The 277,705-nt window shown below is 32.5% G+C and overlaps 4 protein-coding genes and 2 long non-coding RNA genes across 9 annotated transcripts; 5 read left to right on the top strand and 1 right to left on the bottom strand.

Annotated features, from left to right (window-relative positions):
- Window positions 1-79,495: 79,495 nt before the first annotated feature.
- On the top strand, window positions 79,496-93,324 carry LOC127711591 (uncharacterized). Its single transcript, XR_007986798.1, has 6 exons — window positions 79,496-79,663; window positions 80,458-80,746; window positions 83,525-83,612; window positions 85,758-85,891; window positions 89,085-89,223; window positions 91,125-93,324. It is a non-coding gene; the product is annotated as an uncharacterized LOC127711591 (long non-coding RNA).
- Window positions 93,325-112,988: 19,664 nt separating this feature from the next.
- On the top strand, window positions 112,989-253,591 carry LOC127711584 (mediator of RNA polymerase II transcription subunit 19-like). 4 transcript variants are annotated; one of them, XR_007986792.1, is made up of 7 exons: window positions 112,989-113,223; window positions 134,644-134,800; window positions 136,190-136,289; window positions 138,294-138,393; window positions 139,151-139,276; window positions 141,392-142,571; window positions 251,990-253,591. XR_007986792.1 is itself a non-coding variant. In XM_052217675.1 (6 exons), exons 1-6 carry the CDS (start codon window positions 113,019-113,021, stop codon window positions 250,840-250,842), a joined length of 702 nt encoding a protein of 233 aa, XP_052073635.1. In that variant the 5' UTR covers window positions 112,989-113,018; the 3' UTR covers window positions 250,843-250,989. The 4 variants fall into 4 exon arrangements, 2 of the variants coding, with proteins under 2 accessions (XP_052073635.1, XP_052073636.1); XR_007986793.1 differs by having other exon boundaries at window positions 141,392-143,529; window positions 252,929-253,591; XM_052217675.1 differs by lacking the exons at window positions 141,392-142,571; window positions 251,990-253,591 and adding an exon at window positions 250,829-250,989.
- On the top strand, window positions 161,524-163,006 carry LOC127711586 (oocyte zinc finger protein XlCOF15-like). The gene is made up of 3 exons (XM_052217678.1): window positions 161,524-162,030; window positions 162,337-162,487; window positions 162,708-163,006. The coding sequence occupies exons 1-3, from the start codon at window positions 161,812-161,814 to the stop codon at window positions 162,821-162,823; spliced, it is 486 nt and encodes a 161-aa protein (XP_052073638.1). The 5' UTR covers window positions 161,524-161,811; the 3' UTR covers window positions 162,824-163,006.
- On the top strand, window positions 186,152-188,799 carry LOC127711589 (uncharacterized). The gene is made up of 2 exons (XR_007986795.1): window positions 186,152-186,565; window positions 188,132-188,799. It is a non-coding gene; the product is annotated as an uncharacterized LOC127711589 (long non-coding RNA).
- LOC127711587 (uncharacterized) lies at window positions 188,818-190,625 on the bottom strand. The gene is made up of 2 exons (XM_052217679.1): window positions 190,236-190,625; window positions 188,818-189,032 (listed from the first exon to the last, which is right to left on the bottom strand). The coding sequence occupies exons 1-2, from the start codon at window positions 190,489-190,491 to the stop codon at window positions 188,818-188,820; spliced, it is 471 nt and encodes a 156-aa protein (XP_052073639.1). The 5' UTR covers window positions 190,492-190,625.
- Window positions 191,915-199,968, top strand: LOC127711582 (uncharacterized). The gene is made up of 5 exons (XM_052217671.1): window positions 191,915-191,965; window positions 192,723-193,034; window positions 193,644-193,759; window positions 197,175-197,355; window positions 198,387-199,968. Exons 1-5 carry the CDS (start codon window positions 191,920-191,922, stop codon window positions 198,554-198,556), a joined length of 825 nt encoding a protein of 274 aa, XP_052073631.1. The 5' UTR covers window positions 191,915-191,919; the 3' UTR covers window positions 198,557-199,968.
- Window positions 253,592-277,705: the final 24,114 nt, after the last annotated feature.

Raw genomic sequence — 277,705 nt, 5'->3', positions numbered from 1 at the left:
TGCTGTGAATATACGTCATTTTTAATTTACCGTGCTAGTTCACAAGTTGACAGCCTACAGCAAGCGTGGTATCAAGAGCCCATCTTATAACTTAAATGTATATCGATTACCACATATACTCATAATTTCATTACAGATAAGATTCTACGTCGTCAAAATTATCTCCCCGGTTAAGATCATTTCGCGTTTTAGCGATTTCGCCTTTTCGCCTTTCATATTCTATAGGGCGAAAACGCGAAATAAAGAAGTCGAAAACGCGAAATAAAGAAGTGAAACCATTTCGCGTATTCGCGTTTTCGACTTCGCGTTTATGCGTTTTCGTGTTTTCACCCTAGAGAATATGAAAGGCGAAAAGGCGAAATCGGGAAAACGCGAAATGGTCTTAACCGGCCACCATACCATTACGCCACCTAATTTTTTAATCGTGAAAATGGAAGCCCTTGTAGGGTTCACGCGCTGTCAATTTAGCTCTTGAAAACCGATAAATTATCCACATTGCTTCATTACGATTCTTACATGTCAGTTGTATTCTAAAAGACAAATGCATCTACTAGCTATTAAGAATCATTCAATGTACTTTAAGCCTTTTGTCAACTTAAAAAATAATTTTCTGATCGGTTGTCAGGTGGGATTTTAAGAAAAGTAAAAAAAATACTAAAAACATTCTAATTAAATATTTCGTGGAAGGCAAACTAAATATTTTCAGAGGTTGAAGACTTATTACCCTAGATACCACATACACATTTTTTTTTTGAAGTTATGTATTTTGAAGATCCACTTGTAAAGTCAAATAAATTTAGTAAACAATTGTCATTCAAACACACCTGCTCTTTTATTATGACTCATTAGAAATTAGAAAGGTATTTCATTTGACCAATATATTTCATTTTTAGTACTGTGAATTTTTTATGTTATTATACCATAACCTAAATATTAAAAAAAAAAAAAAAAAATCTGAAGCCAGATGATGTATCAAATATGTTCGCTTTGTACGTTTTTAAGACAAAACAGTCAACCCAAACACGCCTGATCATAAAAAGGTGTACTCTACTTTCTCTTTTCAATGAGATTATTGCCCATTTTTAGGATTTTTTCACAAAAAATGTCGCCGGTGGCAGAGTTGCAAATTGATGCTTTAAAAAGATCATTCTTTTATCTTTTTGTGGATTTTTTCGGCGGAATTTATGCTGATGCACAAAAATGATCCACATGTATTTGAACCTACCACAATTGACTGTTTTGTGAAATTTTGCCTTTAATTTAAATGTTTATAAATATCTCAAAGTACCATACTATAATTTAAGTAAAACACGTATATAAGATGCAAAAAATCATAAATTATGCACCTACATTAAACTTTTAAAGCCCACAGATACAGATGTAAACAATTCAAATATACCAACTTGGCCTTTTTTACCTTCTCTAATAAACAGTTCCGTTTCTTTTGTTTAATTTCAACTGGATATCAGCCTGATTACGAATAAGTTTCATACGAATCCGTAATTGTGATTGGCCGAGACATTCCAGAAATTAGATTTTAGTTATCCTGCAAAATCAGCCAATTATTGTACAAATAACAGGTACACAAATACTTTTTTGCTTTATTTGTACTTGTACACACTGGACGTTAAGCAACCAACAATCAATCGATTGTACTTGTACTGTTAATCTGCCTCCATGATGAGCAAACGGTAATGTGAATATTTCTTTTTTTGTGACAGTTCATTTTGGGGTCCTCTTCGTTGTCCGCGTTTAAACTATGTCGATTTCTTTGAAAAATCAGAGACACTTATTTGGATTTTAACAAATAAACCTTAAAGTGCCGGGTGTAAATTAGAGGATGAAAACAATATAAAATTATGTACATTGTCGGAAATATAAAATTTATTTGTACTCGCTCCGAAATAGGAGAAAAGCCTGGCGAGCCTCACTTTTCGTCATGTTTCGAAAGCTCGTACACATAAATTTTATATTTTCCGACAATGTACATATATATTGACCGTATATTTCTATATAATATACAACTTCTATGACCGCACGTGCTATTCGTGACAACGTTGAAACAATACATAGACAAATAAACGAAAGGCTTGATTTAACTCGTAATTTCATGGATGTAGCATAAATATGTAATTATATGAATTAAATGCTTCTTTTTGTAATTTAATAGTGTTGTAAAAGCGTTGAACGTGCGAACATTTTTAGTATGAAGCGCTAACTGCAAAATGAAGTTTGGTCAACGCATTTACACCCCAAGAAAATTACAAAAAAGCATTCCATTCTTCAATAAATATTTTTTTACTAACCTTGCATTACGGACATACTCTGCTTCAAATCTGTAACTGTTGCATTCATTTTCGTGATGATTTGAAGTAACGATTGTTGCGTGACCTCTAACTGGTGCAAGCGTGCTGCCACAACATCCGGGTCATTTAGTAGAAGTCGTTTCGAATCTTCCATAGAGGAAGATGTGAATAGAATTTGACTGAACCATATACAGACAGTAAAATAAGGAAACGACATGTTGTGTGATTTCAAATTCTTGTACTGTTTCACCTTACGTGATTGTGTAGATTATCAGACAAGAGATAAGACATTGTATTCCAACAATGAATAATCAGTTAAATACTCTGTGTTTTGTTAGAATGTAATAAATAAGGCACCAATTAAGAAAGGGACGGGAGAAGCCGGAACGAATACCCATATATAGCTGTATGCTAATGTTACACCTGAATCAGTTCATTAATTATGTGTGCTGTGGTCAACTTCCAGTAAAAAAAATCATGTATATTCAGGACGAGATTTTCTTTTAAATTTAATTATTTGGTTGGTTTAGTAAGATTGTCTATCGGAAGGAAGATAGAAAATGTGGACTCCCTCTGACAAATTTGCCATGTTGGATGGAACATAAAGTTTGCCCACTACGAATAATTCAGTTCCTCCCGTAATCGATCTAACCTACTTTGGAGGGTCTGAAGTCCTAAAACACTTAAAACTCTTCTCGATTCCTGGATTTTCATTGGTGCCCTGTGGGAGAGGTGAAAAAAATCAGTAATTAGCTCTACTTCATCGAGATAGATAAATCGCAAGCTGATTCCGAATGATTGATTGACAATTTGTCATTGTCAATGCATTCAAGCGTTAGTGTAGCAATCGTAGAGCAGCGATATATAACGACCGAATCATTCGAGGTAATGAACCCCTTATTATTTTTGTTATTTCTGTTCCAATTCGGTATGGCTGCATATTCATACATCCCACAAAGACGATCGAGTTCCCCTTCTCTAACCCACAGGTACAAGACTTCACAGTTATTGGTAAGTTCTGTCTTAGTCAATGGTGTATACAAAAGGATTCGTTTAAAGTCGTTTCATACAATGGGCAATAACCAAATGTAATTTTATGAATTCGGAAGAAACAAGTTCGTTTGTCAGCTTAGCATTTACAGGCATGGTCCTCATTATGAGTTTTATATACCAAAACTGTGACGATTTCGATTTTATCAGAATGTATTGCATTCGTTAATGTTATTGTGAACTCGGTTATCAATATCAATAATGATATTGCATGGTCGGTTCTAATAAACTGTACTTTATTAAAATAAAAAAATGCTGTATGATTGCCAATGAGACAACCCTCCACCAAATGAGGTAGAAGTTAGTAACTTTAGGTCACCGTATCGACAATGAGCAACACCCATACTGTATGTCAAGTTTTAAAAGACCCCGAAATGACTAATGTTAAAAAATTCAAACGAGACAACTAACAGCCTGTTTTATGTACAAAACAATAAACGAAAAACAAATACGATATACAGCAACAAACGACAACAACTGAACTAAAGGCACCTACAGAACGTGGCGGGGTAACAGTATATTTCACGAATTAGAGACTGTGTATAACAGGATAGATTGTCCATATGCATTATCGTCAAATTCCTACGTTTCATGGAATGATACATGTACCTAGTGTGTGAAAGCGGTTTAGCTACTAGAGTTAAATGTAAGGTAAGTCTTGCATCAGAAAATTAAGAATATTGTCTTTCTGAAGTCTATTTTTGAAAACCTACCATAGAAGGAGTGTATCTGAATTAACGTCTGATAAACTATTTGAAACGACTTCAAAATGACATTGATATAATAAAACTCGATCTAAGCTTTTACGTCTATGGTAAAACAGATCAGCAATGCAGTTGTTGGTATTTCGTATGCTTATCATAAGGATTTATTGAAATTGTGTTGCATACACTTGACTTTCAGAATCTTTCCAAGAAATCGGTACTTTCAAACTTAATCAACACTGAAAAAACTGAAAAAAGCCATGCATTTTGGTCTGTATTTCACGTGAGTTTGTTAAGAAACAACCTGAAGGCAAATTATGATGCCTATTTTTTATAATGACCACGTCAGAAACTACCTTAGCGTAGAGTGCTAATCCTATGCTCTCAAAATGTAAATGGCAATTTTATTAACTCTAGGTCTTTGCAGACACATTGAAAGACACAGAGGTATGGCTTAGTTTCTTTTATATCAATTTACCATTAGTGTCAAAATCAGAAGGCTGTTAGATATAAAAATAAGGAAATGTGGTATTAATTGATGGCCAATGACAACACAGTCCACCAGAAAAACAAAGAATAAAGATCAAAATAAATTCGAACGTCTCCACATGCGCAGTAAGGTACAATACAGTAATAGAAAACGCATGGTGATGTAACGATAAAGCAGTTCACCTTGTATGTATTCATGACAGAAAGTCGCTACACGAAAATGAAAAAAGAAATAGAAATGTTACAATGGAAAGTGAACCATACCTGGCCAGTCAAAAAAAACCAAGACATTGTAAAACTACTATCCATTCCAGACAGAATTATCTGAAAACTTACCATATTCCTGCAATAAACGCAAGTAATCTTTACCGTTGGGTGTCTCGTTTGAATTGTTTCACATTTTTCAATTCGGGGCCTTTTATAGCCGACTATACGGTATTGGTTCTTCTCATTGTTTTAGGTCGTACGGTTGCTTATAATTCCTTACATCCACTTCATTTGAACTTTGGTGGATAGTTGTCGCATCGGCAATCATACCACATCTCCTTACTTTTATATTTATCATTTCAATGAATTTCTCTTATGGTTGTGTCCTGTAATCTATTTCTTGCATGAAGAGATATTTCTCGTATCACACTGCACTGAGTGATACGAAAAAGTGATACGAAAACTGCGTTAATTTGATTGGCTTATGCAGTATCATGAGACGATATAAGGACATTTGCATTAGCTATTAGTGGGCTCATTGATGATTTTCAAAGGCTAAGACGATTTACATTTCGTCCGAGTGAAATGACTTTTGTTATCAACTGCTTCCGGTTTATATCAACTGTTTCCGGTTTATATCATACGCTCGCTTCGTATTCGCCTAACCAGTCATTTCCGTAATCGATTCGCTACTTACACTAAATAAACAAAAACATGGGAGACGACAGCGGAGACGATTACATAAATTCCCTAAAAAATGTCAGTGATATTAATATTTTGAACAAATGGATGAGGGGTAATGATGATATAAGAAGTTTGGAGGATATTCCTGTTATGGAATTGTTGAAATGCCGGGGTCTTAAAGAACATAACTAACTTTGAATAAACTGTAACCGTTATTACTGATAAGCCAAATCTTGCTCAAACGTCAAATGAAATGCCGGAGATAATTCATGACAACTATAAAGGGAAGGCAGTACAGATGTATGCGGGGGCGACTATCACAGGAAATGTTACTATCAACTTTCCAACATAAAAAATGGTTACTCATATATTGAAAATTTTGATTTGTTGTTATAAATTTGTTTCATGTTAAACATGTTTAGAATATATTTTCAACCATGACTGTATCCATATATTGACCCAATGACATAAAAATCACATTTCGTCCTTTTTCACATCAGACACATTAACAGAAACTTAACTGGGACATTCAAAACAACAATATTGAAGTATATGATAAAAAGATCATTACATGTCATTTTTCATATCAGACCCCTAATCAGCCCATGGTCAATATCATCCCTCGAGGCTGTCGGCTCTCGGGCTGATAGCATGACCTAGGGCTGATAAGGGGTCTGATATGAAAAATGCCATGATATAATCTATATTTATCATATACTTAGAGTAAATAGCTTATAATTTTTACAGTATGATAATAGCATTAAATTTACGTAAATTCCATATTTTTCAAATTGGTGCTTATGTAAATGCTCTTTTGTTCCGACGTTGGAAAGTTCCGGGCAGAAGGAACTAACTAGCCGAAAAGTTCCGGAGGAACTTATTAACTAGTTACTTTGTTCCTCCTCTGGTTTAAAAATTCCACCGGAACAAAGTGACCAGTTGAAAAGTTCCAACGGAACATATCAACTAGTTTGAAAGTTCCTTTTTGCCAAATTAGTCAAAACTGGAACAAACAAACTAGCCCAAAAGTTCCAACGGAACTTTTCAACTAGGCAGAAAGTTCCATTTGGAGAATTGATACAAAGTAAAAGCGCAACATATTATATTTGAACCTTTCAAAGGGAAACCAAGATACTGATTACAAAAGTCAAAAGGAACTTATCAACTAGCCACAAAGTTCCTCTTTGGCAAATAAGTCAAAACCGGAACTAACAAACTAGCCCAAAAGTTCCAACGGAAATTATCAACCAGTCACAAAGTTCCATTTGGAGAATTGATGCAAAGAACCACATGAGGAGGGGGGTATTCTTCCCTCTCTTGAGGGTACTATGAATACTAAATTTGCATGATAATGCAACTTATTCCGTTTTATGTGAGCTATGAAATGCAACTTAAATTTTGCATATTTGTCCCCAAAGAAACCCCTTTCAGTGCGTTGGGTATTCTTGTAAATTAATGATTTACTCTTATATAAACTGATACTCATTCTTTCCCCTCTTTCTACAAAAAGGACGAAATATGGTATATTCGGAACGATGTAACTAGTTGTTCTGTTCCGCCAGAACTATTTAACTAGCTACATTGTTCCGGGACTTTTCAACTAGCTACTTTTTTCCGGAACTTTTCGACTGCACTCGGAATAAAACAACTAGTTGGAAAGTTCCATCGGAGCGAAATAACTAGTTGAAAAGTTCCGCCGGAACAAAGTAACTGACGGAACATAGTGGCGGTTACACTTAGCGGGCTGATATGAAAAGTTCATCAACTGCTTCGGATATTATCACATGCATTTCCGTCAATGTTATCACATACTTCTCCGTCAACACTCGGCAAAATCCGGAAATTGTTTTCAAAATGGCAGAACTGGATAATACAGACGATAGCCTGCCAAACGAAGTTGAGGTGGAAAAGACACTAGAATTTGTAGAGGCTATGAAAAACAAAAACACCAAATGGAAGACCGCAAGTGACTGTAATATTTTTACTAATTGGCTAACAGCAAACGCAGAATATAGAAACATTGAGGAAATCCCCGTATTTGAACTGGACAAACTTCTCGCGCGTTTCTTTATGAAGTTGATAAAATCAGATGGTACTCCATATGAACCAGGAACAGTGAAGGCGTTCCAGAGTACTATCTCAAGATACCTGACTGATAAATTGAACATAAGCATTATTAAAGACAAAGAATTCTATCATTCTAGAGAGGTTCTCTCGGAGAAGATGAAGGAACTTAAGACAGTGGGGTTAGGTGCAAAAAAAAATACGAAGATCGGAACCTTTCACCACCGAAGAAATCAACATATTGTATGAAAAAGGCTAGCTTGGTTGATGTGAATACTTTAAATAACGTAATATTGTACTTTCGAAATGAATGTAAAATGGTTCTGGTTGTCAAATTATGAAACCACTAGTGGCACTTCCAAACATAAATTTCACAATGAAGAATATTAGAATAAATATATATCTGAAAAAATAAAGTAAACACAATGTTTGTATTTATCATATTTGACTATATTCCAGGTAATACAGGTGCACTCATTCACACTGTATAGCTTAACAACTCCTTACACTTTGGACTACGCTCCCGGGAAGAGCACACTACATTACGTTGGGGCGATATTGAAAGGAAGGTGACATCCAGTGATGACAAGTATTTAGAACATACAGAAAGACAGACCAAGACACGGACTGGTTCTACAAGAGATGCAAGACCATTCCAGGCCAAAATGTTTGAAGATAAAGGTACTCAGATGGGGTCCCTTTCACACGATCACGCTTATATTTTAGAGTTTTCACTTGTGAAAATATTTTGCTGAGACTCTATAAGAACTTATTATTTCACGTATCACGTTTACAATTTGCTGAAATTCAAAAACTGTGAGTGGGTCTGTTCACGTTTTCACGCTTATTTTTTCTGATAATCACAGTTCATGCTTACTGGAAAAGGTCGATCACGTGTCACGTTTGAACCCCTTCCACATCCACTTACATTAAAAATAAATTAATTTAACAAAATGCGAACAAATATCGGTAAATAAAACAACAAATAATTCAAAACAAAGAAAAAAAAAACAACATAATCAATCACAAAAACCAACAAACTTGACATCATGCTTTTGTGTTTATTGTTGTCAGAAAAAAATACAAAAAGGGGTAAAATGAAAAAACCCTAATAAAACAACAGAATATAAATAAAGTATGTACTATTATGTATAAAAACTTTAATTTTCAATACTAATGTAAGTTTAATGTTATTTGTGTTTTTAAGGAAATCCTAGATGTCCTGTTGCCACTTACCTAGAGTATGCCAAGAAAAGGCCGGAAGACATGTTGGGAGCTGATGGTCCTTTTTTTTAGGGATTAACTGAGAAATCAAAGATGGGATATGGTATCGGAAGCAGGCCATGGGAAAAAAACACGATTTCCGTGAAAACTATGTGTGACGAGGCAGGCGTCCAAGGGCTTAAAACTAATCATAGTGCGAGGAAAACTACAGTCACTGCTCTCGCACATGAAACAGTCCCTCCTTCTCAAATTATACAAGTTAGCGGCCACAAACATGTTCTGTCTATTAATGAATATTGTAGTGCATCCTTGAATCAGCAACAAGAAATGTCTTATATTTTATCAAATGTTGGCAGTGGTGGTATCTCAAAACATCTTGAACAGAAAAAAGTAACAGATCAAAATAATAATATTGATGACATGCCATCTGACGATGATCAGCAATTGTTATCAGCTTCACAAAAAGCTGAATTAGGCTTAGTTCTGAAAGATATCACCAACTACGAGTCGAATATTGATAATATCAAGAACACTACTGAATTAACAGAAATAATCCATGAAAATTATAAGGATAAGACAATTCTGATGTTTTCTGGGGCTCATATAAATGGCAATGTCACAATCAACTTTCCAGCATAATTTAGCTAATGTATAAAAATATATTATACTGTTGTTGTTCTCCTCTGTTGAGTCATTTGATAGAAAGATTTCATATCGGATGTTTTGCATTTGGCGTCCGTCGTCCGTAAACTTTTCACTTTGTTGACTTCTACTTGATAACCACTTAAAAGGATCAATATACTAGTAATAAACTGTTTTTTTCTCCATTGTTGAAGTATATGATGAAAAGAAAATAACATGTCATTTTTCATATCGGATGTATCATCAACCCTCGGTCAATATCAGCCCTCGAGCCATGCAGTTCTTGGGCTGATAATACATCCGATATGAAAAATGCCATGTAACAATCTGATAATATATCAAGCGATATCCTATTCTCACGTATGAAACTTATAAATCATTTCTCTACAGGCAGTTTGACAAACTATTCAAAGCTAAAGCTAATATTTTCTTGTAGTTATGTTTGGCAAAAGGGGAATATTTGGACATGAATAATGCAATAAAATCCATCTATTGACAAAAACATAATCTCAAAATCCTGTTTATTATGATCATCAAAAAATAGATTCCTGTGCCATTCATCCTTAAAGAACCATTGCAACAACTATTTGAGGATCCATTAGTGGTCAAATTCCTACCTCTATAAAAACTGTGGCATTTTAAATTTTACAACCACCATCCCAATCGACTTACTCTGCAGTATCAACCAGTTTGATATACAACTGCTTTCGTCTAAAACATTCATGATATATTTGCCACGTTATTTTAGGAGAACAAGTATCAATATAAATTCTTTTAACTATTTAAATGACCCTCGGATTGCAGCATTACATTTACAAAAAAATGCCGAAAAAAGACTTTCACGAATTAGACAACACGACGGGTGCCACATGTGGTGCATGATTTGCTTTCCTTTTCGAAGCACTCGGGTTTTGGTGAGATTAGTGTTGCTCAGTTTCTATTTTTCAATGTTGTGTTTTGTGTACTGTTGTTTGTATTTTGGTCGGTTCTCTCGTGGTTTTGGCATGACATTGACAGTTTGTTTTCGACTAATGAGTTTAAATATTCCTTTGGTATCTTTTGCTACGTCTTTAAGTAAAAACTTATATTAAACATCGTATAGTTTAAACATATTTTATTTGCTAAATATCAGAAGATTAGATGAGACACAAGTAAATTATACGTATGAAGTCTTCTCCATATTACAATACAAGTATATATACCATGTATACAATAATAACATTATGAGCATGCATGTAAAGCGAACAAATACATTAAATATTATACGAACTATAAATAAAAAGAAGAGAAGAACAAGAAGAATGGAAAAGGAGGAAATGAGAAAGAAGCAAATCATATTTTCTGTGATGATGACTTTGGTTTGATGGTGATGATCATCCGTGCAACATCGTATACATAAGACATATCTACTTATGGTGACAACAAACACTCAATTACGTCGTTGATGATTGCCTGTATTCGTTTGTTGTTGTATATTATATTTGTTTTTCGTTCATTGTTTTGTTCATAAATAAGGCCGTTAGTTTTCTCGTTTGAATTGTTTTACATTTGTCATTTCGGGGACTTTTATAGCTGACAATGCCGAATGGGTTTTGTTCATTGTTGAAGGTAGTACGGTGACATGTAGTTGCTAACTTCTATGTCATTTTGGTTTCTTGTGGAGAGTTGTCTCATTGGCAATAATACCAACTCTTCTCATCTTTTTATGAGACACTGATTAATATAAAAATAAGAAGATGTGGTATGATTGCCTATAAGACAACTATCCACCAAAGTCCAAAATGAAGTGAATGAAGCAATTATTGGCCACCGTTCAGCCTTCAACAATGAGAAAAACCCATACCGTATAGTCTGCTATAAAAGGCCCCGAAATGATAAATATGAAACAATTCAATTGATAAAACTAACTGCCTAGTTTAAAACCAAAACAATTTACGAAAAACAAATATGACAGACATGAACCAACGACAACCACTGAACTACAAGCTCCTGATTTGGGACAGGCACATCAAGAATATGGCGGGGTTAAACATGTTTGTGAGCGCTCAACCCTCCCCCTAACCTGGGACAGTGGTGTTACAACACACCGTAAGAGCAAACTATAAAAATGTTTCCTTAACGTCCAGTGATAACTATGACATGCATATGCAGGACAAAAACAATTTAACAGATATGTCAATAACGGAGTTCTGCATGCAGAATTGTACATCCTTCTCCAACACGAGGCACCGAAACTAACGTCCGTTGTAAATGCGTATTTATACATCCTGGACAGCCAAAAATTCGCCTCCTAACCAAGAGTCTTATTTACGGAGGGATCGTTGTCTTTTGATACAGCTTTTAAAATGTTTTGATGCCTAATGTTTGATTTTTTTGTTTAAAAAATCACATCGCTGTTCTAGACTAACCGAGGGATAATTTGAAGTTTAAACACCGTGTTTTAATCTCTGAATGTTTTTTTGTTCTTGTTGGACTACTGTATCATTGCTCTATCATTGCTATCACTTTGCTCTCTCGTTGCTGTCTCATTGAAGTGTATACTCAAAATCCCTTTATTTTAACTTAGACCCCGTTCACACTTGGACATTTAGATCGATTTAAATTAGATCGGTTCACTTTAGATCGACTTGAGCCAAATGTGAACGCTTTGAATCGATCTTGAATCGGATTAAACTAAAACACCAAAAGAGTTAGTTTAGTTTGAATCGACCTAAAGTGGACCGATCTAACTTAAATGTGAACGTTGAGATCGATCTTAACTGGAACGATTGAATTGAAAATAACTTGTGAGCATGTATGGTGGAAAATAACACGTGCAATGTATAACAAAATGGCCGGATGACCAACATAAAGCGTTGAAAATTAACGAAAACTATACGAACAGCAGTATCAACATTTGAACTTGTAATTCAAGTGAAACAATTACTTAATCAATTATTTTTTGGCAAACGTATCAACACATAAATTTGATTAAATATTTCTATTTATACACAGTGTTTACAATTTCCCGGGTAATAAGGTCAAATCGATTGCATTTTTAATTGTAGTGTGAACGCAGTGGTTCATATTGGACCGATAGAGATCGTTCGGATTAAAGATAATGTGAACGCTAACTGGTTTTATTTGGATCGATTCAAATTTAGATCGTGTGAACGGGGTCTTAGTGGTCTTTGAAAACGAGGAATAATGCCGCATAAAAAGACATACTGTAAATCAATGAATGCTTCACACTGGGACATTTAGATCGATTTAAACTAGATCGGTTCACTTTAGATCGATTTCAGTCCAGTGTGAACGGTTTGAATTTATCTTGAACCGGTTTAAACTACAACACCAAAAGAGGTAGATTAGTTTGAATCGATATAATGTGAATCGATCTAACCTTAAATGTGAACGCAAAGATCAATCTAAAACTAGTACGATTGAATAGAAAATAAATTTTTGTGCGTGTTTGGCGGCAAAGCTACATGTGCAATTTAGCACAAAAACTGTAAGAACAATATCATCAACATTTGAACTTGTAATTCAAGTAAAGAAATATTAATAAGGTCATCCATTATTGTTTTGCAAGCGCAAGCTACCAAATTTACGGGACATTTCACACATTAATTTGATTAAATATTTTTATTTAAACACAGTGTTTACAATTTCACGGGTAAGAACGATTGCATGTTTACTTGTATTGTGAACAAAATGGTGAACGCGTAGTGATTCAGATGAGACCGATAGAGATCGTTAGAATTTAAAAGAAAATGTGAACGCTAACTGTTTTTTTATTTCGATCGATTAAAAAAATGCAAGTGTCAATGGGGTCTAAGAGTTTGATGATGTTCTTTGATCTCTTAGTTGAATCTATTTATAGTTTTTAAGAACCTTAGAGATTTCAAGATTGAAATATCATACAGATCCCTGTCTTATGTTAAAGCAAGTATATTGACCTGAAGAAGTCGCTTCATATCAATTAGTGGGTTCGTTAGGTGGTTAATGTGCTGACATATACGAGGATCTGAATGGGGTTCTTCAATTCTGTATTCTTTAATTTTAAAGCCATTTTTCTCTATTCTTCATAAATTTTGCCCATTACTATTTATTCTTTATATTATATCAACCCATTATCATGAAAATAAGGACACATGGTATGATTGCTAATGAGACAACTATCCACCAAAGTTCAAATGAAGTGGATGTAAGCAATAATAGGCAACCGTACGGCCTTCAACAATGATAAAAGCCAACACCGTATGAAAAATATGAAACAATTCAATTGAGAAAACTAACTGCTTAATTTATAGCAAAACAATTTACAAAAAACAAATATGACAGACATGAACCAACGACAAGGTCCCGACTTCGGACAGGCACATAAAGAGGGTTAAACATGTTTCTGAGCGCTCAACCCTCCCCTAACCTGGGATAGTGGTGCTACAGCACAACATAATGTAAGAACAAACTATACAAATCAGGTGAAAAAGGCTTAACTCATCAGATCGATACAAAGCAGAAAAACGTCAACAAAAACACAGACCGGACATGGAAGGGTATTATACATCCCTAACAATAAAAAAGACACAAGGTACAGATCTAAGAGTAGTCGCAGTTACTGACAGTGAGTTCAAAGCCAACAACAACTGATAAACAAAATAAAGTATCTAAGACTAAAATATCAATCAGTACAAATCCAACATCTAATGGATTTAGTGTAAAGACGTCATTAACAGTCAGAGAAAAACATGATCTTGTGCAATGCCAAAATAATATAGGTATCGACAGACGTAGTACCGTGAAAGTGCATTGGGTATAACAATAATATTTAGTATGGTTTTAATTTACTGATAACAAAATCAATATTTATACCAATAAAAACAATATTCAAAGATCTAATTACAGTGTTGAATTGGTAACCTTTTAGAATAAGTTTATTTAAAAGGATTGATAAGCTTTCCCGGATCGTACCTAAATTCCCATGCCCGCTGTACAACATCACCGTAAAATTTGAGATGTTCTATTCCGTTTGAAATAAGTTTTTTACAAGGACAGCCAAACTTGCAAACCAAGTCTTTGTATCTATAGAATATAGTAAAGGTTTTAAGTAATTTTATGCAACGAAATCCCTGACTTAATAATTTATCAGTGATATATAGATTACGCTCATTGAAATCCAAAACGTCACTACAAACACGGGCATAGCGAACGAGTCGGGATTTATAAACAACGTAAGACGTCGCCAAAGGAACATCACCGCCATACACTGTGATTCATAACAGTACAGGAACAAGTCTGCTATTAAAAGGGCACAATTGATGTCCATAAGAATACCTACAACCTGTCATAAACTTTACTGCCGAAACCTACATAAATTTTGTCAAGGAGAAAATTTACGGCTTTATAATCATCTCATCACACCTCCAGTAAATATATCTTGCATATTTACCTTTCTTATTTCAGAAAAAGGCTTTGTATGAGTTGCAGCAAATACATTTGCAATCAGATTTATCAAACGACCATTTAATTAAATAGGAAAACTTTTGTATTCTGTATTGTTGGCCTATTTTGCTCTATTCTTTCCTTTTTTGGCCCATTGTTCTCTATTCTGTAAACCCCATCCAGACCCTCATATATCCCACATTTCCTTCCATTCAGATTAATACAACTTGAACGCACCAATAAGTAAAGTATACAGATCGTTATTGCTTCCTCATTATGGAAAGCCAACGGGGTCAAAATTCTTAATTCGTAAATTGTCAATTTGTAACTTGTATCTTTGTAATTTCAAAATTCTTAATTCGTAAATTGCCAAATTGTAATTTGTATCTTTGTAATTTCAAAATTCTTAATTTGTAAATTGTCAATTTGTAACTTGTAACTGTGTGATTTCAAAATTCTTTATTGGTAAATCGTCAATTTGTATATTGATGTTTTGTAACTTGTAACTTGTCGATTCGTGAAATGTCGATGTGTTAAATGTCATTGTAGTATTATGCTAACGATCATTATGACGACAGATGGTGCTCGGTTTCTTCTTCGGCGTATAAGCTTCCTATAAGTAGGAGCACCTTCATATGAAGTATATACCCAGTAATTTAAATCAATTATGTACAGCAAATCCGTCTAAAAGAAAGCAAAACCAAAAAATTGCATGTTTACAGGATCCCAGTTTTATTTTGTTTACTGAAGACGACAGGTGGCGTTTCGTTCGAGAACGGATACTATATAAAAATACACCCCGAATAGTTCAGTCCCTCCACGTAATTGATCTCTCCTTATTGCGAGGTTAAGGAAATAGTCTTTGGTCAGGGGAATATAACGACTGAATTATTCAGGTAAATACAAAAAGGAGATGTAGTAATAAACCGTATGATTGCCAATTGTCTCAACCATCCATCAAAGTTCAAATAAAGTCGACGTAAGCAAGTATAGGCAACTTACGGCCTTCAACAATTAGAAAACCCAATACCATATAGTCGGATATAAAAGGCTACATCATTACTGGAAAACCCAGGTACTAGTAATAAACGATTTCTATTAATCCTAAAATGCTATTATCGGACCATTTTATTCTAACAGGAGGGGAAAGGGCTGACAGATATATATATTAATATACATGCCTACTGAACTTTTCTGGTCAAGAAGCTAAAGAATTGCTGCTCCCTGATTTTTCGTTCTATAAAAATTTGAAACCAAAAAGAAAAAAAATATTCCCGATTCCCTCTCAACTGCTGCTTAACGCCCAGTACTCCCGGTATGAACCCCACCCGGTGCCACCCCTCCTTATAGCCCGACAACCTGACCAAATCTAATATTTCGTCGATCGGATCGTTAATTAACCGAGTTGATTCACGATGTTAATCAATAAAGCTAAATTTTTTGAAATTTGCATTTCATATGAAATTAAAAATAATTTGCAATGAATTCGTAACAATATAAATACTTTCCGCCATATGTCAAGAAATGACGCTATCCCACGAAGCATCATCCTAATATCCAATTGACGAAACCATGTTGTATTCCGCCTGGCTCTTCTGTCGAGCAGTGAGCCAGGATCCCAGGCTACCATTTTACTCTCCAAAATGACCTAAGACATACCCCCCCCCCCCAGGCCAAACCCCAAATCATGTGCAAAGATGTTCATGGAGAAATAAAATTAGGTTAAGCATATTGGAGATAATTGCTTCTGTCATGCAAAGTGGCGAGATGGCGAGATCTTCTCTCTGATATGTCAAAGGGGTAGGGTGTCACTTTGGTTAAAAGAGAGTGTAGGTGACGTGTGTAGTAAAAAAGAAACAGTTTCATAGTTTTACGATCATGGTCATTGACAAAATATCCAGAGGGGACACCTCTTAGTATATTTCGATCTAGTACCATGATCATTCTAGATCTGTATCTGCATGTATCTGTAGGAATACGTTGTGGATACCAATACTGGCTTTAATACAATGGTAGAGAGAGCACCGTGGCGGTCGATGTATTGACGGTTCACGAGAGTAGTTTCTGAACGGCTGTCAACGCTCGGTTTGCGCACTTCAGTGTCTTTAAGGTGGTTCCACTCGATTACTGTTTTTTCGAAAAATGAGTTAGAATATTTTGGTATTTTGCTCGTTGAGATCTCAAAACACTGTATAGTTCTTGACCTGTTTTTTCACAACATTTCTTGACTGACAATTGTTAAATCCCTAGCCTTGGCAGCAATTGATTTTTTTGGACGAGCTTTTTTTTAAATTTTCTGGTTCTATAGCAGAAACCAGCCCCTCAACCACCTCGTACAGAAATATTAGCTTCTGGCTTGAGCGTCTTGTCTGTTTGTCTTGTACTAGTAGTTTACGTTCGGTGAGCGTGTTTGAGACGCAACCATCTTCTCTGGATTTGTAGTCTCCTGTTATAAATCTCGCAGGTTGTCGCTGTATTCTTTCAAGCTTGTTGATGTTCGTAGATGTGTAGGGGTCCCATACTATTGACCATACCCCATTTTGACCTGACCAGTGAAATATATGCGGTTTCCTTGCATTCTGATGGGCAATATCTCAAATTTCTAATCAGGAATCCTAGTGTTGAGTTTGCCTTCTTGGCTACGTTGGAAATATGGGTAGTCCATTTTAGGTCCTCGTTAAGTTTTCTGGTTCCTTTAGATTTTATTAAAAAATATTGCATATTCAATACAGTTTTAATATATAGTATACATTAACTAAGTGACTCATTTAAAATAATACTTCATTCAATTTGTTTTGCAGAGTACAAATATGATATAAAACATTTTTTTATCTTCATTACTCAAGAGCCATATAAATAAAGATTGTTCGTCCATTTGCTTCTTGTATTAAAAATTCATTAGATAATTACATTATTTTCTAAAATTTTGATATTGAGATTATAATATTAAGGAATAATGGGTGTGAACCCATTTCTCCCATCATACATTTACGGTCCAAAATTTGCGGCCCAGAACAATATTAGTATGAATTTTCCAGATCCGTCTTATATTTCATGTATTTAGTCTAATTTTGACCCGGTCAAATGTTAAGAAGAAATTTCCTGCCAAGTGACAGTAATATATTTTCGAAGTTGATAAGGAAGCCCATTCCAGCGACACATCTGAATATACCTTAAAACAGGAAGTGACACACCCCTCCCAGGTTTGGTGACCAGTACAGTAAACATACATGTTTATTCGAGGTCACCTCGATTTAAAACCGAGTCCCTGGTATACATGCCATATAAAACTAACAATGTATTTGTCTATTTGTTTTCTTTTATATGTATTTGCTGTACATAATTGATTTAAATTACTTAGGTATATATTCCATATGGAGGTGCTCCTACTTACAGGAGGCTTATACACCGAAGAAGAAATCGAGCGCCATCTGTCGTCATAATGATCGTTAGCATAATACAAGAATGACATTGAATGCATCGACATTTCACACATCGAAATTTCACGAATCGACAAGTTACAAAACATCAATATACAAATTGACAATTTACCAATAAAGAATTTTGAAATCACACAGTTACAAGTTACAAATTGACAATTTACAAATTAAGAATTTTGAAATTACAAAGATACAAGTTACAAATTGACAATTAACGAATTAAGAATTTTGAAATTACAAAGATACAAGTAACAAATTGACAATTTACGAATTAAGAATTTTGACCCCGTTGGCTTTCCATATTACTGAGGCTTTGCAATTTGTATCAAATCCAGGATTTATGTTTAAATTTGATTTGAGATGTGGATATCATCATATTAATATTCATGAAGATCATCAAGTGTTTTTAGGTTTTTGTTGGGTATTCCCAACCGGCAGTCGGTATTTAGTTTTCAGATGTTTAACCTTTATCAATAGCTGGTCACGTGTTTTCCAAAGTTTCGAGGCCATTAGTTAAGCACTGGAGATTACAAAGTTACCGTATGATCATATATGTAGATGATGGTTGGGGGATTGAGTCCTCTTTTGAGGATTGTATGAAGCTTTCTAAGGTCTTAAAGCGTGATTTATTGTCAGCAGGTTTTTTTCCGAATCATGAAAAAAGTATTTGGGACCCCACAAAAGTTTTAACTTGGCTTGGGTCCCGCTGGCATTTGGATACTTTTAATTTGGAGATACCTGAAGATAAGATTGAACGCTTTAAAATTACCATAGATGATATTTTTAGCAACATAAATAATATCACCGCTAGACAATTAGCAATCCTTGAATTAAATTTTTGGAAGAATAACTGCAGATCGCTTCCTAGAAATCTCTCTTTCCCGTCTCATTTCTACCGGATAGAATTGTCTTTACCGACACAAGTGGCTTCGCTTGTGCGGGTTTTTCTGTTCAAACGTCCAGTAAAAGTGTACATAAAATGTGGACTCCTGACGAAGCAAAGAAAAGCTCTACATTCAGAGAGCTTTCGGGCAGTATTTATAACCCATTTTTTCCTTATTGCCTGATTTTCAAAATTGTTTGATTAAAATTTATACAGACAATCAAAACGTAGTTAAAATTGTTCAAGCTGGGAGCATGAGATCAGAATTACAAGAAATCGCTTTGAAAATATTTAATCTGTGTATTCACGTTGCATATCTCTTGAAGTAGAATGGGTTCCGCGGGAACTTAACACAACAGCAAATTGTTTGACTTCTATGACTGATATGTTAATGATGTGTATTTTAAGTATTTTTATTCTTTATGGGGTCCGTTCGTTTGCGATGTTTTCGCCGACTACAACACTCACAAATTACCTATTTCTCTTTTCGGCATTTGTGTGTCCAAATACAAGTGATGTCGATGCTTTTGGGTTCTCCTGGAACACTTATAACTGTTGGTTAGTTCCTCCTGTTCATCTTGTAGGTAGATCATTGAATCATATGTTAATCTGTAAAGGAAAGGGTACAAATCGTTGTTCCAAAATGGACTTCGTCATGTTTTTGGCATATATTGTGGTCATCATCGAACAACCGTTACAAATCTTTTGTTAAGGATTTTGTAGAGTCCGTTAAACCATCTGAATTTTGTTGTCAAGGTTCGGATAGAAACAGCATTTTTATCCATTCTCCTTTAACTTTCAATGTTCTCGTATTATAGATCGATTGTAGTTGAATCTGTAAGTATTTTACTCCATATGCATTTCTTCTTTTCTTAATTATTTAAATTTATTTCTCAGTTTAGATTCAAACATTCACATCGGTAATCCTTAAAGCATTTTACAAATTCTGACTTGAAAGCTCTATCAGTGTATTTATCTTAAGTAGTGGCTGCTTCAAAAAGTAAAAGTACTCTGAAGAAATATAATTGATACTTTAAAAGATTCAAATACTGGTGCTTAAAGTACAATTTCCCGTTTTTGCCTACCACCGTTTGTACTGTTGCTATTTATCTTAACTACTTGATTCAATATGGAGTTTCCACTTCCGTTTTAAACGCAGCGTACTATATACAATGAAGTGGGAATACGATCTCAATGTATACAACAGTATATTAAATGACAAATTATTAGAAGGTGGCATAAGATTGTTATCTAAGCCTTTGAAAAGGAAAGAACCCATTACTACTACGATTTTGAAGAGTATCCTTGCCAAATTCGGCAAAAACGACCATTTACCAGGGTTGAGGATATGTGCTATGATGGTGTTAGGTTTTTCCGGGTTTTTATGATACGATGAGTTGGCACACATCCGGTCTTCTGATTTAACATTCAACGATTCTCATCTACAAATTAACATTCAGAAAAGTAAGACGGATAGATATCGATAGGGTAACTTTATTTTAATTTCTAGAACGGACATAGATCTTTGTCCAGTTTCTATGTTACAGAAATATTTTCGCGTTGCAAGTTTGCCCTTTGGAAGCGACGAATACATCTAGAGCTTTTTCATATTTCAAGTCTACTGATAAGCAAAAAATAGCCTGCAAGAATAGGCATTTATCTTACACTCGAGCTAGGGAAATTATTTTAGATGCACTTTCTGACATAGGTCTAGATAAAACTCTGTTTGGCCTACATAGTTTAAGGAGCGGGGGTGCTACAGCAGCTGCTAGTAATTCTGTCCCAGACAGTCTTTTTAAAGCTCACGGTGGATGGAAGACAGACAAGGCTAAAGATGGTTACATTAAAGAAGATATAGAAAATAGACTTAAAATTTCTCAAAATTTGGGATTATAATTTTTGTGATTAGAAGATCCTACCTTCCTTTGTTTTTGTCGAAACTGATCAATGCAATTTATCATCCCACATTGCTTTTTGTTTTATTTACGCATTATTTAGACAATCTTTGTGTTCGTATGAGCATAGCGAAGTAGAACATAAAATTAATTCATTTCTTTTTTTGGCGTATAAATATTTGCATACTGCTAGAGTAATTCGGTTAATTTACATACATATCTCTCGATTTCGTGCCTTTCTCTCGTCGTGAAAAATTCACTGATCAGATCGACACGTTTTTTTTGCATTCATGATATGTTATTCAATAGAATTATTTCTTTTTTGATTGAACATTTTTGTATTTGTAGATTTCCTACCATTTATTCGGAGCTTTGGAGACCATGATTTACAGAATTTTCATGATTTATTATTAAATCGTGAAAATTCTGTAAATCATGGTCTCCAAAGCTCCCAATAAATGTTAGGAAATCTAACAAGATGAACAAGAGGAACTATTAAACTATTAAACTGATCAGTACAATTTCTCATCCCACATTGCTTTTTGTTTTATTTACGCATTATAAAGACAATCTTTGTGTTCGTATGAGCATAGCGAAGTAGAACATAAATATAACACGTCTAATGTGTTTTATCACTTATTAAAGTATAACACATCAATAAATCAAATTTGTTCTATGTATGAACACAAAAAGAGGAGAATTAAAATATTAATATCAGATTTAAAAACACGAATGAAATTAATATTGTGTTTGACAAATGGTCACATCATACTGAATAATTATAAAAGTTAGTTATTTTAATGTATCAAATTCCTACTTATGATAATCTACTAAATACAGACAAGCTATTGGCATGATTTCACACACTTTGCCATGATGCAGCTAACATTTTGTCAAATGTACATGCACAATTTTTACTCTTTTCTCTCTTTCTATCTTTGAACCCCCTTCTTTGTGTTTTTAATATGTATATGATTATATAAAACCAATGAAAAAGTACACAAGATAAAAATGGAACATATGTGCATTAGGAGTTATTTGATGATTTATGAACAGATATATCATGTTAATGAGGGGTATTTGCGAAAAATACCAGTCGAGAGAATGTTAAATTTCGCGAGCCTTTAGGCGAGGGAAATTCATTCTCAAGACTGTTATTTTTCGCAAATACCCCTCAAGAACATGCTATATCTGTTTAATTACACCGAATGTTAACGTACAAAACGCATTGATGATCGTGACATAAAACGCATTGATGATCATTGATGATCGTGACATTACAAGCGTCCAGTCGGATAGAGTATTTTTTGGCAAATACCACGGCAGAGAGGGTAAAAAAGGCATATCCTTTTTGCATATACCCCGGCGATGTTTAAAAATGAACGATATTCATTTGATAAAAGTAAATTGGTGAAAAATACACTGGCTATCAACCAATCAAAACCCAGGATTCTTACATAAGGTGTAATTATGCTCAAAATATACTGAAGTGTTTTCCTCCATAATAATATGACCATGACAGGTCTGTGTAGACTAAACAAACAGACATACTAGGTAAACACGACAAAAATTGCGGTACAGCAGTCAACATTGTAATATAATCTTAATCACTATGAAAACTAACAACTGTTTCAACAAAGAAACACAAAACGGCATATAGACACTCTATAGACAAAGTACATAAGCAAAAAAAGAGACAAGAATTCAAAATTGACCGTAGCACAATAGCACAATGTTGGGATGTATAAGTACCGATCCACGTTAAAAGTATATAATCAAAAATGGACTAAACAGTAAAGGTTAAAAATATACAAGGACAAATTAAAAGTACATATAACACGTAATAAAGTTATAAACAACTTCAGTACCTAGAATCTCTATGCCATACAGTGTTTGATAGTCATCTTTTGGTAAATTGTTGTCAACTTATTTTATTTGTTTGAAGAAAATAAAATTTCCACGACAAGTAAGGAGCCAAGAAACTATCAAGTGATTGCTGTTTGTTGAATTATGAATAATATGAACCATAACATTTTCTTAAGTAATATCTTTGCTTAGTGTGATATTCATAATTCATTCTAAATCAAATCAAGCAAACGTATTTCTCAAAAACAACCCCTTAACAGTTACTTTTACACATATGATCAATTATATAAAACAACTCAATTACAATATTACTTATTGAAGATGAAGACTATTTTCGTACATTTGTTTTAATGTATTACACATGGGACTACGTCACATGCTATTTAACTTATGTATATTATATTGACTAAAGTAAATATGAGAAGGCTCATTAACATAACAAAGACAGACTGTTTTATCCAATTTCTACTGGATACTTTTTACAAGAGAAAATAAAAATATGCATATCCATATACCTTTCATTTCAGTCTACATAAAGTCAGAAAAGAACGGAAGGCAGATATCTTGTTGTCCACTGTATTTCTACATGTTAAGGTAATTCTAAAAATTTTGATTAGTATCTGCTTCGGTTTTGATATTATTAATTGATTTATTTGTTGATTTTAACCAAATAATTTGGTTATTGTTATAATCGTTATTGAAGAAGAGTTCCGGTATTGATTATTTCAACCATTTTGTGATATTATGTTATCATTTTAATATAAAATATGTTTGCCATGTAAGTAATTGAAATTGATCGATTAAAAAAGTATGAAGCCAAAGGTCAAATTTCTTAACTGCAGTCATGGCTATCTTGTTTCTGTTGATGACAAACCCCTTAAGTGACCACGAGGAAAGATTAATAGAGAGTTCCAATAAAATAGAATACGTACGTAACTCGACGTACGAACGTAATGGAACCGGTTATTGCCAACCTATGATTTGATTAAATACGTCGCCTAAGTTTTAATTAAGTATTTAAAGACTTTGAAAACCACACACGGGAATTTTGGTCAATCTCAAATATTTTTTTAGGTGATGAAAAAATGACAGAAATTATATATTTGAATTTATTACGAGATTCTCCAGATTTTCGTCCATATATTCATTTTCATAGACGTATGTCACACCTATCATACGATTGATTAGAGTAATCTTTTTGGATTTTGATTATTACAACTTTTTATATCTATATAAATATATTTGCAGATGAACGTTCCATGATTCGTCATTTTACATGTTCATTTCTGTTGTTATCAGATATTCCTTCTTTCTGATAATTTCAGAAATATCGGAATCAAAGTGTTTATGAGAATTTGTCTCTTGATAAAATTAAGTTGAAAATTGATATAGTATTACATTTCGATAAAGCATCAGTTCAAAAAGTAAAATATCAAAAATACCAAACTCCACGGAAAATTCAAAACGGAAAGTTCTTTATCAAATGGCAAAATCAAAAGCTAAAACACATAAAACGAATGGAAAACAACTGTCATATTCCTGATTTGGTACAGGCATTTCCTTATGTAGAAAATGGTGGGTTAAACCTGGTTTTATAGCTTGCTAAACCTCTCACTTGTATGACTTGTATCAAACTCGTCTTCTGCAAATTCTAAGAAATAAAATCCAGCATAATAACTACCTCTGGTTTAATTAACGAGAATGACAGTTTAAAATGCTATATGAGTTCAAATACAAAAGAAATTGCCAGGCAAACACTTTTATAACCCTTGAAGTATATTACATTATATTATTTTATCCATTTTATTGATATACAATTGATAGGATTCACTGAATTCTGTCGGACTGCATAAATAATTAAAATGCATTTGTACTAAAATCAGCAAAGACCCATCGAAACAACATCTGATTCAAACATTTAATAACACTTTTAGATATTTAGATGATATATTGGCTCTCAATAATGACGACTTCAGTATGTACACTAAAGAAATTTATCCTGCCGAATTGACTTTAAATAAAGCTAATACTAACAATGAACACTGCCCTTTCCTGGATCTTGATATCTATATCTTTAACGGGAAGCTTAATACCACAATTTATGATAAAAGAGATGATTTTTCATTTCCTATTGTTAATTATCCATTTTTAGAGGGTGACGTTCCCTTGTCACCATCTTATGGTGTTTATATATCTCAACTTGTTCGATTCGCTCGTGTAGATAGCAACGTATTTGATTTCAACGAAAGAAATCTCTGTATTATTGAAAAATTATAACACCAGGGTTTTCGATATCACGAACTAGTCAACACATTTACTAAATTTTATTATCGGTGCAAGGACATCATTCGTAAATATAAATCAACATGCAGACATCTGATACGTTCAGGTATTTCACATCTAATTTTCTATGGTAATATTCTTTACAAAGCACAAAAATGTCGGCATTCACCTCAAAAGCTAACCAAACCTTTAAACAGACTTATTCGGAAGGGATATAGTTACGATACTGTTGTCAGGTGATTAAGGATTGCATATTTTGGTATTAATATTTATTCACTCATAGGTTCTTTGCATCGGAAATAAACACATTTATTCTAAAACCAGTTGTTGGCATGATACGGGTTATGTTCTTCTCATATATGTTATGATGGTATGATACTAAAACCCTAACGGGAGGGATTGTACCTGATTTTCATATGATGAAGACATAATCTTTCAATCAGTTTAATTGAGGTCTGGAGCTGGCATGTCAGTAACTGCTAGTAGTCCTTTTTTCAATTTATGTATCATTGTCATTTTGCTTAGTTTTTTTTGTTACCTATTCTGACATCGGACTCGGACTTCTTTAAAACTGAAGTTTACTGTGCGTACTGCTATGTGTTACTTTATTCTACATTGGCTAGAGGTATAGGGGGAGGGTTGAGATCTCACAAAACATGTTTAACCCCGCCGCATTTTTGCGCCTGTCCCAAGTCAGGAGCCTCTGGCCTTTGTTAGTCTTGTATCTTTTTTTTAATTTTAGTTCCTTTATATGTTTAAGAGTTTAGTGTGACGTCAATTTTCACTGAACCAGTACACAATTTTATTTAGGGGCCAGCTGAGGACCACCTCCGGGTGCGGGATTTTCTTGCTGCGTTGAAGACCCATTGGTGGCCTTCGGCTGTTATCTGCTCTTTGGTCGGATTGTTGTCTCTTTGACATATTCCACATTTCCATTCTCAATTTTATGTCATAAGAAACAAGCATAGAAAACAATAGATAAAAAGATTGCGGTATGCAATGCAATGGAGACGGCACGCTAAATTTTTGCCTTTTCGTTGTTCTTTTTTTTTTGTCAATGCAGTGCAGAAAATATATCTGCTTATACTACAAACGATTTTTGGGGACCCCATTCAAATCTCATATCAATAAAACGGAAATTTTAATGACAATAGCATGTCAGTTGTAAAGAAATCTGAGAATATTGATTATGAATAATTTAAAGTATAAATTGCTATACTTTCGTGCGATATTGACATGCATTCTGCACATTTGTAACTCTATTTTCCGGATATTAAGTTTATATATCAGAATTCCGTAAGTATTAAAGTTATAAATATATTTTTTTTCAAATATTTATATGCAACTTCCCATGCTTTTGTTGCATGCCAAATTTCATTAAAAAAACAAACTCTGTGAGATCGCCAATTTACATTCCCGATATTTAATAGTGGAGTGACATAACAGAAAATACAGATAATAATCTTTCGAATGATATGTTATATAGCTGTAAGGTGGGTGCATCAAAGTCCTTAACTAAGAGTCTTTTTATAAAATGTCACTCTCCTATTAGCAAGACAGTTATAACGTCACTTCAGTCTTGATTGGAATTTCTTTGCAAAATTAATTTTACTTAATAAGGCATGATCATTTTATCGCTGTTTTTGGACTTAAGACAACTCTTTACTCATCAGAGTTAAAAGAAGATTTCTAAACATTAATATCGTTGAGTAAAGCGATCGCCTTAACAAGTTGAAAAAACCCTAAATATCCTCATAGCTCTAACTTCTATAACTAGAATATGGCGGGATTAAACATGTTTGACAATAATCTGCTCTCCCTTGAATGAAGCACAAAAAGCAAGTTTCTAACAAAATGACAAAAGAAACCAAGTACCGATCAAAGAGTACTCGCAGTTACTTGAAACTAGTTCAAAGCCAATTACAACTAATATATAAATCATGGTTTCCCATACTAAAATAACAATCATTATACATCCTACAGATTTAGTATACAGTACGAGAAAAAAGCACGACCTTGTGCAATGGCAAAGGATCAGTTTCGACAGGATAAACATACACATGTAGTTTGAATATATAGAATATTTAATTCTAAAGCTAAATATACATGATAATGTGTTCGTGTGTTTATCATGAATATTTAACATACACGTGTATATTTAAAACATTTAAAAAAAAGAATATGTGTCCATGAGACACCGAACCCCCGCTCACAGTATGATATTTCCATGTTCCGTAAACCCTAATTTAGTATGTAATTTTTTAAAGATTTAAATCTGATACGGGACGGACAAACGGACGGACGCATAGACCAGACAATATGATATATCCCTACTATCATAGACGGTGCATACAACTAACAAAATTGGATCTGACTTATCAAAACTGCAAATGAAATATCCCATACATGTCCGTTTTTAGACATATTTGTCTAAGTCAAACGTCAAATATTTCATAGAAATATAGCACACACTGAGACTCTTCTAAGAACCCGTGCATCGTTGTAATTAAAGCCCAGAAGTAAATTAACAACTGAATTAGTAATAATAATTTTTGTTTTTGAAGATGTATCCTCATAAATTCCATTTTATAAAATTCTACGGAAAGATGAAAAAGGACTACATGTACAGGTCTGTATCTGATAAATGCATCAATGTACTGAACTTTTGTTCCAAACAAAAGTATCTTGAAAGCAATTATAAAGATATGCTTAAGAATAACATTGTAAGTCGTGTATACCTTTTACATTCGAGCGTGTTTGAATCTACCTTTTTAACCTTACAATTTATGAAAACAAATAGAAAATGAGAATATCATGATCTTGCTTCAAATGTCATTATATTCATCTTTCAGACTAAATTTTGATTAAGTAGTTTTAAAAATTCACACTTTGAGAAAAACAAAATATGTGGGTTAAGTGAGATCGGTGCATTTGATTGCAGGTAGCTGGATTATTTATTTCCTTAAAAACTGAGGCAAAGTATACAAAAGGGACATTCAAACGCATAAGTCGAAAATAAACTGACAACACCATGGTAAAAAACGAAAAAAAGACAAAAAGACAAACAACAGTATACAAAACACAACATAAAAACTAAATATTGAGCAACACGAACCCCACCAAAAACCGGGGGTGATCGCAGGTGCACCGGAGGGGTAAGCAGATCCTGTTCCACATTAAAAAGATGTTGTCAATAAAATCATCCAATATTTAAAAACAAAATATACAAAGTTTCAAAATTTCAGATTAGATTAATTCTTAAAAAAAATCTATTCCATCAAAAATGTATATTCAACTAGCAAACAATCCATGCACTGTATGCTCCTCTCCGTCATGCATCAATGCAATGGACCGAGATACATTCAGTTAGGTTAGTTACTTCGAGTAATGGCATTTTTTTCAAAATCTATTATAAGATTTAATTATGGAAATTTAATGCTGTAAAGATTTGAGTATATTCTGACCAGGGAATCACCAGCACAAAGTCATCGTGTCTATGCTAACATGAACTATCATATATACTGCAACTGTGGTATTTGAGCAGCCAAATTGCATTGACCGTATATTCATATGTGATATACAGTCATTGACCGTATATCGCTTATAGTCCGGCAGAGAGGTGAAAAAATTGTGGGTTTCATGATAAAAGCACCAAATTTGGCATGGTAGTAGTTCTTGGTGTTTCAAATGATATTAGCTATGGACCCACCTTGTGATTTCAAAATGGCGGCCTTTTCCAAGATGGCCGCCAGAAAAAATCAAAATCAACATGTATCACTTATATAAGGTCAAATTTATGGTCAAATTTGGCATGCCAGTAGCACTGGTTGTTTCAAGAAATATTAGCTTTAAACCCACCATGAAAATTCAATAAGGCGGCTTTTTCCAGGATGGCCGCCACAAAATATCAAAATCAACAAATATCCCTTATTTTGGTCAAATTTGTCATGTTAGTAGTGCTGGATGCTTCGAACAATATAAGCTATGGACCCAACTTGTTATTACAATATGGCGGCTTTTTCCAAGATGGCCGCCATAAGATATCAAAATCGACAACATTCCGTTATAGAAGGTTACAAAGTGTTTAGTTTTGAAGTACCTTCAGTAAAGCTAAGTGCTCTATAACACCAAGTGTATGCCGCATTTATTTACTAAAGTCAAACATAAACAGATTTGTGAGGAAAGTATAGAAAATCGTAAATACGGTACCATTCTTACAGAACAGTAGTCTTCAAAGAGTGATCACGTATAGATACTGGCGTTATTTCAATATTTAAACTAGACTTAACTCTAATGTATACTTCTCGATTCGAACAGTTTTCTCCGTGACAACTGGAAGAGGACATAGTAATGATCTAAACATTGCAGTAATATCAGACTTGCCAGGCCATTAACAAGGAAGGTGCTTGCTTCTTCTGTTTGGTTATTATTTTGGTTTTAAATTAAACAAGCAACAGCAACAATCTGTTTGTATGACAACGATGACATATTGAAGGCAAAAGTCATTAAAACATTACTTGATAATCGTTTGGCCAAATATTCAGATGCAGTCAAATTATTCCATTGAGGAAAATGTGACATTATCCATTCCAAAGTTACCACTGTGGACAATATTCACAAAACCAAGAGTTCAAATACGGCTAGCGAATCGTTTCATAGTACGACAATTTTAATATTTCAGCATTTTCTTAGTCTAACTTGCAAAATTCGTCATAACCTTTTTATTTGAAAATTATGCTTGCGTTTCATACTTACATCATTCTGATAATAACCGTTTTATGGACATACTCTCAGTCAATTTATCCGTTTTGTCCTCACAAAACTATCTTAGTGCTATTTCATTCCATTCGTTGAATTGACCATGAAAATGGTTTACATTCCTTTTATTAACCATGCTAACACTTAATTATAAAAAGTGAACTCATATCAAGGTTTGAATTTTACAATGGGAAAGGATACTTTTGTAATGTCACTCGAAGGTGTGAATATGCTCTGAATTGGTCAGACAATACTTGGTCATATTTTATGAACATTTAAAGCCCTCGGCTACGCCTTGGGCTTTAGATATTCATATAACATGACCAAATATTGTCGAACCTATACTTAAGTGTTAGCATGGTTAATAAAAGGAATGTAAATCATTTTAATGGTCTTTTAAACGGATGGAATGAAATAGCACTAAGATAGTTTTGCGAGGACAATTCGGATAAATTGTTTAAAAATGGAGTTTTTTTCTGCTTCAGGTAATATATCTTTAATGTCTTCATTTCAAAAAGCACACATCTGAATGTTATATAAATCAGCTTTTGGAAATTTGTATATTTTTATTTATTTACAAAACTTACTCAATAAATATTAAAATTACGACCATTCAGCATCAGACGCTTACCTTTTGATTGATTGATGTATTTTTTTGCTGAAAAATTTCCGTTGCCTAAAAAACATTGATTTTACCTTCAACTTTGCCCCCTTTTCAATTCTTTTGTTTCGTTCCATATATGTAACATTATGAATGTTTACAATATTGTTTTTATTATTCTATTCTCTTTTATTTTCATTTAATATTAGGCAAACAAAATTACTTTTTGCTCTTTTCATATGGAAATTGCCTCATGGGATTATAAACTTCATTAGTATAGTTATTAAGAGATCACTTTCATAATTAATCTTCAATAAAAAATCATTCATATATAGCATTTTATAGTGCATGGAAAGCCAGGTACTATGAAAATTAGAAAAGAAAAAAATCTAATTTTTATTGGATGAGAAGGGGTGAGTATGTTCTAAAATTTTGAAAGAAATAATTGTGTCCCCAGATGTCAAATATGATGATTTCCTGATTTATATTGCAATTTTACAGTATATTAAAAAGTAAATGTTTATAATGTTTATAATGAGTGCTTATTTATAACAATGTACATTAAAGATTAAGAAATATATATGTAGAATTTTAATAGATTAGACAACAACATGAACAATGCTGCGAACTGATTTTTTGTTAGCAAGTATGAAAATAAATTTGAAACGAAAATATGTTTATGTAAGTTGGCGAAAAAATATTGTTTTGGCGAAAGAGGTGGCGAAAAAGAAAATTGACCAGGGGGAACTCTGTCTAGCCTTGTGCAAATAAATATATATTTCGAGACAAGGTATAGTATTTCTGTATTTATACGTAATTTCCCATTAAATTACTACCATAACATGTTAGAATTACTCGAAACATTAAAGTTGACTACCCAAAGACATATGTAGCGGTTTCACAATCGCTTGGAATTTTTTATTTCAAATGTTTTTACCTTCATTATTGATTTTATCTTTAAACCGATTTGATTTGATCGCCACTGATGAATCTTCTGTAGATATAACAAGTTCTTAAATACATGTATTTAATTTAGTACAAATTAAGGTTAAATAATTCAATTAATATTCACAGCAAGATCATCAATTTACATGTGTTCATTCATGTATGACATTTGGTCGACGGAATGAGATAAAGTAATTTTCAATATACACGTTTGCACATTAAATATACTTTGGTTTGTTTCAGAATGTTGTTATAGATTCCTTAATATACACTTTTCAACATTGAAAATACTTTTATTCGTTCCAGGACAATGTTGATTATTAAAGCATCGAAAACGCACTTAATTGTCAAAAGGATGTGTGTAGTAATTTCCGACATTTTTCAAAGTAGCAAGTACCTGGAATTCCCAAAATTGAAAGTGTTTGATAATGTGGGATTCATTTGATGTTTTTCTTAATATGTTTTTTTTTTTTCTTTTTTTTTTTTTTTTCTGTTTTCTTTTCTATTGAACAAATCTCTAAAATGACATCCCGTACAAAAACGCTATAAAATTTTTCAACGGTACACACATTTGTAGACAAATAATCGAATTACGGTTAATGAACAAAACTCTTACGAATTGCTGGTATTTGAATTTTTAATATACATATGTCAATATTATAGATATTTTAATTCGTTTCAGGACGATGTTGTTTAAAGCCATTGTAACTCAATTAATTCTCCCAATGGTGCATGTAGTAATTGGTGACATTTTTCATATTGGCAAGTACCTGGAATCACCAATACTGAAAGTGTTTTTCAATGTGGGCCCAAGAATGTGCAAGTTAAGATGCACTAGGCATGCTGGATGCAATGCTTTCAATTTCGTGAAAAGCCATTTATACTGCGAACTGCTTAACGCGACTCAACAAGCCAAAATATTAGACAAGGAACATTACATGTACTCAGAATTATCAACATGGACGATCGTGAGTACTTGTGAAAAATTGTTTTTGTTTCTTTTTTTAAAAACAATTGAGTGCAGTATAAAAACCTCTGGACATTCACATATTAGGTTGTACACATTAAGTAACACGCATATTTGCCGAATGTTTCCTTTTAGTTATTATTATAATTTTTATACTTTTATCATCAGTTATTGGAATTTAAAACAGTGCATGCTCGGGAGTGTGTCATTTATCCATTTTTTGAGGATTGTGCAATCTATCGAAATATGTGGTGCAAACAATTGTATATTTTACCGCACTACCAAATGGACTTTGAAAAAATATTAATACAAACAACTGTACTAAAGCTCTTGTTGCATCAACGTTCACTCCTCATTCTATTATTTAAATATGATCGAAATGCAACATATATTCTGGTCGGGTAATCCGCAGTCCTTAAATTCTATAAAATCCCTATTTATGTTATAAATGTTTAAGACATTAAGCTGAAAGACTATTCGTAATTCAACTGATAAGATGGATCTAATATATTTTTCATTGTGAAGTATCAGAGCTGCACAAACTTATTTACCAAATTAGTGATTGGTATTCCGATTTTTTTAAAAGATAAACAGGAAAACGTGTCATTTAGCTTTTGTTTATTTTCCTCTCCTTGACTGTAGTGATGCGCTGATTCTATCTCTATAATGGAATATATATTTCTTAGTTGGCTCGATGCGATATTGTTTCAAAGGGACGTACAAGATTTCAATGCACTTTATTTATTGTGGAAGATTGCTACCACCGGCATGTTTTTTATGACATCGGTTATTCACATCCAGTTTTGAACGGTAATATCACTTTTACATCTAACATATTTATGAATTATCATTTAAGATAGTATCGGGGTATGAAAAATAAATATTTGTGTTCATACTTTGCAAAAAAGTAATTTATATTGTGGTATTTCCAATTATAATCATAAAAGTTATATGTCACAGAGCTTGTTTTTTTGCTACAGGTTGTGAAAAATTTGTCACATTTTGTAAATATTATACGGGGGAAAAGTTTTTTTGTTTGAATAGAAAAGAAATTAAATAACATGGTTTTCAAATGAAAGATGAGAAGATAGCCCTTTTAAAATGCTTTTTGAAAATTAAAAAAAATATGAGGTTACCGAACTTTTTGTCTTGCTAAAACACAAAATAGTAAAAAAAACTATTGTACATTCCTTAATTAGATAACAATATATAAGTTATCCCCTTTTAAGTTTAAAATGTAAATCAATAAAACAAAATCTGTATTCCGAAAAAACAGCCGTAATAATTTGATAAAATCATATAATTTTCTTCGTTTAAATGAACGGTTTTACAAATGAAATGCATTTCTTGCCTACAAAATTGCTTATTTCAATATATATAAAAATAAGAAGATGTGGTATGATTGCCAATGAGACAACTCTCCACAAGAAACCAAATGACACAGAAATTAACAACTATAGGTCACTATACTGCCTTCATAAAAGCCCATACCGCATAGTCATCTATAAAAGGCCCCGAAATGACTAATGTAAAACAAATCAAACGAATAAACTAACGGCCTGATTTATGTACAAAATAATGAACGAAAAACAAATATGATATACAGCAACAAACGACAACCACTGAATTTCAGGCTCCTGACTTGGGACAGGGACAAACAGAATGTGGCGGGGGTTAAACATGTTTGGAGGGCGCCCAACCCTTCCCTTAACCTGGGACAGTGGTGTAACAGTACAACATATGAACAATCTATAAAAATCAGTTGAAAAGGGCTTAACTCATCAGATAGATACAAAGCAAAAACAAGTAACAAAAACAGAGTGGACGTGGCAGGGAACTTATACATCCCCACAACAAAAAGACTCTAAGTACAGATCTGAGAGTACTCGCAGTTACTGACAGCTAGTTCAAAGATAATAACAAATAATTAAAAACATCATGCATCTAAGACTAAAATATCAATCAGTACACATCCAACATCAAATGGTTTTAGTGTAAAGACGTCATAAACAGTCAAAGAAAAACATGACATTGTGCAATGCCAAGATACAGGTATCGACAGATTGTAGAGCCATGAATATCCATATGCATATGAAAATATTATTTAGTTTGATTTTAGTTTACTGATAACAAAATCAATATTAATACCAATAAAAACAATATTTAAAGATCTAATTACAGTGTTGAATTGGTAACCTTTTAGAATAAGTTTATTTAAATGATCGATAAGTTTACCCGGATCGTTTTTAAATTTCTGGGCTCGGAAAACAACATCTCTGTAAAAATTAGGATGTGCTATCTCGTTTGAAATAAGTTCTCTACAGGTACAACCAAACTTCAAATCCAAATCTTTATATCTATGGAAGAATTGAGTAAAGGTTTTAAGTAATTTGTGGTAACGAAATCCCTGACTTAATAATTTACCAGTAATACATAGATTACGTTAACTGAAATCCAAACGTCAAAACAGACACTGACATAGCGAACACACGTTGTGATATATAAACACCGTAAGATGATGCCAAAGGAACATCATCGTCAAAAAAAGGAAAATTAACAATAGGGAACGAAACATCGTTCCTTTTGCGTAGATTTTAGTGTAGAGTTTCCCGTGTGAAACTGAAATATCTAAATCTAGGAAAGGACAGTTATTACCGTTTATATTTGAATTATTTCGACAGTATATTTAGAACATTGTTGATTATTTAACGAAAAAATATCATCAAGATAACGGTAAGTGTTGTTGAATTTATCAATTAAATGCAATTTAAACGGGTCTTTACTGAGTTTGGTCATAAACTGTGATTCATAACAGTACAAGAACAAGTCTGCTATTAAAGTGGCACAGTTGGTGCTCATAGGAATACCTACAACCTGTCAATAAACTTTATTGCCGAAACGTACATAAATATTATCAAGGAGAAAATTAATAACCTTAAATCATCTCATCACACCTCCAGTAAGTATATCTAGGATATTTACCTTTCTCGTTAGAGAAGAAGGCTTTGAATGAGTTGCAGCAAATATATTTGCATTCAAATTTACCAAACGACCATTCAATTAAACAGGAAAACTTTTGTTTGATAAGATTGTGTGGAAGTGTAGTGTAAAGAGTTGAAAAGTCAAAACTGTCAACAGAATCAAAAGGACCATCAAAAGCACGTACTTGATCTAAAACATCCAAAGAATTTTTACACTCCAAAAATAGTTAATTCTACTATTTCCATATATCTTATTACAAAAGTTAATGATAAGTTCTTTGATAGTAGTTAATGAACTAGTTAAAAGCACTGAAAAATTAGTTGTAGAACACTTACTAGAGGCCGATATATTTGTATATCATAGCTTCTCTTCCACTAGATTACATTTAGAAGTTCGACTCTGTGTCTGGAGGATAATTGTTACAGTGTAGTTTTTGATCTTCACTTTTTATTATCAGGTTTGGATTATCTGAAAAAATACTTTGGAAAGGGAAATAATTTCCGAGTGTCCATACCATCATTCGATTCAGATTTATGTCAATACTTCCTTTTACCATGTAAAAATCGGTTATTATATGACTTCCAACCAACTGTATTACCAAAACAACAGTAACGTACAAAACACGTTCATATTAAACAAGATTGGAAAAACAAAAATTTCTCAAAACACAGTACTACAACACACTACAGGTGTTCCGAGAAGGAAAACAAAAGGGTCTGATAAGAGCCATTATTTGGCCCCAAAAATAGTAAACTTATTCAATGCAAAAATAAGAAGATGTGGTATATTGCCAATGAGACAACGCTCCACCAGAGACCAAATGACATAGAAGTTAACAACTATAGGTCACCGTGTGGCCTTCAACAATGACCAAAATCCATACGGCATAGTCAGCTATAAAGGCCCCGAATAACAAATGTGAAACAATTCAAATGAGAAAACTAACGGCCTGATTTATGTACAAAACAATTAACGAAAAACAAATATGATATACAGCAACAAAGCCTATCAAAATTATGTTAATTTTATTGATGAATAAACAGGCTAATAAAATCTGGACACTTTGGTGCAGAAAGGTCACGTGTGATGTCACTTTGACGTTATTCACATATATATTTGACATAAAACTGCAAATTCATGAACAGTTTTTGGCATAAAATATATATGAGCAACAGCTTTACCAAAAAAGATATTTTACACACAATAAAATCTGTGTAAATACATTATGTGCCAAAATATCTTTTTAGGTAAAACTGTTGCTCATATCTAAATATTAATGACTACATCCATTGATGCTATTATGGCAGTGGTTGCTGTACTGCACTAAATGTACGAAGTTTGAAGTCATCACGCCAAAAGGTAAAACAAATTTCAAATATATAAATACTGATGTCCGACAGACTAATGATTTTTGAACATCTGAAGGATGTTATTTTGTAGATTTATAATACTTTTTTGATTTTCGAATACAAGGAACCCAACAGTACCCTATCATACATTCTCCTGTGTCTCAGACTTACAAAATTTAGTCCATTGGTGATGGAATAAAGCAATAAAATCTCAGAAATTACTATATGTATAACATGTATAATTGCTTGATGAATTTACATTGAAATTTGAAAATAAACATGAACATAGCTCTTTATAAGGTTGTTTCGTCCGACCCTATTTTCAGGAACTACCTCATCAGGAACGCTCATATCCAAAAAGCAAACATACTGGTGGTTTCATTAGACTAAAGGAACAAAACAAAAAGTAACAAACAAGAGGCGTTTAACAACAAGGAAGGTCAAATAGTCAGCTAAGTGTTTATTTCTAGACATTATGGTTGAAGAGTGTCCAAAACGTTATTGAAAAAGTGAACAATAAAATAAATTAGAAACTTCGGAACCTGACATCCTAACCTGACATAAAACAAACAAATGCATGAATAGGCAACATAATTCAAAAAGTCAGCATTATACATTATAATTTCTGACCGAAATAGAAACAGTATAGAAGTATACTGTAATACGACATTACTGAAATTTTAAATCTCACGTCCTAAGCTAAAGGAAACTTTTAAATCCTTCTAACCAGTCCAAAACTATGTCGATGAAATAAAAATTATAAAAAAAAATTATCAGATGAAATAAGAGCGATTCATCAAGAATAATGAAATTGTTTTACAGGAATCAGACGCATGTTGGCCAAATTATTGTTCTTTTGGAGACACTTGTGTCATCACGAACAGAGACCTTCCAGTTTGTGCTAATATAGGTACGATTGTCTTATAGCAATAACAAATGGGATTGTACTCGTTTTTTTTTTGCCAACAAACATTTTATTAGCACTGTGTAATTGAAGAATCATATTACCATTTAACTGAATGTTTTATAGAAGTTGTCATCTCTCATTTACCCTTGTGTTTAACAAATAGTGTATGGGCCTATTTTTCAAAAAAAAATGTCTGGCTAAAATAGAAATTGGAAATTGAACGATTGGAAAGTTATTTAACAAATTAGTTGGGCACAATCAAAAGCCAAAAAAGACACACAAACTTCTGTGACAAAGCTATTATTCAACCGCTCAAAGTAGTTTCAACAAGGCAAATGGAAAAACACATATTACAATTACTCTGCAGAAACCAACATTTCATATTCTACAAAATATTTCAAGTTATCATGCTGTATATTGCAAATTGTTTTTATTAGTTTTAGAACTGAGCTTTCATTGAAATGTAAAACATTAATTTTAGCGATCTTCATATCGCAAAAAGTTAATAAGGTAGTCTGGAAGGTGGTGGTATATTTATTGTGGCTTTTATCTTTGAACAAAAATTCGATAACATCAAATGAGTTTTCTTTTGCTTAATCTTTTGTTTTCTTTTTTTTTCCGTATCTTAGGTTAATTTTTTTTTGGGAGGGGGGGGGGGGGGGTAGGAGGGGTTATATGGCGTGGAAAAATGGGTAGGCTTAAATTTAAGATAAGATCTTGCATTGCATCAAAGTGTTGGTTAGTTGTCCAGTAAGTAATACAAACTGTTACCCATATTTACAATCCTGTCATCCTTTCCTTGGTCATACTAAGAAACAACAATATGCATTTAATTAATATTTCTTGTTTGTCATGAACAACAAAAACTGTTGCCACTCTCGGAGTAGGACTGGACTTTCTCACTTGTCCGTTGTGTTACCATTCCTCCTCATATTTACTGATCTGAACATGCTAATGGTTTTCAAGAGAACAAATGGTTTTATCCAAATGTACATTTTAAGTGTTTCATTGAGGTTATCTGCATATAACAGGTATAACGGTATAACCAAAAACGATCAGCAAATTTGTATTGATCCTTGAGAAAGCATCTTCATACTTTTATCTTTTAATTATTTACAGTTCTAGCAAATATTAATTTTTTTAGCCTTTCAATTAAAGTCAAAAGGGTTCTGCTCTATGTGTCTTTAATGTAGGACGGAGGGGGCGATTAAATGTGATGGTCTAGAAGGACTGAAAGTTACATAATTACCTGTTAACGTCTTACTTTAAATTACCTATAACATTTGCTCATGGGGATTTTTCTCTCTATTATTCATTTGAAATTCATCTTTTATGTATGTTTTGCAGAAAATTGAACAGTTGGACAACAATAAGTAGAATAACAAAAATACCAAACTCAAAGGAAAATTCAAAACAGAAAGTCCCTTATCAAATGGCAAAATCAAAAGCTCAAACACATCAAACACATCAAACACATCAAACAAATCAAACACATCAAACGAATAATTAAAATACAGATCCTGTGTCCACTCTTTCCTTACATGTACAAGGATCTGTCACATTCCGTTCTACTTTCTGTTCTGGTAATTATTACATCAGCCAATGAAATTCCTGCCTTTAAATTTTTGAAGATATGTATCATTTCGACAAAACAAGAGGATCCCGAAGAGTCTTTAAAATCGGAAGTAGAAAGGAGCGTTGTCAGATCCTTGTAAGCAAATCGTGGGCACAGGATATGTATTTTAATCAGATTTGTTGGACAGCGGTCGTCTATATCATGCAAAAAAGTATTTTTCTCATAAGTGTTGCAACATTGCAAACATTTGATCCGGATGTAAATGTTGATAACTATCCATGTAACTTTTGTCTCAGTGTAGTCTGATAGAATATATAGAATACCATAAGAACTGATAAAGAAGATAGTAGGCGGGAAATATACACTGTAAAGGACTAGGAGTACAAAAAGATACAACGAGTGTCAACATAAATAAACCTCCTTTATTTGTTTGAAATTTGACAATGTGCCATTTGCTTACATTTTGGTGAGTGTTAATTTTATGTAATACTTACGCCATTTGTCTGCTAGTGGTAATGTCTGTATCGATAACTAAATTTATAATTTTGTAATATAATTCACCTTTTTTAACTTCTGTTTTATCTGAGCTGCCCTTAGTTAATTTTGTGTAGAAATATTCGTAATATACGGTACTTAGTTTTACCTTCACCATAGGTGTTACTTATTGAACCAACGGTAAAAATCGCACAGTATAAACAAGAGCGATAACTGAAGTATGGACATCACGCTAAAGCAAGCTACATCATTGTACTGTATCAAACCAGCCTCTGCCATGAGCCTTTTGGACTTAATCGTGTCGCATCATTTCACTAATTTTAAAGAATTAGAAAGAGGTTACAGGATTTGTTGATTGTTGTTTGTTGAATATTCTGTAGTAACTATTTTATGCATATTCAGGACGAGGGTTGCAATACATCTGATATCAACGTAATAGCTTTTCATAAGAATGTCAAACATAACTACCGACGAAACAAAAATGTGTTCAGTATATTTACATGAATTAAATATGAATAATTACATTACATGTATGTTTCACGAGAGTTCGTTAGTTTGATTGGCTAACAACAATCGTGCGTCATTCAAAAATTAACCTTCATATCAAAATGAATGTTACATGTTTGATGACACGTGCTTCCACAAAAAAGTGCACAGGTAAATAAAAGAAAAACTTGATAAAACTTTTTTTTTCTTAGTTTTATTAGCATAAAAATGTAATTATAAGAAATTAATGCTTCTTTTTGTAATTTTATTGGGGTGTAAAAGTGTTGATCTTGCTCACATTTTCAGAATGAACAAAATGTGCTTCGGTCAACACTTTTGCACCCAAATAAAATTACAAAAAGAAGCATTCATTTCTTAAATAGTTACTACTATTAGATAGCAATGGAAAGTTTGATAATATAATGACACGGACAATCACTGAATAAGTGCCACATTTAGATATGTCTGGATTAACCGATTGGGAAAACAATCCAATCGTTCTTATTCTAATACGAAAGAGGCAAATGATACGGTTAAAAAAGTCAAAGATACACACGCACAATAATAAGTTAAATATATCGACAATACACCATGTACATTTGATTGAAACATGCTGCATTTACGAACAACACTTAAAAACACTATTATTATATATATATAATAACAGAGAGATCGTTGAATTACTTATATTTTATATATTATCTGTCCATTATTAAACTTTATTCATTTTTACTGTAGAGAAGGCAGAATACATAGGTTGTTACAAGGATGATGCTAACAGGCACCTGAAACATGAAATTAAACAGAACACCGAAAATATGTCCCTTGCATTTTGTAAGCAACATTGCAGTGGATACCGATTTGGTGGCTTGCAAGTTCGTATCTTATAATATTAAAAAACTCTCTTTTTATCCAGATTAATATAATCCAATTTGAGGTAAAGATACAGTAAATGGTGTATGTCACAGATTTTAGTCAAATTTTGCATAAAACTTTGGTTCGTTGAACTATAACTGAAAATCGAAAAAAAACATGGCAATTATCTTTTTTATTTTCTGAAATGTCACTGAATAAATTCTTTCAAAATAGATAAATATTTTATAGAAAGCACATACAATCGGTGAAAAATTTTCTTACATTTGTCTAAGAATCATCAAATCTCAAATTACCAATCCATAGATTTTTCTTTAGTTCAGAAACCAAAGTTGTATGAAAATTTTACCAAAATCTGTGACTGTACCTTAAATCTATATCTAATCATTCAAAATGTGTCAATATTCAAAATAATTTCACGTCTTTTCAAATTATTTGGATTCAAATCTGTAGCTTTTTTTGACCCCTCAAGTGAAGTCAAAGCCATGTTAGTTCTTCGGAATCAGGGTCATGTGATTCAATTACCAGAAAATACAAGAAAAAAATCCTCAAATGTCCCGCCTTCAATCAGGTATCCCTCAGCAATCATGACAATGCTATCATCAAAATTTTGCTTGTTTTTCACATTTGTTGTTATATTTTCCGTGATAGTTTTCAATATGATATTATAAGAACACTATACATTCCTAGAAACCCTATAAGACTTTTTTTGTTATTCAGAATAAGTAACTATTTAAAAAGAAAACTTTAAATAATTTCTTTTCAATCTAATTTGCTGAAAATAACCCGTACACTTGATCTTTTGAAGATAATTGGCAAATTATTCATTTTGAATGAAGTGTGATGTGTTTTGAAAAAGAAATTAATTATTCACTTAGAAATATTTAACTAGAGAAAAAAATATTGCATATAAATTATATTGCTTCGTATTGTTTTTAATCTTTAAATTCTTTCCTGGCCATTCCAATACCAGATTCCTGACGTCCATGTTATATTATGTTTTGTAAGATTGTCTATAGAATTTTCACATATCCACACATGCCAAAAAGAACAAGCTTGAGTTTTTCCCATCACTTCACAACCGTCTTCATCGTTTTCAAGACATATTATCTGAAATCTAATTTGAACGAATATTGGAAGCAATTGCTAATAGCCTGAAGATCATTCGACTTTAAATGTCTCTTAAATATTCAAAATATTAACCCCGAAAAGGTTGGCAGATCGAAGGCCCAATATTTGTTTCTTTAAAGGAAGTTGTTGTTTTTCATTTTCTAATTCGTATTTGGTTATTATTGCCAATCAACACGTATATCTATTCGTCATTAATGAAAACCCGAAACACGTGAACAGCTATATGACATTACAAGGGTATCGAAAAAAACAATAAGAATTTCTTGATAATCAGATATTATTGATTTCAACACATACAAAAGGATCGAGGAGGGTGTAATTTGCAGTTTTAACAACGATGAAAAACATCCGGATACGTTTTAACAATTAAGTACGTAGTATGAATATTTGTGACGTCAAATGATTCTAGAATTTTATTAGGTTTGGAGAATTTGATTATCAAAAGGGCACACACAATGCATTTGTGAATAAAAAAAACCACATATTTCGCCTAGCTAATGTTAGGTCCTTAAATAAATTCTATGCACTTTTTATGTCCAGCTGTATACCAATTACAGTTTATAATTTTGTAGGCCGGCTCCTTTTGTTTGTGTGGAGATGTCCTGATTGATAGTAGGTATCCAAAAATTCCAGAAGCAGAATGCAGCATGCACTGCAGCGGAGAACCTGCACGGAAATGTGGCGCAGGAATGAAGAATTCAATTTATTTAGGTAATAAAAATATATTGCACTATAATTTACATTCACTAGTCTCGATTAAATTGTATTGCCGGATGAATGCTACAAAACTGAAAAGTCGAAAATGGGCAGATAATATCATGGCCAAAAGAACTAGAGGCCCCTAGGATCCTACGTCATTTTTTAAAATGTTTAAATACAAAGTTAAGTTTTGTCTCATTTAACATTTTGTTCTTTGTAAAATTTGAGTTATTCTCACTATGACAGTTGTCAATATCTAATGTAATTATTGACACTTAACCTTAGTACTCATTTTAAGTGAAGGTTGCCATGTTCGTTGCTTCATTGAAATATAATTTATCAACTTAAATCTGGAGACGGAAAGAATAAATCACGACAGTAAGTGTTGAAATTGGTGCAGTTTGCAGTTTATATCCAATACAATGTTTTAGAATTAAAGTCAAAAACGGTAAACCAATAAAAATAAGAAGATGCGGTATGATTGCCAATGAGACAACTCGTTACCATAGACCACTTGATAGAAATTAACATCTATAGGTCACCGTATGGCCTTCACTAATGAGCAAAATTTATACCGCTTAGTCAGCTATAAAAAGTCCCCAAATGACAAATGTCAATATCATAGTTAAAGGTCAATAACTCCTGTACGGAGGGATACTAGTAATTGTTTCAGTTCTTATTGTCATTTTGTTAATCTTGTATTGGTAACTGTAGTTGACATTTACAGTTTCTGTTCATCTATTATTGCTTTAAATGTAATAACCAAGACCTCTAGGGTTGGACAGAATTTATTTTTTAAAAGTAATAACTCTTATAGTAAATCAATTTGAGACTTTAATCATGTAAGCACTTCTAAAGGAACACGAATTGCTGACAATTTTAGCCCTAAGTAAAGTTCAGAGTTGCATTTATCTTTTTTTCACATTGTATTATCTGTTCTTTCCATGAAAATAAAATAACACTTTATAAATCTGACACTACTAAAGAGCTTTTTTTTCTACATTTACCATCATCAAGAACTCTAAAAACAAAATTTTTGAAAGCCATAGATAGAAAACCATAATTTTAGTTGCTTTGTTATTGATATATGATAAAAGTTGGACAATATTATTTAATCTGTCTATAAGTTTTTAATAATAAATATGAGTAAAATGCTTAGAGGGTGATACGCTTTGTTATGATGGCACAGAGGATCTTCGTTTTGTCTATTTTAACACATCTTTGGGATTTGTGTTTAATCAACTTTCAGTTCGTTCACCACCAATTACACCATTCAAAAAGACAACATGCATTTACGTTTAGTCTTTTGCCAGACGTATTCTCTTACTTTAAGCATTTGAACAAAATGTAACTTTTTAATGGATTTAGGGTCAAAGTATTATGTCCAATATATTTTAAGGGGATGCGGTATCATCCACTTTATCATTATTATAATGGAAACAAAAACAGTAAGGTGTTCTTATAGAAGCCGGTATCTATCATGTTTGATGAATATCAGTATTACGTCACCTTGTCTCCTCTTGCTGGTCTGTCACTGATTATGATATATTCGGTTTCAATATAAACTATAGTGATGTGGTTTAGTTGGAAATCATCATAGTATTTTATGATATCTCCCAATGAAAATGAGCTTCTATTGTAATATTACGGATCTGAGTCAATTGATATTGTGAGTGAGCTAAATTAAGCAATTTATGATACTTCATTTTGAACTGAAAAAATATTCCTGATTTTGATTTAACAAATAGCTATAATATGCGATATAAAGAACACAATATAGATGTTTCTTTTTATAAAAATGTTAGACTTTAACGAAGTATCAAAACCCGAAGGAAATATTCCCAAAAGATAACAGGCACTTACATGCAACTTATATTTGACAATGTTAAAATTAATATCACAACTCTTCAGTATGGTATCAAAGATAATAATTGTTTTCTTCATATTTTACAGTTTGAAGATCCTTAACCAAGACTACAATTTTTTGCAATGAATTGAAGGACATATGTGCCTATCAGAAGTATTAGTATACCAAACGGTTGACTTGTTGACTTATTTATATATTAATTGTTAATATTGGATATTTGTATATATTCTAACTGTTCATATCTGTGCAACACATACTGATCTGTTAGATGTTGTAATGTTGCAAGCTTCAATTTTAGTCCCATTCATAATGCTAAATAATTAAGTTTTCTAACCTTATCCGTATTAATGTAGCTCACCTGGCAAAAATTGTCACTGCAAGCTTTTGCGGTCGGAATTATCAATGGCAATGAATATGTTTGACAATTTTCCCATTTCAAACTACTGGGATAATCGAAAGTAAACTGAATCATAATGAATGATTGCAAATTCCAAAATGGTTTTCAATCAACGTGCTGGTCATGAAGTAGGGCATCCTATTCTTACACCAGTGTATTAATTTCCGTCTTACTTATGCAGGCGAGTTTGTTAATGAACTAGATCTAACCATCCATTCAAAATATTTTCTGAACTACAGCATGTTTATGTTTAAATAAAAAGTGAATAAAAATTAGATGTTTATTACAGAATTGTTTTAGTATAATTGGTCTATTTTTTTTTTAATATGGCTCACAACTGCAAAATTTTGCGGAAGCAAATTTTTGTTCTTCCTTGGCCGGGATTCGAACTCATTCTACTGAGATATCCTGGCAGCAAATCGCCTTGCACTGTGCCCGAAGCGCTAGACCACTCGACCACCTAGGCTCTACAAATAATAAAGCTTTCGGTGGCCGGGTGTTACCTCTCCTCGTCAGTTTTTATCTAGCGTCGTAACACAGTACATTTATATAAGGCATGAAGATGGAATTTTTACAGATCAGCTGAATTATCTATCGTAAAGGATCTTACAAATTAATGCAGGATGCAGTCACAGAAATAATTATATTATAAGTACGTCTGAACCAGTGACAACTCTACGAAAGATTTTATCCATCGGATCACCAGCAGTGTTGGTGATACAAGGCTGACAATACATTCTGTATATATAATTCGTCTAAACATCAGCCCAACAATGTAAGATCTGTAAATTTGCGGAAGCAAAATTTTTGTTCTTCCCTGACCGGGATTCGAACTCATGCTACTGAGATATCGTGGTACCAAATCGCCTTGTACTGTGCCCTATACATATAGTATTTGATAAAAATCATTATAAAAAAGAAAGATGTGGTATGACTGCCAATGAGACAACTCCCAACCAGAGACCAAATGACATAGAAGTTTATCACTATAGGTCACCAAACGGCCTTCAACAATGAGCAAAACCCATACCGTTTAGTCAGCTATAAAAGGTCCCGAAATTGCTTGAATTTAACACATTCGATTTTGGGTTTCTGTCTGCTTTAAGACCTCGAATTTCAAAGAAAGGACGTGTAGGAGTGTACGTCAATAAAGGAACAACCTAGTGACGCAAACAAAAACGAAACTATTATCTACAGTTGAATATACAGTTTTCAACATTAGATAAAGATATATACAGCACCAAACGGTCTAAATAGTCCAAAAACTACCAATGATCATGTAGGATATACAAATTACAAAAATATTGATATTCAGTTAAAGTTCGAGTTCACCTGTAAAGAACAACTTTGTGAACACTTGGCAAGGTGAAACCATGTTTTAGAACTAATTTCCCCCTTTTAATCTTTATAAACAACAACTGATAACCAGAAAAAATCAAAATAAGTTTACTTTATATTTCTGATATACTAGTAATAGATTACCCATACGTACGTATAAGTAACACAACACAACACATACTTAATACTAATGTACCAAAGAATGTTTAATTTCACCTTTTCTCCATATCGCAATTTGTCATGAGGAACCGAAAGTAATTTTGCTGGGTTTGAAAATGGGTTCAAATTGGTTAAGATAAGTCAGGTGACCGCATATTGAAATAATTGAAATCAATGAAAAGACATGGTCATTTCTGTATTCTGAGATGCTATTTGGATGTTATTAGTAATATGTGCTAACTCTAAAATTATCCATTCCATATATAGCAATCAATCTGTAACAAGCTAAAACCATTTGGAAAACTTAATAATCGCTAACTTTTAATCTTATCTGAATTGTAATTTATTGTCAATTTGTTATCTATTTTGCTCCAGAATAAATATGTATTCCACTTTTGATATTGGCTACTTGATGGAAACTTTATCTCCGATGGCGATAGTCGGTTTATGTCATTTTGAATTGATCCTACATGAAACTTCAATAGGAGCAGGATGTTCAGCGTGTTAATGTATTCATAGAAACATTTCCAAAATGTATGAGGGTCTTGGTGGGGGTCTTTCATTTATGTATTCTTTCATTTTTAATGCCATTTTTAGGTCATTTTTTCTATTCTTTATACTTTTTGCCCATTATTCTCTTTTCTTTATATTTAGGAACCTCAGTATTGTCTATTCTTTACTTTTTTGGTCCATTTTTCTCTATTCTTTATATTTTTGCCCATTATTCTCTATTATGTAAACCCACATCCACACCCTCATGTATACGTTCTAAACTACGGTAAGATCTACTTTTTTAGAGAGGGACATCTGTAATAATTGAGAATCGTAAGACGGAATAATGTGTACTGAATTCGTTAGTATATTACACCTGTAGCCCTTGCTGTTGAAAGATGTTTGGTTTTTCCGAGTGTTTTAGATCTATTTACGACATTCCAAGTAGAACGAAAAAATAACGTCAAACATTTATTGCTATTATTTTTCACATAATGAGTGTATATTTTTGTAAATTAAGGCAACAGGAATTTATCGATGTTTAAGTTAGGTAAGTAACGATTCTACTAATTATATTATATAATGACATTATTTAAACTATTTTACAGAATCAAGAAAAATGTATCATGTCATAATTTCTCCTTTCTGTTTTGACTGTAAATTTCCCATATTTGGTGAATAGTGATATTGCTAATATCAAACGTTGTATGAATTATACGGGTGTATTATCTGACCTTTTTATTATTTCGTTTTGATAAACTGTTGTTTCGAAGTAATATGATTAATGCGTTTTGACTCGACGTTTTACCACCTCGCCTTGATCTATGACATCCACAATTATCAAACGAACAAACATGCTTACCCTTCCGGAGAACCTGAGACCACCCCAGTTTTTTTTTTTGGAGGGGGGGGGGGGGAGGGGGTTCGTGTTGCTCAGTCTTTAGTTTTCTATGATGTTTTTTGTGTACTGTTGTGTGTCTGGTTGTCTTTTTCTTTTTTAGCCATGGCGTTGTCAGTTTATTTTCGACTTATGAGTTTGAATGTCCCTTTGGTATCTTTCGCTTCTCTGTTACAATGATTCTAACTCCCCATTCCATGTAAAACTGTAAGTGTATTCTTCTTTTCGTGTACTTTCTTCTTTGTGATAAATTTGTTTCATCAAAAATTTGGCGCTCTATCTTTAGTGTAAAATTGTAGGGTCGTCTTTGCGTATAGTATGCTTCTGTTCTGTCGGAAAAATGAAAACAATTTTCAAGATTTAAATGGTTGCAATGAATTCGCCGTTTCCAAATACTTTTTAATTGCCAATATGTTATTTCATTTAAACATTTAGACATGTTATACTATTTTAGTTTTTGATTTTTAAAAAAATAACTATATTGTCTTTCATTCTGCCGATTTATTGTCTCCTCGACGACATACTTTCTTATTAACATTATTTTGATCGTGACATGTTTGTTTGTTTGTTTGTTTCTATTTACATGTGTTGCTACCATCTCCATAAGAGATGCTCAATTTGGATTTTTCCATATTGACGTCAATTGAACACAATCGTAACTACTCGGCTATATTCGCTACGCGTTATTGTGGGCGTAGCGAAAATGGCCAAGCAGCTGCGATTGCAATTGAACACTGATATATTTTTTAATATACTGTTATCTATTAAATACGCGGAATTAATTGATATGACATTTGAAATTAAATGCAAAGGCATGTATACTATAATAGTACCCACGGGTGTAAATAGAATCGTTTAATTTACTTTTTTTATTGATTTCATATCAAATGTTTGATATTTTTTCACGTATTCATACATAATTTATACCATTTAGTAACGGATATCCAATAAGTTATGAACTACAAAGAGATATGTCGCTTACACGGTTCCTAGCGAAAAACATTTTTTAAATGAATGCAATGGTACTTGTAATGTCAGTATACAAAATTCCTAAAAGAACGGATAGCAGATATAATGTTAACAATTGTATTTTTACGTGTTTGAGTATGCTTTTCTTCTTCGATTCATTTCAAATCTAGTCTTATTTATATCAATTGCTATCTTTTTCATTCAATCAGTTAATAAATTGTTATGCTTTAATTCGATACGTCATTGTATAATAATTATTAAACGTTTTAAGAAGGTAGATGGTAGTGCGATCGCATGATCATGAATACATTGAATTTTTACTGACGCAGTTATTAATAATTTCGGTTTGTGACCTTTTTATAATGGACGCTTCACTATGGTATCGGCATGCATGATGTCACAAATCTCAACTCTGATTGGACGAAATAACGGAGTTGAACCAAATCCAACAAAAAAAGATATATGCTACAATAAAAGGAAAACATTACGGACATAAAATCAAAAAAAATTAATTATCCAGATAAATGAAAATTAATTCAGTTAAAGAAGGTGTCATTATCACCACTGTCAAATTATTTGGATTGTGTAGGCTTAGCCTTTAATACATGAGTAGGTAAATATCACTGACAGGTTCATTAGATATACCAGGTCAATTAGGCTATAATAGCTCGAGAGCTATAAATATATCTTATCGACTAAAACTTCCAAGTCGTAATAAAAATCTCAAAGAGTACAAAATATTAAACATAAAAGAAATGCAATGAAATAAAAAGGACCTACTGTCGTAACTTATCCATTTTTTTTTTATTTTGAAAAGGTAGTTGATCTTTTATCTTCTTTCAATAGCTTATAAAGCTCAAAACTTGACTCAGTCATTTGAGATTCACAAGGTGTCTTCAATAAAAACTAAATGCTGTTTTATTAGTTATCGATTTGTCGTCAGATCTGATTAATCTGCATTTGTGTGGTAAGTGAGGCTATTGCATTCAACGTATACACCGAATACGGAACCATTTGACATTTTGTGTAAATGAACTCATCATAGAAACAAGGATCAAAATTAAGCAGGCCATTGGTGACACTCAAATCAGAAAAGTTAAATATGCCAATTGAAGTACGAAGTTAAAGAGTATTAAGGACCCAACATTCCAAAAGGTTTTGCCAAATACAGCTTAAATGATCTATTCCTGGGGTAGAAAATCCTTAGTTTTTCGAAAAATTAAGTTTTGTAAACTGCTAATTTATAATTATGACCATATAAAAATAATGTCTGGTATATGCAATGCATCCTTCCATTACGTGTCAGTGTTTGACGTATAACATATATAAAAGAGAGATGCGTGTGAAAAATATTTGATATAGCATTCTCTTATGGTAATAGCCTGTTATCTATTTCCTTCATGAAGATGTATTTTTTCCGTATCATACTGAACGGAGTTTGATATGAAAAATACTTTAATTTGGTTGGCCAATCCTGCAATGTGTTACAAAATTGCGACATTTCAATTGACTATCGTTGACTTTTAAAGGCCACGACGAACCAGTTTTCCCCCATTGACAAGAGAGATATGTTACTTCTTCAATAATATACAAGACAGTCATATGTTTTACCTGAAAATATTGATTTTGTCAAATTTGATTCCATTCTAAAGCGTGCAAAAAGCTTGACAACGTCTGATGTTAACAGTAGTCTGGTTTCCTGATATATTTGTTTTCAATACCTAAAGTGACCTTACATTTGTGAAGCTTATGAAATCGAAAATATTTTATATTCAACCATCAGAGAAATGGAATATTGCTTTTTATAGCTTTTGCCGATTTTTATTTTTTCTTTTTTTCTTTTTTTGTGAGTTTGATTTTATATCGAAATCAAATCACTCGAGTTGATATCAAGCGATGTATCCAATACTCACTCTTTATGAACCTATAATTATCATTTGAAACACAAGTTAAACAGTAAAATGATTTATTCATTATATATCTAAAAAAAATGAAAGCCAACCTTTTTGTCATCTCTTACACTTTTAAAACATTCATAGCGTTAAATATTTATTACCTTTATGAATACCTTGATTCGCTTCAAAAAAGAATGTGAAGTATTATTAAAGTTACTAAAACTCAGTTTCTAGCAATGGTGTAATACAATTATTGCTAATATTGTTACTTGAATCGCAAATATATCCGAAAGTGATTTAACGCTCTACCCAAAATGTTCAAATTGTGATGTATTAGGCACACAGTATACAATATTTTCAAATTTAAAAAAAAAAAATTTGCAAACTACTTAAGGCAGCAAAGCAGTAGAAAAAGGGCATAACATGTATTTCGAAATGTCAACATGGACGATCGCAAGTACTGAAGTAATAATAATACATAATAGTTTTGATCTTATTTTGAAATAGACAAATTAGTTCGGTCATAAATGTTTTATTTATTAATGAATGCGTTTGAAAATATGATATTACAATGTTGGTTGCTTGGGTTTGCGTTCAAGGTAAATCATTGGTAAGCGGCCAATTTGTTAAGTATTTGTAAAATGAAAACAAAATGAAAAGATTTCTGTGAGCGCAAAACATCATGAGTCAGCTTATTATATTGCCAAGGAATTTATATAATTTATTAGATCAGTTCACCGTTGAAATAACACAAACATATATACCAATTCACTTGCAAGACGTCATTCGATTTATCGAGGACTCAGTACGTTGATCTACTTTTGTAAGAATTACTATAAGAGAAACTCTGTGATCGATTAGGCTTATGGTCCGTTGGGAGTAGTTTGTAAAAATGTTATACAAATTTTATCTTCTCGTATTAATATTGTTTTTGCAAATAGTATTTAGCAAGTTGAGTATCTAGGAAATTAATTAAGCATTATAAAAAAAGATCAAAGGTAAATTCAAGGGGTCAAATGTGTGTAATCTGTGAGTAAAACTGAAAAGCGAGAGGAGACTCCTTCAAATCTTCATAATTGTCTTTTAGAAAAGGGAGCATTTAAAAGTGCGGGAAATAATTGTGAAATTTGCATCAAAACACGAGAATTTTCCGTGCGTTGAAAGACCGTAGATAATCTGTATCTGTATCTGTGATATTGGATGGGTGGGAAATTGTGTACCAAACTAACGTCTGTGTCCTAACTTTATTGTAACGAATGTCGCATTGGTCAAGCGCGCCTGGATTGTTTTTTCTTTTATTATTATACTGACCGACGAAATCGTCCGTGCAGAATGGAATTCAATTGGTATTACCTTATGTAATTAAAATATTGAAAACCGTCATGTTAAACATAAGACCGTAAAGAAATGTAAATTGTACATTATAACATTATATATATATTTTCAATATTATAAATTTTCTTTATTAAAACGTAATCTTGGTGCACTTCAAGTAGACAGCAATTCAACAACAAAAATAATACGTATTTACTAAAATAATCCGAAGAACAAATTATAAATTCAAATGTTAGTAAGTAAAGTTGATACATGTATTATATTTTCCATAAGGTGCATCAAGGCCATTCCAAATTTAATACTTGCTTTTCGCACTTTTCTGTACAAAAATTGGAGCGAGCGAGCAATTTTTATTTCTTTTTTTTTCCTGGAATGATTATTTGAGCAAGAAATACCTGACATTTGATGAGAGGAAAACGTATTTAAAATTTTTATACAGTAGCTAGAAATAATGTTTTACACACCAAACTAAATGTAATTTTCTGTGAATTGTGGGACGAGCGATGACAGTTTGAAAAGGAAATTTACAGATTTGATTTAAATATATAGTCCGATAATTAATAAAGTGTTCTGCTGATTGTTGAAGGTCATACGGTGACCTATAGTAACTAACCTTCTACGTCATTTGGTCTCTGATGGAGAGTTGTGTCATTGGAAATTATGTCACATCTTCTTATTTATTAATGTACATATCATCAAAATAATGGGCACATGACGTTTGCGCTATTTTTTCTGTAACACAATAGGACATTTGCGCTCCAAACACAATGGACATTTGCGCTTTTAATTTTGATACACCTGTATTAAATTGACTGGACATTTGCGCTTTTTACCTATAGTCGTCTACCTGCAATTTTAATGAGTTTTAATCATTACGTTATTAAATTCAACTTATATTTGTGGTTAGTTAGTCCACATTGATATAGTCTTAAACATAGAGTTTAAAGTAATAGAGACTAGTAAAGGGAAAAAATGTATATGTTACGAATGATTTTTATCATTGAACAACAGTCGGTAAATTACATTACCATTCGTTATATTGATGAACAGGCACCTCAGTCAATGTGCTATAAAATGACTTTTAAACACGAATGTGCTATGAAATGACTGTTTGACTTTTAACCATAAAGACAATTATGACTTTGGGTCAAACCTGCCGGTCCAAAGACCGGATAAAAGAGGAGAGAAGTCATAAGAAGCAAATATTGTAAAAGCGCAAATGTCCTATATAAAAAGCGCAAATAAAAGTCCTTTTTTCATAAAGCGCAAATGTCCTATAAATTGAAGCTCAAATGTCCATAAAAAAAAAGCGCAAAAGTCCGATGAAAAAGCGCCGACGTCCACCGCCGATATAAAAATTAGTAAAATCTGTCAAAAACCTTTTATAACACTAACGAAGATCGTTTGAGCATGAGCATATTTTTTATAATCACTTTTGTTAATTTATTTTTAAAAACTAAAATTAAGAGAAAATAAAAATAAACCTGCTGTATATCTTTACAAGTGTATTTTTCAAATGTGTCCTTCAAACTAGTGCCTGCGCGGGTTACTTTCTAGAAAAAAAAAGTGCTACTAGACTCGGCCGTACGGTGACCTATAGTTGCCCTAATCCACGTGATTTGGACTTAATCATTGATCAATATGAATTGTAATTGTATAGGTTTGCATATATTTCCTTTTGGTTACATTGCTTTCATGAGAAAATATACATTCATGTTATATTAGAACAAACTATTGTTATCTCTATTGAATTGAAACTGTTAGAATGATGAACACAAAAATCACTGGAACTGCGTGTCAATAAGTCGCAACCGACGCCATTCTCGATTTTTAGTAAATAAAGTCGTATTGTTCAATCATAAAATGTGTGTGTAGTGTTTTAAGGACTGTTGTTTGTGTAGTACCTTTTATTTTACCCGATATATTGTCTGTCCTTTTTTTACTTTGGTTTGTTAATTATCTCCATGGTATCATCTTACTGTTTTCACACCAATACTACTGCCGGAAACCGAAAGAGATGAATAATGTTAGTAATTGTCTAATAACCCTTCATAATATGGTACCAAATATATCAGCAGCATTAATGATATTTTGGTGCAATTCCTGTTGTTGTGATGCCTGCAGTACATGTAACGATGCAACATTAATTTTTGCCATCTTTTTTTTCTCCCATCTGCTGAACATATCGTTTTACTTGGTACTTATCTAGTGCGTAATCAACTTTAAGGAGAAAGTTTGGAATACAAAATAGGTCAAGATACAATATTTTTTTCTTACTCATTGGAAATACTCTACTTTTTAGGTATAGTTTTGAAGGGTGATCAGAAATGTTATCGGGAAACATTGCATTTTTATTTGAAAAAGAAATCTATATGACATATTTGAAACTTTATATTGATTTTATTAGCTATATAAATTGAATTCTTGAAATATCCACCACATTTAAGTGTCGGTTCTCCGAGGCAGTCCATACTGCACTCTGCGTCTTTAACTTTTAGATAATTACTTTCAATAAATACATTTCCACAGAAATATGTGTAACAGTACTGCAAAATTATAGAACTTATATTGTTAAAAGCATGACTTGTAGACAGAAAGTTCATTTGATATTTTTAGCGAAGTTATAAATGTCCTTTCTAAAATCACCCGTTTTGAGTATTGTCACACCATTTTATAAAACTAAAAGAAAAGTTTTCTTTTCTAATTTTAAATAAACTTTAAGGTAAATTTTCCATATGTAAAATAATTATTTAATTATGAAATTAATGTCAATTGTTTCAAAACTACTGCAGTTTGTTTTAAACACAGATCCTACACTTTCAAGGACCTGGTGACGCACCGTTTTACTTTCTAATCTGATAGTTATTAAGTTCACGAATAAAATTCTTGCCTGAACACTTTTAAAGGTATTTTTCATTTAGATAAAGCGCAATGATATTAGAAAAGGTCTTAGAAATATAAAGTGAAAAAGAGCTGTGTCAGAACCTCGTAAGCGAAGCGAAGTCGCATGATATGTATGTTGACCAGGTTGAAACTGCTAGGACATGGAATTCTATAGATTTATGAGGGTATGGGTTTTACAAAATAGAGACTAATAGGCAATAGAGGTAAACATTGCCAAAGAAAGAAGATACTAATGGGGTGGTAAAATATAAAGGAAGAAGAAAAATAATTAATACGAAAAGAATAGAGAAACAAATCTGTCGACTTTGTTTGATTTGACTGTTGAAAGGATAACCAAAGGCAACCCTTTCAGTACGATACATGTATTATTTTTATTTTCATTATCAATTGGATCTTACACACTTACAATACAACAAATTTAATAGACAATCCATAGTATTTGGAAAAATTCTAAGTTTTGTAATCAGCTAATTTTTGATTATGATTATGATTAAAAACAATAATGTCAACACAAAAGTGCTGAATATTGGGCTGGTGATACCCTCGGGGAGGACACCTCCACCAGCTTTGGCATCGACCCCGTGGTTGTAAACAAACTCACCATACTAAGCCAATATAACTACACAATCCAGTAAAACATAAATGTATACATATCAGTTTTTTTATCAATCTTAATTAGGCATCATTGATTGTACTAAAATTGTTTAGTGCATAGAACCAGGGACTCAAAAGAGCATTGCATCGCCCATCATGATGCTTACCCATTGTGAACAATCGCAGTGATGAAACCCTAGGGAATCCTATTTACCATAATTCTTAAAAAGAGTAATACAGTTTCATTTTACATTTGTCTGGAAACAATTGGTCACTCAATTAATTATTTCAAAACTATTTTATTGATTAAATTTTCTAATATTCTATTTGAAGTAACTGTATCAACCATGTTGGAAAGAGAACCGATTTGATATATAAACCATAAATTTAAGAGGACAACAAAAATATCTGTTGGCCACAGTTTTGCAGCAATTAGTCATTTGAATGACTTTTAAGATTTGGTTTTGTTATTTGAAATCGAGACATAAACAAAATGATGATTGTCAAATGTTGGATTCATTTAACCAATTGGTTACACGGGAGAAGACAGACACCAAACGACGTACACGAGTGGTGGAAAACTATAAAGCTGACAACTGTACAAAAAGTAATTGGGGCTATTGAACTGGAGTAGTTTGGTTTTCTATGCCAATTTTAAGAATGATCTTTTGGTGAAAAAAAGACGGATTGTTAGATCCCAAATGGCGAAGTGCCGTTATTATATTATAAGGTTGAGCGATTCTGACATGAACTCTTACAGTGTTTAGAGAAATAAGAACAATAATTCCCCAATTATCGTTATGAAATAAGTAACATATATATAACACATTCTTATCGAAAAAAAAATAATCATTAGATTAGTTGATACTTTGTATTAACTGTAGGGTTATGGTAGTAACGTCATCAAATCGAGGAGCGTTTAATACAGTGATTTTGTCATAGTTTGGTTAAGTTGGTCATGGTTTAATTAGGTTACTTCCCAGAACGATTGCCTCAGTTCTTTTCAACTGAGCAAATAAAAAGCAAAAAAAAATGTTTGAATCTATATTTTAAGTCAAACGATCTTCATTGAAATTGTTGTTTTTGAGAAATTAACGCAGGATAGCCAAAATATCGGAATTTATTTGTAGTGGTTAAGCGATTGACATGGTTCAGTTCAGTGTCTTGAAATTCGTCATGGTTTTGATCAAATTTGTCATGGTTTAGATCCAATTAATACATATTTGTTTCACCTGAATATTTATAGTTTGTTTTTGCAGGCGCTTGTGAAAAAAAGTTACACAATTTACCAATGGACTAAGAAGAAAAAAAAAACTTTTTAATGTGGTGGACGTAATTGGCAAACCGTACATAATACATTTTTACTTCCCATTTGTTTCTTAAGATATAATTAGTATAGCCACTGCTTTTTTTAACTGACATTCGATTAAATAAATTACAAAAACAGAAAGCGTTGCTTTTGTTTCACCTAGAATCTTGTATCCGTATGTCCACGATGGACTCTGCCGGGGATATCGTGCGCGGCGTCACCAGTCAAATGGTGAAAGACGCCTACCTAAAGTTGCAAAACGTAGCAGCTAGTAAAAAAATAATTGTTGTTTTACTAGCAAACTATACATCTGTTGTTTTTATTTTGAACCAGAATCTGTCTATGATGAATAAAAGGAGATGTTGGGGTTGTAAGCCTATGATACAGTAACCCAACTACAAAACTTCCCAAACAATATCGAGAGGGCACCATACAGTCTTTAACCCTCCACGGGACAAAATGTTAACATGGACAACAGTTAACTTATTTTGTTAATAAACTATAAATCAAATTAAAAACCAATTGTTCAGAAAACATTTGAAGGTCTTTCCACATAAAATATCTAAATAATTGATAAGAAGCTAACTGCAGTTTACACAAAGTTACTTTTTGGTGTCCAATAATAGAGTTCTACATACTGATAAAAAAATATACGGTTTCTATATACTTTTGTTAGAAATCAGGGAGATAATTTGCTACTTCCGGTTTAGAAAATGTTAATTCCGGTCTCATATAATAGTTTTAGTCACACTGATTCCAAAAATATATAGTTCCTATATACTTTTGCTTGAAACAAGGGAGATAAATTGCAACTTCCGGTCTAAAAATATCACTTCAAATACCTTCTGATAAATCACTTCACACTGATTCCAAAAATATATGGTTCTAGGTACTTTTGAATGAAATCAGTGCAGGAAATAGCTACTTCTGGTTTACAAAATGTCACTTCCGGCTGACCTTTTCAACGTCATATATCTACCAACCTAATGCAAAAGACCCCATAGCTTTATCATGTATAAATATGAATTTATATCAAAGGTCAAAATCTAGAACGTCAAATTTACCTTTGACCTTGACTTAAATTTCAAGGTCATAAAGCAAGAACCTCAAATCAAAAGACCCTTTATCTCTCCTATATATGGTTAATGAATAATATCATAATACAGATAATTTTAAATATAAGAGGGGAGAAAACTATAAAATGTCAACGTACCCTTTCAACCAAAGTATATCTGTGACGCCATGTCGTAACTAACAATTTTGTAAAAATATTTTGTCAATATCTTATACGGTTTCTGATGAGAAGCTATAATAAGCTAAAATCAAAATTCAAATTATGACCTTGACCTTTGACCTTGACCTCATTTTCTTTTGTTGGAGCCTGGACCTCAAATCAAAAGACCCTAGGTCTCTATCACTTATGGTTTAATAGTTACAAATACATATCAATTATTTGAATACATAATGGGAAATAACTCTCATAAGAAGTCTCCGGATCGCTTCGGTCAAAATTTTTTGGACATCCTGAGGATATAACGAGCAATTCGGAATAAAAAATTTGTCGGTTTCTTTTACGGTTGCGAAGGAGTAGAGATAACAAGTAAAACGGTGTTCGGGGAGATAGCTCTTACAAGGAAAAATGTCAGATTAAACGGTGTCAGTTTCAAAAGTGTATTAACGGTTCGATATCATACACCAAATATCTAAGCGACATCTTTCGAAACAAAATCTCGCAAGAATTAAAAGGTGCGGAAGAAAAAAAAATATAATAATCAGAACAAAATCAATAGGTCTTTCCACGGAAAAGTGGAAAGACCTAATTACTACAAAAACTACTTACAAAGTTCCGAATTTAAATAGATGAAAGATCACAATTTCGAACTAAAATTAGATCGATAAAATGTCCATTTTTAATCAATTATTATTACATTGGTTGCAATGAATTACATTGATTTCCCAGTGAAATAAAAACCGATAATTTCACATGTGAAATAAACGTGGTAATTTCACTCCTCTGACGTCATACAACAAAAGGCGTTGTAAAGACGTCGATAACGTCGGATCAAAACAAATTGTGAATGCGTAGAAAAAGATATAATTCCTTACATTTTCTATACTTTAATTTCATAAAAAAAGCCATTTGGCAATGTAATAAAAAGAATAACTAATCAAAGAATTCAAGTATCGAAAAATATTCAACTCGTGACCGAACAACACTGATAAATACGCGCATTCGTAAATTAATGTGTTGTTCGGTCACTCGTTCAATATTTTTTCTCTATTTGAATTCTTCGATTAGTTATTCTATAATTATTATGAATAAATAAAAATGATTATGTTTTTATCATAATGTATAAATGTATTGTGTAGCATCACTTAACCTGTTTAGTTTTTTTTCTTTAATGCAATAAAGTTTCGATAATATCAGAAAAAGCTCTGTCGATCTAGTATTTAGTACGAGAAATTGTACATTATTAAATGTGATTGACCTTTTTTTTTAAATTCCAAGATACACGTGTTATTTTGTTTGGTACAAGTACATCTTAACTGAGTATGAACTTTTTTTTTTTTGACCCGCCAAGACAAGACATAATCTTTATTAATAGCAGAGAATAAGAAAGATAAGATGAATACTGGCAGTAGAATTCCATTTTGAAATAAAAAAAAAGTAACTTTTTGTCTTGGATTCATGATGTTTTCATTAGTTGTTATTGGCTTGGAACTAGCTTCCAGAAATGCGAGTAATCACAGATCGGTTCTTTGTGTCTTTGTTGTTTATGTTACTTGATAATTTTTGCTATGTATGGATCTGACGAGTCAAGTCCTTTTCAACTGATTTTATAGTTTGTTCTTCATTGTTGCGCTGTTACACCACTGCCCAGGTTAAGGCGAGGAGAGAGTTGGGAGTCCGCAAACATGTTTAACCCCGCCATATTCTGAATGTGCCTGTCCCAAGTCTAGAATCTGTAATGCAGTGGCTGTCGTTTGTTGCTGTATTCATATTTGTTTTCCGCTTACTGTTTTGAACATAAATCAGGCCGTTAGTTTTGTTCATTTGAATTGCTTTACATTTAATATGTTGGAGCTTTTTACAGCTTTCTAAGAGGTGTGGGTTTTGTTTATTGTTGAAGGCCGTACGGTGACCTATAGTTGCTAACATCTACGTCATTTGGTCTCGGGTGGATAGTTGTCTCATTGGTATTTATACCGCATCTACTTATTATATATTACTATGTGCTTCCTTATGTCCTTTTGTATTCCAAATAAAACTACTTTTAAAGAAAATTGCCTTGAAATGCATTAATATATTATGCTCGTGATTTCGTTATACATGCGTGTCCTATAATGATAATATCTTAATTTTACTGTAGACGACTTAATTTCTCAAGCGATGTATTTTCGCGAGTAGAAGATCAACTAAAATATACGAAGCTTAGATCTACTTGTATGGGAACAAAACAACAACATTTCAAAATGGCGACAATACATTGCCTCGAAATAGGATAGAATGAGTTAAACGCGAGAAAAAAAGGTATCGGCGAAACTTTTTTTTTAACAGTATTTCAAAACTTGTATAAAGTCTATTTATTTTTATCGTTACTCTTCCATCATACACGACAGGAATCACAGAACTGAACCATGTCGAACATGAACTAAACCATGACACTTCGAACAAACCATGCCACCGTTTTTTCATTAATTTTATTTTGTGTGCAATTCAAATGTAGCTATTTTTCGGAATAATGACGGCAGCTTTATATCATGACGAAATATGTGATGTTACAGACAGTAAATAAATCACTTTTTTATGTATGAGAAATGAATAAACAACTTTAAAATTTTGACATACGCAAGCATTGTTCTGTGACAAATTATAAACTTTATGATACAAATTTGAATTTATTAACATATTAGTTATAGAAAGATACGTACCAGTTTGAATTTATGTTCAGATGTTCCTATAACAAACAATCCGAATGTTTATATTTTGTCATTGTTTGTCATTAAGAAACACTTAATACAATCATGTCCAACTTAACTAAACTATGACAAAATCACTGTACTAAACGCTCGTTACGTTACTACCCGTGAGTGAAAGTGGTTTAAAAAAAAGCGTCTAATTATTTAAAGGAAATTTTAAATTACACAAGAATTAAGAATGAAATACTGAAAATAATCTATACTGCTTTGCTATTTTTTATAAAGCGATCAGAGTTCTTGCTGGTCGTTAAAAATACATGAACTTTTATTATTGAACTTTCAGTAGTATTTTACACGCTCGACAAAACTCCCAATGTACAAACATATTTCTACTCATTTGTGCAATTTACAAAACTTTGAATTGGTCGAAATACTAAGAATGCTCTACTCCTTGAATAGACTGCCATAGCTGTGTTCGGTAAAACCTTTCGTAATGTTGGTCCGTAAAGCTCCTTAACCTCGTACTTTATTTAGCCTTTTCGCTTTTTTATTCGAGCGTCATTGAGTAGACAAAACGCGCGTCTGGTGTACAATGTTATAAGCCTGGTATCGTTGATGATTTTTCTTCAACCGAATTTAAGTTATTGGACTTTGTTTTAATGTTTTTACATTTCCTTTATCATTTATATCTTTCAATTTTGTTTGAAAATTGTTTGAGCTATTATGCTGTTGTTGGCCAACTCATTTGTCTAAATAAATAGCTATGTTAGCATAAGGTATTAGGAAAATGTTCTATGTAGTGTGTAAAACATCAACTATTCATTTATCAGAGTGTAAACTATCTGAAACAATAATTATTGGTATCTCTGTGTGTATAACAAGTACGAATTGTTAGAATAAAGACATTTTGTTATAGCAAAAAATACACTACAATATACCCTGAACAAGATTATGAATTTCATTTTATCAAAAAAAATAAGTTTTACTCGCTTTTGTCATCTTTGAAACAAAACCTATTCCTTTTATCTTTATCTATTATTGGAGAAAGTTTCTCTAAGGTTTAGACAATAAGTAGACAAACACTTGATTCACAACTCCCCAAATACGTTTCTGAGACATCAATGCCCAATATACAACCAGAGAAATACACGTCGATTGTAAATTAAAGTGAACCGTTCGGGTAAAGAATTTATCAATCAGATAAGAATACAGATCCTGTGTGCCCAAACTTTGCTTACAAGGATTTGAAAACGCCCCGTTCTACTTTCTGTTTTAAAAACCTTTCGGGATCCGCTGGTTTGGTCGGATTGATACACACCTTAAAAAATTTGAAAGCTGAATATTCATTGGCTGTTGTAACAATTACCTGAACAGAAAGTAAAATGGAGTGTTTTCAGATCCTGCAAAAAAAACTTAGACAAAGGATCTATATTTTAATCAAATTGAGTCTTTTTCGGTTAGGAATAAGAGAAATATTCTGTATAACTTAAATATCTGTTAAATGTTAATTATTTATTAATGTCATTGTTACTTGCGTTTGTAACTCTTATTTATTTCTTCTTAACAACAAACATATTATAAATTATTAATGTTTAATTTTGCAAAGTTGAGAATTAATGACAAAACAGAATTATGAGGATTTTTATGTTATGTTAAACAAAAGGATGCAGCAAATTGCACCACAGCCCTGCAAGTAAAACATTAGGAAACCAATGTATAGATGTCCATCGAATATATATATTATGAAATGACATGTGCTTTTTTCAATTTAAAATACAAACTAGTAAGCCAGCAACGTTGTTTGCAGGATGCAAGAGGTATTTGATTTCCTAAATTTGTTTTATTTTTCATGTGCCGGTTTGTATCATTGTAGTAACAACCCAAGTATCCGGCTCTCTCGACAACGTGTGTTTATAAAAAAAAAAATGCCTCAGTTAATAAAAGATAACACAATTAATATAACTTAATATAATTAACTTAACATATAAACACTATTCGTTGATGCAGTGTTTTATTGAATTTTTTCTTGATATGTACATACTGTAAACCAACTAATTTACGCGACTTTCGCTGATAGAAAAATAACATGAATAAAGCAAATATAAATCGTCGCGAATATGTTAAACTTGTATCATCCTTTATCTAAATACATCAAGTAAATTTGAAAATCGCGAAATTAAAGCGTCGCGAATTAGGCAAGAAAGAATTAAACGCGAAATAAAGTATCCGCGAAAATAAATTAATTTGCAGAAGCTGTGTTTTGAGCTTTTGACATACTGCTATTTTCTAAACACAGTTTTGTTTTTGTTTAATTGTGAGTTTTAAACACTTGTGTTTACATTTTCCTGAAATCATGACACAAGAAGTGAATAAATTATATGACAGGATAAATTTCACCTTCAAAGCCTTTTTGGATTTAAAGTATTTATACTATGCAAATTAAGGTAAAAACTCAAGATGATGTGTTAACCGTATACCATTCAATAAATGAAATTTGTTGTAACTTAATGGAATATTGAAGCAGGTTGTGTATAATTTAAAAATACCTTTATTGTCATATAAACCTATTTAGTTTGTGACAAAAACAAATACAAACAAACTATAGCAAAGAAATAACAATTCTATAATATATGAACACATGAAAATAAATATACGGCCTCTATCCTCAGTTTTAATGTCCATTTTATAAAGGAACCAATAGTTTAAATATGTTCCATGATAGAGGGTTTACCTTTTCGTTTACTTTTTGTTCTTGGGTAAGAGACATAAAATTATGAAACGGTGAACAATTTCCAAATAGATTAATTCTTAGTTTTATGTTAATGGTACCTTCTAGGAGGAAGTCTTTTTTTCATCCTCCAGCAATGACTTTCATCTTTTTTTATTAATCAAGAAATAAATTGCTTTTGCCAGTAGTTTTACATTTTATGTTATCTACCACTTTTGAATCGCTGGAAATTTCGTCGTCCAAATAAATATCATCATTATATTAAAAAAAAACAAGATAAGACGAAGTTGAACATAAATGGCTACAAACATGAACTAGCTTTTTCTTTAACAGTCAAACATGGAAAAAGCATAAGGTGGACTAAGTAAACACCATACCTTCTATAATAAAAAAAATATATATTGAACAGAATAAATCAAATGATCTGAAGTTTGCTATTCTTGTGATTATGGTGAAATGTTTGACCTCTGTTTATTTGACTTGTATCATTGTCTCATTCTGAACCAAAGGCTCAAAAGTCCCGACTGTAGACGTCTTAACGCAAAACTGGACACTAAAAGTATTTATATCTACGTGAACTAAATAAATTTAAAATTCTCTTTCAAATCAATAACTTAGTTTTTTTCAATATAATAGCTGATATTGGTAATGAACTATATCTAAAAGCTTTTACAGGATTTCCTCTCCAAGCAATGTAATAATACATGTGCATATGTATAAAGTTTCTACTTACCGAATTCCTGTATATAGATGTCAATCATGTGGGTTGATAATTTGCAAACAACCAAGAATAAATTAAAAAAAACGTTATTATTCTTTCTGATAATGCTATTGATTTATAGTCCAAAACTTAAAATAACGCAAATGACACAGAAGAATCGCTTCAGACTTTATTTTCAGATGAAGATTTAAAAATAATATTGGCACGAATAAGACCGGATGAAATTACGCTGAAATACAAATTCATTCTGCCAAACTACAAAGTCCTTACAAACACATTATATCAATTATGTTTTATGAAAATAAATCATAAAACTTATGGTATGCTTGATGCTTGATGTCTATGATGGTTAAGTGACCTTTGAAACAAGTAATATATATATATATATACATATATATTCTTATACATATGTGCCAGTAGATTATCGGACTTATCCAATCGAGATAGTTAAATTATCGAATTGTAAAGTCCGAGCCTCGGCGTTGACTCTAAAACTTGATAATTTAAATATCAAGATTTGATCAATCCGATAATCCACGAGTAACTATGTAAGAATCTGTAAAATAAATTTTCATTTTTGATAAACGACAATCCCCTTCAAGTGCCTTCCAAATTCCTGATTTCTACGTCATACAAATATAAAATTGTCAATTTCTCTAAAACCTATTAGCACATTTCGATCATTCAGAGTGATGATAATGGTTTATTACATTTTCGCTCAGCACAAATTTGTATAGTTCATAATGAAAATCAATTATTATTGAGCTATTGCTAGAGCTGTACAGAATAAACTGGGGTTCTTTTTTTAATGATTGATTGTTGGTGTTTAATGCCAATTTTAAGCACTTTGTTGTTTACATTATGGTGGCCTGTTTTGTTGTTGTAGGAAGCCCAAGTACCCGGAGAGAACCACTGATCATTGGTTGAAAAACTGACAATCTCAGATTTGACAGGCTGTTCATAACTGTAGACAAATTTCTAAGACCAGAGTTTCTTGGTAGTTAAATAGCAACATAGACGGAACTTCAATACTCGCTTGTTTACCCAAGAAACACCGTTCAATCAATGTCGAATTGTATTGACTTTGTTGTACAGAGGCTCATAAAAAAGACCATGTTCAAGATTAAGTAAGCCAGACGTGCGTTAGTTCTTCATAAGACTCAAAGCATGTAAATGTCTAACCTGATTCCAACAACACATACACAAAAGATGATATCATAAACGGGCTATACCTTGTTATCAACAACATACTAGAAGAGTTCCGTGGCTAGATATTTCAACAAAAATATTACGTAAGCCAGACGTGCGTTAGTTCTTCATAAGACTCAAAAAGACCTTAGGAATTGCGAGTTTAAAGAGCATACATTACAAAAAATAACCCAAAATAATTGTTTCGAAATGTTTTTAAATTTAACGAACAGTAAATTGCATTCAATGACATATACCTTTGGCACAGGACTATTTGGTTTGTTATATTACATGTTTTTCTGGGGGTACATTTGTTTAGTCTTTTGAATAATTTTAAAGATTTGTGTGCAATAAATTTACAGAAAAATTACAACATCACTAATATACATGCATGTCAGCGAAAAATCACTAGTTGCTCTAGATTTAACATCCTTATTTTAAAGAAAATTATTACTGTGTACATACACAAAAGATGATATCGTAAAAGGGCTATACCTTGTTATCAACATACTGGTAGAGTTCCGTGGCTAGATATTTCAACAAAAAGTCGATTTTCCAATGGGTATTAATTATTGTGCACTTCTACTGGCCAGCTTATTTTTGAACTCGTATGAAGAATAATTAACTAAAACAACCTCCTTAAGACAAAAAAAATATAAAATATGTTGCAAACATCACTGTAATATGTATTGATGATGTCCTGAAACTCAATAAACCACATTGAAGTGGGTGCTGGCATTTCATATATTTCAGTGAACCTGAAATAAAGTATACAACGGAAATAAGAAGGTGTGCCCAATATACTGATATTTCCCAACTTATTTACACAGACGGTCGACTTCAAATTAGAACCTCTGAGAAGCATGAGGATTTCAGCTTTCCATTTGTCAACTTCCCATTTCTCAGCAGTAACATACCCTCTGTCCCAAGAAAACCAATTTGTATTATATTGTTAAATGTTATATGCTATCTTTTATTAACTGTATTGCTATTTTTCGTTTTCTTTCAAAATATGTTTTCAAATTTAATCTTTAATAAATTCCCTGACTTTCAGAAGAATTATTTATACTCTGTGTTATAAATAGGATTCTAAATAAATTCTCAAAATACATTTTCTGTGGCTTAATTTAAAGTTATTAATTTCATTAACATGTAATAGAAATCTAGCCACTAGAGTGTTTGAAACCCATACAAATATTGTCATCTTCTGTTATATAAAATTAAGACACGTGGTATGTTGATTGCCAATTGAAACTAAAAGACTATTAAGATGCTTACATATCACAATGTTGACTTCTTAAAAGTAATATCCCTCGTGATAACACAGCTTTTGTCAAATGAACATTGAGTTGGCCAGCAAGCGTCCGGATCTTATACGAAAAAGTTAAATTATGATAGATAATTGATAATTATTTCGTCAGATGAAATATAGTTTTTTGTTGAAAACTGTTGAAAGATTATAGCTTTTCATGCTTGAGATGCACGATTTCAATCTTTTGTTTAACTACTTTTATTTTTTGGAAATTCTAAGGATTTCTATCCTAGAAATAGACTACCTTAGCTGTATTTGGCAAAACCTTACGGAATTTTGGGTTTCCAATGCTCTTCAACTTTGTACTTTATTTTACTTTATTACTTTTTTGATTTGATCGTCACTGATAAATCTTTTATAGATGAATTGCGCGTCTGACGTACAAAATTTTAATCCTGGTATCTATGATGAGATTATTCATATTACTACTACACATTATGTATATCTTGCACCTTATTTACAAAAATAAGAAGAAAGGAAAGATACTGAGAGGCAATTGAAAATGATAAGACGATGAAACATGGACCAAACAAGGGCAACAATAGCCGAGTAAAAGACTCAACAGTCCACAAAACACCTCACAAAGACAAAAAACGCATCAAAACACGAACCCCAACAAGAAGCAGAAGTGAACTCTCTGTGTGATCAGAAATGGCACTGATTCGTCTCTGTCATATCCGTGTTTTGAATTTGTGTCCTGAATTTAAACATCTATGTCATAACCTTCTCTTTAATCCCAAATCACATATTGGCTTTTCATCACAACGATAGTATTATAAAACAAAATATAAGGAAGACAAGTTTTGTATCAGTGACCATAGAATGACTGATAGGTATTCACTGATGTCGTAGTACCGTGCTCTTCAGGGGGAGAAGTAGCGGTTTCAATGTCTAACAGGGTAACAGTCTAAGGAATACAAGTTTTGTATCATTGACCAAAGCATGACTGATAGGTATTCACTGATGTTGTGGTTTCAATGTTTAGCAGGGTAACAGTCAAAGGAATACAAGTTTTGCATCATTGACCAAAGAATGACTAATAGGTATTCACTGATATTGTGGTTTCAATGTCTAACAGGGTAACAGTCTAAGGAATACAAGTTTTGTATCAGTGACCATATAATGACTGATAGGTATTCACTGTTATGATACTACACGCCAAAATGCCAGATTTTGATAGGATAATACGAGAGAGATAATTTACTCTATCCCATTGCTCAGCGGGAGACAATTTGTTTTAATGTCACCCTCTCGTGCAGACCAATCAAAGATCGATAAATTAAAGGACAGTGAATTGAATTTACTTTAATAAACTAAAGACAATGTTAATGGTCTTCGTTTTTGGCCTCAGAAGAATTTTTTCGTAGACTGTCAAATGAAAATAAAAAGAAATTGGCTTGCTTCAATTCTGTTGTTTTTCTAATAACTGTTACGCTGTTATGTACGTGACTTCATAGTTAAGTACTTTCAATTTAAAATTTAACAGTGATAGACAATAATGATGGAACATTCAGTATAAGCAATTAAATAACACATAGCTGAGAGGAGGTAAGAGCAGATTGGTACCCCTGGAAAAAGATTGTCAACCTCGGCTTCGCCTCAATTGACAATGTTTCCTCGGGATAACAATCTGCTCTATCACCCTCTCAGCTATGTGTTATTTATATAATGTCGTAGTATCGTGTTCTTCAGGGGGAGAAGTAGTGGTTTCAATGTCTAACAGGGTAACATTCTAAGGAAGACTAGTTTTGAAGTGACAATAGAATAACTGATAGGTATCCACTGATGTCGTAGTATCGTGTTCTTCAAGGGGAGAAGTAGTGGTTTCAATGTCTAACAGGGTAGCAGTCTAAAGAATACAAGTTTTGTATCATTGATCAAAGAATGACTAATAGGTATTCACTGATGTTGTGGTTTCAATGTCTAACAGGGTAACAGTCTTAGGAATACAAGTTTTGTATCATTGACCATATAATGACTGATAGGTATTCACTGATGTCGTAGTATCATGTTCTTCAGGGGGAGAAGAAGAGGTTTCAATGTCTAACAGCGTAACAAAAAAAGATATCTAAAAGGTATTTAGGCGGTTTATTGTTAATACCGTGATATTAAATAAGACTAGTCAGCTTGATTTTGACACTAATTTCTGTAAATTGTTACCTTGTAATTAAAAGGGAATTTAACAATGCAAGCATTTGTGTGAATTCATTGTTATGTCGATGCATAATGTTGTTAAAAAGTATGTTTTTCTTTCTCATGAAATAATTTTAATACTTTTCGAAATATTGCTTATCAAGAATTTATATGTCATTGTACACATTCACAAAGTTATCAAATAACGTATCGTTAAGACGTTAATAATAATATTTTTTCTCTAAAGTATTTACAATCGTCCATGTTGACATTACTGAGTACATATAATGTCCTTTGTGTACTGCTGTGGCTTGGTGAGTTGTTAACACAATAAAATTGGCGTTTAACAAAGTTGAAAGCGGTACACCCATTGTGCTTAGTGCATCTTAACTTGGTCATTCTTGGTCCCACATTGAAAAACATTTTCAGAATTGGAGATTCAAGGTATTTACCACTATGAAAAATTTCACCAATTAATAAATACACCATTGTGACAATGACAATAGCTTTAAACATCGTCCGGAGACGAATAAAAGTATCTGCATGTAATTTTGTTTTTTTTTTCTTTATAATAGAGATTACTATATACGCTATAGTTTTGTAATTAAATGAGACGATACCTATCTTCCGTTCCCAGAATACATTATTTATGCATTACAGGAAACAATGTGACATTTTTCCCAGGGCACAAATAAAACGGTTGTGATTATAGAAAAGCTTTAATTAACACAATACAACACATTTAAAAACATATAAAATAATCACATGTATTCAAAATGTAATGATGATATTTAAAAATATATATACAATTTGTCAAGTGACGCCAAGGCACTCAATTAGAAACAATAGAAACAATTCAAAATATAACATTAAATTTGCTTGAACAATTTGAAAAGAAATAATGTCTTTTTATGTCAAACTTAGAAAATCTATAAAGATAATTAAAGTATCTTCCTCATGCATAGCACTACTTCCTTGTCGAGGTTAGGATATATTTGTTATCTTTGGAGTATATAAGCTTTTCAACGTTCTATTTTGATTTGGTTTGCAAATATTGTAACCTCGAACATCACTTAAGATACATTTATTGTCGAAATGCGCAAAGATTTATAGCGTTTAATGTGATAACTATTACTGGGTCATTTCATGCTGTAAAATTGATAGAGTTTAATTCAATTTGCTTACTACTACTGTGTCGTTGCTTCTGTTGGTCGACTGCAAGTGCCAGAAGGTAACATGATCCCACTTACTCAGGACTTCGGTACTTGTATGAAAAAAAAGGATATTGTTTTATAGAAAATTGCTATTGCAAACTTAGGAAATCATTTGAAATTAAAAGAAAAGTATATATGAAATTCATATTTTGCTTAAGTATTAAAGTATTTCGAAATGGGATGATGTTTAATCAAGGATGTTTGATATGTATGTGCAAAGTTTAAACAATAATGAAATTCAGTAATATAATTATGCAGATATAATTTCTTTTGATTCATTATAGCTTAATTTTATTTTTCTAGAAAAAAATGATAAACATTGCATTTTGAAACAAACTTTTATGTCGGAAAATGAGCACATGCGAGTTCCAAATGAATATTTGCTTAGCATGCTCCTGTAAATGAAGTATGATAATGTGAATATGCACGATTGCAACGTAAGTGCCAAATTTTAGGTCCGTTTTATTAATAAAATAACATGTGGTGATGAGTAATCACATTCTGGGTAATTCTGGAAAGTGCACATTGTGTATGATTCAAATTGTATGAGGAAAGAGAAATGGTTGATGGTTGTAATGCAAAATGCATTAAAGACTAAACTATCAATGCAAATTAAAAAAAATCGCACCTGCTCTTTCTCAATATAATTTTTACATTGTTGTGTACTACTTTTGGAATCAATTATATCAAAATTATAGAAAAGTCTACCAGCTCTAATTTAAAAATATCGACAATTTTATGTTAAGGGGCTCTATAATTCAGATTGACACTTTCAGACATACTAATTTTTGATTTTTTTCAACAGGACCAAATAACTACCTTAAAATTCATGACCCAAATTGTGTTTACATTTAATTTCTTCCTTGTCCTTTATGCATAACATATAGATAAATAGATTAGGGAATGTGTGAAAAATAATTGTAAGTAATAGACTTTCCACACTAGAGACTTTATTCGGAGACAATGAAAATTAAAGGATTATAACTTTATCCCCGCATTACAAAATTTAAGTCAACAAAAAAATAAAGGCTGATTTAAAAGTTTGTAAGAGTTTTTAAACCAGTACAATGGCGTCAGTGTTATTACTGACAATTTATGGTTTGGGTTGACACTGGAGTAGCCAGCGATATGACACTGCTAGAGTTTTTTTTTCCAGTAATAACAGGTTAATGTCCTAGGAACCATACCTTGTTAACACAAAAGTTATTTTTCATGTTGATAATCAGACGTTTGTTTCAAATTGAGATAGGTTTATACAACTTTTATATTTCGAGTGTATGCGTGAGACAAGTACATTTGATATTGTCCGCATTTTTTCATTGATAGTGACTGAATTTTAAAAAGTCAATATTGGTACAACGTGTAAACATAATTCGCCGTTTCAGAATCTAATGCATCATGGGTAATATTCTTTGGTGTACGCTGCGACGCCATTTTGAATTTAACGCCACAAAGTTGTAAAGTTGATCGCGTTAGTTTTAAGCATTATGGATGATAATGAAATAGTTGTAGATGCTGAGCAAGAACTAAAATTTGATGCGCCACAGCCGGTACTAGATAACCCAGATCATTTCCCATGGGTGCTCACGGAAGATGATATACCGGGGGCATCACTGCAAGGAAAATTGCCGCATTTGTTGAAGGTTCCAGAGTTGCAGTTTTGGTTACGCTGTCGCGGTATATCAGTTGCGGGACTCAATAAGTCACAACTGGTTTCAACAGTGCAAACTATACTGCCAGTCCAAACGAAGTCAACCCCCTTGTATGACCCAGACTACCCGTACTACACTGACAAAAAAATTCAGCAGTTGTCGACAACATCTAAACTAACTGACGAAATATTAGAGAAATTTCAAACTTTAAAACCTCCTCTCTTTCCTGTTTACAACTGGACTCAATTAGAAAATGTAACGGACGAAATGAATATATTTCTCAGTCTTTTTACATCCTCTGAACTTTATAAATATTTTGAAATAATGGCAAAAAATAGAGGAACAGACCTGAGTTTCAGAACTTTAAGTCGTGGTGCCAAAATATTTTATGCAGGATTTGTTAAAGACACTGTAATTTCTCTTCAAAATGTTGCACCTACAACAAGCTTAGTCAGCCACGGACTTTACATTAAAGCTTTTGTATATGCTTCCATGAGAAAAGAAACACATGAAGTCCGCATTCAGATAAAAAAATATGACCCGCAAAATCAAAACAAAGTCAAGATTACATTTGCTGTTTGCTTGTGCAAAGCCGGGTAAGTGTAATACTAAATCTATGAATACAAAAATCACAGATTATAAATGAAATATATGTGCCTATATATCCTACCTTGATACAGACTTCCTTTTCTGCTTCACTCTAGATTCACACATGTTTTGACTTTTGTCATAATGAAATTCCTATTTTGTCCCGTGTCACTTTATTATATTTTACTCCGGCTGTGATGTCACTCAGATATGTTAATTTTTGCGAAGTCAATGCGTATGCGAAACACTTTTTATAGTTGCATTTAAGGCACTATTTGTCTCATTAAATTTGAAAGAAAACACACGAATGTAATAAAACAACACATTCCACTGTCACATGTGTACTGCATTGTACATCTATACACAAAGAATACACAAACACATTTAGAATTTACCGCCCAATCAACTTCTAAATAAGTGGGTCAGCCAATGAGAATCTATGTGGATGAGTCTACATATTAGAAGGTGTAAATTAAGGTTAATAAAAAATATGCCACGCAGAAATGTAGAATAAATAACCAACAAAACCACCAAAGTCGTTAAAGTCGTTAAAAAGATGACTACAAATCTAAATTCTTGAAGAAGGACAACTTGTATCACTCACAAAGTGGCAAAATCATGTATAAAAGTTTTTTTTTATTTCAATTGTCACGGAATTTTATGAGGAAAACTTCTATCAAAATATTTTTACTCGTGGTAAAAGAAACTGTACCTCGACTGCGCAGTTCAACATAATTATACCGGAGTCAGATTTAAGGAGGAGACAAACTTCTGAGGTTTGTTAGTTTGGGGTCCTCTTTTTCAAAATACTGATCGCAGGAACACGTACACTTTTTTTTTCTAGAAATGCACAACAACTGCTTTATATATAAGACATGCAGACACATTCTATGAGTCAGATATAGGGGAATATAACTATACCCCACCCCAGTGGCGGATCCAGAGAGAGGGAGAGGGTTGGAACCCCCCTTTTCAAGTTTTTGGACGATTAATACATTTGAATGGGGACACATAGTTGGAACTCCCCCCTCAGTTTTTATCCTGGTTTGGGAACCCCCTTTCAAATGGCTTGATCCTCCCCTACACCCAGTTCAACTTCCGTAAATCTAAATTAATACGCCCTGTAAACTGTTCTCTGATGCATTACTGAATATTGATAACACCCAGGATTTTGAAAGGGGGGAGGGGGTCCTTAGCAAACCAACGTTTGAATTTAAACTTGTAAAATGTCAATGCATTATCATACATATAATTAAAACTCCATAAAGCTCCATATGGGGGACGCCCCATCCTCATCCCGAAATCTGCCCCATGTTTCAGAAAGATTCGCTCAGAGTCCCTGCTGATGTTTTGGTTTGTTTGCAGATTATCTGGTACATGCGGTCATGTATCCGCTGTCCTGCATCAGCTTATCGAATGGTCTCAAAGGAATAAACAGATGGACTCCTCATTACGTTGTGAAAAGAAGATTGATATCAATGACAATACTCCTTGCACTTCAAAACAAAACACATGGAAACCACCAAAAAAGAAATCGGTGTTGCCTAAAACATGTATAGCTGACTACACATTTCATAAAAACTTATCTGTATGGGAAAACCAGCCAACAAAACGCAAGCAAAAACGGGATTACAAAACATTCAATTCAGACCCTCATTAACTGAAGACAAAATAACAAGTCGTGTTCAGGATGCAATTGATAAGTTACAACTGTCAGACAGAATTTGCCGTGTACAAACAATATTGCAACTAAAATATGTCAAGAATGAATAAATATTTTTTCAACAACACGATTCTCTTTCAAATTGTATTTTTGTGTATTTTAATTGCATTGAAATATTCTTTATCAATTTCTATTATTCATATACTCGACTGGCGGTTTCATCTGTTACTTTTCACCAAACTGGTTACGTGCTGGTTCTTAATTATAGGAAAACAGTATTGCAAAATTGGATAAAAATAAACTACTATGACATGTATGACGCTGCAGGTAACTATATGTAAAACTGAATGTGTTCTCGTGCCAACCAAGAAACAAATATTCATTCTGACCAACCAATAGATATAAGAAGATGTGGTATGAGTGCCAATGAGACAACTCTCCATCCAAGTCAAAATTTATAAAAGTAAACCATTATAGGTCACAGTACGGTCTTCAACACGGAGCCTTGGCTCACAAGGAACAGTAAGCTATAAAGGGCCCCAAAAATTACTAGTGTAAAACCATTCAAGCGGGAAAACCAACGGTCTAATCTATATAAAAACGAGAAACGAGAAACACTTATGAACCACATCAACAAACGACAACTACTGAACATCAGATTCCTGACTTAGGACAGGTGCAAACAATGCATGTATATAATGTAGGGAGGGTGCTGATCTTTTTTTATTATTGAAATATCTCTATTCATTTCTAACAATTTTAATGACTACACATGAGACTGATTTTATATATCAAATATTCATAGAATTCAAGAGAAAAATGTGCATTTCAAATGATGCTATAATGCGGGCCGTTACCCCGTTATCACAGTACAATTTATAACTAAATTTCAGTCCAGTTCTAAATTAAATCACCGGGAAAATAGATGGAGATATTATTTAATCAAATGTAATTATATGTTCCAATCTTTTCTTTTTCTGTTGCTGATTGCTATGTATGTATTGTTTTGTTTCGTGTCTGTTTCTTTTCCTGTTTTTTTTCAATTTTCACTGTTGTTTGTATGTTTGATTGTTTGTTTGTTTGCTGTTGTCTATTTTAGCATGACATGTTTGCTATTCAGATGTCAGTTTAACTCTGTTTTGCAAGTAATTATTTCTTATGACCAACGTTTGAATATTGCATTCTTAATATTAGCTAATGATAGACAAAGAGTGAAGTTTAGAGGTATTATTTATCTCTTTAATGTTTTCGGATTTGAGATCTGCATGTTAACATATGATGTACACTTCTTCGGCTTCAATCTCCCCTTCAATTAACAAGTCGACTAACCCAAGCACTAGCTCGTCGTCATACACTCTGACGTCAATCTCAGGAATGTCAGGGTCACCGTCACAGACGTTTTCTAAATTTACAATGGGCTCTGCAATATAAAATGCTTCTATGTTTTCCTCTGTGTTTTCTTCGCTTTCATTTAAAAGCTGTTTGCAAAACTTTTCAATGAGCACTTTACGGCGAGCGACAAGTATAGGATCTGCAGCGGTGACAAATGCACGTTGGAAATTTGTAAGGTAAGCGATGTTTTGTATATGTATTGAAGCCAATTGAAACGAAGATATCGGAATTCTCCTGGTTAAGAATCTGTACGATTTAATTCTACCTATCGCCTGTTCTACAAAAATTCGGGTAGATGCTATGTGCTTTGTTTTTTCGACCTGCTGTGGGTTGAATTGTTTCTTATTTTTATTGGCAAACGGAGGAACCAGAAGTTGCGCACCCTTTTCTTGAAACTGTCTCTGAAGGGTGAAACCTTTGTCGGCCATGTATACCTCGCCAGATTTAATATTATCTAACAAGCCTGACTTTTGGCACATTTCAACATCTGTTGTACTGCCAGGGAACAGGTCGGAAATGAAAGATAAAGACTCCCATAAAGTGCAACCAACTAATACCTTTGCCGTATGACGACTCCAATATTCGGACCAAAATACCGACTGTTTATCAAGTTCACTAGGCTCATCAACCTCAAATTCTGTACAGTCCAAAATCATAACGCAGTTTGGAAATTTTTAAGTATATCAGGGGGACATAATGTCTGTAATTCGTCCATTGTAGGGTTCATATTAATTTTTGAAAATATTGATTTGATGTGACAGGCCCATGTTGACAAAATACATGAAACAGAAGATATTGAAATATTGAACATAGAAGAAAGAACGGTTTCACTTATGTCTTGTCGTAGCCTCAGTAAATACATAAAAAACTCGTCTTGTGCTGATAAGCTCTGTGTCTACCAAAATTTCCATCCAAATTCTTCTTATCATAAGACCAATACTGTTTAGGTTTGTCAAATAGTGTAAATAGTATCTCAAATGTGTGGTTATCAGGTAAGCCGGTTAATTCTTTTATCTTTGTATCACTGTTCTTGAAATTGTTATATCTGTATAGTTTATTACTGAGCATATATATGTTTTTCATTTGATAAGATAGTGTTTATAATTTTTTCTTGTTCTAGCGCTTTTTCTAGATCTCGTATTTTCTCTTTCAGTTTGTTCTGTTCTATTTCATTTTCCGTGGCCGTGGGGTTTGGTTGACAAGCGTCACCAGAAGGCAATAAAGGTAATTGAGACCGAGATTCATTGTGAAAGAAAGTTGAATTATCATCTGCTTCTGGTTAATCTAGCTTTACTTTAGATTTTTTTCTATCTTTTGAGTTTTGCGCTCACATTTTTTCCCAATTTGTTTGCCAATTGACAGGTCGGGAATACCATTACTCAGAACTTTTTCACCAGCGAAAAAATGTTCAGAACAAATTCTTGTTGCCGTATTGACGTTTTCTTCCTCTAAGTTTAAGGCACTTAACCACTTTTTTCGTAATTTGTTTTTTGGAATTCTGAAAAAGCTCAAGGTTTGTGAATTTCTGGATGTATTTGGGCAAACGGCACATGTCCAACCCATTATAATTGACGTTTTCTTGTACCAGTTACGGTAAACGTTATGGCGTCCTTAGAAACAAAATGGCGTCGCAGCGTACACCAAAGAATATTACCCATGATGCATTAGATTCTGAAACGGCGAAATTATTGGTATCCTTTCAACATCAACTGTTTGGAAAGGTACATGCACAAAACATACATGAATATCTTAAAGAAAGAAAAGAAAAGAGAATAATTGGCCAAACAATAAAAAAATGCCAAAAAAAAAGAAATAAAAGAGATCAATGGGCTGCTGAAATATAAAGCAAAGAAAATAATGAGTAGACAATAAAGAATAAAGAAAAATGCCTGAAAAAATAATAGAAGAGGACCCATCCAAACAGACCCTCATAACATTATTTAATAGTATAGAATTAGAGATGACTAAAATGCATGATTATAATGACTAGCTTGTTTTCTTGATTGTCTTTTGCTAATGTCCCCTTCACATAAATTGATTTTTGCTGCGAGCCATTAAGGATCGCACAAATTCAAGGATCCTTACGATTTTGCCACTTTTTCGATCGATTTAAGAGTTGTAACGAGCTACCTACGGTTTATTACAGATTATTACGAGTTATAACGATGTATTTACGGCAAAACTCCACGATTTGTTTCGAGTTATCACGGATAACTACGAGCAACGGATGGGTATTTTACGAGCGTTTTACGGATTGTTACGAGTATATTACGGAAAGTTTCTATTCATTGAAGTGTTTACTTATTTTACAACCTGTTTACGTGTTGTTACGAATAGTTACGAGTTAGTTACGAGTCCTTACGAGATTTTATATCTTTTCCCAATTTGTAAACAATACGTAAGAATACGTACGGTAAACGTATCTATTCGTAAAGTACTCGTAACCACGTAAAAAGCTCGTTATAACTCGTAAATTCGTAACGCCATCGTAACACGCTTAGAATGAAATCGTAAACAACACGTAAGCACTCGTAATTATGCGTAAATAATCCGTAATTAAATCGTAAACTGTAGGAAATCATGAAAACATATTGTCAAGAGTCATTAACGGATTCTTGCGAGCAGTTTACGGATAGTAACGTGTTGTTGCGAGCGGTTTACGAGCGGTTTGCGATACTTACAGATTGTTACGAATTATTTACGGAAAGATTACTCCATTGACAATCGTGAAAAGATTTTTGACATGTGAAACATTTGCCTCTTCTTTCAAGGATCCTTAAGAGTGTCTGTGCTTATCTGCGAGTTGTGACGAGTTATTTACGGATACCAGCGAGTTATTTACGGATGCTTGAGATTGACTACGATCCATAATTCACGGTATGTGAATGGGTCCATTTTTAGATATTTTTTTTATATTTGTTAGGAAATCAGAATTAATGATATATTCAATAGGTCATTTCTGCATAGTGGGACGATCAAGATGATGGAAGAGAAATGTGTATTGCACTGGGAAAAGGGGCACGCTGGATAGAAGAAGAAATTAGTTTGCAACAGGCGTCTCTTGAAACCATAATAAACTTGTTGCAGTGATTCTATATCGTACAAAGACTTATTTTAATTGCAACATATCTTTATATGAGGCAGTTAATGGTATCGATGCATTCATGGGATGATATTAAAATGAAATAACCTTTGAAGGTTTTCCTGAATTAAAAAATCAAGCAAATATTTAACAATGTTTAAAAACATACTGAAATATACAATAACTCATTGATGTTTATCGATTTCAAAGTTGTATAAAAGTTGGCGAGTTATACATTCTTGTTCGCATTCGACTTAAGTTATATATAAGTATTTTCAAAATAAGTTTGAAATTAATAATAAATACCCTCATTATATCGAAACCATTTCTATACTTATCGGTTCCATGTTAATAAATAACAAGTGAAACAGAGAAATATTTTCGATTAAATATCTTTTTACCCTTTTAAATGCTTCACTTAGTAAACAATGCATCGGTGTTTTTGTTTCTATGAATTACTAGCTGCTCTATGAAATAACTGCTAATTCAAACTAGTTTGCAATTTAATAAAGATTATTGAACAATTTCTGAATATTATCCTCTTTGAAACTCGAAATAGTATACCAATTTCACTCTATTACTTATTTAAGATGCGTACGTTATGCTTTTTGTTTAATCTAGATTGATTTTTATATTGGAATCATTTAAATTGCAGATCCATTATATTTTCATACGAAGTGTTGAAATTTAATACAAACGAGACTACATCACAAGCTGTTGAACTTCAATACCAGTACGAACAAATATGTTTAAAATTTTTTCACATGATGTATAAACTATATATTATGTTAACCGATGTAGAGATGAGAAGGCCTATAAAATAAATGAAGGCGGATTGTTTTACTCAATTTCTACTGGATGATATTTACAAAGGGAAACAAAAATGTACCTATCCATATACCTTTAATTTTAGTCTACAACACGTTAAAAATATAGAACGGACGACAGATATTTTTTATGTACTGCTTTTCCACTTGTCAAGGTAAATATATCCTTTTTGATTGGTAACCCCTTCGGTTTTGATTTTAATCGTTTATTTATTTGTTGATTTTAACCAATCTATTTGGTTATTTTTATGGTCGTTATTGTAAAGGAGCTTCAATAATTTGATGTAAAACCCCTGAAGTGAGCACGAGAAATGATTAATAAGTATGGAAATTAAAGGCTGTGAAGTATATTCATCCCAGGGTATCATCAGCCCAATAGTCAGCAGCGCTGACATAACATATCTTTTATACGTAATGTTTTGTAAACTACTTTTTATAAAATGTTAGAATTATTCGAAACATGAAGCTGACTACAACAAGGCATATATAACAGTCAGTTTTGCACAATTGTTTGGAATGTATAGGTTTAAATGTATATCAACTCCATTATTTATTTTTTCTTTAAAACTATTTCTATTCGAGCGCCACTAATGCATCTTCTGTAGACATAACAAGTTCGTAAATGATTTGTTAAGTATAACTTACGGTTTAACTATTTAGTTTATATTCACAGTAAAGGAGAAGGTCCAGTAAGGACTTATTTCGGCCTAAAATTCGAAGTACATCTGATGAAAGATTTTTGACATTTTGTAATTACCGGGCCTTCTCCTTTATATACTAACATGCGTTCATTAATGTATGACAATCTGATTTTTTTAAACGGAATGAGATAAAAAAAAAATCAATATACACGTTTGCACATTAAATATACTTTGATTTGTTTCAGATTTGTGTTAGGGATTTATTAATATACACATTTCAACATTGAAAATTTTTGTATTCGTTCTAGGACAATGTTGATTATCAAAGCAATGGTAACTCACTTAATTCTAGCAATGGTGTATGTAGTAATTGGTGGCATTTTTCATAGTGGCAAGTACCTGGAGTCCCCTATACTGAAAGTGTTTTTCAATGTGGGACCAAGAATGTGCATGTTAAGATGCACTAGGTACGCTGGATGTACTGCTTTCAACTTCGTAAAAAGCCATTTATACTGCGAACTGCTTAACGCGACTCAACAGGCCACACCAGTAGATAAGGAACATTACATGTACTCAGAAATGTCAACATGGACGATAGTAAGTACTTGCGAAACATGTGTTTATGTTTCCCTTTTTTAAAAGAGAGCAGTATTAAAAGCTCTGAACATTCACATATAAAATTATACACATTTGCCAAATTTTTCTAGTCATTTATTTATGTTTTTTTATACTTTTATTATAAGTTTTTGGAACTTATGACTGTATATGCACATGCATGTATGATGTACATATTTTGACGGATTGTGCAGTCCATCGAAATTGGAGTTTTCTTCTAATATGTAGAGCCCACAGTTTTGTATTGTTATGTTCTGCCTAATTAATTTTGAAATAACATAACGTAGAGCAAAAACATATATATTAAGGGGTACAGAACACCTAAGGGATTCAACTCTTTAAAAATCAGCCGAACGTTTTAATCACATACTATTAGCAAAGAGAAATCAAGTTCTCATTGTTCAAAATTAGTGTTTGTCAAACTGATATATATCCAATGAAATTATTTCGGTAAATTGTGTGACATTTTTCATATTTTTGTCAACAGGTCAAATAAAATATTTTGTCAAAATGTTATGAAAATTAAACGAGCCAAATCTGTTTTAGTTAAAGTGTTGAGTACACATGATATACAAAGGGTTTTTGTCCATCAAAGTTCAAACAAGTGATTAGCATTCCGATATGTTTTAAGATAAACCGAACAACTTGTGCATTGCCTCTCATTGGTGGTAATATTCTGCTGATTTATGTTCTTATATGTATTGTTTATTTCTCAGTTTGCCTGATGTAAGCGTGGTTCAATATCAATTTACTATATTCATTTTGGAATATCTTTTTCCACCTGACAGAATTTAACGACAAATATAAATAAAAATGGACACTCCTTAATAAGACTAAACTGTCTGTGTTAACATTGATAACACAAAACCTGGTATCTATTAAAAAAAAAGATAAAATCACATAATTTTCTGCATGTAAATGGACAGTTTTATAAATGAGTAACATTTTTGCCTATTGCATTACAAATTGTTCTGTTGTTTAAAGTTCCAGGTTGACGGTAGATACCTACTCTGTCTTACATATCTCTTGCTTGCTAGATAGACACAAAGATAAAAGCTAAAATACTCATACAACAGTTTTTTTAAGCCTAGTACTTTTAGAGATTAACATCAGTTCGCTCATTTTAAGTTCAAGCAAGACTGGAGTGTTCTCTTCTCCTCCATTCTGCATTGATAATCTGAACAGGTTTATTCAGCGCTCAAATTATCACCACCGATTATTTGGTCAATGACAGCTTGGTTTCATTTAAGCAGAACGAGAACTGTGAGCTTGCTAAGAGTAACAACCACATTCTTATTAATAATTGAATGATTGTTCTATTACTTGTGTTTTTGTTTTCTATTAAACTTATGTTGAAAAGTTAAGTGATTTTCCTGCTAAGGTTATTGTATGATCTTTGGTGTGTTAAGCTCTGGTCGAGATTACAAGACCGAGAGGTTAGATCTTCAATAAAATAATTTACTCCCGCCACATTGTCATGTGCCTCAATCAAGTATGACCTGAGCTGTGGTTGTCTTTCGTCAAATATATCCATGTTAGTTCTAAATGTCCGGTCTTTGACAGAAACTGTTGATTTATCACAAGTTTTTAAGAACTTGATATATTGTAAATCTTACCATTGCTGAAAACCATATGTAAACTACTAGAGTTTTAGGGTTGCTGTCTCATCAATTTATATTGAATATTACTTTCGATTCTTCTTTCTTTTGTTGTTTAGTTTGATCTTTAATAAATTATGAACGAGCAAATGTGTGTTTGGAGATATTTTTATTTGGAAGCTTTCCTTTTCTATATTAAATCAAACAATTTGACTCTTTTTCCTGAGGATAATAACAGTGTAGTTTTTAATCTTCGCTTTTTGTTATTAGGTTTGAATTATCTGGAAAATTCTTTAGAAAGGAAAATATGTTTCGAGTGTTCATCCAGTCATTTGATTCCGATTTATGTCAATATTTCCGTTTTCGATGCATAAATGAGTCTTAACATGACCTTCAACCAACTCTTTCCAAAACAACAGTAACGTACCAAAAATATAACTATGAAAGAAGATTGGGACAACAAAGAACTACAGCACATCACAATTGTCTTAAATGAAAACAAAATTTGTCTCAGATGTACAGAATTTAGTCCATTAAAGATTGAAGAAAGGAATATAAATTGATCACTGTTTGTACATTTACTTTTTCGGTTTACAATGCAAGTTTAAAACTAAATATGAAATTAAGTTGCGTTCGAAGCCCTTTTATTAGTTTTCCTCCATCAGGAATGCTCATATCTAAATAGAAATTTACTTGACAACAATGTGATCTCATTAAACAAACAAGACAGAACAAAACGTAACAAACAAGAGGCTGTAAATAACATCAAGCCAAGATAACAACCTGAATGGTCGAACACCTCGACGAGGTGTTAAAGTCGTATAAATATTCATTTTTAGAAATTGTGTTGGACTTGGTGTACCCAATTTTATAGAACATGGGAGGGATAAAGTTCAACTTTTCACGCTTAACGTACATACTAATGTATTATTAAGCAAAAAATAATTCAAACTGGCAGCATAATAATTTCTAATTGCTGCATGACCGAAAAATACGAAGTATACGAAAATACCACATTATTGCCCATATTTAAATACCACATGCCAACCACAAGGAAATTTTCAATTGTTTCTTTCCATTTCGAAACTATGTAAATAAAATGCAATTGATAAAATCTTTGGTCAGACAGAATGTAACCAATTAATAAAGAGTATTTTTACAGGAACCAGACACATGTTGGCCAAATCCTTGTTCATTTGGAGAAACCTGTGTCATCACGAATAAAGACCTTCCAGTTTGTGTTAAATTAGGTATGATTGTCTTATAGCTCTAATAAAGGGCATTTACTCGTTATCTGTCAGCAATCATTTTGATAGCATTGTGTAGTTGTATAACCATATTACCACCCGACTGAATGTTTCAAAGCAGATTAATGGAGAATATCATATGGCTTTTTCAATATCACACCTGTATCAACCCGAAACACCATTATAATCATAAGTGCTCTGCACGAGGGATTATATTGGTTGAGACATGACGTAATACATATAAGGGGTTTGATAAAGCTTTTTTAACCGTGACTGATATCGATTACGTGACGTCAAACAGATTAGGGTTGATAAAGTAACCGGGACAGGTATCGATATTATCACGGATGGCTAAAACAGCACGATTGTCATCAATCACATTACACGTACAATATACCCGTATTTACTACTAAGTATATAATAACATCTCTTATTTACCCTTGTGTTTTACATATATTTTAGTGGCCTAATGTTTCATACAATGTCTGACTAAAAAACAAATTCGAAAAAAAATGATAGGAAAGTTACCTAACAAACTAGTTGGGTACTATTGCAATCAAACAAATATATATACGCAAATTGCTGTGACAGACATATTTTGCAATTGTTCAAAGCATTTTCAGCAAGGCTGAAGAGAAAACATATACATTTACTCTGCAGAAAATAACAAATTACATATTTCAAAACATCTGAAGGTATCATGGTGGTATTACACAATGTTTTTACTAGTATTTTGTTGATAATAAATGAGTTTTCCTTTGAGAATGTAAAACATAAATTTCAGCGGTCTTCGTGTTGCAAAACTTGATTAAGGTAGTTCGGTCTGTGGTGAATAAACATTGTGGCTAATATCTTCGAACAAAATTTCCTTCTTTTGGTTTGTTCAATTTTGTTGTTTTGTGTTTTTTTTTTTAATTTTCTTTTGGCGGGGTAATGGAGCGGGGTAAATGGGTTGTCGTATATTCTAGATTACATCTTGCATCAAAGTATTGCTTAGTTATTTACATGTATTAATTAATTATAAATACTATATCGTCATTCTTTCCTTGGTTACGAGGTTAAGTGAAAAGTGTTCTGCTCTATGTGTCTCTAATGTAGGATGGAGGGGGCTATTAAATTTGACGGTCTAGAAGGACTGACAGTTATTTAATTAACTTTTAATGTCTTACGTTAAACCATCTTTAACAATTGCTCATTTGGATTTTTTTCATTATTATACGAAGTTCATCTTTTGTGTGTGTTTTGCAAATAATTGAACGGTTGGACAGCAATCTGATTTGAATAAAAATCCCGTGTCCATGCTTTGCTAACAAGGTTCTGATAACACTACGTTCTACTTTCTTATGTTATATGATCATGAGGATTGATTGATTGTTGTTTGCTGAATGTCCACTATCAAATATTTTGAGTATATTCAGGATGTCGGTTGCAATAAATCTGATATCAACATTAAAGCTTTTTACAAGAAAGTTAAACATTACTACCGACGAAAAAAAATGGGTTCTGCATATTCACACAACAGCTACTAAAAAATGATAACAACACGTTATCAATTTCATGCGTCCGAAGCGCTTTTCTGGATATACCTTCACTATTTTTGGTTAGCAATGGAAAGTCTGAAAATATAAGACAGGGGATTTCACTGAAAAAAAAAATCATAGAAAGGAAGGCCACATTTAGATATGTCTGGATATAACCGATTGGAGAAACAATCCAATCATTCTTTTTTTATATGAAAAGAAGCAAATGATACTTTAAGAAACATCAACGCACGATTGTAAGTCAAAAATATCGACAAACCATCATAAACATGGAAACACGCTGCTTTTACGATCAACACTTTAAAACACTATAAAAGTGATATCGTTGAATTCATATTTTATATGTTAACGGGTGCCACATGTATAGCAGGATCTTTAGCACTTCCGGAGCACCCGAGATCACTCTCAGTTTTTGGTGGGGTTTGTGTTGCTAAGTCTTTACTTTCCTATGTTGTGTTTTGTGTACTGTTGTTTGTCTGTTTGTCTTTTTCTTTTTTAGCGATGGCGTTGTCATTTTATTTTCGACTCATGAGTTTTAATGTCTCTTTGGTATCTTTCGCCTCTCTTTTATTTGTCCATTATCAACTTTTACTCGTTTTTACTGTAGAAACAGCAGATTACTTAGGTTGTTACAAGGATGATAATAACAGGCACTTGAAACACAAAAAGACATACAGCGAAAACATGTCCCTTGCGTTTTGTAAGCAACATTGCAGTGGATACCGATTTGGTGGCTTGCAAGTTTGTATCTTATAATATTAATAAAAACTCTGTTTTTATCCGGCAGGATAAACAAAATTCAATTTAAGGTCAAGTTCAGTTAATGGAATATGCACTTCCAAACAATTCCATCAAGCAAACGTTTTACTATTCAATTAAACGGTCGGTTGATAAATCTGATTGCAAATTTATTTGCTGCATCTCATATTAAGCCTTTTTTCGCTAATGAGAAAGGTAATTATGCTAGATATACTTACTGAAGGTGCGATGAGATGATTAAAGCTGTAGATTTCTCCTTGGCAACATTTCTGTACGTTTCGGCAATAAAGTTAATCGACAGGTTGTAGGTATTTCTATGGGCAACAATTGTCTTCCTTTAATAACAGATTTGTTCCTGTACTGTTATAAATCAAAGGGTATGACCAAACTCAGAAAAAAAACCGTCTAAATTCCGATTAATTGATAAATTCAACAACACTTACTGTTATCTTGGTAACATTGTTTCGTTAAATAATTAAGAATTCTCTAAATATACTGCTGAAATTTAGCAAAGGAAGTTACTTTAAATAAATCAAATATTAACAGCAATATCTGTCCTTTCCTAGATTTAGATATTTCAGTTTTACACCAGAAACTCTACACAAAAATTTACGACAAAAGAGACAATTTGTCTTTCCATATCTTTTATTTTCCTTTTTTGGAATGGGATGTTCCTTTAGCACCGTCCCTCGATGTTTATTATCCCAACTCGTTCTCAATGCCCGTGTCTGTCGTGACGTTTGAATAAACTTTTTCAAAAGGGTACAAATTCTACAATGTAATCATATCTTTGCATATTGTTTTATTGGTATAAATATTGATTTTGTTATCAGTAAATTAAAACCATCCTGAATATTATTGTTATACACATATGCACTTTAACGGTACTACAATCTGTAGATACCTATTATATTTTGGCATTGCACAAAGTCACATTTTTCTCTGACTCTTAATTACGTCTTTACACTAAATCCATTGGATGTCAAGTTGAATGTGAACTGATAGGTCTTTTAGTCTTAGATACATGATTTATTAAGTATTAGCTGTCAGTAACTGTGAGGATTCTCAGATCTGAACGTTGTGATGTTTTGGTTGTTAGGGATGTATAAATAGCCTGCCACATGTTTACATCCGGTCTGAGTTTTTGTTTGATGTTTTTCTGCTTTGTATCGACCTGACGAGTTTAGCTCTTTTCGACGGATTTTAATAGTTTGTTTTAATGGTGTGCTGTAACACCACTGCCAAAAGTTAGGGGCTGTTGAGTGCTCACAAACATGTTCACCCCTGCCATATTCTTAATGTGCCTTTCCCACGTTAGGAGACTGTAGTTCAGTAGTTGTCGTTGGTTCGTGTCTGCCATATTTGTTTTTCATAAGTTGTTTAATTATAAATTAGGCCGTTAGTTTTCGCTAGCAAAGTGTTTCATATTTTTCATGTCGGGGCTTTTATTGCCGTCTATACAGTATTTTTTTCTCATTGTTGTTGGTCGAACAGTTGCCTACAATTGCTTACACACACTTCATTTGGAATTTGGTTGATAGTTGTCTTATTGGAAATAATACAATATCTCCTTAGTTTTATATATGTCACAGCTTTAGGGCAAATTTTGCCTACAACTTTGGCTCGTTGAACTTTAACTGTAAATCGAAAAATATTTATCTCTTTTTTTTTCCTCAAAAATTAAGGGACTAATTCTTTCAAAATAGATACAAATTAATATAGAAATCACATACAATTCGTGAAAAATATTCTTACATTATTCGAAGAACCATCAAATATAGAATAACAAATTCATAGATTGTTCTTACGTTCAACGAACCAAAGTTGTATTCCAAATATCTGTGACGGTACCTCGACCTTAAATCTATATTGATGTGGTAAGAATTGTCGTCTTAATTGAGTACCTGGGTTCCTTTGAGGTATACGTATACAAACTCGCCGAACCTTCGTTTTACTTTACTTAGCTAGTTCCTTGTATTCCTCGTATTTCATGAATTTATCAGTTTCTCAATTTATAACGTTTATGGTATGCAAACAATAGATGCAGACGATGTAAGTAACACGCCAAATAATGATATATTCCATTAGGATCATTATTCTCTAATCTTGAAAAATGTGTCAATATTCAAAATAATTTCCTGCTTTTTTTAATTATTTAGTTTCAAATCTGTAGCTATTGGTGTCCCCTCAAGTAAAGTCAAAGCCATGTTTGTTCTTCGGATACAGAGTCATATTATTAAATTACAAGAAAATTCGAAAAGACAAAATATCAAATGACCCGCCTTCAATCAGATATCCCTCAACAATCATAGCAATACTGTCATCATAATGTTAAAGAAGATTGAAATGTTTTATAACTTCTTTTGCTTGTTTATCACTTCGTGATTGTTTCCATATAAAATTATAAACAGACCATAAATTCCCAGGAACCTAATAAGACTTTTTTTTACAATTTAGAAAAAGTAACTATTCAAGAAAACTCTGAACAATTAATTTCCAAATGGAATCATATTTACAAAAAAAAAAAAACCCCGTACAATTAATATTTTTAATATAATTGGCATATAATTATTCAAGTTGACTAAAGTGTGATGTGTTTTGAATAAGAGATCAATTATTCACTTAGAAATATTTAATTGGAGAAAACAAATACTTCATATAACTTATACTGCTTCGTATTGTTTTTAATTTTTAAATTCCTTCCTGGTCATTCCAATACCTATGTTATATATATAAAATTTTTTTGTAAGATTGTCTGTAGAATTTTAACCAATCCAACACATGCCAAAAGGAACAAGCTTTAGCTTTCCCCATCACATAACAACCGTCTTTATCTTTTTTAAGACATATTCTCTGAAAACCAAATTGAACGAGTATTGGAAGTATTATTCCTTTAGAGTTTGAAAACTCCAGTAATGAACCTATTGCTAACAACCCGAAGATCATTCGACTTTAAATATCTCTTCAATATTCTAAATGTTAACCCCGAAAAGGTTAGCAGACCAAAGGTCAAAGATTGGTTCTTTAAATGAAGTTGTTTTTTATTATTTAATTCGTATTCAGTAACTATAGGCGAAAACCCACATATTTCGCGTAGCCAATGTTAAGTCCTTAACTATATTCTACGCACTTTTTATGTCCAGCTGTATACCAATTACAGTTTATAATTTTGTAGGCCAGTACCTATTGTTTGTGTGGAGATGTCCTGATTGAAAGTAGCTATCCAAAAATTCAAGAAACAGAATGCAGCTGGGACTGCCGCGGAGAACCAGCACGGAAATGTGGTGGAGAATGGATTAATTCCATTTATTTAGGTAATACAAATATATTGCACTATAATTAACATTCACTATTCTCAACTAACTTGTAGTGCCGGAAGAATAATATCAAACTGAAAAGTCGAAAAAAAGAAAGACAATATCATGGCCAGAAAAACTAGAGGCCCCTGGGATCCTGCATCATTTTTTAAAATGTTGAAATACAAAGTTTCGTCTCATTTAACATTTTGTTCATTGTCAAATTTCAGTTTTTGTGATAGCCCTAATTTGTGTAAATTGTGCATCTTCATTTTGGAAGTATTTAAAAGAGTATTTAAATCTGATATTGTTGCACTTTCAGTGACATAATGTTCGGTCATGAATTGTCTTTATATTGTTAAACTGATTATTATTTTATCGAAATAATTTGATTTGCAATATTTGTCCGTAAAAGTAATTTTATTAACATGTAACGATTTTTTCTTCATCAAGCTTTTTGTGTTATTAGTGACAATTAAGTGTCAGTATATTTTCACAAAGACGGAAATTTTTCTCTCAAGATAATACTTTTGATAAATAATAGATAAAGTAACAGTTTTACATCGTCCTAAAGGTTTTCTACGTTAAGAATAATTAATCCTTTCGCCATTTCAATTAGCCCTTTTTCAGCCTAAAACTCAAGCGACAGATTTTTGTTTTATTCTTTTGTTAATCGTTTAAGTGCTAATGGTATTATCTAATTGTCTTTCGATAAACTCGTTTCTATTATGAGATTGTAACCTAGCAAAATTCTTACTTTAAATATGCTTTCTGAAGTTCTTACTTCAGTGAAAGTCAGGCATTTGTACTGACAACATCCGCCTAATTTAAATTACATTTATTCCATTGAAATCATTAAATTGTTAACTACTGCATAGGACTTCTACCAGTGGAGTTAAAGCGATTATTCTTAGGCAAGTGACTAAGTCTCAGTCATTGTCTATCTTTGGCATCGCCAGTTTCTGCAACCGGTCGTGTTGCATCTCGTTATCATCGTCAATTAGTAGCCAGTCTCCCGGTTACGTTATTCTCACTATGACAGCTGCCAATATTTAATGCAGTAATTGGCACTTAACCTTATGTTTCAATTTTAGTTAAGGTTGCCATGTTCGTTGCTTCATTGAAATATAATTTATCAACTCAAATCGGGAGACGGTAAGAATTAGTCATGACAATAAGTGTTGATATGGGTGCAGTTTGCAGTTTCTATCCCTTACAATGTTTTAACAACTATGGGTAACCGTATGGCCTTCAATAACGAGCAAAGCCAATACCGCACAGTCAGCTATAAAAGGCCCCGAAATGACAAATGTCAATATCATAGTAAAAGGTCAATAAATCATATAAGGATGGATACTAGTACTTGTTTCAGTTATATTGTCATTTTGTTAATCTTGTATTGGTAACTGTAGTTGATATTTACAGTTTCTGTTCATCTATTATTGCTTTAAAGATAATAACCAAGAGCTCTAGGGTTAGACAGAATTCATTATTTCAAAGTAATAACTCTTATAGAAAATCAATTTGAGACTTAAATCATGTAAGCACTTCTAAAAGAACACGAATTGCTGACAATTTTATGATATTTCCAATGAAAATGAGCTTTTACTGTAATTTCACGGATCTGAGTCAATTAATATTGTGAGTGGGCTAAATTTAGCAATTTATGATCCTTCATTTTGAACTGATTAAATATTCCTGATTTTGATTTAACAAATAACTATAATATGCGATATAAAAAACAAAATATAGATGTTTCTTTTTATAAATATGTTAACGAAATATCAAAACCCGAAGGAAATATTCCGAAAAGCTAACAGGCACTTACGTGCAACTGATATTTGACAATGTTAAAATGAATATGACAACACTTCAGTCTGGTACCAAAGACAACATTTCTTCTTCTTCATATTTTACAGTTTGAAGAGCCTTAACCAAGACTATCATTATTCCCTCTGAATTGAAGGACATGTGTGCCTATCAGAAGTATCAGTATACCATACGGTTGACTTGTTGACTTATTTATATATATATTGTTAATTTTGGATATTTGTTTATATTCTAAATGTTCATACCTATGCAACACATGTTGGTTCTGTTAGATGTTGTAATGTTGCAAGCTTCAATTTTATTTCCATTCATAATGCTCAATTAAGTTTTCTATTTTTATCCGTATTAATATAGCTCACCTGTCGCAAATGGTAACTGCTAACTTTTGCGATCGGAATTATCAATCGGCAACGAATATGTTTGACAATTTTCCCATTTCAAACTGCTGGGATAATCAAAATTAAACTCGATCATAATGAATGATTGCAAATTCAAAATGTTATCCAATCAACGTGCTTGCTATGAAGTAGGACAAAGTATTCTTACACTAGTGTAATAATTTCCGTCTTATTTATGACGCCAATGAGGAATACATATCATAAAATAAGTTTTGAGTTGGTCAGCGTAAGAAAGTTTGTTGATGGACTTTCTCCAACCGTCCATTCAAAATATGTTTTGAACTATAGCATGTATATGTTTATAGAAATGTAAATAAAAATTATATGTTTAGTACATAATTGTTTCGATATAATTGGTCTATTTTCCAATATGGCTCACAACTGCCAACCCTCCCCCTTTTCCTACCCGATCGGATTAATCATAACCCGAAGTGAGCCAGGTATGTGACGTGTAATATTTGGTATCTGTATTTATTCTTACAATATGTGTAGAATTATTGAGATAAGGTATTAAAAAATTAAAAGAATATGGTGACAATTGGAAATTGCTTTTAAAAGCCACGGCTATGGAATCAGGAAAACTTGAAGCACGGAGGTAAAAATGTTACTTTTTGTGCTCTTCAATTTAGAAAAGTTCCGTAAAATGTCGCAACTCACTGAATGGCGTTATATTTAATGATGAAAACTTCATTTTGTGATTACAACTATATCATATGCGATATATGTAAAGAAACGCTTTATAGACTTTAATACTATTCTGCGCGAACAAAATTATAAGCCTGGTATCTTTGATAGTTTTTATTTTTTATATATATGCTACTTAATACAAATCATTATAAAAAAGGAAAATGTGGTGTGACTGCCAATGAGAAAACTCTCCACCAGAGACCAAATGACATAGAAGTTTATAACTATGGGTCACAAAACGGCCTTCAACAATGAGCATAACCCATACCGTATATAGTCAGCTATAAAAGGCCCCGAAATGACAAATGTTTACCAATCTAAACGACAATGCATGCATTTGACACATTCTATTTTGGGTTTATGTCTGCCTTAAGACCTCAATTTTCCAAGAAATGACGTGTAGTAGTATACGTTAATAGGGGAACTACCTAGTGACGCAAAAAAAAAACCCAGACTTTTATCTAATGGTGAATATACAGTCTTCAACATGAGATAAAGGTCTATACAGCACTAAACGGTCTAAATAGTCCGACAACTACCAGTGATCATGTAAGATGTAAAAATTTCAATAATATAAATGTTCAGATATACAAATTAGAAAATTAGCATTATTCAATAAAAGAAAAACAATGACGAGTTCACCTGTATAGAACAACTTTGTGAATACTTGGCAAGGTTAACCCATGTTTTAAAAGTAAGTGTTCCCCTTTTAATCTTTATAAACAACAACTGATAACCAGAAAAAAATAAAAAATAAGTTTACTTTATATTTCTGATATAATAGAATACCCCATACATACGTATAAGTAACACAACACACACTTTATACTAATGAATCAAAGAATGTTTATTTTCACCTTTTCTCTATTGCGAAACAAAAATTCTTGAGGAACAGAAAGTAATTTTGCTGGGGGTTAAGAGGAGCTTCAAAAAATTGGTTAAGATAAGTTTGGTAACCGCATTTTGAAATAATGGAAATCAATGAAAAGACATGGCCATTTCTGTGATGCTAATTGGATGTTATTAGTAATATGTATAAACTCTAAAATTATCCATTCTATAAAATAAACTGCAATCAATTGTGAACAAGCTAACGCCATTTGGAAAACTTAATAATCGCTAGATTTTAATCTTATCTGAATTGTAAATTATTGCAAAACTGTTATTTATGTTGCTTCATAATAAATATGTTTTCCACATCTTATATTGGCTACTTAATGGAAACTTTATCTCAGATGACGATAGCAGGTTTATGTCATTTTGAATTTATCTTACATTGAACTTCAAAAGGAGCAGTGTGTTCAGCGTGTTATTGTATTCATAGAAACATTTCCAAAATGTATGAGGGTCTGGATGGGGGTCCTTCATTTCTGTATTCTTTAATTTTTTATGCCATTTTTCTGAATTCTTTATACGTGTTGCCCATTATTGTCTATTTTTTATATTTTAGCACCTCATTATTCTCTATTCTTAATTGTTTTTGGTTCATTTTTCTTTATTCTTTATATTTTTGCCCATTATTCTCTATTCTGTAAACCCACATTCACACCCTCATGTATATGTTCTAAACTACGATCTTCTCTTTTGGAGAGGGACATCTGTAATAATTCAGAATCTTAAGACCCTCGGTTAACGGATGAATGTGTACTGAATTGTTTAGTATATTACACCTGTAACCCTTTCTGTTAGATGTTAGAATTTTCCGAGTTTAGATGTATCATTTTGCAATGATTTAGATGTATTTACGACATTCCAAGTAGAACGAAAAAATACCGTCTAACATTAAATGCTATTATTTTTCACATAATAAGTGCAATGTTCATTACATTAATTAAGGCAACAGGAGTTTATTGGTGTTTTAGCCTGGTAAGTAACGATTCTGCTAATTATATTACATATTGACAGTACTAAAACTATTTTAAATAATTAAGAAAAATGTAGCATGTCATAATTTCTAATTTCTGTTTTGGCTGTAAATTTCCTACCTTTGGTGAATGGTGATATTACTAATATGAAACGTTCTATGAATAATACGGGTCATTATCTGACCTTTTTAATGTTTTGTTTTGATAAACTTTTGTTTCGCAGCATTATAACTGATGTGTTTTATCTTGACGTTTTACCGCCTCTCCTTGATCTATAATACCCACAATTACCAAATGAGCATATAATACTTCTAACTCTTCATTTCATGTAAAACTGCAAGCATATTCTTCTTTTCATGTACTTTCTTCCGTATGATAGATTTGTTTCGTATACATTTGGATATCGATCTTTAGTGCATAATTGTATGGTCGTCTTTACGTAAAGTATGCTTCTTTATGTGCCAGTCCCAAGTCAGGAGTCTGTAGTTCAATGGTTGTCGTTGGTTGACGTTAGTTGTTTTGTTATAAATTAGTCCACTAGTTTTCTAAATTGAACTGTTTTATATTTTTCATGTCGGGGCCTTTTATAGGCGACCACGGAATGGGTTTTTAATAGGTCTTTCAAGTGCCTATAACTGCTTATATCAACTTTATTTGAACTTTGGTGGATAGTTGTATCGTTGGCAATCATATCACATCTCCTTATTTTTTATTCTGTTCTGTCGGAAAAACAAATATTTTTTTTCTTCAAAATTTGAATAGTGGCAATGAATTCGCCGTTTCCAAATACTATTTCATTACCAATATGATCATTTAAACATTTAGACATGCTATACTATTTTTAAACATTTTTAATTTAAAAAAAATCATACTGCAGACTTATTGTCGCCTGGACGACATACTTTCTTATTTTTATCATGACAGGTTTGTTTGTTTGTTTGTTTCTATTTACATGTGTTGCTACCATCTCCATCAGAAATAATTTGGATTTTTTCATATTGACGTCAATTGAACACAATCGTAACTACTCGGCTATTTTCGCTATGCGTTATTGTTGGCGTAGAGAGAATAACCAAGTAGTTACAACTGAAATTGAACACTGATATTTTGTTAATATAGTGTTATCTATTAAATACGCGTAATTACGCGATATAACATTTGAAATTCAATGTAAGGGAACGTGTACTACAATAGTACCCACGGGTGTAATTAAAATCGTTTTATTCACTTTATTTATTGATTTCATATCAAATGTTTCATAATTATATTTTCACGTATTCATAATGTATTACCATTAAGTAACGGATATCCAATCAGTTAAGAATTACGAAGAGATAAATATTATGTCGTTTTTAGCGGAAACTACTGTAAAAATTTAATGAATACAATAATACTTTTAATGTAATTATACAAAATTCCGAAAGGAATGGATAGCAGAAACTTGAGAAACTATGTTATTAATTGTATTTCTACGTGTTTGGGTATGCTTTTCTTCTTTGATTCATTTCAATTCTAGTCTTATTTATATCAATTGTTATCTTTTTTATTCAAGCAGTTAATAAATTGTTATGCTTTAATTCGATACTTCATTATATAAATAACACATAGCTGAGAGGATGATAGTCTAAGAGCAGATTATTACCCCGAGAAAAATATTGTCAACCGAGGCGAAACGGGCACAGGACGTTTGCGCATTTTTACCTGTAACACGATAGGACATTTGCGCTTTAAATTTTGATACTCCTGTATCAAATTGACCGGACATTTGCGCTTTTTGCCTTTAGTCGACTACCTGTAATGTCAATGATTTGTAATCATTACGTTGATAAATTCAAACTTATATTTGTCGTTAGTTAGTTCACATAAACAGTCTTAAACATAGAGTTAAAAGTTAATAGACTAGTAAAGGAAAAAAATGTCACGATGGTTTTTTATCAATGAACAACAGTCGGTTAATTACATTAAAATTTGTTATATTGAACAGGTACCTCGGTCAAAAATTAAGAAAGAGAAACTAGAATATTTATTTGAAATGTAGACGAAATACCAGTCAGGACAGATTACAAGAGCTAAATTTGTGCATTCCTTGGGCTTCAGATATCAAGCGAAAACTAACATGTGATGACTTCACATGTCTTTATGCTCTTAAATTTTTTTACCTTAAAGAAAATTATGACTCTAACTATGATGCCGGTCATAAGCCTGGATGAAAGAGAATGCAAGTCATAAAAAGCAAATATTGTTACGATAAGCGCAAATGTCCTATATAAAAAGCGCAAATATCTTTTTTTTAAAGCGCAATTGTCCTATGAAAAAGCGCAAACGTCCCGCGCTGGGCGAAACCTAACCCATTTGATAAAGCGTTCAATTGATCAAGCGTCTGCATGAAGGGTGATATAGGCTGTGTTTGGATATACGCCAGAGGTGGCCTATGGTTATCCATAGGTACCTTTGGTTTGATATTCTATATATCAAAATATCAAACCATGGGTACCCAAAGATACCTATGGGTAACCATAGGCTGCCTTAGGCGTATATCCAAACACAGCCAGAACTATTTGGATGTGTTTGGATATACGCCAGAGGTGGCCTATGGTTATCCATAGGTACCTTTGGTTTGATATTCTATATATCAAAATATCAAACCATGGGCACCCAAAGATACCTATGGGTAACCATAGGCTGCCTTAGGCGTATATCCAAACACAGCCATAGTCATTGGAAAGTATTAAATAATTGAAAACAACACGTTTAATAGGCTGTGTTTGGATATACGCCAGAGGAGGCCTATGGTTATCCATAGGTACCTTTGGTTTGATATTCTATATATTAAAATATCAAACCATTGGTACCCAAAGATACCTATGGGTAACCATAGGCTACCTTAGGCGTATATCCAAACACAGCCTATATTTCATGCGTCCGAAGCGCTTTTCTGGATTTACCTTCATCAGGAACGCTCAAAGCCAAACATTTGAAATCCGAGGGATGTATAAGTACCGAAACAGTTGAAGAGCTTTATGACAAAAATACCTAAAACAAATAGCCAAATTCATCTAAGGTCAACTTTGCCTGAGGGAGTTGAAACCTTAGTTTCTTTTTTGTTATCTTAGTGTAATCAGGGGTGTACAGAATGTAACACCAATGAATACACCAAGATACCTTGTTTTAAATTATTTCTTTTGAAGCGTTCAAGCAAATTTGGAGAGAAAAAAAATTAAACAAAGTTTGATTATTTGCTGTTTTTTTTTAAATTTTCGGTTTGTGAACTATTTATAAAGGACGCTTCACTATGGTAATGGCATGCATGATGTCACAACTGTTTATTCTGATTGGACGAAATAACGAAGTTGAAAAAGATCAAATGAAAAAAAAAAACCATATGCTACAATAAAAGAAGAACATTACGGACATAAAATCAAAAAATTGAATTATCCAGATAAATTAAAATAAATTCAGGTAAAGAAGGTTTCATTATCACCACTGTAAAATTGTTTCGATTTTGTAGGCTTACATTGTAGCCTTTAACGTTAAGTTTAATTACTTGTCAAAAGCTGTATTATATAGATCATCTCCCTTTGACGTCCGTCGTCCCCGATCTACACACCGAAATAGGATGTATCTCTAATTGTAAAAGTTGTTCTTGACATATAGTTATATTTGACATTTCTTCGTGGATCTTAACTATTTCAAGTTTGGTATTCATTACAGATTGTAACCTTCTGATAGCTTATGTTTATGTCTATTTCCAAGCTGTAGATTCATCTTTATCTCTGATTTGATTTGATTTTTGGTGTTTAAACGCCACTTTTAAGCACCGCTTTTGGGCTATTTCGTGGCGGCCAGTTTTTATTGGTGGAGGAAGCCGGAGTGCCCGGAGAAAACCACCGACCTTCGATAGGAAAGCTGACAATCCTAGTCAATTAAGATTGGAGTCGAGTGCACCCGCACGAGCGGGGTTCGAACTCACAACCTCAGTGTTGACCGGCTAGTCATTACAGTAGTGACTACTTAGACCACTCGGCCACAGAGGCCCCCATCTTTATCTCTGAAAAAAACATATATATATATATATATATATATTTAGTGAAGTACCATGCAGAATATATTTTAATTGTTTAGAAAAATGATGCATATACTCAAATTTCAGAATTGTCAGACTTTTGCCGTCAAATTGTGTGCAATTTCTTAACTATGATAAAAAAAAAACCTGCTAAGAATTCATGGTTTAATTTCAACTCTATGCTCCCATCTGAATGCGTCAACTATCTTTTTTAAAGATGGCACTTATTTAAAAGGCATAGAAAAAATGCAATGGAATAAACATACAGTCGTAACTTATCCATTTCTTTTAATTTTTTATTTTTTTTACCTTTAAAAACTTTTCAAGGTAGTTGATCTTTTGTCTTCTTTCAATAGCTTATGAAGCTCCAAACTTACTCTATCATTTGCGATTCACAAGGTGTCTTCAATAAAACTAAATGCTATTTTTTTATTTATCGCTTTGTCGTAAGAACTGATTACGCCGCATGTATGTGGTAAGTGAGTCTATTGCATTCAACGTACACTATATATCGAATACGGAATCATTTGACATTTTTTATAAATAAACTCATCATAGAAACAAGGATCAAAATTAAGACCGCAATTGGTGACGATCAAATCAGAAAAGTTAAAAATGCAAATTCAAGTACGAAGTATAAGAGCATTGAGAACCCAACATTCCAAAAGGTTTTGCCTAATACAACTAGCAAGATCATCTATTCTTGCGGTAGAAAATCCTAAGTTTTTCGAAAAATTAAGTTTGGTCAACTGATTATTTATAATTATGACCATATAAAAAACAAGGGTGTGTTACTTCTTCAATATACAAGACAGTCAAGTGTTTTAACTGAACATATCAATTTTGTCAAATTTGAGAACGTCTGATGTTAACAGTAGTCTGGGTCCCTGATACATTATTCTCAATATCTGAAATGGACTTATATTTGTAGTGAAGCTTGTGAAATCGAAAATATTTTGTATTCAACCATAAGATAGATTAATTGAATATCACTTGATATCAGCTTGTATAGCTTTTGCCAAGTTTATTATTACTTTTGGTGAGTTTTTTTTTTTTTTTAATTGTATCGAAATTAGATAGCGAGTTGACGTCAAGCGATATCCAATTCTCACTCTTTAAGAATCTATAATTCTCATTTAAACACAAGTTATAAAGTTTAACATTTAAATGATTTATATTGTCATCGTTTACACTTTTAAAACATTTACAGCGTTAATTATTCATTACTTTTATAAATACCTTGATTAATTTCTAGCAATGGCGTAATTCAATTCTTGCTGACATTGTTACTTGAATCGCAAATATATCCGAAAGTGATTTAACGCTCGAATGTTCAAATTGTGACACATTAGACACACAGTATATAATATTTTCAACATTGTTGAAGGCCTTACGGTTGCCTATATTTGCTTAAAACATTGTTAAAAAAAACCATGTGTAATGCAAACTAGTTAGGGCAGCAAAGCAGTAGACAAAGGGCATGACATGTATTTCTAAACGTCAACATGGACGATCGAATGTACTTAAGATCTCACTTAAGTAATAATAAAGGCAGACTAGCAGTCGATAAGGGCAGCAAATGTGTTTCTAAACGTCAACAAGGACGATAGCATGTACTTAAGTAATAATAAAGGCAGCATAGCAGTAGAAAAGGGCATTACATGTATTTCTAAACGTCAACATGGACGATAGCATGTACTTAAGTAATAATAAAGGCAGCATAGCAGTAGAAAAGGGCATTACATGTATTTCTAAACGTCAACATGGACGATAGCATGTACTTAAAATCTCACTTAAGTAATAATAAAGGCAACAAAGCAGTAAACAAAGGGCATCACATGTATTTCTAAACGTCAACATGGACGAAATAAAATTGAGAATGGAAATGGGAAATGTGTCAAAGAGACAACAACCCGACCATAGAGCAGACAACAGCCGAAGGCCACCAATGGGTCTTCAATGCAGTGAGAAACTCCCGCACCCGGAGGCGTCCTTCAGCTGGCCCCTAAACAAATATGTATACTAGTTCAGTGATAATGGACGTCATACTAAACTCCAAATTATACACAAGAAACTAAAATTAAAAATGATACAAGACTAACAAAGGCCAGAGGCTCCTGACTTGGGACAGGCGCAAAAATGCGGCGGGGTTAAACATGTTTTTTGAGATCTCAACCCTCCCCCTATATCTCTAGCCAATGTAGAAAAACAAACGTACAACAGTACGCACAGTAAAACTCGGTTTAAGAGAAGTCCGAGTCCGATGTCAGAATAGGAAACAAAAGAAAATAAACAAAATGACAATAATACATAAATAACAACAGACTACTAGCAGTTACTGACATGCCAGCTCCAGACCTCAATTAAACTGATTGAAAGATTATGTCTTCATCATATGAATATCAGGCACAATCCCTCCTGTTAGGGGTTTAGTATTATACCGTCATAAAATATATGAGAAGAAAATAACCCGTGTCATGCCAACAACTGGTTTTAGAATAAATATGATTAATTGCGATGCAAAGACCCTATAAGTGAATCAATATTAAAGCCAAAATATGCAATCTTTAATGACCTGACAACAGTATCGTAACTATATCCCTTCTTAATAAGTCTGTTTAAAGGTTTTGTTAGCTTTTGAGGTGAATACTGACATTTTTGTGCTTTGTAAAGAATATTACCATAAAAGATTGGATGTGAAATACCCGAACGTATAAGATGTCTGCATGTTGAGTTATATTTACGAATGATGTCCTTATACCGATGATAAATGTTTTGACTAGTTTATGATATCGAAAACCCTGGTGTAATGATTTTTCAGTAATATATAAATTTCTCTCGCTAAAATCTAATACGTTGTTACATACACGAGCGAATCGTACAAGTTGAGATATATAAACACCATAAGAAGGTGACAAGGGAACGTCACCATCTAAAAATGGATAATTAACGATAGGAAATGAAAAATCATCTCTTTTATCATAAATTTTTGAAAGCATATACTTAAGTAATAATAAAGGCAGCAAAGCAGTAGACAAAGGGCATCACATGTATTTCTAAACGTCAACATGGACGATAACATGTACTTAAGTAATAATAAAGGCAGCAAAGCAGTAGACAAAGGGCATTACATGTATTTCTAAACGTCAACATGAACGATAACATGTACTTAAATTATAATAAAGGCAGCAAAGCAGTAGACAAAGGGCATCACATGTATTTCTAAACGTCAACATAGACGATAACATGTGCTTAAATTATAATAAAGGCAGCAAAGCAGTATAGACAATTCACATGCAAGACATCAATCGATTTATCGAGGACTCAGTACGTTGGACTACTTTTGTAAGAATTACAATAGGAGAAACTCTCTGATCAGTTCGGCTTATGGTCTGTTGGGAGTAATTAGTAAACATTTGCTACAAATTCTATCTTTTCGTATCAATATTGTTTTTGCAAATTGTATTTAACAAATTGAGTATCTCGGAAATTGATTCAGTATTACAAAAAGATCAAAGGTATTACTAAATTCTAGGGTCAAATGTGTGTAATCTCTGAATAAAATTGAAATGCGATAGGATAATCCTCCAAATCTTTATTATTGTCTTTTAGAAAAGAAAGCATTTAATAGTGTGGAAAATAATTGTGAAATTTGCATTAAAACGCCAGAACCTTCCTTGAGATGAAAGACCATAAATTGTCTGTGTATCGCTAATTTCCCCAGTAAGACGTTGGGATATGACTACATCGTGTTTTTTACTCTACTAGAAGAACCCTTCTCAGTCGAGTAGCTTGATATATGTGTTTATCGCTAGGTATGACTACATCGTGTTTTTCACTCTACTAGAATAACTCCTTTCAGTCGAGTAGATTGATATGTTCAATTATTACACAAAGAGATACAATTAAAATTTATTAAAAAAGTAAAAATGAAATGTTTTCGATATATTTTTAAACGTATTTATTTGTTTATCATGAACATTCAAATTCGGGACGGGATGGGTCTTTCGACTGTATAGTTTTTAATAAGGGTACATCCAGTACCCATACATTTGGCATTAATGATTTTTTTTACTGCAAGGGACTAAATTGTCTTACCAGTTGAACCATTCTACCAAACTCGTTATGTGCACTACGTTTTTAATGTTTTTTTTTCAATAGTTTCGTTCAGTTTGTCATACATGTATAACAGTGTGGCAAAAAAAAAAATTCAAAAATTCAAAAGAAAAAACCGGCGGCACGTTTCATGCTAAAACAATAATTGAAAAAAAATATTAAGGAGGACAGCAATCAACGACAACTACTGGATTGAAGACTTAGGACAGGCACAAAGTAGAAAAGGTAAAATAGTTTCCAAACGAGCAACCCATCCCTTAACCACAACCAGAAAAGCAACAGTGCAACGATACAATAAACTGTACAAAAATAGTTTAAAAAGGGGTTAAATCTAAGATCGATATGCGCAAACTCCTTGCAGTAAATTCTTTAAAAGTTATTAAACAGAAACACATGTTCTGCACTTATTACAGTCTATTCATATTTAGCCTCAACCTCGTACATAGGGATAAAAAAATGGACAGTAATTTTTCACTAATTAAATTTGACAAAACACTAGTATGCAAGTGTTGTTTCAATCCAACGTCAGGTTCAAGAGTTATAATCCGGAAAATCCTTTTCTGCATTAATTTCGGACTTTCTTTAGTTCTGAGACCTTGACTTACGACGTACTGACCTCAAAATCAATTGGGATCTTCTTCTTATTATATATGTTACTCTATATCTAAGACTTAATAAGGTTCCAATCATATACAAAGTATTTTAAAGCAAGGATGACTTATAGTCTGAAGGAGCTGTATACAGACTGAAAGACCGAAGTAAGGGCGGCTGAGAAATTATAACCCCATTCGTTATCAAGCTTGCTTTTGTCAAGCGTAAACCGTCTAAAGGAGGGGAAAAGATCAGTAATAGATCTACAAACAGATTATCGGGATTTGTACGTATAGATATCGTAAAATATCAGCCGCTTGACACAATGTGAAACTTTTCTGCTTGTTTGCCGCGCTCACTCGGCATAAAGGTTCATAGTGTGGCACGCGGCTGATATTTTATAATATCAATGTGGTGTAGAAAATCCGATAATCTACACTTATTACTATTACAAACGAAGAAAGAAAAATCTATACTTATTACTATTACAAACGGGGAAAGAAAAATATCCATCATATTTATGAAATGAGATAATTTTCCTCCACAACGTTAACATTTACAGACATATCTGTTTGTTTTAATTTTGAAATTTTGTTAGTACCATGTCAGCATCAATGTCTGTCTTAAAGTGCCTAAAATAAGCTAAGAAATTATCACTAAGACTAGATTGAATGGCAACAACGCTCAATCAAATTATTCTATTCTGACATCAAAGTTGGGATTAGGGAGCATCTGATTTTTATGGGGAGGCTAGGATGAAAAATTTTGTCTTGCATTTTTTTAGTTGTAATCTCTGTCCTGCCTATTTATTTTTCACTCTATTCGGTCCTGCCTTTTTTTTTATTAGTTTATCCTGACTTTTTTTTACATAAATTGTTATCCTGCCTTTTTTTTTTTTTTTGCAAAGTTGCTCATGCTGACTTTTTTTTTACTCCAAACTCCTGTCCTGCCTTTTTGTTTTAAATTTCATCCTAGCCCCCCCCCCCCCCCTCCATAAAAATCAAATGGTAGCTTCCTTAGAATATCGTTTTAGAAAATAACCATCCCCCCTCTCCTATTGAAAAACACTACCTGTTAGGCCGCAGGGCTCACACTACTTCAGAATCACAGGGAGAAGTGACTTCTCATTTTGAAACTAATAGGGAGATGTGGTGAGACTTAAAAGAGAAGGGCTCTTTCGCTAGCGGCGCTACAATGTTTTGTTTTCAACATAATATAAAGAGCCATTATTTGATTCTTTTTTGTATTGTTCAATTCATACCTGAGAATACAATTAAAGTCACAGTTGTTTCAGTTTATGTCATAATAATCATTTATAGTTACTCAATTATATTTTTTCCTCTAGTCAGAAACTTCCAACTATATATCTAGCACTAAAAAGATCTTTTTTTTATAGCAAAAAAGAAAGGTTGTCGTGGGTTGTAGTCTGGTTTATTATTTTAGCATAAATCAGGTCGTTGGTTTTCTTGTTTTCTTGTTTTCTGTCATGTCATTGCTTATATAACTTACTTTACTGTATTGGTTTTGCTCATTGTTGAATGCTGTATGGTGACATATGGTTGCTTACATCCGCGTCATTTTGGTCTCTGGTGAATACTATTAGTTGTCTCATTGGCAATCATACTACATCTTCAAATTGATAAATTTTGATACGAACTGAAGCTTTTTTTTTTATTCTTTTGTAAATATTCCCAATGCGACGAAAACAATTTCTATGTCTGCTAGATTTTTAGAATAACACTGACACAAATGAGAAAAATAGAAAAAAAAATTATAAATTTGCATTTGCTTTAATTTGAAATCAAATAGCCAGGAATGAGCTGTAGATGTTTAGATGAACTGTGTTACTCCCGTGTGACCTTTATACGGTCACTCTGTCTCCTACCTTCAGATCCAAGGTCATATTGGTTGTGCCAATTTCATAAATGGTATCTGCAGGACTCGACTAGATACTGGTAATAAACACGTCATTTAGGTAAAGACTTACAGACAGCCATCGTCCTTTTGGAATCGTTATCGTAAACGAAATATGATACACTAGTACTACACTAGCAGTTGCGTTTTAAATAATTATCATAGCTGTCTTGAATGTTGATATTTTGACAACTTTGTCAAACTTGATACAATTCATGTTGGTGCTAGAATTTTACTTTATTTTTTAAATTGAAAAGAGCTATATATATGCATATAACTGAGGGGGTCCATGCCCCAAGGGCCTGTGGATCTAGCAAAGGCTTGGCATATCACAAAACAAAACTAGGATTGTTAATTGATTTTCCCTTCATTCTTGCATAATCTGCAAATATTCTTCTATTACATATTAACGTGTTATCCCTATATGAAGAATATTCTTGAATCGACCCAAGATGCAGTCCAACCAAAATGGCTGTTATTTATAATACACCGATTGTGCAGTTTTCTTCAAATTTTGAAATGATTAAATACACGATTCAACTGTAAATTTACAGGTACACAAATGCACCTTCATTTTATTTATCTCAGCATTTTTACAAAAAATTTCTTAGTCCGAATTAAATTTAGTTGTAGTACACAAATTCACATGTTTAGTGGTACAAAGTTAAAATTATGTCTTAAAATTAAAACGAATTGATTTATCAAATGACATCTGCCATTTACCTAAGCAAAAGAAGAATATTTCCTGAAATTGTTAACTTAAAAATACAAATTTTATTTGATTGAAGACTGAAAAAAAAAAAAAATAAAAAGACTTATCGTACATTACGGGAAAATCCGTTGTGCGAGGACACACAGTGGTATTTAGACGAGTAAATGGATTTTATAATTGATTTTGAATATCTGCTCTTTTCAATTGCAAACACCAAACACAAAATTTCGTACATGTATGTTTTAGAACTTAATTTCAAGGATATTTCTGTGTGCTTCTATTTGTATCTATCGTAACTTGCGCCAAGAGATACGAAGATAACGAAATCAGAGATCTATATTTTAGTTAGATTGGTTTTACGTCTTAATTCGCTTTTAAATTAATTGTTATTTTTTTCTAAATTTAAGTCGAAGGACAATTCATAAAGCTATACCTCTTTAATTGTATCTCTTTTTATTGCAGCTGTAGTTACCCAAGTTTCCCTTTCTATTTGCATATGTCACATTTTCTAAATCATGTTGTAGTTACTATCACATATTATAAGCGAACGAAAGTCCCACCGATCATATTTATAACAGACCGTCCGAGCCTTTCATCCGGGTGCAACATGTAACAACGCCAGCATTCCTCTGGATTTCCTCCGGGTGCAACATGTAACAACGCCTGTATGCCTCTGGATTTCCTCCGGGTGCAACATGTAACAACGCCTGCATTCCTCTGGATTTCCTCCTTGTGCAACATGTAACAATGCCTGCATTCCTCTGGATTTCCTCCGGGTGCAACATGTAACAACGCCTGCATTCCTCTGGATTTCCTTCGGGTGCAACATGTAACAACGCCTGCATTCCTCTGGATTTCCTCCGGGTGCAACATGTAACAACGGCTGCATTCATCTGGGTTTCATCTATTTGCAACATAAATATTGAACACTGAAATTATGAAGATATATTTTATTAGAACATATACTAATTACAAATGTTTTTTTGGTACAAATAATTAACAAAAAACAAAAAACAAAAACGACAAAACTGAATTCTTAAGGAAAGATAAAATGATTAATGCAAATCTACGTATATTCATTTTTCTTCTGTTTCTGAGCTTTAAATTAAAAAAAAGGTAATTGTGCATTTATGTAAGCAAAGGAAAATTATAAATAAAGAACTCCATAAAAGTTCCTCGTCAGATGATTGTTTTAAAAATCACAGATTATTTATATTTGGTCTACACTTAATGATAATTGAAAAAAAAATAATTGCTTAAAACGTTCATTTTCGACGGGAAAACGTTGCGATATATAGATCTGAATTCTAAAATATTGATTCGTGTTACATGTTAGTGCAGACCATGAATTAATATTATTTGCCAATTTGCACTTTGTATGAACTGATTTACTAGCCAGGGGATTACAGAACAACATAAAAATATGTAACACAGTTCAAAAAAATCATAAAAGAACCAAAAGTGGTCACACGTTTTTATATTCAGAAGAGTTCATTGATCTATGGGATTGATTCATTTTCAAATTAGGGGTAACAGTTTTTATAAATGATATTACCCAGTCATTAACAATGATGATATTAGCATTTATCTATTAATCGAAGATTTTATTTTACTAGTATCTTTATGTCTTGTTATGAACATTTAATTTATAACTAATATTTCAATTAATTTATAGAAATGAACGCTAATCATACTGCAATATGTTGCAATAGTTTTCATTCTATTTAATGGTGGCAGCTGTTATTACATTGTGAAATTATTCTTAGGGAAATACATATCTAGTATTGTGTCGTCATGAATAGATTTAAAATAGTATATATAAATTCGATATCGATGCTGCAGAGTAAAGGGGCGTTCTATTGATAAATCAATGAAATTGTTCAAGGGTGCAATGCATTTAGGTACATTTTTAAACATTGATGTATCATTAAAAATACTTGAAAAACGTGAAACTTGGTACTGATGCTACTAAATTTTTATAACTAATTGTCTCTGGAATTCGTGCACATTTGAACAATTTTCACGCAGAAGGTCGTGCACAACATCATGGTAGGGCATTACAGAAAGTAATATCTATATATGTTGGGGTTGAGGATGCTTGGTTTACACACATTTTGTTCGATCATATACAATATTTGCACAAGAATCTTAACACCCACCTGGTCCAATTCATCCTGCCCGTTTATTACGAAAGGCTTATAATTTCTCTCCAATATTTATAGATTATCGTTGATTATCTCAACGAGATTGATTTTCTTGCTTGAGCCGGTACGGCGAAAGTGAGAAAAGCAATCGAGTTGAGATGACCAAATGAATGATAATCTGTTTATCGCTATTTTACCTATGAAGACGTTGTTAATTTCCTTGACAATGGCACGTGTTCCCTTGGTTTCTAGCGATAATTTTCATATCACTCGACTCCGTTTTCATATCACTCGACTCCGCTGAGAACGGAAATTATCAGTCAGCAAGATCAAAGGAAAAAATCGTAAAATAGCGATAATAATACTTTTCACAAATTCGATACTATAAAAAATCAAAGAATTTCAAAGTATCTTAGTTAGTACATTATTTTCCAATTCCCTACTATTATCTGCATTATTACAATTATCATATGAGAGAGAGAGAGGGAGAGAGAGAGAGAGAGAGTTTTCAAACAGGGTATTGGGGAGGTGGCATATTTTTTTTCAATATCAAATCAAATAATTATAATGTAAGTTTTAATGTATTCTACTTTTTGATATGTACACAAATGATGTATTATTCAGGACTCCTAAATTGAAACGTGTTATTTACATTTACCTTATTACACAGTTTAACACCAACAGCAATTGAGAGTATTAGTCAAGTATCATTGAATTGACTATTAATTAAAATGGGCGTATTACATTTGCGCGGATTTGGGGATTAACGGAAATTACATTTACGCGAAAAAAATATTACATTTGCGCGACTTTAAACTATAGATCTACCGGTGTATTTACCATGTTAGTAAATACAACTCATTGTCAAGTCGTATTACATATTTTATACTGAGTATTTTGACCGTAAGTACGTTGATGACGGAACCAGAACTAGAACAATCGCTTACAAATAAAAGTAAGAAGTCGTGTAAGGCGAAACTTAGAAAAGAGAGGCGAAAGATACCAGAGGGACATTCAGACTCATAAGTCGAAAATAAACTGACAACGCCATGGCTAAAAAAGAAAAAGACCAACAGACAAACAATAGTACACAAAACACAACATAGAAAACTAAAGACTGAGCAACACGAACCCCACCAAAAACTAGGGGTGATCTCAGGTGATCTCAGGTGGTCCGGAAGGGTAAGCAGATCCTGCTCCACATGAACTGAAGAAATGTAACATTTTTTTCGCGCAAATGTAATGTACCGAATTAAAATATACACGCTTAATGTCTTCCAATTGATACTGAACATCACGTGCCGTATAAAGTTTAAATATCATTAATTTGATGCACAATTTAATCCTTTTATCTTAAAATTGAAAATATATGCCTATTAAGATTATAGTTATAAAAAAAACCAAAAAAAAACCAAAAAACACTCCTCCCAAACGGAAATAAATAGTAAATAAAAGATCAAGATCAAGATAAGAAAATAGGATTTTAAAAGAAATAACAAATTATATAAAAAGAAAAGATGAATACAAATTACAAAAAAAAAAACTGAAATACATATTAGAAATGATAAAAAGGTAGGAAAACTGCATGAATCATAAAAATAAAATTTCCCTTTCTTGTATTTACATGTATAATGTATCTTGATATAATTATATTCGGAATGCATTTAGATTGCAAACGTTTAACATAGAGAGGATGCTCATACATATATGATACACGTTGTATTTCACCCCTCCTCCTATTTTTCCTATATTTTCAAACAATATTTGTTTTAATACGTTTTATCTCCTGGGTTGTTGGATAAGTGATTGTGAAATTAAGTTTAAATTTAAGCAAATAAGAAAAAGCATTATATTTATTTAGAATATATTTAGATTGAGACATCGGCATCAGTGATTTGTGTAACATTTTCTTATAAAAACATTCAGATAAATAAAAAAAATACCATACCTTGTATAAAAATAAACATTTTTGACGAATACAGATTTGACTGTCCGCACTTCTGGTCGTAAGGGAAATTCAATCCCTATTCCGTGTGACTAGGTTGTCTTTTTCTAATTGATTTCAAAATAAAGTGTGACTACGTGGCACGCGACATCATTTGAACTTCTGTCGCTGTAGCACACCTGGTGAGGAAAAATTGGGAAAATTCTTTTTTATTTATTCATATTTCTCGCTGAAATTACCTTGTTTATGACGGATTACATTTTGATCTATTGATTCAATAAAGCCTGAATGGAGCCTCTATGAAATATGAAACAGCTGTCCCATAGCCGATACACATCAAACACTTCGATCACTGTAAACTTAATTTTTCTATCGATTCTTAATAATTCTGTATATCTATTATATAAGCATTTCTGACTAAAGTTTAAATAACTGCCAACTATAGTGGCTTTCTTTCTTTCAACAGTTTTTTTTTATAATATGTAGATGGAAGATGCATAACGTAAAATAGTGATGTATGCATTCTGCCAGGATCCATTGTAATTCACGAAAGGGGGCGTAATTGTTTAAAATTGTTAAAAAATAAAACAAAACAGCCCAGCGTATAAAGCCGAGGTGATTTTTCTTTAAACGATTTTAGGCAATATAGGGTTAGGCGTCCTGGCGTACGGCCCCCTTCGTCCCCCTTATATGTGGATTAATGGAGAGCTTTATAAGCATTACATACAATTGTTCAAATACGGTCAAACCATTAAATACAACTGTCCAAACACGGTCAATTTAAAGACCGCGTGTTCCAAAAACTATCAAACCATTGAAGACGTGTAAATACGATAAACAGGCGCGGAACTAGTATTTCGTGTTAGTGTGAGGGCCGACAATTAGGAATTAGTAGACCTTATAATTATTTTGATACAAAATTGTCTTTAATTTTACCTTTATTATATTTTCTTCTTTTTTGGGGGGGGAAACGCCCAATCTGAATCCGCACCTGGTTAAATAATTGAAAGCTTCTGTCTGAAAAGGGTCTTATGCAAATTTATAGAGATAAATAAAAAATAGATAGCATTGAATATTCATATTATTTTGAAGAAAGACGTGAAATATAACTTAGCCTATTGTGTGTTCTTGGTTACTGACATTTCTCGACCGCGGCGAGATTGAACGAGTTTTTGTTGTGTTGTATCAAACTTTACACCGTCCTGTATTTTTGTTTTTAATCAAAACTGATTAGATTAGAGTCTGGATGGCCTGGAGGTACTTCATTTCTTTTTTTCTTTAATTTTTAGACCTTTTTTCTCTTTTCTTTCTCTTTTTTTGTCCATCATTCTCTAATTTTGATATTATAACACCAAATTATTCTCCATTCTTTATTTTTTACCTATTTTTCTTTTTTCTTTATTTTTTTAGCTCACTTTATTCTACATCTTGTGTCCATTATTCTTTATTCTGTAAACCCCATCCAGACCCTCATCATTTGTATTTTTTTTAAATAGCGAATCCGTTGATATATATGTTTTACTATAAACTCGATATGGTAAAGTGTTTCCATATTATTTTTCTGTAAAATCTGTCAAATATGATGTTTATATCTAATCAAATCAATAAAAATTCTTGAGTCCAACATATAAAAATTATATAAAATTAAAAGGCAAATTATAGCATATAAATCAATACAGATCACAAATAAATTTAAGTTCATATACGATATATATCAAATAAAATTGAGAATGGAAATGGGGAATGTGTCAAAGAGACAACAACCCGACCATAGAACAGACAACAGCAGAAGGTCACCAACAGGTCTTCAATGCAGCGAGAAATTCCCGCACCCGGAAGCGTCCTTCAGCTGGCCCCTAAACAAATATATATACTAGTTCAGTGATAATGAACGCCATACTAAACTCCAAATTGTACACAAGAAACTCAAATTAAAAATAATACAAGACTAACAAAGGCTAGAGGCTCCTGACTTGGGACAGGCGCAAAAATGCGGCATGGTTAAACATGTTTATGAGATCTCAACCCTCCCGCTATACCTCTAGCCAATGTAGAAAAGTAAACGCATAACAATACGCACATTAAAATTCAGTTCAAGAGAAGTCCGAGTCTGATGTCAGAAGATGTAACCAAAGAAAATAAACAAAATGACAATAATACATAAATAACAACAGACTACTAGCAGTTAACTGACATGCCAGCTCCAGACTTCAATTAAACTGATTGAAAGATTATGTCTTCATCATATGAATATCAGGCACAATCCTTCCCGTTAGGGGTTTAGTATCATACCATCATAACATATATGAGAAGAACATAACCCATGCATCACATGTTATCTAACATATAGAGGACCAGAAGTGATAGTTCTGATTAATAATAGATGAGATTACTTTACAACATAATAATATCAGATAATATGTTAATTTCCTATTGTTTTATATTGAAACACAACAATAAATATTACAGTGTCGTCCTTGGTAATATGAGAATGTACCCTCGGTACGTTTTATGTTAGGAAATAACAGGAGGAACCCTGGTTAACCCAATAATAGAAACTTATAAATACGCCAAATTTTACGAAGAGAGACAGGTGTAAGAGGAAAGTGTATATACGGTACCCAGGATGACACTGAGTGTCCTGTTTAGTTCAATCAGGGATTTGTATAGTAATATTATATCAATTTGAATTAAAAAAAATATATATATGCTTATCTTAAATCTTAAACCTAAAATCATGGATCGTCATGATATATTTTCCGTAATATGTTCCGTTTATGTTAATATTTTTTTTTTTTATTATTTTTTTTTTTTTTGTGTTTTTGTGTTTTTTGCTTTAATTTCAAATTTACAAATGTACAATTTTAAATTATTTTCTATAGCATTTATGATTCTTTAATGTATCAATATGGTTATTTACTCACGTGTGTCATTGTTCTTCAGGTGCGATAAATTAGTAAAAATAAGTACATGACTACAAACATGTTGATTTGGAAAAATGAGTTATTACAGATCTGAAGTCCATTACTACAGTTACTGTAATGGACTTCTGGTTATCATAATAATAATATTGAATAGCTGACTGGAGACAGTTGAATTTCAGTAATGTAAGGCGGCCTCTTAATCAATATTGGAGTTTATTACTTAGAATATTAATATTTTTTTCTGAGTTAACTATTTCAAGCATCCTTAGAATATTAATATTTTTTTTCTGAGTTAACTATTTGAGGCATCCTTCCCGAGTCAGCTATATGTATTTTTTGAAAAATAATTTTGAGTTGTCATTATCATGATTATGTTTGTGTATGTGTATGTGTATGTGTTGTTTTGTTTGAATGTAATATATTGTACCTTGTTTTATGGAGATGGCTTACATAGGCTTTGCCTGTTGCCCAATCTAATTCAATTTATTTGAATAAAATACTGTTTAAACTACATTTTCCGTATACTGGTTTACATGTGCGTGTCCGTTAATCACCTGAATTAGACACAGTTTTTCTGACCAATCAAAATGAAGAATTCATTGAACGGATCAAACATGGTGGACAATGAATGAGGCAATTCGAAGACCAGAGCAAGTGTCCCCTAAATCCAGTCCCCGGGGGTCAAGATCACCTGCATATCCCCGAGGAGATTCGACTGGAACTCTGAAGACGACAATAAGCTTAGGGAGAGTTCCATCAGTAATACATTCAGGTCCATTTTATCTCGTCAAAGACACGGGAACCGGGACACACAGCACACATAGCAATGGTTAGACATTCTTAAGTTGAAATATTGTTTCCTAAGTTTTTTTTCCAAATATTCATTGACTATAGTCACGTTGTCCTGTATGAAGAGAAGTATTCAGTGTCCTGACATTGCCGTGCCTGTAAGTTCCAATGATTATGACCCTCTCAAGTCTGTTTACATCAAAATGCCAAAGTAGTAAAATCTACTTGATAAAGTGATTATAATGTTTATACCATATCATCGATGTGAGCAATGTTCATTGTAGAAAATATGTGAAATTCTTATTTAAAATAAAGACAAGAAGACAAAATTAACAACAAGAAAGTTATCTCCATGAAGACATGTAAATTTATAGAAAATGTCAGTAAATTTCTGTTGATTATTTGTTGTTTTATAAAGTTTTAAATTTTGTCATTAAAGGGATCTCCTGTACTTGGAGAAGGAAATACTGGTATATTGTCTTCAATACTGGTATATCTTCTACAATACTGGAATAAGATTTTGGTTCAGTATTGACCATGTTGACTATTGTAAAAAAAAATATATAAAAAAGACTACAATTACACTGGTATTCAAGTATTGTACATAATATTGATAAGGTATTTTCCCAGGCTGGGTCAATACTGTCAGAAATGGGGGGTCTCACTAATTAGCGAAAAGAAGCGTCAAGAAGCGACAAGAAGAATAATTTTAGCGACAAGAAGACTATTTAGCGACAAGAAAACATTTTTTCTTTATTAAGATTACTTATTCCAATATTAAAAAATATGCATTTGATTTTTTTTTTAATATATGGGCAGGAATAAATTGATAAATTTTTTTTATTATATTGATGGATGAAGAAATTAAACATTTGTGAGGAAGAAAGGGATTGTGTAGTTTTTTTTATTATATTGATAGATGAAGAAATGAAATATTTGTGAGGAAGAAAGGGATTGTGTAGTCCCAGATACGCTTTCTTATATTGTAAGCGTGTTAACATTCATATCTAGATCTAACACAATCGTTATACACTATGTACATGGTGGTTTGCCAATTTTTGAAGATGCTTTATTTGTAGAACTCTCACTACCAAAGACGTACAAAATATACTGATTTAACAAAGATGCGTTTTGGGTTCTAGCAATTGCACAGAGCACGTACTTTTGCAAGAATAAGACTGAAATGCTGACAATTTACTTTACACTTGAAACATAAAAGTTGAATGGCTTCGAATTCAGTCAGCTTGATAGAGCAAAGGAAATGCACACGCTATAAAATGGAAATAAAAACAAAGATTTTTCAACTTTCCTTTGAAGAATTTATTGAATACAAAAACATGAAATATTATTTCCTTTCTAACAGTACAATTCATTGTTCTTGATAGGAACAACATTAGATGTGGCTTCATCCTAAGGTAATAACAGTACACACAATGTGAAACATCAAATGAGATTAACGAGGCGTGTGTCCCTTGTTTTATTGCTAAATAACATCCAATTAACACCTTCAACTTTGTACACGCGTCAGACTATACAATTACACGCGCCAGAATATACAATCATTGTAAATAGTGAACACCTGATGAAAACTCAAGATTGTCATATAACTTTCCTTTAATCTTCAATCAACATTAAACTATTCATAAAGTTAACATGATAAATATCATTAAATGAGGCAATACACAAAATAAAATGATGAAAAATATTCACATTTATGTTTTCCTCTTGTTTGATTTCAGTTCTCTGTATTTCACAATTTGTGTCTGTATTTTCTGGACAATGATGCACAAATAATGCATTTTGCAAGTTTATTATATAGTGTACAAAGAGAGTAAATAGAATATTAACTTTCTTGTCGCTAAAATTGTTTTCTTTTGCATATTCTTTTAATATTTATTTGGAATAAGTAATTTATATTAAAAAAAATGTTTTCTTGTCGCTTAATAGTCTTCTTGTCGCTAAAATTATTCTTCTTGTCGCTTCTTGATGCTTCTTGTCGCTAAAATTCTTCTTGTCGCTAATTAGTGAGACCGGAAATGGGTAATACTGAGCAATATGATTTTTTAAGCTTCTAAAAATCTTATCACAGAATAGTGATAATATATTGATTATTGTAATTTCATAGTCACTGATAGTATTATTCAATTTATTGCTAAATACATATAAAAATAAGGAGATGTGGTAATGAGAATGAGACAACTATCCACCAAAGTTCAAATGAAGTGGATGTAAGCAATTATAAGCAACCGTACGTCGTTCAACAATGAGAAAAATCCATACCGTATAGTTGGCTATAAAAGACCCAACATCAACAATATGAAACAATTCAATTGAGAAAACTAATGGCCTTAAGCATGTTAAGCAATATATAACAAAACAAGTTAAGAAAAACAAGTATGACAGACATGAACCAACGACAACCACTGAACTACAGATTCCTGATTTGGGACAAACACTTAAAGAATGTGGCGGGATTAAACATGTACATGAGCACTCCACCCTCCCCTAACCTGGGACAGTGGTGTTACAACACAACATAAGAACAGAATACATTTTATACAAGTGAACATTGAGTCATTTTCTGGGGATAGAAATTCCAATTTCTTTGTGTCATGATTGAAAAGTGTGGTCAAATTTGTTTTCGTTTCGCTAGCTGCCATTTTTGTTAGCAGTTACACTCAATTGTCTGTAATTGCACAACCCCTATTTGTATTATAATCAAAAGAATCCTACATTTAATTACTGTTTTAAAGCCATGAGGGATATCAGCTAATGATTGTTAATCACTTGTACAGGTAGACAAACTTGACAAGAGAAAACATTCATCAACTTCAGACGATCAACTGCATTATTTAATTACTTTTCAGCGAGTTTATGGAGTGTGTTTTATTAACTTACATAATCAGCACTGCGCTTTATAAACAAGTACAAATTTAGACTTTTAATCATACATGTACATGTCATGCATGTCATAAGATGGAACATAATTTCATACACGTGATGGACTGTGAAACTCAGACCAGGAGATTGGGAAATTTTGGTCAGGAGTTAAGACCTCAGATCAGGAGCTTTTTTATCGACATTTCGTCGTTAATGTTACCATCTTACATGTCTGATGTAAAAAAAAAATGTGTTTTTTCTTCAATTTCCATCTGAATGTAATATATCAATGCAGGGATGATTCTACTATATAGTTTAGGGCCTGTTAGCGGCCCTTAAATCGGCCGGCGGCCCCAAGAAAATTTATGTGAATATAAATTCCTAATTCAGGAAAAATAAAATAAAAATCGATATTCATAATATTTCCGGAAATGTTTCCGTCACCGATTTAGGCAACTATAATTTTTGATAGTTTGTCGTCAAAACGTTTTAAAATCCGGATAAGAATGCTGTCAACGATCGCATTTTATTAACAATGATTTAATTATGTCAACATGTGGTAAAACGATTTTAGCAGCCGGATTCAATAGTGATGAAAATGTTATGGGGGTTTTTGATCTCGTAAAAGCAGATTGCCCAGCAGGTCGATAAAAAAGATGCTTTTTGTCAAAATGGGTCTCATTAAAGCAGACCTCGGCAGAGAGCAAAATTTAAATTTTGATATAATTAACATTGATGAATAAATTTTAATGGGCGCCGATCTTGTAAAAGCAGATGGCCCAGCAGAGCTGGTTATATAATATGATGAAAACTTGTTTTGTAAAAGAAATTATTTTATATTTAGTCAGGCTCTATTTCCCCAAAAAACAAAAGTTTGAGCGTGTTTGAAAATACATGTGGATGATAGATCATTCATGAAATAGGATGTCAACATTATGGAAATGTTTCAAAAGTTGTGAAGATGATCCAAATAATATTAAAATACAAAGGTTCAATGCTTTAATTTCCTGTTGCTCATGTTCTTAGGGTTACACCTAAAGTAAAACCATGGCAACCTTCTACATATTAAACATGTTAAACAGCAAGCAAAAATCACAAAAATATCTTATCAATTAAGTACTTAAACTTTTGTAATAGCTTTTCTAAATTCCATAACTGGCCAGTTCAATTTGAAATCCATTTGAATCGAGGTAAATTTATAAAGATGACCTGTTGTTGAAAAAAATATTCAATGGATGATTTTTTTCAGTGGTTTATGTTAGCTATTATATATGTAAAAGGCCGAGGTTACCATAGCTAAGATGCAAGCCTACAAATGATAGTGCATCATGTGCAATGATCTTCATGTAACAACTTCCCTGGTCTCAATCCAATAACTGTCAAGCGATCTGGTAATCATATATATCATTTTTAGGCAGTTAAGCTGCCTTATGCTAGCACCCTAGATTTGTGTTCTTCCTAACGAATGCTGAAAAAAGTGCCATTGTTGTAATCTAGCAGGCTAATATGTTATTTATAACTAATTGGACATTTTTTTCATTCTTTCAATTCTGGAATACAAAAAATATGACCAGAATAACCTTAAATGATCGTCGAACGACGCATAATATTTGAAGTTGCACATAGGAAATAGTGCTCAATAGAAATCGGTACGTAGTTTATTATCCCCTGTGCTTTTGGCTAAGATGGCAAAGAACAATTGTATGAAATATTTCATCGCCGAAAATCTGTAATTACAAGTCGTTTATATTTCCCAAATGGCAAAATGCGCAGGAATATTGTTCATGTACACCAAATCTCTATGATAGAGGGAATAAAGTTATATATAGTACACATGTAGTCTAAGTTGGCGGTAATTTTAACTTACACGAAACGTAAGTTCGTTTGATTCTGATGATATAAAGTCCGATTAAGCGAAAGTACTCTTAATCATGATATTCTTTTAGTTTAAGAAGATTGTGATTATTTAATTGATTTAAATTAAATGTATGCACATTTAAATTCCTTTCTTTTATTAAATTATTCCGTTTATCACTGAACTTGTTGTTATTTTATGAATGAAAAACCAGAAATCGACGTAATCAATGTCGACCAATCAGGTCGATGTTTTAAGAAATGCTGAATAACTCGTCCCAGAGACAAGTCGGACCGAGTCCACTCGGACCGTCTAAGAAAACAACTCGGACCCCTTGTCAGATTAACTTAGGGTTTCATAAAATGTAAGACTAACATGTCTAGCGGAGCCATCAATCTTTCGTTTGTGCATTGGGAACTATTTAGGGGTATTTTGAGGGGCCTAAAGAAGGGAGGGGTTTACTGTAGAACCCTATGGGATTTTATTTTCAAATGACTATTTATACTCGAAAACAGTAAGTGATAGACACGCGTGGTCTTCAGTAATGAGAACAGGACAATGAAACAAATAAAATAAAATATAGGGTGAGTCCCTGGGGGTCATCCCACCCCCCTTTCAATTTGAAAATGTTCTTTTATCTTGTAAACGGTCGCGATCCCCACCCCTAAACCATATATATACTTGTATGGGACAATAAAACAAATCAAAAGAAAATTTGGGGGAATCCCTGGCGTCACCCCACCCCTTCTGTTTCAGAACTTGTAAACGGTCGATATCCCCACCCCTAAACCATATATATTCATGTATGGGACAATATAACAAATTAAATGAAATATAGGGGGAGTCCCTGGGGTCACCCCACCCCCTCCTGTTTGAGAACTTGGAAACGGTCGAGATCCCCACCCCTAAACCATATATATTAATATATGGGACAATATAACAAATCAAATGAAATATAGGGGAGTCCCTGGGGTCACCCCACCCCCTCCTGTTTGAGAACTTGGAAACGGTCGAGATCCCCACCCCTAAACCATATATATATTAATGTATGGGACAATATAACAAATCAAATGAAATATAGGGGGAGTCCCTGGGGTCACCCCTTCCCCTATTGTTTGAGAACTTGTAAACGGTTGAAATCCCCACTCCTAAACCATATATATTCATGTATGGGACAATATAACAAATCAAATGAAATATAGGGGGAGTCCCTGGGGTCAACCCACCCCCTCCTGTTTGAGAACTTGTAAACGGTCCCCACTCCTACACCATATTTATTCCTGTTTGTCATTTCAAAATAATTTGAATGACATACAGGGTCAATCTCCTAGGCGTCACATTATGTGACATATGCATATCACTTTACTAGACCAAACCAATGTGTACTGGACTTTGCCCAATGTCAGGCGACCATGGGAATGACGAATTATGGGAGCTTTGTTTGGGAGACTTCGTAACAGCATCCTGTTACAATTATTTCTTGTTTATTATAAAATTTTATTGATGCAAAAAATGAGTCTAGGTAAATTGAATTTACTTTAATTATTTTTTGAATTATTTCTGGGCCTATAAAAATTTTCATTTATGGCTCATTTTAAAGATAACATATAAATCTTTCAAGCAGTGTAAAGCCCAAGAATGTTTGACCAATTGTTTTATTTGACCGGAGAACCTGAGATCACCCCCAGTTTTTGGTGGGGTTCGTGTTGCTTAGTCTTCAGTTTTCTATGTTGTGTCATCTGTACTATTATTTGTCTGTTTGTCTTTTTATTTTTGGCCATGGCGTTGTCAGTTTGTTTTCGATCTGAGTTTGACTGTCCCTCTGGTATCTTTCGTCCCTCTTTGTAATCACCTGTCATTTTATTCCAAACTTGGTATGGAGTGATATCACGGACTTGGGGTGAAGGTTGGGGTCATTTACATTTACTATGGTCAGGGCAGTCAGACCTCACCTTTGATCCCTGTAGTAGTAAACATTTGTCTGATTTGTGTCTCATAACTTTTGTACTGTAGAACCCAAACACAGTGTTCCTTCCAGGGAAGCAAGTCCATTCATACAATTACGTCAACTTGAACCACTAAAAGTCAACTGGTACCAACGTTAACTACCAACTAGAACACCTGCAATCATTGCGAACTTGTACCACTGCAAACTCACCATTAAAAATATACATTGATATATGCGTTGCTTTAGAAAACCTTGATAAAATATTAATTAATTTGCCTTAATAATCAATTCATTAAATAAACATAAATGTACAATATACGGATGTTTAATGTTTGTTCTTTCAAATCTGAAAAAAAAATTTGAAGCAACACTGCCACATTTTTCATAATTACGTTTGCCTTGGTTTTTGGTTAACTGCCTGCAGCGCTTACAGTGCTTTGATTATCAGTAGCCTGTCCAGGATTATTCAAAATGTTACAACTTATTACAGCAGTGTACAGGTGAAACTTAATATACATTTTCCGTTTTTATAGGAAATAATGTTATTTCGTCTTAGATTTTATGCATAAAAAATTCCCAGTTGGGATGAAAATTCCCAATTTGATGGTCAAGGGACCCATTTGAAAACACCTGGAATCATCCCTGTCAATGTGTTACAGTAGTCTTGTAGTCTGTCCATTTGAATGATATCAGTTGAAAGAATTATTGAGAAGATTCTGTTTTGGGTTTTGTATTTAGTCCCCTACCGACGAAGTCGAAGGGGACTTTAGGTTTGCACTCCGTTAATTGTTGATTATTGACTGCTCGTTGATAAAGTACATTTGTACTATGATCAATGATGATTAAACCTTTACTTTGAAAACAAAGAGAAAATTAAAGCATGGTGTTTCAGTCATGACTCTATCTTTTTTAGCTCACCTGGCCCGAAGGGCCAAGTGAGCTTTTCTCATCACTTGGCGTCCGTCGTCGTCCGTCGTTGTTAGCTTTTTACAAAAATCTTCTCCTCTAAAACCACTGGGCCAAATTTGACCAAACTTGGCCACAATCATCATTAGGGCATCTAGTTTAAAAAATGTGTCCATTGACCCTGCCAACCAACCAAGATGGCCGCCATGGCTAAAAATAGAACATAGGGGTAAAATGTAGATTTTGGCTTATATCTCTGAAACCAAAGCATTTAGAGTAAATCTGACATGGGATATAATTGATAATCAGGTCAAGATCTATCTGCCCTGAAATTTTCAGACAAATCTGACATTCTGTTGTTGGGTTGCTGCCCCTGAATTGGTAATTTTAAGGAAATTTTGCAGTTTTTGGTTATTGTCGAGCCTGCGACTTTTGTCGCAGAAAGCTCGACATAGGGATAGTGATCCGGCGGCGGCGTTAGCTAACTTCTTAAAAGCTTTATATTTTAGAAGGTGGAAGGTCTGGATGCTTCATACTTTGTATATGGATGCCTCATGTTATGAAGTTTCCGTCAGTCACATGTCCAATGTCCTTGACCTCATTTTCATGGTTCAGTGACTACTTGAAAAAAAAGTTCATATATTTTATAATGTTAGATTCTCTCTTATTATAAGTAATAGGATAACTATATTTGGTATGTGCGTACCTTGCAAGGTCCTCATGCTTGCAGACAGTTTTCACTTGACCTCAACCTCATTTCATGGATCAGTGAACAAGGTTAAGTTTTGGTGGTCAAGTCCATATCTCAGATACTATAAGCAATAGGTCTTGTATATTCGGTGTATGGAAGGACTGTAAGGTGTACATGTCCAACTGGCAGGTGTCATCTGACCTTGACCTCATTTTCATGGTTCAGTGGTTATAGTTCAGTTTTTGTGTTTTGGTCTGTTTTTCTTATACTGTATGCCATAGGTCTACTTTATTTGGTGTATGGAATGATTGTAAGGTGTACATGTCTAGCGGGCAGGTGTCATCTGACCTTGACCTCATTTTCATGGTTCAGTGGTCAAAGTTAAGTTTTTGAGTTTTGGTCTTTTTTTCTAATACTATATGCAATAGTTCAACTATATTTAGTGTATGGAAATATTTTATGATCTATTTGGCAGTCACGCAGGTTTTATTTGACCTTGACCTCATTTTCAAGGTTCATTGCTCAGTGTTAAGTTTTTGTGTTTTGGTCTGTTTTTCTTAAACTATAAGCAATAGGTCAACTATATTTGTTGTATGGAAGAATTGTTAGCTGTGCATGCCTGTCTAGCATGGTTCATCTGACCTTGACCTCATTTTCATGGTTCATTGGTCAATGTTTAGTTTACTTGGTTAATGTTAAGTTAATGTGACAGTTGAAATAAAGCTTTATATTTAGGACTATCAACATAATATCAATGATTAGTAAAGAAGGCGAGACATTTCAGCGTGTGCACTCTTGTTATCTTGAATATTATTATAGATAGAGATAAACTGTAAACAGCAATAATGTTCAGCAAAGTAAGATCTACAAATAAGATGCCATGACCAAAATTGTCAGTCGACCCCTTTAGGAGTTATTGCCCTTAATAGTCAATTTTTAACAATTTTTTGTAAATTTTTGTAATCTTTTACAAAAATCTTCTTCTCTGAAGCTACTGAGACAAATTTAACCATACTTGGCCATAATCATTATTAGGGTATCTAGTTTAAAAAACTTGTCCGATGATCCCGCCTTCCAACCATCATGGCTGACTTGGTTAAAAATAGAACATAGGGGTAAAATGCAGTTTTTGGTTTTTATCTCTGAAACTAAAGCATTTAGAGCAAATCTGACAGGTGGCAAAAATGTTCATCAGATTTAGATTTATCTGCCCTGAAATTTTCAGACGAATCCGACAACCCGTTGTTGGGTTTCTGCCCCTGAGTTAGTAATTTAACAAAAATTTTGCAGTTTTTATACGACCGCAAAAATTAAAAATTTTTTGGTCGTATATTGGTATGACGTTGGCATTGTCGTCGTCGTCTGGCGTCGTCCGAAGACACATTGGTTTTCGCACTCTAACTTTAGTTTAAGTGAATGGATCTCCATGAAATTTTACCATAAGGTTCAATACCACGAAAGGAAGGTTGGGATTGATTTTGGGGGTAATGGTACCAACAGTTAAGGAAAAAGGCGCCAAAAAGGGGCCAAAAATAAGCATTTTTGTAACTTCCAGACAATAACTTGTGTGTAAGTATATGGATCTCTCTGACATTGTACCACAAGGTTCCATATCACAAAGGGAAGGCTGTAATTGATTTTGGGGGTAATTGCCTCAAAATTGTAGGAATTAGGGGCCAAAAAAGGGGCAAAAAACAAGCATTTTTCTAGTTTCATGACAATAACTTGTGTGTAAGTGTTTGGATATTTCTGAAATTGTACTACAAGGTTCCATATAACAAGGGAAAGCTGGAATTGAGTTTGGGGGTAATTGCCCGAAACGTTTAGGAATTGGGGGCCAAAAAGGGGCCAAAATTAAGCATTTTTCTAGTTTCCAGACAATTACTTGTGTTCAAGTGTATGGATCTCTCTGAAATTGTACTGCAAGGTACCATACCACAAAGGGAAGGCTGGGATTGAAATTGGGGGTGATGAATCATAAGGGGGTTCAAAGAATTTGGGGGGGGGATTTTTTTTTTTTCTTTTTTTCCTTTTTTTTTTCTTTTAAAATTTTCCATTTTAAGTTGGTTATTTCTGATTTATATTTAAAAGCAAATTATAATGATATGGTAGGAGATACACACCAAACAGGATGTGTAAATTATTATATAATAAGTATTGTGCAATAGCAAGAAATTTTCAATTGCACATAATTGCACAATAGCAAGAAATCTTCAATTGCACAGTATTGCGCAATAGCAAGAAATCTTCAATTGCACAGTATTGCGCAATAGCAAGAAATATCCAATAGCACAATATTGCACAATAGCAAGAAATTGTCAATTGTACAGTTTTGCGCAATAGCAAGAAATATTCAATTGCACAATATTGTGCAAAAGAAGATACTTCGTATAAATTGCTTATTTCTTGATCAATTTCAATGGGGTTTTATTCTTGAATTCTTGGGGTCTTTAATATGCTGAATCTAACGGTTTATTAAGTTTTTGGATTTTGGGCCCTGTTTTTAAATTGGTCCACATTGAGGTCCAAAGGGTCCAAAATTTAACTTTGTTTGATTTCATCAAAAATTGAATTATTGGGGTTCTTTAATATGCCCAATCTAACAGTGTATTTAGATTCTTAATTTTTGGTTCCGTTTTCAAATTGGTCTTCATTAAGGTCCAAAGGGTCCAAATTTAAACTTAGTTTGAGTTTAACAAAAATTGAATTTTTAGGGTTCTTTGATATGCTGAATCTAAACATGTATTTAGATTTTTGATTATGGGCCCAGTTTTCAAGTTGGTCCAAATTGGGGTTCAAAATTAAACTTTGTTTGATTTCAACAAAAATTGAATATATGGGGTTCTTTGATATGCTGAATCTAACCATCTATTTAGATTTTTGATTTTTGGGCCCCGTTATCAACTTTGTCCACATTGAGGTCAAAAGGGTCCAAAATTAAACTTTGTTTGATTTCATCAAAAATTGAATTCTTGGGGTTCTTTGATATGCTGAATCTAACCATGTATTTAGATTTTGGATATTGGACCATAATAGGTGAATGTCCAATTTAAAATTTTTAAGTTCTTAGACCACATTCATTCTGTGTCAGAAACCTATGCTGTGTCAAATATTTAATCACAATCCAAATTCAGAGCTGTATCAAGCTTGAATGTTGTGTCCATACTTGCCCCAACTGTTCAGGGTTCGACCTTCGCGGTCGTATCAAGCTGCGCCCTGCGGAGCATTTTATTTGTTATTATGTTAGATATCATTATAATATCTAATATTATTAGAAAATGACGCAGTCAATTTTCTTTTACCATTGACCAGACTTCCTACCCGCATTCCGAACTCGGTTCCGTATTTTACATACTTGTTAGTATGCTCATACATTGGTAAAAGAAAGACAACTCCAGCGTTGCAAATGTACATTTTAAAATAACAGATGGTGTTGTCTCCCTTCAATATGTCTTGTTGTGTACAAAATGGCGGTCATTAACCTTCGTGACCGTCGGACAATTTTCAATCATATTGTTGGAAAAACAACTGGAACAGAATTAAATTTGTAATTTTCATTCTTTAATTTCTTAACCTGTCATACGATTCAGGCGTGAAATACTTGATTTTGACCCCTTGTCACGATTGCACGATTGTGATTGTGTAAAAACCTCTAAACCACGATTTTATTAAATTCTACTGTTCTCAATTTCGAACTTTCCTCAAACTTTTCCCAAGGGAGACAACTGTGATCAGCCAATCAAACTGCAAATGTGCTAAATTTTGAACTTGTTAGGAACCCAGAATATTGTAGAAAACGTGATCATGGCAGACCAATTTTCATTTACATGAAGGTTCTTACACACTTAAGAAGTAAATCATGACTGACTGACAAAGTTCAAAGATACAGTTCAACCATAAACATAATAAACAGTAGCTAATGGACAAATTTTACACTTATGGTAACAGATCATACATGTTGTCATTCTTGAAATTAAATTACCAAATCAATTAAAGTACAATGTTCTATCTTTTAATTTTCACAAGGAATCAGATATATTTCCTTCTTTGTGCATATTTTTATATTTGAAAAGTCAACAATCACTTTAATATTCATGTGACCAATAATCTGATAATCCACCTTTAAGGTTCATCTAATATACACCAACAAAAATGGCTGTGTTTACACCATGAAATTTTCTCTGAATGCAGACAAAACTGTGTAATTCTAATAGTTTTAAATCCTGGCAGCACCTGGCCACAACTCCTCTTTTTCCTGAGGTACCTGAAAACAATAAACCGGTTTGGTACATTGTTGAGGTCTGAAAGTGACTTATAACTGCCAACAGCCACATTATTTGGACTCTGGTAGATAGTACATCAGACTGTTATCTCATTGGCAATCACACCCCATCTCCTTATTTTATTACGGGTCAATTATTTGAAATAAATGACTACGGTACTTAACATTAAATCATTTGAAAAAAAAAAAATTTGCAATAATTTATGTTGTCATTTTAAAATTTCAGTGTAAGCTTGCTTACTACAGGCTCTTCACAATGAAATTAAGTTGTATAAATGGTGTCACTTTGTTTGTAATTGTGAAACTAGTATAACAATACTATTGTCTAAATCTACAGAAATTGATCATGTTTAGGTAACTGAAATAACAATGTGATTATGTCACTAGGTCACCTGTAACTTATTTCTTGAATAAGGACTATGTTGGGTATAAGAGCTTTCTTACTACAGGCTCTTCATAATCATTTTGTTAAATAATTCTACAAATAAGGGAAACAAATTCACATATAACTTTGAATATTGTAGATTGTTCCGGTAGTCTTGAGCTATTTCTTTGTACAGCAGAACAACTAGTAGTTATTTTCACTTCACACACATATATATATATATATCTTGACAAACAAATAAAAACGCTATAGATTGTGGAAACAATTCATATCTATTCTATCAGTTACCCTACCTACCATAAACTGAACGTCGCCTAAGATTCAGTAGGTAAATTAAGTAAAAATCAAGACTTGCATAAAAAATATCCCAATATGAGAGACAATGGCGTCATTTTTACTTAGAGCTTTCAGCTCTTTGATTAATTATGATTTTAACCTTATTTTACATGATTTCCAAAGCATCAGTAAATACAGGTGAGCGACACAGGCTCTTGAGAGCCTCTAGTTATTTGTATTCAATGTTATTAGCTTAGATATATACATGATATAACAAAGAAATATCCTATACATTTATTACATGATATATATATATCAAAGATTAACAAGCATTAACAATAGTTATGGATAGTTTTTAAGCATTAATAAAGTCATTTTGCTAGAAAACTTCAGACTATCATTGTTTCAAACACTGTAAAATATATTAGCTCACGTAGGGTCTATATAACATTGATAAATGTTATTAAATAACTAAAGCACTGGTCTTAGAACACTGGGTCATGTAAGAAGTACATGCTGACTTGGCTGCCTTTAATACACTTTACTCTACTAAAGTAATCGTAATCCTGGTAACGGTCTTTTTAGTTGTTAATCTTAACACTGAGGAGGCAGTGAATTGTCTTTCAGTCAATGTTTTTGCTGTCAGTTTGGATCTACTTGAGCATGCTGAAGGTCCTTTAATGTCGGCATTGGAGGGTGAAATAATGAGCATTTCTTTTTTGAGTTGAAAGTTTTATTTATTGAATGTTTTTTCAGCACCAAAACCTTCCGATCGATGTTTTGACATCAACATTCCAAATTTCTATCATTCCCGGTATTTACCTTTATTCGTCCTTGGCATGTGCAATATCGAGTAATTACTATCCTAGCTATCACCTGTTGATCTGTTGATTGTTCAATTTAACTATAATCACTTGTAAATTAACCTCAGGCCGGGGTCATGTTGCATAATCAGATGTCAGTTACACCCGATACATTTGATACACTCAGGTTTTTACATCTTTAATAATAGATACATTTGTATTTGTAAACAGCGTGGTAAAAAATGGTGCCTGGAAATTTTCATTCTCCAGATTTTATATACACCAGATTTTTTCACTTCAACGGGAGGAGACCCCTGAAAAAAGGATTATTGTATTCTTGCGGGAGGTTCACATATATATGTGTATGTAATTTCATGCCAAATTACATGAGTACAACAATTATCTATCAAATTGAATCATTTAAAAGTGTAAAAGTAATTAAGATACATGTACATTAACTGCCAAAATCTGAAGAGATATTGTAATTCCTAATTCATTTCGTAGTTTAAAATCATTTTAATACGTCTGGTTTACATTCTGAATGGAAAGATGCAAGTTGATCAGTCAGGGATATAACTCTATAGGGTTATTACAGAAAAATAACATACATGGGCAAAGTCAAAATAAATGGTTCCTTGCATATAAAGCAATATTTATCAATCATGCTGATCATTTGATTGAATAAATTAATTTCAAATGATGTGGCTTGATGTGTAGAATATTCCTGCAAAACATCTTTGGAAAATCTCATGTATTAAAATGATGACGTTAAAAAAAGATGCCAAAATTGTCAGGAGTGCAACACTTTTTTGTGACATTTTGAAAAAATACTTTTTTATTAAGACACAGCAAATTGTTGTATGGAGGAATGTGCCTTAAATTCTTATTTATATTACAACTATTATATCTTAGTGATGATTTCAGCTCAGAATGAAGCTTTTCCATTGGACCGTTTTGATACAGATGTGTTTTGAAAAAAAGTTGTGCCATGTCAGGAGTGCAACACAAAAATTAGTATTACTGAGGAATAGAATGATTTTTGCTTAAATGACTCACACCTAAACATAAACAAAAGTCAATCCTGTAAAACAAATATGTCCTTTCCAGAATAAATAGTTCATTTACCTGATTATTGATATAGATAATGTGCAAGAGTCAAGTATATAAGTCCTCCCTATAAGTGTCAGGAGTGCAACTTTGAAGTTTAAAGACTAACACTGAAAAAATACAAAAGCCAATATATGGTTCTGTTTTGTTTTTCAAAAGATACTATACTAGATACAAGATTGCACCCAAAGAGTAGCCTGATAGACAAGGAATTTTTCTTTTAGAACCATTTCTTTGATGTCAGGAGTGCAACAGTTTTAAAATGACATTTTCTTGGACTTACATTTTAAGATAATCTCAGCTCCTAGTGACTTATTTGCATCTAAACATGTTTTCTAACTACTTAGGTTACATGTATGAGTTATAATAAATTCTTAAAGGTAAATTTCAAAGCAGGACTTTGATCCATGAATTATTGTTTGTCACAAGCAAACATATTTGAATGTTAAATTTTCATATTATTTTCATATTATGGAAGCTAATTGTCTTAAACTTTGTCTTTTGATTAGGAAATAACCATATTTCAATTTAAAAGTTTTATAATGGTTTCATGTAATACTAATTAAATTATTATAATTGTTATAACAAACAATTAATTTTGTTGCACTCCTGACATGAATTATCCATAACAAGCAGCTTTGCACATTTTGAGTTCAACTTTAAGACCCAACCTTTGAATGAATGAAAGATGGGAAAGATGGTTGTGAAACTAAACTTTAGAATAAAATCAGACAGGCTAAGTGCATACAAACACACCATCATAGTCAACAACAACTTCAACTTTGAGGAGTAGAAAATTGAGAAAAACACTGAAATAAGATCCAAATCTGAAGGACAAACTAGACAAATATAAACAAAGAAAACAAAACAATGTAAAACTAAATTCAAAAGACTTAGACCAGAATTAAAACACAAATGAGAAAATGAAAACAAAAAAGAGAAATTGGCAACAGAAGAGAAGAAGAAAATTGACACAAGCTAATAAAAAGTTGCAAACCAGCAGAAAATTGTCCAGTCAAGTAGCAAAAGTACAGATGCATATAAAATACCTAGAGAAATCAGAAAGAGAAGTCAAAGAATAAGACATTATCTTCCTGGCCATCCCAAATCTTGAGCTTAAACAATTGGGCACATCATATCCACAGCTACACCAAGGTGGTTGTCATTGTAAATGAGAACTGATATCAGCTGTGTGCAAGAAATTGATGAGTCTTGAACATGTTGAAGTATAAACAAAGTTGAGAAAACCCTAAAAAATCTGAAAACTGTTGAAAAGAAAATGGCATTTTCAAAGAGTCCCTTAGTTTTAACTTTTTCAGGTAGCCTCTATTCTTTTTGAAAATGCCAGTTTCTTTTCAACAGTTTCCAGATCTATTAAAGGTCTCTCAATTTTGTTTCCACTTCGGCACCCATCAATTTCTAGCACACTTCCATCAGTACTGATTAGTTCTTACAACTGATTTGGTGTAGCTGTGGATATGATGTATTCAATTGTTTTAGGCCAAGGTTTGGGTTGGTCAGGAAGAATTTTCCCTATACTTTGTCTTCTCATTCTGATTTCTCTAGATAGTGTATCTGCACCTGTACTTTTGCTTCTCGACTGGACATTTTTCTGTGGGTTTGCAAATTTTTTGGCTTGTGTCAATTTTATTCTTCTTTTCTGTTGCCAATCTCTGTGTTTTGATTTTTGTTTCATTTTCTCCATCTGTGTTTTTGTATTCAGGTTAAGCCTTTGTAATTAAGTTTTACATTGTTTTCTTTTCTTTGCTTTAGTATATTTGTCTAGTGTGTCCTTTAGGTGGATCATCTTTCAAATTTTTTTCTCAATTTTCTGCTCATCAAAGTTATAGTGGATGTTGACTTTGATGGTGTGTTTTGATCCCTTAGTCTGTCTGATTTTCTTCTCAAGTTAGTTCAGTTTCATCAACTATCTTTCCCATCTTTCATTCATTCAAAGGTTGGATCTGCAAGATGAACTCCAAATGTGTGAGACTTTAATAAAATAAAAATATTGAATCTGTGCAAAACTGCTTGTTATGGTAAATTCATGTCAGGAGTTCAACAAAATTAATTGTTTGTTATTACAGTTTTAATAATTTAATTAGTATTACATGAAACCATTATAAAACTTTTAAATTGAAATATGGTTATTTCCTAATCAAACGACAAAGTTTATGACAATAAGCTTCCTCTTCCTAAATTCTAAAATTATATAAAAAATCATTCAAATATAATTGCTTGTGACAAACAATAATTTTTGGATCGAAGTCCTGCTTTGAAATTCACCTTTAAGAATATATCATACATGTAGCCTAAATAGTAAGAACACATATTTGAAGGAAAATAAGGCATAAGGAGCTGAGATTATCTTACATTGTAAGTCCAAGAAAATAACAATTTAAAACTGTTGTACTCCTGACATCAAAGAAATGGTTCTAAAAAAAATCCTTGTCTATCATTGTCTATCAGGCTACTCTTTTGGTGCAATCTTGTATCTAGTATAGTATCTTTTGAAAAATAAAACAGAACAATATATTGGCTTTTGTATTTATTAAGTGTGGTTTTTTACTTCAAAGTTACACTCCTGACATTTAAAGGGAGGCCTTATTTACTTGACTATCACACATTTATATCAATAATCAGGTTAATAAAGTATTTATTCTGGAAAGGACATATCTTTTTTACAGGATTGACTTTTGTTTATGTTTAGGTGTGATTCATATATTCAAAAATCATTCTATTCCACAGCTGTACTAATTATTATGTTGCACTCCTGACAGGGCAATACTTTTTTCAAAACACATCTGTATCAAACTGTTTAATGGACAAACTTCATTTGTAGCTAAAATCATCACTAAGACATAATAGTTGTAATATAAATAAGAATCTATGGCACATATCATCATATTACAAGTTTCTGTGTCTTTATAAAAAAAGTATTTTTTCAAAATGTCACAAAAAAGTGTTGCACTCCTTACAATTTTTGCATCTTTTTTTATCGTCATTTTTTTAATACTTGAGATTTTCCAAAGATATTTTGCGGGATTATTCTACACATCAAACCACAAAATTCAGCCCATTTTAACATTGCAAAGACTGCCATTTAAAAAAATAGAAGCGAAATGTGATGAGATGTGAACTTATGTATACAAAAAGTGACATGTATAATATAGTTCAAAAATATTGTTTAAATGAATTAAAATGCTAAATCTAAAAGGTATATACACTTAATCTAGAAATCATGGGCTTTTTTGATGATGTATAACTGTTTTGATATGATATAAATTGAATGTCAGGAGTGCAACAAAATAGGAGAAATAAAGTTCCTTATATAGGTAATAATTTTAAAAAATAATAATAGTTCAGAAAAACTTTGAAGAATGCAGATCTCTTTTTAAGTTGTCAAACAACAATTCTTCTGAATATTTAATAGAATTTAGTTCATAGTTTGGTAACTTAACCTCATTTTTATAATAATGTGTCAGAAAAATCTATTTAAATATGATCTGAAGTGCATAAGATGCATAAGTTAAAATAGAAATAACATTTAAATGACAGATTTAGGTCTTTATAAACCAGCAATGATTACAAATTTTAAAAAATCATGAGTATTTTGTTCTAGTTTCTGAAATTTTTGTTTGGTGTATAATATGTCAGGAGTGCAACAAAAACAGGGGAAATTGGATGTATTTTCTTTTTGATATATCTTCTTTATTAAAAGATTTATCTATCAATTTTTTTTCCTCAGTGAATTTGAAAAAGGGTTAATTTTAATATGGAGAAGTTATTTTATCAACTAATTGATGAATTATTTTTTAATCAAAACTTTTTCAATCAACTTTAAATGAATTGATACAAAAAATAGTCAAAAACATAAAAAAAAAAAAGATAATCAAAGAGGAGATTAATAATCTATGCATCAAAAGTAATGTTTGGATCTCTGCAATCAATAGGGGTGAAAAAAATATAAATATTTGATAGTGTTTGTCTGAAATAATATTCCAAAAAGGTATACTTGATTTAAATTTGTTTTATTGGTTTATGTCATTTAAGTTTCAGAACTTTTTTATTTCTTTATACTTTTTTATATCCTTTTGGATTTATTAACTTAAATGTATATGTATCAAGATACAACAAATGAAAATGCACTAAAACAATGTTGAAATTTGGTAAAAAAAATTAAATTTGGACCATTTATTTTGACTTTGCCCACATTTGTTATTGTGGACTAAAAAGTCAAAGAACTGTGATAACATATGTATGTTACATGTTTCAAAGGGACAATATACATCATTAGTTTAGTTAAAATGTATACAAGTTGTATTCATATTACTATTGTCTTTATGTATACTTAACTATAGAAAGATATAACAGTTCATAGTTTGCCAATTATGCATAGTACACCTATGTTATTACAGAAAAATATGCCTGTAATAACTAAAGGGTGTTATCACAGCTACTCCAAAGCATTTGCTCAGACATACATCATGCTTAATTACAATGTATTTTAATTTATTGTAAGAAATAATGACCAGAGCATGTAATGAGGTTCTGCGCAAGCTTCCCAGTTATTCCCAAGTGTCTCATATAATAAGTTACATTCCTTTAATAACTAAGCCTTGTTATTACAGCTAAGTTTATTCCTAAAAGCCTTATCTCATTGATTTACCATGCTTAATCAAAAATGTATTAATTCAATTAAAAAATTAGTTATCAAGGCTATGCATTTAGTTTCTGCGCAAAGTCTCAAGAGTTCCCTAGAGCCCAGTATAGATTAAAATATTTTTGATTTATTTTACAAATAACAAACATATGTTATTACAGATTTAGAAAATTTAAGGAATAAAGAGTAGACAACTCATGAAAGTAAGTTATTTTCTGTAATAACCCTATAGAGTTATATCCTTGACTCTTGATATTTAAAGTCATTAAAATATTTCAGTGTTTTTAAACTATCATGACTATTGCCATCCACAAATATTTTAGTCAATGTTTTATAAAAAACAGGTACATGTACAATACTTCTTGTTTATGCTGCAAATCTTCCACAGGGATTCGTTGCTTCTGATTTAAATTTGATAGTGAGAAAAACAATCCCATTTTTAGGTCACATGGCCTAAAAGGCCAAGTTAGCTTTTCTCATCACTTGGCATCCGTCGTCTGTCTTCGTCTGTTAACTTTTACAAAAATCTTCTCTGAAACTACTGGGCCAAACTTGGCAACAATCATCATCTAGTTTAAAAATTTTGTCCGATATCCCCGCCTGCCAACCAAGATGGCCGACATGGCTAAAATAGAATATACATGTAGGAGTAAAATGTAAGTTTTGCCTATTATTTTGAAAACCGGTATAAATAGAGAAAATCTGACAGGGTAAAAAATGTTCAGAATGTTTAGCTCTACCTATTGTTCATTGACGTCAAAACTGTCAGACGACTTCTTATAGGAGTTATTGCCCTTAAATGATCATGATGATGAATTTTACCATTCTTTTTTTAATATTTGCCACAAATAAACCATAATGACCTAAATGTTCAGTCAACTCACTATTGGAGTTATTGCCCTTTAATTATAATTTTTAACATTTTTTTTTGCATGTTTTGCCTTTTATCTTGAAAACTATAATAGATAAATAAAGTGGCCATTGTTAAGGATGCAGGTGTGCGACACAGGCTCTTTGGAGCCTCTAGTTTTAAGTCCTAACAAAATGACCATAAATAGGGAGAGAAAATCATAGGAACCTTGTGACAGGAAATAAGTTTCACAATAACATTACAGCTGAATGGGGGACCCCTGGGGTCATCCTAAGATGAGCCAGACTTGATATTGGAATTGTTACAAATGACAATTAGGCGAGGGTTTAATATGTTGATTTAAGGATTTTTAATGTCTGTCAGTTTGAATTTTTTTTTAAATAAATATTTACAAGACAGAGACCTGATACATACAATTGTATGTATAGAATTACTGTACTTCAACATTATTTAGATATTATGTTCTCCTTTTTTGTCATCATTTCTAAAATTTTAGTGCCAAACAGTTTTTGCTCGACTGTTTTAAATAACAATTTGAATGAATGTCATTGAAATTTGTCAATAGGAGGGTATATGCATTATCAGACAGTGCATAAATGGTCATATTACAAGTTAGGTATTGTTGATCTTTACCTATTTTATTGCGATATTGGCAATGGAAAACAGCAAAATAGGATCTAGTAATAACTCATCATGCATGTCATGGTTAGCCAATTTTTTTTTTAAGAATTATTGCCATTTAAACATGTTAAAGGTTTTTTCATCAGTGTTCACTTTTAATTTTTTATTCCAGAGGCATCAGAAATGACCGGCAGTAATAACCTTATGATTCATTATGGGTTAGAGCATGCATACAGTAGGTTCTGTAAGAAGGAAGGAAAAGAAGAATTAAGTTCCTTCCTGCCACACCTTCCAGGGTATATAGATTCACCAGGCATACAGGATAGTAGGTTTGTACAGTCCTGTAGAGGCATTTAATGATAATAGTTGGATAGCTGATGTGTCAGACATCACATTTTAACGTGTATGACATTTAAAGTTTCACCTGGCATACAGTAGTAGGTTTGTACAGTCCTATTGAGGCATTTAAAGGGGCATTAGCAGTCAAATCCATGTTCACCGATTTGACTCAAATTCTCATTTTTTTTTTTTTATTTATAACATACTTTAACTTATATCCGATTACAATAAGTCTTAATTTAACAGTTAACAATGCATAGACTTGATAATATATATCAGCATTTTGGTGTATTTTAGTCTAAACACCACCTAATTAACCATCAAGATGACATCCGAAGACTGTCGACAGTCATATAACCCAATATAAACATAAATATAAATAGATAGCGACCTCGTGCAATTAGACTTTCTAGGTCTGTTTGATTTCATGTTATAGGTTAAAAAAAATAAGTTAATCATCGTTTTTACCTGTATAAGAACGATTTTTTGTGGATCAAATCATTCAACTCAATGGATCACCTTTGTTTCACTTTCAATGTTGACATTCTTTTCCTTTTAATGGCTGAACACAACTAATACATGCTTACAGTAGTTGTCGTCTGTTTATGTAGTTCATACGTGTTTCTAGTTTCTTGTTTTTATATAGATTTGACCGTTGGTTTTCCTGTTTGAATGGTTTTACACTAGTAATTTTTTGGGGCCCTTTATAGCTTGCTGTTCGGTGTGAGCCAATGCTCCATGTTGAAGGCCATACCTTGACCTATAATGGTTTACTTTTATAAATTGTTACTTGGATGGAGAGTTGTCTCATAGGCACTCATACCACATCTTCTTATATCTATTAACCAATCTCTAGCTAATGGGTTAAATTGAAGGTCACATGAATACTGATTCAATGAGGTTGAATTATTCACTTGCAAGTGGTACCAGCAAAAGTAAATGAATCCATAGTATCTATCTTATTTATTTTTTTATATAATTGTCATTACTTCTTTGATTGGTGATACATTTAAACTTCAACTGTAGGTCCCTTACATTTGTATACTGTTATCATGGTTATGTTTAGTTGGTGACAACTTTTTTATATTCATTTTCTGTTGCACACCTTGTTGCATTAGGTCCTTTTAAATTCTCAGAATTTTTTTACCATCAACATAATCAAACATAATTTAACTTGTTAGAATGAAAAAAAAAACTTATTTACGCCTGACCTCTGATTGTAGTTTCTTTGTTAAATTATAGTTCATAAAATACATTAACACATAATTAGCTTGGTTTTCCAATTGAGCATAATTTAGATTGCTGGAAATATCATACAACATTTATATTGATATCTGTTGGTGTAATGGCAGTTATGTATTTTCTTTTTTTTCCTTTAGCTCTCTTAGATCAGTAGCGGAGAATCCACCTAAAGCAAACAAAGATTTACAGCCTCTGTCTGGTGGTGCTCTATCAGGATTTAGACTACATCCAGGACCTGTAAGTACATGTATACTGTAAATTTAGTAATTAATGCATACATTTATCATTGTGAAAAACCACTAGCATGAAGGGCAAAAATGTGGCATCTAATTAATGTGATTGCAACAATATGAAGGAAAATCACTTCTGCTAGTTTTTATTAAAACAAACTTCATGAACTTGATGCTGTCAAATTTTTCGCATAAATTAAAAACATTGCAATAGTTTTTGCAATGCTTTTATGATTAGGACAATTGCATTCATCGTATGTATCAATTAATTTGGAAATGCAATCAACATTAGTCTGTCTTCATTATTTTTCCAATAAGCTATAAATATATCTATCCTAGTTGTTTAATACATGTATCTAACAAAGTGTGGTTTGCTTGTTTTTATATCGTCATCAGTCAAAACTAAATCATAAACATAAGAATTCCATTTTTTTTTACAGTTGGTCCGAGTACACAGTTATTTCGTAGTGCATTTCTTTTAGACAATAAATGAAAATTAAAAAAATCCCACTTGCGCTTTCTCAATAATATTTTTACAGTGTGTTGTACTACTTTTGGGACAAATTATATCAAAATTAGAGAAAACTTCATCGGCTCTAACTCAAAATATGGACAATTTTATGTTAAGGGGGTCTTCAAATCTTTTGACAGCTTCCGAAGTGCTAATTTTTAACATTTTTCAGCTGGACCAAATCACTACTTTACTTTAAAATTCATGACCCAAATTTTTTTAAAGTGTCATTTCACCCCCCTACTTGCTATTTGAGTCATAAAACATGGAGAAATAAATTTGGAAGGGGTATAAAAAAAATTGGCAAGTAACACACTGTCCACACTAGGGACTATATTCGTGGACAACGAAAATCAAAGGACGATAACTGTGTACTCTGACCAGTTTGCCGTTTTGACACGAAAAAAGATAACTATGCCTGACTATAATGCATAACTTTTTTTTAGAACAAACGAAAGTCAATGTTTGTCTCAATTTCATCCAAAATCATAAGAAAAATTCTACAACTTATATTTTCAAGATAGGAGTCTGAAAATTATAACAGTTAATGTTTTACCCGGGGAAACGTAACTTACTGGATTCAGTGGTAGAACCCATACATGCCATATATATGTTTTGAAAACAGGACACATTGAAATCTTATAATAGCATTAGATTGAAAACTTGCAGACCTTGACATTAAATAATAATGCTAGCAGGTGGGTATAGTAGTACTTTGTATATGAAATTAATTTTCTCTGTTCAATTCCAACAGTTTCCAATTTTTATTATCACAATAATAAGAACTCACATTTGATATCTGATACAGATATCTGTATGCAGATTTTCCTGAAATCACAATAATTAATCTCACATTTTTTGTCCATTCTTCAAAAATGGAGTTAATGGCAGCAATAATAAATGAACCAAATAATTTCCAATTTTACAGTATCATACTGTAACTCATTTGTTCTTCTTGTTATTGTAGATTCCAGATTAATACAGGTTCATGATTTAGACTCATCTGTTCCTTCTTATTATTGTAGATTCCGGAACAATACAGATTCATGATTTAGACTTGTGTGTTCCTTCTTGTTATTGTAGATTCCAGAACAATACAGATTCAAGATTTAGACTCATTTGTTCCTTCTTGTTATTGTAGATTCCAGAACAATACAGATTCATGATTTAGACTTGTGTGGTTCTTTTTTGTTATTGTAGATTCCAGAACAATACAGATTCAAGATTTAGACTCATTTGTTCCTTCTTGTTATTGTAGATTCCAGAACAGTACATATTCAACGATTTAGAGTCGTGTGTTCCTTCTTGTTATTGTAGATTGCAGAACAATATATATTCATCATTTAGAGTCGTGTGTTCCTTCATGTTATTGTAGATTCCAGAACAATTCAGATTCATGATTTAGAGTCGTGTGTTCCTTCTTGTTATTGTACATGTAGATTCCAGAACAAAAATACAGATTCATGATTTAGACTAATGTGTTCTTTCTTGTTATTGTAGATTCCAGAACAGTACAGATTCATGAGTCAGATGCCTAAAAAGAAACACAAACCGAAGAAAAGGAAAGAAGAGAGGTCTGGAGCTTTACAAGATTCACAAGGTATGAAAAGTTTTGTATCTGGTGACACTGCTTTATTATTGCATCATTGACAATCATAACACATCTCTTCATTATACCCACTCTAGCAGGCAACAGTCAATCAAAAGCTGTGGGGCTATATTGTAATCACCTTGTTTTTCCAATAGTTCGTTCCTCCATTATTCCAACAAATCATTTTGTCTGTTTTTCCAGGATCTGCTGAACTAATTAACTTCAGAAGTTTAACATCAATGAGTTGTAAAATGTAAACAACACTTTACAAATTTCATGTGTCCGAAGCACTTAGAAATACCTTCATCAGGAACACGCAAAGCGAAATATTTAAAATCAAAATATGTTTAAAAACAAAAACAGTTGAAGAGCTATATGACCAAAAGGATTGGTATTGTAACTAAAAAAAGTGAAATTGTTACCAGTCATCACGCTTAGCCACAGGCCTAGCAGCCCAAGGCTTGTAAAATTGCTTTCGCGTCTGTAAAAATCATCTCTACAGGCAAACAGAATCTAACTAAAATTTTCCAAAAATTGAGCTCCGGGCCTGTAGATTTAAATGTTTATCATGAAGACTGTGCAACCTGTGCACACTTTTTGATCTTTCATAAAGGTAATTAGTTTTTGACGATACATTGAACTTTTTAATATGAATGAGCTTAAAAATATTTGTCACACCTTTTTCCAGTACTACTGAACAAAATGACATTTATCTGCTTTGCAGCTCTTTTGTAGACAGAACCATATTTATTTTAATATTTTTCAGATAATTCTGTAGAAAGTAAGGATGATAAAGTGAAGAAGAAAGCCAAACAAGATGCTGAACAGAAGAAAGATAAAAAGAAAAAGAAAGACAAGAAGAAGAAAAAAAGGATGAAAGATAAAGATGATGGTATTTATCTGGAATTTACATGAATACTTATGAAGTATAATTAAACTTCCTGATTTTTCTGTTCTATAGATAGCAACTTTGGTTGCTTTGGTAAAATGAATTGATATCTCGAAGGATTGTTGAATTTTTAGTCTTAACTGTCTCTCCAGACATTTTCCATATCCAGAATTTCAGTCTATCTGGATTTTTTTCTGTGTTTGGTTTGGGTTTAGGAAAAGAGAGAGAAAAGATAGAAACTAAATAATTTGTCAAGAAAATTTACTTGCAGTTGACTATGTAGAATTTGATGTACAAAAAGATGGTTACATACTTCCTAATGGTCTCCTTAATATACATTAGAAAGTTGCAATGTTGGTTTAAAAACAAATTTGTTTAGGGCTGTTCCATTAAAACATAGATGGTACCCAGTGAAGGCACTTTAAAAAAGGGGCAAATTAAAATTTCGCTTACATTTCCACTATGCAAAAACATAGATGACACCCACCCCTAGTTGAGATTTGGAAGTGCCTTCCCTGGGTCCCATGTATGTTTTTATGGAACAGCCCTAAACAAATTAAACTTAACAGTTCAAAGGGACATAACCTTTGCTTAAAATTCTTAAAAAATGTGAAATGTACTATTAGAATTAAACCTTTCAATCATGTGTCAATATCTATTTTTTGATAATTTAAACATATTCACTCTGTCTAAAAATATTTGTCTTTTTTTAAATTTACAAAGTAGGAGTAAGGGGAATAATAAACAACTTTACTGAAATTTATTCTTATAATATTTTGTTATCTCAGGGCCTTTTTTGGCTCAATGCTCAGGCTGTAAGGAGACCTATAGATGTTAACATTCTTATAATTTGGTATCTGGTAGATAGTTTTCACATTGGCAAGCATTTAATTTCTCCTTATTCTTAAAGTACTTTTGAATGAAAACATTATCTAGATTAGAAGAATAGATAATCCTGTATATTAAAAATAAGGGATCAAATCAATGATATATTTTCACATGTCTTTTTATTCACCCACCGTATGAGCATGATGATGTTGTCTCTTGTTTGAATAATTTTTAAAACTATGAGATCACTGAGATGTGGATTTAAATATGTTAGCCAATTTATTTTATTTTTTGTCCCACATATTGAACCATAGTCATCAGTTCCTAAATTTTGACTGCGAAAAAGCTTAAGCCTATACATTAGAATTTAAATTCTCCTTTAGATGGTCTCTTTTGATGATGAAGAGAACATTCTGTAAACATTTCCAAATTTCTGTGAAGATTTGTGCAGAAGATTCTTTACAATCAAAAGATACCATTTTGAGCAAATTTTTTTTTTTTTTTTTTAATTATTTGTTACTTGCTATACTGATAACTGGACGTATTTATTGCAAATGAACAAAATTACACTTTTGCCATGACAGCAGCAGTTGCAGGCCTAGCAATAAATACAGTAAGGGGTAACCTTTTTTTGAATTGTTCATTATATAAGGCCTTATCTTCAATTGATACAGAGGAGCCTCGAGGTCGAATGGTCTAAATTGTTCAACTACTGATAACTAGCCTGTCAACACTGTGTTTTGAGTTTGAATCCCACACGTGGCAGATGTGTTTGACTCCAATCTCAATTGACTAGGATTGTCAATTTTCCTGCTGAAGGTCTGTGGTACTCTCCTGCCACTTAGGCTTCCTCCACCAATAAAAAGGGATCGCAAAGAAAAATAGCAAATAGTGCTGAAAGTGGCGTTAAACACCAATCAATTACTACCGATACACTTTCAGATTATTTATTGTACTTGACCTACTCACTGTTAATTACAGTAATATAATTTATCATTCTTGGCTTTACCCTTGATGTAGATCTCATACAGATTACATGTATTTATTGTACTTGACATACTCACTGTTTATTACAGTAAGAGAATTTATCATTCTTGGCTTTACCTATGATATAAGTCTCATACAGATTATTTATTGTACTTGACCTACTCACTGTAAATTACAGTAATATAATTTATCATTCTTGGCTTTACCCATGATATAGATCTCATACAGATTATTTTTTATAATTGACCTTATTTTTAGTTAATGGACTCACAGTAAGATTATTCATTTTGCTTTTTTTTACAGACTCTCAGTCTTGAAGGAAATGGTGGTGAAAATTATGGTGTTCTCTCATTCAGAAGGCAGCTAATGACATCATGGATATTTAAAGACAGCCATTGATGTATTATATATCATACTTATCATTTGATATTGGTAGACCTTCAGATATGTCTCAGGTCCTAGGTCAGATCATATTTTGTTCATTCCAAACAACTGAATAGGATTTATAAATGACATGGATTGTTTAAGGTGGAAAACATGTTGTTTTTGTTTATATTGCTATCAATGATTACAGTCAGAATTACCACCATCATCATGATCATATTGTATCTTGTAAATTTTGAAGCTGAAAATGTTGTTTTTGAATTTTAATTCACCCTACTTGAATTGTATTATAAGATAGAGGTTTTAAGATTAGATAACAACTATTTGTATAATTTTACCTTCTGTGGTGGCTTATACTTTTTTTAAGCAGCACTGTAGGAAAAATCACACTATCTCTGCATATTGTTTCTAATTAAAACTTTTATTTTGAAACTGGAAATTGATAAACATTTTCCTTGGTTTCATATAAACATGGTGGTCGGCATATACAAAATCCAATTTTACAATAATTGCTTACTTTTGTTATATTCAAATAGCTTATCTTCATCTCTGTTTAAGTCAAGTTTGTGGGGTTAAGTAGATGATTTAAATTTCAAATCGAGGATTCTGGTTTACAAAGCCAAATTTGTGACCAAAGGGAAGTAATTCAAAATTTGAATTGCAAATTCCAGATTCTTTCACAACCAATGTTGTAATATGAACACAACTTCAATGTTTTTTTTAATTTTCCACTGAGTAATGAACATTTTGAATAAATCTGACACCATGATTTTTGAAACAACAAGCATTTCAATTTTCTCTTGAGTTATTTTTCATAAGCCATAGATGATATGCCTAAGCGTCTTGGTGAATTTTAAAGTGCTAACACAAACAGATATAAAAAGCTATTTGATAACTTGTATCAATAAATTTAAAGGTATTACTTGAATTATGTGCTCCAGATGAACTTAAGTGCTTTACAAGAAGAAAAATAATGTTTTTATGTGTTATGTATATCAGCAATATACTTGTCACACAGTTTTATGGGTTTCTTTCTGTTGTCTTGCATTGTTTACTTATTTCATATTATTCTCATAGAGGAGTTCTTTTAGAACAGCAGGTAAAAATTTGTAACTGGCGTAGACTGTAGTAGTGGTTTTTGATGACACAGCTTTTAATAATGTAAGTTGTATATTTATAAGTCCAAATCACACAAGATGTACATAATTTAGATGGAATACTCAACAATAAATTCTATGATTATATTGAACTTTTTTGGTTGATTTGTATTTCTGAAATTTTTCAGTCATTTTAAATTAATCAGGATTAAGCACTAAATTTTTAGATACAAAATCAAAAGGACTTTCTGAATAATGATGTTTACTTATCAGTCGGAATTATTACTAGCTTTTGGTAAATAACAAAACTAGCAATATTGTCATAACCTCTACTCATTCATGTCATAATAACAAAAAATACTCTTATGATATCATTACTGAATTATTGCATGTTTTTGATGTAGTTCAGTGAAAAGAAGAGTGCCATTTAACACTTTCTTAAATGGAATACATTTAAGGAAAATTACTTTTTACAACTTGAGTCAACAGGAAGTTTTAAAAGCATTGTGAAATTAACTTTATTAAAGCAACTTATTAGCCATTTTTTGTCACAGACTTAAAGCAAACAAATTAAGTATTAAATTACCTTTTCTAGCAATTATATATTTTTCAGGGAATCCGCTGGCTTAGATTTAATACAATTAGTTAATTTGTTAAAATAATTAGGTATGATTATTTCCAATGACACATTAGCATGATTAAGGATTAAATTGTCCACACCTGTTGGGTATCCCTTTCGTCATGAATTGATATTAACATAATGAAACAAGATATACATTCGTAAGAATTTTTTATTTGACTCATTCACTGGCTGTATGAATTTTATTTAAAAGCTTGTTTTCCTGCAGAATGTGAAGAAAGTCGTTGATAGTGCAATTAATTTATTGTTTTTATTGTTGATTATATTGATGCTGTTCTATTCTTGTATTATAATTTAGATTGTTCCTTTAAACATACAAGGTAGGGGGAGGCTCATTTAGTTGCAGATAGTTATGGAGGGTTGTATTCTACGTTTTATCCATTATGAATATAGCCTGATATTTAAAATAACATGGTTCCCCTGGTTTATTTTTGTTGTGTTAAATTTGTATGCTTTCTTTTTTTAGAACAACTCTGGATCATGCTTTTATCTTTGCAAAGTATGAATCATTTTATAGAAAATTATGATCATCATTTCATAAATTACATTTTTTTCTGCTTCATTTTAGATTAAAATTTTAAATCAATTATAGAATCAATGTTTGATATTGATAAACATTCTTAAAAATATAAAAAAAGTAACAGAAAGGATAACAAAATGAAAAAATATTCACCAGCTTCAAAATGCTGATGGTTTTAAAAGGATTGAAAAAGAAGTTGTTAAATTTGTTGAACATGCATAGATAGATATAGAATACATGTACTGCAAATCTAAGCCAACTTGAAAATTGCGTGACAAAAGCCCATCACATGAAAAAAGTCAACAGCTATTATTTTCATATTCTAAGTGAATTTAAATATTCTGTATTTATGATGAGTATGTAAAGAGTCTACATAGTATTTTGATTGTTATTTTTGTTTTGTAAAAAGTGCTGTGTATTTTTTGTACATAATGGATTAAATGAATTACATAAATGAAAAATGAAAACAAAAACATTGTTATTTATGAGGCCACTTATCATGAAATAGGACATTGTTTTCTAACCTTGACACAGCCTCGTTGGTCTCGTTGTAGTGTGTTCACCATGAGTGCGGGAGGTCTTGGGTTCGAACCCCAGCTGGGTCAAACCAAAGACTTTAAAATTGGTATATGCTGCTTCTCCGCTAAGCATGTGGCATTTAGGAGTAAGAGCAAAGACTTGTCGGCTCGTAGTCAGAATAATGTGTCCGGGTAAGATGACATGTCTTTCTGTGGACTGTTACCTTGTGAACTAGCACATTAAAAATCCAGCTCAGTGTGTTGGTAAAGTACAAAGCAGGATTAATATTTATATTTCATCAACATGTTCTCGTCCTGAATATGCATATTAATTTGCCGCTCAACGTTAAGCAGCCATCCATCATCATCATCTTACCTTGACTAGAGTGATAGTACTAGTGAGTTAAACCCCAAACTGGTGTAGAAGTAATAGAATCATCAAGGTTTAACAACTTTCGTGAAAATTGCATTATTGCTTTGCAAATTAATTAATTGATCAATTTAGACAACTGTGGTTTACAGATGTTTAAATCTCCTAAATCAATTAAAAAGATACAAATCAAGGAAACAAACAAAAACTGAAGGAATGGCATGAGCTCCCGTTCTGTATACTCAGTACACTACACTACAATCTCCGTACAGCTCTTGTTTCTGTTCTGTATACTCAGTACACTACACTACAATTTCCGTACAGCACTTGTTTCTGTTCTGTATACTCAGTACACTACACTACAATCTCCGTACAGCGCTTGTTTCTGTTCTGTATACTCAGTACACTACACTACAATCTCCGTACAGCACTTGTTTCTGTTCTGTATACTCAGTACACTACACTACAATATCCGTACAGCACTTGTTTCTGATCTGTATACTCAGTACACTACACTACAATATCCGTACAGCCCTTGTTTCCATTCTGTATACTCAGTACACTACACTAAAATCTGTACAACGCTTGTTTCTGTTCCGTATACTCAGTACACTACACTACAATCTCTGTACAGCGCTCGATTCTGTTCCGTATACTCAGTACACTACACTACAATCTCTGTACAGCGCTCGTTTCTGTTCCGTACACTCGGTACACTACACTACAATATCTGTACAGCGCTCGTTTCTGTTCCGTATACTCAGTACACTACACTACAATCTCTGTACAGCGCTCGTTTCCGTTCCGTATACTCAGTACACTACACTACAATCTCCGTACAGAGCTCGTTTCCGTTCCGTATACTCAGTACACTACACTACAAAGACGTCATATTCGGTGTAGTGATACGAAGTAATTACGGAGCAGATGTAAGCTCTGTGCCAGCGATTGTCGCCTGCCCTGTTAATCCACACTCGGTCAAAATGTTAAATTGGTAAAATTACAGATCAGATGACCTATGTGGTATCTAATAATCTAGGAATGTGAAGACATGTTGTTAGCTAGTTGAGACACAAACACATACCGGTCAACCAATTTGTGATGGTGATCATAAAACTTTACTTATGTAGGGTTGGTTTTAGTCATCATCTTCATTATTTTGTTTATGCAGTTTATGTGAAAGGAGCACACCATTTCAGGTATTTAATGATTAGAATTGACTAGATTTTTGCAAAACAATAGAAGAAAGTGAAATAGCAAAAATACCAAACTCCAAGGAAAATTCAAAACGGAAAGTCCTTTAACAAATGGCAAAATCAAAATCTCAAACACATCAAACGAATAGAAAACAACTGTCATATTCCTGACTTGGTCCAGGCATTTCCTTATGTAGTAAATGGTGGATTAAACCTCGTTATATAGCTAGCTTAACCTCTCACTTGTATGACAGTCACATAAAATTCCATTATATTGAGAGTAATGTGTGAGCAAAATAAACAGACATAATAGGTAAAAATATAAAAAATTTGGGATACAGCAGTCAACATTGTGTTATAATCTTAATCACTATAAAACAAAAAACTAATTCAACAAAGAACAAGAATGTGTTCATAGTACACGGATGCCACACTCGCACTATCATTTTCTATGTTCAGTGGACCGTGAAATTGGGGTAAAAACTCTAATTTGGCATTAAAATTAGAAAGATAATATCATAGGGAGCATGTGTACTAAGTTTCAAGTTGATTGGACTTCAACTTAATCAAAAACTACATTGACCAAAAACTTTAACCTGAAGCGGGACAGACGGACGGACGGACGCACAGACCAGAAAACATAATGCCCCTACTACTATCGTAGATGGGGCATAAAAACAAAATGGCATATAAATATAAACACTCCATAGAAAAAGCATAAAAAAAAGAAAAGACAAGAATACAAAAAATGACGATAGCACAATAGGCCAAGTAAATTTAATTAGTAGATTTTCATCCAAATTTTTGAAAAAAAATGGGGTGGGTGGGAGGATTTTATTTTTTATTTTTTATTAGATATGAAACGCTCTTGTGACGTGTTCTTCATATATGCAAGTGTAATAATAAGGTTCTATCATGTATATACATGTATAACGAATCAAACATACAAAGAAATGCAAAAACCAAAATTTGAAACAGGATGTTATTAATGAAACGAAATTATCGGCAGTTACCGGTAACGAAAATGAACAAAATCCGGAAATCGTAAATTTTTCAAAATAAAAAAAATTGGGGCGGAACGATTTCAGAGGGGCGGGCGGGGATGAAAATCTATCAATTAATTTTAATTGGCCATAACACAAGGCCTAGGGCGGGATGTAAAAATACCGAGCCACGCAAAAAAGATATGACCAAAATTGGATTAAACAGTAAAGGTTAAAAGTATATATAGACAAATAAAAAGAACACTATAACACGTAGTATAGATCATAGTTTTTAACCACATTCTCATATTTATGCTTCTATTTTATAAGCCTATTAGAACCAAAATTGAAATAATTATAGAGTTTTACAGTGTTTTTGGATGACTGAAACAAGGCGTAACTGAGAATGTTTGTTTGGATTTTTAAAAAAAAGCTGCAAATATTATTACAAAAAATACTGTTAGCATTAACTGTTCATCTAAAAAATGGGATAAAAAAATTGAAAACCAGAAATTTTTATGTACACACATTCAGGATTTGTTGAGGGACTAATGTCATACATGAAGTTTGTGGTTCAGAATTCCCATGAAAATTTTGATGAATGGGTTACATGTAATGGCTGTTTAACGACAAATATTATATGCATATTCGGGGTGAGAATTTGTTAATGTAATATGACACTGAACCCTGCGTTGTAAAAAACCAACACCCTTAGCTGTATGTTAAATATTTTTCTAGGACTAGTTCATATTGTTATAGTCTCTCAGGAAGAAATGTAATTCTACACAGACACATTAAGTCGCTGGTTCCATTACTTGTAATGCCTTTTAGTTAGTTCCTTTGAGATTCAACATTGCAACACTGTGTCTTCCCGTTTTTCCCCATGGGACAGTCTTCCCAGTCAATGAAGCAACTCCGTCTAGTCAGACTTTGAGCGCACTAGTCTTTTGATCTTGTTCCAAAAAACTGCATACCTAAGCTTAAGGAAGATGCAGCAAAAACGAATGTTCAAGTCTTCGGTTTGAAAAGACCATGAATAGAACGAGATCGTCCAAACTGTTATGTGTATTTAAATATATCTGACCAAACATGACTATTTCACATAATGGATTTGATAAAGCTAAATATGATGAACTGCGTTTGTTTCGCAGTTCATCATACTTCATTTAAATTTTAACAAAATATCTATTTGAATAAGGCGATTCCTCATATCTTCATATGAATATCAAGTCTGTCAGTCTTATGATTTGCAAACATCCTCATGGCACAATTCTGAAAGTGACAAACCAAACAAAAAAAACAAAAAAAACCAAAAAAAAACCCTGATCTTTTGTAGTCTAATAGTAAATCACTGTCCTCTTTCACTTTCTTTTTTTCATTTGCAATAAAACAAATTTTGCCAAAAGGTGTGTGAGTGGAGGGTGTGGGGTGGGGCACATTGTTTGTAAGCATATTATAGGAGTCATCTTTTCGTATTTATCCTAATATTTTATAGGTTAATTAACCTTCAAACACGCCAAATCGTTTTTTCCATGTATAATCTATACAAAATCTGGCAATTTTATTACAACCTTTAGCATTTTGGCAAATTGTTATCCCCCTCTACCATAATTGAAGTGATAAGATGTTACTTTGGATTAAATTTATCCGTAATATAGCTTTTACGAAAATTAATAAGAATAAGTTGTGAAGTTGATATAACTTGCAAAAATTGATTTTCTGTAACAAAATTCATGAATAAAAAAATAATTGCATTTACAGTTTTCAATGAAACAAAAATGATTACAGATATCCCCAAATACATAAATAGCTTTTGTCTCTTTAAATGAACGTTAACATGAGAAGTTAAATATCAAACTTTATCAGTACTTACAACATCTTAACCTAATAAGATACATCAAATGTGTCGACAGTGATATTTCCTTCATTATTTTCTTAATAATGTAAATAGACCTATCTACAATATTATCTAATACAATGACATCACGGCGTTGCAGTTCTCAGGAACAAAATATACAACTTAAAATGTCGATTATATGCTTGATACCTATTTTTCTACTTTTATTGGTTGGTAATATTGAAAGTTTACCATTAGATGATACTGTACAAGCCTTACTGCAACATAATATTGACGAGTTAAAACATACTGTAACTGGATTGACACAAGAAGTTGAAAAACTGAAGCATCCAAAAGGTATTTTACCGCGCGTTTAAAATAAGCATTACAAGTTCGTAAGATTGTACAAATCAGCACTGTCTGTATATAATAGACAGTTGTTCTGTTGACTTTGGTGAAGGTCAATAAAACATTTAGATTATATCAACTATGGTTCGAAAATTTTCGATGATGATGATGATGATGATGATGATTTTTTCAAACGCATTATCAATTGCCATGTATGTGTATTTTGAAAAGCATATGTGGGATCATATTTAATTACTTTATGATGAATACAAAATAGAAGATCTCAAAAAATTAATCAGACTTTGAAGTAAATAACTGTACAGTTTATTTTAAACAAGATGTTTCAAAACGTCGTATTTTTAGATTTATGCCAACAAAGAATAAAACATATTAGAATATTCTTGATTTTGTTTCTATCATAGTACTTAATAACATTCATATTATTAACCAGCTATGAACAACGTTCTGTAATTTATTTGCAGTGGTAGCCTTTTTGGCTGAACTTAGTGGAACTTACTTCACTCCAACAAACCGACAAACACTAATATATAGCCAAGTTCATCTTAACACTGGAAACGGCCACAACGAGTATCGTGGCATCTTTAATGCCCCAGTCAGTGGTACATATTATATAAATGTAGCAATCACAGTTTCAGAATCCAACGGCAATGCTATGCATATTAAAATCAAACGAAATGGAGACGAAGTTGGCTTTTTATTTTTTGAATCACCCACGTCACAATGGTTGAAGAACAGAGATGCTATAATTATACACTTGAATGCTAACGATGAAGTTTGGACCGAAGTAACTTACCTTAAAGGTGGACCACAGATTGCCACTAGCAAAATCACGAATATGTATTCATATTTTTCTGGCTTTCTAATAAACCAAGATTAATCATTTTAAAAGCCAAGCCTTATTTGTGCCATGTCCATTTCATTGTTACGGATCTATAAATTATGCAATGAGACACTATGTGTAAGCTTTGTTTAATAAAAAGAGTGCGGATGGCGAAATGTATCTCTTTTTTAGAGTCTGAACCTTCCAATTGTGTTTCTTATTCAAATTGTTGTTTAAACAGGTTTTTTTTAATAACAGTTGTTTACTTCATTAGAGACTGTAATCAAGAAGCACGAATAATCATTTAATTATATTGAGTGATGCACTTACCATATTCATGTAGAGCAGTACTTTAACAGAATAACATCAGTATCAAAAAACAAAACCATAGAAATTAAATTTTCTTAAAATTCCGTTCAATGAATGTGTGCTTGGTCTTTAACAAAAGCAGGCATACTGGAAATGAAGGAGTATATTTACATAATGGGAGTGAATTTGAAAATTCACGACTCTATTCATACTGAGTCTCGTACTATTTATTTTCCAAATATAGATTTTGTTAAGAAGTTTATTGAAACAGGCAACCTTTATCTAAAGCTTATAGTTTGGCAATTAACATTATGTCTTTTAGAAATAATTGAAAATATCCTATATAAAACAAAATGAATTATCAATGTGCACTTTAAAAATGTCAATAACGCATAAAAAAGGATATCAGAGAGTACAATTTCTATCGATCGATTATAAACATTGTTCCGGACAAGCTTGCAATTTCGATTGTTGTGGAAAAATAAGAACCTTGTTTGACATCTCTGACAAAACATAGCATATATTTATGCACCCGCCGTAGTCAACGTAGGCATTAAGTGTTATAATTGATTGTCCGTCCGTCTTTCCGTCCGACCATCTTTGCGTCCGTCCGTCTTTCCGCCCGTCCTTCTTTCCGTCCGTCCGTCCGTCTTTCCGTCCGTCCTTCCGTCCGTCCCATTTTCGTTTCTGCACGCCAACTTAAGTTTGCCTCATGCAAATTTATCAAAACTCATACACAATGCTAAGAACCCAAACTCACAGACAGAGTTCGATTTTCCGCAGTGAGACCCTAACTGTTCTAGAGTTATGCCCCTTTATAACTTTGAAAATTGCAATTTTGTTTGTTCCCGCACTCTAACTTAAGTCATTCAAATTTTCTGAAACTCGTACAAAATGCTAAGAACCCAAAATCGCAGACAGAGTTCGATTTGAGTAGTGAGTCACTTACGGTTCTAGTGTTATGCCCCTATTGAAAATGACTATTTTGTTCGTTTCAGCACTCTTTGTCTCATCCAAATCCTATGAAACTCATACAAAATGCTAAGCACTACATCACGCATACAGAGTTCGATTTGGGTTGTGATTCATTTACCGTTCTAGAGTTATGCCCCTTTTTAACTTGGAAAATTGCAAAGCTTGAGCGAGAGCATTCTTGTCCTCAGACACATTCTTCTTTTATTTGAATTTGTATTATCAAGCTATGTTTCCATAAAAGATAGGGAAAAAAGCTGTTTAGGTTGTCTTTTTTGTCATATTTATCCAAACTGTCAAATGCTAATATTTTCGGGTTCCTAAGACATAACATTGCTAAGGCTTCAATTCAACTAAAAAAGACACCTCTAAAACTTTCATCGACCATCATCTGATTATAATTACAAGTGTGTATACCTATTATGGTATATAACATGTATCAAACGGTAATTTGCGCTTTTTAATTTAATTTGTAATTAATCTACGTGTTGTAATGACACAGAAACCATTGAATTATCGAAAGGGAAGATACAGCATGTTATACTCACAATTTCGATCCGCTTGAAAGCTGAAGGTTCCTGAGGCAAGTGATTGGCTTTATTTCCCTCCAAAATAGGAAACTTTAACTCGCTATTAAAAGACAAGCATCCATAAGCTAATTCAGGGTAAGTTAAATTTTTCAAACGGCGAGTTACTGGATTCACAGTCGGTTCATATCACCTCCCCAAAAAAATAATTTCGAATGGTCATTTTCCAGTACGAAACGTAAGTATTCATGAATTAAATGGAGCAGTAAAAACGATCAGAGTAAAATAGTGATTCAAATTATGAATTGGAATTTTCTTATAAAAGATCATTTAGTCTTATATACGGTCATAGGCTTCAAGTTGAATTTTGTGGAAACACCTCAAAATCTGACCCTGTCACCCAAAATGATTTTTTGACGGGAAACCTCATCCTTGATACATTATGATATTCTGTTAATTACAGAGAACAAGTCATAAATCAGTTAGACGACAATCAAAGACTATTTACAGTCTAGTGAATTTTATTTTTTTCTGATGATTTATATTCAAAGGTAAATATCATGTGACTGTATATAGAGAATTGCAACTTGTGAAAGAACAACCAACACATTGAACTTGCAGTTTTGGAGAGAAAATGTGAACGTATATGTTTCGCTCAGATTAGTGAATCAATGATATGCACATTCTTTCTGTTATACATCGATGCATTAGACAAACACTGTCGCGTTAATAATCTTAAATCTTTAGTTCCCTATTTGGGTTGTTGTGGACTATTCTATGACAGTGAGAAGCGCTTGGATTAACCTTCACCACGGAAGCTCATACTAAGAACATTGAAAGCCAAGGGTGTATGCAAACTTGATAACTTGATAAGCTACACGACCAAAATGAACATAAAAGAATAGTTAAATCCGTTTTGCATCGAAGTTAGAATCTTGCTTGCTGAACTATTTTGCTGAGTGCTGAGCTGATGTAAACTTACGTATTTGTTTCTTAGACCCGTTGTTGCTCGTTTTTTCTCGACTTTTGTTTTTGTATTGACCCCTTGCTTTCTTTCAACATTTTTCATTCATGTAGTTTAGTATATGCCATACTTTTACACTTTAAAATGAAAATAAAGAAATAAAAAAATCATAAATGTTGATCGTTTTCCTGGATAACCTTCATCGGGACCGCTCAAAAGCAAAGAAATCAAGACCAAGGGATATGTACAAATATTTTGACTACATAATCAAAAGGAAAGGGACAAAAAAAATGTAAAAAAAAATTTAGGGTAAAAAAAAATATATATTTATTAATGTGTACGCCAGACGCGCGTTTCGTCTACAAAAGACTCATCAGTGACGCTCGAATCAAAACAGTTTAAGGCTAAATAAAGTGCGCAGTTGAAAAGCAAATTTATCTTAGGGAGTTATAGAACCATAGTTTTCTTATTCTGTCTTGATTTATCACCAGGAGATTAAAAAAATATGTAATACATCATATCAGTGGTGAAGCATTGTCTACTTAGTTAATGTCATCCCCGGGGACTAACATTCCACCAGACCAAGTGCTTAAAACGATGATAACTCTTTATAAATTTGGTGCTTCTGAAACGCTTTTCTGTATTTACCTTTACGCGAAAACCAAAAATTTCTTTAACAATCAAACAGTCATACAATATTCAGTTTCAAATATGCCTCACCCTATTTGTAAAAAAGGATTGTTTTTACAGAGGAAATTGTACATGATGTGAAAGATTTGCCTGTAATAAGTTGTGATAGTCAATACTACAGTTATGATTCAAGTTACTATATTGAAACGGAGTTGTGATATCTCTGAGTCAGAAAATCCTGACACATTCAATTTGACGATATAAACTTCACAAATTTACAAATTGATGTTTGCTTATTCATTTTGCCATGTGTATATGTATTCATTTTATTTATTTATTGGCGTATATTGATTAAGTCAGTATCAAAATTTGCATCTTTTTCAATTGTTAAAAGCAACAAAAAACTTACAATATACTGACATAATTTGATTGTCATGGTTTGTTTGTTGTTTTAAGGTGAGGGGAGGGCGGTGCATTACATTTGCGCGCATTCTTTTACTGGTAAACTCAGGTAAATACAGGTAGATTATACTTATTAAAAGTACTGATTTTACATGTCGTAACGTGCACAAAAATACATGGATGTGCTGAATGAAATTGCTCATTGTAGTGAGCATGGAATGATTCCGGGCCGTTTATGGTACGCATGGATTCTGCTGACGGTATAGTGATGCCCGAAGACGTTGAAGAAATAGGGAATCTGGTAGAATACCTTTGCAATTATTTACAGTGCATTGCCATGAAATATTCCGGACTTAAGTGTTCTGTCGATACGAATAGTAAATCCATCGTACACAAATGATCCCCCCCTGTTTTGTTTCTGACAAACGAAACTCCATGTGTGTGCCCTGACGCAACTTTACAAACTTACTTAAATTATTTGTTAAATTGCTATTCGGTAAAATTATGAAACAGAATGCTATTTACTCTGAAATATTTGCAATTAACTTACATGTATATCTTAAGCTAGTACGGAATTTCTCATGATCACTGTATATATTTTAAGAATTCAATATGAAAAATATATAATTTTAATTTACAAATAGAACAAGTTCAAAATTCATATTAAATATAGTCATAATTATTATGAACTATCTTTATTTTACCTGTGTCACATGTAAAATGAATGCGCGCAAATGTAATCAAAAGCTGCGCGCAAACTCAAAAAAATGTAATCCTCAGATACGCGCAAATATTGTGCATGCGCCCGGGGAGGGTGTAGATAGTGGAACGGGAAGCAATCGATAATACTATTTTGACTTTGTATATATAGCTCTACTCATATACCTCTCCAAGGATAATCCGCGCTTGCGCGGTTGTGAAATGTATGAAAGTATAACAACATACCGAAGATCAAGGCAAACTCACAAACGGGAAGTCCATAAAAACTGACAAAAACGGAACAAGTGAAAAACAACTGCCATATTTCTGACTTGGTACAGGCATATTCCGAAGAAAATGGTTGGTTAAACCTGGTTTTATAGCTAGCTAAATCTCTCAATTGTATGGCAGTTGTTTATAGTTCTGTTATATTGACAAAATTGGGCGAGCAACCCGAACAGACATAATGAATTAATGTGACAGCAGCCAAAACTGTATAAACATACATCACAGACATACAACACAACTGACTAAAAAATTCAAACAAACATAAATAACATACACTACCCTTGTTGGACTTTTGACAAACATCATTCATTAAGATTACGCCTATTGGAGGATGAAGCGCTCAGGCTAAATCTTTGCAGTCGTCTAAGAGCGTTAATGAAAGTAAAGTCTGTATAAGGATTATTGTCTTTCCAATCGTGGAATATTTAACAAGTTAGAGGTAGGGTGATAATATCAGTCATAAGTGATAGCTTGAAATTAACTGAATGCATGTAAAATGCACATTTTATCTCCTTTTTGGCAGTATATACCTTACATGTGTATTGTCAGGAATGAATAAAGGATCATGGGAAAACTGTGTTTGTATACGTTTTGAAAATACAAAATAATTGCTTTAAATTTATTTTTTGATACAATTTCATTAGAATATGACTGTACAATGTACAATAACATGATTAAAGTAAAAAAATATGTTATTAAAGCATTAAAATCTAGAATAAAGTTATTAAAAGCGAGTCAGTTTGACACTTGATGCGATGCATAATTACTGTGAGTGCGATCATTTCTGATTTGGGATTTCTTTATGTGCGATGGATTTTCATTGTGGTTTTATGTGATATTTGGACATGCAAAAACTGACAATATTCATTTGATGAATTAAATATTGATGATATTTACAATGATATTGTGTACAAAACTCAGAATAGTTTTGATATCATATATCGGCTTCTCTCAGCTTGTTCTTTGTCGCTTAAAAATGCACAACGACCGCGATCAAATGTACGGTAGTTAAGCATGGACGATTAATTTGGATTTTTGAATTGTAAATATCATCAATATTTAATTCATCAAATGAATATTGTCAGTTTTTGCATGTCCAATTATCACATAAAACCACAATGAAAATCCATCGCACATAAAGAAATCCCAAATCAGAAATGATCGCACTCACAGTAATCATGCATCGCACCAAGTGTCAAACTGACTCGCTTTCAATAACTTTATATTATAAAAAATAAACAATGCTGTCAGGTAGTAGTAACATTTGTTTTCCTAAACATGTTATACCTTCTGTTACGGCCATAATTCTTTAAAGAAAAATATTTTGACGTTCGATCTACTAACTTCGCTTCGCTACACAGCAACGTCAGAAATCAACTGAACGATGGAGATACCAGTGATATAGAACCGTTTAACTTGTAACAATAAACTGTTCTCAATATGTCATTGTAATATCCAAATTGCGTATTCTTTTTGTGTCCATGATATATGCACTGATGAAGTTGCATCGATACGTGATGAATAGCTCCTTAGACATAAACATGACAAGAAAACGTAACCAGTCACTCAAGCGTAAAATGTAGGTCGTTGAAACCCAAAACTTAAGCATAGTTTTCGGAGGCCGTTAATGTGCTTCAGTCTCTTATGCATGATTTTTTTATTATTAATTGTTTTGGCTTTTAACTAGCTGTCAGTAACTGCGAGTACTCTCAAATCGTACTTTCTTGTTAATTTGACCTGTTGATACTAGTTGTAATGCTTTTTTGTTATTTAATGTTAACATGGATCTTGTCTATATACCAGCTTTGATTATTTGGAATTACTACAAATTTTCACTTCTTCGTACTATGAACATCAAAATTATTTCATTTCTCCTTAAATAATGTTCTTGCACCTGTACAGGAAGTTTTATCTAGCACTAATTGTATAGTTTTATTGTTGATATTCACCCCATATGTACGAAGTGTTAGATTAGTTTCATTGATATTAAAGAAATTTGTTGGTATTCCTAAACGGAAGATTTTATACACACAGAAGAAGAAGTATACTTAACAACAAATTAATTTTATTTACCTGTGTATAATATGACGCAGGTTTTTTCAAAAGTGATGATTTTCTAAATATTGTTTAACATTTCACAGTGGTATCATACTTTTACTTTGTTTCAACCTGTTTATTTACTTTTGACCTTAGTTATTTATCCCTTATATTTTTTATTAACTATGTATTTGCATTCAGGTATCACAGATCAAAGTTATTCGTTCATTGTGTGTTAATTTACGTTTTTTGATTGAGTTAAGCCTTCCAATTGATATTTTATAGTGTGTCTTTCTATGTTGTGATGTTATACTATTGTTTCAGAAAAAGGGAGAAGGTTTGGTACCATTAAAACGTTTAATCCCGCTGCAAATGTTTGCACATGTCCTAAGTCAGGAATCTGATGTACAGTAGTTGTCGTCTGTTTATGTAGTTCATACGTGTTTCTCGTTTCTCGTTTTAATAGATTAGACCGTTGGTTTTCCCGTTTGAATGGTTTTACACTAGTAATTTTTGGGGCCCTTTATAGCTTGCTGTTCGGTGTGAGCCAATGCTCCGTGTTGAAGGCCGTACCTTGACCTATAATGGTTTACTTTTATAAATTGTTACTTGGATGGAGAGTTGTCTCATTGGCACTCATACCACATCTTCCTATATATATTAACAGTGCAAGGTATATGTATTCAATGATGAAATATCATTGGAATGGATACGTTTAATCCTTAATACATATTCTGGCAGATTATTAAAAAAAAATAGAATTGAATATTTTTAGCAATAAATGCTCTTATTTTTACGGAATTCTTTTTTGTAATTCGTTAGACTTTCACTCACAAAGTAAGAATTATCAAATCCTTTTGACTTTATTTACCAGTAGTTTGTCAGTGAGTCGGCTAAACTAACACTCTATTTTGATGAAAATGAAAACGATTCCTACTGTGAAAATGAAGCGCATATACAATAGAAATGAATCGCCTATACAGTGAAAATAAAGTAGTGTATCATTATTGGACAGTAAACATGAATCACATAACGAAAGCAGCATAGTGGAATTTACCTCAATATCAACAAACTGAATAACAAAACCGGTTTAAAGTTATACAACATTAATGATTATGTTAAAAGGTATATTTTTCTGAAATTAAAACTTTACTATTGCTTTTAAATCTCATGCACGCTCTGTTCGTGAAATATTCTTAATATTTACTTATTTGTGTGACGATTTCACACCTAGATCGATGTATGTGCGATATAAACCGTCTGCATCTCTTACCTGTATCATGAGTTTATTAAAACATTCATTTGATTTTATATAAAATACATGTATTCTAAGCAAAGAGGACGAACAATATCAAAGGGACATTCAAACTCATAAGTGGAAAAAAAAACTAACAATGCCATGGCAAAAAAAAAACAAGAAAAAGACAAACAATAGTACACAAAACACAACATACTAAAATAAAGATTGAGCAACACGAACCTCACAATCAATCGGGGGTGATCTGAGGTGCTCTGGAAGGATAAGCAAATCCTGCTCCATGTGTAGAAACCGACGTGCACCTCGACAATTTTACTTTTAAAAGCAATGTTTTCGTTCCTTAGTTATGTTAATTACATTTATAAAACCTGTGAAATTAGATAACACGCCTTTTCAATAGTTGCTATCATTATTTTCAGAATAAGAGATATTGACCTATCCATAATGTTACCTTATACAGAAAGATAACAGCTTCGAGGTTCTATAAACCGACCAATTTGAAAATGTGCCTTATCAGTCGACCGGTCAAACCTATATAATATACAATGACCACTGCGTTATTTTTGACTATTTTTCTACTTTTCTTTGTTGGAAATGTAAAAAGTTTACTATTGGATAATAATGCCCAATCTGCATTACAACATGACGTTGACGAGTTAAAACAAACAGTTGCTGCATTGAAACAAGAAGTTGAAAAACTGAAACATCCAACAGGTATTTTACAGCGCGTTTAAATTTAGCATTATAAGTACTAATCAGGTTGTGGGGTTCTACTCATTGTCATAAGATTTCACGGTAAGATAGTACGCGACTGTTTTGTCTGTTTTTTTTGTTTTTTTTCATATTAATTGATTAAATTCGTATTTACAGGATTTATATAATTTAACACCAATTTCAGGGCACTTGATTATTTCATGGCGGCCAATTGTTACTATTGGAAACATAACTACCAAGAGAGAACCATGAAATGGCAAACCTAGTCAGTTAAGAATGGTGATATACATGTACGTACCTTGCCGAAGTTGGGTTCCAACTCGCAACCTGAGTGTTGACAGGGTGGCGATCTTTGTAAATGTATTACTCATCTTTAATATATATATATAAAAAAAAGAAACAAGAACAGACGATGCACACACCGAAGCTTAAATAAAGTTCATCAAAAAATACATTTGTTCAGGATTGTGTCTTAAACACTCCTAAGATACCGTCTCGATTTCTTATTATTTATTCCATAATGGAGGAAAAATATTTTTTTCCTATCAAATTTCAAAACCAACATTTTACAAAGTTTACACGAGGTACAAATATGAATATTAATAATACAATAATGTACATCTAATTGCAATGAGGTTGACAACTGTTTTGAGAGAATATGAAACCGATAAAACTCTGAATATTTTATTGTCGTCATAATTGCATTGATATTTCATTATGCAAATACTAAACCTTTCGTCACAGAGATATAACTATGACTAAGTTCAACATTCTGTCATTTGTGTAATAAAACCTTGAAAATATCTTAATCTAACAACCTTTTATCAAGTATAAGTACTAACATCCATCAGAGCATACAAGTTTAAGCTAGACAAAGTAGTTGAAAAGATGAACAAGATATTTGAAGTTGGGGAGTTGTCGAGGAGAATAAAACTTAACATCCTGTCTTTTCTATGACATTAGATGTGCTATGCCGTACACAGTTTTCCCTTTGTTGAAGTGTATGCTCTCACAGTTTTATGTCCTCCGACTCAACTATTGATTGCAAATCCTCAACAAGTGGTTGAAGTGCTCATTCTCAAACTGTTTGAATTCATTAGCGTCTAGATGGAGACATTTCATGCATATTCCGGACGAAAAGTAATCGCTTTATACCGGTATGATAACAATAAGTATGTTCTGCAGAGTAGTCCAACGGGATAAGGGGCGTTACTTTTGAACGGAACATGAGGGTATTTGAATAGGAGCAGATGTTTTGCTTTATAACAGACCACCAACTTACACCGTAAAAAGTGTTCAACGTACAGAGAGCATGACACTCATTCTATCCGAGGAATAGGAATTAACTTCCCATACCAACTGGACTTGGCTGCATATTGAAACATCCCACACACCAGCCAAACGGTAACCCGTGTTGAAATCCCTTTGCAAGGCAGTCGTATCCCTCAACAAGAGAAACTGTTACCAATTTCTATTCCACAGGTACCACCTGGGGGTTTCAATTTATTAATGATCATCATCACGGCCGTCAACCGAGAGATTGGTCGGTTAATCTACCTGAGTATGCGGCTATATGGGCGGTTGGTCTGTTAATCGGGTCGGTTATACGTCTGTAAAGAGTAAAACGCATAATTTAATGTTAAACTCAGTTTACAGATTTTTGGCATTTTATAAGAACCAAATCAAAAAAAGAAAAGTGTCTGCCAAAATGATATCTATCATAGAACATTTTCCACCTGTAAAAACATTTCATAGTCTGCGCAGTTTTCAGTAAAACTAAAAGGCGTCGCGCAAGTATGTGGTATTTATGCTTATACGCATAGCAATTTTTTAGATAAAAGGCGAAAAAAACATTTTTAGATATCATTTAAAGGATACAAAATAGTACTTTGGTTCTAAAAAATAAATTGACATTAGTAAATATTTCATAATTGTAATATAACGTGAGTAATACCACATTTTAGTGAATATTAGGGGAATAAAGTCTGTTAATGGGTTGGACAATTTAAATTGTGTCAGTTAAGAGTTATTTAGCCACGACAATAGTTTTGCTACCTTTATATTTTCCCATTGAAAAAGTTAAGAATGAGATGTACTTGAGTAGAAAAAATGACAATACGGTGCAACAGTATCCTTCTAGTAAGAAAATTTTTATTTTGACTTTCTTTGCATTTTATTGAAGGGCGTGTCACTTCAATATAGCGTGATATGGATTGGCTGCTGGAATATGCATGAATTTATTATTAACGTTTTCAATCAGCCTTATTTTTTGTGTCTGTTCAAAGTCTGCAACATCTATGAATCTGTCATGTGTTGCAATGCAGCTGGTTAAATTCCATGCGTTTTCCGATATGCATTGTCTTTTCTACCTTGTCATCATTGTCATTGTCTGCCTAAGGAAATGTCTGTACCAAGTAAGGAATATGACCGTTGTTTTCTATTCGTTGGTAAGACGTGGTTCTAAACAATAAATTGACATTAGTAAGTTTGTTTTCTATCAATATTTATGTTGGGTGCTGATTAACTTTAATGTGTAACAAAAAGAATATTTTATTTTCCTGGAAATCACAACAAATGCATAATATTAATTTTATTTTTCGAGTAATGATGTATTTTCATTGTAAATTATTTAGCCGACTAGCAGTCCGCAAACATGCTTGTTTTTGTATCGAATGACCTTCAAGGTGGTGTAGAGAAAGGTTGATGTTGAAAGGTTTGTTTAATTTGTATCCAATTATAAACATTTTTCAGTCCATTTGATAAAAAATGTTTAAAAGAGAAGACTAAATTTTGTATATATATATATTACACAAGGTATTATAATTTTAAATGTTTAATTTGAATCTTCCGCGATGTTTAATCATTACAAAGTAACTACCAATCGATATATCAGTACTTTATGGAAATTTTATGTGATACTCCAATGCAGTAATATCAGATACATCATTGGCAACATATCACCATATTTTATTGTATTGTAAATTAAGATCAAGTAACAACTTGAAGTCATTAGATCACACTTTTAATTTTCAAAAATGACTTAAATAAACAAAAAGCAATATGTACGACCAATAAATATCTGCACACACATTGAAAGTACCATGCATATGTTTAATGTTGATCTATTATGACTGAATGTGTAATTTGAATGTATGAGTATACAGAATTTTCCATGTCTTTTTATAATGAATGCATATTTGTGATACATGTGGTAAAAACTTCAAAAGAAATTGGAATTTAACAAGACACATTAAGATACACGATTCAGCAGATAACCAGCCAAATCATGTTAACCAGTTGTATAAATGTGAGAAAAATAATTATGGAGCGGAATTTACAACAAATACTGGTCTGTGGCTACACAAAAGGAGGGAACACCTGCATAAAGTTGAGATTGGGCTAAATATGGTATGTAGTAAGTGTTGAAATCCGGAATGTTGACACATAAAACACATGAAGTTTGCAGTTTGACGCATATTTTTTAATAATATATACTAATATATCAAAGATCAAATAACTGATAGTATCAAAAGGGTAATAAGGGATACCATTCGGACAACTTAACTGGTGTTAATTGCATTGAGTGACTATTATCCCACAAAAAATGTACTCTTGAGTTTGACAAAATGTCTATTCTATATATTTTTTCACATTTGCAGTATTCATAGTATATCTGTTCAAAGATCAATTCAAATTATGCAATTTTATATGTAGCGTCCACTGTGTGACAAGATATTTGGACAGAAAATCCATCTTCAGGCACATATGGCATGTCACTCGGAGGAAAGAAAGTTTTTATGTACTCGTTGTAGTAAATCAATGAAGCACCAAAGGAGCTTAAAAAGACATTATGTGAGATGTAAAGGTGAGTGAAAATTGTGTAAGATACATGAAAAATCTGGTAAACAATGACGAAAACAAACTATAAAAAACTATATGTTGTATTCAAAAACATATATTATATATAATATTATATAAATAGATATATATAATATTATATAAATATATATATATATATATATATATATATATATATATATATATGACACAATGATAAGTACATAATCATGTATCATATGTTTTAGGTATTCAAGAGAACAAACAGTTCGCATGCAGTGTTTGTAAGAAGGGAGTTTCAATCCAAGAAATATCTCAAGGTACATTGCAAATATGCACACCAAAAACCTGTCTTCCAATGTGACAGTTGTGGCGAAATCTTTAAGTGGCAATCAAACTACACCCGCCATACAGCTAAAGGTGGATGTCCTGGAAAGAAGACGGATAATACAGTTAATGCAGTTTAATTTCACTAAATGACATTTTTGTTATTTTATATCTCATATTTATTTGTTATTATACAGATTAATGTTAAGTATTTACATTATTATTTTGATATGCATATAGTTTACCTTCTTAAAAATAAGGAGGATTGTTATATAAATTTATGTTACATGTAAGCAATAAATTAAAATTTACACTTTCAAAATAGTAACTTTCTGAAAAATACATTCATTCAAATTTATCCCTAGTCTTTTAGAGGGGAGAAGTTTTGATTCATCTACTTTGTAATGTTGCCTAACTGGTTGTACTCCACGTCCTGGATCATCCAGTTTGAATATCTTTGCTCCTTTGAGTGTATCTTTCTGTTTCATAGAACAGGGTCTATCGAAAAAATGGTCCCTAAAAAGAAAACAAAAATATTTTGACAAAAAGTTTCGGGTTGTTCTTAATTTTCTTATACAGTTTGATTGTGATGAGTTTCCACATTAAGTTCTTCCAAATTTGTATAAACCGATAAATGTATTCCAATATGGTATGAAAAGCAATCAAAGCTTTAAACATTTTCAAGTAGTAAATTATATATAGTTTACTGAGTTATCATATCCCCGGCGTTAAGACAGAACATGTGCCTAAAACAAGCTTAAATCTCCAAATAAAAGAACAGAAAGTCATAAGTGTTAAAGAGGCCATCAAGTGGCAATCACCATTTCTTTATTTTGTTTTAATAGCTCATATATTAAACATACATAGGGACAACTTTGGATATCATTTCAGTTGATGGCTCTTGAAGAGCAGTATCATATATTTCTTGCTCAATAATTGTTGGTCTATAGACTGGCGCTGCTGCAATTCTCATATGGAATGACCTAAAAGTGAACTGAACATCATAATTATGGTGCTTAAATGTGCCACATGCATATACAGCAATAAAACATACAAATCATTAGGTTAACTTAAATTCGGATGGTAAAGTTACTCAAACATTTTTAATTTAATCGCACAACGATTTGAAATACATCTGTTCATACAAAAAAATGTCGTTGTTTAGTTAGAATTTAATCAATCACATGATTAAGTGCATTCATACTGTTATCGGGGATGTTTTACTCTTTCTGTTTAGCATTATGTATAGCTGTCTGTTGAGTTCTGATTGTTGAAAACAACATAGGGCCTGTGGATTTGTATTTCGTTTCATTTGGTGATGTGCTGGGACATTTCTAACATTTCCCAAAATGTGTTTTACTATTAATCGATTTTGCAACAATGTATATGTTTCGTGTTCTTATTTATTTTTCAGAACTACGATACTAAAATTACTATTTTTGTAAGATTCATATATATATATATATATATATATATATATATATATATATATATATATACACTTTTATGGTTTTTTTTAAAGTAAAATGATTTCAAGTAGATTCAATTTGAGACGTTTTGTTCTTCAAGAAATACTAATAATGAATTGAAATAAGTGAAATGAAACAGAACTTTACCTGTCTGGGTCATGTTGTACTGTATGAAGTGCGCACACTGTTTTCATATGCATTAAAGCTCCCTGTGCTGTGAGTACTCCATTGCGCGCCCAGTTATCCATGTAGTCTATATCTGACATGAAAGTTTCTGATACTAAGCTAGATATTGCCCTCCAATTGTAGGTCCTACTTAGTGTTAACCTGTACATTTAGATATGAGCATCAACGCTGCAGATTATTGACTCGTATGTAACTCGTGATATACCTTTTATATACTGCGTTTTTGGTGGAAACGTGTTGAAGTTGACATATTTCAGCAACCAGTCTTTAAGTGAAATGGAGTATCTAAGTCTTTGTTCAGATGATAACCCTTGTTCATCTTCTGCACGGATCCAGTTGCGAATTAGCTGACAAAATATCGCTTCTTCCTTGTAGATTTCATCACCATTTTCATCCTTGAAATCAAGCCTTATCATTTGCACATCTTTTGTAAAAAACGATCTTGTATATGCTTCATTTTGCTGATCGAGAACTTTTCCGTCCGCTTGTATTTCTAGAAGAGACATGTTTAAATTTGAATCCTTTCTACATGCTACTTTTGACCATGCATCCTTTCTTATTCCAGTTATTTTGTCTTACATAGAGCCTATATTATTACGAATATGTGTGCCATAAATGACTTTGATTTCTGTTTGATTCCTCCTTCTAGAAAATTCGGGATGGTAGTACGGGGAAATTTTTCCAATGTTTTCTATATCTAGAGGATCGGATACAACACAACTTTTAACACATTCCTGTAATCTAATGTTGTAAAGATATCCAGCATATGAAGCAGCAATAGCTTCCTTCGGATAGTTCTTTTTCATCGATTCTTTTGCACAAAGTTCATGTAGAGAGGGAATGGATTTCTTTCTCTGTCTTGTTGGACATTTTATTATCGTACCTTTGCTAATGTAATCCTTAAGTTGCTTAAATTTTTCCTCTTTAGAAACGCCAATCAGGATCAAGCGTGACTTTGTGCCATTTCTTTTCCCTAAGTATTGCATGATAGCTTTCAGTTCATAGTCTCTAAGTTCGTCTAATTTAGATGGAGCTTTGAAGAACTCTACTATGCATAGCTCTTTTATTTCCTTTGCTCTCGAAGACAATTTTGATGGAGGTTTGTCATTGTCACTGTAAAATACATCAACAGATTCATTGATTATTAACGCTATCAGACGTTGGTTAAGTCTAAGTTTGAAGACCGTCGTGCTTTCTTCTGTCCAACATAAAAAAATACATTCCTGGCATCCCATTGAACGCATTTCAAGCATAGTCTGACGTATGTAACGTGTAGGTATTTTATAATACACAGGAGTGTTAAATTTGTACGAACTGTACGGACATTTACATTCTACTGCATAGACAATGTTTTCAATCACACCAGATAAATTTTCGGAACGTCGAAAACTGCCGTCTGGGGCCACACCTATGATGTTTCGATCATTGGCCGTAATCATGTGTATACCTTCCTCATAGTATGTAAGCTATGGGAATAAAGCGGGCATAACTTTTGAATGCAATGTCGCCAGCGCATGAATTTCATTTTCTGTACCATGTTTCATCGCCATCTGCTGTTGCTCTGTTGGCACTGGTTTCTCATTTTGATTGTTTATGTACTGGAATGTTTCCTTATGAGTTATAAGTCCATCAATACCTAATGCATTGTTTGCTGTACTCCCGGTTACCTTGACAGTCTGCCGTAGGTTTAGCCATTCGTCTGTTCTTTGTTTTAACAAATGAGGTGGCATATGTTCTGTTTCCGGTAAACTTAATGAAGAATGTACCTGCCGTGGTGCTTTCAGTGTTACAAAGAATTTTGTCTTGGACAAGTTCACCATTTTGTCAGTGCCATAACCCGACGAATTCTGAAGTAAGGCAATAAATCCAAATAAGGCATCATATGTTGCTAATGCACCTTTGATAGTAGATTTGGCACGGTAAATTGCAGTCTTAATGCTATCAATGAATAACAATAGTTCTTTCCAGGTTCACTCGCTGCCTTTGTCGTGAATTTGTCGAGGGCATATTGCTGCTTTACAATTAGTAGGCGAAGGTCACGGATTGATTTGCTCACTCTATGTGACACATCTAACAGGGCATTTTTAATATAATTGTCTGATTTTGAGGAGCCTTGTAAGTATTCAGTGACCTTGGAGATACTTTCTTTTGATCTCGTGTACTGCTCATGTAGTTGGTGTAATGGTTCGGGTCCATATCCGAGGAGATCTATGTCGCCGGCTTCGTCCGTGAGTCCGGATGCCAATTTCTTGCCATCAAATGTTAACACATAGGAGTTCTTTCTTTGCGATGACATCAGTTGTATCATTTCATGAAAAATACCAGGTCCTTTTATATCAGGAATTTTTAAACCTATCGGGTGTTCATTAATGTGAATATGGCTAGGCAGGGCAAAGTTTATTCTTGCTGTCGCTGGATTTAAGTAACCTGTTAGATTACTCTGGCCTGCATGTTTGTACCCAGACAAAAACCCGTTGAAATCGGCCGTGGAACAAAATTTATTCCTAGCCACCAGAATTGCTGTGTTTCTTTGAACGGATACCTCATTTTGGAAGTAGAGTCTGTCGACCAGAATCTCAATAGGTCACAAAATAGAAGGAAAACAGCTGTTTTTGAAATCGAATTTAGCCGTGGAGATTAGAGTGAATATCATGAGCAGATAAATAATAAGATTGTTCTTACGGAATGCGTGGACAACATCAGGAAGCATTTCTTGTAACTTGTGAATCCATCCATCATTATCATCATCATCATCATCATCATCATCATCATCATCATCATCATCATCATCATCATCATCATCAAAAACATTATCGTCGTAGTCATCAGCATCAGTATTATCTTCATCATCGTTATCGTCTTCTTCATTATCATCATCTTCAATAAGTTTAAGAACGGTGTCATCAGCTGGAACATCAGATGAGTTAGCTTTTGATTTCTTCCATTTATATTTTCTGTTACTGTGATTTTTATTTTTTCTCTTCATGCTAAAATTAAAACAAAAACATTTTACTTACTGATGTTTAGTTACATTACGAAGTTTATCTCTGATTAAAATACTGGTTACCAATGTAGATGACAAATTGGTGTCATTCATAATAATGAAACAGAATCCACATGATATATATGCGACCATTCTTGGATGAAATTAATATTACTTTAATATTACACTTTTTGAAACCATTTTTATCAATTTTCAATTTCCATTGTCTAAATTTATGTTTCATTGTTCATGTGTTGATTCCGTATATTTTAGCCACTCGTCTTGAGCCTACCCATTTGTTCCGATAACACTCCATTTAGCAATCAAATTATACTTTTATTGCCATTCATCACTCTTAACAGACCAATTAATAGACCGGGTTTTATACATCCGACCCATTAACATACCAGGTTTTTAATAAAAAATGATTTATGTCACCAAAATACAGATTTTCGTGTAGATTTTTCACATAATGATATTAATATGGTTAACAAACATAATGCCTGTATTTTTTCGATGTTCAAAATATTGCATGCAAGTAAATTCAACCATCTTGTCATTTTGTGTACATTTTGTGTGTGTAAAATGTGTATAAATTTATTAATGAGTAACCCGCCTTTTTATTTTATAGATCGTTTATCGAAGCTAGAAAAAAAATAATTACACCGCTGGATTCAGTACACTGAATTGTTTTGGCAGACATGAATAGTTTTTATGATAAAAATATATTTAAAAAATTATACAATGAAACATACTGACCTTGCAATGATTTTCTCGATAACACCTGATTAACAAACTTTAGCCAACCCGATTAACAGACCAAACGACCATATAGCCGCATACTCAGGTAGACTAACCGACCAATCTCTCGGTTAACCGAGTGACGGCCGTGCTCATGTAATGAAATGAATTTATATTACTATGATGTTAAATCAACCCCGAGACGTAATAAAAATTCAAAAGAAAAACTTAAAAAATGCATACTTAATTGCAGATTCGAAAATTTTGTACTCACAGGATTTATAAAAACAAAAACTGTTATCGAATAAATAGCCTTATTCTCTCCTAAAATGACATTTTATATATACGTTAGCCACAGCTTAGTTGCCTTTACGGTACATTTTTTTTTCTAAATAAGAACCATATGTTGCTTTATTTCAAGTTGTTGCATTCCTAGCTGAACTTGGTGGTTCTTATCTAATTCCTACTGTCGGACAACACCTTATTTATAGCAATGTTCATCTTAACACTGGAAATGGTTACCACAAGTTTCATGGCACGTTTATTGCCCCGGTCAGTGGTATATATTATATAAATGTAGCGGCAACGGTTTCAGAATCAACCAGCAAAACCATGAAAATCAAGATTACAAAAAACGGAACCGATGTTGGCTATATCTTTTTTGATTTACTGCAAGCACAATGGTTGAAGAACAGAGACGCTATAATTATACACTTGACTGCTGGCGACGAAGTGTGGACCGAAGTAACTGGCATGACTGGAGGTCCGCAGATTGCTACTAACTACATGCATTCTTATTTTTCTGGCTTTCTAATAAACCAAGACTAATTATTTTAATCATATTTTTGTCCTTTCCATTTAATTTACAGAGTAATATTTCACAAAGAACACGCATCTTATTAACGATTTAAACACCAATTCTTCGTCACCAAAAGGCAAAAAGATAAAACACACACGATGTAAATACATTGTATGATCGTATTTGATAATAAAAAAATCACAAGAAGCAATATCAAATGATAGAAAAGATATCAATGAGTCTAATATAATGAAAACAAAACAAATCACAAAAAACGAAAAAAGACAAACAACAATAACACATCGCTACTGTAAAAAATGAAAACAACACATCATAAATTTCATACGCCCAATGCGCTTTTCTGGAACGATCAAACCCGAATATTTGAAAACCAATGATGTATAAGAACTGAAACAGTTGAAGAGGCTTATTTTAGCCAAATCACGCAGAAAATTAAACAATGAGCATAACAATCACCAAAAAAAAAAAAAAAAAAAAAAAAAAAAAAATACCGGGGTTGAACCTAAAGGCTGTGGAAGGGTAAGCAGTTCATATTTAATTAGTGGCACCCTTCGTATTACAAATTGCATGTTAAAAAATACGACGAGCAACATAAAACTGGATTGATGTTACGACATGTGGAACATATCCGGGGTCATCTTAGAGAGTCCATATTACATCTCATCAAAACTGCTCAGAGATATATTTATTTACTTTAGTAGAGCTTATAACAATAAAGCAAGATCTCATGCAAGACCAACACATGGAAGTATCGACAGGATGACCATTAGTATTGATAAATGGATAGCAATTTTTATTAAGTATTATAAAAAAAAGGAAGAAGTGGTATGATTGCCAATGAGACAACTATCCATCAAAGTTCAAAAGTGGATGCAAGCAATTGTAGGCAACCGTATGGCCTTTAACAATGAGAAAAAAACCATAACGTATAGTCGGTTATAAAAGGCCCCGACATGAAAAATATGAAACAATTCAGTTGAGACAAATAACGGCCTAATTTATAACAATTTATAGAAATAGTTGTTAAACCACTGTCTCAGGTAAGGTGGAAGTTTGGGTGCCCGCAAACATGTTTACCCTCGCCACATTCTGTATGTGCCTATCCCAAGTCAGGAGCCTGTAATTCAGCGGAAATTTGTATCAAATGTACAGACTCAACAAGATTTATCCAACGGTCATTGAAAGTTCGGATTTTGTGTCATTTTGGAAATTTGTTGTTAATAGCAGATTTTAATATGTACATTTTGTAGTTTACCCACTAACTAATTGTCAATATCGAGTCGTAAGAGAGCTTGACATACTAGTTCTTTTCAGTTTCTGAAGAGTATATTCTGACCTCTGGATGTTTGTGTAGCTGAGTTGCTATCCAAAAAATACCGAACTCCAAGACAAATGCCAAAAGAGGAAGTTCATAAAAACTGACAAAACCAAACGCTATCAATCAAGTTCAGCTCAGGTAGCAGTATTTCTTTTCTCTCTTCATCCTTAAGGAGGATAGGATATTCTATTTATTACTACGAATTCAAGATCCGATATTTCTTTTCTTAGTGCTGTCATCTTCCTTCAAATTCCTGATTTACCTTTACTTTATTATTTTTCCTTTTTTAATAGTTTACTTTCGTTCGTGTAAATCGATAACACAAAAGTATATACAAGATTTCGTACAACAATATGTTCCTACTATTGAATAACACTGTCCTTCTAAGCAGGATACAATTTTAAATTCAATTAATGAATAAACTTATGAAACTTTTTCTGTTATATTGGTTATATTCAGAAAAGAAAATATATATTTCTATTTCTATTTGATTTAGATTGTTAAAAATATGTTCTAATCATACCATTAGACTGTTAAAAATAGATCCTAATCTTATCATTAGACTGTTAAAAATAGATCCTAATCATATCATAAGACTGTTAAAAATAGATCCTAATCATATCATTAGACTGTTGAAATAGATCCTATCATATCATTAGACTGTTAAAAATAGATCCTAATTATATCATTAGACTGTTAAAAATAGATCCTAATCATGCCAGGGATTTTCATTGTTATCAGTTCACTTGTATCGTACAGTAATACCCATATTGACAAAATGTAGTGAGTGCCGTAACAGGTAAAGATAAATACTTTGTCGTGAAATGAAAACGTATTAATAACTAACACACATCATTTTAATTTATTTTCTACCTCATTTCATTCGTACTAAAATAAATATTTTCTGAACTAACTAAAATAAACAACAAACAAGAAAATGGGTTGTGCGTTCGTTACAAAGATCGCATAGCAAAGGGGGGTTATAAAAAGCAGGAAATTACAAACCCAAATTTAAAGATACCAAAAGCTTTTGTTCAATGCTATCCTTGATATAGCCGTCCTTAGCTCTGTCTGTAACCCAACGCCCATAAACTTTGAGGAGGCAGTCAGGAACCTTATTATTAGCAGCTGACGAAACCCCACCACTTCTAAGGCTATGAAGGGCGTAAAGGGAATTATCAAAACCTATATCTTTAAATGCTGACAGTAGCATCTCCCTACATCTAGTATAAGAAAGGGGTTTAGACTTATTAGTAGCTTTGTACTCGCCTGACGTTTTCATAAGGTTTATGGCAGTAAAGAGAAATTCGTCGGACTTCTCTATAATACCCGCTAACGCAATATCTTTTCTTAACCAGAAAACAGGACAAAGCTCGTTGCGTGCTTTCGCAATAATAACCGAATTACCTCTCCTGTATAAATCAGTTTTACTTTTTGGAATTTCAATCTCCAAAAAAATTAATTGAAAATCCAAATCAGACATTCTAATATTAGCTAGTTCTCTATATCTTAAAAAACCAGAAAACCCGAGAAGACACATGACACAAGTGCGCAAAAATAATAAATTATGTTTTTCTACCGTATAGTGCTGAACTAGTTTTAACAAAATATCTTTAGTAATAGGCTCCTTTTTGTTCAAAGGTTTGCTCAACATTCGTTTTCCGCCTTCCAGAATAAGTGTAAGAAAATCATCTAAACAAGGATTAACGTGGAGAGAAATTTTATGTTTCCAGTTAATAGAATAAAAATAAGCTTCCAAAACTGAAGCGGACACTTTTTGTTGTATAAGTCCTCCTAAAAACAATGCAACTGAAGACACCGATGCAGGTAAAAAAGAAAAATAGTTGTGAATACACCATTTTCGGAATTTTTCAAAATATAAGTCATATTTTTTGTTCGTTCCAGTAGATCTAGCGTTTTTAACTATGGCAGAAAGAGCGTGTACAGATCTAGCCAAATGAGGATGACACTTGTATTTTTCCAGTTCTATCCAGTGGCTAGCCAAGCGTGTAGAATCTGTAAAAAATTATCAGAATAATAAATGATACGGGCATATGAAAGTTAAACATAAGGAATAATAATATAAGTATGTACATGTATTTGTGAATATTCAAAAGAAAAACAAACTATATATATAAGCAAAATAGCTCAAAGCAAACAATCTTTTCATTAATAAGAATGTGAAATCGTGCATAAATTAACTATAAAAAAGCGCAAAACTCTCTTAATTAGGAGCACAGTTCTCCTGTAATATTCCATATATACAAAAACAATAGAGAGTGCAGCCCTCTCTTATAAGGAGCAGTTCTCCACAAATATTTCATATTTCATATTACGTGTCAATATACATGCATTACCAGTTTTTGGCAATAAAATAGAGTGCAGTTTTCTCTCATAGGGAGCACAGTTCTCCACAAATATTTCATATTTCATATTTCGTGTCAATATACATGCATTACCAGTTTTTGGCAATAAAATAGAGTGCAGTTTTCTCTCTATAGGGAGCACAGTTCTCCACAAATATTTCATATTTCATATTTCGTGTCAATATACATGCATTACTAGTTTTTGGCGATATTATAGAGTGCAGTCCTCTCTTATTATATATAACTCGAAACCAAAATAGATGTGTAAAATAACAAGAAAAATATTTAAATACTAGCGTCGAAACGTAAAACTAAAACGCTACTTTGAAAAGTCTGAGTAGCGAAAATGCTAGATTTATCTGAACCTAGTATAAAAAAGTTCGTAGGATATTTTTATTCTACGCAGTTTACAATACAAGGTAAATATTTTCCATTCATATCAAAAATCGATTGCCAAAAAGAGGCCGATATCCATTTAGGCACAACAAGTACACCTTTAGCTCTACAAAAAATTAAATATCTAATCGTCCTGTTGATCAAATGTATAGGTGGAACTATCCAGCTATTCTCAAGTTCCCAATTGTGAGCGAAAGCGTCAACCCCGCTAGTGCCTGGCGTCCAGAATAAAGAATAATATTTTGCAACTTTGTAATTGTTGCTACTAGCAAATAGATTGCAGGTAAAGGGACCCTATAATTTTTCAAAATATCTGAATATACGCTGATGTATACCCCAATCGTCAAAGTCGAAGAACTTACTTACAAAATCAGCTGTACAATTTTGAAGTCTGGGCACCCAAGCAACTGATAAATCAATATTAAAAAGAAGACAGGTATTAAAAATAGAGAACGCCAGGCACTGAAGCGGTGACTTCATACTGCCAACTTGAACAATTCTAATAACATTCCGATTGTCTGAATATAGTTTTACAAATTTGTTCTCAAGTTTTGAACCCATTGTTTTCAGTAACAACTCCACAGCTTTTAGCTCTCTAAATGTTGAGCTTTGTGCTTTATCAAAATCGTCCCACATACAGTGAAATGTTTCGCTAGACTCATCTAGTAAAATACCAGCTCCAGCGTGGTCACTTGCATCCGTGTAAATAATCCGCTCTGGTAGTCTGAACCAAGGGGAAATAACTCTAGGTGATAAACTATCCATATTTTGAGACCAAAAATGAAGCTCATCTCTAGCTTCAGGCGGCAGACTAATTTTTGCGTCCCAAAAAACCTTACTGGCAATAAGCATAGATAACTGTCTAGTAAAAATCCGGCAAATAGGACCGTAGGCTAATCTCATAGAAATAATCGAGCCGACCACGGATGCAAGTTCCCTAGCCGTAGCAAAAGACATAAATCTAAGGTTATGCACTTTAACGCGGAGGTTTTCAAGTTTATGAACAGGTATATCAATGGCCCCCTCTAAAAGGTTCGAAAAACCTAAATAAGTATGAAAATCAAGTTGGATACTTATATGATGATATCCGCTAGTTAGGTCAAATTTTAGCATAGAATTTCCCTATTTAGCATAAAAAAGGCCTTCTAATGAACCTTCAAACTTAATCTTTCTATTAACAATACAAGCATTGACATGTCTTAGGTCTAAAATAAGTCTTGATTTTTTGTTCTGTTGTACAGACACCGACACCGACAGAGGATTCACACAGTACGGAGGCTCGAAAACCTCGCTGACAAGATCTTTTTTCAGAAGTTCCTTAATGGCGATTTCTGTAAAATCTGAATGATCGTAAGCTGATTTATTGTTTCTAAGAAATGTTTTTTGCGGCAAGGTTACAAACTCCAACCTGTAATCATACTCAATAACGTTTAAGATAAAGTCTGACGGTTTTAAAGTATCTCTCCAAAATTCTAAACAATTCTTAAGACTATTTTTAACAGTTTTCGACTTTAAACGAAAATTATCGTCAAACTCAGATTGTTCATCTAAAAGTATAAAATTAGAATACTCAACTTTACTGCTGTTTGTTGAAAGGTTCTGGACTGGTGACCGTAGCGGAAGCTGGTTGTCTACGTTGCAATTGGGCTGTGTAGGGGCAGAACTTGGCAAAATGCCCGGGCAGGTTACAGTAGGGGCAGATAACGTTCGATCCTGCGGCGAAGTTTTGTCTGTAACTTGGAAATGGTGGTCTTGGAGTGAAGAATCGGCGCTGGCCGTAGTTTTGAGAGCCGAGAAAAAGCTGGTTATTCGACATGCAGACGAAAACTCCTGGTCTAGTACGCTGAAAAGATGATTGTGTGGGTTGATTTCTGGCATAGGGAGTCTGTCTCTTCTTGGAGGCTCTAAAAATGGCTGCCCGTAACTTGGAGGCGGCTTCACTATTGTCAGTAAGATCAGAATCAGAGCATTCTTTAGCCGTCCCCCAACCATGTCGGTCTGCTATTCTGAGTAATTTATTACGATGAGAAAGGGCCTTCTTCTCTGAGTCGATTAACTCGAAAACTTCTTCCACACTACCCCTTGACAAAAAGTTTTTTATGCGGTCAAGATTACTGAGTCTCTCTTGGTTGAACGAAAACTGGATTTTAATCCCCTCCCCTTTAATCTCCGTGTTCACCTGCAGCTTTTCTTGTAGTTCTGACACTATAGAGGAACGCTGTTTGTCTAAAGCAATGTCTATTTTGGTATTGAATAAACTAACTGCGTCTACTGCACTGAACTCATTATCGTCTTTTGGGTTCTGCACATTTGTATGATTATCGACAGTTATTTCTTCACCTGAATCGGACATTTCACTAACCGAACACTTTTTAACTAGAAAGCTAACGGAAACAACTGGAATATTCTTATAACACGTCCTTTCCAACTTTGTAACAAACGTCGCATTAATCGAACGGACCCATACAAATTCCTTATATACCCTCAACCGAAACCACCCGTGCAAAAACATAACCCGCGAAAAATACCAAGTAAGGGAAACCTCATTAATGACATAACGGAACGCAAAGAAATAGATATACTGGTAATCAGAAAACCGGGTATCGATGAGAAGGTTTCTGTTATACGGTTCTGTTTAAGTATCAAGTTTTTTTTATTAAGGTTCATGTGGACCCTTTGGCTAAAATGGCTGCGTTTTCACCTCAAAATTTACTCTGAGTACAGTCAAAGCTGTGCATCTGGAAAAGTTTTAAGGCATAGCATGCTCTAGATAAATAACATTCAAATACATTTTCTCTTTTAGAAAATGAAAAACTTAGCAGGATTTTGCAGTGCACTTTTTTTCATTCCTCCAGAACTTGGCAGAAGGTGCCAAAATAAACTAAGTTATGAAAAAGGTTTCCCCACAGGTAATAATTGAAGTGAACTGTATTGATTGACATGGACAATAGATACCTGACAATAATTGGTGATTTAAACTGTGTACCTGAGTGGATCATATCAAGCGAAACTCAAATGTTTGTAAATTTTATCATCTTCTGCAGGGACGAAAAAAAGTGCACTGCAAAATCCAGTTCAGTTTTTAATTTTCTAAAACATGCAATGCATTTGAATTTTATTTAGCTAGGGCATGCTATGCCTTAAAACTTTTCCAGATGCACAGGTTTGTCTGTACTCAGAGTAAATTTTGAGGTGAAAACTCAGCCATTTTAGCCAAAGGGTCCACATGAACCTTAATGATATGTGAGCTAGGTATAGTTTGCTGCATAAAAAAAAGAGTCTCTAAAATTAACGGCGCTGGATGTTATTTTATTTTTTTTATTTTAACAAATTATCTATAATCGTGATCTTTTACCATGCAATATACTCGTGGCAATATATTGCACTTTTTTTCTGCAAATGCACACTCCAAGTAAAAGTTATTCAAATCATTCTCCTATTAGTTACAGATGGTAAATGAAGAAATTGAAAAACTATTTATTGCTTGTGTTTTTTTTCCTTCAAAATCGACAAAATCTCTAAAACTTTCTAAGGTGGTAAATATGTTCTATTTGAAAAATCTTGAACAAAGAAAGTAGTATGTTTACCTTAACTACGAGACCTCTCGTTAGAATTTCGGCCACCGCACAGCTCTAGTGCGAAAGGGAAAACCGTGATGAAAGAATGTAAACAAAAGTGCAGTGAAAGGTACATATTATAACTTTAACTGATTTAAAAAAAACACATTTAATACAACAAATAACTTAACAAATGGGAACGCATGGAAAAATAAAAAAATAATACCATGGCTCTGTCAATTCACTTATTTTTCACATGCTCCTCGTGCTCTTTGTTGATTGTTTATCAATTTTACGATCCGGTAAACTTCGGCAAAAAACTCAAAAGTTTATAAGCTTCCGATCAACATTCACTGAATTGAATATCATTTGTCGATAAAACATTATAGATTTGTATTAAATATAAAAAACGTGCATACAGGACTTACTTTAGTGTATAATATGTATGCAATGATTCAATAATTTCGATAACATTAAAATTACAAGAAACTCGTTGCATATGAATTGAAGTAAGAACTTACATTTTCATCATTATATGGAATCGTTTGACGTCAACACATGACAGCATTTGTGAATTTGAATATTTCTATTTATAGTAACGCAATTTATGCACTGAAGAATCTAATGTTTTTATATCAACAATATAACTATAGTAGTAGTCTATGGGAATATGAATACACATGCACGTGATTTTGTGTGAACCTATCATAACTAGTTAGCCATATCTTATTCATAGTATTACGTAACATTTATGTTTGAAACATGTTTAGGTGGCACGGTAGTATTTCCTGGCCCATAGGGATAATGATAGTCTTTTTAGAATGTTCACCACTTTCTAACACTGCCCAGAATTCTACATACACAGTTAACTGAAGTTCTTTCATTATAATATTCAAAAATTAATTTGAATATGTATGATAACCGTTTACTTTTTTTGCTATCTTTATAAACCTAATATAAAATTGAGAATGGAAATGGGGAATGTGTCAAAGAGACAACAACCCGACCATAGAACAGACAACAGCAGAAGGTCACCAACAGGTCTTCAATGCAGCGAGAAATTCCCGCACCCGGAGGCGTCCTTCAGCTGGCCCCTAAACAAATATATATACTAGTTCAGTGATAATGAACGCCATACTAAACTCTAAATTGTACACAAGAAACTAAAATTAAAAATAATACAAGACTAACAAAGGCTAGAGGCTCCTGACTTGGGACAGGCGCAAAAATGCGGCGGGGTTAAACATGTTTATGAGATCTCAACCCTCCCCCTATAAGGCCACTAGTGCTTTTAGGTCTTTTATCATGCAGTGAATACAAAATTTTCAAAAATTCATTTTCACCTGTGTGTAAAGTTATTTCATATTTTGCTACACCTTATTCATCCCTCAGTTTGGGATAGTATGTTCAGTAGATACTGTATTTTTTTCCCCAATCATACTGTTCAGATACATTGACTTAAGTAGGGTACACAAAAGAGCAACCTAAATTCCGGAATGTAAATACTACCGTGCCACCTTAACAAAGACATCACAAACTTGAAACCAGTCATGACACCTATGATGCATAGACTTCTTACCAGGAAACATATTACAATACAGAATACTAGTCTACACTTATTTCTTACCAAAAATTTAAAATAATAATAGATTATACCCCTACCCCAGCTGGCAGATTTTCACTTTTTTTTCATCTTACCACTTTTACTTCAGGAGTGAACAAAAACCAAATATATAATGTTTCAAATCAGCACAGGAGTAAAACATGCTGATTCAGGAGGAATTATTGGATTGCCAACTCTATTTCTAGTTAATCTGACTGAAAGATCAGTATAAGTACCAAATCATGAAAAAAAGATAGTAAAGTCCATTCCACATTTTACAGCATGCCTTAGATTCCTTTACGCATTTCCAGATTATGTAGGCAACATCACAAGATTCTTTAGATGGCAATAAACTATTATTCTAAAATCTTTTTGACAATACATGTACTAGAATATATCTCTAAGTTGGCTGTCTGTCTCTTTCTCATGTATGCATTAAGTTGAATTATGTCACCTTACATAATCAATTTACCTTTTTTGTGCTTTTCAATGTCGGAAAATCAAAACAATTAATGGAATTTGCATAGAAAATGAACAAACTCTCTAATTTAGAAAGAAGACGTAGATATCCTTTCCGAATGGATTAAGGCTGTGAGGTCGTTGATACAAATCCGAATTAAGAAACTAAATGGGCATATCAATACCCACGCTACGTCAATTTTTAAAGACCCAAATGTTGCAAAACACTTGTCCTACCTCCATGACAAATATGTTGTTGTCCCCGCAGATAAAGCCCCAAACAACATCGTTTTTGTGTGTAAATATCATTACATAAACTGCTTTATAAATGAATTAGGCATTGACAATTCACTTGGAAACTCAACACATACCCTCACGACACTTACCAAAGAGGAAATCCTGGATAATCATAGGTCTGTTCTATGTTCCTTTGAAATTTAACCAAAGATGAAGAACTGGATCTTCCATCACTGTATTGGATACCTAAACTACATAAGTGTCCTTACAAACAACGGTATATTGCTGGGTCTTCCAAGTGCTCCACGAAACCTCTTTCTAAATTATTAACATCTATTTTATCAGCAATCAAAGCCGGGCTCCAAAGTTATTGGGAAACTGCCTATTCTAGAGGTGGCGTGAATCAGACGTGGATACTAAAAAATTCCAAAGATCTTTTAGAGTACATACAATCTAAGACTCTTTCATCTTGCAACAGTATTAAAACATTTACCTTTCTACACTTTACACAAGTATTCTCCATTCCAAACTAAAAGATAAACTGAAAGAGTTGGTATTACTTTGTTTCATTAAAAAGAATGGCGAACGTAGATACAAGTATCTTTTATTGGGGAGGGATAAATCCTACTTTGTAAAGAATCACTCTGATTCAAACAAAAAATTCTCTGAAACTGACATTATCAAGATGCTTAATTTCTTGATTGACAACATATTTGTTACGTTTGGAGGACGTGTTTTTCAACAGACTGTCGGAATTCCAATGGGAACCAATTGTGACCCTCTTCTTGCCGACTTGTTTCTTTATTATTATGAGGCTGACGTCATACAGCAACTTCTTAGGAAGAAAGATAAGAAGTTAGCAATATCCTTTAACTCTATTTTCCGCTATATAGATGATGTTCTCTCACTAAATAATACAAAATTTGGTGACTATGTTGAACGAATTTATCCCATCGAACTAGAGATAAAGGATACTACAGATACAGTTAAGTCTGCCTCATATCTTGACTTACATCTAGAAATTGACAATGAGTGTCGGTTGAAAACAAAACTTTACGACAAAAGAGATGATTTCAGCTTCCCAATTGTGAACTTTCCATTTCTATGTAGCAACATTCCAGCAGCATCTGCATACGGAGTATATATCTCCCAATTGATACGATATTCCCGGGCTTGTGTTTCCTATCATGATTTCCTTGATAGAGGATTGCTGCTCACAAGGAAGCTATTAAACCAAGAGTTCCAAATGGGGAAGTTGAAGTCATCCCTTCGTAAATTTTACGGACGCCATCAGGAGTTGGTTAACCGTTATGGAATAACCGTTTCACAGATGATATCGGATATGTTCCTTATGTCGTAACTACAATACCCTCCCTTTTCACGAATGTGACTTACCGAATTAGACTATTTACCGGATTTGTAATAACATAAGCAACACGACGGGTGCCACATGTGGAGCAAGATCTGCTTACCCTTCCGGAGCACCTGAGATCACCCCCAGTTTTTGTTGGGGTTCGTGTTGCTTAGTCTTTGGTTTTCTATGTTGTGTCATCTGTACTATTATTTGTCTGTTTGTCTTTTTATTTTTGGCCATGGCGTTGTCAGTTTATTTTCGATCTATGAGTTTGACTGTCCCTCTGGCATCTTTCGTCCCTCTTTTAGCTAACATACAATGATAATCACATTCTTTGTGCAAAAAAAATTATCTTATCAATGCAAAGAAACCCCTAATGCTAACTCTATTTCAGCTAAATATGGGGACTAAATGAATAAGTAAGGATCCCTTAACCACTAACTGGTCCTGAAAAAGCTCATACTTGTGTCATGTTACCACAGAACTACAAATCAAACCTGAAGAAAACAAGTATAGCTGTACTTGTGCGGAAAAAAATTTAAAAATATGCTCTTTATTTATTTCGGTGAAAATGATAGGATGTAAAGGCAACATGTCGCGTCTCAAATTCCAGTGATTGCACATGTGTCAGACACTGCAAAAAGTTAAAGAGAGCATTTATGATTATAAATATAAGCCAGTTACATTAAAATTATAAAGTTCTACTTTATAGGTAAATTTTGACATTATTACCCTTAGATCAGGCAAAATTTGCTGAATCGGCAATTATCACTCCCAGGTAGGAATTTAAGGACTATTCTTATTCTAGTTGCCCTTAATCAACTTTTTATTGACAAACTTACAAAATGAAAAGGGTAAACAAAATATCTTAATTAATTTAGTGTACATCATATATATACCAGTCAAGGTGTCACGGTAGTATTTCCTGGTTAACTGAAGTACTTTCATTATAATATTCAAAAAATAATTTGAATATGTATGATGACCTTTTACTCTTTTTGCTATCTTTATAAACCTAAGGCCACTAGTGCTTTTAGGTCTTTTATCATGCAATGAATACAAAATTTTAAAAACCTCTCAAATATTTATTTTCACCTGTATGTAAAATAAATTCATATTTTTCTACACCTTATTCATCCCTCAGTTTGTTAAAGTATGTTCAGTAGATATTGTATTTTTTTCCCAAATCATACTGTTCAGATACATTGACTTAAGTAGGGTACACAAACGAGCAACCTAAATTCTTGAATGTAAATACTACCGTATCACCTTTACTACTACATGATAAAACCAATAGTCTAAAATTATATTTAAAAAAGATAAGGATAATGTACATGTTACATAAAACGACTTTCCAATTATCATTTCATCACTGTCTCACCATGTTAACAGGTAGGTTACTCTTTTTTAAAGGCTTTGTACTGTTGCTGATGTATTAACAAAATCCCGATGGAAGTAATTTTGTTGTAATTGTTATCCTAATAGAAAACCAGTTAATATAAACAGATACTTTTACTTTCGTTTTATATTTTCCGGAAATATCAATATATTGTTAAATGTAAATATTATTTATATCAAATTGAGACTGGAAATGGAGAATGTGGTAAAGAGACAACAACCCTACCTAAGAGCAGAAAACAATTAAAAGCCACCAATTGGTCTTCAACACAGCTAAAAAAGTCTGTAATATATTTTATGTCATTTGTGTATTACCTGTGCGTCTGATATTATTGATCGTGTTGATAAGAAGAAAGTATATATTGACGTTTAATCTGATCAACAAGCTACTTGTTATTGGTAGGTAAATTTTTAATCTTTTGATTTCTGATCTTTGAAAACTTGACGAATGTTCCATGCCTATATATTTATTTCTAAAGTATTCGGATGAACTTCAGAAGTGATCGTTTAAATTGTTTTTCATCATTACATTGTTTGGATAGTGTTTATCCATGTTAGTGAATTTGTCATAATGATAACAAGCTTCTCATTTCGAATGTGTCGATGAACCTTAAATGAATTATATAGATATGACCAACAATAATTTACAAAATATCATATAGTACAATATATAGATTGTTCAAAACGAACCCAATCGTTTAATCGATGGTAAAAATGAAAAGTAACTTTTGAAGAATAAAAGTTAAGTGTTTTGTAACCGATTTATTTTGTTTTAATATGATACATATGCATTCCCTTGTTTATAATATATTTGAATATAGAGATAAAAAATAATGAGCACAATAACATATTTTTAAAGATTTTTATTTAAAAAGGAACTAAACTTTAAATGGAAAAAACAAATAAAGTTACTTCTACTTTTGCTTTCGGAAAACTTTTGTCTTGTAATGGAAATATACGTTAAATTTTGTGATTTTTATATTATATTGATGTGCAATATGAATAAAAGTATCGAAAGTATTCAACTTTAATGGATAAATGCATTTGTAGGATTGATTTTCATAAATGTCCCTTCCGTCGTGGCGTTTGCATCTATCAGGAAAATGGTTAATTGATAAATACTCAAATGCGACATTTTAATCTACCTGACCTAGTATTAAATTTATACTACTGCAGATCCTTTGCAATTTCTAATTCATAAGTTGAGGAAATGAGTAAGAGCTATACATTTTGTATATATATATTTGTCTTTCCCTATCAAGTCGTACTTCATGGCGACAAGTATAGTAACAGAATGTCATGCTTTTATCATACCCCTATGACATATATGACATCTTTCAACTAAGTTGTATTGATAATAGTTTTGTTGAGTGAAGAATGGTGTTTATTTGGGGATGTTGCATTGATGGTAGTTTTAAGCCTGAAAAAGTACCTCAAAATGAGATGTTTATGCATATCGATAATTTCGAACGCCGTGGGGTCGATAATAAAAAAAAATCGAAAACAGTTGTTTTTGCTATTAGATTTATTTTAATTCCAGACTGTGGTAAATTCAAATTGCATGCAAATAGTAACTCTTTCTAAAGCATGCAATAGTATCAAATTTTGAATGTATAAGCAAGGTGTGACTGCATCAAAATACTTAATTTGTTTTAAGTTTCATTTCTTTTAGATCTCAAATATGATTTTATTTTATTTATGTTTATACATCGTACCTACACCCATTAATGATTTCGGTTATACAGTAGTCTTCATTTAGCAGTTTTCAAATAAAAATTTGGATTTCTGAAAAGTCCCACAAACATTATAAGTTAAACAATGATATACCTTATCTTAGAATTGTTGTAACGCGGAAGTAGGTTATATCAATGTTCCTTGAATAACATAAATAGATATTAACACCATTGAATTTCAATGAAAAAAAAACAACATTAGGATATGTGCACGGCGTGTCTTATATTAATTATATTCGATATAACTTAGACAAAGAGGTGTCATCAAAGGTGTGTAAAAATCAAAACAATTGTAGAGTTTAACCTATAGTTATACAAACTAATTTTTAAAATGAAAAGGATGAATCTATAGGAAAAACAAGAGTGCACACGCTGAAATTTCTCGTTTGCTTTACTGACAATTGATTTTATGTTGAAAGTCTTAAAAATATAAGTTTTACTAATAGCATTACAGAAGCTTAACATTTTTAAAGACCTATGACAATGAGGACAAGGTCAGGTAATTCGTGTCAGACAGACATTAACACTGACCATTGAACCATGAAAATGAGGTCAAGGTCAGATTATGCTTGCAAGACAGACATGTGGACCTTACAATTATTCCATACACCAAATATAGCTGATCTATTGCTATTAGTATTTGAAAAATAGAACAATAAAAAGCAAAAACTTAACATTGACAATGGAACCCTGCAAATGAGGTCAAGGTCAGATGAAACCTACCAGATTGTCATGTACCCATTACAATCATTCCATACAACAAGTATAGTTTCACTTCTGCTTAAAATACTTGACAACATTGACCAATTAACCATGAAAAAAGGTCAAGGACAGATGATACCTGCCGACAGACATGTACACCTTACAATCGTTCCATACACAAAAAATAGTTGAACTCTTGATTATAGTACTTGAAAAACAGACCAAAACACAAAAACTTAACATTGACCAATGAACCATTAAATCAGGTCAAAGTCAGATGAAACCTGCGAGAATGACATGTACCAATTACAATCATTCCATACAACAAATAAAGTTTACCTACTGCTTATAGTATCTGAGAAACAGACATAATCACGTAACTTTAACTTTGATCACTTATATACCAAATATAGTTATCCCAATACTCATAATAAGTGAGAAATTCACATGACAATTTTTGTTCATGCAGTCGCTGAACCATGAAGACGTTGCAAGGTCAAGGACAATGGACATATGTTTGACGAAAACTTTGTAACATAAGCTATCAGCATACAAGTTATGAAGCATCCAGGTCTTCTACCTTTTGAAATATAAAGCTGTACATAAATAGTTTACGCCGCAGCCGCCGCCGACGCCGCCGGATAGTAATACCTATATCTCGCATACGTCGAAGGCGAAACAAAAATCCAGGTCGTATCATATATATAAAAATATGCCATCACTGTATTGAATTTTATATACACGAATGACTAAATATTTCGAAAGTCTGTCTGAAATATTGTCCAGACTTTTTCTAATTGGAAATAACACTAGATATGTTAAGGATTTAACATACCTTTTTTTTTACAAAACAAAATTTATTTCAGTTGACAAGGTTAGTCATAGAGCACCAACATTAACCGTTTAACATTATTCTTGTCGTCTTTATTTGAATTTAGGCAATACAGATTGTTCAGTGTACATGCCTTGTAACACAATAGACCACACGGATTGTATTTCTTCAGAAAGAGGCAACTGGTGACTGATTTATTTAAGTATCAGAGTAGTCTTCTGTACATTTAAAAGATCTTTGTTTCTACAACCAACAAAACACCACAAAGACTTCATGTAAAAGCATTCAATCAAAAGTTTGAAAATCATTATGATTACAAAATTAAGTGATTGTATAGGATTAATTTGATCAAATATATATTAGACAACCCGTATACAATAAAATAACTTACTTACTGACTGAAATATAAAGACTTCACATCAGACCTAATCATGGGGAAATAGTTTAGAGATACATTCACCATAACAAAGGATTATTTGATTTTCACCGAGCAAGATATGGATAAGAAAATGTTTAATAGAGTTTTGGAAAAGAAGCATCCAGATTAAGTGGAGGACAATTATCGCTGTTCACATCAAACCTATTTCAAGTAAGTATTATATGTATATTTCTGAAGAACAGTTAGGTAATTCTTGATTATTTGTACCCACAGTACTATTAAAATAACGGAGATTGTAAAAATATATTTATATCAAAAGGACAATAGACGTTTCATCATTGTGTTTTACATAAACTGCTATTCATAACCATATGTCTATTCGATGTTATCGGTGTCATATAGCACTTTTTATAACCATCCACAAATTTTATTGCCGTAACATTTATTCATATGTGATGTAATGGAGAAAAGTACCCAATAACTTTGTCAGTGTTCTAGAAAGATCATTTGTATATATTTCTTTCATCATGCCAAATAAGGCTTTAAATTACTTACTGCAAATATCTGCAAATAGTTTTTTGAAGCAGAGTTAAATGAGCTAAGCAATAGTCTTTCAGTAACTTATGTCCAGTTGTAGTGTACAGTGTTCAGCTCAAAAATTCACTAATTAAGAGATAACTGTATTGTATTTGAAGCTTTGCGGACGTCCATCGGTAGTTGTACTGTCGCAAATTGAGTTTACCTGGCGACGCGGAGCGGAGACAGGTAAACGGATATTTGCGACAGTACAACTACCGATGGACGTCCGCAAAGCTTCAAATACAATACGGTTATCTCTATTCTAATGCAAGTTCTCCTAACCTAGTGTTATTGATCCAATTTGAATGTTTACAATGTTCATTTCATGGCTATTTACATTATCCATCCGCCAAGAAATAGTTCTTTTACCTGAAGTCCAAGTTAAGATTGCGTGAATTAATTTTTTATTTCAAAGTATGAGAGGTTAAAAACTATACTTTCAAGAAAATTCTCAATTTATTAAACAAGAAATAATAAAAGTTTTCTACGTAAATTCCAAATCCCCTCGGATATTTTTAGAATATGATCAAGTGTCATGGCCGATCACGAATTCGGACGAAGGAGATGAACAACAAAGTCTATGGCTGTGCAGCGTTCCCTGTAATGTTGTAATTGAAGACTTGGACAGTTGAATTATGGACCTCAAACTGCTTGTTATACAGAACAGGTAACGACAGTTGATTGTTAATATGTGTGTTGGTCAAATTCAAACAGTGCGCGTTGAAGGAAGGGGCTGGGTTTGGCGGCAAGGGCATTGCATTGGGCTGTGTACAAATTGGCACTGGTGCGGTTGAGCCGGATTTATCACTGCAATTTTCGGAATTGCCAAGTAGAATGGCAGAATACTGCCTCTTCTGTTTCTCGGAGGAGTCCTGATAATAGGATTCTAAACTGGCCTCTGACTTGTGTCCTGTTATTTTCATTATATCTGTCTTTGGAACACCTGATTGTGCCAAAACAGTCACAGTTGTTGCCCTGACACAATGGTTGGTGTAAATCTGACTTAGTCCAGCACTTTTTGATATGTCGACCATCATGTTGTTCAAAAGTCTTTCCCCAACAGGCCTTGAGGTATACCACATCTCGTCCTCGTCATTTACTTTTACTCGAGGTTGTTGAAAGAATATACTTGATGTAGGGTTCCTCTTGGATAGATATTTTGTCAAGGCAGCAACAGGACAGTCAGGCTTTTTTGTTTCGTACATCCTGGGTTTTATAATGTTTTGATTGTCATCTAATCCCCCTTTATGATTTTTTGTTGTCTCACTCACTGCCATTTCTACAAAACGACGACCACAATCATCTGATTTAACAACAAAGGTTTTATCAGTGAAAAACCTTTGGTTTTCCCGGCCCCTCCTTCCAAAACTTAAAACTAGGTCAAACCAGATTTTTCTTTGAAGAGTCTTAGGGTTTTGAGTTGATAAGGCATCTGATGACCTCAGTTTATGCAAATCACCTTCAGAAATGGATGGGTGATGCTTGGTCCTGTCCATTCCTTCCCTCTGAACCTTCTTAATCATGGCCAAAAACATTTTATTTGATTTAAGAAAGGCAGAATCATCAGACAGGATGGAATATGTCTTACTAAAAGGTGGTGCCCTGAGGTGTCTATTAATAGATGCCCGGATACCAACTAAAGTACTCTTGGCATAATATTCTCCGTCTGTATTACGGACCTCAGCATAGAATTCAGTCAAGGCACAATTCAATTGTTCAACTGTATAATTTTCAAAGGTTGCATCTTTCTCTCTATCAGTTAACCACTCTGAAATTTAGAGTTATGATACATGTATTTGTTATACTTTATATGCATGTGGCAAAAAATCTAGGCCACACTTGTTTCCTATTTATAATAATTTAAAGCAATTTTTTCCAAATTTTATTAAGTAAAGACTGACAGGTAAACTCATTTTGCGACAGTAAAACTTCGGATGGATGTCCACAAAGCTTCAAATACAATACAGTTATCTCTTCAATTTATTTTTTCAATATTCATCTAAAAACTTGCATTTTTTACCAAAAATGTTTTTTTTTGTTAATGTTTTTCATGCGTTCTTGATTCAAGAAAACACTTTTGTTTACGTTTAACAAGGAAAATTTACCTATGACATTGTATGATGTAGCATGTAAATTGTTGAAGAATTAAACATTGTGTAGTGTAATTTTCTTTTCTTGTTTTAATTAACATAAAAAAAATTGACTAAAATTAACTTCTATATTTATTTTGCAGGTGCTAGATAAAAATGGAAGTCTCGAAAACTCCGTAAAACTAAGCAGCATGCAAATGATGAACATATAACATACAATTACAACACATGATTCAATTGGATGTGGGAAATACAAATAACAGGCAATATTGGAAGACGAGACAGAAGAAAACATCAAAATGTTTATATCGTTTTTTTGACACAACAAAATCTATAAATAGAATGGACCAGTTGCTCAAGATAAAGTGTTATGAAACATGTGCATATACATGTATGCTAATAACCATTATAGAAAGTGAGGAAGTTTTATAATTGGTAGTTGAATTGATTGTGGATTTCAAGGCATCTAATACTATTAGGAAGATACTTGTGCAAACATGATGTTGGGATGTATAACGGTATTTTTAATTCAGCAAATTTCATGAAATTATTAGTGAACAGAAATTTTCATCTTATGCATGCGGAAATATAAGACGAAAACATAATGTAAAATTGTACAATAAACACCCGCAATTGCACCCATTTAGCGTTTGCAATGTAAAAAGTTTAGTCTTTTGGACGGGATTCCATGACCAAAATAGACAGTAAGCAGTGAAAGTGGATAGCTGGATAGATTTTGATTATGACTATATTTCATTTCTTTGTCTTACTTTTTTTTGAAGAGGAAAAGAAATATATACAAATCTTTATACATCAATTTATTTTTATTTTAACACATACGCCTAAATATCTTCACTCCATATTTTGTGTTTTTCTTGGTTGATTTACTAAGCGCCTCATCAAGTATATTTTCTTTGTCATCAGATGATAGTTTCGGGAACCTCCCACTTGGCTTTTCTTTGTTTTCTTCTGTTGTTATACCTTCAACAACCTCCATCATTTCAATTAAGTCTTGGTCTTTTTCTGGTTCATTCACTAGTTCCACTGTAAAAAAATATGACTAGGGTCAAATTATTAACTGGCTATTTATTTGTCAATTAACGTGTAAACTTTTTTAAAAGTAATTTTTTTTATTCAAGAAGCCAGAAAACGCCTGGTTTTTATTTTGACACCAGAAGCATACTTATGACGTCACCTAGTTTAGGGACCAAAGAAAGTAACATCTTTTCACGGAATTTTCTTTAATGAAAATTTTACTCTGAAATAATGATTGAAATTTAACTATGAATTTGTTTTGCATTAGAAAAGAGATAACTGTATTCTAATGCAATTATTTTGTATCAATGGTTCTGACTGGATGACAGTAAGCGTAAAATTCTCTATCTCCCTGTCTGTAACTAAAGAAGCCGACATTTTGAATTGCGGAATGTATTGACATGTAATTTCTACAATAATAAGCAAAAAACTCGCATGTTGCACCTAGAAATCTTCTTTTTTATGAAATTTTATTACATTCTGAAGCGGTCAAGAAGCCAGAAAAAACGCCCAGTGTTTACGTTTGACGCCGGAAGCATACCTATGACGTCACCTAGTTTAGGGGCCACTGAAGATAACATCTTTTCGCGGAATTTTCTTTAATGAAAATATTACACTGAAATAATGATTGAAATTGAGTTTTGTACTTGTTTTGCATAGAGATAACTGTATTGTATTTGAAGCTTTGCAGACGTCAATCGGTAGTTTTACTGTCGCAAATACCCGTTTACCTGTCTCCGCTACGCGTCGACAGGTAAACTAAATTTGCGACAGTAAAACTACCGATGGACGTCCGCAAAGCTTCAAATACAATACAGTTATCTCTTAATTTGAAACTTTGCGTTATCTCCTGAATAACCCCTTTAGCACCTCCCCCCCTTTTTCCCCCAAAGGCAAATCCCAATTTGATTTGACATAGATCCCCCCCTTTTTTCCCAAAGGCAAAGATCATTTTAATTTGACAGAGGAAGTAATAAAAAGGTTGAAACAACTGACAGTGATCAATTTTAGAACATGCATTTTTAAGGGAAAGTGAATTATGAAGTGCAAAAACAAAGAAAGCCTGAATGGTTCCCGTTTATTGTTACGGGATGTTGGTTGTTAAAAAATGATTGACATGCTCAAGGAAGAAATGATGGTGAAGTATAAAAGGGTCAAGGTATAAGCTGTGCAGATTAAAATCTGCTTAGAAATTGTTCATAAGAAACCTACAAGCAACTCCATCAGTTGTATCATCACCAAAAACACCACTTGTGTTTACGTCGTCTGCTGTGAATTCCTCTGGCACTGCCGTAGGTTGTTTATCAGAGTCTGACACTTCCCTATTATTTTCATTGGATACATTTAAATCAGTTGACTCTAAACCTTCCAGTATATCTGCTTCCAAGTCAAAATTTGACATTAACGGTCCCAAAAGATCCAGGTCATCCAGATCTGACATGTGAAAATCGTCATCTGACGTAGCCATTGTTATTGTTGTGCAAAGTATTTATGTCACAAGATTCATACGCAAGAAATTTTGTGAAGCGGCTCCGACGGGTACATTGTCATTGTACGCTTGACAAGAGCCAATGAGAAAGCGTGTTACATAAAGATTGCATTAGAATTTCCATGTTACGATAGTAAATGCATATAGGGGACCTGCAAATGTATAGAAGAGGTACAATTAGTTGTGGTAATCGTCTATATTTTTACTAGTAGACTATCATCGTGGAAGAAGTTTGAATTAAGTTTTTTTTATCGGCATTTATGATTTGAAAAAAGTGCTTCATTTCATTTCATTTCCTGCAACTACGGCTGTCATTTTTCCTCTAACACGATTGCTTAAGTACAAACTAAAAATCAGTTTATTATCTTACTAGGCTGCACTTTGTAAATTCAGCTGTTTCACAAATCACGCCTCTTTTGGGGAGATATATAATATTCATAGATTGATTTGTTTACGTACTGGTTCCCAAATATGAGTATATGTTTCATCTCATAGAGACATAATTTGGGAAGGTTACCAGTATAAAATAAAAAATATAGCGACAGCCTTGAATTCCAAGGGTCCCCAAAAGTGAAAGTAGGGGTAGTACATAATTTAAGTACAAGTTTAAACTCTTAGAAGTTCGGGCATATAAAAATGTTGAAAATATGCCGCACAGCCCTATATTTTGACCTTTGAAAAATATAGTAGCATGAGCAGTGCATATGAGCGTTCCATTCTAGGATATATATTTTTCGAAACTTCATAGTAAAAGTGGTACAGTTTTAGCCGTAAAAGGAGTTCCTATGGGAAATTGCATTGTCTATATTTACAGAAAGGCAACCTACTGATACTCAATACATTTGTAATACACATATATACTTTATTACCGTTTACAATTTTTTTTTAAAGTTATAGACTTTCAAATATTATGGCAAGGAGCATCCCTGATGAGATATGTTTTACCCAAATGCGCATCTAGTCCAGTAACATTGGTATCGTGTATGTTATTCGACATAGTATACGTTTAAACCTTTAAAACATAAGTAAAGTATACGTTTGCAGCGGTAGCATTGTACATGTATCCTGTTTGTGTTATAGAATATTTCATAGAAAAAATACTAAAAGAAACAAGAAATCAACCATAATATTAAGCAAAGGAATATTTCAGGTCGCACATTAACATGTGACATAAATTCAACACAGTACAATATTCCAAACATTGTTAGTATATATTTTGAATTCAAAACAGAGATGCAACTGTAAAAGTATGCCTACTTTGAATGTCTTGTTGTATAATTCGATAATTCATAAATTACTATGAATGAGTTAAACAAATTCACACACACACACACGTGTGTTAATAAAACAAATCTTTTTACTTGGTTTAATGCAAAAAAATCATTTCAGATGGATACCTTGATCAAGATGTTAGTCCTTCTTTTGATGATCCTTCCATTTATAAACTGCACGAGTAAGTTCAAATATCAATAATTTCAATATATTCTAATAATTATGTGAAGCGTTTAACCCTAATTTAGAAATTTCGTAGAAGATTGATAAGTTGTCCTTATACATATCTATGGCTTTGGTTTTTCTTTTAACATGAACAAGATCACTTTTGATCTAATGGTCAACATATATTTGTTCCGACTACTAGAAATTCCTCTTGACACTGGGTTATACCAAATCAATTATACCTGTTCCTGATTACACAAATATTCCATGTCTTTTTTTTTCTGTCAGGAAAAAATATAATATTTTATTCATTTTGAATCAATTAAAAAAACTTCTAGTCCATGACTATATATATCTACTCGCGTATTTAGGTATTTATACATTATTTGCTTTCAAGAGTTTAGGTTTACTAATGAAGGTTTCCCCAGAAAAGTGCATTGTATGAACAAATTATATATAAGTACTCATGATAATTCCAAGCCACTTTTTGAGCGTGTACACCATGTATATTGAAAAACGAGAATGTTTAAACAATTCGAAACAAATCCATTATTTCAAAAATATTCAGACGTTACGTTACCAAAAAAGCGTGTTCTTTTTGGTAGGAAAAGATCGATTTAATCAGCATTATTGTAACAATGAATTAACAGAAAAGGGTGCATACATAACATTTCAAGAGTAAACTGATATACCAAATAATGAAAAAAATCACCATGGACAAATAAGATGTATCATATGATGCGTTTCTCCATTTAATCTTAAAATCGTTTTAGTCAAATGGGAAATATCAGAACTACCAGTTGTTTTTGGTCGAGATGTGAAACTCATCTGTAATACTTCTGCCCTAACAGTCAAGAGTATGAATACCACCAGGAGAAGGACATGGTTTGGAGGACCAGATCATAAGATACTCTCCGTAGATGGAGTTTCTTTTGATCCATCAAAGTACTTATCTGAGATTAATGATAATGGATTCAGTGTTACAATTAAACATTTTTCTATAGAAGACATAAACCACGAATATAGATGTTCATATGGGTTTGATGAATATTCAAACAGTCTTTCAATTGATGACAATTACGAAAGTGAGTAAATTATGTACACTTTAATTCTACCCCAACCCATATATTTGTTTGCTAGAAAATGTAACATGTTATGAGTTTGTAAAACCGAAAAAAATATAAAACTTGGAAACCTGATAAAGACAAGTCTCTGATATCTTTTATCTTACATGTCGATTTCTTAAAAAAATTATTTACCCACTACCCTGGATGATGTTTTTCAAACGACTTTGTCATTTTATATAATATTTTGGTTTTTCTTTGAAATTGTAGAATCTATATCTGGTATAGTAATCTTTCTTCGAGAAAATAGTTAAGAACACATATTGTATGGATGCATTTTAACAATTGTCGGTAGACATCCAAAATATATTTCAAAGTATTAAATCAGAAAAAAATTATTTGAAGACTTTTAGCCCTTTTATCACAAAGCATCAATGATCAAGTTTTTTGATACTGGAAATCAGAATTTGCACATAACATGTCTACCCAAACGCAAACGTTGATGATAACATGTATATTTGTAGTTATTGTAAGAAGATTCAAATTGGCTGCTATTGTCAGTAACCATTTTCGGTCACAATCACCATTGTTTGCAATTGCAATTTAATTTTTTATGTTATCTTTTCATAGGTAATCCGACTAACCAAAAACAGGAACTGAACTACACGTTGCGCTATGGAACATTAAATGTATATATACTAATGAAAAAAGTTCATCCTATTCCTAGCTGTTCTATTTGCTTCAAGGTAAAGGTAAAGACATGATAAAATTGAGATTGAAAATAGGGAATGTGATAAAGAGACAACAACCCGACCAAAGAGCTGAAAACAGTCCAAGGCCACCATTAGGTCTTCAACACAGCGTGAAAATCCCGCACCCGGAGGCGGGCTTCAGCCGGCCGGTAAACAAAAATGTGTACTAGTTCAGTGAAAATGGACGTCACACTCAACTCCGAAACATATTGATGAACACAAATTAAAAAAACACATACAAGACTAACCAAGGCCTGAGGCTCCTGACTTGGGACAGGCGCAAAAAATGCAGCGGGTTTAAACATGTGTTTTGAGATCTTTACCCTCCCGTTTAAATCTAATCAATGTAAAATAAACAAACTAACAGCAATACGCGCAGTTAAACTCAACTTAAAGGAAGTCCGAGACCGATGTCAGAATAGGTAACATAAGAAAACAAGCAGATGACAATTATTCCTTAATTAACAAAGGACTACTAGAAGTTACTGAAATTCCAGCTCCGGACCTCAATTAAACTGATAGAAAGATTATGTCTTCATCATATGAAAATCAAGCACAATCCCTCCTTTTGTGAGAATACTTTTAAGATATATGGATATATTCAAGGTAGCTGGGGTGTCTTCCTCCACCACCGAACGTGCAAGGGCTTTATAGCCAGTTACGGTTGTTAAAAACCCCCATTATCATAACCCTCCATCTTGGATTTTGGAAATAGCAGATAACATTTGGTATAGATCTTGATTGAAATGTGCAAATTTCGAGATTAGGATGTAACCCATGTGTGAGACGTTCCGTGTTTATATAGAAAAATATGTGTTTTATCATATTTCCGACATATTTTACAAAAAACACAATATTTTTGTTTGATTCAATTTTGCCAAATAAGAGGAGATAACTTAGATTTTAGGGGAGATAACTCAAATATAGTACCTTTAATGATAGAATATGTTGTGAATTTACCTATTTTATTATATAGTAAGAAAACGAGTCCGGTGATCCCATGTTTTCTTTTTCTTATCTGAAATAAAATTGAGAATGGAAATGGGGAGTTGGTCGAAGGAACAAGCATACTATTAGAGCTATTTTCTCATATGTTATCTTAAAATTCTATAGTTCGGTATTCTTGTGATCACACTCAATTAAGTTTTCAATGCATACTCTATACCAATTCTGACAATTTTTCACAACCTGTAGCGTAAAAAAAGTCCGATCACCCATTATTTTATAATATTTTTGCATAAAGCATGAGATAAACTATATTTGGACATATCATTAAAACAATCTATGAATTTTGATTTTGCACCCCCCCCCTTCCCCCCCACACCCATCTACCTTAATGTATAATTTCATGTTCATGCAACCTTGGATCAATCGATTAAATGACAAATACTCCAGACCTAAAGTTACTTTTAGAAAGATAACCATAGTATTCGAAGTAGAAACATTTTGTATACACTTACCTACAGCATGCATTTTATACATTACTAATGTTTCCGTCTCGTTAAAAAAAACTATAATATAAATTTTAATTTTCAAAACTAGTATTTGTTGTTTCTGTGATAAAGTTTATTTAAGTGAAGGGTTTAAAAATGAAAAAGTAAAACATGTCGATATTACTTTTCAAAAGATAAACATACTATCCGAATATGAGATTGTTTGTCATATGCACTAGCATTGTGTTAACTCAATAGCAGATAATCTACGAAAAATGTATTTCAGGTATCGGACATATATCTAAAATCCATTTTTTTTACAGTATGTAAAAGTATCACTAATGAGTAAAATGTTGATCAAGAATAAGAAAATAAAAATACCGTCAGAAGTTTAACGCTCGAATGCAATCGTGTAAGACACAATACAGTACACATAAACATTACAACTGATGATTGTCAGTTAAATGTCTAAATCGAAACAACACACCAGACATGTTATCTGATAGATATATCATATTGTGTTTCTCCTGAGTATAAATCTTGCCAAATAAATTTTATATTTCCCTTCACAGTGCGAATATTGTTTGTAGTCTGCAATTTAACAATGAATTTTAACATGTTTAACGTATGATTTTTGATCTTCCCCAAATTGATCAATGAATTAACATGATTAAAACCCGGACCACGATGAGGACATCTAATTGAATTTTTAAGAAAAAAGTTATTTGAACATAACCGTTTGATCGCAGCAAAAGATATAAAGAGATACAAACGTACACTTTGTATCGATCGTTGTTAGTTATCCGTTAACCGGCATTTGTTTTGTAGAAATGTCGATTACAGGATAAATACTTATTACATTTCAGGACATACCATTAAAAGTGGCAATAAATTGTAATAACTTGTTTACATTTGTTTCTATTGAAATATCAATTGTTGTAATAACGTATTTGGATAACATTTAGTGTGATGTTAAGTTAATTTTTCTAGAGATATCATAATCGCATTTCTTCAGCGTCTTGAATAAGAATTTTTAAAAAAGATTGCGAATGAATACGCTTGCTACGAACATGTAAATAATAAGATCGAAATCGTGTAAATTTTTGAATGTTTGAAAATAAGTTTAACAGTAACATGAACATGATGAAGACAAATTATTTTCATTTTTAAACATAGTCCACCTTTCCCTATTACAACAGGTTCAATTTTTTATCAGAAAAATAGTTCAACGGTCAAAACTAAGTTAGTATTTTTTGTTCAGATTCAACTTTACATTTTTGAAAGATTTACACGTGTCGATTCAACCCTTTTAATGTTGCAGAAAAAATACCCTCTATTAAAGTAAACAGGCATGATTAACAATTTTGAATAATTTAATTTTGGATGTAACGCGTCTTCTGATTGGCTGACGTTGTTTTGTTTATCAGCTGATAGACATAATTTTGTCATGTGACCGGGACGTCATCAACGTTTTTTTTCATGGTTTACTACGGTTTAAAATGGAATTTAGAATTAAATTATAAGAAATGACTGTAACATTGTTTCTTTCTATTCGAAATAACATAAAAAATGTGGTGCACACTTTAAAATAACCCGCTACGCGGGTTATTCAGTGTGCACCACCTTTTTGATGTTATTTCTTCATAGACAGAAAAAAATATTACAGTCAATCCTTAAATAGATTAGGAACCATCAATAAATAACACGAATAACGCAAACACAAAATCTAAATAAGCTCATCATAGATACCAGGATTAAAACGTTGTACGCCAGACGACGTGCGTTTCTTCTACAAAAGACTCATCATTGACGATAGAATAAATAAAAAGTTTGAAAGATACATACATGAGTGTTCAAATCTTTTTAAATATGTAACTAAGTTTCTAGTGCAAAGTAGGACATTTTTTTAGGCTATTCCATACTTTCTTTTCTTAAACTTATTTGATAATGACTTTGTATTTATTTATTTATTGTAGGATACATATCTTTTATCAACTCTACCGTCCAAAGTAAAAAAAGATGAGTTATTCTACAACGTTGAATTCAACACTAGTCATAAAGTAGAACACCTAGGTTGCGGTGCTTTTAAAGTACTATGTATTGTTGGCTCAACGAAGTATATTCTAATTGATACACATATATGTGATACTCAGGGCAGTAAGTACAGTACATTGTTATTTAACTTTCTTAGTGATATATAAATATAGAAAAAATATTCAATGAGTGACCGAACAACACATTAAGTCACAAGTGTGAGTAGCACATCAGTTTAGAATTAGTGTTGTTCGGTAACGAGTTAAAAATATTATTTCTTGGATTAGTTATTCTTTTTATAACATTGACCATGACTTTTTAAATGGAAAAGAAGGTAAAGCATAAGTGGAACTGTATTCGCATTCTCAATTGTTTTGATTCAATGTTATCATGGTTATCCATAACGTCCTAACACCCCCAATTGTAGTATAACGTCTGAGGAGTGAAATTATTAGATTTATTTCATTTGAAAACTTATCGATTTTTACCTTACTGGGAAATCACTATAATTAATTGTATCGAAAGTTATTATCAACATTACAATGTATCTTTACTGTACTTGTATTTGCAAATTTAAACATCTCGAATGTCACATAACGGTACTGTTATATTTGTTTATTATCTGCAGTTATGAAAGGCAACATGTCAAATTCCACTATGATAACATGAACAAAAACATAACAAAACTATCACACTATTTATAGAAAGAACTTTCTTTGGTTGTGAAGAAAACGCACTGATTGCTATGTTGCTCATTATTTGATTATAAGTACACTGTGGTTTTGAAACCTACACTCTAAAAATGATATACTAGTATCTGTCGTTGGATACATCAAAACATACATTGCTTTATTATTGATGGCGCAGCGTATGTTTACTTCCCACACAGCCAATCGAACACTCCACTTTGACAATGTATTACTGCTGGTTGAAGACTTAAGTCACCAAATTTCCTTACCACTGTTATCATTGGGATCTTTAATCACTTAAAGACCCTTTCTCAAATAAACAACATATAACATTGTTCAAGATTTGAAAAAAAAAACAATTGGTGTCATACAAATTTAAGATAGGAAACGTATTTAATATAAACAAACCCCATTTATCAAGGTGATTATGCTATTATTATCAAGACATACTGTTATATATTTTAGATAATACAGACTATAACATAAAAGCACCAGTGGATAGGACAAGTACATTGATGATATCACTGTTTATATTATTTGTTGGAGCTGTTTTTCTTGGGATAGTTTTATTATTACTTCACCTTTTTTTCAAATGTCAGAACAAAAGCCTTGATAGCGAAAACGACATCTGTTGAATTTAACCTTCAGTTTAGATGTGCCGACTATTAAAAAGTGTAACTGTCCGAAGAGCCAAAAACATTGAATATTGACGAATTTATAAATTCATATTTGTCCAGCATTTACTTCATAACCATCACCTCTATCAAAGAGCACGAATATTAAAACGCTGTACGACTACCTGAGGTAGTTTCAAGTCCTAGATATTGACAAATTATCATTCCTTTTATTAATTTCTTAATTGATTTCCGAACCGTAAGTTTTACAATTGGATAAAAAGAATCTACAATAACCTTACAAAACTTCTCACATTTATTTTCGATGAAGGTTGATAAACACTTCATTTTATTATTTATTTCGGATCCAGTTAGTTACCGTAATAAATTTACAGTTTTTCTTGAATATTTCATTATAAGAACTCCGTTTTGAATTATTGCTAAATCATATGAATGGATAACAAAAATTTTTAAAAAAGTTTAGCACCATAGACTAAGACGTTTTATTATCAACAACGAAAAGCGATGTATTTTTCGTGACATTTTCAAGAGTAAATGAGATAAAATTGAGAATAGAAATGGGACTAGATATCGTTCATATATGTGATATGATATAAATTTGATTGACTGAGTAGAACACCCAAAACATAAACCCTCGTTGAAATCATAATTAATAGCATTTCCACTTAAAACTAAAACATTTGTGCTAAAAAGGTCAAGCACGACGACTGTACGATATGTTAGGGGCGACAACACCTGAAATATCTCCGGATTGTACCCTTTGTGATCTTATGCTAATAGTAGTTAACAGTATAAGTTTCCATATAAATTTATAACATTTATAACCAACAACTTACGATATGGAGCCGTAAAGACATCCATTTGCAACTATGATAAAAAACAAAACAACCAAATATGTATTTACAGTTAAAAAAAGTTATGGTCCTACATCCTAATGATATAATGTAGCTGAATTACACAAGGACATGCATTTCTCAGACTGTATATGAGTTATTTACACTAAATCCATTAGATGCTTACTGATTTATAGTTCATTCTGGGATAACGTTATTTGTGTATAAGTTGTAAATGGATTCCAATTACATGTAGTTACTCCGAGTACTCTTATATCGGTACTGTGGGTCTGTCGTCTTTTTGTAAGGTGTGTTTGATGCGGGCCAATCTTTGGACAAATCAGTCTGTTTCCAATGTTTTAATCATTGTTGAAATTCGTACGGTTAATTAATTGTTTACACCCAACGTAATGTTGACTCCGGTAGATAGTTATGTTATTGGCAATCACATCTTTATCTTTATATCAATAAGGGTCATATAATTTTAAATATCTTAAAACGTTCTCTTAAAGAATCCACTTTTAAACAAGTATTTTAACTTAATCTCCAAATTATATGAAATTTAATTTGAAAGTAAACCTGACGATACAATTTGTGACTTACATGTCTCTATTCAAGAAAACGAGATATGATTAATATTCTTGATCCAAATAAAGCATCGGGACCAGATGTGATTTGCCACAGGATGGTCAAGATCTGATCAGATCTGATCAGATAAAGTTGCGATACCTCTTCGAATTATATTCAACAGGTCCCTTATTTAATGTGTATATCTAACCAGCTTGAAAATTGCAAATTAATGTGAGTGGGATTCACCTCTAACTAGATGCGTGGGGAAAGTTAGGGAACGAGTTGTTTTTAAATATGTATAACGTGAGGGTACCCAAATTGCACCTATTTTGACGGTTTTTTCACCTACATTTTTTTATGATCCAGACAATAGTTTCCATTCTGTGTTTATTTTGTAGACGTATCCTTATTTACTATATAGTTATACCAATTTAATTTTGAATTCACATTGAATCATAAAAAATGGGTTTGAACCGACCTCCAAACGATCCATGATTCTGTAATGAGGAGAACCCAAATTGCATCCATGCTTAAATTCACATCCTTAAAAATCGAATAACAGATGTTTTGTTCTATTTCTTCAAATATTTAGAACAATTCGATATTAGTCCATGCTTAGTATTCATTTTTTAAGAAATGGATGCTTGTAACATATCTAATTTGCTCATTTTTAAAAGATGACTTTTTGAGAAGGTCGCATGGCGACGTTTCCGTAGATTTACTTTTTCCAGTAAATGTTTCATCTGTTGATATATATATATTGTGAACGTTTTGTGTATATTTAAATATATTTACCTATGTTGAAAGACGTGCACAATGTCAAATCATAAAAATACAAATTGTTTAGTCTCAAAGACACCTTGAAAGATTTCCGCAGCTATTTTTGTAGAATAGGTGCAATTGTCGTACTCGGTGCAAATTGGGTACTGTGGCGTTATAATCATCTCTTTAATAAAAAACTTATTTATGAATACCAGTCATGTTTTCTGCCAAAACAATCAACAGTTCATCATTTATTAAAAATATAGGATTGTATCGTAAATGCACTAGAAACAAAAGAAATTTGCTGTTGTTTTTTTTTGCGATTTTTCGAAGGCTTTCGACAAAGTTAGGCATCTGGGTTTACTACATAAAATGAAATCATATGGCATTGAGGAAAATCTGTTAAATTGCGTCACTAGCTACCTTTATCAAAGAAAATAAAACTGTTATCATTAATTAATTATCCTCGAATGTTTGCAATGTTTCAGCTGGTGTACTCCAAGGATCAGTTCTCGGTCCTTTATTGTTTATCGTATATATTGAGGATATTGCTAAAAAGTTAACTTCTTTATGCAGACTATTTGCAGATGACACTTCATTCAGTTACTCGGGTCATGACGAAGAACTTATACAATCAGTTGTTAGTCGTAACCTGAGACAGCTGGATGAATGGTCAAGAAAGTGGCTTATGTCTTTCAATTCAGAAAAAAAACAGAAATAATGAGACACAAGATATTAATTTTACTATGAAAAATTAAAAAAAAAAAATCAATTGTGCAATCTCATAAGCATCTAGGGGTTACATTTAGAAGTGACGCAAAATGGAACAACCATGTCAAAAATATATTAAATAGTGTTAAAAAGCATATGAATGTACTGCAAACTCTCAAATATCAACTTTAGAGGAACGAAGAAAAAGAAGAAAACTACAATTGTTTTATAAAATTCAAAATAATTATGCACCTGAATATCCGGTCAGCCTTGTTCCCCCTAAAATTCAACGAACAACACAATATCTCTTTCGAAATGGAGAGAATATTATCTCACCATTTTGCAGACTGACACTGACTTCTAAATCATTTATCCCCCCAACAAATAAACTTTGGAATAATCTGATTATGTCAGTTCGAAATGTAGACTCAATATCAAAATTCAAAGAAGAATTATAAAACCACAACAGTCGAAATGAGAATCAATCTCAACATTATTCATATGGTCCTAGAACATTGAATATAATCATAACTCCATTTAGATGTCCGGCATCTTTTTTGAATTGTGACTTGTTTAGAGCTAACATTACATCTGATCCAACATGTAAATGTGGTTTGGATATACAGGACATGCACCATTTTTGATTTGATTGTCTTTTCTATTAAATTGAAAGGCTATTCTGTTTAATAGTCTCAGCTAGAGTCCAGAAGTCTGCAATTTAGACTTAAAACTATTGGTTTTTGGAAAAAAAAACTCTTTCTTATGATAAAAATGTGCAAATTGTTAAACAAGTTTTCAATTTTATAAAGATATCAAAACGATTCCTGGTAGTATAATATCAACATAGGTAAAACACACATTATCATCATCATTCTAATCTCTGTCGTTCTTTCTTCATTTTGTTCTTTTTTCAGTATAGTTTAGTAATATGTATGTTGTTTATATGATATAATACATGCTGTACCTAAAGAACTTATTAAAAACGATATTGCACATCCTAAATTTTACTGTAATATTGTACTAAAAGCGCGGAAATCATTATGTGATCCGTGTAAACTCATCGAACCTTTAAATAAACTTATTAGTAAAGGATATCTTCTCAATGTTGTAATTAGATCTTTGAATATAGTTTACATTGGCACAAATATCGACTTTTTCATCGGCAAATTAAAACATAACTAATTTTGTATTCTTTTCAAACGGGATGTATAAAGACATCACACTCCTAACTATCCTACTGTCTGTCGATACCTTTTCTTTTTGGCATTGCACAAGTCATGTCTTCTTTGACTGTCCATGACGTTAAAATACTAAATCCCTGGGATGTGTTTTAGTTGATTTTAGTCTCTGATGCATGATTTTTTTATTATTAATTGTTTTTGGCTTTAAACTAGCTTTCAGTAACTGCGAGTACTGTCAAATTGTACTTTCTTGTTTATTTGACCTGTTGATACAATTTGTAATGCTTTTTTGTTATTTAATGTTTACTTATTTAGTATTATACCTCGTCTCTCTCTTTTTGATAAATACCAGCTTTGATAAGTGTTTGGTATGACTATAAATTTTCAATTATGTTCTCGTACTATGAACAACACAATTATTTATTTTGTAAAAAATATTTCCGTTCTCTATTTATACTGTATACCTTACAATAAAATTATTTTCATTTATCTGTTTACATTATTCTATTTGGCGGCATTTTATTCAAGGTTATGGTTGTTTTCTGAAATTGTTTAACATCTAACCCCTTATTTTATTGATTTTGTATTTACATTGTGTCATAGATCAAATTTATTCGTTCAGTGTATGTTCACTTGTGTTAATATGTCTTTAGATAGAGTTAAGACATTTCAATTGATATTTTATAGTGTGTCTTTCTATGTTGTGATGTTACACTATTGTTTCAGATAAGGGTGAAGGTAGGTACCTATTTAAACGTTTAAACCCGCTGCATTTGTTTGCACCTATCCTCTTCAGGAATCTGATGTACAGTAGTTGTCGTTTGTTGATGTGGTTCATAAGTTTTTCTCGTTTCTCGTTTATACATATATTATTAGACCGTTTGTTTTCCTGTTTGAAAGGTTTTACACTAGTCATTTTTGGGGCCCTTTATAGCTTGCTATTCGGTGTGAGCCAAGTCTCCGTGTTGAAGACCGTACTTTGACCTATAATGGTTTACTTTTACAAATTGTGACTTGGATGGAGAGTTGGCTCATTGGCACTCATACCACATCTTCTTATATCTAACACATTCAATTTGTATTTTTATATATATTGTATTGTGGAGAAGACTTTATGAGTATGTTTTAATTGTGTCTGATTCTTTTTGGTTTGAGCAAATAAAATATATATAAACTAAATAAAGAATCATCAATGTTTGGGTTACACTTATGTCCAACTTCTTTTGTTTTACTGTTTTAAGTCAGCAAATTAATTATAAAGTCATGGTCATCTTTTCCGTGCACGACATTAAGGTCAGGGTACAGTCATCGTTTATCTTGTTCAGATATCTTACTCTTTAAAATAATTTGTTTCAACTTTTGTTCTTCCATGAAATTCGAAATTCGAAGTCATTTTTCCTACAAGTAAAAAAGTATATCGAATTATGTCATCAGGATTTTAGTCCAGACATAATCATAACCCGCCAACATGGCAACGTGTCAATATGTCTGTACCGAAGGCTTTAACATACATTGAACAAAGTTGCATAAACAGGCGAATGACAAACCATCATTATAACACCTCTACATGAAACCAAGAAATTGTATATCTAAAAGGAGTGAACTCGATATTTTGAAACATCAGGACTTCAAACGGAGCGATTATCTTGTAACTGTTTCGGTCAACGAATTTCTTTGGGTCATCTTCACCGTGTGGAACGCCACATGCGGGGTGTCGGCTTTGAGCAGATACAAACGTTTTCAGTGCTCTGTTTTCTCAAACATCTCTCCCTAGTTTTCTGTGTTGCAGATTTTGTGGCTTCATATGCCAGTTTTTGGATTAAAAACTACTTTTGACGATTTTTCCCGTATGATTTATATAGGAAATGAATTCCTATCATGGAATTTAACCAAATGCCAGCTTCTGTTTTAAAACCAATTTTTTCATCAAAATATAATGTGTCGCTCGGGATGTCAGATTTTGCGTCTCAAAAGGGGTAGAGGCATTTATTAAAAATATATTAGATTTTCACCTAATTCGGTCTTTATCTGATAGTTTGTAATTTAAATACTTCTACTCTTTTATGATAACAAATTACAAACTTAAGGTATTTCATTTGGCCCATATTTTTGTCTTTCAATTATTGTGCATTTGCAACCTTAGAAATAGAGATAAAGCCTCAAAGTAAACAAATAATGGAACATGAAGAGAGGTGATATGTTATTTTTCTGTTTTATACGTTTAAAGCACAAAACTGCTGAATTACAGACGTATAAATGCAAAAGGGTGTACCCGATTCATTATAAGATTATAAACAAATCAAACTTTAAATGACCATAGAAACAGATTTATGCCAGCACAATCTATTTTTATACTTTCTTTAATACAGAATTGTATTTTAATCGCGCAAAAGAATTTAAAATGTTTTTTTTTGTTTTAAACGTTGTAAAAAAAAGTGTTTCTATACACCAGTTATCATATAGAAATACTTATTAAGTATTAAATAAGATTATTTTTTTTATTCTTTTTAGCAAATAAAAACGAACGAATAAAATTCTGATTAAAGTATAAGGTTAACAATTACGCGATGGAAATGCTAAAGAAAGTATAAAGATAGATTGTGCTGACATAAATCTGTTTCTATGGTCATTTCAAGTGAAATGCAGCTGCATATTCTAATACTTGTATAAACTATTATAGTATTGAGCTAAAAGAGATATGTGCAAATCATTTACGATCTCGAATATACATTTCCATTTAAGACATTGAAAAAGTCACGGAAAGATAAAATACTAATTTGTTCATAACTTGAATTTATTTCCTGGGCAACTTTATTTAAAACACTAATTATCCTCCTTTAAATAAACTTATTCCAAAAGGTTACCTATCATTCAACACTGTAACTTAATCTTTGAATACTGTTTTTTTTTTGTAAATTTTATTTTGTTATCAGTAAATTAAAACAATCCTAAATATAACACATATGTACTTTCACGAAACTACAATCTGTCTATACTTATAGTTTAGCATTGCTCAAGGTCGTGTTTTTTTCTGACTGTCAGTAATGACGTCTTAACACTAAATCCATTGGATGTTGGATGTGTACTAATTGATATTTTAGTCTTAGATACATGATTTGTTTTTCATTAGTTGTTATTGGCTTTGCACTAGCTGTCAGTAACTGCGACTACTCTTAGCTCTATACTTGGTGTCTTTTTGTTTTGGGGATGTACAAGTACTCGAACACGTCCACTTTGTATTATTGTTAGATGTATTTCTATTTTTATCCATCTGATGAGTTAAGCCTTTTTCAACTGATTTCTATAGTTTGTTCTTATGTTGAACTATTACACCACTGTCCCAGGTTAGGGGAGGGTTGAGCGCTCACAAACATATTTAACCAAGCCACATTCTTTATGTGCCTGTCCCAAGTCAGGAGCCTGTAGTTCAGTCGTTGTCGTTGGTTCATGTCTGTCATATCTGTTTTTCATAAACTGTTTTGTTATAAATAAGGCCGTTAGTTTTCTCAGTTGAATTTGTTTCATATTTCATGTCGGGGCCTTTTATAGCCGACTACACGTTATGGATTTTTCTCATTGAAGACCGTACGGTTCCCTATAATTCCTTACATCTACTTCATTCAATCTTTGGTGGATATATAGTTGTCTCATTGGCAATCATACCACATCTCCTTAATTTTATATTATAATGAATCGGGTACACCCTTTTGCATTCACACGTGTGTTATTCAACAGTTTTGTGCTTTAAATGTATAAAACAAATCACCTCTCTTCATGTTCTATTATTTGTTAACTTTGAGGCTTTTTCTCTATTTCTAACATTAAAAATGTACATTACTTAAACGACTAAAATATTGGCCAAACGAAATACCTGAAGTTTGTAATTTGTCATCATAACAGAGAAGAAGCGTTTGAATTATAAAGTATCAGATAAAGACCGAATTGTATGCAAATCTATTCTTTTTTTAATAAATGCCTTTAACCCTTGAGACACACCCCGAGCGACACATTATATTTTGATAAAAAATTACTTTTAAAACCAATAAACATTTACTAAGAAGCTGGCATTTGGTTAAATTCCATGATAGGAATTCATTTCTATAGAAATCATACGGGAACAAATCGTCAAAAGTAGTTTTTAATCCAAAAACTCGCATATGAAGCCACAAAATCTGCAACGCGGAAAACTAGGGAGAGGTGTTTGAGAAAACAGAGCACTGAAAACGTCTGTTTCTGCTTGCTGGCAATAGATTATAATTTGGTTCCTTCCGTGCAATACGTTATTTGGTTCTAACAGTTCTTAAAAAAGAAACTTTGATACTTGAACATACCTTGATCGTTTTTCTCCGCTTCAAAACCGCCACCCCGTGTCAAACATAGCCGACACCACGCATGTGGCGTTCTACACGGTGATCTTGGTTGAGAAGATATAAATGAAGAATAAAAACTAAGAAAAAAATAGAAGTACAAGGTCACACGAAGATGTCATTGTAATGCATTTCGTTTCTCATTTTTATTGTTGCACAGTTTGTCTCCCAAAGCCTATGAAAGCTAACTTTCAGGTGATTGCTTTTCGCTATTTTGCCTTTAATTTGTCAAATCCTAATACCTTATTCTTGGTAGTTATGTGTTTCATTAGCCATCATACTATCTCTTAATACCCGATTTTTGTGAAATTATCATTGAAATGCATGGTCCATTCGTCAGGTGCGAGGGACAAAGTCTTATTATTATGAAAACAAACTGTGTTCTTATACACATGAAGGACTGTCATATTTCAGCAGCTTTGACTCCAATGTACTACATGTAACAATTCTGTTACTGTGAGTTGAAGCTTACAACTTACATATATAAAACAAGAATGTGTCCATAGTACACGGATGCCCCACTCTCACGATCATTTTCTATGTTCAGTGGACAGTATAATTGGAGTCAAAACTCTAATTTGGCGTTTAAATTAGAAATATCATATCATTGGGAACATGTGTACTAAGTTTCAAGTTTATTGGACTTCAACTTCATAAAAAACTACCTTGACCAAATACGTTAACCTGAAGTGGGACAGACGGACGGACCAACGAACGGACACAAACCACTCTGCAGTTTTATAAAGCAATGTTTTTCATACTGCAAAATGCAAAAGAGTTTCTAATTAAATCCGTTGTCAGGTTCATCACAAATATTGTTTGAAACTTTATTACAATATCGAAAGAATTATTTGTATCCGCGATTCACCAAATTTAGTGTTAAACTTTTAAATTAAAAGTTTTGAATAAAACGTTTTTGGAAAAAAAAATAACACCAGGCATTCGGCAAAACAAATTTCATGACATTTGGCAACTCCGTTATTCAATCAAAATCAAACAGACTCAAACAAAACTCGTGAGGATCAATTTAAACAATCTTTAAACAATATCCAATATAATAAAACGTCATGAAAATTGCTAAATCCGTGTATTGTACAAAGGTAAAAGATGAACAGTTGCTATTTGAACATTTGTTGAAAGGTCAATTATTATGATGAAAAGAACGTATCCAAACAAAAGGAAGCCCTGTTAATATTGTTTCTGAGGTACCAAGTATTGTTATGGTATCACTTATGATGCCGTTTGGAATACTAGAAACACAACCTAATTTACTTATAATATGATAACTATCAGACAAACCAATCAAATCATATCAGAAAATTGAAATCAATCAGTTTATTTTTTACATAGACAGCCACTCTTGTTAAACAGATGCAACAGTTTTTACAAAATTAAATCCGACCTTGTAGGAAGCAAATTCAGACTCGGAAGTTTGTCATGAACTTTTTATGAATCATTTCAATAGGTGTGGCGCTTTAAATTTGATGAATTTGAAATGTTGAAATCTATGACGACAAAATAGTCATGTGGCCTTGTCAATGTTTCATATGAATGACAGCTTGTGTTCAAATGTCCTACGAGTTGCTGGTACGGATTTATATATATTGAATTTGACAGTTCAGGTGCATCATAGTTGGAAATTGTCGTTCTCGAAGAAATTTCAGAACGATCAGAAAAATGAAAGCTAGATCTAAAGGATGCGTTTGGCACAGATGAAAGGTTAAGTAATTCACTTTCGTTGATTTCGTCATAATAGTTTGTGGCATATTGCAGTTGCTGATTTTGTTGTCTTTCACGATCATTACTAGTGTCATGCATTTGATGCCGCTTCCTGCAATTAATTAAAAGTGCTATCCATCCTGAAGCAGCAAGGAAGCCTACAGGTATTATTCCATAGTACAAGTACTCTTTCCAGACACTGCTTCCTAAATAATAATAAAGGTAATAATTAAAGTTAAGGATATTGAAAGAACTTCTAGATATTAATACCAGTATAAATTTATATATTTAACTGATAAACTTATTTTCTTATCGACTGGTATCGTTGGTGTACTTTCTTTAGTTTTACATACAGTTTTGGTATAAGTAGCCATAAGCAGTTACAATTACTAAACTAATGCGATATTAAAAAAAACATAACAAGTACTAGTGTATGGTCCCATTATTGACAAATTATGTGAAATAAAAATAATATTTTATAATATTTAATGCGTCCGAAGCGCTTTTCTGTAAATGAAATAGCCAAATTTATCGAAGGTAGACGTTGCCTTCGGTAACTTTTGAAATATGCAACCGGTAATGTAACTTTAGAGTTGAATATAAGTATAAAAACTTATGCTGCAAAATTTTAATTTCCTCGCATATAATACACATCAACGATACCAATTTTACTGCACCAAATGTTCACTTCGAAAAAAAGACGAGACTTAAAAAAAGAAACTAAAATGAAAGAATCCCATAGAAAATATAATAAAATTTATTCTGATAAAATATATCTTGTCAACGAATTTCCATCATGAATGAATTTAATCAAATTCTTACCATAGGTGTTTTTGCTGTCTTTGGAACCAATGGTGCCTTGAAAATAAAAAAAAAAAACCTAAAGCAATGAACGAAATAGTTATTCTATTCCCTAAATGATTTTTTGTACATAATATAAAAAGAGAAGATTATGGATGTTAGATATATTTTTTGATTAGCATGACAAAGTTGTAATTTTTCCAGATATTTTTCTTTGGGTAAGTTTAGTGTTCACTTAATTTATCTTCAACTAATCTAGATATGTTAGGTAACCTATATGATACTTCAGTAGGAATTATTTTACCATCATAAACGTTTTAAATTGATCCGATTTGAAATGACCCAAAAAACAATTAAGTCGTGTTCACGTTAAACCTTTCTAAACCTCTTAAAGTTGTACTGTTAAGACGCATATCCTTACGCTAATAAAAATATGTTCAGTGCTTGTAGAGTATTTCGCAGCTGGTATTTAAATAAGGTTATGTACCAAGCTTAGGTTCAATTGTGCTGCCAAAAAAAAGTTTATACCAATCGCAGAAGCTTAAAATTCCCTGGAAGACTAAACACCACTGAATGAATTAGTTTTATCGCAGTTCACAATATTATTAACCTCAATTCAGTATTATATCTACTCACAGCAAGTTCCAGATGACAAATATTTTATATTCCTAAATTTAAGGTCATTCTAGAAAATGTATAAAGCTAGCCTATCGTTTTATGCATAAGTGGTTATATCGTAAATGAATTTGTACTTACTTTCCCATTGTTCATTTGCACTACAAATGGACGTTCCATTCTTGTTAGAAATAACCATGCTATATTCTCCATAGTTGTCTTGTTTGAACGCCGTAAATGCAAGCGTAAATCGATATGCACTTATAAGGACTAATCGTCCGTAAATGTCTGTCGGGATGATAGTTTCAATGGAAGCCATAGTATATCTCGTAAGGTTTGTTTGGATAACCTGATTTATATGTAGCCATTGGAACATGTTATATATTGGTATGCTAACTGCATCGACTGCTATCTTAACATTTAACATGTCTTCGTTATCAACTTTTGTCATTGTACGTACCGAAGTGTTTAAACAAAACGGTCTTCCTAGAAATAACAAAAAAAATATGAGAAAGCAGGGTTATCAATGCTGCAAGGGAACATATACATTTTGTCTTAGAATACGAATGCACGAATAGTGTTGAAATGAAAGCCTTTCCTCCATAATTAGAGTAGACTCAATTCGGTACTGTATATATATTCTTTATTGTAAAAATGTCAAAGTATAAGCTTGTGTCTTTACCATCAGACACCATCATCTGGTTGTGTATGAGGGATTTGCTGAACATGATAACTTAGTGAATAATCAAGTCCAATCATTCGCTAATAAGCTCTCCATACATATGAAATATCTTCAAATTTCATGAGAAAAGTTGTTATATTTGTATTCTAAAACTCAGATTAAATGTATCAGTTTCCATAACGTTAAAATCTTTTCACTGAAAACTTGTTTTTTTTCACCTGATACAATCAGGCAAGTTTTGAGCTTATTCAAAAACATGAGATGGATCTTATACAGGAATATAAGCACACCACCGTACGTCAGCTAGGTATTGTCTTTCATGTTCAATAGCAAAATTCAAAAGAAACAAAAATATCCAAATTTGCTGGCAGGAACAAAGCGCATTGCATTTGGCATTGTTTTAATCTGTGGAAATAAACTTTAAATCTGTAAAATAAGCACTTTTCAAGAATTTCTGGACGTAATGATTTGATTGACCATCATGGAAATTTTGTGTAACAGTTAAACCAAGTATATGTTCCTTTACGCTACAGCTATCATCTGATTATAGTGTCTTGCTTCTAACTTTTTTTTATATCTTTTCTAAAAGCAAGTTTGCAACCGTACCATTCTGGTGCATTCGGTTTAAACTCTCCTCTCTATAAAGTTTCGTATAGCTTAATTTCGTAGTGGTTTGTGAACTGTTCATTCAAGCGTTATTTATCCGTCTTTCTCAGACTTACTGTTTTGTCTTTGTAATGTTTAAAAGAAACGACGCATTCGTCTTGAAAATGGATTTTAAGAAAAATGAATATTTTAGAAGCAATTATAAGGAAAGATCTTCAAGTTGTAGTTATTTATGTAAGACTAATGTCTTTTGATTTAATTGAAAGAATATACAATAGTTTATATCCAAGTTGAAGGCGGGAAAATCTTTCAAAAGATATTGGCATACATTGGTAATACAATACTATGTGATCAGATTATGAAAAAAGTACCTTGAAATTGAAGAAAAATGTATCCTGTCTGATTTACTTCGTGAAATCTGTTACTTATGCCATTATGGACCGTGCATATGTACTTTCCATTTTTGAGATACGTAACTGAATCGCCATCAGATAATATATTAAAATTGCCATCGTTTAAACCATCTAGATATCGAATATGTTCTCCAAATTCTGAGAGGTGTTCCCATTTTGAAAATCTGTAAACATTTGGAACTCCAGTTGCATTACAAAGAAGTGACCCGTTCTGTAATATTGTTACTGACACATTTGGTGCATCTACAAAACAAAAACAAATGTTGCGCATTAGTATTCCTAAAATGAAAGAATTGTAACAAAGAAATGTTTTTCTTCACCTGACTTTCATATTTTGGTCAAAACCATCGAACGGGGTGGATCAAACAACTCCTGTCCTAGAAAACCAGAGACTCTGAAGAGTCTGTGTTGCTCAACTAGATATGTGCATTTCCAAAAAGGTCACTCTCTAACATTATAGACTAGGACATAATTCACGACTAAAATCTCCTTTTGCTTGATCCTGTTCTGCTGATTGTTTTTACTGTTTGGAGTTTATGTCTACATTTTATATATTTTGCCACAAAATGAAAAAAGTATAGAAACTGTCATTTTAGGGGCAATAATTCCTTGAAAGAGTTAACAGACAATTTCAGCTATGTTTAGCATTTTTGGTGATTACAGTTTTTTTTTACCCACCAAATTTTCACCAACAACAAAAAAAAAGAGGAAATTGTCAAAAACCATCAGAAAAGGACAAAGAGTTGACTGAATATTCTGACCATATTTGTAGCTTAAATCTTGGGTTAGTTTTGGTCTTAACAGCTCTTCAACGATTGTATATTTGTATTTGATTTTCTAATATTTCGGCTTTCATCATCACTGAAGTTTATTATCGATATATGCGCAACTGTTGCAGTAAAATTTGTATCGTTCAAACTATTATACTGTTATACGCAATACCGTATTAAAAACTCATTGTTATACTGGTACAGGGAAGACCTTTAAACTTTATCATGTACTTGCTGACCTTTAAATTCTATATGTATATTAGTTGGTTAGGTTGGTCAACACTTTGTCTATCCATCTTTTCATAATTCATATCGATGAAAGTACTTCAAAGTACTAGATTTCATGCAGCAACATCATAAACATTACACAGACAAATGACTTTAAAGCATCGATACTTCATCTCTTGTAAAACAAAATGAGATGGAAGATATCAAAGAAACATTCAAAACTGAAAAGTCGAAGAAAACTGACAACGCCATTTATAAAAAAAAAATTCGTAAGGGTTCCGCGGAACCCAGTGTCTCGCCTACTTTTGCTGTTAATCGCAGGCTCAACAAAAATGAGGAAAAAAAATAATAACAATATTACTTTCGATACAATCTTTTGATTGTAAGAAGCTTCTGTCCCAATTTGGTAAAAATCCAGGATAGTTTATGAATCTAATAAATGTTTTAAATCTTTAACTGCAGACTGTATGTAATGTTTACTGGAAGAAAAACTAAGTCCATTTATAAGTAAAATACTGATAAACAGGTACAAAATTTTAAAAAATTTCCTTCAAGATACTAGCTTTTGATCATAAACAAGCTTCTAACCAAGTTTGGTACAAATCCAGGATAGTTTAAGAAAGTTATGAACATTTTAAAAACTTTAACCACAGAGTGAATGTTATGTTAACTGGCAGAAAAACTAAGCCCATTTATAAGTTAAATACGGAAAAAATGGAATTTTTTTTTTTAAAATTTACTTCTGGATACTATCTTATGATCATAAACAAGCTTCTGTCCAAGTTTGGTAGAAATCCAGGATAGTTTAAGAAAGTTATTAAAATTTAAAAAACTTTAACCACAGAGTGAATGTCATGTTAACTGGCAGAAAAACTAAGTCCATTTATAAGTAGAATACGGACAAACAGGATTTTTTTTTTTACAAAATTTAATTCTGGATACTATCTTATGATCATAAACAAGCTTCTGTCCAAGTTTGGTAGAAATCCAGGATAGTTTAAGAAAGTCATTAAAATTTTAAAAACTTTAACCACAGAGTGAATGTAATGTTTCCTAGCAGAAAAACTAAGTCCATTTATAAGTAAAATACGGAAAAACTCGATTTTTTTTTTTTACAAAATTTAATTCTGGATACTATCTTATGATCATAAACAAGCTTCTGTCCAAGTTTGGTAGAAATCCAGGATAGTTTAAGAAAGTTATTAAAATTTCAAAAACTTTAACCACAGAGTGAATATTTGTGGACGCCGCCGACGACGACGACGACGACGACGTCGACGCCGACGGAATGTAGGATCGCTATGTCTCGCTTTTTCGACAAAAGTCGAAGGCTCGACAAAAATGACGAAAAGACGAACAAGTCCACTACATAGAAATCTATTGACTGTTCGACACGAATCTAACTTAACAGCAGGGACTGAACTCAGATACCGCGGAAGGATTAACAGTTTTTGTTCCACGCGTGATACCAGTCGTGTTGCTCATGCAAGTAAACATCCAGTAATAATTCTCCTTTGGTGATGTCATAATCGATGGATAAAGGACAGGATTGTGGGTACAATAATTGAAACGTAAAGATGGTCAACTGAGACACAGATATTCCACGACAAACAATCAACTCGTGATGGCGTCCGTCAAACGATCGAAGATTTAAACTTAACCACTCGGAATCCTTGATTCAATAGCGTCCTTACAAACAGCAACCCTCTATAAACAAAAGCTCTGGAATATTAAATGAAATGGGAGATTTATACACCATTTGCCGGCCATATTAGAATGCTGCTACATACATGACGTAGAAATAAAAAGTTCACAATCAGGAAGCTAAAAAAATCTTCTCTTTTGACGTAAAGTTTTGTTCTCAACCAACCTTCATCGGTAGATTACAGTCAACATATCAGACAGACTAGAATAGAGAGTGGAGACGGGAAATGTGTCAAAGAGACTAATTAAACTGTATCTGTGATATTCTTTATTTCAAGATCAATGAGATAAATAAGTGAAGTTACGGGATAATGCTAGCTACTATTTGAATTCGGTCTCATAGAAATCGCCTTCATGTAATAATTTCTTTCAAAATGTATGCAATTTTTAAACAATTTGCTATTAAAAATATCAAGATATAATTAATGAATAGTAACTATCCGTCTGGCTGTTTTATACATAACTGTATTTGAACACAATGAGCATATTAATCATACAACAAACGGGACGAATTAAACTTGACAATACACTGTTTTTAGATCGCAATGTTCTATCGATGAATGTGAAGTTAGTAGCCGGTTTGTTATTCGATATTCGATATTCAATATCCAACCAGCTGCTAACTTTATATTAACTAACTATCTGCATAATATTAGGAAGATTGAGAGATCAGTGGGGTCTAGACATCGCCCTGTGCCCTTTGACCTGAATTTTCGACGATTTTTAGCTGAAAGGTGAAAATTTAAACCCTCCGTAGATGTCGAAGATGACATTATTCTGGAAAATCCTTTTGATACCCTTTGTATATATACATAGTCTTAAAGGTCACCGAATTTTATGGACATTGAAAGATCAGGGGTTCCCACCGTCATTTAAGCGGTCTCCGGTAGGTTTTCACTACTAGTATATATATTTTGAATATCAAACTGACACTTTGAGCCCTCCGTAAACATAGAATACAAGTATTTTACCCAAATTCCTTTTGGTCTCGTTTGTATCTTTATATTAACTAACTATCTGCATAATATTAGGTAGATTGACAGATCAATGGGGGTCCCACCATCATGTAAGCGGTCTCCTGTAGATTTTCACTATATATTTCTTTTTTTTTTTTTGGCTTTCCATAATTATTTCTATTTATATTTTTAAATGTTACTAGAGTGATTGTTTTTTTTTTTTTTGTTTCTAGAAATATCATATATAAAAGTACATCTTTGATGTCGTTTTATTGATAAAAAATCTATATTTCATTAAGACAAATGGTTCGATTTATACATAAGGGTCACAGGCACTTGTTTCTATCCATGGGAAGCCCCACTATCAACGTATATTTACGAGAAGGTACCCAACTACTTTTTTCACCTCTCCGCTTCAAACCCTTATTTTGCTGTCAATTCATTCTCAAATTTATTGTTCCATACACCATTCGATTCGTGAAAAGTTTTTCTTTCAGATGGTATGGATTGTATTTACCCTTAGGGTACCCCTTACCTCCAATACACAAGATTTGTCATTAAATATTCATGTGATTGTTTTTAGTCCTCCTACAAAATACAATAACTTCCGGTATCAAAATTTCACGGACTGAATCCTTATTAAAAAGAAAAATAACGATGCTACAAATATCATTTCACTGGGGATTTTTTTAGTTAAATTTTAGAAAAAAAAAAATATATGGGATATATTTATTCGTGTAGCCTTTAAAGTTTTAGTCCTAGATAATTTGCATAAAACAGTGTATGATAAGTCTAGAGAGTCACAAATGAATAAGTGAAATCTAGAGAGTGTAATGACCTTTAACTTATGAATAACCCTATGAACTATGAACCGACCAATCACAAGCAGTATTGAAATTCGCTGCCTTAAACCGGTAGTTGTTGTATTTTGTAGGAGGACTAAAAACAATCACATGAATATTTATTGACAAATCTTGTGTATTGGAGGTAAGGGGTACCCTAAGGGTAAATACAATCCATACCATCTGAAAGAAAAACTTTTCACGAATCGAATGGTGTATGGAACAATAAATTTGAGAATGAATTGACAGCAAAATAAGGGTTTGAAGTGGAGAGGTGAAAAAAGTAGTTGGGTACCTTCTCGTAAATATACGTTGATAGTGGGGCTTCCCATGGGTAGAAACAAGTGCCTGTGATAAGGGTTTATATTTGAGGAGAACGAGAATTTACGACAGGTTGAAGGGGTCATAAAACGATTTCCTACATATCTTTTCACTCCTTTTAACCATGACTATCATGCTTTTAATGTTATCGAATATTTTAACTTTTATAATTTTCAACCAAATTTGAATATCAAAACCGACTGCTAGCAGCCGGTTGGATATTGAATAACGAACCGGCTGCTAACTTCACATTCATGACTATCAGTCTGTTTATATTGCAAGGGTTCCAAGTCGTGAAGTTGGAATCATCTCTTCGAAAAAATTATAGACGCCATCACGAGTTGGTTGACGATTATGGAATATCTGTTTCACATGTGTCTTCGTCGTATCTACAACCCCGCCCTCCTTTTCCCCGAATTTGACCTACCGAATTAGACTTATCACCGGGTTTGTACTTAAATGAGCAACACGACGGTTACTACATGTTAAAGCAGGATCGGCTTACCTTCCGGAACACCTGAGATCACCCCCAGGTTTGGGTAGGGTTCGTGTTGCTTAGTGTTTAGTTTTCAATGTTGTTTTTTGTATATCGTTGTTTTTCTTTTGGTCTTTTCCTTTTTTTAGCCATGGCAAATTTATCAATGTATTTTCTACCAATGAGTTTAAATGGCAACTTTCGCCTCTCTTTTGTAAATTATAGATACTATCAAAATAAAGATTGATTACGGGAATTTCAGTAACAGACAAGTTGAAAAAGTTCAAATCGTTATTTAATACTTACATAGGACTATCAGTTTAAGAGAGACCGAGGTTCGTCCTACTTCATTACATACAGTACATTTATAACTTCCAGCGTCCTCTCTACTTGTTTGTTGAAAAACAATCTTTGTTCGGAAATTTAATTTATTATAAGATATTTCATCTTTTGTCCATTTGACATCTTTAGTCTCAGGATAGCTATCATGATTACAAAACAAGGTAACTGCGCTACCTTCTCTGACCACCGCGGATGGAGTTGCTCCAAGTTTTACTATAGGTGGATCTAATAAAAAGATAGAAGATTAAATTGTTAAGTCCAGAATTTTCAGATTGTTCTCATCAAGAAAAGATCAAATTATTATTAAACAAATAAATAATTATTATTATAATATATCAATGAATTCAAGAAGCATATGTTTGAAGACGTTTATCTAAAACGTGATGTTTGATTGATTTATGAATTTGTGTCTAATAAATGTATACCTCTGAATCTAAACACAATGTACATGATATACATAGTAAAAGAATAAAAGTTGCACAAAGGGACTACACACTAACGCAGTACTGTAGCTTCTGTTTATATTTCATTTTATGGTTAACAACATTTTAATGAACACGGGTTTAAAAACAAATTTACATTTATATTATAGTGGTATAGTCAATCTAAAATAAAATTAAGTAAATTGCCAATGAAATTACTATGAACAAGACAACACATGACGAGGATGTAAGAAATTTCAGGAGTGAAAGCCTTCAACAGTGAACCCCACCCACACAGTGGTACAGTTAGCAATAAATGGCCCATACATGAAAAAATAAAAAAAAATCGCCATTGTTTAATCTAATCAGAATAAACGAAACACAAATATGACAGACAGCAACCAATAACAACCACTAAATTTAGGTTCCGGATTTTTAAACAATAAGAATGTGGCGGGATTCAAAAATTTGTAAGCGCTTAAAACTCACATAACCTGGAACAGTAGTTTAATAGCACAACAGAACACAATGCTGTAAAATAAGTTGAAAAGGGCTTGACAATAAACTTCAGAACACAATTTTCAAAACAAATAAAGCAATTAAAAGGTGATTGATTGTTTGACTGATTGGTGTTTTAACGCCACTTTCAGCACTATTGTACTATTTCGTGGCGGTCAGTTTGTATTGGTGGAGGAAGCCGGATTGCCCGGATATAACCACCGACCTTCGGTAGAAAAACTGACAATCCTAGTCAATTAAGATTAGAGTCGAGTGCACCTGCCCCGTGCTGGATTCGAACTCACAACCTCAGTGTTGATTGGCTAATGATACAGTAGTTCGACTACTTAGACCACTCGGCCATCGAGGCCCCAATTAAAAGGTGATCGTCATAATGAAATTCTTTCAAGATAACTTGATAAATCCAAATCGGGCTAGTGCATGTAGGATATAATTGTGACTTCCGTTGAATTTTCATTCCGTAGAGTTACATTAATTGCCAAACAAAACCGTGTTTCTTTATTGTTTTACGTAACGTGACATGAACAATGCTCTTCCGGATTACCTCATTTCCTGCTTGTTTTGATAATATGTTCTTGTTGCTTATGCTTAAGTCTTCTATGTTGTATTTGTGAATTATTTCAGTGTATGTTGTTTCTATTCGTAATTATATTGTTTATACTGTGTCTACAAAACTGCGTCTTAATGTAACACCTCTAGATTTTTTTCTACGCGTCTATTTTCCTTTTTTTTTCATGTATTGATATCTTTATATTATCTCCGTTTTTAACCTTGGTAAGATAAGAGGTCAGCAAGGGGGAGCCTAAAAATGAAATCGATGAAAGACACTCGGAGCGAATTTTGAAAACTGCATGTGGCAAAATGTTCATTGCTCAATACCTTTTGTTTCAATAGTCCTATATTCTATGTGTATAATGAAATACGTTGATTGCCATTCAGTAAGAAACTTACAAGTTATATTTAGTGTTATGGATTCTTTAAATGATTTTTCCAGAAGAATATCATATCCTCTACACGTTACATTCATCAAGTGCATATTTGCGTCAGGAATAAAAGTATAGTATAAATGCCTTGCAGATGTGTTAAGAACAACTTCCTTATCAACTTCAAGTTCCATAGAAAGGTTTCGTAGGGGGATACCACCACGAACAGAACATACAATCGACATTTCAACGCCAGTTGTACCATGAAGAAATCCTTGATTAGTTGTCTGTATTGTTAAATTTGAAATTGCAGCTGAATAATCAAAATGTTAATTGTTAAAACGTAATATGTCTGATCACATTGTATTACATAGTTTCTGAATATTATATGTATGTCCCTTGTTGGTTATCAAACGGTTGATATCAGGCCTAACATATCTCATTGAATTGACCGTAGGTCGTAAAATAAATCTCAAACTTACGATTTCTTGTTTCATAGACTATTTTTTAGTTGAAGGGATAGTAAATCTTGCATTTTTCGTTCCCATATTCGGTCAAAAAGATTTTCGAAAATATAATCCAATATATACATGAACTTAAGTATTTTGTTTAACCGTATACTGTGATGTTATTTTGTTTGTTATTTTTACCGCTGCTATTTTGCAATAGAAATATGAAAATGATCATAGTAATGATGCTGTGTTTGTGTTTTTCTCTTTTTGTTTTGCATATTCTTATTGTATCAAGATATTAATGATATCCTATTTTGATAAATACAAAACTCTATCATTATATAACTGACTAAAATATATTCTTGGTTGACTTTTAAATTTATAATTCTACAAGTTGACAAAACATGAAAGTGTGTGTATTACACAATATGTTTGCTAACTGCAACTTCTATTTTATTAAATGAAAGAGTTGATCCGTTCTGGTTTAATCAGCGTTCATATTAGGTTTTGGATTTTCAACTGGTTTTAATAGTTTCTTCTTGTTTTGTACTGTTTCACTTATGTCCCAGCGATTCTTTTCAAAAAAATCTTACGATAAGTTTTACTCTTAAGAACAAACAGGTTTGGGGAGGGTTTGGCGCCAGCAAACATGTTTAACCTTGCCACAATCAGTCAATCTGTACGTGTCTGTCCAAAGTAGGTAGCCTGTAATGTAGTGGTTGCCGTTTGTTGCTGTATATCATATCTGTTTTTCGTTTAATGTTTTGCACATAAATCAGGCCATTCGTTTTCTCGGTTGAATTGTTTTACATCTGCCATTTCAGGGACTTTAATAGTTTTACTCATTGTCGAAGGCCGAACGGTGACCTTTATAGTTGATATCTTCAGCGTCATTTGGTGTCTGGCGGAGAATTATTTCATTGTCAATCATTACACATCTTCATTTTTTTTATATATACAAAAATTCACATGTGTGATATTTTCATTCATATATTTAGGCATAGATGTTTAACAGAAGGTGTGAAAACTGGTTTTACTATAATAACATGTATAATGATAATCGTAATTCTTAGAACTGATAATTGTTTTTTTTTTATAAACGATACGTAAGATTCTTCTAGGAAATACAGTTCAAATAATGTTTTTCATCAAAAATTTAGGTCCGTTACCTGCTAAATGTACATTAAAACGGGTTTGATGCGTTTCGTTTCCTAAATATGTCCCGCACACATAATACCCAACATCAGCTGAGGATACGTTGAAAATCATCAAATTGAATTGGCCAATACTTATGTTCCCAACTATTGCCATTTTATTTTGCCTTCTCAACGAGTTATCAACTTCACGGCCATCGAACAATAGTCCATGAGTACTTTGCCATATGATTGGTGTCGAAGTGGAAAAAAATGGACACTGCAGCTCAATGGTGCCTCCTTCTGGTACATAAACGTCTATAGACTCGATAGAGTAGGCTTGTAAAAGAAAATTTAAATATTCAAATTATATCTAATTAGTATCTCCAATCCAACGAATTTTATTTGTACTTGTATACTGCTATTATACTATCATTACAAACAAATAAAATATAGTTTTTAACAGAAACTAGATCGTCATTTATGATAAAAAAAAACAAACACATATTTTGCCTATCTCAGTTGTATCTGATTCATCAGAAATGTCAAGTTCACTTCTGGCTATACACATTGGAGAGTTATAGGTTGTATTGTTACCTTCTGTATACTTCCATAATTTTTATAAGGGCTTTCTTGATAAAAAAAAAACCGCTCGATATGTCTGCACTTGGTTTAATTGTAAAACTGTAACTCCAAATTATTGGTTTAATTGAATTCCATGTAAGCCGGTTCATTTTAATCCTTTCGCGGCAGCCAATGATACTACCTTTTGTAGTATTCTGTTTTTTAAATGATTTTTAACATTACATCTTCTATATTGTTTCATTGTTTATGTTCAGATGTATCCGACTTATGTTATTCTTCGGGTTTTTAATTCAAAATGTTCCTCAGATCTGTACTTTTTGTTGTGGGGATGTATAAGTACCCTGTCACGTCCACTGTTTTTGTTACTTGTTTTTGATTTGTGTCTATTTGATGAGTTAAGCCCTTTTCACCTGATTTTTATAGTTTGTTCACATGTTGTACTGTTACACCACAGTCCCAGGTTAGGTCGAGGGTTGGGCACCCGCTGGCATGTTTAAACCCGCCACATTCTGTATGTGCCTGTCCTAAGTCAGGAGCCTGTAATTCAGTGGTTGTCGTTTGTTGCTGTATATCATATTTGTGTTTTGTTCATTTTTTCGTACATAAATCAGGCCGTTATATTTCTCGTTTGAATAGTTTAACATTTGTTATTTCGGGGCCTTTATAGCCGACTATGCGGTATGGGCTTTGCTCATTGCTGAAGGCCGTACGGTAACCTATAGTTGTTAATTTATGTGTCATTTGGTCTCTTGTGGAGAGTTGTCTCATTGGCAATCATACCACATCTTCTTATTTTCATATACACTTGCATCCAATAGCATTTATTACTACATTAATATAACTATATATATTAACTATTGCAATATCCAGCGAACAAACAATATAAAAAATGCAAAACAAGCAAACTAAACAAAGCAAGTAAACATATTTAAAAGGTTAACAGCATTATTAGCTTCTTAACTCAAGTTAGCAGTGTTTTTTTTTTTACCTTTAAATTAAACAATATTGTTTTATATTAAAACCGTAAAACCGGTTAAATCTCATCACATTTTATACATGTACCAACTCAGGCTTTATGTTGTTCGTTGATATCTTTTTTCAAGTTATGTCTTTTTCTGCGGAGTCATGTGTTGGTGGTTGATATAGACTGTTATACTATGAAGTATTTTTTTGCGATTCTTGTTATCCTTTTTGATACATGATACCATAATTTGTTATCCATAGTTGATTCAAGGATGATATCAAATCATCTAATTATGTGTATAGAACCCGTTTCCGTTTATTTCCTTCAAGTTCGTTCGTTCGGTCATAGTTTCGAGATATACAATTAGCTCAGGACATAATATAAATAACACATAGCTGAGAGGGTGATAGAGCAGATTGTTACCCCGAGAAAACATTGTCAACTGATGCGAAGCCAAGGTTGACAATGTCTTTTCGAGGAGTAACAATCTGCTTTATCATCCTCTCAGATATGTGTTATTTAATTTATTGTACTGAATGTTCTGTTATTACAGTCTATTAAATTTCAAATTCAAAGTAATAAACTATGTCGGCTTGTACATAACAATCATCCGTATTTATTAAACGCACACTTGAGCAAGCGTCTCCGTGAAGGGTAGTAGAGTACTTGCCATGGGATAGAGTAAATTGTCTCCCTCGTATTAACCAATCAGAATCTGGCATTTTGACATGAAGTATGATAAAATTTGAATATCCCATGCGATAGAATTAATTCTTAGGGATATACAAGCAATGATATGTCATCATTATATTATTCAAAGTCACGTAACTTTACATATTGATATCAGTTTCTCTTTCAGCCTTATACAAATTTACATCTTTCATAGATACTTACATACTGGTAAAAGTGTGGCAACGATGACAAGCAATACAAATTTATATCGTTGCCAACCTGAAACCTAATAGAAATTCACATTTAACTTACAGTTTGGTATAATAAGATCTCAGGCTAATTATAAGAAGTCAAATATATTTAAGTAATCTTTATGATTAGGTTGATCATTATGGTATATTTTTGTCACATATGACCACGGATATATTACACTTGTCGTCGTCACCACCCAGTATTCTTTCTTCAATAGTTAAAAACAATTTATCAACGACAGTTGGCCTGTGTGTTTATTTATAGTTATAAGAGGAAAGGTTGTACGAAAAAAATCTAATCTGGAACTTTCTGGATGGATCAGCTGTTTATTCTACAGATTAAGATTGTTTTTTTCTACAGATTACGAAGTCAATGGAAGAAACATCATAACTGGGAACCAAAGACGATGTAAAATGTTTTTTTTTTACGTCGATTCCAGTGAATTAGCGATCAATATTTTTTTTTTATTCAAAAAACTCATTTTGAAAAATTTAAGAACTGAATAAACACTACAAAAATGCACCACAAACATGACAAAAGAGAAATTGATATTAAATAACCACTGATTAACAATTTTATTATCAAAGACATCCATGCAAATTGCATGTATATTTTTGTATATCAGTTACGACAACAAGAAATAAAGCTACAATCATTGACACTCATAAATGTCTTTTAAAGTATTGGTCATTGGTGTATTTCAGAGATGTGCAATCTATTTAAATAAAAACATGACCATGCACACTTACATTCTGTTTCCAATGTAAAGGTCACCAATAGCATACAACAGTTAACTAGCGCTGATACTGTATGACACTAAATGGATCTTAGTCTTACATATATGATTTTGTCATGCTCAAAATTTGGACCCATGATTCTATGACAACGTTGCAATTCCGCCTGCATCTATTGACATAACACAATACAGGTTTCAATAGTGGGGCGACGCGTTTGCTCGTCGACTTCACTTAGGTGGTGGCATGAATAAGAAAAAGCAGCAGACTAGCTATTTTTGTTTGTTGGTGAGGATGTTTATTCTTAGAATGTACTCATCAAAGTTTTATTATACATATTTACTTGAAAATATGTAAGCTCTATACATTTATATATACACACTGCATATGCCTCAGTCTAGTACAAACTGAATAATATATTGTCCATCGGATTATCCGCGATAATGGAAAAACACAGCATCTGAAGTGCAATTTATTTTGTCTGGATACCAACCTAACAATTTGAGGGTAGAACTTATACTTTATGCAATCCCAAAATAAGGTTATGTATACATTTGTAGTACTTAAGCTAAACCGCAAACATCGTCAACCATTTTGCCGTTGCCTTATACATTTGCCTTACTTTCAACTTTCTTGAATAAGGACAATAAATAACGATAATAGGCATATTTAATGGTAATAACAGGAGACGCCCTAAACGTACTTACGTATACATTATACAGAAAATACGACACAACATCCATTCTGTCAACACATCTGCAAAAGTTGTACAATGTCATGATTCATTTCCGCATCATTATTCAGATTTTTAATTTCCTTGCACATGCCATGCCGAATTCATACTCATTTGATCACAAACAACCTTTTGAAGTTATGTTAATCAAAAATAGTTTTCCCTTAAATAACATTGAAAACGTTTTTAGATATTTTTCATTTTAAATTTAAAGCTTTTGCTTCCTGACTTTTGTATGTTTTACCAATTATCGCATTACAATGAATCGTTTTGAATTTTACTGGCCGAGAAAGTTACATGTCTATGACCTTATACTTATGAAATTACAAAATCGGATCGGACAGCAGTCATATCATGCACAATTTTTAAGATTACCCTCTGAGTAATAAGAAAGTAATGATACGAAATATTGTAAACAGTTATTATTATTAGTATGCTTAATATAATAATAAAAAAAAAACCACTTTATGAAAAAATTGCAAGAACAACATACCAAAGATCAACGTCATACTTCCTGTTTTGCTGTGTCTAAAATTGCCTAGGGATGACAATTGTCATTGTTGAATACATTTTCAATTCCAAAGTATGTTCTTCGCAAAAAAGTAAACTTTAAACAATACAAATATTCACGTATACCATCGCTAATTATTTGTCTATAAATTCCTTTTATCGATTAACAACAGAAATAAAAAAAAAAAAAAATTTAGGCGACTTTTGATACAATTATTTGAAAAAATCTAATGCAAAAAAGTTTGAATTGTGAGTGTGAGAATTTGTACTATTTGGAATCACTGATTTTAATTATTCACCCACTTTGTGGAGATCTAACACTCACCATTTACATCCTCCTATTTCATTATGAAAATAGTTTCACACGGGAAATATCTTCTACACTATGAACTACGGCACTTCAAAGGTGTAAAGTTGCCAATCTAATGAATATGATGTACATCTAGTGCTTAATGTATGTTCAATTTGGAAATGGTTCATTCAGTGTGTGGTGGGGGAAATTATGTATGCAACAATTCCTTCTTATTCGATCGGTTTTTAGTTAATATCAACATTTTGTAAAGCGCAAACTCTCTTTGTAAAATAGAGAATTTAGAATGGTGCAATATCTTGGATGATTCGATGGGAAACATAAATTGGCATATGCTGTAGGGTGCAATGAAGGAAGGTGCAAACTGATATATAACGGTAATAGACAAACCTTATAAAGCTGTAAATGTCTGTATCGGAATCACTTTTTGGATCATTTATAATCACTATTTAGAACTGTCAGAATAATCTAGCTAAAACCCGTTCAAAACTGTTCTATAACATATCACACTGGCGCTGTTATAGGAAAGTAATTTTTTGATTCTGTTCAGACTTGAACAGTTTGTAAAACATTAAATAAGAACCAATCTTTGAGCATGCTTTAGATCAGATTCAGTTCACGAGGGAATTGAGATTATTAAACTGATTTTTTTTACGTAATACATGTTTACTATAAAAATTAAAGAAGCCGAAATCTACAACACCATTTATTTAAATTTTAATTATAGAAAAAACTTTTTTCACACGTATGGTTCTACACGGAAACATCCTGTTGTTAATTGACTGAGTATAAAGTATTGATATTTTGCTTGACATGTGCTGGGTTAGGGTTTAAAGAATGTTAAAATCTGTCACAGCGCTATGCTGTTTGTACTCTCGAACGAAAAGAATAGGTCTAGAAAAACTCCTCAAAGATACCAGGCTTATAATTTGGTAGGAAAGACGCACGCTTTGTCTACATAAGTATAACATTCATCAGTGGTCACTCAAATTAAAACAGGTTGAAGGCCAAATCAAATACAAAGTTGAAGAGCATTACATATAGCTGGCAATCTGGTGACATAAGAGTTCTGTTTGCATTTCATGTAATCTTTAACCCAACAAATCTTTTTCAACTTGTTTTACTCATACCAAATACTAATTATAATGAGCATTATAACTGCATCAAATAGTTTAGATAACTATTATAATGATTTGAAAATATTGCGTCTTCAGATGGATTCTCTTTTTTCATGGTATGCGTGCCAATTAAAGTACCATTGCCAAGAAAAAGTGGTGTACTATCTTTTCAATCATTTTTTTTTAACACAGATAGCTTTTTGGGAGTATTATCACTTGATAAAGAAGTTCAAATTTGTATGATGATAAGAAAATCTGATATCTAAAGAGTGAAGTCAATTTTAAATAATAAGGGGGACGAAATACAAAATAAAAAAAGTGTTGTACGATCTGTTTACATATATGTTTTAATATCAGATACTTTTTGGAGCATTATCACTTGAAACAGAAATTTTAATACCTATGTTGACAAAAAATAATTACTTTAGAGGGTGTGCAATTTTCCAAAGAACATGAAGAAGGGAGTCAAAAATAAAATGCAAAAAAGTGATATAAAATATAATCAAACAAAACATGTTTTTCATTCCAATTACAATAGTGAACTACTCTATACAGTTTCAATGCTCCAAAAAGTATTATATATATATATTGAATATAAATATAACATGTTGGAAAAGATTTTTCAATAATTTTACATACCCATGGTTTTTTCGAACACCTTATTATGTTAGGTTGAACTCCCACTTTTAGTTAATAGATTAAACGTTTCAAATCATCACCACTATTCTAACAAACCACCCTCCATTCCTTTGTATGCTACGTCAACATTTATTTTCAGACTGTGGTAAAAAAAGAGTTTTTTCTACATGAACGATTTTTGTCAAATAGGACAAATGCTTCTATATCATGTATATAATCAAAATACAGTATCCAGAGTATAAACAATGAAAGTATTTTTGTAAATTTTTTTATCATCAATGACTTTGTGACGAATCTTGGACAGATGCATCTGTGTAATCTTGAAATAAAACAAATCCGTATATTACTGATAAACAGACTTAGTCTTTAGCAGTCAACATAATCCTAAACTACTTTTACTTGATCATGGTATTTTACCCCTACCCTTTAAAATGAATCCGTCCTGTCAACATAAGACTGATCAAAATACTTTATATGGTAAAAATGATACAATAGGTATAATACATACAACAATTTGGAAACGATTATTTAGCACTTTAACGTAGCCATTGTAAACAGAAATATGGCCTGCAAATAAGTCCATTTCTTGCAGGAATTACTGCCCTTCAAATACGATTTACGATTTATTTTTTTTCATTATAATCATGAACATTATAAAAAAAAACAAAAAAAAAAACATTCAACAGCGAAAGTGATCAGCTAGATCTAAAATGAATCGCATGGCTGAAATTGACAGTCGCCTTCAATGACTGTGTTCCACTTTTTGCGTTTTGGCTAGGCTGATTGTAGATTATTGAACAACAAAACAAGATATACAAATAAGAAATAAATGGCCTAAATCATCAGTTGATTTCTTGTTAAATTTGTTGCCTTGATGCCAGTTGTATCCATGAAATATTTAAAGATCAAAATAAATTCGAAACAACAATATAATCATATTGACAAAATCTGCAAATAAGTAAAGATCTGAATATAACTTTGCTTATTGTTGAAGGCCGTACTGTGAATTAAAGTTGCTGACATCTTCGTCATTTGGTCTCATTGAACAATTGACAAATTGAACATTGACCAATGAACAGTAAAATAGAGGTAAAGGTCAGATGTAGCCTGCCAGACCACATGTGCATCATGCAATCCTTCCATATATACAAATACATCTGACATACTTTGCCATAGTATCTGAGAAACAGACGTAAACATGAAATATTACAATGACCAATGAACCATAAAAATAAGATCAAGGTCAGATGAACCATGCCATCAAGACATGCACAACTTACAATCAGTCAAAACACCAAATTTAGTTGCCCTACAGCTGATAGTATCTGATAAGCGAACAAAACCATGAAAACTTAACATTGACCAATGAACAAGTTATTTGAGGTCAAGGTCCCATGAAACTGCCAGATAGACATGTTCTCCTTACTATCAAGGTCCCATGAAACTGCCAGATAGACATGTTCTCCTTACTATCATTCTATACACCAAATTTAGTGGCCATTTTGCGTATAGTATCCGAGAATAAAAATTTATATCAAACTGGACAAACTAAAAGCTGTCCATGGAACAATGGAAATAAAGTCAAGGTCAGATGAAACCTGCCAGCTGGACATGTACACCTTACAATCATTCTATACACGATAAAATTGACCTACTGCTTTTAGTATCTGAGATGTGAACTTGACCAAGAAAACTAAAAATTTTAAAGCAGTCACATGGAAATGAGGTTAAGGGGGCATAAGAGATATAAAAAAATGAAAATATGATTTTTTTTTTGTTCGATCATTAATGAAAGTCAAAATAAGCTACTGTCCCAGGTTAGGAGGAGGGTTGGGTGCCTGCTAACATGTTTAACCCTGCCACATTCTGTATGTGCCTGTTCCAAGTCAGGAGCCTGTAATTCAGTGGTTGTCGTTTGTTGCTGTGTTACATATTTGTTTTTAGTTCATTATTTTGTACATTAATCAGGCCGTTAGTTTTCTCGTTTGAATTGTTTTACATTTGTCATTTCGGGGCCTTTTATAGCTGACTATGCGGTATGGGATTTGCTCATTGTTGAAGGCCGTACGGTGACCTATAGTTACTAATTTCTGTGTCATTTGGTCTCTTGTGGTGAGTTGTCTCATTGGCAATAATACCTCATCTTCTTTTTTTATATAAGAAACATTGCTTATGAATTATTTACTTGCAAGTGAAAATAATTCGATCTCATTGCATTCGTATTCATGTGACCTTCAATTTGACCTTTAGCTAGAGATGGGTTACACATACACTAGGCGTGTTCAGCTATTAAAAGGAAAAGAATGTCAACATTGAAAGTGAAACATGGTAAACCATTTGGTTGACTGATTCGATCTACAAAAACTCATTCTTATACAGGTTAAAACAATGATTATAAAAAAGAAGATGTGGTATGATTGCCAATGAGATAACTCTCCACAAGAGACCAAATGACACAGAAATTAACAACTATAGGTCACCGTAAAGCCTTCAACAATGAGCAAAGCCCATACCGCAGAGTCAGTTATATAAGGCCCCGAAATGACAATGTAAAACAATTCAAACGAGAAAACTAACAGCCTAATTTATGTTAAAAAAATGAACTAATAACAAATATGTAAAACATAAACAAACGACAACCACTGAATTACAGGCTCCTGACTTGGGACAGGCACATACATACAGAATGTGGCGGGGTTAAATATGTTAGCGGGATCCCAACCCCCCCCCTAACCTGGGACAGTGGTGTAACAGTACAACATAAGAACGAACTATAAAAATCAGTTGAAAGAGGCTTAACTCATCAGATGGATAAAAATACAAATACAACAAATACATGTGGACGTGGCCGGGTACTTGTACATCCAAACAACAAAAAGACACTAAGTACAGATCTGAGAGTACTCGCAGTTACTGACAGCTAGTTCAAAGCCACTTACAACTTATAAAAAAAAACATGCATCTAAAACTAAATTATCAATCCGTACACATCCAACATCCAATGGATTTAGTTTAAAGACGTCATAAACAGTCAGAGAAAAACATGACCTTGTGCAATGCCAAGATACAGGTATTGACAGATTGTAGATCCATGAATGTGTATATGTATAAAACAATAATATTTAGTTTGCTTTTAATTTACTGATTACAAAATCAATATTAGTACCAATAAAAACAATATTTAATGATCTAATTACAGTGTTGAATTGGTATTCAGGTAACCTTTAAGAATAAGTTTATTTAAAGGATCGATAAGTTTACCTGGATCGTTTCTAAATTTCCGGGCAAGGTAAACAATATTGCCGTAAAAATGAGGATGTGCAATCCCGTTTGAAATAAGTTTTCTACAGGTACAACCAAACTTCAAAACCAAATCTTTATATCTGTGGAAGAATTTAGTAAAGGTTTTAAGTAAACTGTAATTTGTGGTAACGAAATCCCTGGCTTGATAATTTACCAGTCGAACATAGATTACATTCGTCAAAATCAAAAACATCACAACAGACACGGGCATAGCGAACGAAATATAAACATCGTAAGATGGTGCAAAAGGAACATCACCATCCAAAAAGGGAAAATTAACAAAAGGGAACAAAAAAGAGCCCCTTTTGTCGTAAATTTTAGTGTGGAGTTTCCCGTGTAAAACCAAAATATCTAAATCTAGGAAAGGACAGTTGTTACCGTTTAAATTTGATTTATTTAAAGTAAGTTCCTTTGGGTAAATTTCGGCAGTATATTGAGAAAATTCTTGATTATTTAACAAAAAAATATCATCACGATAACGGTAAGTGTTGTTGAATTTATCAATTAAATGCAATTTAGACGGGTCTTTACGGAGATTGGTCATAAACTGTGATTCATAACAGTAAAAAACAAGTCTGCTATTAAAGGGGCGCAATTAGTGCCTATAGTCTATTTCATAAAATTTTGTTACGCTCATGCAACTTTTTTCATATATTCGTGACAAAAACATATAAATTGGACACAGTAACCAAATATACATATTTATATTTAACATATTTTATAACCTATAATATGAAGTCAAACAGACCTAGAAAAATTCAGTTTCACGAGGTCAATGGTTAATTGGATGGTGTTTAGACTTAAATACACACGAAATACATATTATCGGGTCCATGCATTATAAATTGTTTATTTCAGACTTTTTTATAATTTGGATATATGTTCAAGTATGTTATTAATCAAATATGAAAATTTGAGTCAAATGGGCGAACGAGAATTTGACAGCTAATGCCCTTTTAAGGACAATATACATAGCTCAATTAATAATTCAATTACTGAGACTAAAACTAGTTCATTCTAACCAGATAATAAATTATCAGTGGCATTCTTTGAAATGTTAAATCCATTTTCAATGCTGAGCACTGTAATTTTTCATTCCATATTTAAAGTAATATTAAACTTTAAGGTAAAAAAAAATAAACAGCGGTGCCATGAGAGCATGATACGCCCGTCTTCTTGTGTGTGAATTTTTATGCAATAATCATAAATAGTTTCTGACATACGGCATGACATGCGAAAACCCCCCTTTTTTTTTTCCAAAAACTCAATATCTTTAAAATAAAATTTTGAATCAAACCCAAAAAAGTATACAGATCTTAAGATTAATTTAAATAAGAAATGTGTAAAATTTTAAGCAATGGTCATAAATCGTTTTTGAGATACGGCGCGACATGTGAAAACCCCCCACTTAAAAAAAAAAAAAAAACAATATCTCTAAAATAAAATTTTGAATCAAAACCAAAAAGTATACAGATCTTTAGATTAATATAACTAAGAAGTGTGTAAAATTTTAAGCAATTATCATAAATCGTTTTTGAGATACGGCGCGACTTGTGAAAAACCCCTCCCCTTTTTTTACAAAATACTCAATAACTCAAAAATAAAATTTTAAATCATCACCAAAAAGTATACAGATCTTAAGAATAATATAACTAAGAAGTGTGTAAAAGTTTCAAGCAATAATCAATAATTGTTTTTGAGATACGGCCCGACATGGGAAAAAAACACACACCTGTTTTAGTTACTAAGTCCCGTAACTCAAAAAGTTTTAATCTTATTTTCACCAAAAAACATACAGATCGTTTGACCATCATAAGAAACAACTATGATAAATTCATGAAATTTGGATAAGTCGTTCTCAAGTTACGGTGCGACATGTTTACGCCAGACAGACAGACAGACAGACGGACAGACAAACAGACGGACAGACGACATTTGTATACCATAATACGTCCCGTCAAAATTTTGACGGGCGTATAAAAATATATAGAAATAAGAAGATGTGGTATGAGTGCCAATGAGACAACTCTCCATCCAAGTCACAATGTGTAAAAAGTAAACAATTATAGGTCAAAATACAGCCTTCAACACAGAGCCTTGGCTCACACCGAAAGCTATAAAGGGCCCCAAAATGACTAGTGTAAAACAATTCAAACAGGAAAACCAATGGTGTAATCTATATAAAAAACGAGAAACACTTAAGAACCACATCAACAAACGACAACCACTGAAACAGGTTCCTGACTTAGGACAGCTGCAAACAAATACAGCGAGTTTAAACATTTAACCGTCTGTTTAAGGTTACATCATTAAAAAAAATTAGAGTAGGTAAGTCGGTATTTCCCTTTAATTTAAAAAAAAAAATTATTATTTGCAACATGATTTGGAGTGGTGCCCTCCTTATTGCCATGGTCTGAGTTGTCCATGGGCCGGGTTTACCCATTTTTTTAATGATTGGATTATATCCCTTGGTTATCAATTGGCAAAAAATGGTGGCAGTCTTTATTTCATCACACAAGTCATGAGTTCCCTCAAAACACCTGTCATATTCACGATTGTGAACATTGGAATGTATCAGGCAATTGATTACATTTATTGGCAAAAATAACTTCCCTTTTGACAGGAGTTCATTTAATTTTTCTCTTTCAGTCAGAAATAAAATAAACTAGGGTTGACGCTCAAATTAGGGTCAATCGGGTAACAGTAAACAGACATATATTTTTGGCCTAAGAACTGGTTAAAATGTACACATATCCTGTAATATAATATGTAAGACTGAAAATCATTCAAAGGCAGAAACAAATAAACAATACATTAAAATAAATAAATATCCAGTCAGCTGAATGGTGCGACTTATGTGACAGTTTGCCTTAAGAGTCACTCAGTGATAAAAATATCATGTTGTGTTACTGTTACTGGGTTGCTGTCTCAATTGCATTTATCAAATATCAAGTATATATTTTTTTTTACATTCTTAACACAACAGTAAATATTTACACTGAATGTAGACCTTGTTAGGAATGCAATCAATGATTGGAAATAATTCAGTTATTAACATTCAATACTAGACTGCTTTACTTGTCTATATACATGATATATATGCATGATATGTGGAATAGGCATTTTCTAACTTTTTGCAATTCAATACCTTTGTTCAGACTTCTATCAGAGAAACAAAGTCTAAAATATGATCATAACATTCACATTATCTTAAATAACTGCTTCCATATATATAAGGAGTCATCCATCAACCTTGTAAACATGAAGCTGTGACTTTTTCATTATCACCACTGTTTGGGCTTAACTATTAGAAATTCCCTGATCATTGCTTCAAATAATATCTATGCAGATTGCACTTCTGCACACATCCTAGCCAAAATAACAATTCAGATATTTGTTTTCTGTCTTCATTTTTCATTATATCAAATGCGTCTGTGTAATGTATACAAGCTTTACGATTTCCTATTTCCTCATTATTCCGAATTGCCTTCACATGGTCAGATGCAATGGTAAGGTAAACAAATGTAACATGAAAAAGAATTCCAGCTATGACAGTGTGTAAAACAATTTTTATGGTTCAATGCAATAATAGACTAAACTGGGCACCGCATGAAGTAACCACCATGTTTACACAAAAACAGTTTACAAATTTATGTTAATACATGGCTTTATTCGCCAGGCCAAGCATGATAATAATCTTCAATTGCTAATTATACATTGTATACAATTGTCAATTGCATACCAAATGTCGACTCAACAGATGCAAAGAGGGTTTCAACATTAAGGTTAAACACTCCAATTTTCATTAAAAAATGTATTTAACATGATTAAATAAGTTCAGCAATTGTAATTAGATTGTAATAAGATCACAAGTAGGTCACCTTGAGCATAATTCAATTATGATCTGTTACTTCTCATTATATAATTTAATACCAAATATCAACTCAATTTCTGCAATAATGGCTGACAATTGAGGTACTTATTCCTTATTTTCATTAAATTTTTCTTTAGTACAAAAGGCTAACATCCAAAAAACCATAATTAGGTAAAAAGTAGGTCAATTTGACCAAAATTCAAATATATGCTGTAACTACTCATCACATGACTATATACTAAAACTCAATGAAATTTTATGTGTAAAGCCTGTCTATTTATAGTATCTTCAGATATTACATTCAAACTACTCACACTAAGGATGATTGTGGTAAAGTTTGGTTCCAATTTGTCAGTGGTTTCAGAGAGGATTTTTTAATTTTGTTTACAGAGGATGGACCAAGGACAAAGGCAAAGTAATGACAATAGTTCAAATTGTCCTTTTGGTCAAGAGAACACAAATGGTAAAATATTTGAGTTTGACCCCATGGGCCTCTTTTTTGGGAAACCATAAATATAAAGTCTACAATTCTGTTAGCGTATTACAAAAAGGGAATATCAGAAAATCAAAATCAATACCAACCTCTCTTTAAACTACATGTATAATGACCTAATTGTAAATCTTATTATGCTGATCATAATGATTATTTCAATGATTTTACACTTCTTCTCTTTCTATAATAAGTGTTGAAGAAATTGGCCAAAAATCTTCATTCAAGGGCAATAACTTCTATAATGAGTCAACCAACTTTTTCAGTCATATACCTTCTTTGTACATCTTGATTTGTAATTCATTTCTGCTATTGAACCTTTCTCTCTAGCTGTTATCATTTTTAAGGCTTAAGTGATACAGTAGATGAACTACTTAGACCACTTAGCCACCGAAACCCTTCTTTTTACTATGACTTAATATCTTTAAACCCAAGAAAATAGGAAGGTTCACCTAAGTCTGCAAATAAACATGTACCAACCTCAGTTCTCATACAAATAACCCCAAAAACATTTGGTAGAAAAGCAGAGCGAAAGCATTCAGTAACAAGCTCTGTCCCTACTTGTCCCAACACTATCTTTGGCAGTTTTCTACTTATCCTAGATTGAGTTGCTGCATCTTCGGATTCCTGAACTGGAACTCTCTTTACCTGCAAAAATATAAACAAATATCATTTTGGCTAGTACAGTATAATATGAAACAATTCATGGATAATAACTTTTCCCTAATTTCCATCTGCAGTAATCTCGAAATCAAATTAATTCCTATATATATATCTAAAAATAAAGGGGCACAACTCTTAAGTGGTAGATGTCAAATCCATCAAAATGTGGTTGACAGACATACATGTTATGATCTCAATGGATCTTAACCTTTGTCTAGTTTTGAACAAAACACACTACATTTAAAAATTTCCATCCATTTCATAAAGCATTTTTCATAAGATATAGAAAACTGTAAATGGAGTATGTGTCCATGGCACACAGATGATGCCCTCCTTGCATACAATGTTATAAAGGGGCATAACTAGAGATTGGTAAAAATGACGTCACACAAATTCAAACTTGATCTGTGTTTTATGGTAATAAACATTGTGTATAAGTTTTATAACATTTGGTTGAGACTAACTAAAGATAGAGTACGGAAACCAATTTCGGGACCTACGTACCTACAGACAAGGGTAACACTTTATGCCCCCCTCCAGTGACTAAAGAGGCATGAAAAAATAGATTGTATGAACAATCCAATACTTTAACTCTGGAAGAGTAAATATGAAAAATATGAAAATTATATTTTACCTGCATATAGCTATAGTGGTTTAACACATTCCATTAAAAATAATTCCATTTTGTAAATCAGTTCTGTTCTGATCATGCAGAAACCAAATTTTTAAAATGTTTTCCGATAATTACTATAAACCATATAAACTCAGGAACACATGGAACAGTAAATGTGAAAATGACAAAAATAAAATTTAACCCAGTTAAGGGGTCAAACCACTCCATTAAAGAGGCAGTATCTACAGGTTTCACCAAACTAGAGGCTCTCAAGGTTGCAATTCTGTAAATATAGACAATGCAATTTCCCATAGGAACTCCCTTTGCGGCTAAAACTGTGACACTTTTACTATGAAGTTTCGTGAAAAATAATATCCTAGAACGGAAAGTTTATATGCACTACTATTTTATTCAAAGGTCAAAATATAGGGCTGTGTGGCATATTTTCAACATTTATATGCCCTGAACTTCTAAGAGTTTAAACTTATACTAAAATTCTATACCACCCTTACCTCCATTTTTGGATCTCCTAAGAATTAAAATTTAGGCGCTACCATGTTTTTCTATATTGGTTACATTCCCAAGTGATGTCTCTATGAGATGAAACACAGAGATCATCAATGGGAACCAGTACGTTAACAAATTAACATATCTATGAATATTATATATCTCCCCAAAAGAGGCGTGGTTTGAGAAACTACTGTATTTACAAAGTGCAACCTATACAAACATTTATTCAAATAGAAAACTCTCTAAACACACTTTTTCTCACAACAATACTTATTTATCAGAATTATAGCCTTAAAGAAAACACTGCATATACTCTAAGTTTCCTTTTACAGTACATTTTACACCCCTACCCCTGTTTCATTTTTTTAAAGAATTTGAAAACAAGACTTTAATTATTGCCAGCTTACCCTATGTGCATGTTTTCTGACATGAACTGTCTAAAACCTGTTTGAAACTATTCTGATAACAAATTGAAAGCATTTTAAAATACTATAAATGTAATGTTTAGTAGTTAATCATTCCAACATTCAAGATTATACAAAGTATCCAATCCTGCCTGTGTCTCCAGTCCACATCTTACTGTATGCCTATTTGTCAATGAAAGTTCACAATTTCTGCCTCAAATGGTCAGTTTAGAATTCATGTTACAACAGTATCATCCCTAACCATATATCTAACATAAGTTAGTTAATATATGAACTAGAAGTGTTTAAACAAAGCCATATTTGCAAAAGTTGTATTTATGAAGATATCAGTCTGGTGCATAAGTTCACTAAAAGTTTGATAGAAATGACTGCTTACATCTGATTTTTGCATAACTTCCTAGCACAGTTATTGTTTCTTTTACAAAAGACCTTTGAAATAATAAAATCATAGCATTTAGAAGTTAAATTATCTGTTTTATGACCCAGGGGGAGGCATTTTTCTCTGTTTTTTGCCCCTGGGGCCTCACATTTCCTAAATTTTTTCCCTGTTTCTAGCAATGTGGAATATTTGGTACATATTTAGGATAGAACACACTATTGTAAGTTTTATTGAGGTCTTTTTGTAATTCTAGCTTGTACTTTTTATGCCACAGTCACAAAAAAGCACATTTAGGTGTTACGGCTTACTTTTGGGTTATCCACAGGACAAAAACACCCCACCAAAAATATTTAAGAAGGATCAATGAGTTGCAATGACTGCAAAGAGTAAATATAAGCACTTCTAAACAATTTAAATTACAAATAGGCATATATTATGAATTTATTTTTAATTCAGCGCTTTAAGTAAACAATACATACTGTAAACTGTGAATTTATGCTGACCCAACATAGTTTAGGCCCAGGATTTTCTCAATCTTCATGAAATATTTATAAAACTTCATATTTGAGTTAAATTCTTCAAAATCACTGAGATAAACTAAGATTTTGTGAAATTCTGTATGTTCTAATTGTTAACCCTATATAGGTTGCAATTCTGTAAATATAGACAAAGCAATTTCCCATAGGAACTCCCTTTGCGGCTAAAACTGTGACACTTTTACTATGAAGTTTCGTGAAAAATAATATCCTAGAACGGAAAGTTTATATGCACTATTATTTTATTCAAAGGTCAAAATATAGGGCTGTGCGGCATATTTTCAACATTTATATACCCTGAACTTCTAAGAGTTTAAACTTATACTAAAATTCTATACTACCCTTACCTCCATTTTTGGATCTCCTAAGAATTAAAATTTAGGCGCTACCATGTTTTTCTATATTGGTTACATTCCCAAGTAATGTCTCTATGAGATGAAACACAGAGATCATAAATGGGAACCAGTACGTTAACAATTTAACATATCTATGAATATTATATATCTCCCCAAAAGAGGCGTGGTTTGAGAAACTACTGTATTTACAAAGTGCAACCTCAAGAGCCTGTGTCACTCACCTGTATCTACTGTGGTTTTGGAAATCATGTAAAATAAGGTTAAAATCATAATAAATAGTATTAGATACCCTAATAATGATTGAGGCCAAGTTTGATTTAATTTGGCCCAGTAGTTAAATTAAGATTTTTGAAAAAAAAATTACAAAAATTACCAATAAATTGCAGAAAATGACTTTAAAGGACAATTATAACTCCAATAAGATGTCAGTTGAAGATTTTGGTCATATTGACTTATTTGTAGATCTTTCTTTGCTTGATATTTTTGTTATTTACAGTATATCTCAATCTATAATGTTATTCAAGATAATTAACAAAAATTGCAAAAGGATGCGGTCATGAAATTCTCCCAAACAAACACCAATTGAATACCCCTCCTTTCCAAAATTTATTTCACCCAGGGCCTGTATAATGCTGGAAATGCCTTTAAATGCTTTTTGGGAACGACCTTCAAAAAAATTTGGGCAGGGGGCATTCACCCAATATAAGTATGCTGAAAGAGACGATATAATAATGGTTTATAGAAAAGTTACTGAATAATTCTGAAAATGGAAAATATCAAGCAGAAATTATAAGCAACCCCCCCCCCCCCCCCCCCTGAAAAAATTGCACCCTCCCATGGAAAAAAAATCAAGTCATTCCATTGTAGTCTTATAATCATGATAATAGTTACTGAAGACCTATTATCATTAATAAAATTAGTTTTCAAGTTGTGACCATTTGAAATTGTTTTTTTTTACAATTTTGCTGTAGCTGGCATGTCAGTAACTGCTAGTAGTCTGTTGTTATTTATGTATTATTGTCATTTTGTTTATTTTCCTTTGTTTCCTATTCTGACATCGGACTCGGACTTCTCTTAAACTGAGTTTTACTGTGCGTACTGTTGTACGTTTGTTTTTCTACATTGGCTAGAGGTATAGGGGGAGGGTTGAGATCTCAAAAAACATGTTTAACCCCGCCGCATTTTTGCGCCTGTCCCAAGCCAGGAGCCTCTGGCCTTTGTTAGTCTTGTATCATTTTAAATTTAGTTTCTTGTGTATAATTTGGTGTTTAGTATGACGTCCATTATCACTGAACTAGTATACATATTTGTTTAGGGGCCAGCTGAAGGACGCCTCCGGGTGCGGGAGTTTCTCGCTGCATTGAAGACCCATTGGTGGCCTTCGGCTGTTGTCTGCTCTATGGTCGGGTTGTTGTCTCTTTGACACATTCCCTATTTCCATTCTCAATTTTATTCTATAGTATACAACTATGTTCTATTTTTAGCCATGGTTGGCCATGTTGGTTGGATGGCAGGGTCATCGGATACAATTTTCAATCAACATACCCTATTGAAAATTGTGGCTAAGTTTAATTCTTTTTGGCCCCGTCGATTAAGTGGAGAAGATTTTTGTAGAAGATTACAAAAATTTAAGAAAAATTGTTAAAAATTGACTATAAAGGGCAATAACTCCTTAAGAGGTCAATTGACACTTTATTTTGTTCATGTTGACTTATTTGTAGATCTTACTTTGGTGAACATTATTGCTGTTTACAGTTTATCTCTATCTATAATATATTAAAGATAATAACCAAAAACTCCAAAATTTCCTTAAAATTACCAATTCAGGAGCAGCGACCTAACAACGGGTTGTCTGAATCGTCTGAAAATTTCAGGGCAGATAGATCTTCACCTGATTAACATTTTTATTCATGTTAGATTTGCTCTAAAGGCTTTAGTTTCAGAGATATAAGCCAAAAACTGCATTTTACCCCTATGTTCTATTTTTAGCCATGTCGGTCATGTTGGTTTGCAGGCGGAGTCATCGGACACATTTTTAAACTATATACCCTAATGATGATTGTGGCCAAGTTTGGTTAAATTTGTCTCAGTAATTTCAGAGGAGAAAATTTTTGTAAAAATTACAAAAATTTACGAAAAATTGTTAAAAATTGACTATCAAGTGTAATAACTCCTTAAGGGGTCAATTGACAATTTTGTTCATGTTGACTTATTTGTAGATCTTATTTTGCTGAACATTTTGTTGTTCACAGTTTATATCTATCTATAATAATATTAAAGAAAATAACCAATAAAATGCTCCACTGGGCACAGCTTGATACGACCGCAGAGGTCGAACGCTGAACAGTTGGGGGCAAGTATTGACACAACATTCAAGCTTGATACAGCTCTGAATTTGGATTGTGATTAAATATTTGACACAGCATAAGTTTCTGACGCAGAATGAATGTGGTCTAAGACCTTAAAAAATTTTAATTTACCTATCATGGTCCAATATCCAAAATCTAAATACATGGTTAGATTCAGCATATCAAAGAATCCAAAGAATTCAATTTTTGATGAAATCAAACAAAGTTTAATTTTGGACCCTTTTAACCTGAATGTGGACCAATTTGATAACGGGGCCCAAAAATCAAAATACATGGTTAGATTCAGCATATCAAAGAACCCCATATATTCAATTTTTGTTGAAATCAAACAAAGTTTAATTCTAGACCCCAACTTGGACCAACTTGAATACTAGGGCCCATAATCAAAAATCTAAACACATGTTTAGAATCTATCATTCAGCATATCAAAGAACCCCAAGAATTCAATTTTTGTTAAAATCAAACTAAGTTTAATTTTGGACCCTTTGGACCTTAATGAAGACCAATTTAAAAAACGGGACCCAAAATTAAAAATCTAAATACACGGTTAGATTTGGCATATCAAAGAACCCCATATATTCAATTTTTGTTAAAATCAAACAAAGTTTAATTTTGGACCCCAATTTGGACCAACTTGAAAACTGGACCCAAAATCAAAAATCTAAATACATGTTTAGATTCAGCATATAAAAGAACCCCATATATTCAATTTTTGTTAAAATCAAACTAAGTTTAATTTTGGACCCTTTGGTCTTTAATGTAGACCAATTTGAAAACTGGACCCAAAATTAAAAATCTAAATACACGGTTAGATTCGGCATAACAAATAAATAAATGTGGTCAAAGATTTTACAAATCTAATGCCACACTGTGCAATTAAAGATTACTTCTTGAAATTTTTCAATATTTGAAATTTGAAAAAAAAATAATATTTGAAAAATAATTCTTTTTAATTTCTGAAATCTGAAATGAGAAAAATTTACCATAGTGCTAACTTAATCTATTTTATAATAGAATTTAAAATATGGTGTCAAATCTTTCATATGGATTTTTTTGTAAAATAAAAAAAGATGCAACATTTGCAGATATTTTTACTGGTCTTCCTTTATAAATATGCATTTCTTTAAACATAATTTAAAAGCAGTGTAAGGGAAGTAATCAAAACGTTGTATTTGGATTACCTCCCTTACACTGTTTTAAATTGTCTTAATTGTTCATTAACCATTACTTTATACATAATTTAAAAACAGTGTAAGGGAGGTAATTCAAATGATGTATTTGATTTATCTCCCTTACACTGCTTTAAATTATGTTTTGTACTAAAGTATTTGTCCATTAACCAGGACAACCATGTTTTCCCCCCTTTTTTGCCCCTTATTCCTAAAGGGTTTGAGCCATAACCCCCCAAAGCAAATCATTACCATCCCTTTGTGGTATGGAAACTTGATGTATAATTTCAGAGAGATCCATACACCGTTCCACAAGTTATTGTCTGGAAACTAGAAAATGCTTATTTTTGGCCCCTTTTTGGCCCCTAATTCCTTAACTGTTGGTACCATAATCCCAAAATCCATCCCAACCTTCCTTTTGTGGTATTGAACCTTATGGTAAAATTTCATAGAGATCCATTCACTTAAACTAAAGTTATAGTGCGAAAACCAATGTGTCTTCGGACGACAAACAACGACGACGATGCCAATGTCATACCAATATATGACCGCAATCTTATAAAAACTGCAAAACTTCCTTAAAATTACCAATTCAGGGGCAGCAACCCAACAACGGGTTGTCTGATTTGTCTGAAAATTTCAAGGGCAGATCTTAACCTGATAAACATTTTTACCTAAGTCAGATTTGCTCTAAATGCTTCAGTCTCAGAGATCTATATAAGCCACAAACTTCATTTTACCATTATGTTCTATTTTTAGCCATGTCAGCCATGTTGGTTGACAGGCGGGGTCATCGGACACATTTTGTAAACTATATACCCTAATGATGATTGTGGCCAAGTTTGGTTAAATTTGACCCCATAGTTTCAGAAGAGAAGATTTATGTAAAAAATTACAAAAATTTACGAAAAATTGTTAAAAATTGACTATAAAGGGCAAAAACTCCTCAAGGGGTCAATTGACAATTTTGGTCATGTTGACTTATTTGTAGATCTTACTTTGCTGAACATTAATGTTGTTTACAGTTTATCTCTATCTATAATAATATTAAAGATAATAATCAAAAACTGCAAAATTTCCTTAAAATTACCAATTCAGGGGCAGCAACCCAACGACTGGTTGTCTGATTCGTCTGAAAATTTTAGAGCAGATAGATCTTAACCTGATGAACAATTTTACCCAAGTCAGATTTGCTCTAAATGCTTTATTTTCAGAGATATAAGCCAAAAATTGCATTTTACCCCTATGTTCTATTTTTTGCCATGTCATCCATATTGGTTGACAGGCGGCGTCATCGGACACACTTTTTAAACTAGATACCCTAATGATGATTGTGGCCAAGTTTGGTTAAATTTGGCCTTGTAGTTTCAGAGGAGAAGATTTTTGTAAAAGTTAACAGACGACGGACGATGACGGTGGACGCAAAGTGATGAGAAAAGCTCACTTGGCCCATTGGGTCAGGTGAGCTAAAAATTGCTTTACAATTTTATTCAACAATATAGTTACTTTGTTATTTTAAATGCGAGCTATTTTGGTGCAAATCTTGATGTTCACATCTTTCGATTATTTACTTTTTATCAAGAAGTTGAATATATTTATCTGTCCACAAAAAAATTATTGCAAAAAGCGCCCCATGTTCATATAACCCCGCATTAACCTATTAAATGTGCTGGCGTACAAAGTTCTTTTGATTAAGAAAAACATGTAAAAAACATATAATAATGGTCAGACCAACATCTTAAAGAAGTTTTAGCGAGTTATATTAAGACCATTTTATAGGGAAACAGTGTTACCAGTACACTAGTTTAAAGACCTTAGTAAACTTAAATTGGTAACCAAGTTGCAAAAACTTCACCTAAATGTATGCAATGGATTAATGACTACTTGTATAATCTGCATTTACATTTAATTGTTTAGAGATTCAAATGAAATTAATTAGATTGTGAATCTGTAGTAGAAGTCATATTCACAATTTAAGCAATGTTGTAATTCAAAACAAAAAACAAGTGCGCAAAATGAGATTTTATGGGAGAATAATTCTCTGTATACAAATATGATCAGTCGAGAGTCCTAAGAAAGGGTACACAACAGAATAAAAGATAGAAATGAAAAAAAAAGTATATACTAAAATAATGAGAAACTGCAATAACAGGCATACAAAATATATTGGATACATTTGCATTAAATAAACTCATCATAGATACCAGGATTAAACCAACTATTTTTAGATTATTGATCAAATATGTTATAATTCAACAATGGCATTTCAGTAGATAACATTAAAAATTTTGTGAAGTTTCAAATAATTCTATAATAACAATACCCCTCTGTGCCACATTAACTCATGGTCTTCGAAATAATAGACAAAACTTGCATTTTCCTCCATGTTCTATTATTAGCCATGTCGGCCATGTTGATTGGCAGACAGGGTCATTGGACACATTTTTCTCCCATAAGGTGTCGACTAACGATTTTGGCCATGTACAAATGTACCTCATTTGTAGATCTTGTCTTGCTGATCTTTTTTGCTATTTAAAAGTTCTATCTGTCTTTAAATATTTTTAAGAAAATAGGCAAAAACACATAAAAATGTAAAAAATCGTCATTCAAGGACAATCACTCCAATAAAGAATTAACTGAAGATTTCGGCCATGTTGAATTATTTAATTTGTAGATCTTGTCTTGCTAATCAATTTTGCTGTTTAAAGTTTTTCTCTATCTGTTATGGTTTTTAAGATATAAAAGGCAAAAATTGGTCAGGGGTTCAAATTAACATTAGGTACTGGAAGGTCCAGGACCTTTGACACTCCAAACTAAAAGGTCCTCAACCTAAATTCCAGGTCCTACTTTTACTTAAAATATTTCATAACTCAAGAAGATACAAATTTAATGTGCTTTTGGTGTTAGGTAAGCTAAGTGTTTCATTGTCAGTGTCACTGTTGTATAACATGTTCAATAATAAATGTAGTTGTCTTGTATATTATGAATTCGAATAATCTTTTTTTTGTATTGGGGAGGGTGTCACTGTGGGTGGGTCATGGTTAAGGGGGTCTTCAAATCTTTTGACAGCTTCCGAAGTGCTAATTTTTAACATTTTTCAGCTGGACCAAATCACTACTTTACTTTAAAATTCATGACCTAAATTTTTTTAAAGTGTCATTTTGCTATTTGCTATTTGCTATTTGAGTCATAAAACATGGAGAAATAAATTTGGAAGGGGTATAAAAAAAATTGGCAAGTAACACACTGTCCACACTAGGGACTATATTCGTGGACAACGAAAATCAAAGGACGATGACTGTGTACTCGGACCTAATAGGGTAGAAAAAGTTGACCAATCTTAATGAAACTTGGTATGACCAAAGCTTAATAAATTATAACACTGCTTACAAAGTTTCATGGCAATAGAATATATATTATAGACAAAATGACTAATTCTATATTCAACTTTGCGTGTTAAATTTAGACGTTAAAATTGAAAAATTTCAACTATCAACATTTGGGGCTTAAAAAATTAAAATATTGCAAAAAAGTACTTTTGAAATGCCTTAATATATAATATATTATGTATTAAAAGCAATTGAGTACTCATTTGATTTATCAGACTTATCATAATTATTAAAAAGTCAAATTTATATGAGTCTGTGCCTAAAAATGGAGGTTTTCCAATGAAGGGGGGCCTTACATGAAGATGTAATATTTTCCAGCAATTTTAAATTTGTTAAGCTTTTTGGTTATAAATAATCCTTTTATATGTATTTAATGTACTTTAAATGGAAAGAAAACTCACAAATAACATATCGTATTAGTTTAAAAGGGTCTTAGGCCAAGTGAGACTGAAAATAATTTAGGGTCAATTTAGGCCGTAGCACATATTTACATTTAAAAATGCATATTGAAGCTATAGGAAATAAAAATTTGTGTCTTTTCTATCATTTCTATACTCAGGTGACATGAAACAATAAATCTGAGCACAAAAAGACTCTTGAATTCAACTTTTTTTGCAGACAGTATGGTCTGATACAAAGATTTTTCACTTTGTAGTGAAAAACATGCATGCAATTTTAGTCTCAACAGGCTTATATTTGAACCATTTGCTATCCTACAGAAGAAAAGACAGATATTATGTGAAATGAAACAGGTACAGAAGACATTGCAAAGTGCTTTTTATACAAATTTAGTGAGGTCTTTATTATGGACTTCAACTTTTATGTTCCAAGCTCCTCACATTTAACTTGATCCAAACAGGGCGTTAGATGAGGGTCATATATACAACACATTTTGCACATATTGTCTGAAATAATCTTCTTTTCTGTAGATTCAGAGTTCACAAATGAGTAATACAACTGGATTGAAGCATAGAAACACAAATATTGACACATAAAAACCTGTCAGATAGAAAGTCAGAATGCCACTTATGCATCAAAATTGAAAAAGTTATGAAATGCTTATTTTGACCATAATATGCCCAAATTGGTCATTTTTTCAGAAATTCTATCAAATAAAAGTTTAAGTCCTTTAGTTTTATGCTATTTGACAAATTGACACCATCAAATCATTCAGGGAAGTTGCCAAAGTACAGATTCTATATTTCCTGATTTCACCTCTTAGGTCCGAGTACACAGTTATTTCGTAGTGCATTTCTTTTAGACAATAAATGAAAATTAAAAAAATCCCACCTGCGCTTTATCAATAATATTTTTACAGTGTGTTGTACTACTTTTGGGACAAATTATATCAAAATTAGAGAAAACTTCATCAGCTCTAACTCAAAATATGGACAATTTTATGTTAAGGGGGTCTTCAAATCTTTTGACAGCTTCCGAAGTGCTAATTTTTTACATTTTTCAGCTGGACCAAATCACTACTTTACTTTAAAATTCATGACCCAAATTTTTTTAAAGTGTCATTTTGCTATTTGCTATTTGCTATTTGAGTCATAAAACATGGAGAAATAAATTTGGAAGGGGTATAAAAAAAATTGGCAAGTAACACACTGTCCACACTAGGGACTATATTCGTGGACAACGAAAATCAAAGGACGATAACTGTGTACTCGGACCAGTTTGCCGTTTTGACACGAAAAAAGATAACTATGCCTGACTATAATGCATAACTTTTTTTTAGAACAAACGAAAGTCAATGTTTGTCTCAATTTCATCCAAAATCATAAGAAAAATTCTGCAACTTATATTTTCAAGATAAATTATAACAGTTAATGTTTTACCCGGGGAAACGTAACTTACTGGATTCAGTGGTAGAACCCATACATGCCATATATATGTTTTGAAAACAGGACACATTGAAATCTTATAATAGCATTAGATTGAAAACTTGCAGACCTTGACATTAAATAATAATGCTAGCAGGTGGGTATAGTAGTACTTTGTATATGAAATTAATTTTCTCTGTTCAATTCCAACAGTTTCCAATTTTTATTATCACAATAATAAGAACTCACATTTGATATCTGATACAGATATCTGTATGCAGATTTTCCTGAAATCACAATAATTAATCTCACATTTTTTGTCCATTCTTCAAAAATGGAGTTAATGGCAGCAATAATAAATGAACCAAATAATTTCCAATTTTACAGTATCATACTGTAACTCATTTGTTCCTTCTTGTTATTGTAGATTCCAGAACAATACAGATTCAAGATTTAGACTCATTTGTTCCTTCTTGTTATTGTAGATTCCAAAACAGTACATATTCAACGATTTAGAGTCGTGTGTTCCTTCTTTTTATTGTAGATTCCAGAACAATACATATTCATGATTTAGAGTCGTGTGTTCCTTCTTGTTATTGTAGATTGCAGAACAATATATATTCATCATTTAGAGTCTCATTTAGAGTCGTGTGTTCCTTCGTGTTATTGTAGATTCCAGAACAATTCAGATTCATGATTTAAAGTCGTGTGTTCCTTCTTGTTATTGTACATGTAGATTCCAGAACAAAAATACAGATTCATGATTTAGACTAATGTGTTCTTTCTTGTTATTGTAGATTCCAGAACAGTACAGATTCATGAGTCAGATGCCTAAAAAGAAACACAAACCGAAGAAAAGGAAAGAAGAGAGGTCTGGAGCTTTACAAGATTCACAAGGTATGAAAAGTTTTGTATCTGGTGACACTGCTGGATTATTGCATCATTGACAATCATAACACATCTCTTCATTATACCCACTCTAGCAGGCAACAGTCAATCAATAGCTGTGGGGCTATATTGTAATCACCTTGTTTTTCCAATAGTTCGTTCCTCCATTATTCCAACAAATCATTTTGTCTGTTTTTCCAGGATCTGCTGAACTAAATAACTTCAGAAGTTTAACATCAATGAGTTGTAAAATGTAAACAACACTTTACAAATTTCATGTGTCCGAAGCACTTAGATAAACCTTCATCAGGAACACGCAAAGCCAAATATTTAAAATCAAAAGATGTTTAAAAACAAAAACAGTTGAAGAGCTATATGACCAAAAGGATTGGTATTGTAACTAAAACAAGTGAAATTGTTACCAGTCATCACGCTTAGCCACAGGCCTAGCAGCCCAGGCTTGTAAAATTGCTTTCGCGTCTGTAAAAATCATCTCTACAGGCAAACAGAATCTAACTAAAATTTTCAGAAGAACAGAAGAAAGATAAAAAGAAAAAGAAAGACAAGAAGAAGAAAAAAAGGATGAAAGATAAAGATGATGGTATTTATCTGGAATTTACATGAATACTTATGAAGTATAATTAAACTTCCTGATTTTTCTGTTCTATAAATAGCAACTTTGGTTGCTTTGGTAAAATGAATTGATATCTCGAAGGATTGTTGAATTTTTAGTCTTAACTGTCTCACCAGACATTTTCCATATCCAGAATTTCAGTCTATCTGGATTTTTTTCTGTGTTTGGTTTGGGTTTAGGAAAAGAGAGAGAAAAGATAGAAACTAAATAATTTGTCAAGAAAATTTACTAGCAGTTGACTACAGAATTTGATGTACAAAAAGATGGTTACATACTTCCTAATGGTCTCCTTAATATACATTAGAAAGTTGCAATGTTGGTTTAAAAACAAATTTGTTTAGGGCTGTTCCATTAAAACATAGATGGTACCCAGGGAAGGCACTTTAAAAAAGGGGCAAATTAAAATTTCGCTTACATTTCCACTATGCAAAAACATAGATGACACCCACCCCTAGTTGAGATTTGGAAGTGCCTTCCCTGGATCCCATGTATGTTTTTATGGAACAGCCCTAAACAAATTAAACTTAACAGTTCAAAGGGACATAACCTTTGCTTAAAATTCTTAAAAAATGTGAAATGTACTATTAGAATTAAACCTTTCAATCATGTGTCAATATCTATTTTTTGATAATTTAAACATATTCACTCTGTCTAAAAATATTTGTCTTTTTTTAAATTTACAAAGTAGGAGTAAGGGGAATAATAAACTACATCTTTACTGAAATTTATTCTTATAATATTTTGTTATCTCAGGGCCTTTTTTGGCTCAATGCTCAGGCTGTAAGGAGACCTATAGATGTTAACATTCTTATAATTTGGTATCTGGTAGATAGTTTTCACATGGCAAGCATTTAATTTCTCCTTATTCTTAAAGTACTTTGTAATATAAACATTATCTAGATTAGAAGAATAGATAATCCTGTATATTACAAATAAGGGATCAAATCAATGATATATTTTCACATGTCTTTTTATTCACCCACCGTATGAGCATGATGATGTTGTCTCTTGTTTGAATAATTTTTAAAACTATGAGATCACTGAGATGTGGATTTAAATATGTTAGCCAATTTATTTTATTTTTTGTCCCACATATTGAACCATAGTCATCTGTTCCTAAATTTTGACTGCGAAAAAGCTTAAGCCCATACATTAGAATTTAAATTCTCCTTTAGATGGTCTCTTTTGATGATGAAGAGAACATTCTGTAAACATTTCCAAATTTCTGTGAAGATTTGTGCAGAAGATTCTTTACAAACAAAAGATATCATTTTGAGCAAATTTTTCTTTTTTTTTTGAATTATTTGTAACTTGCTATACTGATAACTGGACGTATTTATTGCAAATGAACAAAATTACACTTTTGCCATAACAGCTGCAGTTGCAGGCCTAGCAATAAATACAGTAAGGGGTAACCTTTTTTTGAATTGTTTATTATATATGGCCCTATCTTCAATTGATACAGAGGAGCCTCGAGGCCGAATGGTCTAAATTGTTCAAATACTGATAACTAGCCTGTCAACACTGTGTTTTGAGTTTGAATCCCACACGTGGCAGATGTGTTTGACTCCAATCTCAATTGACTAGGATTGTCAATTTTCCTGCTGAAGGTCTGTGGTACTCTCCTGCCACTTAGGCTTCCTCCACCAATTAAAAAGGTATCGCCACGAAAAATAGCAAATAGTGCTGAAAGTGGCGTTAAACACCAATCAATTACTACCGATACACTTTCAGATTATTTATTGTACTTGACCTATTCACTGTTTATTACAGTAACAGAATGTATCATTCTTGGCTTTACCCTTGATGTAGATCTCATACAGATTAGTTATTGTACTTGACCTATTCACTGTTTATTACAGTAAGAGAATTTATCATTCTTGGCTTTACCCATGATATAAATCTCATACAGATTATTTTTTATAATTGACCTTATTTTAAATTAATGGACTCACAGTAAGATTATTCATTTTGCTTTTTTTTACAGACTCTCAGTCTTGAAGGAAATGGTGGTGAAAATTATGGTGTTCTCTCATTCAGAAGGCAGCTAATGACATCATGGATATTTAAAGACAGCCATTGATGTATTATATATCATACTTATCATTTGATATTGGTAGACCTTCAGATATGTCTCAGGTCCTAGGTCAGAACCACTGAATAGGATTTATAAGTGATATGGATGTTTAAGGTGGAAAGCATGTTGTCTTTGTTTATATCGCTATCAATGATTACAGTCAGAATTTCCATCATATTGTATCTTGTAAATTTTGAAGCTGAAAATGTTGTTTTTGTATTTTAATTCACCCTACTTGAATTGTATTATAAGATAGAGATTTTAAGATTAGATAACAACTATTTGTATAATTTTACCTTCTGTGGTGGCCAATACTTTTTTTAAGCAGCACTGTATGAGAAATAACACTATCTCTGCATATTGTTACTAATTAAAACTTTTATTTTGAAACTGGAAATTGATAAACATTTTCCTTGGTTTCATATAAACATGGTGGTAGGCATATACAAAATCCAATTTTACAATAATTGCTTACTTTTGTTATATTCAAATAGCTTATCTTCATCTCTGTTTAAGTCAAGTTTGTGGGGTTAAGTAGATGATTTAAATTTCAACTCGAGGATTCTCGTTTACAAAGCCAAATTTGTGACCAAAGGGAAGTAATTCAAAATTTGAATTGCAAATTCTAGATTCTTTCACAACCAATGTAGTTGTAATATGAACACAACTTCAATGTTTTTTTTTAAATTTTCCACAGAGTAAAGAACATTTTGAATAAATCTGACACCATGATTTTTGAAACAACAAGCATTTCAATTTTCTCTTGAGTTATTTTTCATAAGCCATAGATCATGTAGATGATATGCCTAAGCGTCGTGGTGAATTTTAAAGTGCTAACACAAACAGATATAAAAAGCTATTTGATAACTTGTATCAATAAATTTAAAGGTATTACTTGAATTATGTGCTCCAGATGAACTTAAGTGCTTTACAAGAAGAAAAATAATGTGTTTATGTGTTATGTATATCAGCAATATACTTGTCACACAGTTTTATGGGTTACTTTCTGTTGTCTTGCATTGTTTACTTATTTCATATTATTCTCATAGAGGAGTTCTTTCAGAACGGCAGGTAAAAATTTGTAACTAGCATAGACTGTAGTAGTGGTTTTTGATGACACAGCTTTTAATAATGTAAGTTGTATAAGTCCAAATCACACAAGATGTACATAAATTAGATGGAATACTCAACAATAAACTCTATGATAATTTTGAAGTTTTTGGTTGATTTGTATTTCTTAAATTTTTTAGTCATTTAAAATAAATCAGGATTAAGGGCTTACTTTTTAAATATAATATTCCAATGTTTTTGTCTGGTTGATGATGTTTACTAATCAGTTGGAATCATTACTAGCCTTTGGTAATAAAACTAGCAATATTGTCATACCCTCTACTCATTCATGTCATAATAACAACATATACTCTTTGATATCATTTCACAATTATTGAATGAAAAGAAGCGACTGCATGCCAAATAACACTTTCTTAAAGGGGATACATTCAAGGGAAGTTACTTTTTACAACTTGAGTCAACAGGAAGTTTTAAAAGCATTGTGAAATTAACATTATTAAAGCAACTTATTAGCCATTTTTTGTCACAGACTTAAAGCAAACAAATTAAGTATTAAATTACCTTTTCTAGCAATTATATATTTTTCAGGGAATCTGCTGGCTTAGATTTAATACAAATTGTAAATTTGTTAAAATGATTAGGTATGATTATTTCCAATGACACATTAGCATGATTAGGGATTAAATTGTCCACACCTGTTGGGTATCCCTTTCGTCATGAATTGATATTAACGTAATGAAACAAGATATACATTTGTAAGAATTTTTTATTTGACTTATTCACTGGCTGTATGAATTTATTTAAAAGCTTGTTTTCCTGCAGAATGTGAAGAAAGTCGTTGATTGTGCAATTAATTTATTGTTTTTTTGTTGTTGATTATATTGATGGAAAAGATACTGTTCTTTTTTGTATTTTACATTGTTCCTTTAAACATATAAGGTAGGGGGAGGCTCCTCTAGTTGCACATAGTTATGGAGGGTTGTATTCTACCTTTTATCCATTATGAATATAGCCTGATATTTAAAATAACATGGTTCCCCTGGTTTTTTTTTGTTGTGTTAAATTTGTATGCTTTTTTTTAGAACAACCCTGGATCATGCTTTTATCTTTGCAAAGTATGAATCATTTTATAGAAAATTATGATCATAATTTCATAAATTACATTTTTTTCTGATTCATTTTGAATTTAGATTTTTAAATCAATTATAGAATCAATGTTTGATATTGATAAACATTCTTAAAGATATAAAAAAAAGTAACAGAAAGAATAAAAAAATGAAGAAAATTCACCAGCTTCAAAATGCTGTTGGTTTAAAAAGGATTAAAAAAGAAGTTGTTAAACTATTAAAAATTTGTTGAACATACATAGAAAGATATAGAATACATGTACTGCAAATCTAAGCAAACTTGAAAATTGCGTGACAAAAGCCCATCACATGAAAAAAGTCAACAGCTATTATTTTCATATTCTAAGTGAATTTAAATATTCTGTATTTATGATGAGTATGCAAAGAGATCTACATAGTATTTTGATTGTTATTTTTGTTTTGTAAAAAGTGCTGTGTATTTTTTGTACATAATGGATTAAATGAATTACATAAATGAAAAGTGAAAACAAAAAAATAGCTATTTATGAGGCCAATTATCATGTAATAGGACATTGTTTTCTTACCTTGACACAGCCTCGTTGGTCTCGTGGTAGTGTGTTCACCTCGAGTGCGGGAGGTCTTGGGTTCAAACCCCATCCGGGTCAAACTAACGACTTTAAAATTGGTATTTGCTGCCTCTCGGCTAATCACATGGCATTTAGGAGTAAGAGCAAAGACTTGTCGGCATGTAGTCAGAATAATGTGTCTGGGTAAGATATGTTTTTCTGCAGACTGTTACCTTGTGAACTAGCACGTTCAAAATACAGCTCAGTGTGTAGTATTACATCAACATGTCCTGAATATATATGCATATAAATTTGCCGCTCAACATTAAGCAACCATCCATCATAATCATCTTACCTTGACTAGAGTGATAGTACTAGTGAGTTAAACCCCAAACTGGTGTAGAAGTAATAGAATCATCAAGGTTTAACAACTTTCGAAGAAATTGCATTATTGCTTTGCAAATTAAGTAATTGATCAATTTAGACAACTGTGGTTTACAGATGTTCAAATCTCATACATCAATAAAGACGATACAAATCAAGGAAACAAACAAAAACTGAAGGAATGACATGAGCTCCAGGAATGAGACTAGTGTGTTTAGAAGGAAAGCATCTCCTGCTGTACATGTATCACCTGCCCAATCTCTGTACAGCCCTCGTCTCGGTTCTGTATACTCAGTACACTACACTGCAATCTCTGTACAGCCCTCGTCTCCGTTCTGTATACTCAGAACACTACACTACAATCTCTGTACAGCCCTCGTCTCTGTTCCGTATACTCAGTACACTACACTACAATCGCTGTACAGCCCTCCTCTCAGTTCTGTATACTTAGTACACTACACTACAGTCTCTGTACAGCCCTCGTCTCCGTTCCGTATACTCAGTACAATACACTACAATCTCCGTACATCGTTTCCGTTTCGTATACTCAGTACACTACACTACAATCTCCGTACATCCATCGTCTCCGTTCCGTATACTCAGTACACTACACTACAATCTCCGTACAACACTCGTTTCCGTTTCGTATACTCAGTACACTACACTACAATCTCCGTACAGCCATCGTCTCCGTTCCGTATACTCAGTACACTACACTACAATCTCCGTACAGCCATCGTCTCCGTTCCGTATACCCAGTACACTACACTACAATCTCCGTACAGCACTCGTTTCCGTTTCGTATACTCAGTACACTACACTACAATCTCTGTACAGCCTCCTTCCGTATACTCAGTACACTATACTACAATCTCCGTACAGCATTCGTTTTCGTTCCGTATACTCAGTACACTACACTACAATCTCCGTACAGCACTCGTTTCCGTTCCGTATACTCAATACACTACACTATAATCTCTACAGCCTCCGTTCTGTATACTTAGTACACTACACTACTATCTCCATACAGCACTCGTTTCCGTTCCGTATACTTAGTACACTACACTACAATCTTCGTACTGCACTGGTTTCCATTCCGTATACTCAGTACACTACACTACAATCTCTGTACAGCCCTCGTCTCCGTTCCGTATACTCAGTACACTACACTACAATCTCCGTACAGCACTCGTTTCCGTTCCGTATACTCAGTACACTACACTACAATCTCTGTACAGCCCTCGTATCCGTTCCGTATTCTCAGTACACTACACTACAATCTCCGTACAGCCATCGTCTCCGTTCCGTATACCCAGTACACTACACTACAATCTCCGTACAGCACTCGTTTCCGTTTCGTATACTCAGTACACTACACTACAATCTCTGTACAGCCTCCTTCCATATACTCAGTACACTACACTACAATCTCCGTACAGCATTCGTTTTCGTTCCGTATACTCAGTACACTACACTACAATCTCCGTACAGCACTCGTTTCTGTTCCGTATACTCGATACACTACACTATAATCTCTACAGCCTCCGTTCTGTATACTCAGTACACTACACTACAATCTCCGTACAGCACTCGTTTCCGTTCCGCATACTTAGTACACTACACTACAATCTTCGTACTGCACTGGTTTCCATTCCGTATACTCAGTACACTACACTACAATCTCTGTACAGCCCTCGTCTCCGTTCCGTATACTCGGTACACTACACTACAATCTCCGTACAGCACTCGTTTCCGTTCCGTATACTCAGTACTCTACACTACAATCTCTGTACAGTACACTACAATACAAAGACGTCATATTCGGTGTAGAGATACGAAGTAAGTACGGAGCAGATGTGAGCTCTGTGCCAGCGATTGTCACCTGCCCTGTTAATCCACACTCGGTCAAAATGTTAAATTGGTAAAATTACAGATCAGATGACTTATGTAGTATCTAAAAATCTAGGAATGTGAAGACATATTGTAAGCTAGTTGAGACACAAACACATACCGGTCAACCAATTTGTGATGGTGATCATAAAACTTATGTAGAGTCGATCTAATTCATCATCTTCATTATTTTGTTTATGCAGTTTATGTGAAAGGAGCACACCATTTCAGGTATTTAATGATTAGAATTGACTAGATTTTTGCAAAACAATATAAAAAAGTGAAATAGCAAAAATACCAAACTCCAAGGAAAATTCAAAACGGAAAGTCCTTTATCAAATGGCAAAATCAAAATCTCAAACACACCAAACGAACAGATAACAACTGTCATATTCCTGACTTGGTCCAGGCATTTCTTTATGTAGTAAATGGTGGATTAAACCTGGTTATACAGCTAGTTAAACCTCTCACTTGTATGACAGTCACATAGAATTCCATTATATTGAGAGTAATGTGTGAGCAAAATAAACAGACATAATAGGTAAAAATATCAAAATTTTGGGATACAGCAGTCAACATTGTGTTATAATCTTAATCACTATAAAAACAAAAAACTAATTTAACAAAGAACAAGAATGTGTCCATAGTACACGGATTCCACACTTGCACTATCATTTTCTATGTTCAGTGGAATTGGGGTCAAAACTCTAATTTGGCATTAAAATTAGAAAGATCATATCATAGGAAACGTGTTCTAAGTTTCAAGTTCATTGGGCTTCAACTTCATCAAACACTTTAGCCTGAAGCGGGACAGACGGACGGACGGACGATCGAAAGGACGCACAGACCAGAAAACATAGTGCCCCTACTACTATCGTAGATGGGGCATAAAAACAAAATGGCATATGAATATAAACACTCCATAGAAAAAGCAAATAAGCAAAACAGAAAGACAAGAATACAAAAAATGACGATAGCACAATAACACAAGGGCGGGATGTATAAATACCGAGCCACGCAAAAAAGATATGACCAAAAATAGATTAAACAGTAAAGGTTAAAAGTATATAAAGACAAACAAAAAGAACACTATAACACGTAGTATAGATCATAGTTTTTAACCACATTCTTATATTTATGCTTCTATTGTATAAGCCTAATAGAACCTAAATTGAAATAACTAAGAGTTTTACAGTGTTTTTGGATGACTGAAACAAGGCGTAACTGAGAATGTTTGTTTGGATTTTTAAAAAAAAGCTGTAAATATTATTACAAAAAATGCTGTTAACATTAACTGTTCATTTAAAAAATGGGATTAAAAAAATTGAAAACCAGAAATTTTTATGTGGTTTATATACTTTATTCATGATTTTATCTACACACATTCAGGATTTGTTGAGGAACTAATGTCATACATGAAGATTGTGGTTCAGAATGCCCATGAAAATTTTGATGAATGGGTTACATGTAATGGCTGTTTAACGACAAATATTATATGCATATTCGGGGTGAGAATTTGTTAATGTAATATACGTCGCTGGTTCCATTACTTGTGGTGCCTTTTAGTTAATTCCTTTGAGTTTGCAACACTGCGTTTTCCCGTTTTTCCCCATGGGACAGCCTTCCCAGTCATAAAGCAACTCCGTCTAGTCTGACTTTGAGCTCACTAGTCTTTTGATCTTGTTCCAAAAAGCTGCATACCTAAGCTTTAGGGAGATGCAGCAAAAACGAATGTTCAAGTCTTCGGTTTGAAAAGACAATTAATAGAACAAAATCGTCGAAACTGTTATGTGTATTTAAAGTTGCAGTGGTAATTACAACGGGCAGTACTGTATATTGGCTTACTAGTAATTGTTAACCTGTTCACCACCTGATCAATATAAGATAAGGTATAGATCATTCAAATGAAATAGCAAATTTTATTAATTTGTAAGTCTAAGGGAGAAATGCAGTAGTGATAACACTTCTACATTATATACATTTCAAATTGATATATCTGACCAAACATGACCAATTCATATAATGGATTTGATAAAGCTAAATATGATGAACTGCGTTTCGCAGTTCATCATACTTCATTTAAATTTTAACAAAATATCTATTTGGATAAGGCGGTTCCTCATATCTTCATATACATATCACGTCTGTCAGTCTTATGTCTTGCAAACATACTCATGGCACAATTCTGAAAGTGACAAACCAAAAAAAAAACAAAAAAAAAACCCTGATCTTTTGTAGTCTAATAGTAAAACACTGTCCCCAATCACTTTCTTTTTTTCATTTGCAATAAAACAAATTTTGCCAAAATGTGTGTGAGTGGAGGGTGTGCGGTGGGGCACATTGTTTGTAAGCATATTATAGGAGCCATCTTCTCATATTTTATCCTAATATTTTATAGGTTAATAAACCTTCAAACACGCCAAATCGTTTTTTCCATGTATAATCTATACAAAATCTGGCAATATTATTACAACCTTTAGCATTTTGGCAAGTTGTTATTCCCCTCTACCATAATAAAGAGATAAGATGTTAATTTGGATTACATTTATCCGTAATATAGCTTTTACGAAAATTAATAAGAAATTAAAATAAGTTGTGAAGTTGATATAACTTGCAAAAATTGATTTTCTGTAACAAAATTCATGAATAAAAAAATAATTGCATTTACAGTTTTCAATGAAACAAAAATGATTACAGATATCCCCAAATATATAAATAGCTTTTGTCTCTTAAAATGTGCGCTTACATGAGAAGTTAAATATCAAACTTTATCAGTACTTACAACATCTTAACCTAATAAGATACATCAAATGTGTCGACAGTGATATTTCCTTCATTATTTTCTTAATAATGTCAATAGACCTATCTACAATATTATCTGATACAATGACATCACGGCGTTGCAGTTCTCAGGAAAAAATATACAACTTAAAATGTCGACTATATGCTTGATACCTATTTTTCTACTTTTGTTGGTTGGAAATGTTAAAAGTTTACCCTTAGATGATACTGTACAAGCCTTACTGCAACATAATATTGACGAGTTAAAACATACTGTAGCTGGATTGACATAAAAAGTTGAATAATTGAAACATCCAAAAGGTATTTTACCGCGCGTTTAAAATTAGCATCACAAGTTCTTTATCTGAATACAGAGCAGATCTCCTTTTTTGATGGCATCCATCGCCATTAGATTTTTATACGATAAGATGTTACAAGGGGGGGGGCAAACCGAGCAAGAATATTTTTTTCAGTCAATCCAAAGCAAGAATATTTTCATCAAATACATCATACATGTCATACTTGCTGAAGATGAAGCCAGAATATTCTTTTTAGCAACTGATTATAGGCCAGATTATTTTTTTTTGTCAAAATAGGGACCAGATTATTTAAAAACAAAAAAACCCAGGTGAAATTATTCAAACGCATTATTAATTGCCATGCACATGTATCTTGAAAAGCATAACTGGGATCGTATTTAAGGTAGCACTACAGTCAGAATTTTCTGACTCCAACCAACAGTCTTTGAAGAATAATTTCTCCAAAACTACTCAATGGATTTTTAAAATCTTTAACACATTTTAAAGCTGAAACATAACTCTTTCTTAATCTATAGATAAATTTATTTTTGGTATGATTAATCTCAAAATATAGCTCATTAATTGCCAAAAAAGTGGTCTTCTAACTTGGATGAAAATGGCACATTCAGGTCAAATGGTAGTAAAAATTTGTTTTCATCCCTTTAATCAACCATTCACAATCTACAAAACCGTGTCTCAGATTTTTGATATATGCCTCCAGTAATAAGATATATTATTTTTACTGCTGGATGCCAAACCTCATTTCACCTTTCATCTTTGGAGACATATAAATTCATTTAGAAACAAATTATCCAAAAACTGGGACACGGTATTGTAGAAAATACTCCCTTCAATCACATATATCAAAGTCAAGCCAAAGGGGGTACCCATAAAGTTTCTATTTTCATTTTTTCCTTACAATTCTCATGAAAAATTGTTCTGAGAAATGACCTTAAAACTGAATTTCCTCTTAAGAACCCCTATAAATGCCACATAAATACAAAAATTCCACTGGGAACACCCCAGGAGTGTTCTGACACCATTACTTTATCAATAGAACCACACACATTGTGTCTTTGATGCTCTAATGCTGTAAAATTTGCATTTTGTGTGCACTGTATAACACTAACTTGGCATTTGGCGGGAATTTGACGTCACAGATTTGACCAACATCTGTGATGTAGTAATTAAATAAAGACAAAGCTCCGCCTCTGTCCAGACAGGCTAAGATAAGAGAATAACAGGATTGGCTTGCTGCATCATAATTAATATTTAACATCATTATTCTCACTATAAAGAATAATTTTCATTTGAATTTTAAAAAGAAATATATAATATGACCATGATGACTGAAATTAGCTAAAATATTAAAATTAAAATACATGTCCATAAAAAGATCAAGACCATCCCCTTCTTGAAAATAGACTGTCCAACATGATTTATGAGTTTCATGGAATTAAAAAAATTCAAATAAACTTAAAATTAGTTAAAATGCCTAAAATTATTTTTAAATGTAGAAGACCAAAGACGAGAAATTTATACAGGCAGTCAGAGGCTTTCAAAGATACATTCACACTCTTTTCCATAGTTTTTTTTTCATTTTGGTAGATTTTTTCCCTTTAAATTTTTTCCTATTCATATCTTTTTCTTTTTCTCTGTTCTGAACTTTCATGTTTAATAAATTAGTTTTGTTGCAATGCAATGAGATATTTATCTTGTGGTCAGGGATTAACAGCTGGACACTGGTATCAACAGATGATTGACATATTAGCCCCTCCCAAATGCCTATATATTTAGATTAATTACATGTGCTTTTATTTACATACGTTCATTATCAATTTACTCCCTGTTGTGATATGATAATGACTTTGGGATTATTACAAACTGTGCAGAATAATACTTACTTCAAAATTATGTGATAAAAAAAATATCTTCAAAAAATCATTGTTAGACTGTAGTGCTACCTTAAATACTTTATGAGGAATACACATGAAATATCCCAAAGAATTCATTCGAATTTATTAATAACTAAAGTTTATTTCAAACAAGATGTTTCAAAGCGTCGTACAAGTTAGATATATAGCTAGTATCGAAGAAATAATGTTTAAAAAATAAAATATAGTCGGTTATTGATTTTGTTTCTTTCATAGACCATATATTACTTTCATATTATTACCCACCTATGACCAACATTCTGTTGTTTATTTGCAGTGGTAGCCTTTTTGGCTGAACTAAGTGGAAGTTACTTCACTCCAACTAACCGACAAACACTAATATATAGCCAAGTTCATCTTAACACTGGGAACGGCTACAACGAGTATCGTGGTATCTTTTATGCCCCAGTCAGTGGTATATATTATATAAATGTAGCGATCACGGTTTCAGAATCCAACGGCAATGCCATGCATATTAAAATCAAACGGAATGGAGACGAAGTTGGCTTTTTATTTTTTGAATCACCGACGTCACAATGGTTGAAGAACAGAGATGCTATAATTATACACTTGAATGCTAACGATGCAGTTTTGACCGAAGTAACTCTCCTTAGAGGTGGACCACAGATTGCCACTAGCAAAATCATGAATATGTATTCGTACTTTTCTGGCTTTCTAATAAACCAAGATTAATCATTTAAAAATCCAAGTCTGATATGTGCCATGTCCTTTTCATTGTTACGGATCTATAAATTATGCAATGAGACACTATGGGTAAGCTTTGCTTGTTAAAAAGAGTGCGGATAGCGAAATGTATCTCTTTTTAAAGAGTTTAAACCTTCCAATTGTGTTTCTAATTCAAACTTTTGTTTAAACAGTTTTATTTTAAATAACAGTTGTTTACTTCATTATAGGCTATAATCAAGAAGCTCGAATAATCATTAAATTACAGCAGTACATAACAGATAAACATCATTATCAAAAAACAAAACCATAGAAATTAAATTTTCTTAAATTGCCGTTCAGTGAATGTGTGCATGGTCTTTAACAAAAGTAGACATACTGGAAATGAAGGAGTATATATACCGTTTCGATTCCTAACATCACTGAAGAGACATTAATTGTCGAAATCCGGATATGGTGTACAAATTTTTGCACCTCATGTTTGCGGTATACCATCTTTTCCGCAAGTTTATTGTTTTCTGTTTGGTAATTAATTAATAATAAGATCTATTTTGTTACATCTTGTGATCCGTTTATTTGGCAATCGCCAATGGCAGTCAGCAGGGTTTAAGAACATCAGTTGTTCGACCTGCTAGTCAAATGCGTTTTGTTGAAATATACTTTTTCACTCATTTGGTCTTTTGGAAAATGTTGTTTGTGCTGTATTTAGACCCCTCTACCAAGACATTTGTTTGCATGCACACGTATAAAAATTTCGGTTTTTATCCAACGCAATCATAGGTTTGAACGTTGTTTTCAATTTAGACTTGTTTATATATATATATATATATATATATAATGGAAGTGAATTTCTAGAATTTGAAAATTCACGACTCTATTCATACTGAGTCTCATACTATTTATTTTCCAAATATAGATTTTGTTAAGAAGTTTATTGAAACAGACAACATTTCTTTAAAACTTACAGTTTGGCAATTAACATTATGTCTTTTAGAAATAAACGAAAACATCCTATATAAAACAAAATGAACGATCGATCAGCACTTAAAAATGCCAATAACGCACAAATAAGGATATCAGAGAGTACAATTTCTATCGATTGATTATAAACATTGTTCCGGACAAGCTTGCAATTCCGATTGTTGTGGAAAAATAAGAACCTTGTTTGACATCTCTGACAAAACATAGAATATATTTATGCCCCGCGGTAGGCAACGGATGCATTAAGTGTTATAATTGATTGTCCGTCCGTCTTTCCGTCCCACCGTCTTTTCGTCCGTCCTTCTTTCCGCCCGTCCGTCTTTCCGTCCGTCCGTCTTTCCGCCCGTCCTTCCGTCTTTCCGCCCGTCCTTCCGTCCGTCCTATTTTCGTTTCCGCACGCCAACTTAAGTTTGCCTCATGCAAATTTAATAAAACTCATACACAATGCTAAGAACCCAAACTCACAGACATAGTTCGATTTTCCGCAGTGAGTCACTTACTGTTCTAGAGTTATGCCCCTTTATAACTTTGAAAATTGCAATTGTTTTTGTTCCCGCACTCTTACTTAAGTATCCTCATTCAAATTTTCTGAAACTCGTACAAAATGCTAAGAACCGAAACTCGCAGACAGAGTTCGATTTGAGTAGTGAGTCACTTACGGTTCTAGAGTTATGCCCCTATTGAAAATGACTATTTTGTTCGTTTCCGCACTCTTTGTCTCATCTAAATTCTAAGAAACTCATACAAAATGCTAAGCACTACATCACGTAGACAGAGTTCGATTTGGGTTATGATTCATTTACCGTTCTAGAGTTATGCCCCTTTTTAACTTGGAAAATTGCAAAGCTTGAGCGGGGGCATTCGTGTCCTCAGACACATTCTTCTTTTATTTGAATTTGTATTATCAAGCTATGTCTCCATAAAAGATAGAAAAAAAGCTGTTTAGGTTGACTTATTTGTCATATTTATCCAAACTGTGAAATGATAATATTTTCGGGTTCCTAAGACATAACATTGCTAAGGCTTCAATTCAACTAAAAAAGACACCTCTAAAACTTTCATCGACCATCATCTGATTACAAGTGTGTATACCTATTATTGTATATAACAGGTATCAAACGGTAATTTGCGCTTTTTTTTATTTGTAATTAATCTACGTGCTGTAATGACACAGAAACCATTGAATTATCGAAAGGGAAGATACAGCATGTTAATGTTATACTCACAATTTCGATCCGTTTGAAAGCTGAAGGTTCATGAGGCAAGTGATTGGCTTTATTTCCCTCCAAAATATGAAACTCGCTATTAAAAGACATGCATCCATAAACTAATTCAGGGTAAGTTAAATTTTTCGAACGGCGATTTACTGGATTCACAGTCGGTTCATATCCCCTCCACCACCTCCCCAAAATAATTTCGAAAGGTCATTTTCCAGTACGAAACGTAAGTATTCATGATTTAAATGGAGCAGTAAAAACGATCAGAGTAAAATAGTGATTCAAATTATGAATTGGAATTTTCTTATAAAAGATCATTTAGTCTTATATACGGTCATAGGCTTCAAGTTGAATTTTGTGGAAACACCTCAAAATCTGACCCTGTCACCCAAAATGATTTTTTGACAGGAAACCTCATCCTTGATACATTATGATATTCTGTAAATTACAGAGAACAAGTCACAAATCAGTTAGACGACAATCAAAGACTATTTACAGTCTATTGAATTTTATTTTTAATCTGATGATTTATATTCAAAGGTAAATAGCATGTGTATATAATGAATTGCAACTTATGAAAGAACAACACATTGAACTTGCAGTTGATGGAAAGCTTGAACGTATATGTTTCGCTCAGATTAGTGAATCAATGATATGCACATTCTTTCTGATAAACGTCAATGAATTTGACAAACACTGTCGCGTTAATAACCTTAAATCTTTAGTTTTCTATGTGGGTTGTTGTAGACTATTATATGACAATGAATATGAGTTCGTAGCGCTTGGATTAACCTTCACCACGGAAGCTCATACCAGCATACTAAGAACATTGAAAGCCAAAGGTGTATGCAAACTGGATAACTTGATAAGCTATACGACCTAAATGAACCTAAAAGAATAGTTAAATCCGTCTTGCATCGCAGTTATAATCTTGCTTGCTGAACTATTTTTGCTGAGTGCTGAGCTGATGTAAACTTACGTATTTGTTTCTTAGACCCGTTGTTGCTCGTTTTTTCTCGACTTTTGTTTTTGTATTTACCCCTTGCTTTCTTTCAACATTTTTCATTCATGTAGTTTAGTATATTCCATACTTTTACACTTTAAAATGAAAATAAAAAAATAACAAATTCTTAAATGTTGATCGTCCAAAGCGTTTTCCTGGATAACCTTCATCAGGACCGCTCAAAACCAAAGAAATCAAGATCAAGGGATATGTACAAATATTTTGACTACATAATCAAAAGGAAAGGGACAAAAAAATGTTAAAAAAACATTTAGGGTAAAAAAAAAATATATTTATTAATGTGTACGCCAGACGCGCGTTTCGTCTACAAAAGACTCATCAGTGATGCTCGAATCAAAACAGTTTAAGGCTAAATAAAGTGCGCAGTTGAAAAGCAAATTTATCCCAAGGAGTTAGAACCATAGTTTTCTTATACTCTCTTGATTTATTACTAGGAGATTAAAAAAAATATGTAATACATCATATCAGTGGTGAAGCATTGTCTACTTATTTAATGTCATCCCCGGGGACTAACATTCCACCAGACCCAGTGCTTAAAACGATGATAACTCTTTATAAATTTGGTGCTTCTGAAACGCTTTTCTGTATTTTCCTTTACGCGAAAACCAAAAATTTCTTTAACAATCAAACAGCCATATAATATTCAGTTTCAAATATGCCTCACCCTATTTGTAAAAAAGGATTGTTTTTGCAGAGGAAATTGTACATGATGTGAAAGATTTGCCTGTAATAAGTTGTGATAGTCAATATTACAGTTATGATTCAAGTTACTATATTGAATCGGAGTTGTGATATCTCTGCGTCAGAAAATCCTGACACATTAAATTTGACGATATAAACTTCACAAATTTACAAAATGATGTTTGCTTATTCATTTTTCCATGTTTATATGTATTCATTTTATTTATTTATTGGCGTGTATTGATTAAGTCAGTATAAAAATTTGCATCTTTTTCAATTGTTAAAAAGCAACAAAAGACTTACAATAAACTGACATAATTTGATTGTCATGGTTTGTTTGTTGTTTTAAGGTGAGGGGAGGGCGGTGCATTACATTTGCGCGCATTCTTTTACTGGTAAACTCAGGTAAATACAGGTAGATTATACTTATTAAAAGTACTGATTTTACATGTCGTAACGTGCACAAAAATACATGGATGTGCTGAATGAAATTGCTCATTGTAGTGAGCATGGAATGATTCCGGGCCGTTTATGGTACGCATGGAATCTGCTGACGGTATAGTGATGCCCGAAGACGTTGAAGAAATAGGGAATCTGGTAAAATACCTTTGCAATTATTTACAGTGCATTGCCATGAAATATTCAGGACTTAAGTGTTCTGTCGATACGAATAGTAAATCCATCGTACACAAATGATCCCCCCCCCCCCTGATTTGTTTCTGACAAACGAAACTCCATGTGTGTGCCCTGACGCAACTTTACAAAGTTACTTCAATTATTTGTTAAATCGCTATTCGGTAAAATTATGAAACAGAATGCTATTTACTCTGAAATATTTGCAATTAACTTACATGTATAGCTTTAGCTAGTACGGAATTTTTCATGATCACTGTATATATTTTAAGAATTCAATATGAAAAATATATAATTTTAATTTACAAATAGAACATGTTCAAAATTCATATTAAATATAGTCATAATTATTATGAATTATCTTTATTTTACCTGTGTCACATGTAAAATGAATGCGCGCAAATGTAATCAAAAGCTGCGCGCAAACTAAAAAAAAAGTAATCCTCAAATGCGCGCAAATATTGTGCATGCGCCCGGGGAGGGTGTAGATAGTGGAACGGGAAGCAATCGATAATACTATTTTGACTTTGTATATATAGCTCTACTCATATACCTCTCCAAGGATAATCCGCGCTTGCGCGGTTGTGAAATGTATGAAAGTATAACAACATACCGAAGATCAAGGCAAACTCACAAACGGGAAGTCCATAAAAACTGACAAAAACGGAACAAGTGAAAAACAACTGCCATATTTCTGACTTGGTACAGGCATATTTTGAAGAAGATGGTTGGTTAAACCTGGTTTTATAGCTAAATCTCTCAATTGTATGGCAGTTGTTTATAGTTCTGTTATATTGACAAAATTGGGTGAGTAACCCAAACAGACACAATGAATTAATGTGACAGCAGCAAAAACTGTATAAACATACATCACATACATACAACACAACTGACTTAAAAATGCAAACAAACATATATAACATACGCTACCCTTGTTGAACTATTGACAAACATCCTTCATTAAGATTACGTCTACTGGAGGATGAAACGCTCAGGCTAAATCTTTTCAATCGTATAACAGCGTTAATGAAAGCAAAGTCCGTATAAGTATTTTTGTCTTTCCAATCGTGGACTATTTAACAAATCAGAGGTAGGGTGATGATATCAGTTATAACTGTATAAGAGATAGCTTGTAAACTGAATGCATGTAAAAATACACATTTTATTTCCTTTTTGGTAGTATATAACTTGCATTTGTATTGTCAGTAAAATACAGTACAGAAATTTTACATTCAGCTTTCAATAGAACGAAAATGATTAACCTCAGTCTGAATAACATTGGCTTTTCTATATCTGTATATCCTTTTATGCAATACTAGTATATGAATGTTAGTTACTTGTGAATTCTTTTTTCTCGAATTTTAAACATGTTGTATTGATAATCACATGTTACATATACCTTCAAATTGTCCAGGGAAGCAACTAAGGGGTCCTTATATTATTGCAGAAACTCAGTTGCCAGGGAAAATGCAAACGACAAATAACTGCCATTATAAATAATCATACACTATCCATATAGTAATGAATCACACCATTTACTGTCTTTTGGACAAAGTATTAATTTTATCGTTATGTATTGTTTTTATGTAAAATATATGTATTCTAAACAAAAAGAGACGAAAAATACCAAAGTGACATTCAAACTCGTAAGTGAAAAAAAAACTGACAACGCCAAGGCAAAAAAAAGGAAAAGACCAAAAGACAAACAACAGTTCACAAAACACAACATAGAAAACTGTAGACTGAGCACCACGAACCCAACCAAAAAATCAGTAGCTCTGGAAGGGTAAGCAGATCCTGCTCCACGTGTGGAAACCGTCTTGTACCTCAACATTTTTGGCTTTAAAAGCAATTCTTTTCGTTCCTTAGTTATGTTAATTACTATTATAAAACCTGTGAAATTAGATAACACGCCTTTTCAATAGTTGTCATCATCATTTTCAGAATAAGAAATATTGACCTATCCATAAAGTTACCTTATACAGAAAGATAACAGCTTCGAGGTTCTATAAACCGAACAATTTGAAAATGTGCCTTATCAGTCAACTGCTTAAATGAAACACTTTAACAATTTACAATGACGACATCGTCGTTAATTTTGATTGTTTTTCTACTTGTCGTAGTTGGAAATATAAAAAGTTTACTATTGGATAATAATGCCCAATCTGCATTACAACATGACGTTGACGAGCTGAAACAAACAGTTGCTGCATTGAAACAAGAAGTTGAAAAACTAAAACAACCAACAGGGATTTTATTGCGCATTTGAATTAGCATTATATGTACTAATCAGATTATGAGGTTCTAATCATTATCATGCAATTTCATGGTAAGATAATACGTGACTGTGTTGTTTGTTTTTTTTATACTGATTAATTTTGTATTTACTGGGTTTATAATTTAACATCAATTTCAGGGAACTTGATTATTTCATGCTGGTCAATTGTTACTGATGAAAACATAACTACCTAGAGAGAACCATGGAATGGCAAACCTAGTCAGTTAAGATCGGTGATGTACGTACCTTGCCGAAATTGAGCTCCAACTCGCAACCTGAGTGTTGACAGAGTGGTGATCTCTGTAAATGTAATAATATTTTTTAATAATAAAAAAAGAAACAAGAATAGACGATGAACACAACGAAGCTTAAAATTCTTCAAGCAATATATTTTATTTGATAAATATTGTGTTCATGATTGTGTCTTAAACAATCCTTTGATACCTTCTCAATTTCGTATGATTTATTCCACAATGGTGGAAGTTATTTGTTACCTATCAAATTTTAAAACCAACTTTTTTCAAAATTTCACCACTGAATATTAACAATCAAATAATGTATGTTACAAATGTTGTATATTTCATTATGTGACTACTGGACCTTTCGTCATAGGCACTTAACAATGCATACATTTGTGCAAATCTTGAAAATATCTTAATCTAACAACTTTGTAGCAAGTATAAGTACTAACACTCATCAGAGCATAACAAAAGCTAGAAAAGGTAGTTGAAAAGACTAACAAACCGCTTCCTATATTCGAAGTTGTGGGTTTGCCGAGGGGAATTAACAAACTTAACATCCCGACTTTTTCATGACTTTGAGTGTGTTATGCCGTACAACGTGTACCCTTTGCTGAAGTGTATGCTCTTAGAGTTCTATATCCCCCGACTCAACTATTGCTTGCAAATCCTCCAGTGGTTGAAGTGCTCATTCTCAAACTGTACAACACTGTTTGAAATAATAAACGTCTAGATATAAACATGTTATGCATTTTTAGGACGGAAAATATTTGTTATTTACCGGTATAATTAGAATGAGAACGTCATGCAGAGTCAGTCCAACGAGATAAGGGTCGTTACTTTTGACCGGAAAATGTAGATATTAGATAGGAGCAAATACTTTGCTTTATAACATCCCACAAAAAAAATCCACACAGTCTTCAACGTACAGAGTGCATGTCAATCATTCTACCAAAGGCTTTGTAAATAACGTCCTATACCAACTGGGTTTGACTGCATATTTAAATATACCACACAGCCAATCGATAACCCGTGTGGAAAGCATTTTGCGATGAAGTCATATGCCTCAAAAACAGAACTGCATCATTGTATTAGTCACTAGCACACTGTGTAACGAATCTATCTTACCGATTATCCTAACATGTGGCATAGACACTAGTGGCATATCATGTCTTTAATATTCAGAACTTACATGTACTTCCATTGCATATATAAAAAAAAATGCCAACACTAGCAATTAGGTAGCTCTAAATGTGCTTTCTGCATTAATTTCACTCGTTAATCACCAATTTCGTCGTCTGTTGAAACATTTCAGATTTTTCTCAACACCGTTTTAATCTTACAAAGGGACGTAACACCATTAATAATCGTGTATTGAAATAGACCACGCCTACTCACGCCATATGAACTATACATGGTCCTCACGCAGTTGCTTTAAACAATCATATTTCTAAAAATGTTTATGATGTATGATAAAACATGTTATCCAAACTACTTAGAGATATATTTATTTTATTTAGTAGAGCTTATCATAATAATCAAGTTCTCATGCAATACCATGACATGAAAGTACAGACAGGTACCAAAACCATAAGTGTCGATAATTGGGAAGCAAAGTTTGACAAGTGATGTTTTATACTTATTGATTTTATCGTTTATAGAAGTACAATATTATTATGAATTTCTCAAAAGCATTCGGGATAAAATCGTGAATTTGAAAAAAAGTTAACAAGTTCGAAAGTCATAGCAAAGGAATCTGCGGAAAATTGTATCAAATGTACAGTTCCAACAAATCTTACCTAATTAAAATTTCGGATTGTTTTGTTCTTTCTGAAATTTTTTATTAATAGCAAATTTTAGTTTGTAGTTTTCTGACTATTTCTTACTTTCTAGTTTACAAAGAGCGTATACTCTGGATACCGTTTGTTGTGTAGCTTAGTTGCTATCTAAATGACAGGTACCTCATATGAATCTTTATAAAAATCTTGTTAATATGACATTCATTTTTGTTTTTATTTTGCCTCCATTTTTGTCAGTGCAACAGGTATTTAATTTGACTTGTAAAGGTTGTTGCATCTATTCAGTGTAAAATAATAGCTTGTGTTAAGTTATCCTTTCATATCAATATAATTGCTTTGTATTAGTTTGGAAATAATTTTGAAATCGCCAACTATGTGAATGAATAAATGCTCACTTAGGTCACTGGTGACCTGTGTAATAAATGATACTGGTGTTAGTAAAAGTCGGAATAAAAACAGGAAGAAATAGACTGCTGTACCCCTATTTTTGACATTTTCATTTATTATGTCTGCTTATTTTATTCACACATTGTTGTCAATATAATCAAATTTTATGCGACTGTCGTACAAGTGAGAGGTTTAGCTAGCTATCAAACCATTTTCTACATAAGGAAATACCTGTACCAAGTCAAGAATATGACAGCTATTTTCCAATTGTTTGATGTGTTTGAGCTTTTTAATTTTGCGATTTGATAAGGGACTTTCCGTTTTGATTCTTCTTTGGACTTCATTATTTTTTTGTTTTTTAAGAAATAATTCATGGAAGCCATAGATTTGTTGGACATTTATACATGGCCTGGGCCGTGATATTCGAATTTTGTCCTGAGCGTTAGCGAGGGATAAAATTAACGAATATCACGGCCCAGGCCATGTGTAAATGTCCAACAAATCTATGGCTTCCATGAATTATTTCGATTCTAATAGGACAAATACGGTAATTTAAAAACTGAAGCGAACGTAAGATTGCCGTGTGTATGGCTGTTCTATTTTACCCGCTGTAAGATAAAAGCTACAAATTTCATATAAATCTAAGTCTTACATGAATTATTTCTCAAATAAGCAGTAGAAAAATGTGTTCAATTCTCATAATTCTTAACCCAAACATTTATTTTTCGTTGACTACTATTTACTGTCAAATCCAGAGTTGACATGTCGTAACTAAGGAGTGAGCCGCCATGTTGACTTGCTGAAATCCACAAATGTGCGAATAATGCAATGGAATAGACAATATAACAACACCTACCTCAAAACTCCATTTTAATGCAATATTATCCGAACTTAGGGAGTATACGTAACGGAAAACATTCAGCTTCAGAGTTTTCATTCGTATGACGTCATGTTATGACATGACGTTAATGCGCCAAGATCATTCATGAAATTTGGCGGAATTTATTTTATTTTGATTTTATACATTTTTAAGCTCTTGTGCATTAATTATTTTTGTTATGCAATATAATAGGAATAACAGTTCTGTAGTTTCTTTTTCAATTTCAATTCGGACACAACGAAATCGACATGGTGTTTGCACATAGGTTACGATACATGTGGATTTACGTGGGAGGTAAATAGTAACAGCCACCAATATGCATATCTCTGAGTCTGCGCTAAGTATAGATATATCATGAATTTTATCACGGTGTTGTTTACAAAGCGAAAGAAGCACGTCATATTAGAATTTGCTTTTTCTTCTCATTTTTCACCTCTGAGGAGGATATGATATTAAGTTCATTACTACAAATACAAGATTCGATATACATTGTCTTTTATGCTTTTTCTTTTCTTAGGGTTGGTTTACTCGATTTGTCACTTCAATAAAATGTTTGTTCTACTTTAACTTTCTTCTTCTTCGAATCATCTTTTTACAATTTCTTATCATTCGGATAAGTTAATGACACACGAGTATACAGATGTGGTTCTACAAAATATTTCTACTATTGAATAACCTTGTCTTCCAAGCAGGGTTATTTGATAGTCTACAGTTCTAAATTTAGTGTATAAATAAACTTATGAAAACTTTTCTGTTATATTGGTCATATTTAGGAAAGGAAGTGCATATTTATTGTATTCGATTTAAACTGTTAAAAATAGATACAAATCATATCAGGGATTTTCAGTATTATCAGTTCACTTGTGTCCTACATGTACCATATTCATGATATTGGCCAAATGTAGCGAGTGCCGAAAATAGGTAAATATAAATTTATTGTTGTAAAATAAAAATGTATACCTAATAGGTAATTAACACACATCTTTTTAGTTTAATATTAATCTGAAAATAGATTGTTAATAAAAAAATACTTATTTTACGATTCTGTCTAAGTATCAATATTTTGTTTTTATTAATGACATATATGCTAGGCAAAATTTGCTTTAAAAAAACACAACCCGAAAAACGATTCCACAGAATGATGAAAATTTAAAATTAATCATTGGTAATTCTTGCTAAAACTTCCTTTTATTATTCATCTTTGACATGCACACATGACGGCTTTGTTAATTTAATTATCTATTGATAGAAACTTGCCTAATGTATTGAAGAATCTGGTGTTTTTTTTATCTACCAAATTCTAAACATATCAGCATTGTTATGCAACTTGTTGAACTATGAATAAACATGTGATCTTGTATGAAGCAATCATAGATAGTTAGGAATATCTTAACTCACATTATTACGTTATATTAATTTTGATACCTGTTTATCATCACACGATACTAATGTGAACTATATATCTATATTTATTTTTGAAAAAGATCAGGATAATATACATGTTACATCAAACGACTTTTTCAATTATGCATTCATCATTATGTCATCATATGAACAGGTAGGTTACTCTTTTTTTTATGAAAAGTGTATCAGTGACTTACTTTTAAAGGAAAATGTAGTATGAACAAAATATTGTTTATTTCAACCTGCCGATTAACAATTGTAACTGCTGTCACTTTTTTTTGGGGGGGGGGGGGGGAAGGGGGGGGGGGGGGGGGTAGAGGAAACAGAATTTTGTTTTATCAAATCAGATAAAGCTGAATTTTGTAGTTTATAAGAAGGGTGTGTACATTGTCCAAATAGCAATTATTACAGTTCGAAAAATTGCATTTGATATGTTCGAAAGTCTTTTCTGGATTTGCCTCCATTATCCATTAGGAGCCTCAAACCAAGACATTTAAGGGCATACGATATAGTTACAGGTTGCTAACGTAAAATGTTATTTTCGCGACGTCAAACTGTGACATATCGGTAAAAGATGCATTTTTCGACTGTTTTTTTATGATTTAAACTGATTTAACTTGAAAACGAGTACATGGACCCCTCTTTTTAAAAATGCCATTAGGTTTGATTACGTATGAAGATTATTTGTACCAATTTTAATGAAAAAGTCAACAATGATATTTTTTTAAATTTGATAAATATACCGCAAAAAATGCCGTTTTTTTCCAAAAATCCTGAAACTTTGTTAAAAAATAATTATTTTCAAAGAATTGTTATACATATTAAGAGCATAAATTTATGTAATGAAGATTTTCATTATGTTTTTACAAAAATCCGCTTGTGTTTATCTGTTGAAATAAAAAAAAGTTATGTGTTTATCCAAAGGATAGAAATGTCTAAACAAACCGAAATTTTGAGTAAATGTCTAAAATTTCGACCCATTTATCTCTTAAAGTATCACATGAAAGTATATTTTTTTATTACATATTTGAATTGCTTAGGTAGATAATAGCTTGTATGCAAATTTTCGTAAAAAAATCATCGTGGATCGAAACTGTATCGTATGCCCTTAAATGCCAAAGATGTATCAAAAATTCACATTAAGAACAACAAAACCCATGTGAAGTCAACATTCTAAAAAAAAGTATACTGAAAATTCCTTTTAGCGTTCAATATTCAATACTAAATTTACATGCTGTCATCGTTTTCCATCCTTGAATTTCTCAATTCATTTGCTATCGGTTTCAATTATAAATTGTTTTGACAATAGTATAGATTTAGATGTTTTGCATAATGAGTGCTACATTTAAGCTATTATTCCTTTGAATATTGAAATGTTCTAAGGTGCTGGTTACATACAAAAAGTGTATACAGGTCGTTTAAGTTCAAGTTACTCGTGATGATGCAAAGAGATTGAACGTTTACATAATTGATCTTCGCTTGTCTTAAAACATACCATTTTTGAATATCTGCTTTATGAAAAGAATATTTTCTATTTAATAGTACAGTAATTTCATAATATCATATCCACATCTGTCAACCTTTTACCGTTTTTTACGTGTCTGTTGTGTCTTGCCAACATTTGCAACTTTGCCACTAGAAAGGCAAGCACAAGACAAGCTGTTAGCATTTTCTAAATTCCATTCACAATTGGCAGTTATGCAGAGTTTAATATATTAATGTTTAATGCTTGCCCTTTATATTTGCTACAACGGAATTTTTGTCCTTTTTTTTTAGTAAGCAACATGATTTATTAGATATGTTCCTTTTCTCGTCAAACATTTGCAATAGTACTCCTTTTGGTCAATGTGAATGTTTACCACCGTACATTAGTCTTTTAATATTTAAACAGCTTCTTAGTTAGACCGGAGTGTGCAATGATCGTTTGTCGATTTGTCGGTTTGTGTGTTTGTGATTTAGTCCGTCTGTATTGTGCTTTCAAAATTTCTTCTAAAGAATAGATTTAATTGAACGAAACCTGATGTAATTTTGCATGTTTTTTTATTCCAATAATGTTCTGCTTTACCTTGTGTCAAAGGTGAACCTTTTTTAGTTTTTACGAAAGAAAGAAGCCGAGCATCTGTTAAGTTTCACTCATTCTAAGTAGTGACAGATTTCAACGAAGCCTTTTACAGAATCGTCAGTATCAAAGTCCGACATGAACCTTATTTGTGTATGCAAATGATATATGCGGTTTCCAAATGAAAAACATGGACTTAAAATCTATCTTAATGAGGAAACTATGATATCAATGTTTTAGCTCTGCTCGCAATTGTTTTAGGTTAGTTTGTTTCGATGAATACTCAAGGAATATTTTGTTATTTCCATTGAGACAAAAGATGCAAATAAACTCATCATAGATACCAGGATTGAAATTTTGTACGCCAGACGCACGTTTCGTCTACAAAAGACTCATCAATGACGCTCGAATCAAAATAGTTAAAAAGGCCAAATAAAGTAAGACGTAAAAAAGAGATCCTCCCCCTCCCCAGTTTTTGGTGGGGTTTGTGTTGGTCTCTCTTTAGTTTTCTATGTTGTGTTTTATTAATTGTTGTTTGTCTTTTTGTCGTTTTTCGTTTTTTGCAATGGCGATGTCAGTTTGTTTTTGATTTACTTTATATTGAGTAATAACTTGAAAACATTACAAATACATTACGGGAAAAGTGTGTAAAAGGTAATACAAACAGGGAAAACCTCGATAAAGCCTTTCTATTTAACATCTGTAAATTTCCAAAACTGATTACACTTTCAAATCAGGAAGTTGACAATGGAAAAAACGAAATAGATAACGCTGTGACGATAGTTCAAGTTAAAAGACAAGGTAAGAGATAACATTTGACATATAATTGTATGTATGCAGGTATTTATAAATAATAAATGATGATAAAACCCATTGAAATAGGAAACTTATGTCGTCATATACAGATAGAAATAATTGTTCAAAAATGAATTTACAAAGTGATTTAAATGATCTAAATACCAGCCTATCTATTGTAATTCAATCAATAAGTATATACAAAAATACACCGAATAAGCATAAGCAAGTTTGATTGCAAAATACAACGTAATGCGCATGTGTACTCCGAAAGAACAATTACCTTAAATACATATTCTCTCTAGCTTAATTCTTTTGTTTAAATAAAACAATGTGTTTTATATGGTGATATAAAATTTTTTACCAAAGATAATATCTATCGTATCAACTTGGTATATTCATAACATTATATTTAGTTATAATAATTTGATTTTTAAAGATGGACCATAAACACAAAACTGTATTTGGTGTGTTCCATTCTTTTGCAGATATACATGTATGCACAACTAGAACCAACTGGCATACAAAGTGAATAGACTACTAGTTCTTCCCTTGATCACCTACTGTACGTTCTAATTATAGAACAGCAAACACAGAACATACCTTATACATTATAAAGAAAACTTTTGAACAGATAATTTTCTTTATACATGTTATAGTATTAATAACTTGTCGGATACGACTGATAAAACTCGGCAAATCAAAATTTCATTTTTTGCGAAACATTTTGGAATAATCTGTAGTTTATTTTTTTGCCTTAGTTGGTAAAATACTTTTTAGACGTTTTAAGATATATTTGGAATAAGCTTGAATAGTCAATCATACTACATTAAACAACGAAATAAATCAACTTGTTGAACTCGGCAATACACATAGAGACCATACTAATTGTACAAAGTTCTAATCATTGATTTAAATGTGGGATTATCAACAGTCTGATATATTCCAATATCTTCGAAGAAACATACTGGCTAGACTTCTTCAGAAGCTGAATACCGGAGCCTGATTGATTTAACCATAAAGGAAACCTTCTGCATTTTATAAAAAGTCTTGCGTACAGTGTATTCAAATTACGTTCAGTACATTCTACAGGACAAAAAAAGACACAAAGATCACAAAATAAGCAAAGTAAGTGTCTAGTTCATTAAATCTAATATACTTGTATTGACAATATAAATATAATACTTTTGGGATAGAAAAAAAAACCAGTTTATATACAGAAAGCTTTTATTATATCAAAATCAGCACTTGCAATAAATTTCTTTAAATTGTTATCGTAGCATACCGATTACAAAGAGCATGACATGATTATCTGCAATCTCCATTAGGGACACTCGAAATTAAATATCTTACAGCAAATATTGAAACTCAGTTTTGGTTAACAATGGTTAACAAACGCATTAACAACTAAATGATACGTTATTTACCATATTCAATAAAACATTTTAAAAGTGACAAGAGGCTACGTGTCCATCGATTCAACACGTGGACACGCATCATTTGAATCTTGTTTGTACTGAAGCTACATTGGACACAGTTCTCTGAAGTAGTTACATTACAGATAGCAGTGGAAACATTATGATAGTATTTTTTTAATATATGATACCGTTTTAGTTCATACGACACGTGTTTCAATTATAATCCCTGCTAGAGACTAAATGTTTTAAAACACTTTCAGGAGTGTCAAACAATAATGGACCTCAAATTTACAGA

Source organism: Mytilus californianus, unplaced genomic scaffold (assembly GCF_021869535.1).
Source record: "Mytilus californianus isolate M0D057914Y unplaced genomic scaffold, xbMytCali1.0.p SCAF_8, whole genome shotgun sequence".
NCBI lineage: Eukaryota > Metazoa > Mollusca > Bivalvia > Mytilida > Mytilidae > Mytilus > Mytilus californianus.
The sequence above is the reverse complement of the archived record's forward strand: the minus strand, read 5'-3'. Positions and strand labels throughout refer to the sequence as shown.

Bases quoted from the DNA above. Each gene is read 5' to 3' on its own strand.
- LOC127711584 (XM_052217675.1), top strand. From the start codon at position 113,019: ATGAATGAGGCAATTCGAAGACCAGAGCAAGTGTCCCCTAAATCCAGT. The intron at 134,801-136,189 runs GTTTGTACAGTC...TTTTTCCTTTAG, and splicing joins CCAGGCATACAGGATAGTAG to CTCTCTTAGATCAGTAGCGG. The intron at 136,290-138,293 runs GTAAGTACATGT...TTGTTATTGTAG, and splicing joins TTAGACTACATCCAGGACCT to ATTCCAGAACAGTACAGATT.
- LOC127711586 (XM_052217678.1), top strand. From the start codon at position 161,812: ATGCATATTTGTGATACATGTGGTAAAAACTTCAAAAGAAATTGGAAT. The intron at 162,031-162,336 runs GTATGTAGTAAG...TTTTATATGTAG, and splicing joins TTGAGATTGGGCTAAATATG to CGTCCACTGTGTGACAAGAT. The intron at 162,488-162,707 runs GTGAGTGAAAAT...CATATGTTTTAG, and splicing joins ACATTATGTGAGATGTAAAG to GTATTCAAGAGAACAAACAG.
- LOC127711587 (XM_052217679.1), bottom strand. From the start codon at position 190,491: ATGGCTACGTCAGATGACGATTTTCACATGTCAGATCTGGATGACCTG. The intron at 189,033-190,235 runs GTAGGTTTCTTA...ATTTTTTTACAG, and splicing joins TACAACTGATGGAGTTGCTT to TGGAACTAGTGAATGAACCA.
- LOC127711582 (XM_052217671.1), top strand. From the start codon at position 191,920: ATGTTAGTCCTTCTTTTGATGATCCTTCCATTTATAAACTGCACGA. The intron at 193,760-197,174 runs GTAAAGGTAAAG...TATTTATTGTAG, and splicing joins GCTGTTCTATTTGCTTCAAG to GATACATATCTTTTATCAAC. The intron at 197,356-198,386 runs GTAAGTACAGTA...TATATATTTTAG, and splicing joins TATATGTGATACTCAGGGCA to ATAATACAGACTATAACATA.